Genomic DNA, 248,236 nt, shown 5'->3' on the forward strand with positions numbered 1-248,236 from the left:
ATGCTTGGTGTTTCATCACTTACCCTTCATTCAAAAGTATGTATTAAATACTGGGTACTACATATTGTGGTGCACCAACAAGATACGGTTCTTTCTCCTGAAGTTTCTTGTCAAGGAATCAAGGCAAAGCAGAAACAACAGTGGCGCAGTCAGTGCTATAGTTACATTTACCGTCAGAAGGGGTCAAGGAAAGCTTTCCAGAGGAGCAAAGGTACAGAGCTGAGCCTGCAAAGATGGTTTGGAACACAACAGTTATGCAGCGTTGGTGGCGGAAGTGTTATAAGAGAAACACAACAGGAATTTGCTGGGAGAAGTAGATCTAATGTTCTCTTCCAACTGCATTTTGATCTCTTTCTCCAAATTACATCATTGGATACTTGGTTTCATTCATCCCTAGGCCACTACCTAAAAAAGCTGGGCATTGAGGAATTATTATTAACCCATATGAATGCCACTGTATGTGAGGCACGGTAGCAATGCAGAAGACATATATACCATGCCTACCAAGTTCAGAATGCAGGCAGTGCACATCATGTCATCAAGAACATCTGCAACCTGTGAGCAAATAAAATAACTGATAGTTCTAGACTTTAGGAACACCCCGTAGAGAAGTAGAGGACAAAGTCCCTACTACCAAAAATGTGCATCCGATTGAGGAGGCAAATTTGTAATAAATCATATTTTAACAGCTGGACAAGTAACAGGCCCAGCAAGCCCTGGCGAGGTCCAAAGGACAGGCATGCTGGGAGCCAGGGCAGCAGGAACGGGCTTCATAGAGGAAGTAGACCTTAATCTGGGCCTCGGAGGGAAAGTATCATTAAATATGTTGGGATTAGGGAATTCACTTTGGGCAGAGCAGCTTCAAGAACAAAGGCTAGAAAGCAGGGATTTGAAAGGCGTTCTGGAGAATTAACAACTCCATTGGCTAGAAATATGAGTTACCGAGGTGAAAAGTGGAAATGGGTTAGTAGAGAGCTCAAGGCCCAGTTAGCGGGTGGTCGTTGTGATGGTGGAGAGGTGGAGTTAATATTTAATCATGTAGGAATGGGGAATCTCTTAAAGGTTTTTCAGTAAGGAAGAGGTGTGTGTAAAGTGGCTGTATATTGCAAGATTAATCTGGTTTGGAACATACTGAATTAACGGCAGGATATCTTGAAAGAATTGTGCAGAAACCATTCGGAATGTATTAGTGGAAGTCAGGAGTGAGGTTAAGGGTGTATGTTCTGGATTTGAGAGTCACTGGGATCCAGGATGGAATAGTAAATGAGGGCTGTGAGAGACAGTAAAGATAGAAGGGCTGTGCTGACAAGTTGAGGATGGTGAAAATATCAGAGGGGGGTTAGAAGGGAGGAAGAATCTGAGTCAACAAAGACAAAAGGTCTGCTACAGAGGAATGAGAAAAACCAAGCCAATGGTAGACCAGAAGCAAGGTGATTAGAGGATCAAGTGCTGAAGAAACTCTAGGGGCAGAAAGTCTAGGGGAACGATGGATTTTAAAATACATGATTTGATTTGTAAATATAGGCAAGAAAAAATACATAGCTTTTTTTGAAAAATAACGGCACCGAAATCCACATTTCTTTTCATTATCTTTGATGAACAAAACATACAACAACAGGTTCGGGAGGGTGGGAAGTTAAATAAAGGAAGACATTTTCAGAATCAAAGAGTCTTGAAGGTGTTTATTGGGGTAGAGCCCCTGGGTACAGAAACATTTAGGGATTAGGGAGAAAAAGGGGATGATGTTTTGAAGGAGGCAGTAAGGGAGTAAATGGTGTCAGCTCCTCCCCTGGAATGGGGAACCCTTAAGATTTGGAACGATTCTGAGATAGACGTGGGCGCTCCAGACAGATGGCTTCCATGTTCCAAGTAAAGTACAACTTGAAGTACAACGTGATGGTGTCTGACATTTAACAGATGTCATCCATTCTCTGCAGAGTCACTCAGCAGCCTGCCCTGTTGTAGACACCTGCTCAGGTTTGGAACACACGGTCTGTCTATACAGGGCTTACGTGCAGAATTTTGGTGTGTTTCTTATTTCATTTATTTTTGTTTAACTTGTGGCAGACAAATATAGGTTATCAAAAGAATGGGACAATGAGTAAGCACACACCAAACTAAACAAAACAAAACAAACATCACAAGTCTTGATTTTTTTTTTTTTTTTTTTTTTTTTTGGTCAAAGAAAGAACTCATTGGTTGATTTAAGTCAGTGGTAAATCAGAAGGTTGAAAATAAATCGCCTTCCTTCTCCAGGGTTCTTCCAGATAGTTCAACTCCCTAAATTCCGCTATCAGCTAAGAGAGTATTTCTGATGCTCAAAGAAAAGTGTCTTAAACTCTGATGTTTTAACATAGGGGGAAAAAAAAAAAATCTTTGCTGAGGCCCAAGCTGAGGTCAAAAATTACCTCTGGTGACCTGGTGCTTTATTTTTATTTATTAGAAGTCTCTGATAAGATTGAAATGAATGTGATTTAGGAATATCACATTCTAAATGACCAGTTTGTCTATTCCGTTATCGAAATGGCACTACGGGAAAATTCATCATCACAGACCATAGCAGAAATGTTCTTTAGTTAAATCTCTACCTAGTCATCCAGAAAGCCAGTGAGTAAACCAAATAAAAATAGTTCACTGATCTCCGAGTGGCAAGTTTTGCATGCAAAGATCGTGAAACTTGTAACCCCAGCAAGAAATCCAATACTGTTCTCAGACTCTCCTGGGTCCAGCACTGGTCCAGTGCTGCTGCAGTCCTTGGGAGAGTTTGAAACTGTTTAGAGCTGGCCGGTTATCTTCCGCCAAGCCAGAGTGTGGGAGTGCATTTTAGTATCACCAAGCGGAACTGGTCGCTGCTTGATTTTGTTCAGTATGTTTCCATTTGTGTAGGCTTTTTCCCCCTTCAGCATTTTGTTGCTTATCCTTGAGAGCGAAATTAGTTTTTCCTCGGCTAATAATCTGCTTCTTTAAACAAAGAAAAATTTGTTACCTATTGCTTTTTTTTTTTTTTTTTTTTTTCTGGTCTTCCTGAGCAAGTCAGAAGTCACAAGGTCGTCTACTAATCGAAAACTAAGAAAAAGAAAAGCCACATCAGCCGGCACAAGTCTAACTTGTGTGCCTTCAGGCTCATCAGATACGAACCTGGTGACAAGACAGGGTCGCCCACAGTGGCTTCCTAAAGCGCAGATCCAGGCCGGCTCCCGGCGTGGAATCCGACCCGTGTACTTCGTCTCTCCACGTGGCATCAGATGCTCCGCTGGCGGTCACCGTGAACTCCAGCCCTCGCGGAGCCGACACTGACCTGGCTGCTTCAGAGCTCGGAGGGGAATAGCGTCCGCGTGCCCTCGCCCCACCTGGGCTGCTCCTCGCGGACCGCCCCTCGTCCCAAGCCCTAGGAGGCGCCAACAAGCCTCGCCGACCCCGCTCCAGATCCCCGGGAGCCGGCAGGGGGTCGGCCGCGGCGACCGGAAGCTCCGGACCGAGGTGCAGGTTCCGTCTGCTGCTCTACCAGCCGAGACCCAGCCGCGGCGGTCTGAGCGGCTGCCACGCCGCACCTGCCCGCGAGGGGGCGCGCCCGGCCCAGGCCTCCGCCGGCCGCCGCGCTCTCTGACCCCGCCCTCCGCTGTCCCCTGACGGCGCTTACCTGTCTGGGCCGCGGGCCCAGGAGGCGGGGGCCCGTGGGAGCCGAGCCGAGGAAAGGGCGGAGCGGCTCTCCGGGCGCGTCATCGGAGCACCATGGCGGAGCTAGGAGCTGGCGGCGACGGTCACACGGGCGGCGACGGCGCTGTGCGGACCGAAACAGGTGACCGTGCAGTGGGGATAGTGGGGGTCCCATGTGCGAGGGCGGGGGACGGCTAGCCCGGTGGGCGGGCTGGCACCGAAATCACCCGGCGCCGGCGCCCCGCTCCCCGCCCGCGCGGCCGCGGCCCCGGCCCGGAACCGCCGGCCCTGTGCGCCGCGGACCCGGGCTCCGAGAGCGCCTTTCCCCGCCCTTCGCCCCCGCGCCACGTCCGCCCCGCTCGGCCCCGGCCAGCCCTCGGGCGCCCCACCGCGACTCTCCCGCAACAGGTGGAGGGGACCCGGGGGGCGCGGGCTGGGGAGGAAACGGAGAGACCCGTCCGCTGCCCTCCCCGCCGCGGGCTCGAGTCTAATTCAGTTGAATGGGAAATCGTAACCCCCAGACCAAGCCAGCGGCCGCAGAGGTGTCGGCCAGGTGCGACTGGCAGGAAGGACAGTTTCTGGGCACCTCCTCCCGCCTTCCCAGGTCGCCCCGGGTGCCGGGGGCTCCTCGGCGGGGTCGGTGTGGGGCAGAACCGCGGGGTGAGCGGCGCTCGCCCCCCAACGCGGTGTCCGCAGTGGCGACGACTCTCGTCCGAGGGGACCGAGCTCGGAAGGGCAGGGGCCCGGTGCAGCACGTTGGGGCTTTGCGGGAGCGGGCTTGACGGGATCAGAGATTCGTTGACTTGTTAGAGTTCTCAGACTTTTTTGTTTTTAGTCTGTGCAGGAGCCCGTAGTAGGAACGTTGGCTCTGCAGCCCGGGATTTGGTGGTCAGGCCTCTGGTGTTGAGGTTGCCCCTCCCCCACAACCTCCAGGGGTACCCTTAGGGACGGGGGATCACGTCCCCAAGACCAGCAGCAAGGCTTCCCACCCCAACCCATCTCTCCATAGTATGAAGCCGATTTTTCTTCCTCGTGATTTTTTTTCTCTAAAGTCTGTCTTGCAAATCCGTCCCTCCCCACCGGTCCGCTCTTCTATTCCTGGCCTGTAAGCTGTTTCTGTAGCTTCCTACACTTGGGATGGGGGCGGTGAGGCAGTTTCTTACTTTAAAAAGAAATTCAAATCTTAGACTCCCCAATTGCAAGCTGTTTTCCACTTCCATACACTCACAATCGGAAGCAATTGTTTCCTCAATGTTAAGAATCACTGTTTCCCCACCATCGATTTAAATAGTATGTTTATTTTAACGTGAAAGGTCCAGAGAGTTCTGAAACAGTATTTGCAAATTATGTATCTGCTATTGCTAGGAAGAGGTTGGGTACCTAAAATCTAATGACTTAATGCCTTCAGCCAAGATACCTGAGGTTGAGACTGACAAAGTGTCTTGAACTTGTTTATTTTTAAGTCATGCTCCTTCCTGTAGGGTGTTTTGTCTTAATGTATTTGCAAGATTGGTAGATCATTATTTTGGTTTGGGGTGGAGAAGAGATGCCTTTGTAATTGCTTTGGGGAATTTGATGAGCTGGGATCCCTGAGATGGGGCTCCCCCAAGGGAGGGCCCCGGGAGAGCCGCATCCTCATTTGTAAATATGCGGCATGATTTTGGTGCCTAACCCTGCCCTGCTTGTGAAACAAAATTTTTCTAGCGCCCTGTCAGTCTGTGCTCAAAAACAAACTTTCTAGAATCTGCACGTGAACAACTTGTTCAGACATAAGTGAACTATAAACTGTAGCATATTCAGTGCCTGAGCATGTTAATAATAGGCCATGCTTCCAACAATTAATATACAAATCAACCATGTGCCTGTCAGTGTAAAATTTCTTTTATTAAAAAAGGGAGTTAAATTGGCTGCTGTATCCTTCATAGAAAACATTTCTTCCACACTTTTGCCTAAAAACTTTAATTTCCAAAGGACACATTTTATATATGGTCTTGAATAATTCTACTTTATAATTATTTTCACTGAAAACTTAATTCTGGCCTCAGATCTCTGTCCTATTTTTCTACCCTGAGGTTACTATTAATGTTTTTAGTCTTCAGCAGCATTTGTATCAGCAGGTGCTGAAGAAAGAAGGAAGGTGTAAATGTACTTTTTAAAAATCTGGGTGACAGTATTTTCAGAGAACAAGTGAGATTGTTTGAATTTCAGCAACTTAAGTTATTACATATATTTAAGATACATGACCTATATTTGAATATGAGACTTTAGTACTTTATTCTGGTGAGCTTATTTCACGTTATACACATCCAAATACTGAAAGTGTCTCTCTTTTTTTTTTTTTTTAACATCAGAGGTTTGTATGGAAATGGCGGGGTGGAGGGGGCGGCAGGGGAGTGGACAGAGAGACCTGTATTAGCATCAAGAGGTGAAAATTGCCACTTGAAATGAGAACATTTCTTGAGGGATTCTTTTTCTTTTTCTTTTTAGATCTCCTTATTATGAGGTAGAGCCCACTCTTAAGTAGCTCTTAGTTTTTGTGTCTCTGTGCAAGACTGGTCTAATTTTAGGCCACTTCAGATTAGAATCTCAGGTTATTATAAAAATAATACCTGTAATGTGTTCAGAATTACATGCGCGCGCGTGTGTGTGTGTGTGTGTGTGTATCAAAGATGGATTGACAATGAGATGAGACTGTTCTTAAGCATATTGAAAGGTATTATATAAATCCAACATTTAAAAACCATATTTCAGTGGGTATATATTTATCTTCTACTCAAAGGTGGTCAAATCACATTCCTTGTGGTGAAAACGTTTATTTTTCTTGAGGATGAAAAATTCTTCCAATGTAATATTTTTCTTATCAATAGCCAAAGTTAAGCAAGAGCTGGGCAAAAAATTGCCTTGGAAACACGTTTAAGACGTCACCACTAGAGGATGTCAAGTACTTTTTCAGGCTTTTTTGAGTAGTCGACTTAAGATGGGTGATTTTCACAAAACTGCCTCGACCCAAGCTTTGTTTATTTAATTTTATGCTCACGTTCAAAAGCTGTGGAAAGCAAGTGTGTCGCACTGGTTTAACAGTTTGATAGCCTTTTTTAAAAACCTCCTGAACTAAAAGCAAATTTAAAGCTGCTTTTGATTATTTCCTGAAGCTTTGATGCACAAGAGAATCAGTTAATACCAATGACCTGTCAATTCTGTTGCTATTTTGGGAAGTGAGTCATGACTTAGAATCTGGAATTGGGCATTTTCTCCTCTTTAGCAAACTGTGTGGTGAACGTGGCTTCCTTTGTGACCATCCTTTCATGAACTTTTCCAAATCAAACAGTGATCTTGTAGGCGTCACTTAACTCTAAGGGTCGACATTAAATGTCCGCAATTAAAAACTGTAAGATAGGGGCCCAGGCTGCCATTTGGTATTGATCTTGTCCAATTTGAAAGAGATGCTCCATTCACTTAGCTAGACAGCTTTTCTCCCATCCTATATGGCTGTTACCTTTACATCTTGCTAAGTAGGAGGAAATGTTATTATTAGATTAGGCATTTGTGCTCATGAGCATGCATTTATATGATATTGATAGGTGTGTGTGAAATATTTTTACACAGTTTAATCATGTGGAGGAGTTTTTAAAAACTCAGGCCTCATATTAATGTAAGAATTGAAATACTAAGGCTTAGAATAAAAAATGTGTACCTTCTGTATATTCAGCATTATGATGGTTAGAAGGATCATTAGAACAAATGATCCTTGAATTTAGCAAGGAAGACAAAATCCACCAACAAACAGTTGCAGGTTATGAGTTCAGTGAAGGAGGAATTACTTCCAGCTATGATCAGCAGAGACTACAACCAGATACGACACTGAAGTTAAATTTTAAAAAGTAATGGAACTGGAGATCATTATGTTATGTAAAATAAGCCAGGCAGAGAGAGACAAACATGGTATTCTCTCACTTATTTGTGGAATCTTAAAATCAAAACAGTTGAACTCATGGACAGAGAGAGTGGAAGGATGGTTACCAGAGGCTGAGAAAGGGAGTGGGGAGTGGGGGTGGAAGGTGGCAGGGAGGTAGGGATGGTTAATGGGTTAAAAAAAAAAAAAAAAAAAAAAGGCCAAGAGCAGTGGCTCATGCCTGTAATCCCAGCACTTAGGGAGGCTGAGGTAGGCAGGTCACATGAGGCCAGGAGTTCGAGACCAGCCTGGACAATGTCATGAAACCCCATCTACTAAAAATTAAAAAACTAGCCTGGTGTGGTGGCATATGCCTATAGTCCCAGCTCTTTGGGAGGCTGAGGCAGAAGAATCACTTGAACCCTGGAGGTGGAGGTTGTGGTGAGCCAAGATTGCACCACTGCACTCCAGCCTGGGCAACAGAGCAAGACCATGTCTCAAAAAACAAAAAAAAATTAAGATCTATTTGATTGCACAGCAGGGCGATTATAGTCAATAACTTAATTGTATATTTTAAAATCACTAAGAGTGTAATTGGATTGTTTGTAACACAAAGGATAAATGCTTAGGGGATAGATACCCCATTCTCCATGATATAATTATTTCACATTGCATGCCTGTATCAACATTTTATACACCGAAATATATATACCTACTAGGTACCCACAAAAATAAAAAAATGTAAACATAATTTTAAAAATAAAAAAATAAACTTTTAAAAGTGGGTAAGTAGGTTATAAAATTGGATGAAGGAAAGGGAGAAAAACAAAGGCGCAGATAAGGAAAAGAGCGAAGTTTTGGTCATAGTGACAGGTATAAAGCTCAGAGAAAGTCTTGGATCAGTTAGGAGTGATTGTTCATTGAAGTCAAATTGTGGAAGGCCTGAAGGCCAAACTGAAAGGTTAGTACATTTTTCTGGGGTGGGGTGGGGGAAGTGTTGAGGAGTCTTGATAATAAAGGATATTGATTAAAGCATGAATAATCAGGTAGTCTGTGCCCATGAATCTTGAAATCTTGATTGCAAGTTCTAACAAGAGCTCACCTGTGCCTTTAGCTAATGAAAGCAAAGTTCCTGCCTCTGGGAAAGTCATTCTCTTTCGTTGATTTTTTTTTTTTTTTTTTAATGCTGCTTTGGGAAGGGTGCACCTATAATGATGAGCATGCATAAGGAACATCTTCCTAGCCAAATTAGCTAAATCTCTGGAGTGATAGGTCTATTTAGCTGGACCTCATTTCAAAGTAGGAATGCAGACTAGGGGATGGAGTGAAGAAGAGTTCAATGACATACAGACCAACTTTGAGATTCCTGCAGAAATCCAGGCAGTCATTAGCATGGCAATAGGAAGAGACGATTAATTTAAGGTTCTGCAGGAGCATGTATCAAAGGATTGCAGGTAAAAAGGTGACTTGTGAGACTTTTTTCCAAGTTTGAGTTTGGCTCATTGACTTATTGGAAAATATTCATGAGGAGGACTTGTTTTGTTTTTTACCCCAAAGCGGGGCGGTGGGGGGGATCTTGCTTTGTTGCTCGGGCTGGACTTGAACTCCTGGGCTCAAATGATCCTCCCAGCTCAGCTGCCCAAGTAGCTGAGACTACAGGGATGCACTACTGTGTCCAGCAGAACCAGGTTTTGGTGGGAGAAACAGAGGAAAAGAAACCCTCTGCTTTAGATATGAAAATGTGTGGTACAGCAGAGATCTGTAATTGGAAATGTTCAATAGGCTGCTGGAAGTATGGGACTAACAGAGAAAAATAGAGGTCAGAACTTTGGGATTCAGTCTATAGAGGAAAAATGATTGAAGGTTTGGGAGTGAGGAGAGCTCAGAAAGAAAAACCACAGAGGGGCGAGTCAACATGTAAAGCGTGGGAGGAAGAAGAGCCAGCAAAGCAGACAGATGGAAAAGCACAGCTGACCAATGTCATACCTGCTGAGAGGGATGGAGAGGCCAGGGATTCAAAGACTGATGAAGACATTTTACAAAAAGCCGTTGGTTTGGTTACAGGTAGTCACTGACCAACCCCAGAAGAGGAATTTCAGTTGTTGGTGTAAGAGATGGGGCTACATCAGATTATAAGTGATTATGAGATAAGCAGTTTGGGAAGGAAAGGTAGCCAATTTAATAGACTCTCCCATAAAGCTTGCTGGTGAAAGGAAAAGGTTACAAATTCTTGAATAGGCAGAGGGATTTTTAAAATTTTATCTTTTGCATACAGGCCAGAGCATGGCGGCTCACACCTGTAATCCCAGCACTCTGGGAGGCTGAGGCAGGCAGATGACTTGAGCTCGAGCTCAGGAGTTCGAGACCAGCCTGGGCAACATGGCAAAGCCCCGTCTCTACTGAAAACACAAAAATTAGCCAGGCATGGTGGCATATGCCTATAATCCAAACTACTCAGGAGGCTGAGGCAGGAGAATCACTTGAACCTGGGAGGCAGAGGTTGCAGTGAGCCAAGGTCACACCACCACACTCCAGCCTTGGTGACAGAGTGAGATTCCATCTCCAAAAATAAAAAATAAAAAATTTGTGTACAAAAAAATTACTGATTTTTGTTTTGAGTTTTGTTGAATGTGTAGAGTAATGTAACCACCACTGCTATCATGATCTCAAAGAGTTCTCTGCCTCCAACCCAAATTCCCTAATGCTGCACCTTTATAGTGAGACTCTCTTCCTACACCTAACCCCTGGCAACCTCTGATCTGTTTACCATCTTCCTAATTTTGCCTGTTTCAGAATGTCATAAAAGTGGAATCATACGTTATATAGCATTTTGAGTCTGGATGTCTTTTCACCCAGCATAATATTTTTGAGATTCAGGCATGCTGAAGTGGTTTGCCATTGTATGGAAGTATCACAGATGGTTTATCCACCCATTGAAGAACATTTGAGTTGTTCCCAGGTTCTGGCAATCATGAATAATGCTGCTATAAACACTTTGTTACAGTGAGCCTAGTTTTCATTTATCCTGGGTAAATACCTAGGAGTGGGATTGCTGATTCATGCAGCTGTACACTTAACTTTCTAAGAAATGGCCAAGCTTTCCCAGAGCGTCTGTACGACTTTATATCCTTACAAGCAATGTATGTGAGTTCTGGTTGCCCTGCATCCTCACTAATACTTGGTATTGTGAGTTACGTTTGTTTTTAAAATTTTAGCCATTACACCAAGTTCTTTGAGTAGGAACATAATCACATCAAAGTAAAGTTGTGCCTTTTTAATGCTAACCCATGCTCACATGAATTAGGAGAACCTGGAGGTAGTGTTGATCCCAGAGCTCAGGTAGAGAGTTTGTATTTGGCTCTAACAGCTTTATTCTGTCTCATTCTTTTTTCCCCAAAGAATTTCTTTTCTTGTTTTTAAATTTTTTTTTTTTTTTTGAGACGGAGTTTCACTCTGGTTATGCAGGCTGGAGTGCAATGGCACAATCTCGGCTCACCGCAACCTCTGCCTCCTGGGTTCAAGCAATTCTCCTGCCTCAGCCTCCCGAGTAGCTGGGACTACAGGCGTGTGCCACCCTGCCCAGCTAATTTTTGTATTTTTAGTAGAGACGGGGTTTCACCATGTTGACCAGGATGTTGGTCTCGATCTCTTGACCTTGTGATCCACCCCCCTTGGCCTCTCAAAGTGCCGGGATTACAGGTGTGAGCCACCGCGCCCGGCTCTTGTTTTTAAATATTAACACACCATTGCTGGCTTGAAGATCCATAGTATCTCTTAATTCCTGTGGAGTATGCATTCTGAAGTTAATTCTGGACAGACATGCTGTTATATAGCACATTCCCTGCTCATTCAAGTTCTGTCTTCCTCCTTAATTGTCTGTCTTCTAATCCTTTGAGATATGGCTTTCTAGAACTTGGAAATAACTTGTTTTGTTGTTAGAAAGCTAGACATATGGGTCATATACTTTGTTTATTATCATGATTAATTCCTGTTGGCACATTCTATATTGTCAAACTGGATACTTATCAGCTCTCAGATACAGTGCTTTGTAAAGTCTTGATAGTCTATCATTGGAAGTTTAATGAGTTGTTCTAAGGCTCTGTAGGCTAAATATGAATGGGATTTAAGTTTATTCTTTTTTATAAAATCCAGTTTTAGGGTTTGTCTAGTTCTCTGGCGGTGATACTTTCTACCTTTTTACTTTCTTAGCTCTTGTAAAATTCTGAGTCCTGCTTGTTGACACATTTAAATGGCATTTGGATTTTCTCTTCAGTATTAGTCTCCTTAGTATCTTTTTAATTTGAGAAATAGCCTGTTGAAAAAGATCTATGAGATTTTTTTTATTTGGTACCACTTTGAATTTCTTTTTTATACATTTTTTGAGATGGAGGCTCTCTCTGTTGCCCAGGCTGGAGTGCAGTGGCACGATCTTGGCTCAGTGCAACCTCTGCCTCCTAGGTTCAAGCAATTCTCATGCCTTAGCCTTCTGAGTGGCTGGGACTGTAGTCACCCACCACCATGCCTGCCTAATTTTTGGATTTTTAGTAGAGACAGGTTTTGCCATGTTGGCCAGGCTGATCTTGAACTCTTGAGCTCAAGCGATCTGCCCAACTCAGCCTCCTAAAGTGCTAGAATTACAGGTGTGAGCCATCACTCCCGGCCCCACTTTGAATTTTGATTTGAAGAGTAATATATAGTATTTGAAAGTGAGAACTGCATTCAACAGTTCTTCATCCTTGATGCTCTTGTAGAAATAGTTGTGAAAAAAAGAATCATGAGAAAATGCCAAGGAGGAAATGCCCACCTGACCAGAGGGCACAGACGAGTACCGGGATGCAAAACAAAGCAGGGAGAAAGCTGGGAGCAATGCACTTGGCTTATGTGAGCTGCACTTCAAGGCACTGTTAGTAAATGTATATATTTAAGTTTAGAGTATTGAGATTTGGGGTATCTTAAAATGTCTTCTGTGACTTTTAAAATTAAATGCTATGAAAGCCTCCTTTTTGGAGTTGGCTTTCTGGTAAAGAGAACCATCCTTCACTATGGCATAACCTCAGAGTATAAAACTTATTTCCCCAACACTGTTGAATGTAGAAAATAAGTTCTCTAGGATCAGTTTAAATGTCAAGGTAGGCCGGGCATGGTGGCTCTTGCCTGTAATCCCAGCACTTTGGGAGGCCAAGGTGGGTGGATCATGTGGTCAGGAATTTGAGACCATCCTGGCCAACACGGTGAAACCTGGTCTCTACTAAAAATACAAAAAATGAGCCAAGCATGGTGGCATATGCCTGTAATTCCAGCTACTTGGGAGGCTGAGGCAGGAGAATCACTTGAACACAGGAGGCGGAGGTTGCAGTGAGCCAAGATCGCCACTGCTCTCCAGCCCGGGCAACAAGAGGGAAACTCCTGTCTCAAAAAAATAAATAAATAAATAAATAAAGCTCAAGGTGAAATTCTAGAAAGGAGCCCTTCCTTTAGCACCTCCACCCCTCATCACAAAGCCTCCTTGCACAAAGCAATAATGTGCACAATAATTGGCTGTAAGATGTTTTCCTGGAGCAAAACTTTTGGCTGCTTCTCAAGATTTGAATTTGGGCTTCTGGTTCTCAGAAGCTCTTGACCCAAGTCTTTTGGGTGGCAGGCACACCAGACAGGACCTGATTGCCTACTTCTTGCGTTCCAGCTGGATTGATTTCTCTTCATGGTAGATGCCCCAGATTAGTTCAGTGACACCCTTCACCACAGCCCCGGTGGGTTCATTTAAATATGGGTCACTCCTTGACCCTAAGGTTATGCTGTGAAGTGTGCTGGAGCATCATTGATTCACATCATTGGCTCGAAATTATGGCGGTGATTTAAAATCACCTGGAACCATTTGAATATCAGGATGCCCAGGTGGCATCCCAGGTAATTATCTGAGAATCTTGCAGGATGGGAGTCAGGTGGCAGTGTTTTTAAAACTCCCCAGATGGGCCAGTGGCTCATGCCTATAATCCTAGCACTTTGGGAGGCCGAGGCGGGCGGATCACAAGGTCAAGAGATTGAGACCATCCTGGCCAACATGATGAAATCCTGTCTCTACTAAAAATACAAAAATTAGCTGGGCGTGGTGGCACGTGCCTGGCATCCCAGCTACTTGGTATAGTGAGGCAGGAGAATTGCTTGAATCCAGGAAGTGGAGATTGTGCCACTGCACCCTAGCCTGGCGACAGAGTAAGACTCTGTCTCAAAACAAAAACAAAAACAAAAACAAAATTCCCCAGATGATCCAGTGTGCAATCAGTGCTGAGGACTACTGGTTCAGAACCATTTCCTATTGCGCTCCCTTCCATTTGACCATTGTGGTGGGCGGTGTCAGGTGTGTGCACCCTGCTTATGGAAACCACATGGAAAATCATAATAGCAATTATCCTAAATCTAGTGAGTTTACTCAAGTTATCTCTTATTTTGCCCCAGGACTTGTTTGAAGGAAATACAGATGTGAATACAGCTATGAGTACAATTGAATAGCTAAATATGCACACATACACTCATGTACCCATGTATGCACTTTTCTGTATGAATATGCACAGTTAGACAAAATACCATTCCACTTTCTTTTTTTTTTGACTTTGCTTAGCTCCCGCATTGCCTTCCTCTCCCTCCTGCACCTCAAAACCAGGAAAGGTTAATTTGGGATAGAGATTAAAGTATTTTGTAGAAAATTATATACTTCTCCTAGAGATCTTTCTGGTGACCCCTGACCTCTAATCACCAGGTCCCTGGCTCTGGAGACTGGGCCTTGTTTCTTCTGTCTATAAGTAGTTGACCCAAGTGTGACCTTTTCCCTTCCGTGTGACCGGATGCTAAGACCCTTCAGGCTAATCTTTCTTGCCTTCACCTCCCGTTTTTCTCCTCCACGCATGCGGCTGTGCCCGAGGTCCAGCTGGTAACCTTTGCGGTTTTTACTGTGCATTTTTTCTCAGCAGGACTATTCACCTTGTGCTTTGATTATCATCTCGGGCTCTACACACCGAAATGTCTGCAGCCACTTCTGGTTTTTGTTCTTGAGACAAGTTCTCACTCTGTCTCTCTCAGCCCAAGCTGGAGTGCAGTGCCACAGTCATGACTCACTACAGCTTTGACCTCCTGCTCTCAAGCTGTTCTCCTACCTCAGCTTCCCGAGTAGCTGAGACTACGGGCACATGCCACCACGCCTGGCTAATTCTGTTTATTTTTTGTAGTTATGAGTTTTCTCTATGTTGCCCAGGCTGGTTTCAAACTCCTGGACACAAGCAATCCTCCCACCTCAGCCTCCCAAAGCGCGGGAATTACAGGCATAAGCCACCACACCCAGCTTACAGGCACTTCTGAGTTGTGTTTTTACCTGCCCCTGAAGTTTTATGGTGCCATCTTTTGTGATTTGAAGCTTTTTCAGGAAGGGCTTACCTTTGGCAACATGATTTTCTGTTCTTTTCTCCTCTTTGCAGCTAGTGTGTTTCTAACTGTGAAGATCAAGGCCAAAATGAAAAGGTCATTAGGGGATGTTGGATGGGACTGATCCCTAAAAAGGAGTATCTTTGATTTCTTTTTAAGATTATATGAAAACTGAGCATGTGTGAGGCTGTGAGGTCTGAAGCTCAAAACTAAGACCAATTATATAGGGGTAATTCTAACCTACTGTTTTGTACAAAGTAGCCGGAGTTTGGCTGCCTGGGTTCCAATCTCAGCTTCACCACTGGGTACCTGTGGGATCTTGGGCATGTCACATCAGCATTCTTTTCCTCAGTGTCTTTCTTTTTAAAATGGATATTGGCCGTATCCTCACAGGGATTAAATGAGTTAACTAAAGTTCTTAGAACAGTGCTTGACAGAACGTAAGCACCAAGTGTTTGTTATCATTCCTGTCCTGATTACTGAAGATTAGTACTGCATTACTGTGAAACGATGGGGATACCCTGGCATGCTGAGTTTCTTCCTTAAGCCATTTTTTATTTATAATACTAAGCTCTCCATAATGAAGGCATCAGAATGTAATGATGATTCAGGCCTCATTGTAACTGTGTGATTACGCTGTCATAGGCTTGGCTCTGGGATCAAAGGCATCATTAAAGCACTTTGGATGATGGTTTTTACCTGTCAAATGTTCCAGAAGGTTGCTGTACACTGCTTCATGAGACCCTTATGTGTTATGTGATCGCACTAAACACCCATAAAAGCCCTTTTTGTTTGTTTGTTTTATTTTGTTTTGAGATGAAGTTTCACTCTTTTCGCCCAGGCTAGAGTGCAGTGGTGCCATCTCAGCTCATGGCAGCCTCCGCCTCCCGGGTTCAAGTGATTCTGCTGCCTCGGCCTCCTGTGTAGATGGGATTACGGTCATCCGGCACCATGCCGAGCTAATTTTTGTATTTTTAGTAGAATCAGGGTTTCACTGTGTTGCTCAGGCTGGTCCTGAATTCCTGACCTCAGGTGGTCCACCCACCTTGGCCTCCCAAAGTGCTGGAATTACAGGTGTGAGCCACCATGCCTGGCCTTGGCTTGTTTTTGTTTCATTTTTATGTTATCCAAAAGTTTTTTTAATGGCTATATTATAGTTCTAATTTTTTTTTTTTTTTTTGACAGAGTCTTGCTCTGTTGCTATGTCACCTAGGCTAGAGTGCAGTGGCACCATCATGGCTCACTGCTGCTTTGACGTCTAGGCTCCCAGGATCCTCCCATCTCAGCCCCCTGAGGTAGCTGGGACTACAGGTACACGCCCCTGTGCCCAGCACGAGCTAATTTTTTTTTTTTTTTCTTTTCGTAGAGATGGGATCTCGCTATGTTGCTCAGACAGGCTTCAAGCTTCTGGGCTCAAGCGATCCTCGTGCCTCGGTCTCCCAAGGTGCTGTGATTACAGGTGTGAGCTATCGCATCCAGCCCATGGTTCTAAATTTTAAATCCTTTGCTAAAATAGTGCCACAGAGGTTATGTTGCTTTGAACCATAGAGAGACAGACCTCCTAACACCCATTTTGATTTTAACCAAGGTACTGTCACCACATTGAATATGCTTCTCTACCAGGAAAGTAAGGGAAACACAAAACTTGCTTTCCATGAGATGTTCATGAGAAGCAGGATAAGTTTGGATTTCTTCAAGCATAGTACATACATGAAATAGAAAATATCAGTAAGTTATCTTACTAAAGTCACAAATTTTGGAAGAAACTTTAAGTGGCAGAGGACCATTTACAAGGTTTATCCTGGGTGTGGTGTGTGGGCATGTATGTGAGGCACATTTCTCGCTAAGAAAATAATATCTTGTTCAACTTTTAAAAAATTTCATAGCTTAGTAAACCTGAAAATACGTCACTTCCTGAGTGGGGTCCTGGGTTTCGATTCTCCCAGCAATGCTCCCAGATTGTCTTTTTGTGTACAGTAGCCACTGTGGAAACATTAAACAAGTGTTCCTTATGCCACCTTTGACATATTAAAATTTGTTATTCAGTAAAAATAGAACTAAATTATGATGGAAAATAAGTCATGTACAGATTTACTTAACACTAGGAATAAACATCCCAATATCCTGGTGAAGATGCCCTCCCTGTGTATGTAAAAAGATATATCCATATGCTTTGTGCAGTGACTATAAGGCCCAGTTAGAATATAAAGAGAGATGTCTCAACAGTGGAAATAAAATGTTGGAATAAATTGATAAGAGGAAAGCTATTTTTAGTCTAGGAGACCTATGAGACTCAAACAACGTTGGATAGAAAAACCCCGTAATCTTATAATCCAGTGAAGCCTCACAAGGAAGAGCCCTAGATTGGCATTTCAGATTGAATCCTTGGTGGCCTAGTTGTGTCTAAAACTGACAGATTTGAGAGTGTCATTTCTTCAACTTATTTACAAAGTAATAAGGTCCAAATATCTGCTGCTCACTGAGAACAACATCAGGGTTAAGAAATAAAATAAAATAAAAAGGGTCCTAACCATCAAGCAACTGTGCAACACAAATCTAAACCGTATATGTGATGAGACCTGTATGTTACTGTAAGTGTTGCAGGACTCATTAATGGCACCCACAGTAGCAAGTAAATCTTTGAGAAGGCTTTGAAAGGGAGAAGGCATATATATGAAATGCCAGAAGGAAGGGGCAGAAGGTTCAGAATTAGAACTCTGGGTATGGAGTTGAGACACCTGTGAATTGGGCATTCTGAACCATTTGTGCAATGTGCAAAGCTTATTTTTTTTCTTACCATAGCACAGTGTTGCTTTCTATTACAGATGTGCCTATCTGGAAACATGTTCACTCAGCAGTTTGCAGAGTTGCAATTATTTTCAAAACAAACAGCTTTTGGTTATTCAAACCTCCCTCTTTTTATTGTAAACACAGTCTTTTTCCAGTATGCTGGATAAAGTCTGGCTCTGGGCAGTAAAGGGACATAGCTGTTGCTTATTTCAGGAACTTGGGGGCAAGTGTCTTCATGCTTGTAGAAACAGGAGCCAGCTAGTACTATTTCCAGCAGAAAATTTCAGAGAAAGGAGAGATTATTATGATTTTGATTCCTTCACTGCAACATTGCCTGTGTCTGGAGAATAGCCATTATACTTTATGAAAAAGGCGAAATGGTCATTTGGGGTGTTTTAGGAAGTTTGCCAGAAGGCTTCTTTGTCGTTATAATCCTTCCGAAGCTGCCATCCGTGGGTTTGGGTCATGGATATGAAAAGTGAAGGGGTTTTAGAGATGAAGTAGGTATCCCCTAAGTGCTTGCCAACCTGTTAATTTTTAAGATGTTAATTTTTTTCATGTAGAGCCCCCTAAAATTTTGATGGCTCTAGGTCAGTCAAGCCTAAGAGAAGATACATTTATCAAAAACAAAAGAAAACAAAAAACCTTACTGGATTGCTAGTAATATCTACTTCGGGGAAATTAATACTTCATATTTTTTTACAAAGTTATTGATGCATTAGGAATATTTTTTGCTTAGCAGTTACGAATTTTAAAAGCTTCCAAACTTGCTACTCAATCCTAAATGTACCTGTATCTATATAATTTAGCTTAAAGGCTTTTGGTGTTCTGGTTGGTTACTGACAATTCTCAATGTGGCTTTCACTGAATGAAAATGGACCAGGCCTCAGACTGACCCACCACAATTGTATAATTTGACATTTCTGTTAGGCGCTTCCTTCCTCTAGGTTAGTTTCACAACTATGCTGGAGAATTGTATGTAATTTATTTTCTTTTGTCAGAATTGGTGTCTTAGGCATTTTTGTGTCACTTAAACATCTGACGCTAGGTCATAAAGAGAAAAGGTTCAATTGGTTCAGGGATCTGCAGGCTGTGCAAGCATGGCACCGACATCTGCTCGGCTTCTGCTGAGGGTCTCAGGAAGCCTGCAGTCGTTGTAGGTGAATCGGAAGCAGGCACATTCACATAGCAAGGGGGTGGGGTGAGGGGAGGTTCCAGACTTTTAAACAACCAGATCTGATGTAAACTAACTGAGGGATAATTTACTTATCACCACAAGGATGGCGCTAAACCATTCATGAGGGATGAACCTCCATGATTAGTCACCTCCCACCAGGTCCCACCTCCAACATTGGGGGTTACATTTCAACATGAGATTTAGAGGAGACGAACATCCAAACTGTAGCAACTGGTTTCAGTTAAGAAATAAACCAAAAACTATTTAAAGTTTAGTGCCTCAAACCTTCATACACTCTTCTCCTGAAAAATGTTTTACCTAACCCTCTCGCCACCTTCATGCATGTATCTGTGTACTTTAGTTTCTTCTAATTGAGAAAGTGGGGTTACTCTATTATAACAGAGAATAATGATTTTTAAAATTTACGTGTCTACTTTCTGAATCATTTAATGTTCAGATGAACAGGCTGCTTAGTTCTCATTAAAAGGGTATATTTGATAATGCTTTTAAGCTCACCGGGGTTTGATTCTCAAAGGGTGATGATTAGTGAAAATAAAGAGGGATTTAATAAGTCTAAGATGCCCTGACCCCAACTGTAGAAACTATATTAATAGAGCATTACAGTATTGGAAAATATCTGAGGAAATAGTATCCACCTTATTCAGTGAAGGTTATGATCATCGATAAATAAACTTTTGACTTTTGAATGGCACACTTTTGTTCGCAGCATGTTGACTTGAATGTGGGAATGGAGTATCTTAATCTCTCTGAGGTTACTGACTGATAGATAATTTTAAGTGTCAGCTGGGCTCGGCTGTGGTGCCCAAACATTAGATGTTGCTGTGAAGGTGTTTTGTGGCTATGATTAACATTTACCATCAGTTGACTTTAAGTAAAGGGGATTATCCTGGCCAATGTGGGTGGGCCAAGTCCAATCAGGTGAAGGCCTGGGAAAGAAGAAGGAGGAGGAATTCTGCCTTAAGGCCAAGACATGGAAATCCTGCTTGAGTTTCCAGACTGCCAGCCTGCTGCACATATTTCACACTTGCTAGTCCTCACAGTGGCAGTAGCCATTATTCTTTAAAATAAGTCTTTATATACAATATATTTCTCTCCAGAGAAACAGAAGCGAAAATACTATTGGTTCTATTTCCCTGAAAGAATCTTGACTGATACTCTGACCCTCAGGAAGAAAAGTAGCAGTTTTCACCCAAAATCATGCAAATCATTTTAATTGTTTTTTAAGAGATAAAATTTTAAAAATCTTCCCTGATTTTTAAAGGTAAAAACAGAATATTAAACTTTTAGTAAAAAAAAATGAATGTCTTTTAATTTCAGGGGGTTTTAGGAGAAAGAAGTGGAAAGAGTGGCAAAGTAGCAAAGGACAGTGGTTCGGTTTAGATATGGTTACATGTTGAAATATGACATCCAGCGTTGGAGGTGGAGCTAGTGGGATGCAAATGGAAAGTCGAGTTATATGATCAAGAGAGACCCCTCAGGCAGAGAAAAAAAGCAAGGCTGAGATAAAGCCCTTTCCTTTGCCATTGCTATCACCTCTGCATTTACTGACGTGGCTTCATTTTGTAAGCAACTCTGAGTTGCTGATCCCTCATGAATGGCTTGGTATTCTTCTCACGGTGTTGAGGGGATTCTCATTCTGTTCGTTCACTTGAGAGCTGGTGGTTTAAAAGAGTCTTGCATCTCTCTCGCTCCCTCTCTTGCCATGTGACACACCTGTTCTTTCTCCTTCCATAAGCTTCCTGAGCCCTCAACAGAAGCAGATAGGCAACACTGTGCTCCTTGTACAGTCTGCAGAACTGTGAATCAAAATAAACCTCTTTTCTTTATAAATTATCCAGTCTTAGGTATTTATCGAAACATAAAACAAACTAACATAGATTGGATTGAGGAAAAGTCTCAAAACATTCTGAAATGAATGTTCTTCACCTGTCCAATGCTTCGCTGGGCTAAAGACTTTGTGCTAAAGTCTTTTTTAGCACAAAAAGACTTTGTATCATTGTACTTAAAGCGCCTATAAAGTCATACACTGAATTGGTTTTCTGTTCTTTAGTATTGCTCTTCATTCACAGCCTTTTAGATTTCATCTCTCAAGTTACACAGCTACAGGGATACACCTATAACAAACTGGCTCTTTGAAGGAAAAGCTATCTTATTCATCTTTATGGGTAGGTTTTCATTACATTGTGGGTGAGAGAATGTGGGAAGTCTGGAAGCTGCAGGTGCAGAGATCAGGGTAGTGTGGCCCTCTTCTAACCCAAACACCTGGTGGAGGTTCAGTTGTTTCTGTTATTTAGCATCAAGGCTAATAATCTCAGGGCCATCAGTTGAATAAGTAAAATAATGAAACTCAGAGTTGCTTACAATATGAAGCCATGTCAGTAAGTGAAGAGGTAACAGCAACAACAAAGGAAAGGGCTTTATCTCAGCCTTGCCTTTTCTCTCTGCCTGAGGGTTCTCTCTTGGTTTTATAACTTGACTTTCCATTTGCATCAAGTCATGGAATCTCCGGATCCAAGAAGCCTAGAGATAAAAAAATTCCAACCTGTAAACAGTGCATTAATCCAGCAACATCATCCCAGATCAGTGTTTGTGCACAGCTATCTTCAATGGTAAGAAAGAGAACTTTTTACATTCTGGTAACTTCCAGTCACTGGTCCCAGTTTTCTCTTCCAGAACTAAATTTACACTTCCACTAAAAGTGTAAATTCTTTCATATGTTAACCTTTAATTCTGTTATTTTATTCCTCTGGAGTCTTGTCTTATTTTCTCCTATGTTATGGCCTAGAATATTTATGCTAAGTCCTAGGTCACTCTGTTCTGAGTGTGTTCTCATTTATCATCCTATTTCAAATATCTTGCTGAACCATGTGGCATAAGGACCAGAAAACAGAGGACGCTTGTCCTCGTATTCAGCACACTGGTGTCTGCTGACTCCACTGTGACACTGTTAGGGTTTTTACTTCCTCGCTGCGCTGCTGATGTTGAGTGAGCTTGTTGTCCAAGTGCTCTCCTTGTTTCTGGTGCAGCTTGGGCAGGTCTGCATGTTGTATCTGTCCAATTGAACTTTTTTAAACAAAAAAAGAGATGTTTATTCCTACTGAATTAATAAGCATATAGCCTATTCAGGAGGAATAAACTGAATTAGTAGGCTGTATCCTGTTTAAGTATAGCATTCGTTGAAATTATTGCATTCTTTGAAATCATTTTGGACCTGAGTCTATCCATGTCCAAGCTTTCTTTTATCTATGGATATAAAGTGCTTGTTCTCATATAAATCTTTAACTACCTTTCTTTCCATTGCTCACTTCTCTTTCTTTCATCTGGACTATTGCAGGAGCTTGGTATTCATGTTCAAGGCTGTGGATAAGTTGTTCACACTGCCAGAGGGGTGTCTGTTAAAAACACAAACATAGCCAGAAGCGGTGGCTCACGCCTGCAATCCCAGCACTTTGGGAGGCCGAGGTGGGTGGATCACCTGAGGTCAGGAGTTCAAGACCAGCCTGACCAACATGAAGAAACCCTATCTCTACTAAAAATACAATATTAGCCCGGCATGGTGGTATATACCTGTAATCCCAGCTACTGGGGAGGCTGAGGCAGGAGAATCACTTGAATCCGGAAGGCAGAGCTTGCAGTGAGCCTAGATCTAGCCATTGCACTCTAGCCTGGGCAAAAAGAGTGAAACTCCATCTCAAAACGAAAACCACAAACATGATTGATTCTCATATTCCTGTTTTTACCAGCTATCCCTATGGCTACCACTTGATCCCTTTTTTCCACTTGGACAAAGTAGTTACGTAACTAGTCTCTGTCCTATCTCTCTCTTTCTCACTGCAAGTTCATCCTGGCCTGTCTGGATCACACATTTAGCTGTCAGTAACCTTCAGTGGCTCCCCATTGCCTCTGTTTTGTGGAAGAACATGATGCCTTTGGCTATGTATCCTCTCTCAGGGCATGCCCCAAAGCACCCCATCTGTCATCCTGGACATGATTTTACCACTCCTGAAGTAAAGCAAGTCAAGGAACCACAGTTTCATTTTTTTATCTTTCAATTGGTGTGACTCAACAACAAAACTAAATTAAACACTAAATTAAACTGCACATAGACCCTCAGTTAATTAAGTAACTTACAGAAACACAGTCCGGGCATCTGTGTGAATCTTCTGTTGAACCCAGGGACTGATTTCTTTGCCTCATTTGGAATCTATAAATTGGATTTCTAACCTAATTATCTGAGAGGAGAGGGCAGTCTTTGCACATTTTAACTTTGGTCAGGTAATTCAGAAGTTCATGTAGTGCACATTAATGAAGTATTGTCAATGAGAGTAATGAACAAGAGAGCTCAGAGGCATTCTAATATGTGCTACTGGGTTAAGGTTAACGTGGCATTTCATAATATTTGCAACTTACCTAGTGATACCTAACATTTAGGAAAGGGTTTTCAAGAAAGCTTAGTATCCACACCTTACATTTGTATAAATGAACCCCCCCGAGTCTGAAATTTGTTTATGATAGTGCAGACATGGGAAAATGGACTCTTAGGCACCATGAAGTGTTTTGCAGTGAAGATTTATAGAAATGTTATAAAAGGCACCACAGGGACCTGGTACTTCCTGGCTGATGGCATCACCAACTGCTAGGGCAGTATTTACTGTTTTTCTTACATGCCTGTTAACAAAAAGTAGTCAAATAAAGAAGATCAAAGCAAACCTGCCTTTTCCTTTCAAAGGGTTGACATTTCCTTGTGCAGTATTTCTCTTTCTAGCCTGTTGAACGCTATGCATGATGCTGCGAGATGGAAGAATGTTGTGCCTTTATCACCATAAGAACCATCAGTAAGTGGCATAATTCTAGGAAACTCTGAGGCCACCCTTTAACTTCAAGAATAGCATGGCAAAGAGCCAGCTGGGACCCTTTTTCCTTAGTGGTTGTTTGATTCCATGTCAACCTGGCTGACTTTGTCATTTTCAAAATCATGCAAGGTTTTTAAGTTGCATAAAAATATTGTTAAAATGCCTGCTGTAAGTAAACTGCAGTTAATCTTGGGGAGATGGATTAAATACTTAAAAGATTACCGAAGTCTGGTAGTTTTGAAGAATTAACCATCACCTTGAATGCAGAAACATGGAAAATAATTTTGGCACTTCTAGACCTGATTAGAAGTAAAAACTTATACATACATGGAATTTGTTATTTACTGGTGACAGGCCATTCAATCCAGCAGTAATAATTTCTGTTTTCAGCTACAGCCCCTGAATAGTATAAATTAGGGTCTTTTTTCTTTCATTAATGTTTTTTAAAGCTAACTGGGATTTTAGAAAGGGAAATTTTAGGTATGATTCTTACTGGTTAAGAAGATTTCTTGGATTCATTAATGGAGTGTGCTGTTTTCCAACTTCATGGTCACACAAACCTAGGAAGCATAAGTGTGAACAGAAAGCTGACTCTGTGTGTGCATATGTGTATGCATGTGACTACATGTTAGTCTTTTATATAACATTGTGACAGCCAAGCCCAAGTCATGAGCTTACTTCCCCAAAGATCAGCAAGTTTGACTCTGCTTTATATTCATCCAACTCACAGGTTGGACCTAGGCCAGAGATGCCAACCAGCCAGGGTAGGAGGACAAAGACGTAAATTTATTGTGGACTAAGTGGGTGAGGACAGCAGTTGCTCAGGGGCCTGTTACACTGTTTTAGTCATAGTAGCTGAGTGGTAATATTTTTATCCATAAAAGTGAATACATTTTAAAATTACACCACAGAATATTTTTGTACAATATGAAGCCAATCTAGTGGTAAAAACTACTCTTTTGCACTAGGCAGTGCCTCATTTCTCTCAAATGTGTACAAAGTCTTTATTAATACAACATTTATCATTTCAACAATTTAAACAAAGTAATTGCAAAATCTTACTGTCTGTTGGAGGGCTGCATGCCCATTTCCCATTGGGACTGATTTAAGCCTCTATATCTACATGTTACATGCAAGGATAGTTGTGTCACATCTAATTGACAGTGCTCCTGATGGCTGGAGAAGAGTTCAGGAGGCCAAAATAGGTGGATCACCTGAGGTCAGGAGTCTGAGACCAGCCTGGCCAACATGGTGAAACCCTGTCTCTACTAAAAATACAAAAAAAATTAGCCGGGCATGGTTGCCAGATGCCTATAATTCCAGGAGGCTGAGGTGGAAAATTGCTTGAACCCTGGAGGTGGAGGTTACAGTGAGCTAAGATCACACCGCTGCTCTCCAGTCTGGGCAACAGAGAGTGAAACTCCTTTGGGGGATATTTAAATTTAAGGTCTTACCATCCCCCTTTCCATAGTTGCCTTTGTTTTGGATCAGAATGTAAAAGGGAATTGGGAGAAGATGGTACCTACATCCCTATAGGGATCGAGCCACAGTATTCCTGGAATTACCCAAGCACTAACCCCTATGTCCATTAAAGATTGGGTGTGAACATTTAAGAAACTAATCCCAAATGAATTTATGTCTTAAGTGAACAATGTGTCCTTTATAAGGGGAGGAAAACATCCTCTATTATTAGTATTTGATCTTGTTGCTGTTTGCTTTTCTGCAACAGTGACACAGCTAGTTGATGTTGGAGTCAGGATTTACAAGACAGCAGGATGATATCATCTTGACTCGGTGGAGATGATCTGTTACTTATCAGAGCTGCAGCTAGCTTTATTTGGAAGCTGTAAGCTTTGTTTGGGTGACAAATATTTCTAAATGAAATTAGTCATTTGCTTAAGACATAGATTTTCATTTTGTTTACCAAAAGGCAGTTTCAACTATGCTTATTTTATATGTGGGGTTTTTTGTTATTATTTTGCTTTTTGTTTTATCATGCTTTTGCTATTGCAAATACTGACCTGATTGTCTTGAAGTAGAGGAAACAAGCTAATGTGGATTCGAAAATATTTTCATTTCCCAAATAGTGTGATATTGACATATATTACATCTATGTTTATTGATCATCTGATCAAAGAAAAATAATAGGAAATAACAAAATTATGTAAATAAAAGTTTACGAATATAGAAAATTATGGAAGTATGTTACATTTATAATTTGCGTCCATTTTTTAAAAATTTCTTAAACAATAAGATCTTGAATATTGGAGGTACGCCCCCTCCCTTTCCTTTCATCTCCACAGAGGTTGGAGAGAGGTCTAGGATTCTGAAACATCTGGGGCAAACATCTGTCATCAGGAGAAGCACTGGACTAGGAAGAAGATGGTCTAAATTTTAACCGTAGACTTGGTGCTAACTAACATTTGACCTAGGCAAGGAATTTCACTTCATAAGCTTTGGCTTCCTGGCGTGTAAAATGATGCTGACTCACTTGCTTTCTCAGGCCCATTCAGCTCTAAGGCTCCATTCTATTTTATTCCAAAGACCCATTGCACAGATTGACACAATTTAAAATAAACTCCAAAACTGAAGTTTCCTGCGTTTCTTCAAGCCAGAGATCTAAATACATGTGACCTTAATTAAATCCACCAGCCTGTGGAGGAAAAGAGTTCTGAAGACTCATTTATCTTTTTCAGCATGTGTTTGCTCACCGTTTAGTACATCCCCCAGCACCAGGCTGGACAATAAGAGTAAATACAGAGAAGTACTTCCTGATGGAGTTAATAGTTGAACCGGAAACACCTTGAAGCTAATTACAAAGGCTGGGCGTGGTGGCTCACACCTGTAATCCAAGCACTTTGGAGGCCAAGACGGGCGGATCACCTGAGGTCGGGAGTTCAAGAACAGCCTGACCATCATGGTGAAAACCCGTCTTTTTAAAAAAAAAAAAAAAAAGGAAAAGAAAGAAAATAATTACAAAGCAAAAAAATAGACTAGTTACATCGAACTATTGTAAAGTATAATAATAGTTGGTATTAAGTACTTCAGGTTGCTAGCGCTATACTCATTTAATCCACACTCTAATCCCGTAAGGTAAATGATAGTCATCACCCCAATTTTACAGAGAAGACTGAGGCACCAAGAGAGTTAAGTGAATTGTCCAAAGTTTCTGTTCTATGCAAGAGATTTAGAGAGGATTTTACTTGCCTTAAACTTCCTTGGGTCCTCTCTTGGATAAGGAGGGTTAAGTGTTGAGAAAAAGTAAGGGAGTCGGTCGGGAGTGGGAGTTGCTTTTGACTTGCTGAGAAGACTTGATTTTTATCAAAATGCAAAAGCAAAATTTTTCTTAATTTGGCAGTTGATAATGTTCTACTGTCATTTACTGTATTTTTTTTCATACAGCATACATTTTAAGCAGTCTAGAAGTGGAAACTCTTAGCTTATTTCAGGAGAAAATAATAGTCACATGATTCTGTGCTTTGGAGAAAAGATCCAAAAAAGAACTAAAATTGGGTCAAGTGCTGAGCATTGCTCAGCACTCCTGGTCGTGACTGCCCAGAGCGGTGGGGATTGGGGGTGGGGGGTGTGCTAGGTGTAATAGAGGCAGGTTTTTCTCCTTTGGAGAGTTCCCGAGCATAGGTTCTGCCCTTTAAACTTGACTTGCAGAGGAGACACTCCACATTGTGGTGTCCGTGGTGGGAGCTGGCAGAGTTCTCCCCTTGCCTGTCTTCACCGGAGGGTTTCAGGGACATGTCACTGGTGGCCCTCGTGACTGGTGCTGCCAACCCTGTTTTTATACATGCTTTGGGTTAGAAGAATGTCAAGAAAGTAAAGTGAGCTGCTCTGCGGGTACCAGCCATGCCTTCATTCATCCAGGGACTTGCAAACATTGTTATGATAGACAGCCTGGCCCAGAAAAGAAGAAAAAGCCTTCCTTCCTCAGGCCCCTCTCTCCATACTGAGGAGTCTGCTGCTGCTTTTGCAAGCAAAACTCTTTTCTCCTCCCATCCTGCTGCTCTGCCGCTGAGAGGAAGAGGGAGCTGCCCAGCGTCCTCGTGCTGTAACCCTCTGCTGGTGAGTTCCCAGAACCCAGCATCCTGCAAGCTGCCGCTTCTCAGCTGGGGAGATGGAGCCGCTCCCGGCCCTCCTTGATTAGGATATGTCAGGGTTGTCAGGGCAACTGTTAACGGCAGCGGCAGCGTATCATATTTTCCCTTCTCTGCTGTGGGCTGAATATTTTACTGTGCGGTAGCAGGAAGAAGATTGAGAAAAGGTGCTGCAACAGAAAGAAGCTGGGATCTGACTGAACAGGTTAGGCAGTGGTGGGAGGCATCTGACCCTGCGTGTCTTTAGTAGGGCTTGGGCTTTTCTGGAAGCAGTTGTGTGTGTTTGTGTGTGTGTGTGTGTGTGTGTGTGTGTGTGTGTGTGTGTACGCGCGCGCACGCGCGCGTGCGTGCATGCATGCGCCCAAGCAATCACCCGCGCATGTGCCTGTCGGGGAGTCAGTGGGAGGGGGCTGGTAGGGGAGGTGGGAGAGCTGCTGGTAGGTGAGGGGAACTGCAGGGCCTCAGTTGCCAAGAAGCTGGTGATATCTGTCAGCTGTTTGCAAACTGTTTACCCATAGGGGATCTATTACAAGTGCTCAAATGAACAGGCAGCTTAGAAACTAGCAGCTTCCTGGGAGCTGCAATTACATAAGCATATATTTTTAATATAATAATAATTAAAAAAAAAAAAAAGTAGCAGCGGTATGCCTGGATCAGCTACAGCTCTCCGACAAGAGAGACTGAAGAAGACCAATGCAAGGCCAATTCCCCTTGGTTTATTCACCATTAATGAGGAAGATGAACAGCAAAAGAATGGAAATTCCAGAAGACCAAAAGGTATGCATTAGCTCCACTCTTTGGTTGGAGCCAGATTCAGCCCTTGTTCCCCACACTGCCTATTGCACGTTTTATAAACTGTGCTCGTCGTGCATGCTCCAGGGAGTGCTTGTGACCTCCTAGCACAGTTTGCTGGTAGTGTTTACACCCTCTGTATGCATGAAATGGGAAACAGTTTTTGTAAATTTGGTATATTTCAGATCAGTTGCCTTTTTTGACTTAAGCTACTTTCTTGGCCTAGAGATCTTTAATTTTCTTGTGCTCACTTAAACAGTGACCAGTCACTCTATCCTCATCAAGAGGAGCAAATACTGCATTACCAAGGTTTAAATGAACATTTAACCACCTACCTTAGGTGCCTCAGATAATTTTTGCTTACTTTAATTGAGTTTCTGCTTTAAAGGGATGAGTTAAAGTGACCCAAGAATGCAACCTTTCCTAGGCAGAGGATCAAAATGTCACTTCCCTTTCTATACTAAAATGCCAAGAGTGAAGAGGAGCACAGTGAACATTGAGGGCAAATGTAGAGGGTGAAGCTAGGGAGCAGGGAGGAGATCATGAGGTAGTATAACTTCTGATGATGACTTTGTCACTGAATGTGTGTATGGCAGTTGAAACGCACAGGGTACAGAAAAGGGAAGTCCGACCCTTGTGTTGTTCTTTCATGGCGATGAAAGGTGCAGCAGCTTGCCGGCTTCTTGAGGGCCTGTGTACAGCATCACTGTCAGCATTGTCTCATAGCTGCCCTCCCAGGGCTGTAATTATCAGCCAGAGACGGCAACATCAGGCACTTTTGAAAAAGGGGCTTTACAGCTTGCATTTTACATTTTCCAGCATCCTAAGTCTTGCCACCCCTTCCCGCAAATAGAGAAGCTGTTCTTAAACAGATGCATTATGAGTTTTCTTGCTTTTATGTGCTGATTAAATTTTAGCTTGCACTCAAATTATTCTGTCACTGAGATACCAAATTTTCGTCTGTGGTGCAGAGAGGTAGCATGACAAAGTAGAAAGAAAATATTTAAGCAATGATAGAGTGAAGCGTTTGAATAAAACCCAGTGTCTGAGGACTCCTGGTTTTCTTTTTCCGGGTTCTTGAATGAATCTTACTTTACTTTTCTTAAATAAAATTGAAACTGTCTACGTTAAATCCAAAAGCATATTTTTACGAAATTGTACACAGGGAAGTCTTAATAAGTAGAATCTTACTACTGTAGTTGATTTTTATTTACCATCAGACCTGGCTTCTGTCTGAGAACCAAATGACCTCAGAAATCAAATGATGCTGTGACTGGAAGGTGACTTAGTGTGATTCTTTTATTTGCCTGTGAATTCGATCGTTGAACCAGAGTATGTTGCTCTCAGTGAAAACTCAGTACTTTAAATTTTTAGCAGCAAATCATTTTGCCCTTGAACAGTTGGTAACTTTTAAAATTAATGTGGATTTGTTGAATTGCTCCCATGGGGTATTTTTGGAAACATTCTTGATTTGTGGTACTTTTCCTTGGGTGTCTGGAGCAGTAACTTAGGATAACCATCTATTTTGTTCTTAATAATTTTCTGGAATTCCTCTTCCTGTCTCCTGTTGTGTTTGTTCAGTTGCCTTTTACTATTTTTTAAAAAGAAAGAGAAAGGGGAGGAAAGAAAATGCTTCTAAAAATCAACTTATTTTTGGCAATTAATTTAGCTTCTTGGGTAAGAGAGACTTAATGAGGGAGTTTCTGACTCCCAACCATTTTTCTTTCTATCCCTGCCCACAGTGGTGGGGAGAGGGTAAGGGTTGGTATTGGAGAAGGACTGGAAGAAAAAAAATCCTGTGCTGATAAGGATGTTCAAACTTTCTGTGGATCACCAATTGTCTCTAATTTATGACACATTCAGTAAAATAAGCAGATAACCCTGGGTATCTCTAATTATGCTCGATGAATAAAACTATTGCCTTTGACTGAAATTTTCATTGGGTCTATCTTAACAATAGGAATATTCCCTTTGTAGTCCAGCATTGTCCCATGGAAAAATGATGGAAATATTCCATATCTGCATTGTCCAATAAAATAGCCATTAGCCACAGCTGCAGAGCTTCAAATATAGCTAGTGCAACTGAAAAACAAAATTTTAGTTAATAGCCACATGTGACTACTTTTTTGGACAACACAGTTCTAGTCTGTAGAGCTGTTACGTTCTGAATTTGTGTCTTCTCTGGTTTGTTCGTCCTTACTGCTTCCTGGTGTCGGATATGGTTGAGTCCTGAAATGAATGTGGTTATTAAGAACATCATGGAGCAAACAGCCTCTTTACTGCATGAGAACACAGAAACCTGGATGTTTCACAATTTTTCTTTTCCATTTAAATGTTATTGCACTGTTCTGAATATTATTATTACCAGTCACTAGTTGCCTGCATCATCTGTTACACCTTTTAATGGATTCTTTATTTTATTTTATTTTTTCTCTTTTTTTTTTAGGGACAGGGTCTTACCCTGTTGCCCAAGCTGGAGTGCAATGGCATGATCATAGCTCACTGCAGCCTCCAACTCCTGGGCTCCAGTGATCCTTCTGCCTCAACCTCCTTAATAGCTGGAATTACAGGCACATGCCACCACACCCAACTAATTTTTTAAAAAATTTTTTGTAGAGGTGGGATCTTGCTATGTTACCCAGGTGGTCTTGAACTCCTGGCTTCAACTGATCCTCCCACCTTGGCATCCCAAAGGGCTGGGATTACAGGCATGAGGGATTACAGGTATGCCTGACCATCTCTTATTTTCTAAATTATTATTTCCAAAGCGTCATAACAAGATGACATACAAGTTATCTTTTGTGTGTGACTATGAAAACACACAGTCAGAAACTTAACTTTTCCCACCCCATGGCCTAATCTGCCAACCATACTCAAACCTGGTGTCCAAACCTAGTTTTCATGCTTAGTATCTTTTTTCTACCAGTAATAAAGACGTTTACCATCTAAATTTTATGAGTTGAATGTTTCTGTGCAGGATTATCCTGGCTAATGATGAGTACCATCTTTTCAGGTACCATACTGTAGGGTAAACATCAATGAACTCAGTAAGAGTTAACGTGGAGATTACCATCTGGGCTTCTTTGGTGGCTTCATAGTTATCTGGTGGGGTGACAGTAGTTTGTTTAGCTGGTAGACTAGATAATTCCTAAAGGAGTGATTACTCTTCCATGTAATCAATAGGAGTGCAATGTTTTACATACCTTACTATTATTACCATAGTAATTAAATAGTCACTTGGAGCGAGCTGGGCCTATGCTGATGCTCTTATACCTCAGAACCTCAAGCCTCCTTATAATGCTGACTTCAGGACTGACTTCAGAGAGACTGTTTAGGTGCTGCAGTAATGAAATGCCCTTGGACAGGTTTCAAGGCAAACCTGCCTCATGGTGAATTTTGCTGAGCACAGTGATTATTAAGTAATAAGGCATTTTCTTCCTAAACAAGCATTTGTTAAATGCTCACTCTGTGGCAGATTATTCTGCTGGGGTTTTGTGTAAGCAATGCAAAGATAATTGACATGGTTTCTGCTCACAGTGGAGGAAGAAAAATATGTACAAATAACGCGAAAGTATAAATTGAAATCAGGAAAGGGAGAGGATGAGAGTGGTCGAAATGGTAAATATATGCCAACTGTGAAGCCATTAGCCTGAAGATTTTAATCCGAAACAGAGAGTTTAAGGGATATAAATTCCTATCCCATCCCAAATGTCTGGCTGAGGTTGGAAGCTCACACAGACTTTAAAGGCAGGAGCATAGAATAATGGGCAAAGCTTCTTTTGAATGCCGTTACAGAAGCTGGACATCCACACAATGTTTTCCCGCAGATGGACACTTCTAGAGGCTTCATGACTATTACACAATACATTTTACAACTTCTATTTTATTATGGCCTCCTGATCCATTCTGCGCACTGCCTAAAGCAGTCATCTCATTGACTTTATACTCCTGTCTTGTTTTATATAAAATGTGATTGATGTCCAGCTCGAACGTTAAATTTACTCATGACACTTGACTCTAAATGACTTTTACTTGCTTTTATCAAAAGTATCATCTTCCTCAAAAGATGAAAGACTCATCACTCTCTAGGTGGATCATGGTCTTCCTGCTTGCAGCCTTTCCTCTTTCCAACCCATCCTCCATAGCATGCCACTGTGACATCTTTCCAATGGGCATATCTGCCCATTGGAAATAAACTTCCCAGGGGTATTGCTTCCACTGAAACAGAGGTCTTGACTAGGAGGCTTAGAGCCATGTTTAGTCTATAGCTATGTTTATTTGTCCCCTGCAGGTATTTACAAGCCAACATTTAGAAACTGATTTTTTCATAATCTGGATTTCAGCTTCCCTTCAAAAACTGGAAGACACAGCCACCCTTGTCCTCTTTCTTTACAGTAATCATCAGCTGGAGCTAAGTAGCAGTTGTCATATGCTGTATATGGGTCATGCATGCTCCAGTGCCCCTCTTCTAGCATATGCATTACATGGCCTGCCTCAAGTTATCTACATTACTGTAGTCGTTGCTTTTGTGACCCCTGACTTAAGGAATAGGCCAAGCCCCTTGGCATGGCCCCTAGACTATGTACCAGCTGGTCCCTTTTTCCCTCTCCATCCTCTTTCCTGCCACTCTTCACACTTTGTGCCCCAGCAGCACCAAAGTACTTGCATTTGTCTGCTCCGTCATGCTCTTGCATGCCTCTGTGACCTACTCATGCTCATCCATTTGCCTCGCCTTTCTTCCTCATTTGAGTGACTCTGACTTAGGCTCTGTAGAATCAGGTCACATGCCATCTTCTCCAGACTCAACTTGGGTACCATCTCCAGAAAACCTCCTCTCTTGCTCCCAGCCTCCTCATTCCTGGTACAAAGGGCAGCCCTCACTGTGCTCCTTTGGCACTGTAAGTCCTGTACTTACTTCAGTCCTGACGCTTACTTCAGCGTAATGAAATCATCTATGAACACTTCCATGCCCTTCTCGACACTGTAAGCTTTGTAAGGGCCAGGACTCACTCCTCTTTATATCCTGTACCTTCCAGAGTATGTGGAACATTATGAAACAAAGGTAAACTTAACACCTAAAATAACATTCACAGCCTCTGAAGGTCTTCATAATATAGAAATTCTAAGAAATGTTGTTAGCATTAGAATTGCCCTTTCAAGGTAACTACTTGGAAAGAGACAATTCTGTGTTTGATATGTCAATCATATTGCTCTCTACCAAACTGCATTTGTCTAATGGTATACCAGAGATTCTCTTTTTCTTCTTCTTCTTCTTTCTTTCTTTCTTTCTTTCTTTCTTTATTTATTTATTTATTTTGAGGCAAGGTCTTACTCTGTCTTCCAGGCTGAAGTGCAGTGCTATGATTGTGGCTCATTACAGCTTTGAACTCCTGGGCTCAAGTGATTGTACCTCCTCAGCCTTCTAAGTAGCTTGCAACTAAAGGTGCACGCCACCGTATTTGGCTGTTTTTCTTTTCTTTTGATTTGTAGGGGTGGTGTCTTGCTTTCTTGCCTAGGCTGGTCTCCAACTCCTGGGCTTAAGTGATCCCCACATTTGACCTCCCAAAGTGCTGGGATTACATGAGTGAGCCGCTGCACCCAGCCCTGTTTTGTTGTTTTCTGTCTTGCTATTCAATTTTCTTTGGTGGAAAAACGAAGGTATATAGTTAGAAGGTGCTATTAATTGACCACTTTGTTAATATCAAGGTTAATAATGCTTTCTGTCCCTTTTGTTAGTTAATCATAAAGAAATACAACTTCTCCTTTAAATCAAGACACAGCGGTTCTGAGAAACTGTACCCCCACCCCCATTTTGTTAAAATGTATATTTATGGAACCTGCAGTGACTTCTCTTCTTTTGGCCTTTCCACTGTAAAGGTAGAATTTCTGCCAGTTAAGGTTTCCAAATGAAATATAACCTAATGTTTACCATTTATATTTCTATTGGATAGGTGATGATCTAGTGACTGTAATGTCCTTTTCTAAGTCATTGGTTTGTTTTCCAAGAGGAGTCTTAGAACAAGAAATGTGAATGCCTCTATAGAGTCATTCTCATACATGTCCTTGTTTCTTCTTTTGTTCTGTAAGGCTTGCACCATTCCGTTTCCTAGTATCTTTAGGTGTGCCATTTTAAGGCTAGGTAAATGGTTTCAGCTGTTAAATTTAACAGCTAGGGAGGCAAAAATATGTTTTAGAACAACAATGTCAAAGATCCTTATTATGAGGAGGAAATCTTGAGGTCAAATTGATTGGCATAACTTTTATTTGCTAAAGAGACCTTAAATATAATCTTTTATTCAAAGTATATAAAAATAATGGGGGATGAGGCAAGGATTACATTCTCTAATGTATGTCTTGTACTCATTGGATTCTCTATAACTGTTTGAGTAAATGAATACAACTGTTCCCCAGGCATTCTGTGTTACATAAGTAGAAATTACCATACATGTCACTGTGTACAAGAGGAACATGATTTAACCTGTGTATAACCAAGGTTTTTGTGTAGTGAGGTACAATATAAAATGTAATTTACTTGCTAAATAAAACTAAAAGACTTAAAAATTGTGTGCCTGTTTCCAGAGCTAAAACTGATGGAGCTAAAAGAGCTGACTCCTCTAGTCACAGGAATCAAACACAATTAAGTATTTGCTTAGAGTTTCCCAGCTGATAACTCTTAGATATTATTTATTAGAAGATTGTAGTCTGAATTTGAATTGAGTATCCATTTCCATTAACGTCTGTGTGTCTCCAAGAGCAACTTTAATTTGTTGTTACAGAAATTCTCCAAGTGGCTCCAGGCACCTTGACCGTGTTTTTCACTTAGTAGAAGCTTAACAGCAATTGGCCAGGCGTGGTGGCTCACACCTGTAATCTCAGCACTTTGGGAGGCCAAGTCAGGCAGCTTACCTGAGGTGGGAGTTCAAGACCAGCCTGGCCAACATAGAGAAACCCTGTCTCTACTAAAAACACAAAATTAGCAGGGCGTGGTGGCACATGCCTGTAATTCCAGCTACTCGGGAGGCTGAGGCAGGAGAACTGTTTGAACGTGGGAGGCAGAGGTTGCAGGGAGCCGAGATTGTACCATTGCACTCCAGCCTGGACAGTAAGAGTGAAACTCCATCTCAAAAAAAAAAAAAAAAAAGAAAAAAAGAAAAGAATAAAAAAGAAACTTAACAGCAATGAAGGTGATTTTATCAAGAGACTCCATCTTAATTCTCGGGTCATCTAGACATTTAGGAAAAGCCCACTTTATGTTGCACCTTCCATATGTTAAGTTTATGTTCTAGTTTCCCAATTTCAGAAGGCGAGTCTGAATATAATACCCCGTTATACCCCAGACCCAGATTCAGAGGCCCAAAGTGTGTCCCAGATGGACCTAAGACAGTGAAATATTTACCAGAGCACCATTTGACGTTTATGCCAACTGTAAAATGCAAGTCCTGTTTTTCCGGCTATCTGCCCAGCAATGGTTTGTTAGTAAGAAAATTCTCATAGAATCTTTCTAGATTCCAAAGAATTTACAATCCCAGGTTGGAAATGAAGTTCAGGAGTATAGACCAAGAAAAATTATGCTAACAGTTTTTCTCTTGAATATATATGGTTTGGGGGACCAGATTTATTCTACGTTAAAGTTGTAGGCCTAATAAAGTAGTCAAAAGATATTAAAATACCAAGATTCAGCAGAACCTGTTATTCTAATACCATTGTTGAGAACAACAGTCCGGAGGGTGGTGGCACCTCTGTACTCCTAAGAGAATTGCTTTCAATGTCAGTAGTTGAATGCATTACCAAGAGTTGTCTTGGAGTTGGGCAGGAGGAAAGAGAGTTGGAATCTCTATTAGCCCCTTTTAAAAACTTCCCAAATAATGTAGCTTAAGATCTAAGTAAAAATGCAGCTTTAAGTTACCCCCTTTAAACCAGTTGTCACCTCTGAGCCCTGATGTAGAACTATAGAAATTCTGAACCAGCCACTATCAGGGGATATCAGTTTACATAGTAGGAAAACAGGATACTAGAAAGGTTTCACCACGTTCACTAGTTATGAGTGGTCACAGGTCCACGTTTGCCACAGTTATTCGAAATCCAGGCTATATTTGGTGTGAGAAACTGTGGGAAAAAAGTGATAGAAAAAGTGCTACTTGTGGAAACATGCACATTACTGTTAATAATGTTTAACCTTTCTAAGCCTCAGATTCTCATCTATGAAATGAAATTAATTAAATCATGCTCACAGGTAATGGTGAGTATTAGAGAGAATACATAAGCACTTAGCTTATTCTCTGGAAAATAATTGGAGCTCATTATGTGACAACTGTAATACTGGTAATATATAACCAAATGTCTCACATTTTCTGGTACCTTCTACTGACATGTTCTGTTGGTAGAATAACCTGGTGGAAAGACCATCATGCTTGTCTGTGCTGCACCTTGTGCAGTCTATTTTTATGGAGATATTTTCCCTAATCTAATTTCCTTCCTTCACTTGCTTGTGAGTAAAAATTTCTAGGAAGGCTGCCTCCTTTCTTGTGCCATTTAGTCACTTTCCTGTCATAGGCACATGTGACTGGATCCTCCTTCTGTGTTCATGTGGATCAAAACTCCTAGCTGCCAGGTAGATTGTTCATGCAGTACCCTGTAATTTTGTTGTGTTAAATGAAGGATATAAATTGCCATTATGTCAGATCACCTTACTTGTTATTTTAAATACAATTAATGGAGTGTACCTGTTATTCCTTGGGATTAATGGAAAACTCTGATCTACCTTAATCAGGAAACAATAGCAGTGATCTTCTGCCATTTTAAAAGCCAATTCAAAGGGTTTTTTTTTTTTATTTGCAAGGCTTTTTTTTCCCCTTCTGATTTGGGGGGTGTGTGTGTGCTCTTGTGCATGTGTGTGTGAATCGCTTGATGGCAGTGTCCTAGGCTATCGGACAGGTTTCTGCCAGTGGTTGAGATTATGGATGCTTACATTTAGGGATGCCAAATGTATCCAGGCTTATTTTATGTAGGTTTATTTTCAGCACCAAGACTTCTTATTCTGCATATGATTAGCCATCTTTTATTTCAATACATCTTGTTTCTCTGTGGTAGTCACGTTTTGTTCTCTAGTCACTCAGAATTAAGTGCTATGAACACTTATGGTAGAGAAAGCACCAAATTCAATATTATTTGCTGCTAGAATTGAGCATATATATGCCAGGGGATCTGTGTCCTGGTGGAGTAGATACTGTCTTGCTTGGAGCTCTTTCCTCTACCCGGTGTGTACTTCGGCTGCTTCTCCTCTCTCCCTTTCACTCTACCTTACTTGTCCCTTAGTTTAAATGTCATTTCCTTGGCTAGGTCTGGTGACTTATGCCTGTAATCCCAGTGCTTTGGAGGCTGAGGTGGGAGGATGATTTAAGCCCAGGAGTTCAAGAATAACCCTGGCAACAGAGATCCTATCTTTACAAAAAAATACAAAAATTAGCCAGGTGTGCTGGTGTGTGCCTGTGATCTCAGCTACTTCAGAGGCTGAGGTGAGAGAATCACCTGAGCCCAAGGAGGTTGAGGCTGCAGTGAACCATGGTCATAGCACTATACTCAAGCCTGGGCAACAGAGTGAGACCCTGTCTCACCAAAAAAAAAAAAAAAAAAAAAAAAAAAAAATTGCCATGTCCCTAAGGATGTCCCCAGACCAAGCTAGTCTCAGATTCTGGGCCCTTTCTTACTCCAGGCAAATTGTGTATTAAGTGTTTGCTGAATCGTTTATTGTTTGTCTCCTCAACTAGACAAAGCTTCCAGAAAGCAATGAGTATGTCGACTATCAGATTCACACTGTGCCCCAGCACCTATACAAAGTGTAGTATGCACATACTTTCTTTTATTGTGCTTCACAGATACTGCTTTTTTATTTTTTTATTTATTTATTTATTTTTTATTTAACAAATTGAAGGTTTGTGGCAACCCTCTATCAAGCAAGTCTGTTGGCACAATTTTTCCAGCAGCATCTCTGTGTTGTATATCGGGAATTCTTGCAATATTTCAAACTTTTTCATTGTTATTATATCTCTTACGGTGATCTGTGATGGGTGATCTTTGATGTTACTACTGTAATTACTTTGGGATGCTACAAACCATGCCCACATAAGATAGCAAACTTAGCAAATACTGTGTGTGTGCTGACTGCTTCACCAACCCAGCAGTTTCTGTCTCTCTCCCTCTCCTCAGGCCTTCCTATTTTTTGAGACATGACAATTTCAAAATGAAGTTAACTCATAACCTTATGGCCCCAATCTAAGTGCTAAAGTGAAGAATTGCACGTCCCTCACTTTAAATCAAAAGCTAGAAATGAGTAAGCCTAGTGAGGGAAGGCATGTTGAAAGCCTGGATAGGCCGAGAGCTAAGCCTCTTGCACCAAACAGCCAAGATGTGAATGCAGAGGAAACATTCTCTTTTTTTTGAGACCGAGTTTCGCTCTTGTTACCCAGGCTGGACGCGATCTCGGCTCACTGCAACCTCCGTCTCCTGGGTTCAGGCAATTCTCCTGCCTCAGCCTCCTGAGTAGGTGGGATTATAGGCATGTGCCACCACGCCCAGCTAATGTTTTGTATTTTTAGTAGAGACAGAGTTTCACCATGTTGACCAGGATGGTCTCGATCTCTTGACCTCGTGATCCACCCGCCTCGGCCTCCCAAAGTGCTGGGATTACAGGTGTCTACCACCACACTTGGCTAACTTTTTGTATTTTTAGTGGAGATGGAGTTTCGCCATGTTGGCCAGGCTGGTCTTGAATTCCTGACCTGAAGTGATTCACTTGCCTTGGCCTCCCAAGGTGCTGGGATTATAGGTGTGAACCACCACACCCAGCCACAAGGAGGTTAATGTTGTTTTCATGCCTGCCATCACAACATCCATTTTTGCAGCCCTTGGATCAAAGAATAATTTTGACTTTCAAGTCTTATCACTTAAGAAATATATTTTGTAAAGTTATGGCTGCCATAGATAGTGATTCCTCTGATGGAGATGCACAAAGAAAATTGAAAACCTTCTGGAATAGATTCACCATTGTAGATGCCATTAATAATGTTTGTGATCCACGGAAGGAGATTGGTATGCCAAACCCCTGTTTATTCCAGTGGGGATGGCACCGGGTTCAAGAGGCTGAAAAAGAGACCCAGAGCCAGCGAATAAGACCTAGGTTTTACTGGGAACTTACACACGGATGAGAGAGTCCAGTGGTGGCAGACTGGGCAAAACCACCACCACCATTTGCAGAACGAATGCAATTTAAATAACATTTTTATTTAACACCCTCTGCCTAGCAACCTCCACCTGGCAAACCTCATTTAATCCAAAACAATGAGCCTTGATCCCCTGTATGGCCCATGTTCCACAGGATTCATCTGGGGCTCAGGTGTTCCTCATAGACAAGGAATGGATCTCTGAGTTGACCACTTCTGGATTCCTTAGCTCAGACTTCTGAATACACATTCAGGTGCCTCTGCCATATAAGGTCATTCTCAGGTAAACTCAAGTCACATTGTCACTGTCAGGTGCATCTACCATACAAAACTCAAAATATCAACATTAACAGGAGTTTGGAAGCATTGATTCCAACCTTCACCAATGACTTTGAGGGGTTTAAGACTTCAGAAGAGGAAGTAACTGCAGATGTGGTGGAAATGGCAGAGAACTAGAATTAGAAATAGAGCCTGAAGGTGTGACTGAATTGCTGCAATTCCATGATAAAACTTGAACAGATGAGTTTCTTCTTATGGATGAACAAAGTAAGTGGTTTCTTAAGATGGAATCTATTCATGGTGAAGATGCCGTGAACATTGTTGAAATGACAGCAAAGGATTTAGAATATTACATAAACTTAGTTGATAAAGCAGCACCAGGGTTTGAGAAGATAAGAGTCCATTTTTGAAAGAAGTTCTGTAGATGAAATACTATCAAACAATACCTCATACAACAGAGAAATAAATCTTTCATGAAAGAAATTGCCACAGCACCCCAACCTTCAGTGACCACCATCTTTATCAGTCAGCAACCATCAACATGGAAGCAAGACCCTCCACCAGCAAAAAGATTTCAACTCACTAAAGGCTCCAATGATTGTTTGCATTTTTTAGCAATCAAGTATTTTTTAATGAAGTTATGTACATTGTTTTAGGACATAATGTTGTTGTACTCTTAATAGACTACAGTGTAACGAAAACATAACTTTGTATGCACTGTGAAACCAAAAACTGTGCGATTTGCTTTATTGCATTATTTGCTTTATTGGGGTGGTCTGGAACTAAACCAGCAGTATTCTGAGGTATGCCTTGTTGAGACTTCCTAAATCTTCATTACATGAACAGATATCACAAACTACATAAAAACTTGAATACATCTAACAATTTTTTACATTCATAATAGTCTTAGACATTTTGGTATTTCGTTTTTCCGCTGAAACAGTTCTCTTTTTCCATTGAGCTGTTCTGTAGAACTTGAAGGAAATTATTTCTAGGTGCTGATTCAAGACCTCTTAGTCCATGGGTGCTAAGCCAGATGGCAGAAGCCCAAATCTGGTTCCTCATGAGATAACTGACTGAAGGCAACACACTCTGGCTCTGCGGCTGGAGAATGATGCAGCACAGCTGGAGAGGCAATCTGTCTAGGCTTTTGAACATTCCAGGATCCGGGACTTTGCTCTGAATCTAGCAAAGGCCTGGAGATACCAGATCAATCATCACCCTGCCTGGTGATAATGACAGTGACTTTTGTGTTAATGACCTTTGTCCACTAGCCTTCATGTAGTGATGACTTGTTTGTTTTCGGCTAGGACATTGGCTTGGAGAGTCTGCAATGGCTTACTTGCATAAAATTCCAGTGCTAGACCATTCCAGAAGCACCTTCTACCATCGTCTTTCCTTGAACTCCCAAAGCTTATTATAAAATGTTTATTTTGAGTTTGTAGTATATCCTCATTACAGCCATGTTTGAAGTATTTTAAGTATTTTCTTTCCTTTTGCACAGTGGAAATTCAGTTATCATGACCATATTAAGTATAAGCCAGGGAGAAGTTACATACACAAATCCTTAGTGATTTAAACTCCCACTGAGCTCTTGACTAGTAGTGTCTCCACCTCTGCTCCACCTGTGCCTCTGTGGATTAGGAAAGATCTTGGAAAGTGAACCAGAGCTGCTGCTAATCTAACAAAGTCCACTGTGTACCTAGCCACATTCCCCCTGGTTCTCCACCTATTCAGTGCATCTTATTAAGCCACTCTCACAAATTTCCTTTTATGCTTTTGTTTTATAATACCATCTCCGTATCTGCCTTTTTTTTTTGAAGGCCCAGTAAAACAGGTTAAGACAGGTTCTTTGTGGGTAGACAGTTCCTGGTACACACCTTGTATTCAGCGCTGTGAAGATGCAAAGTGGCAACTGAGATGTTAGGATTCAAAACCTCAGCACTCTGGGTTTTCACCCTGGGCTTGCTTGGGGAATCACAATTTCTTTTCATGAATTTGCTACCTCTGATTCTTCTGTGACATACAGTAGAAAATCCTATCCTAATTCTTAATGGTATTGTTCAGAATCCTATAATTTCCCCTTACCCATCTAGTAGTGTAGAATACTGTGACATTAAAATTAGTATGAATTTTGAATGGAACTCCAAACTGACCTCTTACATCAACCAAATTTTCTCACAATCCAAGCAATTTCAAAATTATTCTCACTCTACTGCCGTAAGTTTCAGTGACACACACGTCTACTTTGATGCTGCATGACCTTCACTTGAACTTCATTCAGCCAGCAGTGTAGGTTTATGCTGGGACTTGTTTCCACACCAACTGTGGGATCAGCAACTCAGAAATTCCCCTAGGTATCCACAGACTTCAGATTCCGCAAACAGTGATTTGGTGCCTACCCTGTGCTAGATGTCTCCACGTGCAGTAGTCTCCCGCTTATCCTTCTAAGAGCCCCAGTGGATGCCAGAAACCTCAGATGGTACTGACCCCTATATGTATATACTATGTTTTTTCTATACATACCTGTGATACAGTTTAATTTATAAATTAGACACAGTAAGAGGTTAACAATAATAAAATATAATCTAGCATACTGTAATAAAAGTTATATGAATATGGTCTCTCCCAGAATATGTTGTTATATTATACACACCTATTTTCAGACCGTAGTTGACTGTAGGTCACTCAGAATGCAGAAAGCGAAACCAGCGATGGGGTGAACTGCTGCGTGTGAGCTTATCCTCCTACGTGCAGTAACGCTTTGTACCTTCTGAGCCTTCATCCTCTCCACCACCCCCAGGCTTCTGAATCCCCTGTGTTCTCACAGTTATGAGTCCCCCCTACTCACTGGTGTTTTGTCAAGCTTGGAACGCATGGGTAACCATTTCAATGGTGCACTTGCAGTGATGCCTGGGCCTTCCTTGCAGGCTCAGGTATTCCCTGATAGCCTCCTGTTTCTTTTTTAGGTCTGTTGAATACGACTGGGAGACTCCTAAAAACCAGCTGCTTGGGTCAGTTCCACTTTCTTATTCTCTCACCATCAGCTGAGCCCAATTTGCTGCTGGCCAGTTGTCAAATCACATCCCAGGGGTGATCACCTCTCTTGTCTACTGTACATCACTCTTTTGCCCAGGCTGGAGTACAGTGGCACGATCTTGGCTCACTTCAACCTCTGCCTCCTGGGTTCAAGCAATTCTCCTGTCTCAGCCTCCTGAGTAGCTGGGACTACAGGCGCATGCCACCACACCCAGCTAATTTTTGTATTCTTAGTAGAGACAGGGTTTCACCATATTGGTCAGGCTGGTCTCAAACTCCTGACCTCAGGTAATCCACCTGCCTCGGCCTCCCAAATTGCTGGGATTAGAGGTGTGGGCCACCGTGTCCCTCAGCCTGTACCTCACTCTTAACATCTAATATTTGCTGTGAATCATGAGGATGTTTTAAATTAGCTTTCAGGCGGGGGACCACAGCTCATGCCTATAATCCAGTGCTTTGGGAGGCAGAGGCAGAAGGATCTCTTGAGTCCAGGAGTTCAGCACCAGGCTGGACAGCATTGTGATAGCCCATCTCTGTAAAATTGAAAAATAGTCTTACATGGTGGTGCCTGTATATATTCCCAGCTAAGTCAGGGGGCTGAGGTGAAATAATTTCTTGAGGATGGGAGATTGAGGCTGCAGTGAGCTGTAATCCTGCCACTGCACTCCAGCTTGTGCAACAGATTGAGACCCTGTCTCAAAACAAAACAAAACAAAACAACAAAAACAGACTGGGTGCAGTGATACATGTAATCCTAGCACTTTGGGAGGCCCAGGTGGATTACTTGAGGCGAAGAGTTTGAAGCCACTGTGGGCAACATACCAAGATCACATATTTACAAAAAACTTAAAATAAGGAGCTTCTACATTGTAATTTACTCTCTTGACTAGAGAGAGAAAATAGATGGAAGGACATATAGCCTGTATTATTCTAATTACAATTCAACAGAAAGGAGAGGAATGAAGAACTTCTGTTTTCTTTTGATACGATTTTGAAGAAGGAAGAGGTTAATGTTTAAAAAGGACTGTTGGCCACTGACATTGGATTTCAGTAAATCCTAAGTGTCAACCGTATTGCAGTTATGTGGCTAGTGACATGATTTTTTGGTGAAGTGTTATGGGGAGGAGTAAATTGAATGCTCCAGCCCCATCTGAGGATTTCTTGGTTATTTATTGTGGGTATTACAACTACAGATGCTTCAAGAGAGAGTTAATAAAATTACTGATCTGTATCTTTTTACTTTAAGAGAACAAAGTTAAAGAATGAGTCCATTACTATTTCAGGTGATATGTTTAGAAAGCAGAGCTTTATTTCAGGACTTAAATGATATTAAATGGTGTTTTTTGAATTCCATTCTTCTGACAGTTACTGTCATAATCATTTGTAGTGAAACCTACTTAGTCATTCTCAGTATCCTGGACTTGGTTTCTTCCAAGATTAGATACACTTTAATGAGTAGGTTAATTTTCTATTTCAGTTTCTCTCTAGTGTATTTGATCTTCAAACTTGACTGTGATATTTTAATGTGAACATTAAAACAAAAAATAAATAAGAAAACCATACTGGGTTGCGACTGATGGTTCATCCTGGACCAGTCTACAGTATTTAGCATTATCATTTCTTTCTTGGGGCCCTGAGACTTAGCATTCATGAGACTTAGAAGTTGACTGAGGAGAAGCAGGTATCCCTGTATGAAGCCCTAGTAGGTATATCACATCAACAGAAAGCTTGGAACAGTTAGGTTCGCAAAAAGTTTGGTGCCCAAATTCAGGATGCTTGATCTCTGGTAAGTTAATATTTGATAAAAAAATTAATTTCCTTATCCTGAGGCTGATGAAGATCTCTTCTGAGAATCACAGTGATGCTTCAGGACTGATAATGATGTGACAAGTCTTTGTTACTGTGGTCTCTGATGACAACCGAATTTTCTTTTCTTTCTCTTTTTTTTGAGATAGTGTTGCCCTGGTTGGAGAGCAGTGGTGCGATCTTGGCTTACTGCAGACTCTACCTCCCCAGGCTCAAGTGATCCTCCTACCGCAGCCTCCCACGTAGCTGAGAGTACTTGCACGCGCTACCATGTCCAGCTAATTTTTGTATCTTTGCAGAGACAGGGTTTCACCATGTTGCCCATGCTGGTCTCAAACTCCTGAAGCAATTCACCTGCCTCAGCGTCCCAAAGTGCTGGCATTACAGGCTTTCACCACTGCACCCAGCCTGAAAACCAAATTTTCTAACAGGCAAAATGGGCAAGTCAGATTTTAATGTACTAGGATTAGCTCTGAAATTTTAAATTGGGGATGTGTGTCAAATAATATGTAGAATTGAGAGAGCTCGCAGTGTGTCATGGTGTCTTGGAGGCCATACGGGGTAGGTGTTAAAATTTGGACTCTGGAGCCAGTCCAGAGCCCATTTTGTGCCTCCTCCTAAATGTATGCTTTAGGAGGTACTTACAACTTCTGTGCCTCACTTGCTTTATCCATAAATCAGGGCAGGTAGTGAAACCTATCTCACAGGGTTAGTAAGGATTAGGTGAAATCATCTAAAATGTGCCTGTAACTGTGCCTAATCAGGTACTATTCAGGCAGCCTGTAAATGGTATCGAATGTTATTTATATTTGGAAAGTTTTCTTAGTTCAATGGCTTTATCTTAGTAGTTTTAAGAAACCAACATTTTGTTAAGATGTCTAAATTTTGGGTTTTTTTAAATGTTTTTTCTTAAATTTAAAAAGAAAAGAATTATTTAAAAAATAAAATTTGTTTTTTTCTTTTTTGGGGAATCTTCTGGAAGGATGTCTAAATTTTGGAAGACTTGAAACAAGTTAAAAGAAATGTGTATCTGGTCTGTGAGAAAATTGAAAGCAGTAATTCTGGCTTTAGGCAGATTACTACCCTGCTTCCTGTCCTTCTCTCCTGTTTTCTGGATCTTCTTGGCCTCCAGGAGTCCAGAGAGAGAACTGTGGGATTTGAAGACTCACGTAAGGTATCCTTTAAGCCGTCCATTGAGATTGACCCCCACTTAAGTACATTTCAGCTCAAAACGCTGCCTTCCCCCACTTTTCTTGGGGGCAGGGATTACTTTTCTTGTAACCCCTCTTAAAAGAAAACTTCAGACAAGTTAAATTTGATGGAGTTTAATTGAGCAAAAAAAGAGAATTCATGAATCAGGCAGCCTCCAGAATCACAGCAGATTCGGAGACTCCAGGGGTGCCTTGTGGTCAGAACAAATTTATAGACAAAAAGGGTAAAATGACGTACAGGAATCAGAAGTGAGGTACAGAAACAGTGAGATTGGTTACAGCTTGATGTTTGCCTTATTTAAATACAGTTTGAACACTCAGCAGTTTATGAGTGGTTGAAGTATGGCCGCTGGGATTGGCCAACACTTCGCTGTTGTGACAGGTGCATGCTACTAAGTTAGGTTTTCAGTTTTGTCTGCCTATTAAGCTAGGTTACAGTTTGTCTACGAGGACTCAAATATAGAAGTACGAAGTGTTTAGGCCGTAGGTTTGCTTTAACACCCACCTCAAGCTTCATTCCTTTTTGGAAGTGAAAGGAATTTATCCAATATTCTATTGGATAAATAGTGAAGGAAATCTTTCCAATAAAAAGGAGTCTGTTGACCTGTGTAGGCGGGACCAGTTCCAGTATCAGCCAGGGCCAACTCCCAGTACTGAGGCTGGAAGGGCAGATGCCCCCTGCTAAATAATCTTTTATCGAGTCGAGAAATTTCCCAAAACCTATAAACCTTAAAATATTCTGAATTCTCTACAATTGTGAATTCTTTCCTCTTAAAAACTCCTGAACCAATGCCCTTCCCTTTCCCTCCCCACATTTCCCTTCCCTACAGGTGACCCTCAAGTGTGGTTTGTGTAAAGTATTATTAATTCCAGTTATTTAGTGACCTCTTCTTTCTCAATGAAACCTAATACCATCCACAGAAATAATTATGCAGGTCTTTAGGTAAGGATTAACTTGCTACAAGTTTTCTTTGATCACCACAGTCATCTTGTGTATATTCAATTCTCCTTATTTGATGTTCCATTATATTTACTTATATACAGTATATCAGTGGCAAGATGTGTTGAATTGAGGTGATACTGTTAAAAAAAAGTTTTTCTGGGAGAACATAAATTGGCATTTACTCTTAGGACTTTTCTTTTAACATTATATTCAATTAAAAACAGATTTTTTTTTTGTTGCTGATTTGATGAACAACAAAGTAATTTCTCAAGGCTCAAGTTATTAAACCTTTTTACCAATCACTTTGCTTTTGTTACATCAGCATATTTATAAAGGTTTTCTGAAGGAAAAGATTAGGTCAACATACACGTCATAATCAATGTCTAATGGTAGTTTTTCCCACAGTGGAAAAGATACTGTGGTTACATGGACTACATTTAAAGTTCCTTAATTTTTCCTACTTGCCAGTTACAAGTCCTATATGAGAATTATTAAATTTTTCTTTTTGTCAAACTTTTAAGTGTCATGGAGGTTTGTGCAGACGATTTCATCACCCGGGAATTAAGCCTGGTGTTCATTAGTTATGTCTCCTGATCCTCTCCCTCCTCTAGTAGGCCCCGGTATCTTGCTGTTCCTTTCAATGTGTCAGTGTGTTCTCATTATTTGTCTTCTACTTCTTACTTTTTAAAACTTGAAAATAACCTCAGATGCCTAGTAATTGTCTAACTGTAGCAAATATTTTTATTAGAACTTATTATCCTTGACAGTTACTTTTATAATAGCAATGTGAGGCAAATAGTACTTTTACATCAGACACACGAAACTGGAGACACTGAAATGAGGACATTATGGCTAATGTTCATCTCTCTCCTCCTTCCTTTTCCTGTTTCCCTTCCCAGGGAGATAATATGTACCTTTGCATTTCTGTAGTTTTACTACATATATATATATCTATCAATAATATATACATTACATAGAAATGTAATGTGTAATTGAGTTCTTAACAGTTCAGAAAGATACTATTTTATGACTTGCCAACCCAGCTTATTTCACTTTATACCTTGTTGTAAGATTATATACCTTTCTCAGTCCTTTATTTTATCATCTGTTTGTCCCTAAAAAGTAGAACTCCTGAGGTCAGGAGTTTGAGACCAGACTGACCAACATGGTGAAACCTCATCTGTTCTAAAAATAGAAAAAATTAGCTGGGCGTGGTGGCATGCGCCTGTAATCCTAGCTACTTGGGAGGCTGGGCATTAGAATCGCTTGAATCTGGGAGGCAGAGGCTGCAGTGAGCTGAGACTGTGCCACTGCACTCCAGCCTGGATGACAGAGTGAAACTGTGTCTAAAAATAAAGATAAAAATAAATATTATATATTAAAAGCTGTATTTATGGGAAATGGTCTGGGAGCAGTGGCTCATGCCTGTAATTCCAGCACTTCGAGAGGCCAAGGCAGGTGAATTGCTTGAGGCCAGTAGTTTGAGACGAGCCTGGCCGAGATGGCAAAACCCCATGTCTACTAAAAATACAAAAATTTGCCGTGGTGGCACACACATGTAGTGTCAACTGCTCAGGTGGCTGAGGCAAGAGAATTGCCAGAACTCAGGACATGAGGTTGCAGTGAGCCAGGATTGCGCCATTATACTCCAACCTGGGTGACAGAGTAAGGCTGTCTCAAAAAATAAATACATACATACATATATACATACATACATACATATATACATATATATCCACACACATATATATGTTTATGGAAAATACAAATGATCATGGCTAATGTCATTGTTTCCTGTGTGTCCTTTCATGGTCTCGTCTCCTTCCATCTCTCTCCCCATTTCCCTACTTCCCTTCCCAGGGAGATAATATGTACCCTCGCAACCCATTTCTGTAATTTTTACTGCATGCATATACCTATAGATAATACATCATTTGTTGTTTAAATTGACATAAATTATGTTATATTAACATATCAATTTGCATTTGTACTACCCCTAAAGTTTTAAAATACCCATCCTAAGTGATAAATACAGTTTAAGTGCTATCTGGAATTCTGTAGTGTGACTGTACTGCACTTTATTTACTATTCCCAATTGATGAACGGAGAAGTTGATTGTAGTTTTGTTTTTTCATTTTGTTGCTACTACAAATCGGTGCTGTGGTAACTTCTTATAGTCTTCTTTTTTAGCATATGTGCAAATATGTATTCCTAGAGGTGGTATGTGCTGTGCGTTTTCACATGTCAAACTGCCTTCTGAAATAGTTTTATCAGCTTACTGCCGCCTGCAGCTCATGGCAGTCCCCATTTCCCCAAACTCACTTCCACTTGATTTAGTAAGACACTTTGATTTTTGAGAATCGGATGGCTATAAAATAGTATTTAGTTTTAATTGCAAAACTAAACATTGGTTAATGTAGATTTTTTTAAATAAGAGAAAGGACAGCACCGTTTAGCCATTTAGGTGGGTTTTTTTTCCGCCTTAGAGGAAGGCAAGAGAAACTGCTGCATCAATCATCTGGTATAAAGCTAATTGTTTTTGTAAGGTATGCCGAGTCGCTTGGGGAAGAAACAGATGGTACCAGCACTGTGTGGATCTGTGGGAAGGGCAATTATCATTTCCATTAACGCGGCAGGTCAGGGTTACAGCCAGGTTTCAGTTTCTTCTTCTTTCTCCCACCCCCCTTCTTTTTCTTCCCCCCTCAGAAATCCTTGTTCACACAGATTCTTCTTTTGGAACTGCCTTGAGTTTACAAACCTGGGTTTTTGGTTTTCTCTTCTTGCTTTACTTCCTTTTGGTCATTCAGCATCAGTACTATTAGGTGGGCAGAGAAAAAGCAAAGTACATAAAAAGTTTGCCGCCTTCTTTTAGAATAAAAGAGGGGAAGGGAAAAGGCAGCATTTGGGGAAGATTTCTGCAGAGAGTGCATGTTGAAAATGTTGCTTAAGATCAGATTTGGTAATTTTTTGCGGACTTCCATTATTCATGCAGTCCTTAGGCCTGATTAGCATTTGTAAAGTATAAACTACACATGCAAGGCATTAGCATGAATAATTAAAAGGTAGGGAGTTAGCTATCCATGACTGTGGGTTTTCTTTTATTATCATAGAGGCTATTTCAGTTAACAAGAGGAAGCTTAGACTTGCAGACTGCTGGTCTGACAACCTCAATTTTGCTTTCAGCTCAGCCACATATCATGATGTATTGTATAGCTGCCTTACTTTCCTGGAAAAAGAAAGTTACTTTGCTGGGGAAAAAAAAAAAATCAGTATTCTGTGTACTCTTAGAAGGGTACAATCTGAATTCCTGGGAGGAGAGCTCTACTTAGAGTAATCATATTAAACTAAATGTAATTATTATTGTAATTATAATTTAAAAATACCTTGGTCATTGTTACAACCCATCGATTCAGGACCCACCAGCCCCTACAAAATATCACTCCTCAAATTTTGGGCATTTCCCGGGGGTATCTGAAGTGCTCACAAACCTTCCACTGGTGCTGTGTGCCACTCTGCTACTTATGCCATGCAGTTGTTTCCCATACTGGGATTCCACAAGTCACTCCTTGTACAGGCCCTTAATGGCTGTGCCAACAAAAGAGAGTTTCTAATTCAGGTAAGTCTGGAAAACATATTTCACTAGTTTTGAACTTATAAGAGCATTTAATATTGTATTATGAATCACCAGGAAAGAAATGTAGTATGCTTATCTGGCCAGGAAATAAGTCTGTGTGGGATGTCTATGTGTGTATACCACTTTAGGAAATTATGTAGCATGTGTATGTGTTTGCGTGTGCACACACAGAACACTTCTTAAGAGATTCTTCATTTGCCCTTCCATGATACCCAAGCTGTGAGCTGGGTCTGTTGTTGCAAATGGATGAATTACACTTTTAAAATGGCTTCTGGTAGATTCCTTTATAAGCCCTGGTGTATCTGATTTTCTCTTAAAGTCAGAATTGGACCCCTGCTACATGACAGAAATCTACAAATCTAACTTGGCTGTTAGTGAAAAATACAAAAAAAAGTCATCTCAGCATTTTCTCGGTCTTGGTTTGGAATCTAGTGGCAAATGCTACTACCTCTGTGAATGCCAGGCTCTGGTCCATGAAGCTATAGCTGCCTACGGCCCTCTGAATTCACAGGAGGAATCTTCCCTTATTCTACTGCCTCACACCCAGATTATGATCCTCCCCTCCTACTCCTGATGTGCCAGTGAGTAGAGGAGAAGGGAATACTTGTGATGGGAACTTAATTGCTTCAACTGGAGCTTTATCTGAGAGCTGCATGTGAGCAAACCGAAGGTGGATCTGTTTATTTTCTCCGTTCTGGAAGGATAGATGCGAGGAAAGTTGTCATGCTGTGATCTAATCATTGTGTGACTTATGTTTGACATATGCAATATATCATAAAAGACATCTGGGCATAAAAATTGGGTAAATAACTGGGGTATAATAAATGATAAATAAGATAAATGAAACAGGAGAGGAAAGAAAGATCTGCCATTTCCAGCTTTATAATTTTTAGTAAGAGAAATGAGAACTGCTGTCATGAATGGAGCACTTACTGTGAGAGCCCTGAGGGGTACTTTTCCATGTGTTCTCTTAAGGGGGTATTTACCCTATTTTACACAGTGTAATACATAAACCCCAGTGTGAAGTAACTAGCCAGAAATACACACAGCTAGCAAATGGTGGAGCAGCGTTCAGGCCCCTCTTTCTGACTCCAAGCCACCTGCTGGCCCTGTGATAAGAATATAAGAACTGGAAGGGAAGCAAATGCTTTTCATTCCCAACCGTCAGCTCACAGTGAGGGAACAGACTGACGGTCTGTTGCCTGAAGCTTCAGAGTGACTGGTCACTGGCACTGAATTAGTGTGAATTAAGATAAATTGTCAGATGTGGCAAACTATTTCAACATGGAAGAGAATAAGGGAAACATTTCAGGTTTTCAGTTCCACTTTGGAAATAATATTCTTTATTTTTCTTTTCTCAAAAGGCATATGTGATTATGTGTTTAGAGAGTTTGTAAAACATGAAATACACATTGAAATGAGGATAACGCAACAAGATTTTTGGAAAACTCCTGTTGACATGTGGATGTATTTTTTTTTCAGTTTTTTTTTCTGTGCTTCTTCCCAGTGATTTGGAAATTAGAGGTTCTGCTTTAAAATCTGCTAATGGTTATACCATCGAAGACTTTTCTCCAAATAATCTTACATTACCTGGCAGTGACAAAAAAATATTTTTATTTTGCTTTGTAATAGATGAGCTTTTTCCTCTTCTTAAAAGAAAAAAATTAGAGAAATAAGACCTGAAGTATGGGATTACTCATAAATCAAAGCAGATGTTGAAATACCTGATTTTTAAGAAGCCGTTAGAAATTGCTTTTTCCCATTCACATCCCTTTGGGAGCCAGGTAGAAGCACTTAGTGTAACCGCAGTACAACGCTTTGCTACTTCAGCATGCCTACATTTAGAGGAAGATGGTATGTCTATGTGACTACAAAAACTGAAAAGAATTTGATTTAGAGTGACTTCTAAAGTGATTCAAGATCGGTGAAAAGATTTTTACTAAACTTAAGGCAGTTCTAGGCAACAGCTATACAGATCCTCCATAAGTATACAAGTGTACCTAAATGTTGAGATTGAAAAACAGGTTAAATATTAACAGTATGTTCCAAAAAGAAGGAATTGAGAAGAGGAAATTCCATTTGAAGAATCAATGTAGAGATTGTGAGCAACAATTTTCCTGGACTGGGATGCCAATGAAAACTGTAGACTTGGAATTTGTATTGGGATAATGGTTTATAATAATTGCCAGTATTTATTGAATACTTGCTATGTGCCAGTTGCTTTGCATAGATAATTGTAATCCTCACAATAATCAGATGATAGATAAAGGCAGCTACTATAATTTCTTTTATATATGGCTAAATTGAGACTCAGATTAAGTAACTTGCTCAGGATCACACAGCTAGGAAGTGCTGGAATGAAACAGAATACAGATCTGTCTGACTCAAAAGTCCACTCTACCCTTTTTGTTTGTTTTGAGAAAGGGTCTCCCTTTGTCACCCAGGCTGGAGTGCAATAGTGTGATCATGGCTCACTGCCACCTTGACCTCCCAGGCTCAAGCAATTCTCCCACTTCAGCCTCCTGAGTAGCTAGGACTCCAGGCACATGCCACCGTAGCCAGCTCATTTTAATTTTTGTAGGGCTGAGATCTCTCTATGTCAGCAAGGCTGATCTCGAACTCCTGGACTCGAGCAATCCTCCTGACCTCAAGTGATCCACCACCTCAGCCTCTCAAAGTTCTGGGATTACAGGCGTGAGCCACTGCACCTGGACTCAAATGGGCTTTAATGGGTCAGCCTAGGAGCCAGGTTAACATATGTAATATTGTCTCTGTTGGGGAAATATTTTTAAATGCCAGTTAAATGCCATGTTCACATGTCAGGGACTACCAATACTGGTATGTATGCATGTATACTGGTATATGAAAATTAATAGGATCTTAAGGAATAGGATCTTAAGTAAAAAGATAGAGACCCAGAGAAACGTGACATCAACAAATGTTTACACTGTTTCCCATTGTTTATCGAATGTTAACTGCAGGTTGTTTTCACGTGAAGCTCATCCTACCCATTTACTAGTTGTATGACATAAAGGAATGAGGAACGTGAAAGGATGTTTAATTGTCTGTCCTTTTGTGACAATTAAGGCTTTTCTTCTTTTCCAACCACAGGAGCTGCTACTAAGAGGAAGCTTAAACAGTATCCCCCAGTGTGTGTGTGTGTATATATATATATAATATATATATTTATATATTTTATATATATATATATATATATATTTTTTTTTTTTGACTGAGTCTCACTCTATCTCCAGGCTGGAGTGCCATGGAGTGATCTTGGTTCATTCACTGCAACCTCCGCCTCTCAGGTTCAAGTGATTCTCCTGCCTCAGCCTCCCGAGTAGCTGGGACTACAGGAATGTGCCACCATGCCCAGCTAATTTTTGTATTTTTAGTAGAGATGGGGTTTCACCATGTTGGCCAGGCTTGTCTCGATCTCTTGACCTTGTGATCTGCCTTCCTCAGCCCCCAAAAGTGCTGGGATTACAGGCATCAGCCACCACGCCTGGCCAATATACTTTCTTCCCCTGGGGGAAGATACCTAACTTTTTTTTGCAAATCATTAATTTCCCTTTGCCCCTACCCTGGGATACAAAGAGATGGGTCCAGTATATTCATATGGTAAAAATATATCTGTCAATAACATAACATATGGTTTAGGGGTATAAGTTATGCCCTTATATAATTTGTAGCATAAGAAACATCTTGTTATAACTTATTTTAATTGTTCCACAGACTGAAACATTCCTTACCAGTTAAGCCCTCCTTGAGCCTTTATTTTGAGGAGACTTTCAGCTTTCTCATCAATATCTTCTTTTTCCAGTACTTAATTTTTCTTAGTTTTGATATGTATAAATAAAATTCAAGAGAAAAATTCAAAACCTGTGATCCTTAATGATAACCATAATGTAAACTTGAAAATGTTGTTTTCCTAGAAAAATCTATAATTTTGTTGGTATCTATAGATTCTGTCCAAAGGCGTATCGTTTTTCACATTGAAGACACGTGGACCTATAGAAATCCCAGTAAAGAAAACTTTCCAAGAAAGATTAATATCGCTATCAGGAATACCTTTACAAAAAGAAAAAAGTTATACAGGGTGAGTATCCTTAATCTGAAAATCTGAAATCCACAATGCTCCAAAATCTGAAACTTTTGGAGTACCAATGTGACTCTCAAAGGGAATACTTATTGGATGGAGCAATTTGGTTTTTTGGATTAGGGATGCTCTACCAGTGTGTGTGTGTGTGTGTGTGTGTGTGTGTGTGTGTGTGTGTGTGTGTGTATGTGCGTGTGTATATATATATACATATGTATATTCATATGTGTATGTATTTTCACACTTCTCATGAAAATAAACCTGTGTATTTAAACCCAGAATCTGGAAGACAAGAGGTCAAGGATGAGCTTAAATAAGCTATGACCAAATTAGAATGGCACACACACAATCACCTGCATGTGTATTTTTCGAAGAGGACTCAGAGCTCCCGGTCTTCTCTTAGAGAAAGTTTTAACACCATTTAGAAAACATTTTTGTGGAGTAAATTAGATAATGGACTTAAATAAGGTCTTTCTCCTCTCCTTGGAAGAACTGTGAATTTTCTACATGTTCAAGCTTTCAGGGTCTTAGAGATTCAATAGGGAAAGAAGGTGCCAGATATAGGTAGAAGACAGTAATGGTAAAGATAAAAGAGGGTCAGTGCAATTCCAAAGGCCAAGTAGAGCATCTGCTAGGCCTCATTTTGTGTTTTGAACAGGTTGGTTCTGCTGTATAAGAAGTTTTAGTGATGACCTTAGCTTTGTAAAATGAGGTGTCATGCTGTCTCTTACTTATCTCTATTTATGTGTATTTGTGATGACCTTTCATCTGTGGTCTCTATGGACACTCATGCTCTGTATTGTTGGATCCAAAGGCTCTCAAGGAAATATTCTGTCCACTGATTTGATGCATAGGGTTTGATACAATGTGAAATTTTCATCTCAAGTTTCGTTTTTAGGCTCCTTCTTAAGGAGAGAGACATCTTATCTTTTGAGGCCTACTTTTTCTTTAGTTTGTCTGTATCTTGTCAATATAAACTTTCATCTCGTGTAGACATGACTTAATAATGAGGGATCGCTATGGATTAATTGTAGCCTCAGTGTCCATGAAATGAGAGAAGATAATGGTTAGGGATTTTTTTTTAATCGTGATAACGTAAACTTTACCATTTTAAGCATTTTAAATGTATAGTTCAGTTGCATTAAGTACATTTACGTAGTTACGCAACCAGAGGATTTTTTTAACAATGAATTTTTCTGTGCAAATATTTCTACCTTGCTTAGTCAGAAATTTCTCCCCAGAAAACCATATATCTTACCCCAAGGACAACATAAAAGTAAAATGTGTTTGCTAAAATAACTGAGCACATCAATTTAAGTTTTTACAATAAATAAGACTCAATGTTACAGCTGCCACCAAATCTGTTACTAAACCCGTCAGGATTCTAATTTAGCTCCTGCAGATCACACCCTATGAATGCAGCCTTTACTGCGGCAGATCTTCGCAGTTCTCATTTCTGTTTCCTAAGTAACAGTCTGTTTCTAGGTAGGCTGCAAGACTGGTGGCACTTACCTCAGCACACTTGGTTCTGCCAATTCACCGCAATGATACTGATTGCCTGTTACACTAAGGTAGGCTACTTCCAGCTCTCTTCCATGTCATGCATTTCAGCCTCTAAAACAGAAAAGTGGTTTTATATGGTACAAATAAAAATGGTAAGGTATTAAGAACTCTAAAGGTTTTAATTATTTATAAGCCGAGAGGTAGATATGTTGTGCCTTCCCCTTTTTACAGACATGAAATCTGAAGCTCAAAGCTTAAATAATAGTCTCACATTAGAGCTGGATTTCAACTTATGTTGTCTTGCTAAAGAGTACTATAGGATGTTAGAGTCTAATGCCATTCTTAGATTTATGAGGAAATAAAACTGCAGATGAGAAGCCTTTATCATATATGTTTGAGAGTTTTGAAAAATAATTGAATCCCAAAGAGACCGATGTAATGTTCTCAGTGTGGATTTTTCAACATGTTTCATAGGAATTACTTTGCAAAACTCTGAGATAATCATTGTAAAATTGTGACTTGTAAGGGGCGTGTTAAACTGACAAATGGTCTCTTAGTTTCTCTTCTTCAAATGTTTACTTTAGAAAAGTTGAAGATAAAAGCCAGATGTGGCAAGTGCGCACCTGTAGCCCCACCTAATCTGACGTCTGAGGCAGGATCCCTTGAGCCCAGGACGTCCAGGCTGCAGTGAACCATGATCAAGCCACTGCACTCCAGCCTAGGGGACAGAGTGAGAACTCTTTTAAAAAGGAAAGAAAAGAGCACTAAACAAAAACAAAAAAAAAAAAAAAGGGAAAAGACATTGCTTTCACATTGTTTCCTGGCACTATTAAGTATAACAGTTTTATGGTTTATATTATTTTCTTCAAAAGAATTTTTCCAATCTGGCTCCCCCCCCAAACAATTTTTAGCTCTAGAACATAGGACTTATTAATTTTACGTAATAAAAAATTGTACAAATATATGTATACTACTTCTGTCCAGTGGTGTTTTCTTCCATCTAAGTAGACAGACATTGAATACTTTTATTTAATAATACTGTAACAGACCTTGGTGTAAGCCACCGCCTTTGCTCCTGAGAACATGAATGAATATCATTCATCGTTTCTTTATCTCTTGGTTTTCAGAAAAATTTCTTGAGTTCATTTAGCTAAGTTAAGATACATGATTTTATTTTCATTACTTTTCTGTATTTTCTTCTTTTATGGAAATATTGCCCTTTGAACTGTAATTTCAAAATCATTTAAACCCTACTGATGTAGCTCAGTAATGAGAATGAACTTTCCAATTTTCAAATGAAAAAAAAACCAGACAGCAGAGAAATATAATTGCCTTTTTCCAAATTCCCAAAGGAAAACATTAGAGCTAAGATTATATTTACATGTATTTTTAAATCATGTACTTTTGCAACAGATGACACTTATTTGAAAGAAAGTTTTCCTTTTCTCTTCATCAGAAAAGTATGTGGGAGACTGCATGGTTCCAGGAGTTTAAGATGAATATATGCTTTGAGTTCAAAAGTACTTAGTAGTCACTGTAGAGATACTAGGTGCACTTCCTGGCTTAGAGATAACCGTGTTAATATTACTGAATCCAAAGACTGTAAAGAAATTATTGCAAGTGTGTTGTATTTACTGCCTAAAATACGTATATATTCTGTAATGCCTGTGCATGCAAGGGATCTAGGTTGTGCACTCCTTATGAGAATCTAATGCCTGATGTTCTGAGGTGTAACAGTTTCATCCTAAAATCACCTCTCCCTCCAACCCCCACCCCTGGCCCAGAGAGGGGACCTCTGTCTTGCACTATAGCTCTTTGTTTACATGTCCTAACAACCTTCTTTTGGAATATAAACTCAAGGGTTGGGGAGCAAGACAGAGAAGATGTCTTTTCCCCCCACTCTTCCCAGTTTCCCTATAACTTAGCTGAATGTTGAGATACAGATGATTAATTATGTAAAAGCTCTGAGTGACTATTTATTATGTAGACTTAATGCATGTATAACATGTTTATTCTGCTGTCTTCCTGTAAATGCCATTCTTTCAGATCAGAATCGGAAACCAAATAGAGCCAACCAATCATGTGGGCAAGATTATAGGGGCATCATTTTAATGTATGGGCTTTTTGGTCTATTTCTGTATTTAAATCTAGGATTTCCATTCAATCTATATAACCCACTAATTGAATGTTAGACTCACATTATAAAAATTATTTTGAAAAGAAAATAAGAGGGGAGAGATTATAGTAAAGCCCTACTTTCATTATGTTTTATTCTTCAGTTTTATTCTTTGCACAGGAGTACAGGTTTGCCCACAGGGTGGTGGTTCTTCATCTGTGCTACTGTGTGAGTAATGGCTGCCTACCATCTGAAGTAGTTGTCATGATAAACTGGGTGTTGCCATTGAATAGACTGGCTTTGGGCACCACAGGGTGAGAAATCTAGGTCACTAGTCATAAACAGCTTTGTCCTAGCAACAAGAGGCTTGCTGATTGTCATCTGTCTTTGCACAGACAGCTCATCCTGGCACTTAAAATCATTGGCATAAATTGAGTCAGATATTAGATTGAATTACATGAAATTGCCCTACTTGACTATTTTTGACCTAATATGATGATTTGTTCAGCTTAGCGCAAAGTACAATGAAGAAAGTCTGTTCAAATTTTAGTCTCTTATGGTATAATTTTTACATTTTTTTGTGGTACAGATAATATTATTACCTGTTTTTCTTTTTTAATTATTATTATAGTTTAAGTTCTAGGATACATGTGCAGAACATGCAGGTTTGTTACATAGGTATACACGTGCCATGGTGGTTTGCTGCACCCATCAACTCATCATCTCCATTAGGTATTTCTCCTAATACTATCCCTCCCTTAGCCTCCCACCCCTGACAAGCTGGAAACCATCATTCTCAGCAAACAAACACAGAAACAGAAAACCAAACTGTATGTTCACACTCATAAGTTGAACAGTGAGAACACATGGTCACAGGAAGGGGAATTTGTACATTTTTTAATTTAAAAAATACTAACAGTTAAAAACAAGTTCAGTAGTCTGTGATAATTTATACAGTTGACATCTTTCACTTTCAGAAGCATCATTATTCTAGGTGACAATGACACAGAAGGGTAGAGATGGATTCTAGGACTTCATAAAAAAAGTTAAAGACATCGTGAAGTCCTAACAACAGTAATGTTGAAGTCTTTGCAGCATGAAGTCTGCATCTAAAAGGGGAGTGATTATGGGGAGAAGGGAAGGGGATGTTTGGGGGATAAGATGAGCTCTGGAGGGAATGTAGGATGAGAGTCTGTAGGCGAGGGACTGTCAGGCAGATCTGTAGGTATGAGAGAGCCGGGACTCCAGGCCCACAGAAGCAGTGATGATGGGAATATACCTTCGTGCCAAACTTGGCTTATCTTCCAAGCAGCACAGGCAGGTATCTGGGGAGACAGGCACGTATGTGTTTTCACTTCCACTTTTCACAAAAGGATGAATTCAGACGCATACGCTGAAAGATCATGCTATGTGCAGACATCTGAAATCAGGTACCTGAGGGGTCCCATTTTTGCTTTGCTACTAGAGAATTAAATTCAAATGTCCGAAAAAAACAAGTCATCCCTTGGTTGATAATATTGAATTGTAATCCATTTAATAATTAGGGTGAGAAAACACTCATCAGATCCTTTGGTGGCTTGGATTATTGAGAAAAGGGCGTAAGAGCATACTGAATCAAAAAGGCCTAAGAATAATGTGGGGTGCGAGAATAATGTGAGAGCATGTTAACCAGCTAAGTTTCATTAACTGAGGTCATATTATATCTTAATGACATCATTTGGCATATTTGTGTCATTAAAACAATATAATAAGTATAACGGAACTAGCTTTTCCTTGGATCCTATATTTCCCATAACTAAATTATATTAGAATTTTATCCAGCTACTGAAGAAAATCTTACTGATAGTTTCTAAGTGTGATGTTCCTAAATCTTATAATAATGATTTTCTATTCTTGGCTCTTTGGGTTGCTTCTGCCACTTCTATTTTGAAAGAACTTAATAGTAAGCACGGGGTTAATAATTACAGCATGTGATTGTTGAAGTCTCAATGACTAGAGTATTTTCTTGTGACTTTTCGTGTAGACATAAAAGGATTTTTACTTTTTACAAACTCACAGGCTGTCTTGTGCCAGCTTATATATCTCTGGAAGCGGAATAGTATGTATTTGGCTGACTCCAGTTCACAAGTGTCTTACGAATCTTTGTGGCAAATAGATACATCCATCCATGGTAGAAGGCTGGAGACTGCCATTGGGACTTGTCTCCAGGATCATCAAGGTCTGCAGTATAAGAAACCTGATGTTACGGGCCAGGCGTGGTGGCTCTCACCTATATTCCCAGCACTTTATGAGGCTGAGGCAGGCAGATCACCTGAGGTCAGAAGTTCAAGACCAGCCTGGCCAATATGGTGAAACCCTGTCTCTACTGAAAATTACAAAAATTAGCTGAGTGGGTATCATGCGCCTATAGTCCCAGCTACTCAGGAGGCTGAGGCACAAGACTCACTTGAAGCCACGAAGCAAAGGTCGCAGTGAGCTGAGATTGCGCCACTACACTCCAGCCCAAGTCACAGAGCCAAACTCCGTCTCAAAAAAGAAAGAGAAAGGAAACCTGATGTTACAGAGCATTGTAATGAGGTAAAGATTTCCTAGACTATATTGTTGCCAAATAAATAGTATGAAGCGGTAAGGCAAAGTTATAGGCCTAGGCAGGAATGGAAAAGAAAAAAAGGAATCATTAATGTTGGAGATAAAAGGATAGATATTAATCAAGTATTTGCTGGTTAATAGCAAAAGAAACATACTTTTTTTTCTAGTTGAGGATTCATGAGTTGTTTTTCAGGCTATAAGTGAATTTCTACAATTCCTTACTTGTCAGTACAACATGCGTTGGTCCTCCTTCCCCCCACAGATGGCATGGTGGATCGTGAAATTTCATTGAAAAAAAATACAACTGGTCTACTCCTAGAAGTAGAGATATGTCCTTATTTGAAATGGTTTGCAGTGTTTTTCAAGGAGATTAGCACCTACTGGACTCTTTCTGTGCCTATTAAAAGTGGAAATCATAGCTGGATGTGATGGGGCACCTCTATAGTCTCAGCTACTTGGGAAGATGGCTTGAGCTCAGCAGTTTGAGGCCAGCCTAGGCAACATAGTGAAACCACCATTCCTAAAAAACACATTTTTAAAATAATAGAAATCAGAAATTGGTAAAAACAAAACAAAACAAAAAACATTGCAAAAAAGAGGGATGGTGACGGTGAGCATAGTCTGTTTGGGGATTGACAGATTATGCCTAAAATTTTAAGATTCCTAACTATGACTTGCATGGGTTTCCTGTAATGTGCAATTAGTTATTTCCCATTGCATCTAAGAACTTTATTAAGAAGTACCATTAGCATGGCAGATAGCGAGAATCAATATTTTGTTGCTTTACTGGGAGAGACACTATTATTTTATATTTTATAAACAAAAGTAGAATTTTGTGTGATAAGTTTTTTTCTTGGAGCATATTCTCTTCATAAAATAAATGTGGAAAGCATATTGTCATCTTCTGCTGCAATTGGTACCCAAAAAAAGCTTTGTGAAAAGAATGCCAAGATAGTGTCACTACTATCAGAAAACTTTAAAAAGTGAATAAAAATGTGAGAGAAGCGAATACTTAGCATAAAGTTTTTCCCAAAACTGGAAAAGCTTGTATAAGAATATTATCTAGAAACTATTTAAAACTTTAAAAAGTGATTTTGAAAATGAAATCATTATCGAAATGTTATGATTAGCTAAATATGAACATAATGTGAAAGTAAATAAAATGTAAGCTGTCCTTTTGCAGTAATGCTGTCTTTCTCAAAATTTTTTGAGAGACCTTTTTCCCAGAATAAGCATGACTCTTAACAGAGGACTTTCAGCTCTGTTATATATTAGCATATGAAGTGCATACCCATGTTAATGATCCAACCTCAAGCATCTTTTGTGCCATCACTAACAACTGGAACGCAGAAAATTGTGAACAGAAATCACCTCTAGACATCTCTCACTTGTCACTGCCTAAATATTGTAAATGTAACATGCATTTTTCTGATTAGAAAAATACTAAGTACATTTTTTGTTTGTTTGTTTTCTGGAGATCGAGTCATGCTCTGTTGCCCATGCGGGAGTACAGCGGCACTATCGTAGCTCACTGCAGCCTCGAACTCCTGGGCTCGAGCAATTCTACCTGCTCAGCCTCTTGAGTGTCTGAGACTACAAGCACATGCCACCATGACTGGCTAATTTTTTTTTTTTATTTTTTGTAGAAACAAGGTCTCACTATGTTACCCAGGTTGCTCTAAAATTACTGGCCTCAGGCAATCCTTCCACCTTGGCCTCCCAAAGTGCAGGGATTACAGGTGTGAGCCACTGCACCTGGCCATATTTATTTAGAAAATAAAAAATTTAAATTGTTTCTAAATCATCTATAAACCCTACCATCTCTGTATACCTATGTTAACATTTTGGTATTTATTATTCTGGCCTTTATAAACGAACTTATATGTGTGTTTATAAATGTGACATGTCATTACATTGTGATTTTACAACCCATCTTTACAGTTTACATCAGAAGCATTTTCAAAACATTCTTCTGCAATGGTTAAGGTGGGTCTCCTCTTACTTAGGATTTCTTCATTAAGGATTCAGACATAATTTTCCACCTCCCACCACCACTCGTCAATGTCATGGATAAAGAAATGGTGGTTTATTTTATGTTTTAGATTTTTCAATCCTGCCCCTTCCATGGGTGGTTTATGTTTTAATCTGCATTTCTCTGATTACCGCTGATGTTAAACATTTTTATATAATTGTTAGCATTTTCCTTTCTTTTGTCAATTACATATTTCTTTGCACATTTTTAATTGGGATGCTTAAACTTTTTATAAATAAAATTTACTTACCCTTTTCTTGTCAAATGTGTTATAGATAATTTTCCATTTTAACATTTGTCATTTGATATCATTATGGGTTTTGTTTATTTAATTTTTTATTGTTTTGAGAATGATGATTTCAGAAATCTTCCTATTACAGAGAGTTGATTTTGGGATAGCTTTAGATGGTTTGGTCAGATCTGCACCAAAACGATTTCAAATACCCATGTGACCTATAAACTGTGAATTCACAAGACCCAGTGAACCCTAAGGTCTGAGCTCTGGGACATAACCACAGCCTCAAAGCTAGGGCAGGATTAAGCCAGCTCAGATGCACTCAGCCTGCAGAATCTAACTAGGTCAGTCTGCTGTGGCTCTCTCAGATTGCCGGGCTATTTTTGTCAGTGTCTCTTCTGCCTATGAAAATTAGAATTGAGGAAAGCTACAGATGCTTTCCATATGGTTGCTATTAGTGAAATTATACACAGAGAATTTAATTTGAAAACAGAGTTGATAACACTCACATCATTTAGAGACTCAAAGGTTTATGAAAGATACTTCTAGCTGTCACACCTGCAACTCTCCATTTGCAAAGAGCCTTAATCTTATATGTGGTAGCCTTCTCTCCTGTCCTTGCTTCTGCCAAGGAAGGAGACTTCACTCTGGTGTTCACGATTTTGCCGGGCATAATGTAGTTCTTCATTAAGGATTTAAACATAATTTTTTTCGCCTTTCTTTCCCCTCCTCACACCACTTTTATTCAAATATATAGCTCCTAGGTTTTTGCATTGACTTTAGTAGACTGAGCAGATAGCTGCTGTAGTTCTTCCTGTATCTAGGATTTAGAGAATTTTCATTTGCAATCAGTTGCACTTGTTCTTACAACAATTTGTGTGGATGCAGCAGTGATGGTTTATCACTCTAATTGGTCCATGAGATGTACTTGATGTTTCACAAGGTTCTAGGAAGAGGAAAAAAATGTTTATCTGCATCAGACTTGTGGAGCCTACTAATGGAGTTTAATATCTATTTTTGCCATCTGTGAAAATGCATTATGGGTTATATTTAAAGTATTTTAAAAAACTGAAGTGGAATTGATCATTCAACTTAGTTACTGTCTACTAAGGCACTCAGGTGACCCTCTCAATTTGATTTCCCCTAAATTTCCAATTAATGTGCTTATCCTGGTACTTTTGATTTACAAAGAGAATTTACCGCCACATGATATTCATTTTATGGGAAATGTCATGTTGAAACAATATCAAGTAACTATATCTTTTAAAGAAAAATCTTGCATTAATAAAACTAAGAAACACAATGTAATGACATTTGTAAAATGTATCTCACAACTACCCCCAGATTAATAAATATTGAGGAAAAGGAAAGTCCTCAGTCAAGTAAGTTTAGAGACCTTATTGAATTGCTTGCTTTACTGTAAGATTCCTCAAGACATTTAGTATATGTGTTATAATTCTCTAAAAGAGACATAATTCATACCATTTTTCAAATACATTTAATATCAGAGCCTTCTATTTTGGAAGAAAGTACCACTCAGAGCATACTCTTGGTAAATCCTGAGCTATAGTAGAAGCCTTGGAATAAGTGATTAAGAATAGTGTCCTTTTTGGGGACTTGGATGAATCTGGAAACTATCATTCTCAGCAAAATGACACAAGAACAGAAAGCCAAACACCACATGTTCTCACTCATAGGTGAGTGTTGAACATTGAGAACACGTGGACTTAGGGAGCGGAGCATCACACACTGGGGGCAGTTGGGTGGGTAGGGGAGAAACAGTGAGGAGTGGGGAGGGAGGGGAAGATGGGGAAGGATAACATGGGGAGAAATGCCAGATATAGTATGCACCTAAAGTTAAATAAATTAATTAAAAAATAAATAAAAATAAAAGTTCTGCACATTTAGCAAAAAAAAAAAAAAATTAATATTATGATTCACAGTTTAAGAATTGTTGAACCTGGGTCTGGGCATAGTGGCTCATGCCCGTAATCCCAGCACTTTAGGAGGCTGAGGCTGGAGATCACTTGAGGGCAAGAGTTTCAGACCAGGTTGGGAAACATAATGAGACCCTCGCTCTACAAAAAAATTAAAACCTGGCCAGGTGATACTCTCTTGTAATCCTAACTGGGACGCTGAGGCAGGAGGATCACTTGAACTCAGGAGTTTGAGGCTGCAGTGAGCTATGATACCACCACTGCACTCCAGCCTGGGTGGCAAAGTGAGGACCTTGTCTAAAAGGAAAAAAAAATATCAATATTATGATTAATAGTTTAAGAATGACTTAACAAATATCTATATTCAAGTACACATATACAGAAAACAACCCCCAATTGATTAAGAAAATGACTTCCCAACCCCAAATTCTGTTGTGCAAGACACTGTTGAAGCAAGCTGAGGAATTCTACTTAATGTCTAAGAGTTTAATAATTTAGGTGGCAAAGAAAGAATTAAATAAATACATCTACATCATACCGGAATGACCATGGACAGAGAGAAATGAGACTCCTTTCTTCAATTGCAAATGGCTCTCACATCAATAATGATGGTAAGTTGTGCCAGGGTCCAATTAAAGTAGCCTTTATCCATAATTCAAAGTTATTATACTTTACTCTTTATTATGAGACTGTTTAGTTAGCTTTTATTTCACTTTAGGGGGAAAAGTATGAGAAATATTTCTTTTTGCTTTTGTGTTTAAGAATAGTGCCAGATTTTAATTTGGCTCAGGCTGCCCAATGTGAGGTCTGCCCTGGCCCTGGGAGGGAAATGCTGGACTCACTTGAGATGGATATTTCAGGGCTTCTCTTGAGCCAAGAATAAGAATCTCAAGTCAAGTGACGCGTGGTCTCATGAAATTGCTCCCAGAAGTTCCCCCAGCTTAGTGCCTGCTGCTCCAGATAAGAGAGATTCCATCACCCTTTGCCACACAGAGCCAGCAAGTTTCACCTTCAAATTGCTCTTTGCTCAATTTTCATATTTATTTCTGGCCCGTTTTAAATTAGGCATCTGACAGTTTCTTCCAACTGATCACATCAAATAGATTTTTTTTTTTCTGTTGAAAGAAAGTTAAAAATATCTGAAGGTAGGCCACTATGTAAAAGAATCCATTTTCATATTTTCACGGAAGTTTACAGCAAGACAGTTGTAATAGAAATGGAGAAGGGAGTAGGTAAGAAGTTTACTTTCTTTTGTATCTTTTGCATGGGAGAAAATGTTAGTGTATTTTTAGAAAAACTTTTTTGTTGTTGTTTTGGTGTGTTTTATGTTCAGTTTTTTTTCCATTTTAATTAATGTTCCTGTGAGTATAAAGGAGCCAAATGTTGCATTCATTTTTTTACTATCAATAATAAATAGGGATTTGGTGGCCTTGGGTTAAATATTTTTAAATTTAATTTTTTAAAAACTTTTATTTCAGGGGTACATGTGCAGGTTTGTCATATAGGTAAATAATGTGTCACCAGGGTTTGATATTTAAATTATTTTGTCTCACCAGGTAATAAGCATGGTACCCAATAGGCAGGTTTTTAGTCTCACCCTCCTCCCGCCCTTTACCCTCAAGAAGGCCCTGGTATCTATTGTTTTTTTCTTGGTGTCCACTGTACTCAGTGTGAGTGAGAACATGCATTATTTGGTTTTCTGTTTCTGCATTAGTTCACTTAGGATGACTGCCTCCATCTCCATCCATGTTACTGCAGAGGACATGATGTTCTTTTTCATGGTTGTGTGGTATTCCATGGTATATATGTACCACATTTTCTTTATGTCATCTACTATTGATGGAAATCTAGTTTGATTCCATGTCTTTGCTATTATGAATAGTGCTGTGATGAACATGTGCATGCGTCTTTATGGTAGAACAATTTATATTTCTTTGAGTATATACCCAATAATGGGATTGCTGGGTCAAATGGTGCTCCTGTTTCAAGTTCTTTGAGAAATCGCCAAACTGCTTTCCACTGACCAATTTACATCCCCACCAGCGGTGTATAAGCATTGCCTTTTTTCCACAGCCTCACCAGCATTATGTTATTTTTAAATTTTTTAATAAGAGCCATTCTGATGGGTGTGAGGTAGTATCTCATTGTGGTTTTAATTTACATTTCTCTAATATTAATCTTTTTAAATTTTTTTCACATACGTAATGTCAGACCTACAGAAAAGCTGAAGAGTTGCAAGAATAGTACAAAGAATTCTCATGTACCCTTCACTTGGATTTTTCAAATGCTCATAATTTAAAAATATTTTTGGCCAGGTGCAGTGGCTCTCAACTGTAATCCCAGCACTTCGGGAGGCCAAGGCGGGCAGATCACAAGGGCAATCACAAGGAGATTGAGACCATCCTGGCTAACACGGTGAAACCGGTCTCTACTAAAAATTCAAAAAATTAGCCAGGCGTGGTGGCACACACCTGTATTCCCAGCTACTCAGGAGGCTGAGGCAGGAGAATCACTTGAATCCAGGAGATGGAGGTTGCAGTGAGCCAAGATTGCGCCACTGCACTCCAGCCTGGTGACAAAGCAAGATTCACACACACTCTCTCTCTACATATTTATTTATTTATTTATTATTTTTTTAATGTGGGTGCCTAGTAGCTATATATATTTATGGGGTATGTGAAATATTTTGATATAGACATATAATGCATAACAATCACATCAGGGTAAATGGGGTATTCACCTCAAGCGTTTATTCTTTCTTTGTGTTACGAACAATCCAGTTATACTCTTTTAGTTTTTTTTCTTTGTTTGTTTTGAAATGGAGTCTTACTCTGTCGCCAGGCTGGAGTGCAGTGCTGCAATCTTGGCTCATTGCAACCTCCTCCTCCTAGGTTCAAGCGATTTTTCTGCCTCAGCCTTCCGAGTAGCTGGGACCACAGGCGTGTGCCACCATGCCCGGCTAATTTTGTATTTTTAGTAGAGACGGGATTTTACCATGTTGGTCAGGATGTTCTCAATCTCTTTACCTCATGATCCATCTGCCTTGGCCTCCCAAAGTGCTGGGATTACAGGCTCTTTTAGTTATTTTTAAATGTACAACAAATTGTTGACTGTAGCCAACCTGTTGTGCTATCAAATGCTAGATCTTATTCTTTTTCTGTACCCATTAACCATCCCCACTCATTCTACCCCTATCACCACTCACACTGCTCTTCCCAGCCACTAGTAACCATCATTCTACCATTTATCTCTATGAGTTCAGTTGTTTAAATGTTTAGCTCCTACAAATGGGTGAGAACACACAAAATCAGCCTTTTGTCCCTGGTTTATTTCACTTAATGTTTTCCATTTCTATCCATGTTGTTGCAAAGAGCAAGATCTCATTCTTTTTTATGGCTGAATTGTTCTCCATTGTGCATATACACCACATTTTCTTTATTCATTTGTCTGTTGATGGATACTTAGGTTGCTTCCAAATCTTGGCTGTTATAACTAGTGCTGTAATAAATATAGGAGTGCAGCTATCTCTTTGATACATTTGATTTCCTTATTTTGGGTATAAACCTAGCAGTGGTAGTCTCGGATCGTATGGTAGTTATATTTTCAGGTTTTTATGGAATCTTCATACTGTTCTCCATAGTGGTTGTACTAATTTACATTCCCACCAGCATTGTATAAGGGTTTTCTTTTCTCCACGTCCTCACCGGCATTTGTTATAGCCTGACTTTTGAATAAAAGCCATTTTAGCAGGGGTGAGATGATATCTCATTGTAGTTTTGATGTGCATTTTTCTGATAATCAATGACGGTGAACACCTTTTCATGTACTTGTTTGATATTTATATGCCTTCTTTTGAGAACTGTTTATTTAGACCTTTTGCCCATTTCAAAATCAGATCATTAGATATTTCCCTATAGAGTTGTTTATGCTCCTTATATATTCATTATTAATCCCGTGTTAAATGGATAGTTTGCAAATATTTTCTTTCACTCTGTGGGTGATCTCTTCACTTTGTTGATTGTTTCCTTTGCTGTGAAAAGTGTTTTAACACGAAGTGATCCCATTTGTCCATTTTTGCTTTGGTTGCCTGTGCCTGTGGGGTCATATGACTCAAGAAATCTTTGCCCAGACTAATGTTCTGGAGAGTTTCCCCCAATGTTTTCTTTTAGTAATTTCATGAAGTATTAGATGTAAGTATTTAACTCATTTTGATTGATTTTTGTGTATGGCAAGAGTTGGAGGTCTACCTTCATTTTCTGCATATGGATATTCCATTTTCCCAGCATGATTTATTGAAGAAACTATCCTTTTGCCAATGTATAGTCTTGGCATAGTCTTGTTAAAAATGTATTTAATATAGATGTATGGATTTATTATTGGGTTCTCTTCTGTTCCTTTGGTCTGTGCTTCTGTTTTTATGTCATTACCATGTTATTTTGGTTACTATGGCTCTGCAGTATAATTTGAAGTCAGGTAATGCTATTCTTCCAATATTGTTCTTTTTGATTATTGGGGTCTTTTGTAGTTCCAAATAAATTTTAGAATTGTTTTTCTATTTCTGTGAACAATGTCATTGGTATTTTGATAGGGATTTCATTGAATCTGGGTACTATGGACATTTTAACATTTTAACAATATTTATTTTTCCTATCTATGAACATCTTTCCAATCTTTCCTTTTTGGTGTGTTTTACAATTTCTTGCATCAGTGTTTTACAGTTTTCATTGAAGATATCTTTCACTCCTTTGGTTAAGTTTATTTCCGGACATTTTATTTATAGCTATTGTAAATGGGATTACTTTCTTGATTTTGACTGTTTGCTGTTGGCATATAGAAATGCTACTGATTTCTGTATGTTGATTTTTATCCAGCAACTTTACTGAATTTGTTTATCAGTTATAATAGTATTTTGGTGAAGTCTTTAGGCTTCTCCAAATATAAGGTCATATCATCTGCAAACAAAAATAATTTGATTTCTTTCTTTCCAATTTTCCTTCTCTTGTCTGATTATTCTAGCTAGGATTTCTAGTACTATGTTGAATGGCAGTGGTGAAAGTGGACATTCTTGTCTTGTTCCAGATCTTAGCGGAAAGGCTTTCAGTTTTTCCTCATTCAATGTGATACTAGCTGTGGACCTATCCTATATGGCTTTTATTATGTTGAGGTATGTTTTTTCTATTCCCAGTTTTTGAGGGTTTTTATCATGAAGGGATGTTGACCTTTACCAAATGCTTTTACAGCATCAGTTGAAATAATTATGTGTTTTTTTGTTCTGTTGATATGATGTATCACATTGATTTTGCATATGTTGAACCATTCTTGCATTCCTGGGATAAATCCCACTGGGTCATAATGAATATTTTTTAATGCGTTGTTGAATTTGGTTTGCTAGTATTTTGTTGTGGATTTTTGTATCAGTGCTCATCAGGGATCTCGGCCTGTTGTTTGTTTTCTTTCTTTCTTTTTCCTTTTTCTTTTCCTTTCCTTTCTTCCTTTCCTTCTTTCTTTTTTTACATTTTTTGATGTATCTTTGTCTGATTTTGGTGTCATGCCTCTTCGAATGACTTTAGAGGTACTCCCTCCTCCTCTATTTTTTTTGGAATAATTTGAGTAGGATTAGCGTTAGTTCTTCTTTAAATGTTTAGTTAAATTCAGCAGTGAAGCCATGGGATCCTTGGCTTTTCTTTGCTGGGAAACTTTTTATTATTGCTTCGATCTCATTACTTGTTATTAGTCCGTTTGGTAGGTTTGTGTGTCTAGGAATGTATCCATTTCTTCTAGGTGTATTATTGGTATATGGTTGCACATAGTAGCCTCTAATAATTCTCTGAATTTCTGCAATATTGGTTGTGATGCCTCCTTTTTCATTTCTGATGTTATTTGGATCATGTCTTTTTTTTCTTATTCTGGCTAACGTTTTTTTAATTTTGTTTATCTTTTCTAAAAACCAAGGCTTCATTTTGTTAGTCTTTTGTATTTTTTTTTAAAAAGTTATGTCTCTATTTTTGTTTGGTTTGGTTATTTGTCTGCTTGTTTTTGTTTTTTGGTATAGACAGGGTCTTGCTGTTTTACCCAGGCTGGTCTTGCACTCCTGACCTCAAGCCATCCTCCCACCGTGGCCTCCCAAAATGGTGAGATTACAGGCCTGAGCCACCATGCCTGGCCAATTTTATTAATTTATGCCCTAATTTCTTTTCTTCTACTAATCTTGTGTTTGGTTTGCTCTTGCTATTCTCATTCTATACAATGTCATTAGGTTACTTATTTGAAATTTTTCTGCTTTTTTTATGTAAGCACTTAGTGCTATAAACTTTCCTTTTAGTACTGTTTTCACTGTGTCCCATAAGTTTTGGCATAATGTGTTTGCATTTTCATTTGTTACAAGAAATTTGTTAATTTCCTTTTTAATTTCTTCATTGATCCACTGGTCATTCAAGAGCATATTGTTTAATTTCCATGCATTTGTGTAATTTCCAAAAGTCTTCTTGTTATTGATTCCTAGTTTTATTCTAGTTAGATCAGAGAAAGTCCTTGATATTGTTTAATATTTTGAATTTTAAAATACTTGTTTTGTTGCCTAACATATGTTCCAGACTTGAGAATGATCAATGTGCTGAAGAGAAGAATGTGTATTCCACAGCTGTGGGAAGAAATGTCCTATGAATACTTATTAGATCAATCTGAACTATAGTGCAGATTGTGATGTTTGTTGGTTTTCTTTCTGAATGATCTGTCCATTGCTGAAAGTGTGGTGTTGAAGTTTCCAGCTATTATTGTAATGATGTCAGTCTTTCTCTTTAGCTGTAACATTTGCTTTATGTTTCTGAGTGCTCCAGTGCTGGGTGCCTATATATTTGCAGTTTTTATGTCCTCTTAATGAATTGACTCCTTGGTCATTAAATAATGGCCTTGTTTGACTCTTCTTAAAGATTTTTGCCTTGAAATCCTTTTTATCTGATTTAAGTTTAGCTACTCCTCTTTTGGGGGTTTCCATTGTCTAATCTATAGACCTTATAAATATTTCATCATTTGTCCCAATAATGTCTTTTTTAACAAATGAAAATCAAGATTACATATTGTGTTATCGTGTCTCTTTAATCTTTATCACTTCCTTTGAGTCTTTGTAGTTCATAATATTACATTTTTGAAGCATTCAAGGGCAGTTATTTTGTAGGATGTCTCTCAGTTTCGATTTGCCTGGTATTTCCTTATAATTAGACTGAGATAATGTATTTTTGGCTTGAATGCCACAGAAGTGATTTTTTGTTCTCCATGTATCATATCAAGAGTCACATGTTGCTTTGTTCCAGCTTTAACCTCCATCACCTGTTTGAGGTGGTGTCTGCTAGGTTTCTCCACTATCAAGTTACTAATTTTTTGTTTTCAATTAGTAAGTATCTTGTGAGGAGTTATTTTGAGACCATGTGAATATTCTGTTCTTTCTTACATATTCATCCATTAATTTTAGCTTCAATGATTCTTGCCTGGATCAATTAGTATTATATTGGTTGCCAAATAGTAATTTTTAAAAATTCATTGTTCCTTCTACATTTATTAGTTGCCTTTCTACCATAAGGAAGAGGTCTCACTTCTCTCTTGTTTGTGTCAGTGTAGACTCATGAATATTTATTCTGTGGGCTATAATTCTTTTGGCTAATTACATATTTTGATGGTCAAATTATCTCAGATTTGTGTATATATACACACACATATACATACATATACACACCTAAAATGTATGCAGATACTCACTGGTCTTTGCTTTTAATGTAACCAATTCCTTTTCTCTTTTATACAGTGGCAATCCTGGAACAGGTGTCATAGATTATGAATTGTATGTTCTGCTTCTGCACATCCATTCACTAATCATACGAACTTGAACAAATCTCTTATATCCTCTACTTCAGCTTTTTCTGTGTTAAAAATTAGGAAATAAATGAAGGTGATCTAAAAGAAGCTTTCATTTCTGAAATTCTGTTATTTAATGAGTTAAAATATTTGTAGATATAATATTTTTGCAAAGTTTTCAGAGTCAAAGTACCTTAAAAAGAACTTCAAAGCCACAAAAATCATTAGAATTTAGTTTTAGAAGGTACTTTAGAAATTATCTAAACTGTGGCTACTGCAACTAAGAAACTGAATTTTTAATTTAATTAATATAAATTTAAATAGGCACATGTGGCTGGTGGTTACCCTACTGGACCGCACAGCTCTTGAGAATAAATGACATGCCCCATGTTACATGGGTTCTAGTGTCAGAAGCAAAGCAGGATCCCTTTGGATAGTGCACACTCAAGTAAATTGACTAAACCAGCCTAGGGAGGAGACAAGGCCACTCTGCAGGATGCCTTACATTCCTTTGATGTACAGAAAAGATTGGACCACAAAGATCACTGGATGACAATCCATGCTGAATTGTTCCACAAGCTTTCTACTTAACACCATGCTTTCAAAAAAGAATGTACATGTGGAGTTGGTAGTATTTAGGCAGAAAGAGAGTGCAAGACACAATTTGATGCTTTTATAGAAGGTACGTTTCAGCAGAAAATGATGAAACATACGTACCATCAAGAAGCAGCAGGCTGCGCTCATAAAGGAAGGGAAGTACACCCCTTCACTGCCACTTGGGCAAAGAGGATCCTAGACCCCGAGCAGAGCTGCTCCTGATGGCTAGAGGCTAATTTTCATGTTCTCTCTTCTCCACTGGGAAGATTGTGTATAGAAAACTTCTTTGTCAAAGTATGTAAAAATCAAGGATTGCTGCATCCTAAAAAATACAAAAATTAAACCAACTTTCTCATATACCTTTCATAACTAATTATAATTTTGATACAAAAACTCGGTCATATTTGTCTGTCAGCTTTATAGTAGATTATTTAAATCACAGGAAGTGGAACATGATGTTGTATAGTAGTATGTTTATCATATTTAAAAGAAAGTTTAAAGATCAACACATCAAGAAGACTGATCTGCTCTCAGTAGTTAATAGTAAGAGCTGTAATCTGAGAGCGTATTCCGTGTAATTATTTTCAGTAGAAATGCCTTTGTTAGAGAATCTACCATACTACTGGCAAAATTTATATTAAAATGGTAATATATTCTCTAAAAATGCCAATTCTCCTGTATGTTCAATTATATCATTTATGTTTACAACCTTTTATAAATGCTATGCCAAGATTTGTGTTTGATTTTAATGAGACTATGCAGTACATTTAGATAGGAACTCACCTATAATGTTGGGAAGAGAGTAAATTGGTAAGACCTGTCAGGAAATTATTTTGGGTGCTAGGTATTAAAGCCCTAAAGCTATTCCTACTTTTGACCTACTAATTCCCCTTGCAATCTAATCTGCAGTTAAAACTTTATGTATAAAGTCATAGTAAAAATTGAAATAACTTAAATGTGTAGAAGGTGAATATAGCTAGCATATTTGATACATCTATGAAGAGCTTTTATTGACATGGAAAGTAATTATAAAAATTTTAGATTGGCCAGGTATGGTGGCTTATGCATATAATCCCAGCACTTTGGGAAACTGAGGCGGGCAGATTGTTTGAGGTCAGGAGTTCAAGATCAGCCTGGGGAACATAACGAAACTTCATCTCTACCAAAAACACAAAAATTAGCCAAGCATAATGGTGTGCATCTGTGGTCCCAGCTACTTGGGAGGCTGAGGTGGGAGGGTCACTTGAGCCCAGGAGGAGGTTACAGTGAGCTGAGATCATGCCACTGCACTCCAGGCTGGGTGACAGAACACGGTGCTGTCTCAGAAAAAAAAAAAAAAAAAAGTTTTAGATTGACATGAAGCATAGAAGACAATATTTATAGAGAAAACAATGTAAACTATAGAGAAACAGTGTGATCACATCTTTGTCTATCATATTGTCGCAGACTTTTACCTTTTGATGCGTCTTCTTTTCGTCTTTGATTCTTTTCCTCATGCTTGTTTGGTGCTCAGGCCGCTCTGTTGGAATAGTACTCAGCCAGCTGCCAGGTGTCATCCAACCCAATAACAAGCCCTGTCGGCACTACCTCCAAAGTATATCGCAGCTGGTATCTATACTCATTTCTGGTCTAAGCCATATCTGCTCTCTCCCAGTTATGACATCAGTGACTGAAGTGGACTCACTGCTCTACCCTTGCCCCTGCCACATACACAAGGACCTCCAGTGAGCCTCTACATGGCTGCCAGAGTCACCTTTTAGACTAGTAGGACAGATTTTGTCACTCCTCTTCTTAAAGCTTTATACCCGCCAAAGGTTTCCCATTGGTGTTAATATAAAACCTTTAACTACAGTTCCCTGCATTTGTTCTTTCTCACCACACTTTAACCCAGAGTGGCTTTCTTTCCACCCTCTTAATACTCATTTTCACTCAGGCCTCAGGGTCTTTGCCCTTACTTATCCCTTTGTCTGAAGCACTCATTCTTTGGCTTTTAGAATTGATGGATCCTCCTTAACCTACTTCGTCAGAGAGGCCCCCCCAACCACCCCTATGCACATCTCTTTCTCTCACCTGCAATATTGTTCTCTTCATAATATTGATCTGGTTTATTAACCTGTTCTCATATATTATCTGTCTCCGTCCAGTGGATGTAAGAGTCTTAAAGAACAGCTCCTGGAACACAGCAGGCATATGGTAAATGAGAAGCTATTACATGAATCACCACCATTAATTAGGATGAAGCAATAAGGGTTCTCTTTGGTAAAATATATCACAATTCTTCTTAAATGTTCCTAACCAAAGATCTAGCAATTCCTCTTGAGGAATTTACACTTCGATATTGATGAGGTTTGTACAACAATATAGGCAGCCTTGCTTTATAACATTAAAAAATTGGAAAGAGTCTAATTTTGGGAATCTGCTGCATAAGTTAGTGTTTTCTATACTTCAGTATTATACAGCCATTAATAAAGGCATTTTAGAAACATACTTTTCACATAGAAGATATCAGCGATCTAACAGATTCTAAAATAGTATTACATGGAAGATCCCATTTTTATATTGTACACATGTACATATTTATACTCAAAAAATCTACAAGAGCAGATAGTAAAATAATTATAGCAGCTGTGTCTGAACTTTGAGATTGCAGCTTGTTACTGTATCCCAGTGCCACTGGAACTGACTCATGCTGGAAGGTAGGCCATCGCAGTTCGGGGCGTACAGTTTAGGCTTCTGTACACGGAAGACTCTCAGGGACCAAGCAGATGAGTCTGATAACCCTCCTCTTCTGCTGTAATGCTGTTAGAGACGGTTAATCAATGTGTTTGTAGCTTCTGCAGAGAGAAGACAAGCACTTCTATTTGGGCGAATTGAGATGTCCTTTAGGGAGGGTGAGGGTATGTGCTTTGGCTCTTGATGTGTTTGGAAGATTTAACAGAGATGATTGAAGAGACATTTCAGGTGGAAAAAAGAGCCAGCATGAAAGAAGGAAATAGAAAATGAAATCATGAGTCATGTTAAAGGAATAGCAAGTGCATCCATTCTGTCAAAACCATTGGATATCTGGAGTGGGGAATCATTCTTGCAAAGTAGATGGAAAGACATTGCAGTGACCTTGATTTAGTGGGCACTTGCAAGATATGATCTGAGGAGGGGAATGATGAGCTACTTGAGCTGTTTTTTGTAGGGAGACGAATCTGACAAGTTACAGGAATGAGTTGGTAGGCTAAAGCCAGAAGCAAAGTGGTAACACTAGTTTGAGCCTAGGCTGTTTGCCCAATATGTCAAGTAGGCTGCATGCAAATTAGGTTATGAGAGAATAATTTTTTCTTTGGGGTATGTTATACTTGCCTTTTTCCTTCCCTCTATTCCCCAACTTCATTGTGACATTGCTGGCTGCTACTCACTGAGGAGAGTGTAATGTCTAGGGCCAGTGGTTGGGAACAATGAATGAATGTCATAGCCTGGGATATACCAAAAAGGAAACATCAAATTATATGTGTTTTTTAAAGTCAAAGATATTTTGTACAAGAGTTTCTTATACATATGGATAATATGTTTTTGTTCCCCATCATAACATAGGTATTTTAGCCCCATATTCTGAAGGCAAATAACTGAAAGATTACATTGATTTGGTTTAAGGAAATTAACAAATGTCCCTATTGAAACTAGGTCAAGTTCCTTATTTTAATTTCTAATCTAACATCAGACTCCAGCTGTCAAGCTCTCCCATTAATCCTCTGTATCAGTGAAATCCTCTCTGAAATGCATTGTAATTAATTTGTAGGAATTGGCAGCAAAAGGTAGAGAGTTCAGATAATATTTGACTATAAGTTTCCTTTGTGAAAGGGGACAATTAAATCTTCTAGAAGTTGTAAAAAAAAGTGCTTGAGAAATAGTATTTTGGCAGAAATTCTTTCCATTGAAAGAAGCAATTGAGTCTTGGTAGCAACTGACTCTTGCTAGAAAGAATCCAGCATTTGACCCAAGCTGGGTTTCAGCCCCAGTAATCCAGACTGGACAACCTAATTTTGCTGAAATATTCCATAAGAACTTTTGCTTCAGTCATAAACATTTAAAAGTGACTTCATTGTAATTATTCTTAAACCAGTATGAGTCTCACAAGTGCCACAGGAAAGCCAGTCGTAGCTGGTGATATGCCTGTAGTAAGTATAGGAAGAAGAGTGGGAAGGCTTGATTACAGGTGAGTAGAAAAGTATTAATATAGAAAACAAAAGTACCACTTGTTATAGTTTTGTCTGCTTTTGTGAAGTTTAGATGTTTCTGCAATTGAGGACTGCGTGCAAGATTCCAGGGTAATGTAAATTCAGATTTTGAGAAAGAATCACATGCAGGGTATGTCTGTAACTGAATCGAGTGAGTATCTCCTAAATAAACAGCATGGGTGGCTTTTGTCACTGTCCAAGGTACTATAAAACTGGGGCTAAGAAATATACCCCAGCAACTTCCTTTTCCAGCATCTTGAAGAATATATCCTCTAGAGACTCTCTAAAGGAGAAAGAAGAGAGAATAAGATAACTGTTGAGATAGAAAGTAAAGTCCAAGTGCCAGATTACATCGTAAATGTTAAAAACAAAGAGTCCCCCCCAAAGCTCCACCTATTTTTACCAATTTCTGACTTTTATTATTTTAAAAATGTGTTTTTTAGGGATGGTGGTTTCAGTATGTTGCTTAGGCTTCACCTATTACTTTTTAAACACAAAAACAATGGAAAATCAAGAATCAAGGGAGTCCAGAGCAAGTGGTGTGCTGCAGTACCCCTGAGTTGCTATTGGGATTTGAAACAATTCAGATGTGTTTAAGTAAGACTCACTATGAACAAAACCAACTTGCAGCAAATAACAGTGGGTGACCTGGGTCCTTTAATAATGTATACTATATGTGTGCTTTTAGCTTTCAGCAAAAAAAGCACAAACTTCTTTACAAAATGAATCTCTGCTTTTAGTTTTCTGTAACCATAAATAAAACATAAGTGAAATCTGTTTCTCAGCATTTCTCTCTTAAAATAGCAATAGCCAAGCTCCTCAGCATTTATGTTAGATAAACATAATTCTACCAACACCAAGAGTTTAAACTGTGTCATTTTGATAATTATGATAATGAAATTTAATGTATGTGATTCTAGTGTAAAATTATGGAAGTCTGCAAGAATTTTTTTTTAAATTCTTATAAATAATGAGAATGCACTGTAAGTGCAATTTTTTTTTTTTTTTCAGACGAAGTGCTTAGCCTATCTATATGCTTTCAGTTATCTGGTGGAACAACTAGATCTTCATCTTTTTCTTTTTTTTTTGAGACAGAGTCTCCCTCTTGTTGCCCAGGCTGGAGTGCAGTGGTGCAACCTTGGCTCACTGCAACCTCCTCCTCCCGGGTTCAAGTGATTCTCCTCCCTTAGCCTCCCAAATAGCTGAGATTACAGGTACCTGCCACCATGCCCAGCTAATTTTTTGTATTTTTAGTAGAGATGGGGTTTCACCGTGTTGGCCAGGCCTGTCTCGAATTCCTGACGTCAAGTGATCCAACCACCTCAGCCTCCCAAAGTGCTGGGATTACAGGCATGAGCCACCACGCCTGGCCTCATCTTTTCATTTATATATTCACTGTCACACATACACGAAAACACACACACACACCCTCTACTACTCCTACCTCTGATGTGGTCTAAGGAATACAAAAGAATGCAGGAGGACACAATTCTCTGTGGAATAAAATTTTGTTAAAAGCAAGCAGAGGAGGGTGGGGAAAATGAGATGTTGGCCAAAGGGTACAAAATCTCAGGTTGACTAAATTCTGGAGGCCTACTGTGTAGCATGGTGACTATCATTAGTAATATTATGTTTTATGCTTTGAATTTGCTAAGAGAGTAGATCTTGTGATCTTACCACAAACACAAAGTGATAACTATGAGAAGTGATGGAAGTGTTAATTAACTTGATGATGGTAACCATTTCATAGTGTATAGGTAGAGCACTTCCTTGTGTTGTACGCCTTAAATATATACAATTTTTATTTGCCAATTATACCTCAGGAAGGCTGGAGTGGAGACAGTAAGCAGGAATGCTACTAGATATCTCAACTTCATGGAATTCTTGCTGCCACTTCAAATTCCTATTTTACAAAAACCGGTTTCTCTTTTGGTAGCCAAAAGTTAAGAGGGAGAAACAGGAAAGAGGAAAGAACAAAGCGGAGCAAGGTGTCAGATTGCAGATTTGATGAGAGAGAATCAGAAAGGATGTGAGCAGCCTCCACGTGTTACCAGCACAAGACCAGGCTTTCTTCAGTTTCGAGGGTAGCAGCATAGACTTAAGATTGAAAGAAAGAGCTGGTGAAGTCATGAACTTGACCAGAGAGCAGGGTTAGAACGACTCTAAAGAAAGCAGGTAGGCGGTGAACAGGAAATGAATCGGTGCACAAAAGGGGAGGACGTGGCTACTCAGAATTTTCCCCAGACTCCTCTGTAGTCAAGTTTATAATTCACCAACTCCCATTAAAAAAAAATGTTTATTGTATTTTATATCTGTTAGGGATTATTGTATGATCTTGACTTGAACAATTTTTTATTTCCCCTTGATTTCCATTTCTTTACATTAAATTGTAAGTTAGCAATTTGGGCTTCATCTATCTGCTAGTATCCAGCACTGATGTAGCTTTGCTATACAATATATTGAAAATGAAACCAGGCCAGGCTCACACCTGTAATCCCAGCACTTTGGGAGGCTAATATGGGAGGATCACTTGAGCCAGGAGTTTGAGAACAGCCTGGGCAACATGGCGAAACCCCTTCGCTACAAAACAAAACAAAACAAACCCAAAAAACTGGGCATGGTGGCATGCACCTGTGGTCCCAGCTACTCAGGAGGCTGAGGTGGGAGGATCACTTGATCCCAGGAGGCAGAGGTTGCAGTGAGCTGAGATCACACCACTGCACTCCAGCCTGGGTGGCAGAATGAGACCTTCAAAGAAAGAAAGAAAAGAGAAAGAGAAAACAAGCAAGCAAGAAAGAAAGCAGGAAGGAAGGAAAGAAAGGCAGGGAGGGAGGGAAAGAAAAAAAGGAGAATGAAACCAAAAGTAGAGTGATAAGCTGATGCCTTAGTCTTGAGAAAGATGCGTGGGTTTAGGATCATGCCTCTTTCTATGACAGTGGCCATGCAGTGTACAGTTTAAGATGATGCATAATTGATAGTACCCACTGCTCCATGCACTGGGACAGAGAAATTGGCTTGAGCCACTTGTCATATACAAAACCCTTAATTCTCTTTTCTCTCTTGTTGGCATTCAGCTGTTTTTCTGGATGAATTCATCACCATTAGTTAAAAAAACAACTCTTTTTCCTAAGGGAAGAGTAGTACATTGTCTCCACACAATGTCCTCTGTCTTTCCCTGCCTTTCTTCTCTGCTTGTGGTACCAGTCATTTCCCATCAGCAGGCAGCACTGGCCTGAATGCCTTTGTTGCTTGGAAGTGAGAAGTCACCTCCTTACTTAGAGGGAAGGTAGATGCTGCAGTGGAACGTAGTGCAGCCGTTCCTAGCTCAGGAGACTTCAGCTTTAAGACGGTGTGAAAGTGATATGCGTTCGGTAGAAAACACACTTTGAGTACCCATACAACGATTGTGTTTTTCACTTTGGGTACAGTATTCAATAAATTACACGAGATATTCAACACTGTATTATAAAATAAGTTGTGTGTTAAATGGTTCTGCCAATTATAGCTTAATGTCAATGTTAGCACATTTAAGGTAGGCTAGGCTAAGCTATAATATTCAGTAGGTTAAGTGTATTAAGTGCTTTTTCAACTTAGGATATTTTTAACTTAGAATGGGCTTATCAGGACATAACCCCATTGTAGGTCGAGCAGCATCTGTATAGGAATTAAGAGTCTGTCACTTATCATCTTCAACAGTTCTGCATCTCAGTTTCTTCATCCGTAAAACTGGCATCATAGAGGGTTGTTGTGAGATTAGTCCAGTTCATATGTGTGAAAGCCCTTAGAATAATATCTGACACATAATAGATGATCAATAAGTTTCAGCTGCCATCCACAACAAGGAATTATCCAGTCTAAAATGTCAGTATCAGTACCTTAAGAGAGGAAAAAAAAAGTATAACCAAGATGGACAAGCCCCGCCCACAATGTATTGCCCATGTCTGTATAGGCTACTTTTGAAAATGGAGTAGGTGGGGAGTGGTGATCATACATTCTGATGCTGGGTCCCTGGGGCTGTAGGAGTGATGCTGAGTTGGAACTGGCACTTCACTGGCTCCTCCTAAGGAGTCTGTAGTTCCAAGGGTGTCAACAAGGTTAGTTGCCAAGTCCAGTGCACGCGCTTGACTCTCACACATCTTAGAAACCATGAGTGGCCAGTCTCTGTTGGGTCAGGTCCAACTTCTTGAACGGGCTAGTTCAGAGGGGTTGGAAGGTTTTATTTTCATCTAAAAATTTTTCACAGTGGGCCCACTGCTCACCCAAACTCATCAAGTTAATTGGTTTTAATCAAAGTTTTCTGGTCCCCAAGTCACACGTTTTTCAGTGCTGTGAGGGCCAGGCAAGGGTTTAACCTGATCCTTTCTCCTAGGTTCCCACTCTATGATCCTAAACAAAAAGCCCTTTTAAAGATAATTACAAGTCAAAAGTGTGGTAGGCATGTTGAGTGCACAGTTTACAATGCAATATATCACTGACTAAAAAAAGATAAACTCTGAAGACCTATGTTTAATGCATATAGAAATAACTTCTAAAACTTTAGCATTTAAATTCACTGTTTCTTCCTCTCCCCTGTGAAAGCCTTCGTAATTATTCAAAACTTGCTAAAGCAAGTCAAGTCTTTGGACCTTCTGAACAGGGCAACTAAATGGCATTCCATACACTTTCTCAGTGACTCCATGTCTGTTCTCAGCAGTGAAGGGAGAACAGAGGTCACTCTGCCTGACTGATTTTAAACGATCGCCTTTTTCAGATGCTTTTGGTATGGGAACGAAATCAGCCATAACCTTCAGAGTTTTAAATGTCATTGTTAATGCATCAGAAAACCCAAAGACAGAGAGTCTGGAGAAATTGTATGTAACATTTAGATGATTTTGGTGAACAATTAAGTTTTTAGTGTATGTTTAATGTGCATTCTGTTTGGGGCCTCTGAGTTTGAATCCCTGAGACCGAGGTGATATTTAGCAACCATTTCTTAACCAGGAAAAGCCTCCCCTACTCCCAGCCCATAGCCATTTGAGCTTCACTGGCTTTTTTGAACAGAAGCCTTTCTCAGTTTGTGCTTGGTTCAGTGAACACGGTTACTGTTTAAAAACAGTGGCTGTCGAGTTGTATGTCTCACCACCCTTTGCTCGTCTTCTGAGCTACCTCAAGCTGTGTGAGAGATAATACTTGGCATGATTAAACTGCCCCTTCACTGATATTTGGTCTTTGCCTGGCTGAGGACGCAAAGCAAGAAGAGGAAGACATGCAGATATGTTGCAGGATATTCAAGAAAGAAGGATTTTAGCATGGAAGACACTAAACTGGACCGTAAGTTCTTGGGCTCAAAATGTGTTTTGAAAACCTTAATAAGGACATTTAAGAATCAGGCAATCTTTAAATCCATTTTAACAAATTAATACTTGTAACAAGTAGAAATACAAAGTAGGAAATCTTCTAATAGATTTTTTAAAAAATCTTTGTTTTAATGTTCTTAGGAAAAGGAGTGGGAATTTAAATAAAATGATCTTTGTTATATAAACTATATATTTATACTTCTGTCTTCATGTCCTAGAGCCATATGTTAGTTTCTATGAAAATTAAAGGCAAACCATCATCATTCTCTATTTTCTATATTTCTTTCTTTACAAAAAAAAAAAAACAGTGAGAAGCTGAACGGTAGCAAACTATACAAACATATGCAATTATGCTGCTGTCCAAAAAAAATTTCAGTATATAATTTATTCGTAATGTTTTAGCCCTCTTAATATTTGTATCCAGATCAGATCAGGATTTTTGAAAAATGATTGCTTTTCTATTTAGAGAGGTGTATTTGGGGAGTGTTGTTGTTTGCTTATTAAGAAGAAAGATCACATTTCTCTTGCCTGCTTATTGGTTTTTTATTTTGTTTTGTTTTTGATCAGAAACATTATTTGTGCCACCCAGTTACGTCTTTCTTTCCCAGAATGCTTTCATTTTCATGATATGTTAACAGTGAGTCACATGTGGGCTTTACAGAGAAAACTACAGGCATTGGAACCTTACAGACTACTTTTCGGAGATTAATTTTTATTACCTTATTTCCTTTTCTTTAAGTTTCTTTATGTGGGTGTTCTACTAAGTTTAATTTTTAGAATAATAAACTTCCTTTATTCACTAAGTTATTTGCCTTTTAAAAATAGAAATCTTTATTTTCACAGATAATATTTGCAAATTTGTATTATAAAAGCACATCTCCTTCATCTGATATAGGAGAGATACATGAGTTAGGAGATATATGATATAGGAGAGATACATGCTGCCAGTATCCAGCAATTGTTAGAAGATGGGCTAGTGTGAATAAGTGGTTTGCTTTTGTTATTTTATGATTATAAAATATAGAGTGAGGGCAGCATATTAGAAATATTGAGGGGGTTGAATCTGAATTTTCCTTTTAGCTCTGCATTTATTGGTTATGTGATTTCAGACAGGTTATTTATATTCTGCAAGTGTGTCAGTATCATTGAACAATGGAATAATCTCAAATGTTCAGAATTGTATATACGTTAAAGGAGAGTAAAAATGCCTTGCCTAATATTTGTTCACCACCTGACTTTCCATTTTTTTTTTAAACTTTTAATGATTCGATTTTATGGAGATGTATCTTTCTTTGCAGAAAGCATGTTTACATATGTTTTTAAGTATTAGAATAAGACGTAGTTGATGCATAAGCACTGGGTTTCATTATCATTTGGATGTGTTAAAATAAGTTTGCTTCTATAAGATGAAATAGAGATTACTCAGTAAGGAAATTGGATAAATGTCCAATAGAGAAATTTAAAATTGAGAGAATGGTTTTAAAATCCAGATAACTGGTCAGAAACTCTTAGATAAGTGGCTTAAAAATACTCAATTTCCATATGCTTGATTTTGGTTCTAGTTTTCCAATTTCCTGCAAAAGTAGAAAACATAGTAGCTTCATGTTTCCATAAATTCAAATTTCAGTGTAAAAACCATACGTTCTTTGGAGTGGAGATGCAGGGGGAGCTGTCCTCTGCACACTTAGCACCTGTGTGTATACTCGACATTTGGCAGCTCTGCCACTCATTAATGAAAGTCCACACAGTTGTGGGAGCAGAACCTGTTTTCACCATCAAGCTACTGTGGAATAATGAACAGTAAGTTACACATGACCCCCCCACACACACACCCCGAGACAAAACTTGCTCTCTGTTATTGTTTGGCCTGACCTCAGCACTTTTCACTACCTGATGCTTTAATGTTTATTGTCTTTCCTCATGCTAGAATATATGCTCACTGAGGGCAGTGAGTGTTTTCTGTTTTGTTCATTGCTGTATCCCAAGCACCTAGAACAGTCCCTGGCAACCAGTAGGCAGTTAATTATCAAATTAATGAATCCATCCCTAGTTTTCAATAGGACAGCAAAGTAGGAGAGACCACACCTACTCTCTTTGTAAAAAGACAAAACAAAACGACAAAAAATGATACAGTTTTATATAAAATCAGGAGTCTCACTGCCGTAGAACATGCTAATTGTTTTCGTACAGTTGTCCTTCCACCCACGGTTCCAAAATCCTCAGTGCATGCCTGAAATGGTGAATAGCACTGAACCCTGTATATACTATGTCTTCTATGCATATACACCTGTGACACAGTTTAATTGATAAATTTGGCACAGTAAGCAATTAACAACAATAGCTAATGATAAAATAGAACAGTTATAACAGTATAATAGGAGTTATGTGAATGTGGTCTTTCTTTCTCTTAAAAATATCTTATTGTACTGTACTCACCAATTTTCAGACTGGCCGAACACAGGTAATGGAAACTTCAAAAAGTGAAACCATGGATAAGTATAACTACTGTGGTTGACAGACCATGGCTGATTTGTTCTAACTTTTGGAAAAGAAAGTCAACATGCAATGTTAATATCTTCTGTTATCGTAGATGATTCAAACAATGTTTTCAGCAGAAAAGAAAAAATCAGGAAGTTTTCTTCCTACTAGTTAAATCGAGTACTCCAGAAAGATAATTTCACGGTGAAATGCCAGGTCACAGGCTGAATAACATCTCTCCTTGTCTGAAGCCTGGGTGAGGCCAGAGTTCTGCTCAGCCACCTCTGGAGGGGCAGCACCTTCCACATACACTATGAAGGTCATGCTGTGTGGCCACCTCAAGCTCCTTTACCAGGAATTTTATGGTTGGCATATTTTTTAGAAGCTGCAAATCTTGTTAAGCAAAGCACTCAAACACTAGCTGTTCTCAAACTTACATTGCCTCTGTACCTTTACCAAGAAGATGGAATATTGTACTTGAAAGTCAAAAAACCAAATTTCAAAACTCAGCTCCAACACTTAATATTTGCCTGACCACAGCCAAATCCCATTTCACCTCCCTGAGCCTCAGTCTCCCCCTCTTTAAAATGGCCTTAATTTAAGATGATCAAGTGAGTTATACACAAGAAAAGGATCTATATCCCATAAAGCAAATTATACAGTGTTACTCACATATAAACTAAAAAACAATGCAAGTTCTTTCCTTAATAAGATTGTAAGTTTTGACTTTCTAGTCCGTATTTGCCAAAATATCACTAAAGGGGAAAAACACCCAAGCAAAACAGTGAAAGGACTAAAGTAAATTTTGAAAAAAAAAAAAAAATTTGGAAAACACTGTACCATAGTAGTTAGGATAATAGATTTTAAAGTCAAATTGATGTGGATTTTATTCATAATTTAGCCATTTATGTTGACAAATTGCTTCTTTGAGCCTCAGTTTTCATTTCTGTACAGTATGAAGACTATTTCCTAACATGCGGTCTTTGTGCAGTCTTACTGTCAGCAATAAATTTAATGAGACAAGGTATTTAAAGCACTTAATACATTCTGAAACATAGTAGATATTCAATAAATGAAAATTGTATTTCTGGTTAGTATTTTAATTCTTCATAAATATCATTGTGTATGTGGTATGCCTTTTAAATGATATGGGACCAAATTCTTAAGGTGTATTAATTGACCACAATTATGCTGCATAAAAATCTGGTGGAAATTTCCTCAAAGAAAATGATTCTTTGATTTCCAGTAACTTTTACTTTTCTGAGCCTTATGATTTTAGCATAAGTCATCTTTGAAACATGCATCAATAAAATTAAAGAATTTTTGTTTTTGTTTTTGTTTCTTTGAGATAGTATCTCACTCTGTCACCCAGGCTGCAGTGCAACGACACGATCTTGACTCACTGCAACCTCCGCCTCCTGGGCTCAAGCGATCCTCCTAACTCAGCCTCCCTAGTAGCTGGGACTACAGGCATGCACCACCATGCCCAGCTAATTTTTGTATTTTTATTAGAGATAGGGTTTCTCTGTGTTGCCCAGGCTGGTCTCAAACTCCTGAGCTCAGGTGATCCACCTGCCTCAGCCTCCTAAAATGCTGGGATTACAGATTTGAGCCATCACGTCCAGCCTGTAAAATTAAAGTTTTAAATACCATCATCCACTCATCAAAACCTCCTGAGACCTCAAAGTACCTTCAGTTAAATGGAGTTTAACTTTCCCTCCACATAGGTATTCACAGGCAAAAGTACACTAGCAGGGGCATATTAAGGATAGAAGTTAGAGATTCTTTTTCAGGGAAATGTGTTGCTCGTGAATCTGCTATGCTGTCCAGGCAGAGTTGTTCAAGTTTAAACATAAAAGTCTGCTGTGTATGTTCTAGAAATGAGATAAAATGAAAGAACTGGGAGAAACTTAAATCAGGAAGGATATTGTGATGGTAATACATACTGTCACACAACCTAAAAATGCTCCAGTTCTGAGATTTACCATTTATAGTCTAAGATATAAGTAATACATTAAAAGCCCTAGTCCTTTCTCGTAGCATTTCACTGAGTCATTCTCTAGTGACTAGTCTCTGAACTGAGATTGTTGTACTGAATTGCAAGCCCTGGTATACCATCTTTTTTTTTTCTTTTTTAAGAGAAAGATCTTACTATGCTGCACAGGCTAGACTGGAACCCCTGGGCTCAAGTAAGCAGTCCTCACCTCAGCCTCCTGAGTAGCAGGGACTACAAGTACGTGACACTCTGCCTGGCTTGATATATCATCCTAACAATGTAATTTATTTGTTTTTAATCAGATCTTGCAGGTGACATAAATAAATATATTTTAAGTGAACTGCAACCAATTGGTCTTTTAAAACCTAATGTTTTTAAATATGTGAGAATATGGGCTTGAATCATTAGCATATGACTACATATCATAAATAGGAATTTTCCTACTTTTTAATACCTAAGGCAGTTTGTTCACAAAATCTAAAACTCCTAATAGTGTTTAGAGAGGAAACCCTAAAGCATATGAGTAAGTGTCACTATATTTCAGTTACATGTGTTGATCTGTAGCTTTCTTAAGAATACCCCAAACAGTCCTTAAAAGCATCAGTATTCTCAGAGGATATTTTTTTGAAGGCGTATTTTGAAAGATAATGCCTTAATCCATTTTCTGGGTTATAACCCATTAGGTTATATAAATGTGTTTCTAATATCTTATCACAGACAATAAACTCACATGGCCTGAATAGCAAGTAACATGTGATGAAGGACCAAGGAGAGTAAATGTTAATATTTAAGCTTTCCACTTACTTGATCCAATATTAGCAATGCAAAGGTTTCATGATTCTCTTTAACACAACAGCTATAAAATAGTCAAAGATCAACATTTTTATATGTTTTATTAAGCCTTCTTGCTTTGAAAATTTGAAATTTGCATTTTTACTTTTCTCATAAATGAAATACACAATTTTTGTAAGTATTCAATAATAATGTTTCAGTTATGGTCAAGGTGAAACATAAATGTGTTATTAAGGATTTTTTATTAGATTCAAATCAATAAGCAAAAGCTGTTTCCATACATGAATTGTAGCTATTCATAAGTGAGAATTCTCTTAGTTATAAAACATGGTGTTTGGAGTTTTCTTAAATACTTCTTAATTATATTCTTGATTGTGTATTTTCTTAAATATTTTTAAAGGTATACAATGGGTGTTAGGAATAAGATGGAATATTCTCTATTATGTCAACTGTATAGAGGGTTTTAAACTTTTTCTATTAAGTTATACTCTATAACCAATAGCAACTGAGTTGATTGAAATCCTGTTATTGGAACTTAAGAGTTCCATATACCTTAGGACATATATAATGGAAATGTTGTGTTCTCAGTGGGTCTAGTGGAGGGCTGTATTTCTCAGGAACTATTAAGCATGCTATGGGTTTAAAGCAGTTAATTTAAAAAAAGTCTTCAGATGCACTCTGGGTGTTGCTTCACTGTGGTGTTTATTTTGACGGCAACTCCACAGCTACCTCAACCCAAAGGAAGAGTCTAGTCCCAGGATGGCAGATGAGGCTGCATTCTACAAGTCACAGCCCAGGAAATTTGTACATTTGCTTGTATTGAAGGATGGGGCCATGACAGAGGACCTTTCTAGCCTAGAAGAAATCAGTCTTTCCAAATGAAAAACTGCAGGGCAGACTTGTTTCATTTTGTTTTCTATGATATGTAAACTGTTTTTAGGTGATGAATTTGGAAGATAAACCAATTTCAACTAACAAAAATGTCTGTTTTCCAACCGTCTTTTTATAAACAGTGTTTCATGTATATAATTAGTAAATGTATTTATTTTAATGATTCAAGTTTAGCATTACAGAAATTTTGGCAAAAACAAAAAAGAAACATCATCCATAATGTCTTCACCCTAATGCAGCTTTAGCAATTTTCATGTATTCCCTCTCAGCATCAATGTGCATATTAATAATCTAATAACTTGGGCCGGCCTCAGTGGCTCACGCCTGTAATGCCAGCACTTTGGGAGGCTGAGGCGGGTGGATCACGAGGTCAAGAGATCGAGACCATCCTGGTCAACATGGTGAAACCCCATCTCTACTAAAAATACAGAAAGTTAGCTGGGCATGGTGGCACGTGCCTGCAATCCCAGCTACTCAGGAGGCTGAGGCAGGAGAATTGCCTGAACCCAGGAGGCGGAGGGTGAGCCAAGATCGCCCCATTGCACTCCAGCCTGGGTAACAAGAGCAAAACTCCATCTCAAAAAAAAATCTAATAACTTTTATTAAATATTGTAGTATGAACAATTATCCATTGGTACTGCCCTACTTTAAATACTTTTATTTTCATTAGTTAGTTAACAATCCATGGAAGGAATAGTCCCCCATTGACTATTACTGCTTTTGATTTTTTACAGTTACATGTGTTACTTTAATGGATGTCTTTAGGTATAAGACTTTTTCCATACATTTCATTAAGTCAGTGCCTCAAAAGTGGGATTATGGAGTCAACAATTTTGAACTTTTTCATGACAACAGATAAATATTGCTAAATTACTTTCCTAAAGTTATGCCAATATACTAATATACTATAACCGTTTCGTTCATTGTGGTAAGAATGCTTAACATGAGATCTGCTCTCTTAAATATTGAAGTATATGATACAGGATCATTAACCATAAGCACGGTGTTGTACATCCTATCTCTAGAACTTATTCACCTTGCATAACTGAAACTTTATACCCATTGAATAGCAACTCCGCATTTCCTCCTCCCCGTGGCCCATGGCAACCACCACTTTATTCTCTGCTTCAGTGAGTTTGACTGTTTTGGATACATCGTAAGTGAAATAATGTGGTGTTTGTCCTTCTGTGACTGGCTTATTTCACATAGCATAATGTCCTACAGAGATATCCATATGGCAGGATTTCCTTCTTTTTTAGAAAAAGGCTGAATAATATTCCCTTGTACGTACATACCACCTTTATCTATTCACTTGTAGATGAACAATTCATTTGTTTCCATATCTTGGCTGTTGTAAATAATATTGCAGTAAGTATGTGAGTGTACATATCTCTTTGAGATTCTGATTACAGTTCTTTCAGATAAATACTCAGAGGTGGGATTGCTGAATCACATGATATTTCTATTTTTAATTTTTTGAGGAACCTTTATACTGTTTTCCACAGTGGCTGCACCATTTTACATTCTCAGTAACAGTGTACAAGGGTACCAGTTCCTCCACATCCTCACCAACACCGGCTATCTTTTGTGGATTTTTTTTTTTTTTTTAAATAATAGCTATCCTAACAGCTCATGAGGGTTTTAATCTGCATTTTCCTGATGATTCTTAGTATTGAGCATCTTTTCACATACCTGTTGGCCATTTGTATGTTGTCATTGGAGAAATGTCTATTCAGTTCCTTTGCCCACTTCTAAATTGGATTATTTGGTTTTATTGTTGTTGAGTTGTAAGAATTCCTTGTATTTTAGATACTAACCCCTCATCAGATAATATGGTTGCAAGTATTTTATCCCCATTTTGTAGGTTGCCTTTTCACTCTATTGATTTCTTTGCTATGCAGAAGCCTTATAGTTTATGTCCTACTGCTCTAGTTTTGCTTTTATTGCATGTGTTTTTGATGCCATGGTCAAGAAATCATTGCCAAGACCACTGTCATGAACCTTTGCCCTGTGTTTTGTTTTGTTTTTAAGAAGTTTTACACTTCCAGGCTTCAAATTCAGGTGTTTAATCCATTTGGAGCTGATTTTTGTGTATAGGTCTAATTTCTTTCTTAATCATGTGGATATCTTATTTTCCCAGCATTATTTATTAGACAGACTGTCCTTTCCCCATTGTGTATTTTCGGCACTCTTGTTAAAAATTAGTTGACCATATATTTGTGGGCTTATTTTTGGGCTCTCTGTTCTGTTCTCTTTGTCTGTATGTCTTTATTCCATTACCGTACTGTTGGGATTACTATAGCATTGTAATCTATTTTGAAATAGAAAAATGTGATGCCTACAATTTTGTTCCTTCTCCTGATCATTTGACTATTCAAAGTCTTCCAGGTTTCATATGAATTATAGGACTGTTTTTCTATTTCTATAAAAAAATGCCATTCAGATTTTGATATGGATTGCATTGAATGTGTAGATTCCTTTGGGTAGTGTAGACATGTTGACTATATTAAGTTTTCCAATCCATAACCATAGGATATCTTTTCATTTGTTTGTGTCTTTTAAAATTTCTTTAATCAATGTTTTATGATCTTTTAGTATACAAGTCTTTCATTACCTTACTAAGTTTATTCCTAAATAAATTTTGATGCCATTATAGATGAGATTGTTTTCTTAATTTCCCTTTGGGATGGTTTGTTTTTAGTATGTAGAAATGCAGCTGGTTTTTGTATGTTGATTTGGTATCTTTTAACTTTACTGAATTCCTTTATTAGTCCTAACAGTTTTTCTGTGGATTCTTAAAGTCTTTTATGTATAAGATCATGTCATCTACAAAGACAGTTTTACTTCTTCCTTTTCAGTGCTTCTTATTTTTTTTTCTTGCCTAATTGGTCTGGTAAGGACTTCTAGCTCTGTGTTGAATAGAAGTGGTGAGAGTGGACATCCTTGCCTTGTTCCTTATCTTAACACTGTTAGTTTTTCACTACAGAGTTGATGTCAGCTATGAGGTTTCATATATGCCTTTATTGTCTTGAGGAAATTTTCTTCTATTCCAAGTTCATGGAGAGCTTTTGTCATGAAAGGATATCAAATTCTGTCAAATTTTTTTTCTGTAGCTGTTGAAATGGTCATGTGATTTTTTAAAAAAAATCTGTCATTCTGCTACTGTGGTATGTCATATCTATAAACTTGTGTATGTTGAACCATTCTTGCATCCCTGGAATAAATCTCATTTGTTCCCTTAATATACTGTTGAATTCAGATAGTTAGTATTTTGTTGAGTATTTTTGCATCTGTCTTCATCGGGTTATTGGCTTATAGTTTGCTTGTCTTGGCTGGCCATGTCTTAGGCTATGGGGTAATGATAACACTGCTTCAGAATTTGAGTGCGGAAGTGTTCAGTTTCATGGAAGAGTTTGAGAAGGACTGGAATTAATTCTTCTTTAAATGTTTGGTGGAATTCACTAGTGAAGCCATCTGGTCCTGGGCTTTTCTCTTGGGGGATTTTTTTAAATGCCTGATTCAGTCTCGTTACTATTTAAAAGTGTATTTAGATTTTTTAATCTCTTCATGATTCAGTATCAGTAGGTTCAGTATTTCTAGAAACTTATCTCCTCTTTTTAGGTTATCCAGCTTGTTCGCATATAATTGTTTAATTGTTCATAGTAGCTTCTTATGATCCTTTTTATTTCTGTGGCATCAGTTATAATATTTCCTGCTTCATCACCAATTTTGTTTTTGTTTTTGTTTTTTTCTTTTTTTTTTGGTTAGTCTTGCAAAAAGTTTGTCAGTTTTGTATTTTAAAAAAAGAACTTTATTTAGTTTTTCCCGCAGTGTTTTTATATTCTCCTTTTTTTCCCTGCTCTGATCATATTACTTCCTTGTACTAACTTTATGCCCTGTTCTTCTTTTTCTTGCTCTTTGGAGGTATAATGTTTTGCTTTCCTGCCTGCCTGCCTTGCTTCCTTCCTTCCTTCCTTCCTTCCTTCCTTCCATCTGTCCATCCCTCTGTCCCTCTTTCCTTCTTTCTTCCTTCCTCCTTCCTCCTCCTCTTCTTCTTTTCTTCTTTCTTCTACTTTTTGAGACAGGGCGTCACTCTTTTCCCAGGCTAGAGTGCCATTGCATAATCATGGCCCACTGCAGCCTTGATTCCCCTGGACCCAGGTGGTCCTTCCACCTCAACCTCCTGAGTAGCTGGGACCACAGGCACATGCCACCATGCCCACCTAATTTTGTTATTATTATATGTAGAGACGGGATCCTTCTGTGTTTCCCAGGCTGGTCTTGAACTTCTGGGCTCAAGCAATTCTCCCACCTTGGCCTCCTTAAGTACTGGGATTACAGGCATGAGCCACCATGCTTGGCCTTTTTTTTTATTTTTAATGTAGGCATATATAGCTATAAATTTTCCTCTTAGTACTGCTTTTGCTGCATCTCGTAAATTTTGGTATGTTGTGTTTTTGTTTTTATATGTCTCAAGATATTTTATAATTTCTCTGTAAGGAAGGCAAAAAGTCTTTTTCTTTACTCATTTTAGGTTTTTCAGCTAGGACCTTACAAATTAGACTGGCCAAAGACAGATTAACAACAGAAAAGCAAACAGAAGTTTATTAGCATATGCACAATGCATGTACACTTGGGAGCACACAGCTATGAGTAACCTAAGTGGGTGGTTAGAATTTGAGCTTCAGTACTGTCTTAGACTAAGATGAAGGAAGCTTGGGGCTTTGGGGTTGGGTAAACAAGTTATGGGAAAGTGACCAGGAAAGGTATAATAAACAAGGGTTGTTTAGTAAGGTTTTGTATGCACATTTAAGTTGATGTCTTCTCCATTGATATGAGTTAGGAGTCATCATATCCCTACTGGGATAGAGGGAGATATCTCTACAAATGAAATTTCCTATATAAATATAAATTTCCTTTACGAAAAGAAAATTTGTGCCCCGATTTTAGAGCTTCATGTTGAGTCTGCTGATTCTCAGTGGCATTTGGCTCAAAATCCATAAAATAAAGATTATTTGGGGTAACATATTCAGACCCATTTGTTGGTTGTCAAAGACCCATTCATTGGTTGTTTAAGAGTATATTGTTTATATTTGTGAATTATCTTGTATTCTCTCTGCTGTTGATTTCTATTTTAATCCTGTGGTTGTCAGAATAAATACTTTGTGTCATTTCAGTCTTCTTAAATTCATTAAGACTTGTTTTGGGACATATCCTGGAGCATGTTTCATGTGCACTTCTGCTGCTATGAGGTGAAATGTGCTCTATGTGTCTGTTAGGTCCATTTGGTCTATCATGTTTTTAATGTCCCCTGTTTCTTACTGATTTTCTGTCTGGTTGTTCTAGCCATTATTGAAAGTGGGGAATCCAGATTTCCTCCTATTTTATTGTGTTTATTGCTTTCTCCAGTTCTGTCATTGTGTGCTTTATGTATTTAGATGACCAGATATTGGGTGCATATGTATTTATAATTATTATATCTTCCTGGTGAAATGACCCTTTTATCATTATATAATGTTGTTCTTTGTAACTCTATTTTAATATTCACATATTGCTATTTATACCTGTCTACTCTTCATATTTCTAGAGTTTTCATTGCTACATTTGGAAGCACATGTCTAATATTCCTCTTCAGAGTATGCAGTAGATGAAAGATGAGGGATTGTCCGACCATGGATCCAGAAAGGAATAGTTCAGCTATAGGTGAAGGTAGTTCTAAACTCATGACTATGTACAATGTAGTCTTTAAGTAGTAGCATAAGTTCAAGGCAATTTTTGTCTCCAGGTGTCTCTTCTATTGGCCAAATTTAACATCTCAAGTAGTCCTTTAGATGAAAGGTAATTGCAGACCTCACCAGGCTTTTTTTTTTTCTTAGAGATGGGGGCCTTGCTATGTTGTCCAGGCTGATCTCGAACTCCTGGGCTCAAGCGTTCCTCCCACCTCAGCCTCCCAAAGTGCTGGGATTTCCGGCATGAGCTACCACACCTGGCTGATGGCTATTTAAAAGACATTTCCAAGCCAAGTTCAGTGGCTTATGCCTGAAATTCCAGCACTTTGGGAGGCTAAGGCATGAGGATCATTTGAGCCCAGGAGTTTGAGACCAGCCTGGGTAACATAGTGAGAGCCATCTTTACCAAAAATTAGCTGGATATAGTGTCATGTGCCTGTAGTCCCAGCTACTCGGAAGGCTGGGGTGAGACGATCTTTTGAGCCCAGGCAGTCAAGGCTACAGGGAGCTGTGATTACACCACTGGACTGCAGCCTGGGAGACAGAGCAAGACCCTGAGACACACAGACACACAGACAGACAGATAGACAGATAGACAGGCAGACAGGTCATTTAGGTAGGGTTAAGTCTTCATGAGCATTTAAATACAAATTAGCATTTTATTCAAATGGGCTTAATAGGTCAGATAATGAATGAATTCTGATGGGTGGGGGCTGGCTCATGATTTGTGGTTTAGAGTTGGAACTGGGTAAACCCTACTAAAAACCTGTTTTTGGAGCGTTTGGCAGTTTGGGAAGAGTCTCTGAGCTCTGTGTTTCTGGGTAGACAGAGTACGAAGAGGTTGAAATACAAATTTGGAGATGAAACATTGAAAGAAACAACTTTATTAATATCTTGCATAATTTCAAAATTAACAAAAAAGCACCATTAGAAAGACTAATTTCTCTTAGTGAACGCTTACAGTTAAAATTAAGTGATCTGCATTTGTTGATAAAAGTCAATAATAAATAGCTTTGGCTGAATACTTTGAAGCTATTTCTTCAGTATCCAGGCAAGCACTCAGTTCCTTTTTTTTAATAAAAGTTCATGTTATTTTACCAAATTAAATCAATATTTTATCCATTACCTCCATATCAACATGAGGAAGAAAACCTAATTAAATTATCAAAATTTGTTGGGAATCCTAATGGTAAAAATAATCATAATTACAAAATTTTCTACCCATTCGTGTCTAACGGAGGAAGTCTCTTTATTCTAACATGTATTCTAATGATGAGAAAAGTTCCTCACTGTTAGGGAAAGTAGTCAGAGAGCCTGACCACTGCCACAACCCTTAAAGTCACTCACTGAACATTGACAAGACTGTTCTGTCCAGAAGGCGTATTATGACAAGTGCAAATAAAGGAGTTTAAAGACTGTCACCATTAGCTAATTACCACTGGGACAGAATCTTAAGTAGTGCATTTGAAAACTCTGAAACAGAGTGGATTTATTATAAATTAATGACATAGGATGTTCATCAATTATTAAGCTTTGTTGAAATACACTGAATGTTATACACAGGTTTTACAACCAATAGGCCAAGAGCTGCCATCAGAATATTTTGAAATTATACCCATGAGGAAAATAGAAAAGTTTTCTCTCCATTCATTTCGAGTGGCTTAGCATGGGGGAAAATATAACTTTTCCCAAGTTCTCAGTTGGGACAAACACTTGTGACAAACGTCAGATTAACAAGAGAAAACTAACAGAAGTTTATTAACATATGTACTTCATGTATACATGAGAGATGCCTAGATAATACCTACTGAATCTCCAGAGTACAGGCATACCTTGTAGATACTTTGGGTTCAGTTCCAGACCACCGCAATGAAGTGAACTTCACAAGGCAGTCACACTAATTTTTTGGTTTCCCAGTTCATATAAAAGTTATATTGACACTATGCTATAGTATATTAAGTGAGCATTATATCTAAAAAAACAACCTACGTATTTTCATTAAAAATACTGGCTGCTGGCTGGGCGCGGTGGCTCAAGCCTGTAATCCCAGCACTTTGGGAGGCCGAGGCGGGTGGATCTCGAGGTCGAGAGGTCGAGACCATCCTGGTCAACATGGTGAAACCCCGTCTCTACTAAAAATACAAAAAAAAATTAGCTGGCATGGTGGCGCTTGCCTGTAATCCCAGCTACTCAGGAGGCTGAGGCAGGAGAATTGCTTGAACCCAGGAGGCGGAGGTTGCGGTGAGCCGAGATCGCGCCATTGCACTCCAGCCTGGGTAACAAGAGCGAAACTCCGTCTCAAAAAAAAAAAAAAAAATACTGGCTGGGCATGGTGGCTCATACCTGTAATGCCAGCCCTTTGGAAAGCCGAGGAGGGCAGATCACTTGAGGTCAGGAGTTTGAGACCAGCCTGGCCAACATGGTGAAACCCTGTCTCTACTAAAAATAGAAAAATTAGCTGAGCATGGTGGTTCACACCTGTAGTCATAGCTACTTGGGAGGCTGAGGAATGACAGTCTTGAACCTGGGAGGCGGAGGATGCAGTGAGCCGAGATCATGCCACTGTATTCCATCCAGCCTGGGTGGCAGAGGGAGACTCTGTCTCAAAAAAAAAAAAAAAAAAAAAAAAAACACACACACACACTTTACTGCCAAAAAGTGCTGATGATCATTTGCGCCTTTAGAGAGTCATAAACATTAAGATGGCAGTGAAGTTGGTTGCATCAATGGACTCTTCCTTTCATTTCTCTGCTGTATGCAATGCTGTTTGATAGCTTTTTTAAATTGATAGCTTCTTTCAAAATTGGGGTCTGTTCCTCTCTAAGTTTGTGTAATATTCTAAATCCTTTGTCATTTCAACAGCCTTCATAGTATCTTCACCTGGAGTAGCTTTCATCCTAAGAAACCACTTAACTTTGTTCATCCATAAGAAGCAGCTCCTCATCCATTTAAGTTTTATCATAAGCTTGCAGCAATTGAGTATTTAGATTCCCCTTCTAATTCTAGTTCTCTTGCTCTTTCCTACTACAGCTGCAGTTACTAACCTCCACTGAAATCTAGATCCCCTCAATTATCCATGAGGTTTGGAATCATCTTCTTCTCAACTCCTGTAAATGTTGGCATGTTGACCTCCTCCTCCCATGCATCAAAGTATTCCTAATGGTATTTAGAATGCAGAATCTTTCCAGAAGGTTTTTAATTTACTTTGTTCAGCTCTATCAGGGCAATCACTATTTATGGTAGCTATAGCCTTAAGAAATTTACTTCTTAAATGAGATTGAGTCAGAGTTACTTCTTGATCCATGGTCTGCAGTATGGGATGTTGTGATAGCAGGCATGGAAACAACATTCATCTCCTGATACATCTCCATCAGAGCTCTTGGGTGACCTGATGCATCATCAATGAATAGTAATATTTTGAAAAAAATCTTTTCTTCTGAATAGCAGGTCTCAACAGTGGACTTTAACTGGTTTATTGAGTAAACCATGCTGTCAACAGATGTGCCGTTATCCAGGCTTTCTTGTTCCTTTTATAGAGGACAGGCAGAGTAGATTCAGCAAAATGCCATAAAGGGGCCGGGCACGGTGGCTCAAGCCTGTAATCCCAGCACTTTGGGAGGCCGAGGCGGGTGGATCACGAGGTCAAGAGATCGAGACCATCCTGGTCAACATGGTGAAACCCCGTCTCTACTAAAAACACAAAAAGTTAGCTGGGCATGGTGGCGCGTGCTTGTAATCTCAGCTACTCAGGAGGCTGAGGCAGGAGAATTGCCTGAACCCAGGAGGCGGAGGTTGCGGTGAGCCGAGATCACGCCATTGCACTCCAGCCTGGGTAACAAGAGCGAAACTCCGTCTCAAAAAAAAAAAAAATGCCATGAAATGTCTAGGAGGTGGCTTTAATACATGTCTGCAGAAACAAAGGAGCTGTAGAGAAAACCTGTTATGGGGAGATGATCAGGTGTTTAGGTGTCTAAACAAGAGTAAGGTTTGTTGCACAGATTTAAGTAGGTGCCTTCTCCATTGATAAGAGTTTCTAGTTTAGATTTAGAGCCATGCCTTCCTTTCTGGTACAGAGATGGAGACACCTTTATGGATGTAAATTTCTCTTACAAAAGGGTAACTTATTTTCTATTTTCAGAGCTTTTCCAGTTTCTGCTGTTTCTCAAAATCATCCTTATGCCAGAAAGGTATATTTGGGGTACCAAATTTTTGTCTTCTACAGTCATATTTTGAGGTAAAATTCCTTCAGCCCTGTCAGCAGTGACCTTCAAAAAACAGAACATTGATTTTTATGGTATTCGCTGTCTCCTCTTCCCAGAAATGTTATCTACTTTCTATAAAAAGTGTGGTATATCTTCTTAAAGAATAAAGAGAGTTATTCTTTTTAATGAATAACCTTTAAAGAAATGATAATTTAGTGTTTGAGAAACTTATTTTATTCTGAAGCACTATATTATTTGCATTTTAGTATTTTAATATTAAAATGTAAATATTTAATCTGGTAGAAATATTCTATGCTGGGAATTCTGTTTAAAAATTCAGTTTAAAAATCTACATTTATGATTATTGTTAGTGGGAAATTGCTATTTTAAAACGTGGAGAAATCTTGGAAATGTTTGGATTCTAATTTGTTTTAGTTAGTTATACCTTTTCTACTTAGAATTGTGTTGATGAAAGGATAAAAGACTTAAATTGAAGCCAAATATATATATATATGTATTTTTTTTTTGAGATGGAATTTTGCTCTTGTCACCTAGGCCGGAGTGCAGTAACACAATCTTGGCTCACTGCAGCCTCTGCCTCCAGGTTCCAACTATTCTCCTGCGTCAGCCTTCTGAGTAGCTGGGATTACAAGCATGCACCTCCACACCTAGCTAATTGTGTATTTTTAGTAGAGATAGGGTTTCACCGTATTGGCCACCATTGGTCTCGAACTCCTGACCTCAGGTGATCCCACTCATAATCCCAAAGTGCTGGGATTACAGATGTGAGCCACCATGCCTGGCCTGCAAATGGAATTTTAAATGCTTGCATTTATTGAGGTTCCTTTGTTGTGTTCTTTCAAGAACTGTGTTTTTCCCTCTCAGAGCCCTTATCCCAGTTAAGTTCATTAGTGCCATCCTTAGCTAATGCCTTCATCCCTGTGGGCAGAGCCCCTGCATACTTCTGTCCCCCTTTAAATTAAGTTTAGCCTAAAGCTGGCTTCTTACATATTTTAAGTTTGGCCTAAAGGTCTCCTGGTACATAGTGAACTGTGACTTAATTGGATGTCTAGACAGACGTTAGGCAGACCTAATCTCTCAGCAATCACCAAGTATCAGCCAATCACAGCAGACAGCTGTTCAAACAATGTTCAGATAAGGCAGATGCGGGGCTATGACCAATCCGGCTGTTTCTATACCTCACTCCCATTTTCTATGTATCAATTTCCTTTTTCTTTACATAAATCTTCAACCATATGGTAGCATGTAGTGACTCTGAATTTCTTCTGGTTTGGGGAACTGGACGATTCTCAAATTGTTCTTTGCTCATGTTAAACTTTGTTAAATTTAAATTGCCTTAAGTTTTCTTTTCTTTTCTTTTCTTTTCTTTTTTTTTTCCCGCCTGAGCACAACTTTTGTGTCCCTGGTACCGAGAACACTGTATGCAGGCATGCTTTAAGTGGGGAACAGATGCATTGATGGATGGGGGAAGCATTCTTCTAGTCATTCTAACAGTACATGAGGCTTTTTCAAATATAATAAAGTATTAATAGTTTCTTTCGCCTCCTTTTCCCGGCAACTGATAGAAAGGATTGCTTTATTACTTTCTCTTCTTTTTCATTCTGGATCTTGTATCTCTCAGGCATTGCTATAATGCCGTTTTGTAGAATGGGAGTCCTTTGTAAGAATTCATAGTCATTAACCATAGCCTTTTAAAAAGCAAGACTCATGATAGAAGGGTTGTTGGGTTTTTTTGTTTGTTTGTTTTGTTTTTTAATAATCATGTTGCTAAAAGGACCTTATTGCAAGGTATTTTCATATGTAATGTTTTTCCTGCACAGACACCAGAGCGTTGTTACCTGATTCCCAGGACGGACCTGCTCCTTCAGAGTCTTTAAACAGCTTCTTATTTCTAACTGCTTGAGCATGCTTGCTTTTTGGGAAGAGTTGGCATTTTAATGTTATGGTGTTTTAGCAGCACAGTGTCATATGAAAGTCATTGCTTAAGAAAAGTTTTAGGTGATGACTTTCAGAATAAACTGATGTTGATAGAAGAGGTTTTTTCCTTAACTTTACCAAGTACTTGACATTATTTTGGAAAAAACACCCACTTATTCAGACAGTCATTAAGACTTTAAGTTCTTCCTTATTACAGTTTAATATGTGTTATCATAAAGTGTAAATCTTAATTCAAATAATATGAAAACTTTTTTCTTGTTTTTTTTTTTCTTAAAATTTGTGATACTCTTCATTGTTCTAAAATTGTTTACAAGAACAGCTAAAGGATAATGCAGTACCATAAATTAGAAATGTTTGAGAAAGAAGAAAAGATGAACCAAAAGTTCGAAGATAAAATGGAACAGGAAATAATGCGCTTCCAAAGGCAAGTCCTTTGAGTGGATCACAGCCTGCCCCTAAGCTTTCAAACTGCAGTTACAAATGGGAAGCCTTGCCAGATGTTCAACTCACTTAAGAGAAAAGGAATCGGTTACTTAGAAGAAATACAATTATTCTCAATACTATCATTGTAAAGTAATTTCTATGTAATGTTCAGATGTAACCTCAGCAATATCTCGGCAAGAGACACAAGTTTTGGAGGGATGAGTTTCATGTTTCTCAGATTCAACCTCAGTAGAGGTTGATATTGTTAATACCATGATACAGATTGAAAAGGATAATCTCATTGCATATAGAAATAGAATACATTCCAGTGGCTGCTCATGAAGTCATATAACTTACCCATGGACTTAAGATGTCAGGGGAGACAAATTTTATACCCAGAAATGTTTGTGGGGGAGATGTTTTTGTTTAAAATAATTTGGTCCTTCCCATATAAATGCTTAAATTAAAAAAAAAAATTATCCTTGACTGTTACTCTGTGTAGAAATTATTAATAGAACATTGAAAGCAGACTGAGCATTCAGTGTTAGAACACTAACTTTTTCAAATATGGGTGTCTGATATGGTTGTTGATTAGCCTTAAAAGCAGATTGTGATATTGTGAAGTATGTATTTGTTCTTTGTTCTCATTTTTTTTCTGGCATGCAAACTCCTGAAATCCTTGGAATCTCTAAAGCAGGCATCCCCAAACTACAGCCCACGGGCCCCATGAGGCCCCCTGAGGCCATTTATCCAGCCCCCCGCCACACTTCAGGAAGGGGCACCTCTTTCATTGGTGGTCAGTGAGAGGAGCACAGTATGTGGCGGCCCTCCAAGGGTCTGAGGGACAGTGAACTGGCCCCCTGTGTAAAAAGTTTGGGGACACCTGCTCTAAAGTGATGTGTGTTTCTGTATGTGAATGAGATTCCTGGTGGCCATCAGCCCCTAAGTAGCCTCAGGTTGGAGCTGGTCACAGGAAAGACTAAGGCAGGATTTTTCAGCCCCGCCCCCACCTCCCCAACTTCTGGGGAGGAGACAAGGGATGAAGGTTATCACCATGAAGCTTCCATAGAAAGCTCAAAAGGACTGGGTTGGGGAGCTTACAGAAGGTTGAACATGTGGAAATTCCTGGATGGTGGTATGCCCCTTCTCCCATGCTGTGCCCTCTCCACCTCTGATGATCTGGTGTTCATCAGTATCCTTTGCAATACACTTTATAATGAATCAGTAAGTGTGTTTCCCTGAGTTCTGTGAGCTGCACTAGCAAATTAACTGAACCATGAGGAGGGGTTGTGAGAACCCCAATTTACAACAGGTGGTATCAGAATTGAATTGAATTCGAGGATATCCAGCTGGTGTCTGCTGCAGAATTCGTTGCTGGTAGAAAAAAATCCCCACACATTTTGGCGACTGGAGGTCACAGTAAGTGCTGTGTGTTGATTGGGTTGTGAGAGTATAGAAGAAACTCAGTCTTTGTTATATCTTTATAGACATATAACAAAATCTTGTTATATCTTTTTACAGAGACAATCTTATTCATTATACACCTCTTAGTTTGGGATAGATTTTAGAAAATATCGAATGTGCTTCCTGTATGTCCTCCATGAATATGGCTTCTTGGACTGAGCTTTTGCTGGCTACTGAGTGACAAATTCAAGATCTCACTTCTTGGCAAGTCCATGGAAAATTGATAGGTGGTTGTGAGAGGCTAAAAGTCACCTCTGCCCATCTTAGTTCTTAAGTGGGATTTTTGGCTGGTTCTAGGAATCAAATTAACATAAGACAGATGAAAAGGAGAAAAGGATAGAGATTCTATAAATTTTTACACATACATAGGGAGTACAAGAGAGTAAGGATTCAAAGAAATGGCTAAAGCAGATAGCTTTTGTACTTTTTGGATAAGGAATAATAAATTTGTGAAGAAATGACAGGACAAAGGGATCTGGGCTGGGGCAGTAAATTCTAGAGGTCACTAGGAGATTGTTGGGGGTGTAAAGCTAGTGTAAGATAAGGTTTCTTCAGTAAGTTTATTTGTACAGGTTCATTGCAGCAGCAGTTTCCAATCTCTGGGGATAAAGTTATTTTCTGTCTCTAGTGGCGGGAAGGAATCCTCAAAGGCATTTTTATGGCTTGCCACCTTAAGGACAGATCAGAAAGGCCTTTCTGCAATTAGTTTCTCAAGTAGTTTCAGCTTGAAATAATAAATATGCCAAATTGGCATAGCGTGGGATGGATGGTCCTTAACTCCTTCATTGTCAGTTACTAGTGGAATCACATGCTTTAACCAACAGTTGAACTCGTTTAATTATATGAAAATGGAGAGATGTAACAAAGGTGTAGGCTTGAGCAGTTAGTCTGCCCATCTTACCTCTACAAAGTAGAGAGTAGCAGGGTCAAACCTCTTTAAGAATAATTTTAAACTGAGACATTTGTTGAAGTTTTATGCATGGAAGACTGAAAACTGAAGCTTCAAGTAGCATGATTAATGTAATTTTAGCCTAGAAAATTTTTTAAAAGCTTAAAGCATCCATGGAATACCAAATGCTTGGAGCTCTAACACTTCTTTCTGATGATAATTAGATAGCAGAACCATTGTTTAATTATTAGTTCACATGATAGGGCCATGTTTTTTTAAAAGGGAATATTTGCCTCCCTGTTCTATTGTGGGCTTGTTTACAGCTTATCCAAAAGTGATATCAAATTATAAGGAACAGGTTAAGGAAGACATCACTATTCTATACCACTGAAAATTGCTAAGTGATGCACCAAGAGATGGTTTCTATTGGCATTGTCTCTGGTCAATTCCCATCAAATTCTGAATAAGCATCAATGTCTTGTGTTGAGTTTGTATCATTTAACTTATAACAAATGCCTATCTATAGATTGAAAGGATAAATATATGGATCTGGAAAATGGTTGAAACAATAGTGTCTGGAAGATTTAATAGCAAAGCAGTACAGGAACATAGTTCAGTGGTTCTCAGCTTTGGTATACATCAGATTCAAGTATGATGCTTGTTTCAAAGTGCCAATTCCCAGACCCAATCCTAGAGATTCAGATTTCGTACATCTGAGTTGGGGCATAGGAATCTGCGTTTTAAATAAATATCCACGGTGTTTCTGATGAAGGAGGCTCATGAACCTCCATGGCTCTGAAGCTGATTTCTCATAGGCTTTGAGAAATGTTGGTTAGGCTTCAAACATTTTTGTTTTCACATACCTTAGATAATAAATTTGTAAAACATGCAACGGACTTAAAAAGTGAGGAAAATTTTGACATGATATAACATGGAATAAAGTCAAATAATACTGTAAATCAAACCGTCATAAGTCGCAGACTATCTGTATTAACTTGTGCCTTTTGACAATGATGCATTAATGCAAAGGAGACAGAAACCTTTTCACCTGCTTGAAGCAAGGCCCTGCTCCCACAGTGTTTCTTGTTTTGCCCTTAAGGGCACTTCTACAGGAGCAGGGCATTTTCTCGTTTCTTCAGTGACACTTCAGAGATTTTAGCACCCCGAACAATAAACCACACAATATTCAGGATGCGTAAGAGGTGTGCCTTATGAAAGTAGTGCCTTATTACAGGCTGGGCACGATGGCTCATGCCTGTAATCTAAGCACTTTGGGAGGCCAAGGCAGGCACATCACTTGAGGTCAGGAGTTCAAAATCAGCCTTGCCAACATGGTGAAATCCCCCTCTACTAAAAATACAAAAATTAGCTGGGTCTGGTGGCATGCGCTTGTAGTCCCAGCTACTCGGGAGGCTGAGGCAGAAAATCACTTGAACCCAGGAGGTGGAGGTTGCAGTGAGCCAACATTGCACCACTGCACTCCAGCCAGGGTAACAGAACAAGACTCTATCTCAAAAAAAAAAAAAGAAAGAAAGAAAAAGAAAAGAAAAAAAGGAGAAGGGGAACGTATGTGAGAAACAAGGTATGAAAGGTTTTAGGAAAGAATCTGGAAACTGATTGCTTTATAACCCCCCATGTACACATACTCCCTTAAAGTAAGGTTTTTAACTCCAAGTGTTTGTGAATTTGGATGAGGAAAATAATTTCATCTTTTTTTTCCACTAACCTCACCTAGAAATGGAGCATTTCCTTTAATTACCAATGTAAGCAACAAACCTAAAGTAGTGTGAGCATCGACGGAAGTCAGATCTTTTCTTATCACATTACAGTTGTTTCAGATATCTCAAGAGGTGGTTTGAACTGATCACTACTTTGAAATCATAACAGTTATTAAACATGCCCCTAGATTTTACTTTATACTGGGTTAATAGAACACATATATTTCTAGAGTATACATATTTTAATGTATTAAAATATGGATTAAATTTTAACCATATTTAAGTATAACCATATTTAAACTATACTTATCCTGACTATGGTTGTATTTTCTTGCTAATGCTGTTTTGATTTATGCATTTAAAAATATTATCCTGTGAAGGGATTCAGCCCGACTTTACCAGGTGCCAGAGGAGTCCAAAGCACAAAAACTGTTAAAATCCTTTTTATGGAAAGCCTTCTGGTACCCTTAGGAGCACACATATCCCAGTTTGAAGGCAGCTGGTCTAGGGGAAGCCTGAAGCCCATCAGCATCTCTTAAACCATTAGTTCAGGAAACCCAGAACCTTGGTGTTTTGCCAAGCAGTGAAGAATGTGAAAAATCACTTTAGCACGTGGGAGATAATTCTAGTTGAAATTCTGTGAATCAGTGCTTCTAAACCAGGGATGTACATCAAAATCCTTTAGGGAGCCATTTAGAAATACACAGCTGAGAGTAGTGCCTCAAGATTGCAGCTCAGCTGGTCTGGGTGGGACTGCAGAGTGTTAAAAGCCCACAGGTGATTTTCATACAAACCCTCAAATAAGGACCACTATTTTAAACAGAAGGGCTTTGAAACTTTGTTTTATAAGAACTATTTTAAGTATCACTTTTTTTTTTTTTTTTTGAGACAGTCTTACTCTGTTGCCCAGGCCGGAGTGCAGTGGGGCGATCTCAGCTCACTGCAACCTTTGCCTCCCAGGTTCAAGTGAATCTCCTGTCTCAGCCTCTCCAGTAGCTGGGATTACAGGCACACACCACCACATCGGGCTAATTTTTTGTATTTTTAGTAGTGATGGGCTTTCACCATGTCGGCCAGGCTGGTCTCAAACTGCTGACCTCAAGTCATCCACCTGCTTCCTCCTCCCAAAGGGCTGGGATTACAGGCATGAGCCACCATGCCAGCTGTCAGTATCACTTTTTAAAAGTTTTATGTTTGATCCAAAAATTCGTGGCAGGAAATTGGGAAGATTTACTTTGTAGTTTGAAATTAGTTTGTTGTTGTTCTTGTTTTGAGACAGGGTCTTGCTCTGTCACTCAGGCTGGCGTGCAGTGGCATGATCACAGCTCACTTGCAGCCTCTACCTCTACCAGGCTCAAGCGATCTTCCCACCCCAGCCTCCCAAGTAACTGAGACAGCAGGCTTGCACCACCATGCCTAGCTAATTTTATTTTATTTTTTGTAGAGAAAGGGTCTCACTATGTTATCCAGGCTGATGTAAAACTCCTGGGTTCAAGAAATCCTCCCTCCTTAGCATTCCAAAGTGCTGAGATTACAGGTTGGAGCCACCATACCCCAACCTGTAGTTTGGAATTTGTAACTACTCAAAGCATCATCTGTCATCGGGTGCCGGGGGAGAGGGGTTCTTGACCATCTCTGGGGACCGCGAAACTCTGAAGTCTCATGCCCTGATCTTCAGCTTAAGGGGCTAATAGCAGAGTTCCTAGATTTGCAAAGGCATGCATGATCAAAACAGGGGAAGGAAGAATAGCAAAATTTAATGGCAAAGTGAATAAAAAGGTAAAATCATTAGGCATACTAAGGAAACAGTTACTAAAACACCATTAATTTTATGAGAGAAGTAGTGAACTGTAGCTCTAATTATTTGATTTCATGAACATTTTCTGCTCTATGTTACTATTTCCTGAACTTCTTTTTTGCAATGTAAACACAGCACCATAGGTAAATGGGGTTGCATATAAGTGGTTTTGATGGTCTATATTAGGAGAAAATGATAAAATATTAAAATATACTGCCTCTTAATTCAAAAGCAAAATTATCTTTAAAATAAGACTTTAAGCTTATGTTATGCTGGTGGGTATAGGTCTGCCAGAAATGAAATTAGCATGCGTTGAAGAGATCTCTGTAAATTCACATGTTTATTACAGCACTATTCACAACAGCCAAGATATAGAATCAACCTGTGTTCATCAACAGATGAATGGATAAAGAAAATGTCATATGTGTATATACACACACACATACACACACACCCAATGGATTAGTTTTCAGCTTTAAAAAATAAGAAAATTCTGCTGGGCATGGTGGCTCATGCTTGTAATCCCAACACTTTGGGAGGCCAAGGCAGGTGGATCACAAGGTCAAGAGATCAAGACCATCCTGGCCAGCATGGTGAAACTCCGTCTCAACTAAAAATACAAAAATTATCTGGGTGTGGTGGCATGTGCTTGTAGTCCCAGCTCTTGGGAGGCTAAGGCAGGAGAATCGCTTGAACCTAGGATGCGGAGATTGCAGTGAGCTGAAGTCGTGCCACTGCACTCCAGCCTGATGACAGAGCAAGACTCTGTCTCCAAAAAAAAAAAAACAAGAAGAGAAAAGAAAAGAAAAGAAAAAATACTGTCATTTGGGACAACATGGATGAACCTGGAGGACATTATATTAAGTGAAATATGCCAGGCACAGAGAGGTGCCGCATGATCTCACTGTTATGTGGAGTAAAAAAGCTGAACTCCTAAGTAGGGAGTAGGATAGAGATTACCAAGAGAGGAAGTTAGGGGAGGATTGTTTTTGTGAAGACTTTAAAAAGTTTATTTTAAAATAATTTTATACTAATACTGGGCTCTCTGGCATTTGAGAGTGTTGTGTCCTTGGACTTCTCTCCTCTGTTCATTGTCATCATTCTTAGATCTTAATTTTTATTAAAGTTTTATTTTCATCTTCTAAAACTACAAAGCAGTAAACATGTAATATACAAAACGTATAGTTTCCCCCTTGCAACAAATGAGAAAAAAATTCTTATTTTAACAAAAAGCATTTTTAAGTGAGTAAAGATGCAATTTTTCATTTACAAAGAAGTTAATAGGTTTTCTAGTTGAGTTGATAAAAAGCTGATATGTATCCTCTTCTTTTTCCCTATGACTGATGACATTAAGTTCTGCTTTTGTTTATGATGCCCTCTCCTTGGCAAGGGGTGCCCCCCACCCACATGCCTATTCACTGTTTAGGGTCAGCCCAGATGTCTCCTATTCCAGGAAGCCTCCCTTACCTGTCTGTGTGCTCCTATGGAGATCTCTATCATGGTACTTACTAGATTACATTTTAATTATGTATTTCTATGTCCATCTGCTTTTGAAGACTTTAACCTCAGTATGATTATCTTTGTAGTATTAATGCCTGGAACAGTGACTGCTCATTAAATATTGTGCTGAGTCATTTTCATAGTCACCCGGCTCACACCTCCCACCCATTTGTCATTGTACTTGTCTGTGATCATGCTACAGAATTCTGTTGTGGGTGAACTCAGACAGGGCTGGTGTTTTGACCTTCAAGCTCCTGCTCTAGCGAACTGAGCTAACCTGCCCAGCTTGGCCAACAGCTCATTGTAGTAAATTGAGTTCAAATGGAACCCAGCACAATTAAACTAGCCATCAGCCCAAGTCTACCCTTCAAAGAAGGAGCGAGACCAGGCATGAAGCGTGCCACTGAGCCAGCCACTCCCTGTATTAAGTCTGTACTTCAGCTTACTGCTCTCTTTTCACTGCATTTTTATTACTGTCTCACCAAGGTTTCCTTTCTTCTAGGCCTTTACTCTTAAAGGGGAAAAAAAGTTGCTTAGGTTTGCTTAATTGTTAGCATAATACTGGCTTAATTCTGAACTAGAAGAGCTCAAACTCTTTATGACAGCCCAGTGAATAAAATGATTAAGTGGGAAGCAAAATGTAAAGGGTCAGAAAGTGACTGCATTTTGGTTTGTAGGATTAAAAAAGGGGTAAGGGTGGCTGACTCATGTGACTGTAATTCCTAGAATATAGGAGCAATGTGGCCTTGTTCACCTAAGTGCATCCTAAAGATTTTATACATTATGCACACATTTTTCAGGTATTGTCTTAGAACGTTTATGCTGCTAATAACAAAAACTTGAGACTAGATAATATAAAATAACTTTATTTTCGCCGGGCGCGGTGGCTCAAGCCTGTAATCCCAGCACTTTGGGAGGCCGAGGCGGGTGGATCACGAGGTCAAGAGATCGAGACCATCCTGGTCAACATGGTGAAACCCCATCTCTACTAAAAATACAAAAATTAGCTGGGCATGGTGGTGCACGCCTGTAGTCCCAGCTACTCGGGAGGCTGAGGCAGGAGAATTGCTTGAACCCAGGAGACGGAAGTTGCGGTGAGCCGAAATCGTGCCATTGCACTCCAGCCTGGATAACAAGAGTGAAACTCCATCTCAAAAAAAATAAATAAATAAAAATAACTTTATTTTCTTGACTCCGATCAAGATGCTGGCCTGTAGTGTCTGGTGAGAGCCTTCTTACTGCGTCCTCACATAGTAAAAGGGGCAAAAAGGACAAGATGGCCCCATGATGTGTCCTCATGTGCAGAAAAGATGGGCTAAAAAGGAGCCTAGCTAGCATCCTCGTGCCCTTTTAGAAGGGTACTAATTCTAGCCTCAGTCACCTGAGGGCCCCACCTCTTAGCACTATGGAATTGGGTCATAGGTTCCATCATGCTAATTTTGGCAGATACATACGTTCAAACCATAGCAAGTAGTAACCTATCAGTAGTGCAGTTGAACGTGAAATTAAGATCTCACTTCGACGAAACACAAATTAGTAAGATTTCAAACAGTTGTACATTGTACTTTCTGAACACCTGTATTCTGTAGCCTGAATTTTGGCAGAGAAAGCCGTTGAAACATTTATCTTTTATCTACTATTAAATTGCCATGATAATTGTTTATTGTTCTCTCTTCACTTTATACCTTTTAATCAAGCTGGGGGTTGGGGAGAAGGGAGGTGAGAAAGAAAAAAGAAGAAAAATACAGTTTTCGTCGCAAGTGGATTTTGTATCATTTTCCCAAAGGTCTTACTTCTAGAAATTCTGTAGTCTTGGAAACCTGTCAGTTTTTCTTTATGACTAACTGTGACTTTATTGTGTCTTCATCAATATTATGAAATAGTAAAACTCATCGTGACTGTGTGCATGCTTGCCCATGCATGGCTGAACTTTTACAAAGCAGTGAGGAAAGTTCTCCTAGGGTCAGAACAGGTCATCATGGGCACAACTCCTCTTGTTGCTTTCTCTCATCAGAAAAAAACAAGTGAAAGGAAAAAATAAATGCACCTGCACTCAGGCTCCTGAACCCCGTCTCAGTCTTCTCCAGATAGCCCAGCAAGTGAGTTTGTCTAATCCCTTTCTCAGGAATGAGCATGATGAATGAAAACCAAGCAAATTTTGGAGTCAAACCAGGTTAGATTCAGACCCTTTCTGACCACTTCTAATTTCTGCCTCTGTGTTTTCCGTGTTAAATGTGGATGCTAATTGCCTGTCTTGCTAGGTGTCTATAGGAATTAGATGTAATTATATAAAGCTTCTAGCACAATGCCTGTTATGATAAATGGTTTTCACAGTTGCTGCTGCTGCTGTTACTGTTACTTATTTTTTCTCTACAGTAGTTTTGCCTTATTTTCCTTGGAAAGCTGGAGCTGTCTGTGTTTCTTGTATTTTATTGTTTCCGTTGAAGATTTTTAGCAGTGTTTTGGTGTTGTAGAGTTATTTCTTTTATTAGCTTTGACTCAGGCAACTTTTCTTAGAGAGTTAATCTGTAGACCTTCCTAGGCAAGTTGAAAAAGTATTTGGAATTAGCACATACATACATGGACACTTCTAAGTAGAATACGAAGCTTGTATTTGGGTAATCATATGGGGTTTACAATAATCTAAAACCAGTTATAAAGATGTATAACTAACATTTTTGAACATTGAGTAGTATTAGAATAGTTTTTCTAGCTTTTAAAATCAGCCTAAACTTTTTGGTAAAGTTGAGTTTTGTAAAATGGGTGAAGATTTTTTTTTTTCCTAATGAAATGAGAATTGGCAAACTTTTAAATCTGGTTTACAATAATTTACAGATGAATAGAAACTAAAATGTATTATCAGCTGATATTTCATTGTAGGATCCTATGAAATGACTGTGAATTCCGTCTGTATCCCTAAAAATTTAGATGAAATTGTCATTCTTATAGATAATCTTAGCTAAGTGACCTCAGGTTGATGTAAATCAGATCAATATTGGTATTTTTATAACCCCAGCATAGATGGTTCTTGTATTGATCATTGTAAGTAGCAGGGAGCTTTGGGGAGCTGCTGGCGAGATGGTGTTAGCTCTACCCTAGGGAAAGAATTATGCAACACAGGGATAAGTCAGCTAACTGAATTCATAGCAACAAATCTATTTGGCTTCTAGGCATCTCTTTGAAGTGGGCCAAGGGCTTGGGGATGGAGGTAGGAAACCTACGTTGGTTCCTGCCGTGGCTTCTGCCAACTCTGATGGGAGAGGCTCTTGGGCTAGCTGAGATAGAATTGCTTCTCCAGCACCTTCGCTGGATAAGAAATAAAGAAGTGAAGCTAAAGGGTGGAAGAATACTTCCTGGCCACCTTCATGCCTGCTTCAAAGCCAGGGTCAGGGGGCTGTTCCACCAGGGAGTGCTGAGAAAGGCAGAAAGCTGAAGCTGCTCCTTCCTCTGTTAGAAGAGGCAATGAAAAACTGGTGAAGGTGGCCGATGACGCCCGCAGGGGCGGACAGCACTGACTTCTGCTTTGCGGACTCTGCACAGATGCTATATTAGAACTCAGACTGCTAGCGACTTTCACATTTGTATCATTTTTAATGTGGTAACATTAATTTGACCATTCTGCAGGACAGTGTTCATGTATTACTTTAATGTGATTTTTCTTATGATCAAAATCTTCTAGAATCAATTTGGTGAGCTATAGATAGAGAAGGTAAATTTTCCTTGCGTGAAATACAGTTCTCAGTAATAAGACTGGGATTAGCTATTCTTTGAATATTTCCTGTTCATCAGAAATGGCTTTGAGGTTTAATAAATGCTTGTCTACAGTGATTTCATATGATTTTTAAAAACTCATCTTTTAGGGTGGGTATGGCGGCTCACGCAGTGCTTTGGTGGGTGGGTGGCTTGAAGCCAGGAGTTCAAGACCAATGCTGGTTTTCTGCCTCCATCCCCAAGCCCTTGGCAACAAAGTGAGACTCTGTCTCTATAAAAAATAAAAATATCAGCTGGACGTTATGGCATGCACTTATAGTCCCAGCTACTAGGGAGGCTGAGGTAGGAGGATCACTTGAGCTCAGGAGTTTGAGGCTGCAGTGAGCTGGGATCACATCACTGCACTCCAGCCTGGATAACAGAGTGAAACCCTGTCTTTTTTTTAAAAAAAGAAAAAAATCATTTTTTAGAAATATTTTAAAAATGAAATTTTTTTCAGGTATGAGTAGTTAACCTTATTTTTGCTAACAAATATTTGTTACAAAGTCAAGTTTAGCCTGCCAGAAAATCTTACCTAAAGAAAATTGAATAATTTATCCAAAAGTACTAATTGAGGAACACAGGTGTGATTATTTCTAAGACATTTTAAAAAATCTAAATGGTTAGCTGGACATGGTAGCACGTGCCTGTAATCCCAGCTCCTCAGTAGGCTGAGGCAGGAGAATTGCCTGAACCTGGGAGGTGTAGGTTGCAGTGAGTCGAGATCGCACCATTGCACTCCAGCCTAGGTAACAAGAGCAAAACTCCATCTCAAAAAAAAAAAAAAAAAAATCTAAATGGTTAACTACACATATTAAATGAACTTCCTTTTCCAACTAGCTCTAAAATATGATTACCTATGACCCTTTCCTTATACCTATTTGCCATACTCTTATAATGTTTGTTTTTTTAAATAATAATTCCTAATAGTAAATGGGTTATGTTCCAGAATTTCATATATGAATTAGCTGTTTGAAAGCTGGGACATATTTGCACATTATAGAAATATTGCATGTGTAACTGATAACTCACAAAAGCCTATTTAACCTATTGGATAGTAATGTTATTATAGAATCCCTATGAAAACATATGTATAGTTATTCACTCAATTTGTAGTAAACATCTATTCTACTTTAATGGTGTGACGATCTACTTTCAAACTGCTCAGATTCTGCTGTTTCTAAAGGAGGTTTTCTCGCTTCCTCAAATTCCTCTCCCTACCGTGTCCTCACCCAACTATAATTTTCCCCTTCCTTAGTTTACCTGGAAATCAAACTCAGTATCAAAACCTCTCCCTACCTTACTATTTACAGAAAGCATATATCCTTTTGAAATTTTTCTAAGGTTTTCCACTTCTATAAAATAAAGGACATCGGATAACAGAAAAACGTATCATGAAGTTTGGGGCATGGCCATCAAACTGAAAAGAAAACATACTGCCATGTTACTTCCTTAGAATACTCCTAATGCATCTAGGAAAAGTGGCAGTTTGAGGGGGCTCTCAAAGACTGAAATGAGATCTATTCACATTTGGTTAGAGAGCTCAGAAAGTTCTTTAGACATTTTCCTTTCTGATAATGATTCCCCTACAATTCTGAAAACAGGACTGGTTATCTAGGAGCAGGTGTTTGGATAGAGAAAAGAGTGGGGAGATAGGCCAGGTCTGTGACAACCTTTTGCCCCCGGGATTGCCGGAAGAGTAGCTCAGTTCCGCCCAACTTCGCTTAGTAATTGTTGGCTTCTTTCTTTCCTTCTTCTAGGAGAAGGTATCTATATGGTTTACCCATTCAGTCTCTCTCACCCTCCTTCTGGCTTCTCCTACCACTGTAGGCACCAACCACCAAGTGGATGTTGTAAAGTACAAAATGGTCACATAAAATGCATTCTAAAAGTATTTAGAAAAAAAGAACCCATTTGTCAGCTTAGTGTTTCATGACCCCCAAAGGGCCTGTAGCTTAGGCAGACTTAGAATTTGTAATTGGATTCCCTTGTTTGAAATGGATGTGGCATACTTTACTTCCTGGAGAGCAAGTATGTAAGTTGCAGTCTGTGAACTCTTCAGCTATTTGTGCTCCTTTATGGGCTGCTCAGTCAGCCTTTCCTCCTGACCTGCTACTGTTTGCCAGGTTGTGGTGCCTGCCACACAGCACACTTTGTGCCTTTGAGAGTTGGCAGAACTTGTAAAGCCACTCTTTTGTTTTGGTGCTTTTCAGATTGGGATCCTTTCCATTTGTTTGTTTTGTTTTTGTTTTCTTACTACATTTAGATATTCAGTAGGTTCCAAAATTTGAGATCCCTTATTTGGAAACATATTGATGTGGCAAAATTAGAGATTGAACAGCTCAAAAAAAAAAAAAAAAAAAAAAGTCCATGTCTAGTAGAAAGATGATTGAAAAAAAAAAAGGGAACATGTTTTTAATCTCTATTTTTCTTTCCTACATGAGGCTGGAGGAATGCTTCATGATTTCAGTCCCATTTTCCTGGCCTGATATTGATTCTCTGCTTGTTACTCTAAGCATACCAAAGACCTTGCTTGGTCCTGTTTCTTTGTTCTCCAGGATGGTAGTCTTAATTATTTAATAGATTCAATTATATTTTCAGACCATAGATTACCTGTGAAAGTCACTAGCAGTTTGAGGTTTTTTTTGTTTTTTTTTTTTTTGTTTTCTTTTGTTTTTTGAGACAGAGTCTCACTCTGTTGCCCAGGCTGGAGTGCAGTGGCGCGATCTCAGCTCACTGCAACCTCCGCCTCCTGGGTTCAAGTGGTTGTCCTGCCTCAGCCTCCCTAGTAGCAAGGACTACAGGTGCCCACCACCCCCCTTGGCTAGTTTTTGTATTTCTTAATAGAGACAGGCTTTCACCATGTTGGCCAAACTGGTCTTGAACTCCCGAGCTCAAGTGATCCACCCACCTTGGCGTCCCAAAGTGCTGGGGTTACAGGCATGAGCCACATCCAGCGAGTTTGAGTTCTGATATAGCATCTATGCAGAGTTCACAAGGTGGGAGTCAGTGTTGTCTGTCCCTGCAGACATCATCAGCTGCCTTCAGTTTTTCATTGCCTCTTGCATCAGAGAAGGAGCAGCTTCAGCTTTCAGCTCTTCTCAGATACTCCCTGGCATAACAGCTTCCTGATTCTGGCTCTGAAGTGGGCATGAAGTTGGCCAGGAAGTGTTCTTCCACCCTTTTGCTCCACTACTTTATTGCCTATCCAGAGAAGGTGCTAGAGAAGGAATTCAATTTCAGCAGCTCTTGATGCTTTCCCATCAGAGCTGGCAGAAGCCAGGGCCTGGAACCCACAAAGCTTAGGCTTGCAAAACTAAGAGGGGTAGAAATGGTAAATGTATCCATCTGGAACAAACCTTGCTTTTAAGCCTCTGATTCAATCCTAATATTGTGACTCCTGAAGGTTCCATTCCTGCTTTTGTTAACTGCTATGCTGTGTACCAGGAAGCAGAGCCTCCTTGGAGTTTTGTAGTTATTTCCTTGGAAGTGGCTGCCTTTTCCAGTTGAATTCAGACTGGAAGAAGCAGAGAGGCCTCAAGTGCAAAACAGTAAGATACCACCTCTGGGAGCAAGGGGTCAGGAGTAGATGCTGACAGAAGAAGGGAAATAATACTCAATCAGGACTGTGGTCTCACACATCAATGAAGATTTAATAGAGCACTTACCAGAAGACAAATCTAGAATATCTAATTCCTGTAGCCACATATTGAAAATGGTGAAATTAGTTCAATTAAGGAAGAGCTTGAAAAGTAGACTAAAACAGATTACTAAATGAGAAAAGAAAGGGGCAGAAGAGTAAATTGTTCTGAATAAATGGAAAGCAAATTTATGTATTTATACATAGAATTTTTTTTCATAAAGGAAGAAGGGAAATCCTTTTACCTTTCATTTTATAGCTTTTTGTACTTTTTTGAATTTCCTAACCACGTAATAGACATTTCTTTCTTAAAGCCGGGCATAGTGACTCACACTTTTAATCCTAGCCACTGAGGAGGCTGAGGTGGGAGGGTTGCTTGAAGCCAGAAGTTTGAGACCAGCCTGAGCAACATAGTGAGACCCTATCTCTTAAATAAAAAAACAGCAATTCCTTTCTAAGATAAAAAGAATAAACGGGCTATCTGGGTCATAGAATTATGGACCTTTTAGATGTTATCTTCCTTCATATTCTTTTTGTAGTATAGAAAAGCTAATAAATAAAAGTAAAATTCGGCTAAATCAATTGATAAATTTGCTTTTTTTTAATAAGCAAGTGTGCACTTAATACCGATCTAGTATTAAAGGTTTATTTGTAGAATAGTTGATAGAGAAGATAATTTAAACCTTCTATAGCCAACCTGTGAGTTGCACTTCATATAGCACCTTAGAATACTAAGTATTTGAGAAAAATTATGGCTCAGGAATTATTAGTAGCTATTTGAGATTACTGGATTCAATTGGGGAACCCTTCACGTTCTTTTTAGAATTCCACTGGCTTCTAAAGTGTTTTCATTCCTGTGGAACTGATTTCTATTACAAATGTTATTAAAACTTGGTATAGCATCTTTCACTCATTTTTTTCTCCTAACATTTCTCCTGCTATTTTCAAATCTAAAGCTACTCTACTTTAATATAATGAACCAGGACCTCTTTCGCTTTCTGACTTTTGGAACAGGTTAGATTACGTAGGATTCATGATGGACCAAATAAAAGAGATGCTGAATAAGAAGTAAGACATTTGCAGGTTGGGTGCAGTGGCTCACGCCTGTAATCCCAGCACTTTGGGAGGCTGAGGCGGATGGATCATGAGGTCAGCAGTTCAAGGCCAGCCTGGCCAACATGCTGAAACCCCGTCTCTACTAAAAATACAAAAATTAGCTAGGCATGGTGGTGGGTGCCTGTACTCCCAGTTACTCAGGAGACTAAGGCAGAGAATTCCTTGAACCCAGGAGGCGGAGGTTGCAGTGAGCCGAGATCGCACCACCACATTCCAGCCTGGGCTCCAAAGCGAGACCCATCTCAAAAAAAAAAAAAAAAGAAAGAAAGAAAGAAAAGAAAAAAAGAAATAGGACATGTGGAAGGCTAAGATGCATGGACTTCATTCTGTAGCCAGCAAGATCTCTGTGTCAGTTTAGGGTTTTTTGTTTTTTTGTTTTTTTTTTTTTGTTTTTTTAATTTATGAGGACAGAATTTCTTTCTTTCTTTTTTTTTTTTTTTTTTTTTGAGACGGAGTTTTGCTCTTGTTACCCAGGCTGGAGTGCAATGGCGCGATCTCGACTCACCGCAACCTCCGCCTCCTGGGTTCAGGCAATTCTCCTGCCTCAGCCTCCTGAGTAGCTGGGATTACAGGCACGCGCCACCATGCCCAGCTAGTTTTTTGTATTTTTAGTAGAGACGGGATTTCACCATGTTGACCAGGATGGTCTCGATCTCTTGACCTCGTGATCCACCCGCCTCGGCCTCCCAAAGTGCTGGGATTACAGGCTTGAACCACCGCGCCTGCTGAGGATAGGATTTCTTAAAGCAATGATATTAACAAATTGGGAATTTTCTTTTCTCTAACCTACAGGGAACATAGAAGTGAAGAGCTGCTGGTACTAGACCAGCAACTTAAAGATGTCAGGGCCTGAGTCTCTATTGTTCCCTTGGCCTTTCCTTCCTGATAGCCTCCTGGTCTCCAGATGGATGCTCTGCCTTAAGCATCACATCGGTATTCAAGGCAGGAAGAAAGGAGGGGTGAAGAGCAAGCAGGTCACACACCAAAGTCTGCTGCGCCTTAAGTATCATTCCCATAAACCTCACCAAACAACTTCAGTGTTCAGTTTTTTGGCCAGATCTGGGTCCAATGGCCAGTCAGGATTCTCTTAGAAAAGAAGCATTGAGGCTGGGCACAGTGGCTCATGCCCATAATACCAGCAGTTTGGGAGGCCAAGATGCACAGATCACCTGGGGTCAGGAGTTCAAGATCAGCCTGACCAACATGGTGAAACCCCATCTCTACTAAAAATACAAAAATTAGCCAAGCATGGTGGCACATACCTGTAGTCCCAGCTACTCAGGAGGCTGAGGTGAGAGAATCGCTTGAACCCGGGAGGCGGAGGTTGAAGTGAGGTAAGATCGTACCACTGCACTCAAGTGTGGGCAACAGAGTAAGACTCCATCTCAAATAAATAAATAAATAAATGAAGTGAGGTAAGATCGTACCACTGCACTCAAGTCTGGGCAACAGAGTAAGACTCCATCTCAGATAAATAAATAAATAAATAAACAAACAAACAAATAAAGCATCAAAGAGTTGATATTTATTGGGTAACCAGCATGGAATGAAATGATATAGCCCCTTCACTATATGCAGACTTGCAGTATGCATTTTCGAGAGAGAAATGCTACATCAGGTATTCACCATTGTGTTTTTTGTTTTGTTTCGTTTTACTGTGGAGCACATTTTTTGTTTTGGCTCTCATGATGGGACTCAATATTTAGAAATTTTGGAAGCATACATTCTGAAAATGATACAGGATAGAATGAAATCAAGTGCTAAATAGTATGGGACATTCCATGGGAGTGCAGTAGAAGTCAGAGAAAGAAATGTGTTGGTAGTAGGAATAGTTTAAAAAGACTTCATGAGAAAGCAAATTGAGCTGGACTATAATGGATTGAGTTGGACTATAAACGGATCGAATTCTACGTGTTACTAGAATTGTATGTATGCATCATTATAGATTTATGAAGCCCTCATGTAAACTATGGACCTTGGATGATGATGGTGTGTCAGTGTCGGCTCATCAGTGGTGACCAATGGACCACTCTGGTATGGGATGTCGATGGTCGGACAGGCGCAGGGTGGGGCTACAACAGCGTATGAAACTTCCGCTCAATTGTGCAGTGGGCCTAAAACTGCTCTACGAAAGAAAAAGAGATGAGATGTAAATAGTTGCAAAGATGGAGAGGGTGATGTTCCAGTGAGGGAAAAAAAGAACACAGTCACAGATACAGAAATGACTGCAGCATAGGATAGCATGGGGAGAATGAGTTGGCCCATAATTTTAGACAACCTTTAAGTTAAGTGTTCAGTGGTTACATGAAATGAATTGGAATAAACTTTCAGTCCCTACCATATCATTCCTATTAAATTTTACAAAATGTATGCAAGAAATTTAAAATATTTTAATATTATTTTCTACAGAGGATAAATGATTCATTTTTGATATATGACAGCAGTGTATATGTGTATTTATTTCACTGATTAAACTCAGTTAACTAATAGGATTAAAATTACATGCAAATTTTTTTACAAAACTGATATTTAAAACTGAGTCCACTGTTTAGGACTATTTTTAAGTATTGTACATTTTCTGCTTAGATAACTGTACTTTGTATGTAACTTTGAAAGCTTTTTTGTGGCAAATAGTAATCATTGTGTAAAATACTGGCATTAGCCATTTTAGTTTTCCTTAAAGTAAATCATTATCCTATTAAAGTAAAAATACCCTCTTTTCAGTTCATTGTTTTAAGTGAAGTATAATAAAGTTGAGTTCTAATTATTTTTCTTTTCTACATTATTTAAATCGTTTCTTCTAATTACACATGGAGTTTCACTGAATTGGGTCTAGTTTGATAAACTCCATTTCCAGCTGTGGAAGTTCAGATGGATAACTGTAATCTCTGATTTGCCGTTTCTCTGCATAACTGGAAAACTCTAATATGGTTAGACTTTGCCCTCCTTTTTTGTACTTTGCCTAGTTGTAAGCATTATTCACGTTGTGGGGCAGGGATAATGCTTATAGAATAGCTAGCATTGTGACTGGTGGTAAGTCAGCAGCGGAGATGAACAGGCTTGCCTTTTGATCTGATTTATATTAACGCAAGGGGAAAATACATCGGTTTCTATTCTCTTTTTAGTATTGCCATCTGACTGAAGTAAAATTTTTGTCTTATTTACTTATTTTTTAGATAAAAGCCTTTTTGGTTGAATTTAAAGTGTGTAATGTTTATTCCTGATAGCTCAATGTGTCAGAAAGCATTTGTAACACTAATCAAGAAGCTGCTTTTAGTGAGAAACGAAAGAGCTTAGCGGGTGATTCCCCCCAGTTCCCACAAGATGTATGGAACATGTGCTTTTCTGAAATATCCCTTTCCTCATGTTTAGCTAGGGTGGATAATCTTTGGCTACTTAACAAACATATTACCAAAATAAATTTATTAACTGCTTTGGGAAAGGGTTGGGGTTTACAAATTTCCCAAAGTTGAGATGCTTGTCTGATGTTATCAGCGGAGGCTGTAATGTTCACATGCTTTCCTCCGTGCAGTATAAGCAATAACAGCTTGAGTATCCCTTATCTGAAATGTTTGGAAATGGGAGGGCTTCAGATTTCAGGTTTTTGAATTAGTGATGCTTGACCTGTATTCTTTTGTGTTTGCAGAGTGTCACTCTAATTCCCAAGATTCTCACCGTAGGTGAGACTGGGCTCTCCTCTCTATGAAGTGGGGCAGAAACATCAGTTTGATTTTGAGTCTTGCCTAATATAATGTTGAAACCATCCCAGAATAACATGAGATATTTTTTCTCTTCTGATGTGGAGTAGTTATGACCTTGATCTGATGACTCTTTTTGTCACCCTTTCTCTACAATCTTAGCAGTCATCAAAAAATAAGAAAATGTATTTTTTTTCTTTTTACTAATCATCTTATCATCAATACTTTTTGTTTCCGGACTTTGGCCACAGTGTTCCACAAGACACACATCCACCTTCTAATCCTTTCTTGCCCTTCATCAAGCATTTGTTCAGTGTCACATAGGTGCTAAACACTAGAGATACAGAGATTATAAGGCTGAAAGGCATGGCCCTTGCCCTCAGGTTGCTCTGGTCAAGTGGAAAATTATTATAGATCTGCACCTGACCAGATGTCAACAACTGAATGCCACTGTGCCATTTATTTGGAGACTGTTCGTTTAAGCTCAGATCATGATGGCTGTGATTAGACATCAGCTTCTTGGAGGTAAATGGCCCAGTGCTATCCCTGAGGAATATTTTGGTAACCTATTTTGATAGAATTATCTTTTGCTGTTATATAGATGATATTAATATCTTTCGTATTACATGTTAGGTTTTTTATTTCAGAAAAAGTTGATTACGTCAGAATTTTTATTTTTATTTATTTATTTTGAGGAGGTGGAGTCTCACTCTGTCACCCAGGAGTGCAGTGGCAAAATCTCAGATCACTGCAATCTCCACCTCCTGAATTCAAGCAATTCTCCTGCCTCAGCCTCCTGAGTAGCTGGGATTAATTACAGGTGTGCAGCACCATGCCTGGCTAATTTTTGTATTTTTAGTAGAGACGGGGTTTCGCCATGTTGGCCAGGCTGGTCTCGAACTCCTGACGTCAGCCTCCCGAAGTGCTGGGATTACAGGCATGAGTCACTGTGCCCTGCCTATGTCAGCATTTTTTATCATCTCATATATAGACCTTGACAATTCAATCCAACTGCCTCAACTTCTCTTTGGAAGTTGAATTAATATAAATTATTAACAAAGACTTATGTGTCTCTGTTCCATTCTTCATGTCTTACTATCAGTTATAGAAATAAGGAGTGATACCTGTGGTAGATTCTGTCCCCATGTGTCATATAACTATATACCGTTTTGGACTGTATTTATAAAGTCAATGTCTTTTGTTGGGTTTGTACTGCGTCTTTATTGAACAAATTTATTTCCTTTTGGCTTAATATCATTTTTTAACATGGACATTCATTTTAAGGTTTTTTTCCATTATGAAGAGATGGAGAAATCAGAAAGTGACTTTCAGTCACCGTCATTGCTGAATGAGCTACCCAAAGTTGTAAAGCCTCCACACTCTTACCGTGCTCTAATGAAGTCTACCATAGCCACCAAATCATAACTTTGTGTTCTGTATAGTTGTGTGAAATGCAAAGAAAAAATAGATCTTAATTGAATTGTTTCTGTCAGCGGAGTAGGGAAGGTGCTGTGTATAACTGTAGTGATATAAATATATATCATCATATGGTTCTACTTAGTTGCATATGTTTTGGAGACAAGAATTGAGCAATAGAGTGACTAAATGGTTCTTGTTATTTCTGTTTCAAAATGTCACATTAAATGTGGCTAGATGTTGCACCATACCATGAAATGTGTTTATTCTGATGTGTATAAAAGAGCAAATGAGACTCTGCACTATTTTTGACATTTACAGTTACTTAAATTGCGATAACACAATACCCATAGGCTTGCCCCGTGAAGCAGCTGCTTCCCCGTTAAGTGATGGTCTACAAAAGATTAATAACACCAGTCAGTTTCCCGTATTTTATCTTCTTCACCTCTCTGCAAAAATGGCCTTCAGAAATATGCCCTACCTATTTCCCAATCTTCCCAGGAATTTGTGGCTGGAATACCATTTCCAGTGGAGGGTCCCTGTGTGGTGCTATGCGACCTGCCTTGGCTTCTTGTAGGGTAACCACACCGACTCTACTCTTCCCCTATTTCTTTCAGCAACAGACATAAGTTTCACCACATTCATTCATGACACTTTTTACCACTTAATGGTCAAATAGTTATCTCTTAGTACATGATATGGGTAAGTGGAAGAACCTGACTAGTTACTAAATTATATAGAAGGCAGAGTTCTTAGGATGTCTGTTTTTAATCTGATTTCCTTTTATTTTCTTTAAAATGAAATCCTTTTTAAATTCATTTCCAGCAGGCTTGTTAGCTTTCACTTTTCATTTATACAGAATCCATTGAAGGTAAAGTAGTTCACAGTTGGAAGTTCCGTGTGATATATACTTCAGTGACTTTCCATTGCCTTCATGAAAAAGTTCACACTCTCGGAATTCAAAGAGGCACTGACCTTGGCCTGTTTCTCTTCTCATATTTTCAGCTGCCTCTCTTCCTAAACCTGCTGTTCTGACCAGACAGTCCCAATTGTCTCTCCTGTTTCTTTGCTTTGGTAGTTTTGCTCATGCTCCACCCCAGTAAGGGAACTTCTCCACATTACTCTTTGCTTATCCAGATGCTTTCTGGTCTGCAATCTCTTTGCCCAGGGATTCCTGTTCCTTGTGGCTCCTTCTCACACCACCAAATTCTTGTAACATTATCTAGATTATTTATTTGGTTATTAAACCTTTGTGGTTTATGGGTTTTTTAGAATATTGAATTAGTCTATTGTTGCAATTTCACATATGTGCACGCTGTCTCCTCCAAAGGGTGATAAGCATCTTGAAAGCAGATGCTGTGTCATATGACCTTTGGATTCTTGCTGCATAGCACAGTGTCTGGCCCATGGAGATATTTGTAATCATTTTGTTAAAAAAAAAATTTCTTAACGTTTCTGAGCTTGGGAATACAGTGGTTCTCTTGATAGTGACAAAGAGACTGACATGAGGGGGTTGGCTTTTTTGTGTGAGGATGTTCAAGTGATAGCAGAAATACACAGGTAGATATTGCCTAGAGGCTGAAGATGGGCACTTTATTGAGAGTGCGTATTTATAAATGCATACTCGGCAGTGACTGACGTACAGATAGTATTTCAGGACATAGTGGGAGATGCCTTTTTAAAGAAAGGAGATATTATTGGAAGGATCAGAAGCTCCAGAATATAGTGTAACCTAGAAACATAGGACAAGAAAAGGAAAAAGAAGTGGAAAAAGGAGATACATTATATACCTAATAATTTTACTTCCAGCATCGAGCTCAAAGTGTCTCATGGAGTAGGGTACTGTGTGAATAAATGGAAGTAGGAAGAAAACCGAGGTAGTGTGGGAAATGAAATCTAGGTTTGATGCTAACTCTCATGAGCTTTGATCATTACTACCCAACTTCACTTATAATTATGAGGAATTTAAACTGAAGAGAAATTCTCTATTCTGTGGAATAATCAGAAAAGTCATTAGGAGCGATGCTGTTGCTTTGTTTCTTTCTTGTTCTAATGCTAATTTTATAAACTACATTGGATGAAAGACTTCATACGTATGATTCGAATGTTGCAGTACTCCTAGCAGGTATATTTGAATAAATAAATATGAGGAATAAATATATACAAAATAAAGGACAGCAGTCTCAGGCCTGATATGATAACTCTTTTCTGCACAGATTTACTTAAACTATTAGATTGAAACATACAAAATTGTTAATTTTTAGCCATTTTTTACTACATAGAAGACTGTTTCATGTGGTTCAACCTCTGGTTCTGTGTTCTAGGTCACTCCCCCAAAGCTGTCCTCACAGTGTATTATGTCCGCAAAGGGGCTGTATGCCCACTAAGTCCAGTTGAAGACTGTAGCAGAGAAGCATGTATGCAGTAGTTCCTCCTTGTCCATGATTTCACTTTTTGAGATTTCAGTTACAGTCAGTTGTGGTCCAAAAATATTACATGGAAAATTCCAGAAATAAACAATTCATAAATTTTATGCTGTTCTGAGTAGCGTGATGAAATCCCATGCCCTCCCGCTCTGTCGAGCCTAAGATGAGATGTGAACCATCCCTTTGTCCAGTGAATCCACAGTGTAGTCACTACCCACCTGTCAGTCGCCGAGGAGCTGTTTCAGTTAGTAGATCCAAAATAAAATAGCCTAGATAGGATTTGGTACTACCCATAACTTCAGGCATCCACTGGGGATCTTGAGAACCTGGTAGTTCCCCATGGATAAGGGACTATGCAGAGCTGGGAATTGAGTTTGAGCTTTTGCTGTTTCCCAGCCCACATTCCAGATTTTATTTTATCCTTGTGGATGTCAAGTCCACATATTATTCAGTGAGATTTAAACTCAGGATGGTGCAAAGGTTGTAGTCCTAAGTGTCTCCGAGCAAGTGTTTTGACTGAATTGACAGGTCGTTTATTGGACCAGTTATTTTGAGCAGTTGAGAGAAGACTCTGTATTGGGCCACACAGCCAAAAGTACAAACAAAGCAGTGAGAATACCAAGTCCTTTGTGGGGACAAGTTGCAAGGAATCAGTGAGTGGCAGAGGATGTGAGTTGTACAGGCACATTTGGAGCACTTACTAGAGCTACAGAATTTTCACTAGATGAAGGCTCCAAATGTCTGATGCTTCTATATTTTGTTTCAGAGTATGTTGGAAAGAGTCCCAGGCCACAAGGGTGCTTGTCTGTATTCTTCCTCTTGTTTTTACTTCAACACTCACATGTGACACTAATGGAATAACACTTTCAAGCTAGCAGGACGATCAATGTAGATTTCATAAGGCTAGCAAAGACTTACCGAGCATCGTAGTATATGGCTTAATTTTCTTTTTTCTTTTTAAATGAAAGATGAGAGATTCAAATAAATAATCCTGGAAAGTCATCTGAGTCATTTTAATTTTTTTTCCATGAGAACTTTTATAAGGGTATATGCAATCCTATCTGCTAGTTAATGAGGATTTTCAGGTTTTTAAATTTTGGAAATCAGAAAATGAATAAATTCCTGCTGTCATCATGTTCTTAAGCAATGAAATTCCCTGTACTTTGTTTAAAAAAAAAAAAAACACTTTTATTTTCTCATTGTTATTAATTTTTTTTTTCAAGGCTCACATTTACTTAATAAAATGAAAGGCATAAAATCTTAGAAAACTGTCATCTCCCTAAACCCTGAATCAGAAAGACTAATTACCTCTTCCCAAGCCAGGCCATACCCTAACAATTATACCAATAAGTTCACCCTACCTGAGAGCCCCCAAGAGGTATGATTGTGGCTGAGCTGAAAACCTCTGGAACCAGTGGCTGTCCAGACCTTGCTGCCACATTAATCACTTGCCCCCAGAGTCCCTGTTACCAAGTTAACAGGTTTGCTTTCTCACAAATCCCTGAGGAACTAGAAGCCTAGTTTCCTGTAGAGGGCTAAAAATACTTTCTACTACTTATCATGCCTTGCTGTGGGCCAGGCAGTAAACTACCTTTCTGTACATTATCTCATTTAATTTTTACAGCTCTGAAAGTAGATGGTTTCCCTCTTTACAGATGGGGAAATTACGACTTAGAGAGGTTAAGTGACATGCTGAGGATTCAGCTCGTAAATGGCAGAGCCAGGTTTACTGACTCTAAAACACAGTAACCTGAGTGGGTGCTGTGAGTATGGGATGCTCAGGGCTCCACGGAAGAGCACAGAAGCTGGGAGTAAGGGCTTTGAATACTTGATAAACACCTCCTGTGTGCCAAGGCTTATGGTAGATTTTTAACACATATCTTCTCAGCTAATCCTTCCAACAACTCTGTGAGTTACGCAGTATTACCCCATGTGACCTACTTAGAGAAGCCAAATAACTTCCTGGACTTTCAGCTGGTTTTGTGCCAAGTCTCAAGTTTGAACCCAGGTCTGTCTGTGTCTTTTGCTGTTACAATGTTCACCAAAGAAGTTTTTGAAGAAATGTAGACCCTTAAACAGTAGCGGAAGGGAAAGACTGATAGAAAGGCAGAGAGATGGCCTGAAAACGTTAGACATACATCCAACCTAACAGTTAGGAATTAGCAATGTGTAGTCTTAAACAGCCTGAGAATTTTTAAAAATTATTTTTATTTTACTAAATTTAACCTATTGTTACTAATGCAGAAGGCTTATTGGAAAATAAAATAACATAAAATTAACCTTTCAATTTTACATGAGCACAGAAAAATTTTAAGATGGATTTTACTTTTGTCTGATGGTGAATATGACTCAGAAGGTCTTCTGGGATGGAAATGAATTCCCAACATGCAAACAGATAAAGTGGGCAGATAGGCCTCTGATGTTCACCTAGAATGGATCCAGTAAAAGTTAGATGTAGATAAACTGGAGTGCAAGTAACCAGAACTCCTGTTTAATTGAATGTTTTTTAAGTTGAATTTCAGCATAATAAAGCAAACTACAGCCTCCCTCCAGCACCTCACCCCCAAAAGCATTTATCAGGGCTTATTCAGAAAAGTGGCTTGTACTAACCATGTTGAAGTCTTTTTAATCCCCCTGGTCTGCTGTTACATAATATTTAGTTAGAGTTGATGTTTGTTGTCAGGACCTGGGGCTACTGAGGATACTCAGTAACCCCAAAGAAAGATTAAACTGTATTGAATATACCGAAGCAAGAAAGAAATTAATACATTTGAAATGTATTCTAAGCCAATGGTGCTTTCTAAGAACTCAGATCAAAGACTCGAGGCTGCAGTCGTGCTTCCACGTGGCTGCTTTAGGTGTAAACTGAGGCAGCCACAGGAAAGGCCCTTCATGGCCCCTTGAACGTGCCACTTGTATAACATTGGTCACTCAAGCCGAATTGTTGATTTCTTGTTTATGTGTCCTTCCTACTCCTTGAGGGCACTGGTTGTAACTACTTCACCTTTTCATTTCCTGAATCTAGCCTGAGTACCTGATACAAAGGTTAACAATAAATGTGGAATAGGTAAATGTTTCTGAAGAAATTAAATGTGTCTTTTCTCTTTTGTCTCATTTCTGTAGCGCCTGACAGCTATAAAGTACAAGATAAGAAAAATGCCTCGAACCGCCCTGCCTCTGCAATTTCAGGACAAAATAACAACCACTCAGGAAATAAACCAGGTATGATGCATTTGCATTTACTGTGGGAAAATAAAGGTTATCTTTTATGCCCAAGGCACGCTGACAATTATTAAGATTTAATTTGTTTAAATTCAGTTTCCACAAAACTAGAATTTAGGAGAGCTTGGTTTCAGTCCTGTCATCAAACACACACTCCTGCTGGCTTGTATGATATTAAGTCTGAGAACCTCTCAAAGCCAAGCCTTGGTTTTCTCTCTTTAAAATGTAGGTTCAAACACATGGCCTGCTTACCTCTCAGAGTCATTTTGACAATCAATGATATGGTGTATGTGGATGCCCTCATTTCATGTCAAGCAGTTTAAAGTGGTAATAATTTTACTATTCTGTTTCAAACGATAGGACACAATTTTTTATACCTGTATGTCTAACAGGAATTACTGCATATCTCTTTTGTGACTTTTTCAAAAACTATTTCAAGGAATCTTTACACATAGCAAAGCTTGTATAGAATTATGGTTTTATTTCCCATTCCTTGCAATGATTATATGCCTACACAGTAATTTCATTTAATAGCCTCTGATTCAGATTCCCTTTCATTCAGTGGTACAAAGAAGCAAACAGTCTGTAAATATAATACAAACAATTGAACTGACAATGCAGTTGCTTCCAGATATCCAGTAACCATTGTGTGGCCTGTGGGAGGAATGAATGTACAGTACGATAATAAGAGACAATCAAAGGAAAGGAAAGCAAGCCAAATACCCCACGAGGTTCTTGGAAACCTACTTCATGCTGCATCCAGGACTGAAGTCGCTCAAGCACAGTGAATCAGTGAGAAGAAAGATGGAAATAACTAAGTCTGACCTTATAGAAAACATTGTACTGTGTTTAGTTTTGCGATTTTTTTTTTTCATGTGAAAAAGGTCTTGAACACAACAGATAAATGTGGCTTGTCACGTAGAGGAAAGACAATAAGAAATGTTGTTGAAATACTGCTTAAGCCGCCATTAGTGGAAAATGATGAGCAGTGTCAGAAGAGTTTTAATTAGCAAGCAGAGATTTCCTTAGTCAGCTTGCCTTGTCATTGAGTAATGTATCCATCTGTCTAGCCACCTACCTTCCAGCTACCATCTAATGTTTACTGAGTTCTTCTATGCCTGGAAGCATGAGAGACATACTGTATGAGCAAACAACATGGACCCTGTCCCCATGTAGCTTATTCTAGTGGACCTTTACTTTTGTATTCGAGTATGTCTCCGTGGAGGTAGAAGTTCTTCAGCATGAAAATCACATTTGTTCGGCCGATGGTGGAAATGGACCTGGTAACTGAGTCCCCCTGGCCACCCAGTGCTGCGTGCTGGGCTGAGGTTATGGCACGCTTCGCAGCTGGGCTGGGCACACAGGGCCAGCAGTTGGTGTTGGTCACGTCAGGCAGCACCAAGGTCCCACTGGAAGTGTGGCTGGCCCTTCTTTGATGTTTTACCTGGCTGCGGCCATGTCAGATTTCTATGTTCCTGTCTCTGAAACTCCTGAATACAAGATCCAGTCATCAGGGGGCCCATTTCAGATAACGATGAAGATGGTGTCAAAAATGCTTCTCGTCTGGTTAAAGATTGTGCTCCCAAAGCATTTATAATTTCCTCTAAGTTGGAGACTGACCCCTCCATTGTAATTACTCGAGCTCGGAAGGCTTTGGAAGTTTATCAGCATCAAGCGGTGGTGGCTAATATCCTTGAGTCACGACAGTCCTTTGTGGTTATTATAACCAAAGACTCAGAAACCAAGTTATTGCCGTCAGGGGAAGAAATAGAAAAACACATAGAGATAGAAGAGAAGATAGTGGATAATCTTCAGTCTCAACACACAGCTTCAATATATGACAAAAACTGAAGTAAAAAGCCCTTACAGGATCAAACAGATCCTGTCCAGGGCTCTTACAGATGGTGAAAACTGTAATAAAACCTGCTTTCATATGGACAGAGAAATAAAGGAAATGGAAACGGCAGTGGTATGCAGGCAGACATGGTTTGGTATTTGTCTGTTAATGACACGTGATACGTTCACCTGAATGTCATCTTGATTTTGAAATTGAACAGGAAAACTTTTTCTCACTTTGAAAAAGAAGAGCTTATTGGGAATTATATATTTCTTAAAATACACATGGAGGCCTGGATATCAGCCTTCTTACTATAAAAAGAGGACTATGGATGCATGAAAAGTCAGGCTTTGGAAATCAAATAATTGTTGAGTGCCTATTGTGTGTCAGGCACTGTGCTGAGCCATGAGGATTAAAAAGATGAGTAAACATGTTTTTTAAAAGAAGCCACATATGTTATACAATGAGAATTTAACATAGCTTCATTGTTGGTGCTATATTTCTCTGGTTCTCCCCATCCACCACTGCTTCTAATTTCTACCATTGTTTTTACTGTGTAGTTTATACTTTTATACCATGATAATTCATTTATTCATCTAGTCTTAGCATCATGAAGGTACCTTTATTTTGAGACAGAGTTTCGCTCTTGTTGCCCAGGCTGGAGTGCAATAGCACCATCTCGGCTCCCAGATTCAAGTAATTCTCCTGCCTCAGCCTCCCGAGTAGCTGGGATTACAGGCATGCACCACCACGCCTGGCTAATTTTGTATTTTTCATAGAGACGGGGTTTCTCCATGTTGGTCAGGCTGGTCTCGAACTCCCGACCTCCAGTGATCTGCCCACCTTGGCCTCCCAAAGAGGAATATATTATTAAAAAACATAATCTCTACCCTCCAGTTGACAGTATGATGGATAAACCAATATATGAAGAGGTTGTTCTGACACAGAACTACCAGTGTGATGAGAGATTGCACAGTGTATAGAGATCAGAGGCCGGAAAAATCTCTTCCACCGTAACTGGCCCTCTCCTTATATACAGTCATTTCATTTACATTGCATAAATCAAGTTAAATAGGGAGACATTTCACTTCTGATTTTGTCTTTTGGAGCATCCCTGTGTCTGTTTTCTTGTATATAAAGATAAGCCAACCTCTATAAATGCTCTTGATGCTAAATTTCCTTTCCTCTTTTACCTTCTAGTACTTAAACTCAGTTGAAGACTCTAGAACATCTCTTTGATTTAGAACACATTTATTCATATTCAAGTTGTGCCTTTTATATTTAAAACACATTATGGCTGGCCAGACTCCAGTAGCTCACACCTGTAATCCCAGCACTTTGGGAGGCCAAGGCAAGTGGATAACCTAAGGCCAGGAGTTTGAGACCAGCCTGGCCAACATGGTGAAACCCCATCTCTACTAAAAATACAAAAAATAGCCAGACATGGTAGCATGCCTATAACCGCAGCTACTCGGGTGGCTGAGGCAGGCGAATCACTTGAAGCCAGGGGGCAGAGGTTACAGTGAGCTGACATCCACCACAGCACTTCAGTGTAGGCAACAAAGTGGGACTCCATCTCAAAAAAACAAAAACAAAAAAACAAATTTTAGAAATCCCTTCTGGTGTTTTAGAACTATGAGCGTGTTCCATGTTATGCAGGAAGGACTATTGCTCTCAAATGTGAATACTTGCACCCAGAGCAAAACAGATAGTTTGTACAGTCTGAAGAAGTAGGAGACGGTTCTTCCAAACTCCAAATGATGAGTAGTTTGACTTCCTTAGAAAATGGCATGTTTTCGTGGACCTAAGGAAAGCAGATCCCCAAATTTAATAAAGATCCCCCTGAATTTCTATCTCTTTGCTGTCCCCCAACACAAGTCTTTAAAAGAGCCACTGAAACTTTATTCTGCCTTATTGTTCATAAGTAAATTGCCCTCATAGAGGAGTATGTGACTGATGCTACATTGTGCAGTTCTAGTGACTGTAGCTGCCGTGGGGCGTGGATGGGCACAGGACTGAGTTAGAGATCTGATGTTATGCCCTCAGTCTGACACATATCTGTGCTCTCTTCATTAGTCGTATCTATTTCTCTGAGTTTTTTCATTTGAAAAAAAGGCATAGTAACTCTTCATTGAATGAATAAATGCTTGGCTAACTCATAGGGTTATTGGGAAGTATAAAGTGATAAAATGTGAAAGTGCTTCATAAAATACAAATTGCTAACACAAATACAGAAGTGTATTTACTGTAAAAACACTAGTTGTTACATGTACGGCCTAGTGAATTGTTGAAAAAACCTTATCAACTTTGAGAGCTCTTTAGTAGCATGACCATACTCTCAGATGTGTGCAGAGTAGTCCAGGTTTATGCATGCTGTCACATGAATAGACACAGAATTTTAATGGCACTCCCTTTCACCCTTAACAGTGCCTCAGGTTAGATGTCACCCCACACTGGAAACATTGTAGGTAGGAGGTTGAATTGGAGTGCAACTGCAATCTTACTTAAACCTAAATTCTATTCCTCTTAAGCCCGTTTTCCTTGTGAGAATCAGTAACTTCATTTTATTCTAACCATGTTAGATCCATTAGGAAACAATGTGGAATATACATTATTTTGTTTATTTCAAGACAGGACCCCACTCTGTCGCCCAGGCCGGAGTGCAGTGGTGCTATCATGGCTCCCTGAAGCCTGGATCTCCTAGCTCAAGTAATCCTCTCACCACAGCCTCCTGAGTAGCTGGTACCATAAGTATGTACCATCACTCCTGGCTGATTTTTTAAATTTTTGGTGGAGATGAGGTCTCCCTTTTTCAAATGAGCCTGGGCTAGTCTCAAACTCCTGGACTCAAGCAATCCTCCTGCCTTGGCCTCCCAAAATGTTGGGATTACAGGTGTGAGCCTCTGTGCCTGACCTATACATAATTTTTTTTTCTTGAGACAGTCTTGCTCTGCCGACCATGCTGGAGTGCAGTGGTGTGATCTCAGCTCACTACAACCTCCACCTCCCAGGTTCAAGCGATTCTCCTGCCTCAGCCTCCCAAGTAGCTTGGATTACAGGGCTGTACCATCGCTCCTGGCTAATTTTTGTATTTTTAGTAGAGACAGGGTTTCACCATGTTTCCCAGGCTGGTCTCAAAACTTGACCTCCCAAAGTGCTGGGATTCCAGGTGTGAGCCACTGCGCCTGGCTGACCTATACATAATTTTAAAGTATTTTCTATACCTTAATTTGTTTAAGGGAAAAATAATGTAGGGGTGGAAACGAGAAGGGAGGCAATGAATTATAGAAAATTCACTCCTGGAATTATTTCATTGTACTTTTTTGGAAACCCATCTTTAAAGATAAATTTTTATCAGTTTTTAGTTATATTTAAATTGCTAGCATTTAAATATTTTACTCTGTTATCGGGTACAAGATCATTCTTAGTTTTTCCCATTGGTGCATCTTAATAAAAGTTTAAAGACTCTGGGAGTTAGCTAAAATTGTTCATTGTTTGCTCATTCATTCATTGACTCAACAAATACTTATTGAATATCCTTTTCCGCCAAGTACAACCCTAGGCATTGAGAATGCAGCAGGGAACAAAACAGACAAGTCTCTCCTCCTCCCCAGCCCCATGCCCCGCCATCTTTAATCTGCCACGGGTGTTAATGACATTCTAGCACCCAAGAGACTTTCGTATTAATAGGAACAGAAGGATAGAAACAACCTACACTGAATAACTTTTTCACTCTACAATTCAATATTTTCTAATGCCAGGTCTCCAAACAAACCAAAATCATCTAGTATATCACAACCACTATATATCTTGAACTTTACATTTCTTTACTTCCTCAATTCTATTTCCAGATAGGTAGTAATTATTTTAGCACTCGTGTTGACAGAAAACCAGGAACTATTGCAGTCCTCCTAAGCCTTGGCCTTATTTACAGCATTTAAATGTATAAAAGTTTGCTTTTTTACGTATGAACTTACTAAACAAGATGCAGTTTGTTACATGTGAAGAGTATAATTTTCATATGAAATGATAGCATAGAAATCAGGGAAAAACTAGCACTTCTTGCACTATTTTCAGAATATACATTCAAATATAATGTTCACAGGGAAGCATTATGTTGCATAATTGGGCATTGCCTCATACTGCAGGAGCACCAGTTATTACTATAACTTGGGGCTGTCGGGGTTGGTGTAGGATGCCCGGGGGTGGCAATGTGTCCCATATGTTATTAAAGCCTTCTTTTCAAAATTTGGTATGAAATTTAACATGTACTTGAAAGTAAGCTAGACATGTCACATACGTAATGTTGAAATATTGTCTAACAGAATTTGTCAGTGGAATTTTGAAAGTAATTAAACTGTCTGTTTTACAGACTTTCCATAATGTGCTCATACGGCTTTTACAAAGTTGATTTTCAACTTTTATAATTAAATAAAAGTTTTTATGAAGCTGGGTGTGGCAGCTTATGCCTATAATCCCAGCATTGTGGGAAGCTGAGGCAAGATGATTACTTGAGGTCAGGAGTTCAAGACCAGGCTTAGCAACATAGTGAGACCCCCGCCACCATCTCTACAAATATTTTTTTCTTTTTTCTTTTTTTCCTAGCAAAATGCTTAAATGATGCTGCTGAATATAAAATTAAAAAAAAAAAAAATTGCCGAGACCAGACATGGTGGCTCATGCCTGTAATCCCAGCACTTTGGGAAGCTGAGGCTGGTGGATCATCTGAGGTCAAGAGTTCGAGACCAGCCTGACCAACGTGGTGAAACCCCGTCTCTACTAAAAATACAAAATTAGCCGGGCCTGTTGGCACATACCTGTAATCTCGCTACTTTGGAGACTGAAGCAGGAGAATCACTTAAACGTAGGAGGCAGAGGTTGCAGGGAGCCGAGATCACACCATTGCATTTCAGCCTGGGCAGCAAGAGCAAAGAAACTCTGTCTCATTAAAAAAAAAAAAAAAAAAAAAAAAATTAGCCGAGTGTGGTTGTGCACATCTGTAGTCCCAGATGTAGCAATATTTTATTCTTCAGATTTACTAGATATTTATCAATGTGTATTTTTTCTTTATTTTAATGCACTCTTCATCTCATTTTTTTTAAATCTCATTGTCAGACCCTCCGCCTGTGTTACGTGTTGATGACCGGCAGCGACTGGCCCGGGAGCGACGTGAGGAACGGGAGAAACAGCTAGGTATCCGGGCCCTGTGTTCACAGCCCTGATTTGGATGAACATCACCATAATACCGAGATCTCTTGCATACCTTTATGAATTTTGCAGGTGGATTAGGAAGGAGAACTTAATATGTGAGGATACAATGTAAACATAGGGCTAAATTTTAAGTAACAATAAACTCTAGCCTCAGGATTAGGGTCCTTTTTTTTTTGCAATTGCAGTTTCATGTGGCACTGGAGAGAAAGATATATGAGTGGGGTGATGGAACAGCTTACATTTTACTACCGAGAAATGCAAGGACAGTAAACATGGGGTTCTTTTTTATGTGAAAAGTTATGAGATTATACACTGCTAGGGCACTTAACTGCCTTCTCTGCTAAAATAATGCTGCCATTGAACTTATAGACAGGTGCTACCAGGCTGCTGCCAGGAAAAGCATGTGCTGAGGTGTCTGATTTTTCTCTTATTACCTAAGGCTCTTGTGAAAGATCAGCAACTGTAACATTTGCCGTATAATCACTGGAACCTGGGTCACAGGACTAGCTTAGCAGGAAGCTGAGACTAGAGCACTTAGAGGATTGTCTAGAACATTGGGCAAGGAAGCAGGTGCCAACCCCTCCTTTACTTTGATGTCCATTTATGTAAAGTTGCTAAAACAGGATACTTTCTTGAAATATACCTGAATGATGTACCTTGAAAAGATAAAATGCCTGGCCAGTATGTGTGTGTACAGAGTGCCTGGTATTTTAAAATTAGACTGACTTAGGGTATCAAAATTTTCCTGGCAGATGACTTGTAACTTCTTAAAGTTGAACTGTATTTTGTAAGAGTTAATGTTTCAATTGGGGACTTATATCTCATCCCTTTATTATTCTTACTCCAAAGCCCAAATGTGTGAAATGTAGTAGAAGTTGGTTTTTACGTCTTTTGCTATTGTTTACATCCTTTAAACTCAGACTTCTTTCTGTCCTTTGCCATAATGGCCATATGAGATCATTTCTTTTGCTTCTGAGGTTTTTAGGCACAGATTTCAATGGCTTACTGGAAGTGAACATGCTCTGCTGTTTTTCTGTGCCTAGAGTTTCCTCCCCAGCCTGACAGGCAGGTAGGTTCTTGGGGAGCAGTCTGTCTGTGGTCATGATGGCTCTCCCTTCCTCCTGTGAATATGCCCATTGCTCCCTAGTAAGGTTGCTTTGACAAGTGAACCAGAACTCTGAAAGAGAGGGTGAAGGCAGAGCTGCTGAAGCTGGAAGACGAGTAATAAGAAACTGACTACCGTTTTAGGGTGGCTGTTATTTACACTCTGTTTTCAAGTCCATGACTGTGTCCTTTCCCTCCCCACTCCATCAGGTCTCTCACTTGGAGATCTCTTTAGTTACAGCGTGGATTCATACCTGCTTGAATAGAAGCAGTTACTAGGTCAGGAGATTATCCCTTTATGGTTTAAATCACATTGTGAATTAGCTTTTCCATACTTAACTCACACCTTTCCATTTGGATTTCTTTATCTTACAAAACCAAGCATTAGATTTTTGTGGAAAGCATGAATATGCTGCTGCTGAAACAAAAATGTCTTTACTTATACTAAAAAGATGTAAGACTTAAGAGTTTTGAGCTTGCAGTTCTCCCTAAAAGTTGCCTAGCTTTGTATATTGTGTGACTAGATTTTTTTCTTAATATGCAATGCCACGTTTCCATTCATATTGATAATAGAGCATGACTCATTTGTTTACATATTCAAAAACTGTATATACCATATATTGTATTTAGAAGATAACAAAGAGATGAATAAAGGTTGACACCCAGCCCTCTAGAGCTAGGTGTAGTCTAGTGGAAGGCAGATAAGCAAATAGCAACTATTAATATAATACAGAGCAATGCATCCGCTGTGAATGGGTATGCGCCAGGGGAATTGAGAGCCTGTAGAAGTGCCTAACCTAGCCTGGCTCTGCCAGGTGTCACCCAAGTTCCCAACTAAAGAATGAAAGGAGCCATTTGAAGGGATAGAAGAGGTACTATAGGGCAATATGCAAGAACAGGTGGAAAAAAGGCATGTGCTGAGAGACCCAGCATGCTTTTCAGATTACTATATGATTGTATAATATTTAGATGATTATATTTTATTATTACAGCTTAACTTTTTTGGTGAGCCAATAAATGATATACATAGTTTTGCTCCTCTCTCTCTCTCTCTCTCTCTCTCTCTCTCTCTCTCTCTCTTCCCCCTTCCCCCCTCCCCCAGTGTGTGTGTGTGTCTTTGAAATGGGATCTTGTTATGTTGCCCAGGCTGGAGTGCAATAGCTGTTCACAGGTGTGATCACAACGCACTGCAGCTTTGACCTTGGCTCCGTTGATCCTCCTCAGCCTCTTTAGTAGCTGGTACTACAGGATCACATCACCACACCTGGCATTTTTCTCTTTATTCTTACCCCTGCTGTGAAATGTAATTTTTAAATATTCGGTCTCATTTCTTTTTTCAATTGTCAGAGTCATAATTTTAAAGAAAATATATCAATTCTAATGTTTTTCTTTGCATTAATTTTATTTTCTTTACATTTTAGAGCTGTGCCTTTTTGCCTGTTTTTTTTTTTTTTTCCCATTTAAACCATCATAGTCGGAACTAAATCTTGAGAGGCTCCTTTCAATCTTCATAAATACAGGAATGATATATGCAAATATACATGCATATATGATATGCATCTGTAAAAGAGCCATTTAAAATCCAACGTCTAATTTCAGCTGTGCTTTAGAGTACATGAGGGTGATTTCTAAAAAATCTTCACTACCAAAAGAATATCAAAGGGCACACCTTATCAACTGTCTATTAACTGTGCTTTATAGAAGCAATGACGGCAGTGGAAATTTTTTTAAAAAGAAAAAAAAATGTAAAAGCTGCCACTTAATAGGAAATCTTTGGACGGTGCTTCTTTTGAAAACAAAAACCAGTTGCTAATGTCAGCTCTTACCAACTTTCACACTTGAAAGTTTTCAACTTAAAAAAATTGGACACCATTCCACAAAAGCTGGCAAAGCAAAGTTTAAAATGAATAGCCACTGAGATTGGTTATTGACTGTGGGACGTGGGTTGAAATTAACATTGAAATCATTAAAGATGGTTTTAATCCACATATTTTAAAAAACAAGGTAGAGAGAGGGAGAATAAAGGTCTGATTATTCTGTTCTTGGTGGTATGGCATTTTGCAAACAGAGAGGACCTATTAATAACTTCCTGTGGGTTAAATCTCTGAGTCATGCTTTGATGCTTTTATAGTAGGATTATGTCATGTAGGCCACTCGTTCTGCATTATCCTTCGATTTTTCACAAAATCAGGCATAATTCTTCAAGTATGAGATTATTCTGTCAGTTTGATTGGGTACTTGTACTCTAAAAGCTTTATTTTTCTTTTTTAAAAGCTTTGTACCGGGTAAAGTCTCTAGCCACCCTGTTCCATCTGATTCTATCCCCTCAAACTATCTCTCTTGCCTTCTGCATCTTTTTCACTCTCTCTATTCTAAGCTTTAATTTTGTGTTTCCAGAAGTGGGGTGGGGAATCTCATTTGTTCTCACAGGTTTTCTCTCCTGTTTAAATGTGGATTCCACATTTCCAGCTACTTGTAAGGCAGTGGATGCCTCCCTGTTTCCCGAAACTCTCCTTCTATACAACTAAATTATTCATTATCTTTCACTCCAAAACAGACTCATCCTGGTAATTTCTGTGTCCCAATTAATTGTACCAATGCTTTTTGACCCTAAGACATTATTTCTTTCAGCCATTTTTTATGCTGCTGCTAGAGACCCTAGGTTCTTTCTGACCAACAGCTTAGCTATTAGATCTTTTGCAGAGTAAAACATTGTCTTCCTTGGCTGACCCAGTGCTGTCCACTGACTAGTTAGTCCCTATCTGGACATATTGGGACACTTGTAGCTACCCAGTGGTCAGTCTGGACTCAGCTTATTTCTCTAACTGGAGCTTCAGTTATCTACTATCAGCTAGCCCAGTAGGTAAGTAGAAGTTGACATACTCCATCCCTGAATCCATTTAGTCAGAAATCTAGCAGACTCTTATTTCAGATAAGAGTCTGTGCCATTATATTGGCTGCCTCTGCCATTATCCTAATTTGGGCTAATACATTTGCTGCCCTGTTGTTCTTATACTCCTAGCACTATGTCAAAATTAGTGCCAGTCCTTCTCTTCTAAATTCAGTGAAATAATAGCAATAATGATAAACAGTAGTTATTGAGCACTAACTGTGGACCAGGCAGCGTCCTAAAGACTTCGCTATGTATTATTCCATTTAGCAACAAATTAGCATGGTGGTTGTCCTTTTTATTGTGTGGGCCTGCCGTAATTGGTAATGTAAGTTATTTAGTAGAATGTCACTTACTTTATTCATAAAATACTGTGATGATTTAGCCAAAGAAAATAACTGAATCTCTGAAAGATGAAATAGTTAACAGACCTTTTTTTCCCCTGCCCTATAAGCTTTTTTTCTTTTTTGGATACAGTCTTGCTCTGTCACCTAGGTGGGAGTGCAGTGGTATAATCTCGGCTCACTGGGACCTCTGCCTTCCAGGTTCGAGCAACTCTCATGCCTCTCAAGTAGCTGGGATTATAGGCATGTGCTACCATGCCCACCTAATTTTTGTGTTTTTATTAGAAATGGGATCTTGCCACGTTGGTCAGGCCAGTCTCAAATTCCTGGCCTCAAGTGATTCGCCTGCCTTTACCTCGCAAAGTGCTGGGATTACAGATGTGAGCCACCACACCCAGCCCCCATTAGCTTTTTAAGCATGTTTTTAATATGTACAGGATCACCACAGTTCCTGTTAAAATTCATCCAGTAGTGGTGATACTGCTAAGTAGAGAGAGGTCCCTGTGCTTTATTTATGGGTGATGGAGTTTTCTGAAGTTTCAGGAGTTGGACAAGTGTCCATCCAGTTGTCTTGGAATAAAGGCTCATTCTCTTTCCTCGTGGAAGTATTAGTAAGATATATAGGTGCTATGTTGACTCCCATTTGACAGAGATTAAAATGTAAGTGTTGGAGCAGATTCTGAGCTCGGCTTTGAGAAAACATTATGGCATTGATCAGTTACTATCCTTTGAGTCCATTAAAAGTAATTCTGTCTTTATGAACTTTGAATCGATCCTGGTTACCAATTTCTCTTCAGAAACCATTACTAGAACTAGAGTATATACAAGTTATGCAACAATATAAATTTTTTACTCAGAGAGCTTAAAATAAAACCAACCCTCTCCCTTTTAAAAGCTTTTTTGTGTTATTTTACTTCCTATATTCATTCAACCAATATTTAATGTGTAGATAGTATTGAGCCATCAATACTGGATGCTGGAGTATTGAAGTAAAAAGAATAAATTTCCCTAACCTTCTGGAATTTATATTCCAAGCATGGAGTAAGATAAAAAAAAATCAAACAAGATTGCCTAGCGTCTTAGCTGTACTTTCCCACACATCCCATAACCAATCCACAAGCAGATACCCTTTGCTGTACCCTCAAAACATACCCAGAACGTAACTACTTCTTGTAACCACCACTGCTGCCACCGTGGCCCGAGACAGTAGATCTTTCACCCGGATTCTGAAATAGGCTCCCAACAAGTGTCCTCATTTCCTCCCCCTCCTCCCGCAGAATCGATTAACACAGCAGCCAGAGTGACCCAGTTGCAATACGGACTGCCAGGCCTGCCTCTGCTCCAGACCTTCCAAGTCTTTCCATCTCACTCAGAGTAGAAGTCAGAACCCTTACCATGCCTCAGCCCTGCTACCTGCTAACATCCTCTCCTTTGCCCTCTCTCCTCCAGCCACGCCGGCTCCTTGCTGTTTCTTATTTTTATTTATATATTTATTTTTATTGTTTTAGAAGGAGTCTCGCTCTGTCGCTGAGGCTGGAGTGCAGCGGCGCGATCATGGCTCACTGCAACCTCTGCCTCCTGGGTTCAAACAATTCTCCCGCCTCAGCCTCCCACGCAACTGGGACTACATGTGCATGCCACCATGCCTGGCTAATTTTTTGTATTTTTAGTAGAGACAGGGTTTCACTGTGTTAGCCAGGATGGTCTTGATCTCCCAACCTCGTGATCTGCCCGTCTTGGCCTCCCAAAGTGCTGGGATTATAGGTGTGAGCCACTGTGCCCGGTGCTTGCTGTTTCTTAAACACAACAGGCTCAAGCACTTCACCTAGAGTGTTTTTCCCAAGAAGTCCACATAGTTCATTCCCTCTCCTCCTTCAGGTTTCGTTTAAATGCCACCTTCTCAGTGAGGCCTTCTCTTACCATCTTACTCAAATTTTCAGCTCCCTCAAACCAGACATTCTTTATTTTTCTCCCTAGCTCTGTCAACATCTAAGCATGTGGATATTTTGCTTATTTGTTAATTATCTGTTGGCCCCCACTGGAACATAAGCTCTGGAAGGGAAAAGCTTTGTGTCTTTTTTTGATTTCTGTAGCTTAGTATCTAGAACAGCTTGACACATACTCAGTGTCCAACAACTGTTAGTTTAATGTTAAGTGGAGATGAGTGCGGGAGGTATTGCCAACTAGTTAGAACATGACCAAGTTGTCGTGTAATACCTGCCTTTATAATAGTTCAGTCAAGCAAGTATTCAATTCTTATTAGCAATCATTTTCTCAGGTCAACAAGAATGCAGAGATAATCTATTAGGATAGTCCTTAAATTCTCCTATGGATCTATTCTATTATCTATGGATCATCTATTAGGATATGCCTTAAATTTTCTTCTTCGTATGTTAAATAATAGTTCTACAATATGTTGACAAGAAAGTTCAAGAGAATATTTAACGACTGTGTAGCAGGCAAACAGTACTCAGAGACATAGAGCTTTTCTTTTTCAAGATGATAACGAGTAAGTTTAGACGTATTGATTGTGTTTAAGTTTTGTTTAAGTGCCTTGGCCCATACTAGGAACTCAGTAAACATGTAATTATCTAGTCTTTTTCTGAAACCAAAATTTTTATGTGAATAGAGTCAAATTCCTAATTGGTACTTTCAGGGATTCTATAAAATCATGAAAGATTATCAGAGAATGTATGATGGACTGACATAGCTCTTGAAGAAAAATGTCAGCTTACAAATCTGTAATTTCATTCATTCATATCGGGTTCTGTAGCTAAGTTCAAAGCTAAGATGTATCCCAATGCAACGTTTTAGACGGAATAAGACAATATAAAAAGGGTTTTAATCTTTGAACAAACTTTGGTTCAATTATGCATGAGGGACTTTTTTTTCCTAGATAATTTCACTGGGCTTCCTTTGTCTTCTTGCTGTGCTTCCTTTTCTCTCTCTCATCTCAATGTGTTGTCAACTCAGTGAGTGACAGCAGTACTAATAAGAGTAAGGTCAAGAGATAAATGGTCATTTTAAGCCAGTTTAGAATGTTCATCCTAAAAATACTGATAGCAAATTAGTAATAATTAGTAAATAATAATGCTGTACTCCTGATTAGAGTTGGGAGTGAAACTCCCCCTGATTTCATATTTCGCATTATTTGATTTGAATGGTGGTTGTTTTTGACAAGAGACTTTCTACTTCAGAGACTATCCAGGAAAAAAAGGGGTTGAGGGAGGCTTTAGGGAAGTAATCTTTCTAAATCTGTTGGATAAACTTAGGCACGTCTGTCACCAGTCTCAGCATCTGCATCTCCTAAAATTGTCACTTAGTAAATATAGTGTACAAAAGCTCATGAGGCTGTCGGGCAGGTTATTAACAGCTGAGGGACTAAATGTAACTTAGTGAGAGGAGTATGGATGTTAGCACATACCAGAGCAGCTGTATCATGAGTCATGCTCAGGACTGTAAAGAATAAATGCTTATTGCTGAGTGGATTAGGTGAGCAGAAACTGAAGCCTGAACAGAAAATGAGTCATTATGACAAAGCAACCATTTTTTTTCTCCCCAAATTACTTTGCCTGTAAGAGTGAAGATAAAAAAAAGTCTTAAAATCTGAAAGTAAGGGGTCTTGTAAACAGATGACAGTAGAGGCTAAGAGTGACACTGGAAGATCAGCACCTTCACGTTTGGATGCCAAGCTCTTTCTTGCTAGTGTAGAGAGAAGCTGTGGTTTTGGGAAAGTGTTCCAATTCATGCCTTTTAGCATAATGGCTTATTGTTTGCTTCTAGAGTCAGACAATCCAGAGTTTGAATGCCAACTCCATCACTTATTTGTTGTGAGACATCGGGCAGGTGACTTCACTCCTTTGTATCTCAGACTTCTCATAGTAAAATCAGTTTAATAGCAGTGTCTGTCTCATGGAGTGGCTACGAAGACAGTGCCTATAAATCACTTGCGTCAGTATGAAGCAAGAGCTGACGACATCTCATCATGATGATGGTGGTGATAAAGATGGGGATGGCAGGTCATATGATTCCACGAATACTGACTTAGATTCCTGGAATTAGAGAAGCTTAAGGCGTAGCAGAGAGAGGTGGGGTATGCCTGTACCTCCTCTTCCATTAGGGTGGGGCTAAGTAGGACAGCCTCAAGTGAAGAGAATGGCAACATTCTTTGAGGAGTGAAAGTACTTAGGATTAAGGCAGTAACAGAAAGATTCCTAAGACAACCATTGCCCTATTTAGCAAAACTCCTTTTTTTTTTTTTTTTTTTTTTTAGTGAAGGCTAACATTCCTTTAAGCCTCGCCCTGAGATAGTAAGTCCTTTCTTACCTCAAAAATCATTCCGCCTTCATATAAGGAAAGTTCGTAATCTCCACCTGTGTAACTACGATTCTAGCACCTCAGTCCCATTAGCCCACCACTGTGTGCAGGGACAGGGCAGAGTGGGAAGGACCCTCCGTGCAGGGGCACTGTGTTATGGGGATCCTCCAAGGTCACACTTCTTATCAGGCAGCTCTCCACTGAATGATTTCAACGGCAAGTTGAGAAGGCTTTGAGTTATCACCAAAGCCCAGTGTGAATCACTGTGCTTGGACATCACTCTGTCCTTTAACTCTTTAATTCATTTATTCTACTATATTTTAACCATTTGCTAGACTAGACATTGTGGGTATAGGGAAGAATTCACAAACACAGAAAAACAGAGTAGCTACTGTCTGGAATGTAAGTGCTATGAGGGAGTCTGAATGCAGCTAGCAGCTGGGACCCCTATGCTGCGGTCATCAGGAAAGGCTGCTCAGAGCAAGGAGCCTCTGAGCTAGGACTTGAAAGACAGAAGTTTGCCAGGTGGAAGAAGGCATGGGTGAAGGTGCATGATCCTATGGCCAATCCAAGGGTTGAACAGGGAACAGCAGAACGAACGAACAGGTTTGAAGTGAGAAAGGAATGAGAGTTTGAAGTAGCAGCAAAAAGATTGGAGAGGCTACAGCAGATTCAAGTAATCGTTTTGCTTTTCTAGTTTTTAAAAATTAGAGACAGGGTTTCATTCTGTCACCCAAAATGGAATGCAGTGGTACAATCATAACTCACTGCATCTTCAAACTCTTGGGCTTCAGGGACCCTTCTGCCTCAGCCTCCCACATACCTGGGACTACAGGCATGCACCAACAAATCCAGATAATTTTTTAAATCTTTTTATGGAAATGGGGATCTTGCTGAGTTGCCCATGCTACTCTCAAACTCCTGGGCTCAAGCAGTCATTCCACCTTGGCCTCCCAAAATGCTAGGATTACAGGTGTGAGCCACTGTACCTAGCTGAGAGATCATTCTGATATAACAATTGATGGGGCCAGTTATATGGATGTGTTGAGTTAGGGTGCACCATCCCTGAGGGGGACATTGTGGAAGACTTGAAGTGACTAACTTTGTAGAACATTTGATCTCAGGAATCTGCTGTCAGAATATGGAAGACAGCAAGTTCCAGTTTAGAGCAGGGAAGAATGTACAGATAATTAAGATTATATGATGGATCGGACTGTGAGAAATTCAGGTGGAAATTTGAAGCATGCAGAAGTGAATATAGAGGCAATATTATATAGTAGCTGAGTACAAGCTTTAGAGTAAGAGTTGAATTAAAATTGCAGCTGTTTCTTTTAAGACCATGTGATGATCTTAGAAGCATCATTTCACTTCTTTGGGTCTTTTTCCTCATTTTACCTTCAATTCCAATTTTTCTGGTAGTAATATTCCCATGGTTGTTACATTTTTGTTTTCATTTGCCTGATAGCCATTTGCCCATGATTTTTGAGTGTTGACACTTTGTTTTAGTTTTGTTTCTTTTAAACAACATAGCTGGGTGTTTTTGTTTTTAACCCATCCTAAAAGTATTAATAGGCTTGGTTTTACTCCTTCTAGCTTATTTTTTAAACTTTGTTTTTTCTCTCTCTTTTAAAAAAAAAAAAAAACACCTTTTTGTAGGAGGGGCAGGGCTGGTGGTATGGAACTAGGGGGCGGTTTGATGTAAGTACCATTCATTCCATGATTATTTTTAATAGTTTGAAAGGTGTGCTAAACTTTTCCATTCTATTAGTGGTTACATTTTCATTCCTATTTCTTGACTCTTAAATGAAACTAATTAGTATTTCCTACACAAATGCTCTAAGACCTATACAATATTTTTGCTTCTCCATCTTTTTTTTTTGCTTTTCTTTATTTATATATATATATATATATATATATATATATATATATATATATATTTGCACCTTAGGTTCTGGGGTACATGTGCAGAACATGCAAGATTATTGCATAGGTACATACTCCATCTTTAGATGTTATTTTTTTATTCTACAACTCCCTTCTAAAATTGATGAGCCTAGGTTAAGCCATTAGATTCCTTTTTAAAAAGAATTATTATTCAGCACATATATTTAATCAGTATATTTATAATAATATGAAAATGACATTTATTTGAATATAGTCACAACAAGTATGAAGAAAGCATAAAGGTTAAAATTTTAACACTCAAAATCAAAACAAAAAGAGACTGGACCAGGCAAACTGGCTCATGCCTATAATCCCAGCACTTTGGGAGGCCAAGCCAGGAGGATCACTTGAGCCCAGGAGTTTGAGACCAGCCTGGACAACACAGTGAGACCCTGTCTCTACAAGAAAAAAAAAAATGAGCCAGACATGGTGGCATGTGCCCAAAGTCCCAGCTACTCAGGAGCTGAGGCAGGAGGATCACTTGAGACTGGGAGGTCAAGGCTGCAGTGAGCCTTTACTATGCCATTGTACCTCAGCCTGAATAACAGAGCAAGACCCTGTCTCCCAAAAAAAGGGAAAAAAAAGGAAAGGAATCTAATTGTAATCCCACACATATCCTTAAAGGTAAAAACAAAAAAAAATCAAGTCATGGGAGTTAATTAGAAGAGAACTTGGAGATCATTTTGTATACTCTTTCTAAAAATAGAGTAGGAGCGTTTGACTAATTTTCCCAAGATCACACAGAATTAGTAGCAGACTCAAGACCCAAACTCAGATATCCTCATCACTTTTCATTTCTGACTCTTCATGATATCACTGGTTATTCCGGTAGCCAGTGTTACCCATAATCCTTCCATATCTTAATATGAAACTGAGACAACAGTTCTATATGTTTTAGAGGTGAAGTGATGGTATTGCTCTAATCTCTGAATGTCACCTTTTCTTTTCTCTCATACAGCAGTGAAATCTGTGCTCCCCTGTTACAGAAGTCAGCCTGTTCAGAAAGACCAGGCTGGGCTCTAGATTGTTGAATGTGATGACAGGGGCATGTGGAGTGGTACACACAACCCATGAGTGTTCTGAGTTCACTGTTCTACCTGAGTTTCTGTTAGCTGCATGTTCTATGTATTCGTCTGTTTTCATGCTGTTGGTAAACACATACCCGAGACTGGGAAGAAAAAGAGGTTTAATTGGGCTTACACTTCCGCATGACTGGGGAAGCCTCAGAATAATGGCAGGAGGCAAAAGGCACATCTTACATGGCAGTGGCAAGAGAAAATGAGGAAGATGCAAAAGCGAAAATTCCTGATAAAACCTTCAGATCTTTTAAGACTTACTCACTACCACAAGGACAATATAGGGGAACCGCCTCCAGGATTCAGATTATGTCCCACAGGGTCCCTCCCACAACATGTGGGAATTATGCAAGTACAATTCAAGATGAGATTTGGGTGGGAACACAGAGCCAAGCCGTATCACTCTATGTGGCAATAGGACAGGAATTATCAATGATCATAAAGGCTATTAGCTGCATTTATTGAATCCCTGCTATGTACATGGCACTATGCTAAGTGCTTTATATGTTACTGTGAGCCACAAAACAACCCTGTCAGGAAGTTAGTACCATAGTAACTTGAGGGAACAAAGCCACAGAAGTCAATACTTGTTCAGTGGCACATAGTTTGCAAGTGGCAAGACAGGGTGGGCCCAAGTTCCTATGAAGCCAAAAACTATCCTCTATCCACCACAGTCCCCTGATTTTCATTTTTAATTCCTTTTTGTACAGAGTCACTGTGTATTTCTACATGGAGGCTCGATTGATAGTGGATTTCTCCTGTGTATAGTACTGATATATTGTTACAGTGTCATTAAAAATATTGGTGTTAGCAGCTCAGGGATGGGACTGACTCGTTGGTATCCAGTATTTCAGGGGCTACAGTGGGTTTTCATTTCATTTCTTAATGTGATCCCATAGGCCAGGGATAAATTACAACTTGAGAAGAGTAAAGCTTAACATTAATCACAGTTAATTTTGGGGGCCTACTATTCTTTTACAGAGCTGCTTCTTTATGAAATTAAGTGATTGTTAATTATTTAAATACTGAATGAGTTGTATGCAACTACTAGGGATGCCATAATAAAATACGATAGACTGGGTAGCTTAAACAACAGAAATTCATTTTCTCACAGCTCTGGAGCCTGGGAAGCTCAAGATCAAGTTCAGCTTCTGGGGAGGGCTCTCTTCCTGGCTTACAAAGGGCCACATTGTCCTTACATGGTATTTCCTCTGAATCTGTTAGGTTGGGATGCCACCCTTATGACCTCATTTAATCTAATTACCTTCTAAAGGTTCTATTTTCAAATGCATTCACCTTGGGGATTAGGGCTTCAGCATATGAACTTGGTTGGTGGGGGGCACAATTCAGTCAATAACATTTGCTAAATTTTTTCACGTGTTCAAAATTCTAATTTCTTAATGAGAAAATGTATAACCTCAACATGATCTATCATTCATAGGATATTTTAACCCATTCTAAAAGTCTTAGTCAAGCCTTAAATAGACTTGATTTTACACCTTATAGCTTATTTTTTAAAACTTTTTTTCCCTTTAAAAAAGAAGCTTTTTTTGGAAGGGCATGTATTAACATATTAAATCTCTTAGAATAAATTAACTTTCTATTTTTATTAAAATATTACATGACCTATGTTTAGCAATAATCCTGCACTCACCAGCATGCTCTGCAATAGGAAAGTATTGTTTAATTTGCCTATTAGCTGTGTGACTGCTTAAAAGGCACCACATTCGGATCTGCACTTTCTGGTAGAAAATAGAAGTGAAATTCAATAAAAGTTGGATAGACAAAGAAATATTGTTCCTTTAAAAGATTATTTGGGGATAAAATTAATTATTATTGTAATAATGTTTAGCCCTGTTGGGATTTATAACACAACCTTAGAACTACCTTTAATTTTCTAAACTGAAATTACAGTGATGATGACAGAAACAACAATAATAGCTAATATTTATTGAATGTTCACTGCATGCAGAAAGTATGCTAACCATATTAAGTGTAGTTATTCTTTTAATCCTTACAGTGAATTTATGAGAAAGATCCTCTTTTTACCCACATCTTGTCCTGACAAGTTTCTCATATTTAGCACCCCTAAATATGAGAGGTGGAACCCTGGAATCTGCATTTGAAATCGACATTCTCACTTTCCCCCATACAGTTCTAACAGTAATTCTGACAGGTATTACAGTTATGAGTATGTCTTCCTAGAGGATGAATCTGTTTGGATAAAAAAAATGATGGCAGTTTTTCCAACAGGGCAATAACAGAGACAAAGATCTGGGAGAAGCGTGGTTTGATGGGAGGTGCATTGAGGAAACGGGATCTAATTAGAGTGCAGACGCTATTTTGGAGAGCAGTGGAGAGAAAGGATATTAAAGCCAAACAAGGCTATTAAAGCCAAAATAGGACTGTAGAAATCAGAGGAGTTTAAATTTAGTGAAGAAATAGAGCCACATGTTAATGAGTAAGAAAGCCTGATGAAAACGTTAAGAAAAATCGATTTGTGAATTAACTCTTATTTTACAAATTTATCTTACCAGCTTTTAAATATTTTCTTAATATTTTACAAACATTTTTATTTCTTATTTTCTCTTGTTGGCGTCTGGATCTGTTACAAAAGAGGAATATATTATGTTCATAAATGTCCTCAAAGAATTTGAAATTTTCCTCAAAATGAGGTATAAAACTCAAAGACTATGTAGTTTGAAGGCTAAAAGTTAAGAAATCGATGTACCGTATTGCATATCTCAAGGTACATATCTGATTCTTCTGCCTGTGACCATCATGCATTGTTGGTAGGTGTATAAATTGGTATGACCTCTGCAGAGGACGGTATGACAGTATCTGTGAAAATTTTAAATCTGTATTCCCGTTGATTCAACTGTTCTCCATGGACATGCTCACACATCTACATGGAGATTTACGACAGCACATTGGTATTGCTCAGGGTCTGAATTCTTTATCACTCAATAGGTAACTGGTTATGGAAAATTAGGTATAGTATATAGACAATAAAATACATGGCCATTAAAAAGACTGTTAGATTCATACTTCATGTGTTGATACGGGAAAGTCTCTAAGATATATTTTAAGTTAAAAAAGCAAGATTCAGGCTGGGTGTGGTAGATCATGCTTGTAATCCCAGAACTTTGGGAGGCTGAGGCAGGTAGATCCCTTGAGTTCAGGAGTTCAAGACCAACCTGGGCAATATGGCAAAACCCCATCTCTACTAAATACAAAACATTAGCTGGGCATAGTGGTGCACGCCTGTAGTTCCAGCTACCCAGGAAGCTGAGATGGGAGGATCACCTGAGCCTGGGAGGTCAAGGCTGCAGTGAGCCATGATTGTGTCACTACGCTCCAGCCTGGGCAACAGAGACCCTGTCTCAAAAAAAAAAAAAAAAAAAGTAAGATGCAGAGAAGTAAGTGTACTATGGTACAAGGTGAATAGTGTACATTTGTCAAAAAGTTGGAAGTGGAATATAACAGGATCTTAGATTAGAGGAAGACAGCTGTTTTACCGTTTATTATTTTGTGTTTACGCTTTGGCAAAAGTTATCACTGTCAAAACTTATCCACCTTTTTAAGTGAATTAAGATGTTTAATGTCATTAAAAGCCTTCCAGTTAGGTATTCCCCCGTAGAAAATCCAAAAGGTATTATCTGCATGAGTGTGCTTGAGCAAAGTCAGTGCATCTTAAAGTATTAGACTTATGTTCTCCTTCTGTTAACTTTTAAGGTGTGTTCTCACAGTGGCCTTATTTTTTCCAGCACTCAGTAAATACTTATTGTGTATACTATATGCTTTTTATTGAAGTAAATTTTTAACTTGAGCCTGAGAATTTCTTTAGAGCAATGAGCTTTGAAAATTGGTAGGAACCTTGAAGACCAGTGTCCTCATTTTAAGCCAAAGAAAGCTAAAATCCAAATGGATGTGTCTGAGATCTCAGCGCCAGTTAGTGGCCTAACTGCTAGGAGAACCCATCTCAGTTCATTCCACACAGCATCCTAAATGATGCCAGGAGGAGAAAAATCACCTTGAATTTGTCCTTGTCCTTTTATTTCACTAAAATAAAGTCAGTTTTGATCACTTTGAGTAAGTAGATTTAGTCCTCTAATGACTAACTTTGGAAAGATTTAATGGTATCAGAAATCAATTCTTTAATATTAAACATTTAGAGGAAAGTAAAATATTCTAAATTTATGGGGGTTTTTTTTTTTTTTTTTTTTTTTTTTTTTACTTATTTTTTTGAGATGGAGAATCACTCTTACCAAGGCTGGAGTGCAGTGGCATAATCTCGGCTTGCTGCAACCTCTGCCCTCCCAGGTTCAAGAGATTCTCACACCTCAGCCTCCCGAGTAGCTGGAACTACAGGCACACGACACCACACCCTTTGGATTCTTTTCTCTAAAAAATAATTCTTATATTTTTAGCAGAGACGGGGTTTCACTATGTTGGTCAAACTAGTCTCACACTCCTGATCTCAAATGATCTGCCCACCTCAGCCTCCCAAAGTGCTGGGATTACAGGCATGAGCCACTGTACCTGGCCTGTGTTTTCTTTTAAAAAGTAACATTTTAATTTACATATCGTGTAGTTTTTACACTCTAAATATTGTTTGAACACTTTCCTACAGTATTAATAACTCATTGATATTTTTAGTTATTACCACTGAAGGAAGAAGTGTTTTGAAATAGCTTTGGGGGAGCATATCTTTTCCTAAAATGAGGAAGGAACCTGTATTATATAAGGAAGAAAAAAATGCATCCTATTGTTGAATGATATTTTTGGATTGTATTTTTCATCCAGCTTTTGATACGGTGAAGTCTCACCTAACTAGGTTCTGAGCTCCTCAGACACGAGGCCTGCTCGTTTGGTCTTTCCCATCCCTGAGCTGACTCAGTGTGATAAACCTGTAAGGCACTTCAGACATCTTTTTCAACTAATTATCTTCTCTCAAATCCTTTTAATACTCACAGAGAACCAATGCCATGTTGGAAAAAGTGTAGTCATAGACTGGAGGATATCACATTATTTTATAATAAAAAAGAGAGACAGACGGTACTATTGATTTTTCAGGATTGAGACTAGAACGTGTGGTTTATGCCTTATTCTGCATACAAACTAGAGGGCTGCTTGCATTCTCAGAGAGACGCGAATTCAGTACATCTTCAACATCACTGTTAACATATTAAATTAGGCTAAAAATTAACAGTAATGCATTTTTCTTGGAAATTTGAGGGAAGCAAAGGCCATGCTTGGTTAATACAAAACCAAAGAACCCATATTTGTTCATTGTAGACCACTTAATACAGCCCTAACTATTCAAGTTTGCAACCTGCCTGTATTTGATTTCCCTTTTTTTTCCCCCTCCCTCCAAAGCTGCAAGAGAAATCGTGTGGTTAGAAAGAGAAGAGCGAGCCAGGCAGCACTATGAGAAGCACCTGGAAGAGCGGAAGAAGAGGTTGGAGGAGCAGAGGCAGAAGGAGGAGCGGAGGAGGGCTGCTGTGGAGGAGAAGCGGAGGCAGAGACTTGAGGAGGACAAAGTGAGCCGCCCCCGGGAAGAATCTGAGAGGCTTCTCTAGTTCAGACATGCAGCAAACTTTCTGTGAAACTTTGCAATCAGGTGCAGGGTGCAAAGCAAAATGGCTTCAGAGTGATCAGCTTTACAGATGGCCACGGTTTCTAGGGAAGTCAGGGTATGAGAGTCAGGTAACGGCTGGGCTGATGATGATTATTGCCGTGGAAACTTTAAAAGCCCATTTTCTCTGGTCCAAACCTATAACTTATGATGTGCAACTCATTTGTACTGAGTATTAAGACCACTCCAAGTAATCAAGTTTCTGTAGTCTTGACCCTCTGCAAACATTTGCACATAGATTATCTCATTTAACTCTTAATCCTTTAGCATGCATTACATGTCAGCTTGTACAAAAATAGAAATTTAGACTCAGAGTGGGTAAGTTACACAAGGTCGTACAACTCAGTAAGTCATGGGGTCAGGGTTACCCACGTTCTCAGATTCTGAACTGTTTTTTTAAATATGGTGCCATATGTGTTAAACATCAGTTGAAGCTACGACCTGCACTACCATGCTTATGTGTGTTCATGAAAGCATCACACCCTAGTAGTAAGGGTCATTATTTGAATGCCTGTTATTCACCAAGGGCTTTATGAACTGGGACCTAGTGCCTTTAGTGACCCCCCCAGATTGACGCTAGTTTTACCTCAAGGTATAGAAGTTCAGCTATAGATCAAAAATAGTAGGGTGGAAATTGAAGTAGTATTCCTTACTCCATTCTGCCTTAAACTGAAGAAGCTTCAGACAACCAGCTGGAATCTAATCCTCAGCTCTTCTTTTCCATTTAAGGAACGCCATGAAGCTGTCGTGCGGCGTACAATGGAAAGGAGCCAGAGGCCAAAACAGAAGCATAACCGGTGGTCGTGGGGAGGCTCCCTCCATGGGAGCCCTAGCATCCACAGTGCAGGTAAACAGTGACCACTTTCCAAATTAGTCTTTCTATTTTCCTGAAAGTGCATTTCCTTCTTTTTTCTGAATCTATGTTTGCAAAACAAAAATCCTGCTGAAATAATTAAACAACAATTAAATGATGCTTTCACTATTTGAGGATAAGAGGGTGATAGAGATAAGTAAGGGGCTCTCCCTTAACATAAGCTGATGTTCTCATGTTACAAAATTCCTTAAAGGGAGAAATCTATGCAGTGTTTATAAATAAACATGCTAGTTTCAACACAGCCATTAGTCCTCCATTTGCATTAGGGTTTCAGGATTATGGAATAAGTTAACTAGTTTTATCTTTTTCTCTGGAAGGATTATGGTTATATGGACTGACCAGAATCAATACTATGAGCTTATGTATTCTGACCCTAAAGTATATGCAGCACTAATGCTCTGTAAGAAAATGCATAGGTTTATTACGCTAGAAATAGTAAATGGCTAAGCTGTTTTCCTTTTTTTTTTTTTTTTGAACGGACATAAAATCATATTGAAATTTGGATTTACTGAAAGGCTTTATTTTTGTACTGTAAATTCAATACACCTTGAATTTTACATAGTTTGTCAGTTTTGTTTTGTTTTTTCATTTGTGTGAATCTGATAACCTTTTGTTTGTTTTTTTTTATTTACTTTGAAAAATCATTGTTTTACATTCTGTCCCCAGGTGGTTTTGTTGAATCATCATTCTCCTCTCTCGATTTAGCAGGCCTGGACCACCACTTCATAACTTTCGGTGGTACTAGAAAAGCTGGTACAGACATCCCGGCAATTGCTGATTGCCTGACCTGTAGCTAGCACCTCAGACCTAGGGCCAATGCATCAGTAGCTGAACCATCACCACCTTAGTCATGACGCATGCTTAATACCCTAGCACATAGACTTAGATCTGGGATTGGCACAGTGTTTCTTAAGTGTGATAATATGACTCAGGTGACTTAAAGGTGTTGAAATAAAGTAATTACAAGTAGAACATTTGCTTTCTCTTTCAATGACCATTTTGGTTTTCTATTTAAATTTTTTATTTTTATTTTTTCAATATCAGAATTAAAACTTTTTTTTTCCTTCCTATGCAACAAGAATTTCAGTCAACAGGATTAAACCTTTAAAAAAATTTTTTTAGCTTAAAAACTACCTGGGATCAAAGTACATGCAGTTTAGCTTTTCTCCCCCTCAATCATTACTGCTGTTGCCACTTTTAGTTTTAAGTTAAATAACTGTGGACCTCCCTTTGTTTGCTTATTCTATCCTCTTTCATTATTAAAACATTCTGTAGATCTTTTATAACTCCTTTATTTAAAAAAAAAAAAAAAATCTAGGACCAGGTGCAGTATATCACATCTGTAATCCTAGTGCCTTGGGAGGCTGAGGCAGGAGGATTCCTTGAAGCCAGAAGTTCAAGAACAGCCTGGCCAATATAGTGAGACCCCATCTCTACAAAAAATTATTTTAAAAAGTTAGCCCGGCATGGTGGCATATGCCTGTAATCCCATCTACTTAGGAGGCTGAGGCAGGAGGATCACTTGAGTTCAGGAATTTGAGGATACAGTGAGCTAAGAGTGTGCCATTGCACACCAGCATAGGCGACAGAGTGAGACCCTGACTCAAAAAAGTAATTTAAAAAATAAGAAAAATTTTGAAGTCTAAAAAATATCACCACAACTTATTTTCTTATGACAGTGAACCAAATATGAAAGAAGTACTGTTTTATTCGTTCTTCATGACTCATCAGTAGTTAGTGGGACACATATAAAATCTGTTAGACAGATCATTTACGTATGAGATTTTGTTGATGGGATAGTTTTGTATATTCCTTTCATACGGGAAAGCTGGCAGGGTACATGTTTTTAGAATCATATTTTTGTTTTATCTGGCTTCCTGTTTGACATGTATGTGGCAGCTATATACTGTTAGATCATCAGACATTTTTGAGGAGGTATGAAGCTACTTAGCTTAATTTTTTGCATCCACTTGGGTAAAATTCATTTTAATACATATTAAAATTCATTTAATACATTGTGAATTCGAATAGATTGTTCCTATACTAGAACAGAGAAGTTAGCCTGAAAATAACTGGGATTTGCCAAAGTTTTCAAAAACCAGAAAATGATCCACTATGCTCTTGAAAGCAGCAACCCGGTCTTACTCATTTGGAATACCCTTTACTTCACAACAACATCCAATGTATGTGGGTACTCAATCACAGCTTGCTGACCAGCACACACATCCCAGAAACTGTCTACATTAAAATTCCTGTCTTGGTCAGCTGCTGGCTATCAGCTAGCACTGGTTTGTAAAACTTGAAACATTCAACACTTATTATTATGTGAATTTGTTTTGTTCAGTGAGAAAAAGAAATGAATAAAAACTGTCTTATATATTAAGTACTATAATAAATTCATGGAGTGCCTTCATAATTTTAACAATTTATGACAGATTTAGATGCTTTTCTACTCAATGGTACTTTTTAGGACGAGAGGATCCACTGTAGCTCATTTGTCCTATTTACTCTGAAGCAGAACTAAATGTTTTTGATAGCCTGTTGAGAATCTGCGCAAGGATAGGCCTGCATGTGGACACAATTTTCCCCCAACTAAAGCTTAACATATAAAGCAATATCAGAAAATTTACCGCTATAAAATCACCTGGAAGTGACTTTCGTATTCCTCTTCCTACCCTATACCTCGCATGTCATCATTAGATGTTCCTTTAGATGTTTGACTCTAAATCTTTTATTTATGTTTGGATTGCCCTCAGAGTCCATCAGCTAGGTGTAAATGTGAGGCACAGAAATGGTGTGCTTTTTTTTAAATAATAAAATTGTTTCAACCATTAAAATGAATCCCAGGTGAAGATAGAAATGTCTAATGTTAATCAAAGACTTGCTTATTGCCAATGCTTTATAAATCATAGTCAAAAATGCATGGGGAAAAGTTTGCAGCAATTTTTTTTTACTGCCAAGGTTAGATTAACGAGTACTGAGTTTTGGAAACATCTACTGCAAGAAATATTTTTGTTTTCATTTTAGAAGCAGCTAACGAAAATAAAATACAGTAAAACTCCTTTCACTGTGGCTTCTATAGCTCAGAACATCTACCTGCCTCCTGGATAAATATAGTAATAAGATTTTTTAGACTTTCACTATATGCAGTGTTATTTGAGGAACACAATTTATCCTAATGAGCATGATTATAAACTGGGTCCACCATTTCAACAGCACTATTTCAACTGCTAATTTTTGCCTTTTCTATGGTCATTTCCCTTCTGATTTGAATTTAAGAATTCTAAAATTATGCCAGGCACAGTGGCTCATGTCTGTAATCCCAACACTTTGAGAGGTCAAGGTGGGAGGATCACTTGAGGCCAGGAATTTCAGACCAGCCTGGGCAACGTAACGAGACCCCCATCTCTACCAAAACAAACAAACAAACAAATTTTTTAAATTAGCTGAGCATAGTGATGCCTGCCTAAAGTCTTAACTACTTGGGAGGCTGAGGTAGGAGGATTTTGAGCCCAGGAAATCCAGGTTGCAGTGAGCTATTATCATGCCACTGCACTCCAGCCTGGCCAACAGAGCAAGATCCTTTCTCAAAAAAAAAAAAAGGAATTTTAAAATTACTCGACTACAGGATGAACAATACTATTGTTTATGAGTGTGTTTTTGCTAATTCTACGTTTGTAGGCCACAGTAACTCATAGGCACAGAGGTGTGGTTCTTAGTAGAATTTAATAAAGAAAAGTTTTTAAAAAAATCCTTTCTACACTTAGAATGTTTTTTTCTTTTTTTAAAAAAACAACAACAACCACCCTTCTTCTATGATGAACTTTAATGCCCTGGGTAAAATGAGTCTGTAAGCAAAGTTATCAGCAGTTACATAGAACCTGGTGTTCTTTTTATCCCAGTGGTAGCTTTCCGTGCTACCAGCATATTGCCACTCCCTTGTTCCTCCTTTTGGAGATTTCAGAGGCATTCGCTTTTATGGTCCTCTTTTGCTTCATAGGGTGCCTCCACTATCTTGGAAACCCTTCGCTGGCCTACCTTTGGTCTTCATCGACTTACATCCTTGAATTTCCATGGTTCACAAGCTGGTGAAATGAGTATTTATTTTCTCCTTTAAGAGAAATGAATTTTATTTCTAAGCCTTTAAGTTACCTTTAAAATGTCCTCTTAGAAAACTGTGTTACTATGACAGATCTAGAAATAGAGCAGAAAGCATCCCATCCTAGTTTTTCCTTCCATCGATGAACTAGGAAATTGCAATCCTGCATGTTGGCTGTCAATTAGCGTTATCTCCATTTGTTTTAGATCCAGACAGGCGGTCAGTTTCCACCATGAATCTTTCGAAACATGTTGATCCCGTCATTAGCAAGCGGCTCTCCTCCTCATCTGCAACTTTACTTAATTCTCCAGATAGAGGTACAGTCCAAAGGAAAACAAAAAAGTATCTGTTATTTACGTAATGCTTTTTTTTCTGGATGTTTACAGATAAAAAATAAGCATCTGAAGTTGCTTTCCCTACGTTTCTTAAATAGGAAGAAAAAAACTTCAGAGTAAAAAAGCAATAAACGGCTGAGCAGCATTTTCCTTGCGAGAAGAACATTTCTCATTTTAGAACTTGGCTGAGTGATTGCATTTAGCAGTGACGAAAGCGGTGCTTCTCTCAACTTTTTAGTAAATGAGTTTACAGCTCCAGAAATCACCCACTTATCCACCAAAATGCAAATAATCTTTGTTATGAACATTTCTTTTACCTCAATCATACTGTCTTTGACTTTTCATCTGTACTTCGGGACTTCCAGGCTCTGACTTTCTTAAAAACTTTTTAAATGATTCATGTTGGTAGATTTTATTTTGCCAATTTATTTCTCACTTAACCAAATTATTTCTTACTGCATTTCTTATGTGTGCTGTTGGTTTTTTGGTGTCCATTCATTAACTCTTGAGGAATCTGGCCTAACTTCAAGAATATCATCATCATTCCAGCCTCCTGAAACATTTGATATTCATAGTCCTCCAATTAACATCCTATTTGAATTTTGAGTTTTATTCATCCCATGGATTTACAGTACATTAATGTTGAGTTATTTATAAAGCGAAAGTTTTGTTTTACATATATCATAGAATGAACAAATCAAGCTTTTAAGATAAGCTGCTTGTTTTTTACATAACTAAGGTGATTTTTAAAAAAACAAAAGAATTGTTGTGCAGTATGAAGCCCATACTCCTTAAAAGTAAAAAATTGTGGTTGCTTTGAGTACTTTATTAAGAAACTGATTGGGAAAGTTTCAGTGTTTATAATCTTTAAAAAATGTAATGTGTGCATGTTCTGTATGTGTGTCTGTATATTTATCTATTTTGTATTGTATAAAAGTTATGGTGTCATTGTAATGTACAATATTTTATGAGTGTTGTGTTATTTTATAACTAATCTCTTGAAAGAGTAAATGTTTGAACAACTTTACATTCTTGCCTTTTAACCAAAACCATTTCTTTTTGGTTTTTTAACCTGATTTGCCTAAACCATCAATATTAGACTTGTAGTCAAATTAGGGACCTTTCGTAAATATTATGAATTAAAATTTCTTTCATAAATATCCTTTATTTTCAAATCTATTCCCTTAATATAAGACAAAATACAACATGTGAATGTTATTCTTACACTTGCCTATTCATCTTTTCTTTGCAATTGGTCATCTAGCACTTTAGTTTCATCCAGCACTTTAGTTTCAAACTTTTGTGAACCTGGATCTGAGATAAATTACAATTAATATTTTATAGTACTTTAAAATTTTATTATCTTCTACAATCCCACGGCTGAAATTAGGGTAGGGTGGGAGTGGGGAGCTGGACAACAAACTGGGCATATTCTGTCCATGCTGTGGAATGGCATATTGAATTGTCTGTATCAGTTAGAAAGATGTGTGCTACACTCTGCGCAATAGTTTTCAATTAGACGTCTTGAGGCAGTAGAATCTTGGAACCGAGAAAGATCCACTGGACAGATCACCGACTCTAGTTGGGGTGGTAGAATCCCTAAGAGGTGGTGAGCCTGTCTTAATATCCTACAGGCTAATCGTTGCAGAAGGGTGACTCCTTACCCATGTGACTGCCACACTCCATCCTCAATTCTCACCTTCATGGGCGTCCTTTCTTAGATTGACTCTGACTCTGTGCATTTTGTTTGTGTGTGTGTGTGTGTGTGTGTGTGTGTGTGTGTGTGTGTGACCTTCATGGGTGTCCTTTCTTAGATTGACTCTGACTCCGTGCACTGTGTGTGTGTGTGTGTGTGTGTGTGTGTGTGTGTGCGCGCGTATACAGTTAGAAGTGGTAAGGAATAGAGAATTAGGACATAGGACATCAGGGTTAAGGGAAGTTCAATACCCAGTGATTAGATAGGGCCAGAAAACTGCCCCTTGAATCGTGGTAGAGACCCAAATAAGCAGAAATAATAGGATAAGAAGGAGAACACTAGATTTGAGAGTTCTGCTTCTCTGCCTCCTTATGGAAGAACTGTCAACCAGTTCCTGGTCTAACAGGCCAGGTCAGCTTGGAAGAGGTTGCCATATATTGCCTAGGAAGGAATTGTTTTCTTTTTAACTTAGGCAAAACCCTCAGTAGAACAGTGAGAGGCTTAGGCCTTTTATTATAGTAAGAATTTTAAAACTCCTTCTGAATTTGAATTTCTCTAATTTAAAAATCTAAGGCCAGGCACAGTGGCTCACACTTGTAATCTCAGCACTTCAGGAGGCTGAGGCGTGTGAATCACTTGAGCCCAGAAGTTTGAGACCAGCCTGGGCACCCTGGCGAAACCCCATCTCTACAGAAATTACAAAAATTAGCCAAGCGTTATTGTGCTCCTGTAGTTCCATTTACTCAGGGGGCTGAGGCAGGAGGATCACCTAACCCTTGGGAAGTCAAGACTGTGGTGAGCTATGATTGCACCACTGCACTCCAGCCTGGGCAACAGAGTGAGACCCTGTCTCAAAAAGAAAATAATTAAAAATAAATAAAAGAAACTTAAGTAATTTCATTAGTTCTTTCCTGCTGTTTTTTAGAGTTCGTTATGCTTCATTATCTCATTAGAAAGCATTCTTATCCGATTGTTAAATTAGAGTAACTTATAAACAAATAAGTCAAGCCAGTATATACATCGTTATTAGATTGTTTGAGCTTTTTGAGTCCTAAGGCATAGGCCTTAAAACTGAGATTAAATTGAGGCTCTGATACCATCAGGGGTCATGTTCTGCTGGAATGTATCCAAACAGCTCTACTAGTTATTAGAAATAATGAAATTTTTTCGTATCACTTCTCCAAGATATGCTTCCCCAAGCCCTCCAAAGCCAATGGAAGCCAGCCATTAGCTTGGCGTCTGTGCCTTGTCAGTTTTTAAATATTTAAATTATTACATCTGAATATAGTGTTATATGGACTGATAAAATTACTTTGGTTAAAGGAAACCTCTGATTATGAAAGGTGTCTGTAACTGCTGCAACAGAACGTTGCCACTGGAAATTTTTACCTTAAAAGTATATATTGTTATCTTTAAGCTGTCTCTTTAACCAACTTTTTCTCAAGAAAGAACATGAGGAAGTTGGAAAAGAGTAAGAATGAAATTGCCTAGTCTTTGCTTAAAATCCATCAATAAACTTTTCTCCTGAGAATCTCCATCATAGGACTCAGAGGTGGACCTCAAGCTGAATTCTGCTCACAGGCTTATTCTGTTTTACCTGAGCAGTGTGTCTGTTCTTGTTTTAATTAGAATTAATTGCCAACCCTTAAAATGTAGACTACTTCATATAACATTTCGATTTTCTACTTCTAATGAAAAAATCAGGACCTGGCAACATGTGTCTAATTTCTTCATGGCACCTATTACCTGAAATGGAATAGTGATGTCACACTTATGGGAGGAAGTGGTAAGGCAGGTACCCATAAAGTTTGTTTAGCCCCAATATTTATTTATGTTAACCTGCATGGCCCCCGGAAGCCTTTGAGTTTGCCTCTCTTCATCTGAGTGGTCTATGACGGAAATTGTCAATATCTCAATTTTAAGTGCTTAAATAGGATCAATGCCATAGAGTTGTTCCATAAGAGTTAATATCTCTCCCTTCAGTTTCGTAATCTTAAAATCAGACCCCTCTAGGTGGAAAAAAAAAAAAAATACACCAACTCTCATTTATTAACCTTTACTAAAAAGTTATTTTACAAAGCTCTATTTCCATCTTGGTCAAGGGATAGTTATGAATGTGGTGGAAGTGGAGATGGATTTCTCCTAGCAGTATGTTTAGTTCACAGTATCAGGAGATATAAACAAATCTCTCTGGATTTGTTTTACATGCAGGTTAAAATGGGTTTTTAATCATTGGAAATAAAATTTTTTTGTCGATACCTTCAGACTCATGGAAATAAAGTAACTGAACTTGAGGGAGAAAGCAGACTTACTTTTTCAATGACGACCCATCTCTGCAGTTGTAAGCCACAGTCCTCGTACAGTTTCTCTAAGAAAAGGGTTTAACTTCCCTTCTCATCTCTTGAAAATAGTTCTGCTGAAGATTTTCAATTAATCCGAATCACCTTTTCCCCATTGACTTTACCCTGTAAATGTATTATAATTTTAGATTGCATTCTGTTCTGCTGTTACACACACTCACACAGCGGTACATAGCTTATGATAGTACTTACTTACCCTATGGTGCTTTCTACATTGTAACTAATGCAGTAGTTTTAATAACATGTCTATTTAATTAATGTCTTAATGTCAGACAATATTTAATTTAACTGTGAAGACTCTTCTTATACACTCTGACAAATGATTCATTAATTCTTAAATTCACCAGAGCCTGATCAAAATAGCTACCCTTTTAAAATAGTCACATGATTAAGATACTTACTGGAAGTTGATACTTCATTCCAAATAGAAGCAACTGTCTTTAAGACAGTGTTTAGCAGTATATGGCTTTTATTAACTAAAACTAATTTCCTAGAATTTAAATGCCATTCAGTTAAAATATATATGATAGTTATCTAGAACACTGCTCCAGAGGCAGGGGAGACTTGCACCTACTGTTTGTGGAGCAGAACAGAAGCAGCCTTGTCAGGTGTAGACAGTTTAAAAGACTTTTAATTCAGACACAGTGGCATGTACCTGTAAACCCAGCTATTTGAGAGGCTTGAGAAGAAGGCTTGCTTGAGCCCAGGAGTTCAAAATCAGCATGAGCAACATGGCAAGACCCCTGTCTTTAAAAAAGAGAGAGAGAGAGAGAGAGAATGTAATCACTTTACTTCAGTGATATTTGTAGAATTTTGCAAGCTTTACTGATATTTTTGGAAAATAGCTTCTATCTTTTCATAAGCCGTCACTGGAAGCTAACCGTATAAGCAAAGTACTTGATTTATAATTGGCATGCAGTTCCTAACTAGGGCCTTGCTAAGCTCCACTCTAATTTGGGACCATACATCATTGCATTATGTTAAATTTGTTTTCCAGATTTCTTAGGCACCCACTAGTAATCGCTAGGATTATATCTATGTTGGATTTTAGCTTTTCTGTTTAATTTTACCTTGCTTCAGCCATAGCCTTGTCCTCAGCCAAATTTTTTGTGTTGTTGCCAAAGAGAGACCTGAAAGAACCTGGCTTGCCAAATGAAAAGGTTAAAAGGATTCCCATACAGAACTTTGCATGAGTCTTCTTTCATTTTATTATATCTAATTCCCACACACATACTCCCATTGCCCAAGTAGCAATTCATGGAGATTTAGCATAATTTACTGGGGCCCCTTTCTGTCTTTTATTTGACTCCAGTCTTCCGTTAACCTGCCAATGCCTCTATTGGGGTTTATTATTCAAGGTACTTAGGAAGCCTTTTGACTAAGGAGTGTGCCATCAGTCTACTGACCATCCCAATGCCCATCAGTACCAGTCTGGAGTTACAGATACACACCAAAACAATACATGAAATGTTATTTTTGTTTTACTGCCGTTTGACTAGTAGAAGAGGGTGGTTAGCAAAATTTGCATCTGTAAAATTAATTTAGAACCTGCTACCAACATAACATCTTGAAGAAAAGAAACCTTATGGAATAACCGCTCCCTCTGCACAGGGGTCCTGTTGCCCTGACTCTTGGCCAGCCATCCTCCCTGCAGAGCCTGGTCCTGTGAAGGCCCGGCGTATGGAAGCGATAGGTATGATGTATTATGCCCTCTTGTCTCTGAAAAGAATGCTTCTAACATCTCGCTTATGTGGTGACATTTAGCTCGCCGCCTGCAGCTCAGCCCATGGGAGAGCAGCGTTGTTAACAGACTCCTGACGCCCACACATTCGTTCCTGGCCAGAAGTAAAAGCACAGCTGCCTTGTCTGGAGAAGCAGGTAAAACCGTCCAGGTAGAACTTTCCCTGTGAGGTCAAGTGCTGCCTTTGAAGCATATTCATCTAATCACATCTCACTTTTTCCTGAAGTGTGCTTCTCTCTTCCCCTGGTGGAAATGTCTGTCGGTGTTGGTTTCATACCCCTGGCATTGTTTCCTCTGGGCACCCGCCTCAGCATCTTATCTGGACACCAGATGCCAGGCAGGCTGAAAAAGCCCTCCCTGGGCTCCGATGGCTTCAGAGGCTTCTATCTGTTCATAACATTACCCGAAGAAAGTATTCCATCCCTGCCTTTCCTTCTGCCTCTGTCTCTAAGCAGATAATCCAAGGTAGAAATAATTTAACGTTTAATACTAATAGATGAACTTGGAAATAAAATCAAAGCACAAGTCTGTTATTTAAGCATAGAGTTTTATAATGTGGCTGTGGCATAGCTACTTATTCTCCCTGTGCCAGGCTTTTATATGTAATCTAGGAATCGTACCCTTCCAGAACTCTCAGAGTTGTGGAGTAGGCTAATTGTAATACCCTTATTTGTTACATACTTTGAAATTATATGAAACATACTAAGTACCAGTTATGATAATTAGTTATAACTCCTACTTTTTTGAAATGCAAAACATACCTGAATTAGCCAGTTAATTTCATGAGAAGTTAGTATAGAGCCTCCATCTAGTTGGTAAGAAAGGTACCTATTAGACTTTGGGTAACATCTCTCCTGGTGAGTTGATTTGGGTTTTCTCAAATATCTTTGGAGACAATTGGAAGATTTATGTAAACAGTCTACCAGCCCACATTTTTGGCACTTTAAAAGTGCTTTGCCCTTGCAAGCCTCTCCACGTTCATTAGCCTCCTTTTAAGTAATAATCGTTAGTGGATTTATAGTGTCTTTAATCTACAGTGCCCAATGAGCGAATGAATCTGTCCTAAATCTCATAGTACCCCTGGGAGACAATCGCGAAGGCAAGCGTTGGCATTCCCGCCACCTTCTTATGGAAACCAAGTGCAGTGACAATAAGTGACTTACAACAAAACCACTTAGAAAATTGGTATGCAGGATCAGAGATGTGTTTACCCCTCCATCCTCAATGTCCTGAGTGATGCTTTATGAGCAGTTATACAGTCAACTAGCTGGACCACAACGTTCTGTGTTCTCTGTAAAGTCACTCTCCTGTCAGAGCTGTCATATTTGCATCTGAGGTTTTTCTAGAGGAAAAGGTACAGCTTATTTCGATAGTTTTTTCTATGCCTATGAATTTCACACTTTCCACAAGTCATGAGTTTTTCTTTATATCTAGCTAATTGAAGAAGCTTTAAAACTGCTTTTCAGTCCTATTTTCTAGCATCTAGCTGGTTTATGGCTGTCATCCTGAACCTCCCCTTGCGTGCTATGTTGTGCTAAAGGACTGCCTCTCAGCTGGGAAATTGTCTTTGCTATTTTTGTCATCACTGACTGTTGTCACTTATTTCACTCTCCCTCTAGTCTTTTCCAACACAGTTTCCTCATTTTCCACCCATTCGACTTTCCCTCTTCTTTGTTGTTATGCTCAACAAAGCTGCCTTTTTTATCTGCAAACTGGCTCCTTACTCTGACACTTTTCCATTCTCCTTTTCACAAGTTGACATGTTTCTGTAATTTATTTTAGTGTCAAAGAGTGCATAGCCTTTACTTGAGCTGCCTGTTTTGTCAATACATTGCCTACTTCATTGTCACCTATTTCATTGATACAGCTCATGTTTAATGAACCAGAACTCCTGGGGTTTTTTAATTTTCACTTGGAATTATATATGCAAACATCTCTTCCAGTTACCTTGTCAAAACCACATTTTCCATCATTTTTATTTGTCATCTACTGTCCTTGATTATTCTTTCATGTTTTTCCATTTTAGTGTTGTCCCTTGACCTCATCATATTCCTAATTGTCATGGGCGAGAAGGTAACCTATAGTATGTCCTGTGCTGGGTTACATTAGCAGATTAAACAGCCACTTTGAGCCCTAGGATGTACAGTGATTGCACACTCTCCGCACAAACAGCAGAGCCATTGAGAACTGGCACTCTTGGTCTCACACCTTTCATTTGTAGCCATTGCTTCCGGTTGACTTTTCTATACTTTTTCCCCCCAGGAGATTCAAAATACATGTGATTATTAGAGCTCAGGATTAAATAATGTATATTCAATGCTTGGACTAGTGCCTGCACATAGTAGGCTCTCAGTAAATGCTAGTATCTTATTATGCAGTTTTTCTTTTTGCTGTGCTACACTTCAACCATTTGAACTGCATTATCTTTTCTTTGCACCCATTATTTCATATAGAAAATCTTGAATGAGTTAAATTAATGTATACTTATGACTAAGAGTAGGATGAAATACATATATTGTGGAAGACTTTCTCAAAGACATTTTCCTGAGACAGTGTTCATGTTTAATTAACTACTTGGGATATGAAGTGCACTCTGAGAACAAATAACTATATATTGTCTTACTATTTCTTCAAAGGGCAAGATTATTCAAATAATTGACTTGAAGATTTCAGGTTTTTCAGTACTTGCTGTTGAGTACAGCGATGAATTCCATGAAATCTAATACCCTTACAAGTAGTTTATGTTTATTTTAGCCAAAAGATGTTCTTTGGACTAAATTTGAGGATGTTTTTCTATGGACTATACTAGATAGGTTTAAGGATATTTTCAACCCATTTTTAGTATCACCTCAACATTAAGATAAAGAATAAACCGGAAGGCCTGGTGATATTGGCTTATATCCATGATCGCCTCAGGCAATGCTCCATAGATACTTAATGAAATTGTTATTTTTCCCTCGAAGTAAAAGAAATCATATTTCTGTGCTTCATTCATTTTTCAGCATCAGACCCATGGCCTCCAAGCAGAGCTGTTTTCTAGGGTTTCTTGATCCTTGAGCAAGGTGAATGGCCTCTGGCTGTGTCCTGGGCAGTGCGTGACTCCCCCACCTTTCCCCATTATTAATCTCCATAAGTGCCTTGTGCCAGGATGTGATTCCTTAAATGCATTTGATTGGCTTGGAAGAATTTTGCATTAGTGAACTCTTTCTTGTCTGGAAAATGCAAATGCCTTGTTGTGGCACTTGAGAAAAGGTTTCAAAGAGTTCTTCCTGTGATCACAGGCAAAATGACAAGAGGTTCCCTTCCTTCGCAATACAAACCCTTCCTTCTCCATTAAGGCTGGAAGTAAAGCTTTATGTCTGTTTCCAAGTAAGACACACATATATTCTTTTAAGGAAAACTGAAGAAATTGAAAAAGTGTTTTAATTTGTCCTGAAGAAACAAAATTCTGTTTTCAAATGTTGGGGAAAAAGAGTGCAGTTTCCAATCTATTCACTGTCGAGGTTGCAGTGAGCCGAGATCATGCCACTGCACCCCAGTCTGGGCAACAAATGAGATCCTATCTCAAAACAAGACAAAACCATCCAGTGATAGCCAGAAGATACTGTCAGGCATTTAATGAAAGAGAGTGCATTAATAAAGATGCAATCTGATTGAATTTCTGCTATAAATTAAACCAAAATGCAAATATTTTTTTCAACCTTATAATCCTGAAATTAAAATCACCCCAAATTTGTCTTGTCAACTTTTGAGTTTTTAATTTATTAATCCTCTTACATTCAGCTGGCATAATGGTTTATTTAAAGGATTACTACAAAGGCTACTGTTGAAAAGTCCTTTTATAACTATGTCCAAATGCATAGTATTCTCTACAGTTGTGTTTGTCTTAGTTTTGCTGGGAATTAAAATTTCTGAATGAGATCTGAAAATAGACCTTAGAACCTGAACATTCACACTTCTGATACCTATGCAGTGTTATATGAATTTCTTTAAACCCACTGTTGTTCACAATAACTTGATGAATGACAGTGTTTCTTTGAAGGTAAATGGTCAGAACCTATGTGGTTTTTCAGAAAATATTTCCATCTTGAGTAAAACTCTAAAGGTTCTTCATGGTTCAACCTTACATTTAGCAGATCTAACATATTTATGTTCTTTTCAACATTTTAAATAGTTACAGCTAATCTCCCCATATGTTCTACTGCTGCTTCTTATGAACTGTGAAATGCCTTGGGCTTTTGGGAAAACCCAGAAGCATGCATTTGGTTTGCCTGTAAATAAATAAGATGTATACAGAATATTTTCCTGGAAAAGTATTACTTATCCTTATGACAAGTCTTAACACCTGGTAAGACTTGTTCATTTAACATTTTTTGTTTGGTTGCTTTTTTCCCCTGCTGGCTGTTGAACTTGAATCCTGAAACAGTTGTAGTGTATCTTGCTTGCCTGCTTGCACACTTCCTCTCTTTCCACCTTTTGTTCCATCTTAAAGCTAATTTAGGAAAAGTCTGGTAAACTAGTCTTTATATAAAAATTATCTTTTATCACTAATGTAGTGTTTTTTCCAGAACCATCAGTTAATAGGAATATAAAACCATTGCTTTCCATAATTACTGGATAACATCTACATCTTTCATTAGTATTTAAAAAGCCAAAGCTAACAGTATATTCCAGATTTTTTACGTGGACATGCCTTCCTTTTGGACTCATCATAAATTCATAGGACTGTAAGGACAGTTGAGTATGATGGTTCTGGGCACCTTTAGGTAATAACATCTTCTTCCTACTTTTCTCTCTATCTCTGCTTTGCTCCTTTTCCTGAACCTGCTTTTGGCTTTCTTCAACTGCTCCTCTGGCACTCTTGTGTGTAAAACCAATCACCTGCACCCTAGTTATCCCCATTTGTCCTCGTTCAGCATCTTGCAGCCCCATCATCATGCCCTACAAAGCTGCACACTCTAGAAATTCGATGGATCGACCAAAACTCTTTGTAACACCACCTGAGGGCTCTTCTCGCAGGAGGACCATTCATGGCACAGCGGTGAGTAGCTGTTGGGAGCAGCTGGGCAAATCTGGGAGCCAGTGCTGTTCCTGTGCAGACTGGACATGACCCCGAGTTGCGGTGTGGGCGTATGACGGGGAGACCGCGACATCCACCATCCCATCTCTGCCATTGATCATGAATCTGGCTGGCTGGGCAGTAGTGTCCCCTCACTTCCTCTTCACTTGGCGATTTTGCTCTCCCTAAACATTTGAATTTGAAGATGAAAGCTGTTCTTTGTTCAAACGTATATGAGTGGACGCCCTACCCTGCTGAAGCGTCCATATACATAAGTGCAGCGCCGGAATGCTTTCATTTTTGAAAGCAGGAAAACCAGATGGCCTTTGGAGGGGAAGTGGGCTTGGACCACTGCCTTGGCATTTTATTCCAACCATATCCAGAAGCTGGCTGAACTCTAAATGTGGTTCACTCAAAAGCAAGATAAAGAATTTTTATCCTGCTTGGCTAATCCCTGTCAAGGCCCAGCTCTTAAAATATAGTCAAAAAGGTATTTTGAAAACATTAGTCATTTGCTAAACCACCAGTTCCTGAAAGGCTGTTAGGCTATGCTATAAACTCAGAATTTGTAAGTGAAAAATATAATATGTACTTGTTATTGCTGGCTGATGTAATGTTAATTTTCACCATGCCATAAATGCAATGAGGTAATTTTTGTGTCTCTAGGAATCCTTCTTCTTTGTTTTAAATCCTGTGTTTATCAGTTGAAAGATAGAACCCCTGTTCTGTGGTCTTCAGACATTGTACTTTGGTCTTAAAGGACTCACCAGTCAACTAGAAGATCTCATTGCCTCTCTCCAGGATAACAGTATGACCCTTTTAATGAAAGGCTGGAACAATTTCTTGAAATCGTTAACTTCCCAGAGCAATTCAGATTTATATACCTGATGGACACTTAAAAGGATTTGGCTTAAAGGATAATTCAGGGTTGTGAGAGCTTCATGGCTTTGCCTACAGGCTGTTTTTCTTTCAAGCTCCTTCAGCCTTTCTGGAATCAGTGTTTGATTTGTGATTGAGTCAGGCTTCCAACCCTCTAAGCCACAGGTGAAACAATCTTTGATGTCTGGGAAGTTTTAATTTATTAGAGTGTTGGTGTTTCAGAGATCCTCCTTAGCGGTGGACAAAAAGCCATAGTTAAACAGAACAGTTTGGCTCCAAAGTTGGGTACTCACTGGACAGGGGAAAAGAGCATTTACCATGGAAAAAATATCTTGTTCTGGGTAAAACAAAAAGTAACACTCCTTGAGAGAAGGTTGAGGGTCACCTGTGGCTGACAGGTTAAATGAGAGGGATTTGTCATTACGTGATCCTGAGCCTTGTTTTGTTTTGTTTTTAATGCCTTCTTCTTTCTCTGTTTAATCACTTAACTGTCTTTTTACCTCTTTACAACCAAGTATTTAGGCAAAGACTGCCAGAAAATGACTCCAGGAGTCATTTATACCCTGGCGCTGCACTGTGGAATTCAATAGCGACTGGCCACAGTGAGCACCTGGAAAGTGGCTAGTGAGACTGACAAGCTGAATTTTAAGTTTTTAAAAAAACGTTTAATTGTGGTGGGGAAAAAAACCGCATAACATAATATTTAATATTTTAACCATTTTAAAGTTCAGCAGTGTTAAGTATATTCGTATTGAAATGCAACCAATGTCCAGAACTTTTGAAGTCCTTCAGAACTCAAACTGTATATCCATTAAACAACTTCCCATTTCTCCCTCCCCGCAGCCCCTGGCAGCCACTGTTATACTTTGTTTCTGTGCATTTAGCTACTTTAGAGACCACATAAAAGTGAAATCATGCAGTGTTTGAATTTTTGTCCCTAGCTTATTTCACTTAGCATAATGTCCTCAAGGTTCATCCTTGTTATAGCTTATGTCAGAATTTCCTTCCCTTTTAGGGCTGAATAATATTCCATTATATTTGTATACCACATTTTGTTTATCAGTTCATCCGTTAGTGAACATTTGGGTTGCTTACACCTCGTGGCTTTTGTGAATAATGCTGCTATGAACATGGGAATATAGATGTCTCTAGAGATACTTCTTTTCGTTTCACTTGATATACAGGGACTGCTGGATCATATAGTAATCCTATTTTCAATTTTTTGAGGAGTCTCCGTGCCATTTTCCATAGCAGCCGTACCATTTTACATTCCCACTAAGAGTGCACAAAGATTTCTGTATCTTCACATTCTCGTGTGATCTAGTTTTTTGATAAGAGCCATCTTAAGGAATGTGAGGTGATGTCTTGTAGTTTTGGTTTGCATTTCTTTAATGATCACTGATGGTGAACATATTTCGTATGCTTGTTGGCTTTTCATGTATCATCGTTAGAAAAATTTCTATTCAAGTTCTTTGCCTACTTTTTAATTGGGTTGTTTCATTATTGTTGAATTATGGAGTTATTTATATATTCTGGTAGTCATCCCCTATTAAATATATGACTTGCAAATACTTTCTTCTATTCCATAGGTTGCCTTTTTACTGTAGTGTTTTCTTTGATGCATAGAAGTGCTTCAGTTTGATATTGTCTCATTTGCCTATTTTTACTTTGTTGCCTATGCTTTTGGTGTCATGTCCAAGAAAGCAGTACCAAATGCAGCGTCATGAAGTTTTTTACTTATATTTTCTTCTAGAGGTTTTATAGTTTCAAGTCTTACATATAAGTCTTTAATCCATTTTGAGTTACCTTTTGTCTATGTTGTAAGGCAAGAATCCAACTTTTTCTTTTGCATTTGGATATCCAGTTTTCCCCCGCATCATTTGTTGAAGAGAATGTCCTTGTTTCACTGAATGGTGTTAGCATTTGACCATATACACAAAGGATTTGTTTCTGGTTTCTGTATTCTATTCCATGGGTCTTATTTTTATTTATTTATTTTTTTTTTTTGAGACAGAGTCTCTCTCTGTCACCCGGGCGGGAGTACAAGAGTGCAATCTTGGCTCACTACAACCTCTGCCTCCCAGACTCAAGCAATTCTTATGCCTCAGCCTTCTGAGTAGCTGAGACTACAGGCATGTGCCACCACACCCAACTGATTTTTGTATGTTTAGTAGAGAGAGGGTTTCGCCATGTTGGCCAGGCTGGTCTTGAACTCCTGACCTCAAGTGATCCACTGCCTCAGCCTCCCCGTGTGCTGGGATTACAGACATGAGTCATAATGCCCAGCCCTATATATCTGTCTTGATACATTACCACACAGTACTAATCACGGTAGCTTTGTACCGATTGAGTATCTCTAATTCAAAAACACAAAATACAAAATGCTCCAAAATGTGGAACTTTTGAGTACCAACGTGACACTTAAAGGAAATGCTCACTGGAGCATTTTCAGATTTCCAGTTTTACGGATTAGGGCTGCTAAAGCAGTAAATGTTAATGCAAGTATTCCAAAATCGGAAATCTGACACACTGCCATCCCGATCATTTTAGGTGAGGGATACTCAACCTGTAATATGTTGTGAAATCAGGAAATGTAAAACCTCCAACTTTGTTCTTTTTCAAGATTATTTTGGTTCTTCAGGGTCCTTTGAAATTTTTTGTCAATTCTGGGTTGAATTTTTATATTTCTGCAAAAAATAAAAATTATATTGGGATTTCAATAGGGAATGCATGGCATCCTAACGGTATTAAATCTTCTGATCCCTGCACGCAGGATTTTCTTCCGTTTGTGTTGTCTTTAATTTCTTTCAGCACTATCTTCTAGTTTCCACTATGCAGGTCTTCAGCCTCCTTTGTTAACTTCATTCCTAAGTACTTTATTCCTTTGGATGCTATAGGAAATGGAGACGTTTTTCAAATGTTCTTTTTTACTTAATTTGAATTAATTAAGTAATTATTGCTTTTCTATTTTACTTAATTTGAATTAATTTAAATTTAAATTCAAATAGGCAAATGTGGTTAGTGGCTAGATTTAGAACATCATCATCACAGAAAGTTCTATTAGACAACACTGCCTTAAAGTATCTGTGAATCGTCTCTCTTGGGAGGATATTTATACTGTTTTCTAAACTTACCTTAATTATAAAATTAAAGTCTTTTTCCTGGCGATACGTTGCCCAGACCTTTGACTTGCTGACCATGTGTTCCCCCTCAGCATTGTGGAAAGGGTTAATAGGAAAGATGACTGTATAGACGATGGGCTGTTAACTCAGATCAGGATGAGAATCAGGAGTGCCTTTACATGTGTGGTACCCCAACGGGTGGTTGGATATAAGAGCAACGACAGGACTAAAAGGGTTAGAAAAGTATAGAACAGAAAAGGAAAAAAACAAAACTCTCCCTGCTTGGGAGGGTGTTAAGTATTGAATGTTTTTCCTAAACATTCCTCCTCTGCTCACCTACCCCTAGGTGATTAAAGGAGATCACTTTTTAAAGAGAAAGAAAGAATTGGTTCAAAGGCACTGTAATCCTAAGAGTGTATACCTTTATATAGGTTCATTCCTGATCCCTGCATTATCAAAGCACAGATAATAATAATCCCCAGCCCCTCCCCCGTAAAAAATTGTCCCTCTTGAGTCTTTTTCCCATTTAGGTTACTCACTGATCTGATGTCAGCCAAATCAAAATGTTTTAAGAAAAAGAAAAAGAAAAGAAGGGTTACTCAAGGTACTTAACCCCATCTCCCCTGGTAAGAGCCCTGGGCCTGCCCTGTACACCCGCCAGGAGCACCCCATATGGTGGCTGCAGCTTTTGATACCCAAAGCCCACAGCAGCTCTGTGAGGCCCCACCTCCTATTTTGGGGGACCTAAGATGGGAGATATGGCGGTTGAGCAGCTGGAAATGATGGAGAGCTGCCACATACCTTGTGAAGCTCTTCTCTGCCTCTTTCTTCATTTTTTCTGTTTAGAAATTCCAGGGAGACAATGAGCATTATTTGACCCTTAGATGTTTTTGCTCCTCTGATAGCCCAGTCCGTCAGCTAGGATGCTACTTAAGGAAAATAGAGAGAAGTAATTAAAAGGAACACTGAAGGGAATAAAAGGGAAAGGAAGGAAGAGAGGAGTGGTTGCTTGAGCCAGGTAGAAAAGGAGAGAGGAAAAGGTATACTACTGGTTTATGTGACCTAGGACAAGATAGTTTTCCACCCCTTCCCATGCACGCTTGCAGTCTGCCCTCCTGACAACTGTTCATATGGGTGCCTCCAGCACACAGCCTCTTCCACCCCAGGGCATCGTCAGGTTTCAGATACTTGGAATGGGTCTGTTTTGCTCTGTACATTTTTTGTTTGTTCATTTTGGTCTTGATTGACTTTAGGGTATTAGAACACTTCTCTGGGCTTCCCTTTGCCCATTTTGACTTAGGAAAGTGTCATCTCTCTGTCTGAATTCCTAGCTGGCAGTCAGGGAGGGGTGATGTTTTGGCCCACCCTCAGATTTCAGCTTTATTCCCGGTAAGGGAGAGCAAAAAAAGAAATAGCTGAAATTCCTCACTTTAAACCTGACTTTCCTTCAAAATCACCTGTTTTATCAGTTATCCATTGCTGCAAGAGGACACTAGGTGAGGAAGGACTTGATTCTATTATACAAAGTCAATATAAAAGAAAAAATGAGTTTGTGTCTATTATAGCAGTCATATAATTTTTTTGAAGACTGAGCTATAGTATGTTTGGGGGGGGTGATGCTAAAGAATTAGAAAGAAAAGATGTGTTTTAATTAAAAGTTTTTTTAAAATGAAAATAACATTAGACATTTGTGTGGGATAAACCAGATTGAGAGGTTTTGTTTCAGATAATTAATTTTTAAACACAAAGTATAGGTGCTTTCTGAAAGTATGTATATACAAATGCTTTTTTGATAAATATGACTCCAAATCACACATCCAGAATGACCTTGTTCGTGTCACATTGTGTTAATTCAGTTATACTGTTCAGTTTTAAGCTACCAAGGGCCTTTTGTTGTGATGGAATGGGTATATGTGACATCGCTGAGAAAATTTCTGAAAAGTCATTCAGTGGTTTCCAGCTCTACTGTTAAGTATTGTGAATGTGGTTGCCTCACTCATAGAAAAAATCTAACTATTGAGTTTCTCTGAACTTAGGGCCATAAAAAAGAAAGAGAGAGAGAAAATACACCCTTCCTCCTTACATCTGGCACCCGAAGGGCTCTATCTCCATCTAATCCCAAAGCAAGACCGCCAGCTTCCTCGCGACTTTGGTAAGTGAAATGTAAGTGGCTGGCTGGGTTGTTCCATGCTAGTGAATTAGTAGCCTCTCTCCACTGAAAGTGAACTGTTGTCCTCATGCTGTTGGGCTTTGACTTTGGGAATAACATTCTTCCCAAAAGGAAAGAAAAAAGAGAAATTGGAATGGTTCCCTAGCTTTCAGGAACTCTTATTTCTGCATCTACCACATAAAAAACATATAGCTAAATATCTGCATTCTTTTTTTTTTTTTGAGACAGAGTCTCGCTCTGTTGACCAGGCTGGAGTGCAGTGGCACAATCTTGCCTCAGCCTCCCAAGTAGCTGGAGCTACAGGCATGCGCCACCACGCCCAGCTAATTTTTTTGTATTTTTAGTAGAGATGGGGTTTCACCATGTTGTCCAGGATGGTCTTGATCTCTTGACCTCGTGATCCATCCGCCTCAGCCTCCCAAAGTTCTGGGATTACAGGCATGAGCCGCTACGCCTGGCCAATATCTGCATTCTTTTCCTTCAAGTCGTGTTCTCAGTTCTGGCAAATCTGTTCTCATGTGTCCCCTTCTGTCTGCCTTGTTGGTTTGTGACCCAGGCTTCCGTCCAAGTCTCTTCCTCACTTGCCTGGGACACCCAGACCGACATCCTCTTTGCCACCCGGCACAGTCAAAGCTGCTCCTGCTCAGGTCCGGCCCCCATCCCCCGGCAACATCCGCCCTGTCAAGAGGGAAGGCAGAGTGGAGCCTGAGAAAAAAGACCCTGAGAAAAAGGACCCTGAGAAGGAACCTCAGAAAGTTGCCAACGAGCCCTCACTAAAGGGCAGAGCACCTTTAGTGAAGGTGGAAGCCACCACAGTTGAAGAGGGGACACCTGCCAAACCAGAAGCTGGCCCTGGTAAGAGCGAACTCACCTGTGGTTCGGGTGCTCTGTCTTTTTCTCCTGCACTGCTTTGATTAAGCTTTTTTTGTTTTCCTTTTCTTCTCTGATTGGAAACTTGGAAATATTACTCTAAGGTTAAGTTTAACACCTTTCCTTAAATATACTTTTTTAGGCCGGGCGCGGTGGCTCAAGCCTGTAATCCCAGCACTTTGGAAGGCTGAGGCGGGTGAATCATGAGGTCAAGAGATCAAGACCATCCTGGTCAACATAGTGAAATCCTGTCTCTACTAAAAATACAAAAAATTAGCTGGGCATGGTGGCGCATGCCTGTAATCCCAGCTACTCAGGAGGCTGAGGCAGGAGAATTGCCTGAACCCAGGAGGCGGAGGTTGCGGTGAGCCGAGATCGCGCCATTGCACTCCAGCCTGGGTAACAAGAGCGAAACTTCATCTCAAAAAAAAAAAAAAATATATATATATATATATACACACACACTCATACATATATATATACTTTTTTTAACTTAGGGTTGCTTAAAAATAGTTTTTTACTTAGTAAAAAATTAAGTAAAATAATTACGTGGCAATGCTATTCCTATGCATACCAGAGTTTAATGACCCCCTGGCTTAGCCTGTGCAGTTGATAGAGGTCAGAATTTTTTCCAGAAGGACCTACTGGTTTTCACCTCTGCCAGGCTAACCAGATGCTACTTAGAAATATAAAATCACCTGGAGCTAGAAATTCAAAATTTCTAGTTGAAAAATGTCTTCATTGAAAAGTTTCCTACTTAAGACTTAATTTGAAGATAGAGGGCGGGGCAAGAAAGAAGAGATAGTCAAGACAGGTGAAATGTTAGAGAAAGGAAGAGCCCAGTGTTCGCTTCCATGGAAAAGGAAAGAAGGAAAGGAGGGCCATAGTGCATCATGATAGCCGTGAAAAAAAAAATCTCTGGGAGCGGAAATAGAAATGTAAATCTCGACTCATACCTCCAAAAGCCTATCGTTAGAGCCACAAACACATGAATTCAGGCATAGCTCCTCAGTGCTTTTATTGGCTAAATCCAGTGTTTCACAAAATGTGTTCAGAGCACCTGCATCACAATCACCTGTTGTATTTGTTATCTATTGCTGCACAATGAACTTGCAGCTTAAAACAACAACAAACATGTATCGTATCACACGGATTCTTGGGTCAGGAACTTGGGAGCAGCTCAGCTGGGAGATTGCAGTCGAGCTCATGAGATTGCAGTCGAGCTGTCCGCTAGAGCTGCAGTCATCTCACGACTCACCCAGAGCTGGACAGTGGCTTACACACAAGGCGGGAGGCGGGCGGGCCTCAGTTTCTCTACACGCGGACCACTCCATATATCGCTGAATGTCCTCATCTGTCTGCTTGCTCTGCTGGCTTCCGCCAGAGTGACTGACCTAGAAGAGAGAATGAAGAGGAATCTACAGTGTCTTTATGACCCAGTCTCAGAAGTCACACGCCAATGTTTTGTCACATTCTGTTAAGTGGAAAAGTCACGAGGTGGAACTCACACTCCAGGAGAAGACATAGTCTCTACCTTTTGAAGGGGGAGTTTTCAAAGAATGCGTTTCACGAGTTCAGCTCTGTATTGAACTTGTGACAAAAGAGGTTTAGTCAAAAAGACTAAAGCCCATATCCTCCTGAGACTCCGCAGACTCTCTTTACTTTGCCTCTATTTCTTCCCCTCAGCTGGAACAGCATTGGTAGAGAGGGCAGGAACTCCTGCTGGTGCAGCTCCACAAACTCCTGCATTGCACACGAGGCTGCCCATGTCATCATTGGCCGTCTTTGCCAACAAGCCAGTCCAAAAAGGTTCAGCAGTTACACCAGACACCTTATTTATTTATTTATTTATTTATTTATTTTTATGCACATTCACTTTAATGAAGGCATTGATCTTATCCTCCTTGATGGTCCCACCTGACCCTCATGCAGAATGAGGGCTGAGCCTCATGCAGAACGCAGGTGAGCTCAGAAACAGAGGCTGTGGTGCGAGCAAGTGTGGGGCTGGCTGGAACTGCCAGACAACATGCTAATTGCCTGATGAAGTGAGGGTCCCACTCCAGCGTGGCCCTAGATTCCTCAGAGGGACTGGGGAAAACTGGAAATATGTTTAAACCACCACATCCATAATGTTTTGAAATACAGACCCTTGGCTTTACCTCAGACTTACTGAGTCAGAATATGCAGTGGTAGATGTGAGGACTCTGAAAGATACTAAGCTTGTCAGTTGATGCCTAAACATGGTTGCCAGATAGAACACAGGGTGGCCAGTTAAATCTGGCAGTGCTATTCCTGGACATAGCGTATTGCCGTTTAAGGACCCCTGGCATAGCCTGTGTGCTTGATAGAAGTCAGATTTGTTTTCCAGAAGACTCACTGGTTCTCACCTCTCCCAGGCTAACTCAGATGCTTTTAGAAATTTAAAACCACCTAGATCTGGGAATTCAATATTTCTAGTTGAGAACTGCCTTTATTCAAAAGTTTTCTACTTAAGACTTAATTTGGAGACAGAAGATAGAGGCAAAAAAAGAAGAGATGATTCGAAACAGGTGAGAATGTTAGAGAAAGGAGATGTCCAGTGTTTCCATCCATGGAAAAGGGAATTAAGGGCTATAGAGCATCAAGATGGCCAAGAAAAATCTATGGGAGCAGAAGTAGAAATGTGACCCTCGAAAGGAGGGGCTGGAGCAGCCAGGCACCAGAGCTGGCACTCGCTGTGGTGCCGAATTGTGAGTGTCTGTGTGGGGCTTCTGCTGCAGCAGCACTCGAGTCATATTCCTAAATCCAGGTAAGGCCAGGGCACTTCTGCTCCCGTCTTGCATCTTGGCAGCCTGGGATGAATAAGCAGAATGAGCACCAGCTCCCAAAGAGGCCTAAGCTCCTCTCATCTCAGACCTAGAGGCAGCTCTGGGGAAACAGAAGAGTCCCCTTCATAGGGTGCCATCTTCCCAGTCTGAATCTGGACTCGTGGCATGGATGCTGAGGATGCTGCTCTAGTAATGAATGGTTACCAAAGAGTAGGAATTTTCAAATGCAATGAAAGACAAACGGATGATCTCATCTTCTTTTTGCTCAGTGTATAACTTCCTACAGACTCTAACATGAAGCTCTATACACATTCAATGTATGTTGTTAACTGATTTCACTGGTATAAAAATAAGCCTTGGTGACAGAGTGTCATCTTTTTGGATGTCTCACTTACACATACTGATTTTTTTTATCTGTTGCTTGGTTACAGATAGAACACAGTGAAACCGTGAGAACACACAGTAATAAACACTCCCTTTTCTTTTATAAGGGTGAATTCTAGGCCTGGGATGTGGGGAATGCCAGTTTTGGTTTTGTTCTTTGGATTTTGTTTCCAGTTGCTTTTCTCCTTGTTCCTATTTGTGCAGCTGCTCCAGCCACGGCCCCAGCTCCAGCCTCGGCCCCAACTCCAGCCTCAGTCCCCACCCCAACCATGGTCCCGCCACCGGCATCCACTGTGGCTGTCAGTGCTTCTCCTAAGCCTTCTGCAGGAACCACCGACCCAGAAGAGGCCACAAGGCTGCTAGCTGAGAAGAGGCGGCTGGCCCGAGAGCAGAGAGAAAAGGAAGAAAGGGAGAGGAGGGAGCAGGAAGAGCTTGAAAGGTAAAGGGGAGACATTGCTCAGCACCATGGTGTCAGTGATGTCAGTGATACCTTGGATTAACTCGTCTCCCCTCCGAGAGGGAGGAGGTGATTATACTGATGAAAGTGAATGGATTAGTTCTTTCAGGATTATTTCCTTTGACTACCAAGCAATTTGCTTTTTAAATCGCGTTTTCTTCTTCTTTTTTTTTTTTTAATAGAAATGGGGTCTCACTATATTGCCCAGGCTAGTCTCAAACTCTTGGGCTCAAGGGATCCTGCCACCCAAACCCCCCAACATGTTGGGATTACAGGCATGAGCTACCATGCCCAGCCATGTTTTCTTATTTTAATTATAGTACAACAACATTGATGGAGAAAATTTTAAAGAAAAAAAATCCGTAATCATATCACTTTTCAGTAATTGCGTACATTTGGGTGGTCCTTTCTAGTCTTCAACAGTATGGGAGTGTGTGTGCACAGATACATACATACACATTTACATAATTATAACCACAGCAGAGATACAATTGTACAGTCTGCTTTTTTACTTAACACAGCTCCAATCTCCAGGTTTCCTCTTTATCTCTGTAATTATCACATTAAGGCTGCATAATACGGGTTCATGTTTTCTCCTTTCCAGATAAAACTCCTCTCGGAGGGTAGCCAGGTGGGATCTTGACATGCCCCATGATTACCTGCCTGGCAGTATGCCAGAGACAGTTTGCTTAATTGGTCACCTTCTGGAGCTAATAAGACTAATGTCAATATAATTGTTCTTCAAACAAACACAACTGTACCCTGGGGAAGGATCTCATGCCCTGCACTGGGCCGCCATCTTGGCCATGCCCTGCCCTTGGCTCTGATAAGGAAGCTTTCATCCTTGCAGACCAGCTGCAAGGTCACAGGGCAACATGACTGTCCCACATGTCCTGTGACAGAACACTATGACCTTTATTTATTTACAAAGATTTCCTTTGGTGGGGGTGCTTCAAATTCATTACTAAGAGTCACATTATTTGAATTAAACAAGTCTGAGCCTCTAAAAAGAGTTAAATTCCTTGCAAAAAGCCAGCTCTCCCCAAGATATTGGTGGTTACATGTTCCTTCTGCTTACCATGGATGGCAGTGCAGCTGGCAAGTGGTGGGGGAAGACTAAGCGTGTCCTTGCGTTTTGTCCCTTAGCAGTGCTGAACGCATCCGGTGGGGATTTTTCTGCTGGATGCCTGAAGGAACTGCCCCTACAGAACCACCGAGGCAGGCCCCTCTCCAAGGATTTCCCCTCAGGTGTCTTTGGTTTTGGTTTTGTCTTTTTTTTTTTTTTTAATTGTACTTTGGGCCCTGGGGTACATGTGCACATCCTGCAGGATCGTTGCATAGGTATATACATGCCACGTCTTCCGCCCCGCCCCTGTTGCCTACATCAGGCATTTCTCCCGGTGTCATCCCTCCCCATCCACCCCACGCCCCGCTGTCCCTCCCTTCCTCTCCCCTCCATCTCCTCACCTAGCCCAGTGAGTGTTGTTCCCTTCCCTGTGCTCAAGTGTTTTTATTGTTCTTCAGCCGCCTATGAGTGAGAACATGCAGTGTTTGGTTTTCTGTTCTTGTGTCAGTTTGCTGAGAATGATGGTTTCTAGATTCATCCATGTCTCTACAAAGGACAGGAACTTGTCGTTTTTTGTGGCTGCATAGCATTCCATGGTGTATATGTGCCACCTTTTCTTTGTCCAGTCTATCATTGATGGGCATTTGGGTTGATTCCAGGTCTTTGCTAATGTAAATAGTGCCACAGCAAGCATACACGTGCATGTGTCTTTATAATAGAACGATTTATAATCCTTTGGGTATATACCCAGTAATGGGATTGCTGGGTCAAATGGAATTTCTATTTCTAGATTCTTGAGGAATGGCCACACTGTCTTCCATAATGGTTACACTAATTTACACTCCCACCAACAGTGTAAAAGTGTTCCTTTTTCTCCACATTCTCTCCAGCATCTGTTGTCTCCAGATTTTTTAATGATCGCCGTTCTGGCGTGAGATGGTATCTCAATGTGGTTTTGATTTGCATTTCTCTAATGACCAGTGATGATGAGCATTTTTTCATATGTTTATTGGCCTCATAAATGCCTTCTTTTGTAAAGTGTCTGTTCATATCCTTCGCCTACTTTTGAATGGGTTTGTTTTTTTCTTGTAAATCTGCTTTAGTTCTTTGTAGAGTCTGGATATTAGCCCTTTGTCAGATGGGTAGATTGCAAAAATGTTTTCCCATTCTGTTGGTTGCCGGTTCACTCTAATGATTGTTTCTTTTGCTGTGTTGAAGCGCTGGAGTTTAATTAGATCCCATTTGTCTATTTTGGCTTTTGATGTGTTGCTCTTGGTGTTTTAGTCATGAAGCCCTTGCCTGTTCCTATGTCCTGAATGGTGTTGCCTAGGTTTTCTTCTACGGTTTTTATGGTGTTAATCCTTATGTTTAAATCTTTAATCCATCTGGAGTTAATTTTTGTATAAGGTGTAAGGAAGGGGTCCAGTTTCAGCTCCGCGTATATGGCTAGCCAGTTTTCCCAACACCATTTATTAAACAGGGAATCCTTTCCTCATTGCTTGTTGTTATCTTTTTCCAGACAAAAGAGAGAGGAATTGGCTCAACGGGTGGCTGAGGAGCGGACTCGCCGAGAGGAGTCGCGCCGGCTGGAGGCAGAGCAGGCCCGGGAGAAGGAGGAGCAGCTGCGGCGGCAGGCGGAGGAGCGGGCGCAGCGCGAGCGGGAGGAGGCGGAGCGGGAGGAGGCGGAGCGCGCCCAGAGGCAGGTGCGGCCGGGTCCGGAGGTGCCGCAGCCCTGCAGAGGAGGGTGGCGGTGCTCCCGCTGTCCACACCTCCTCCATCTGCCACCTCACCCCCACCTCCAGGAGCCCCCTGGGAGACCCGGGCAGCCTGCCTTGTCAGAGGCAGACACCGACTTTCTGTTTTCAGAAAGAAGAAGAAGCTCGTGTTCGTGAAGAAGCAGAGAGGGTCCGGCAGGAACGAGAGAAGCATTTCCAGAAGGAGGAGCAGGAGCGCCTGGAGAGAAAGAAGGTAGCTGCGTCTCAGCACAGACGCCCAGGACGCGAACTTGCAACCCTCGAAAGACCCAGACACTAGCCCTTGCCGTCGGAAAACGTGTGTTCTTCCCTCTCTGCATAAACTCGTGGCCCCCTCAGTGATGACAATCTCCTGCAGAGAAATCTCTCTCAGTGTCTTAGCCCTCACTAAAAAACCGTTACCTCCACTTCCCTTAGCTTAAGGCACTTCCAACTTTCTTGGGTAACTCCAATTAAGACACAGTAGCAAGGCCAGATGCCGTGGCTCATGCCTGTAATCCCAGCACTTTGGGAGGCCAAGGCAGGCAGATCACCTGAGGTCGGGAGTTCAAGACCAGCTTGACCAACATGGCGAAACCCCATCTCTACTAAAAATACAAAAATTATCTGGGCGTGGTGGCCATCGCCTGTAATCCCAGCCACTCGGGAGGCTGAGGCAGGGGAATTGCTCGCCCTCAGGGGACAGAGGCTGCAGTGAACTGAGAGCTTGCTACTGCACTCCAGCCTGGGCGACAGGGCAAGACTCTGTCTCAAAAAAAAAGAAATGTGCATTTTATTTTTCCAAAACAGCAGACCATTTTTAATAATCTATTTCATCAGTTAAATGTGCTAGGCTGGCCTTTTTTCTGTGTCTCATCTTCTTGCTCAATTCTTCCTTTCTTATAGCGACTTGAGGAGATTATGAAAAGAACCAGGAGAACAGAAGCAACAGATAAGGTATCCGACATGGCCGTTTTCTAACTCTTCTTGTCTGCTTTTATCTTTTTCATTTTCACTTGTAACTCTGATTTTTTTAAGTCGTCTTCTTTTCTTCTTGATAGAAAACCATTGATCAGAGAAATGGCGATATAGCCAAGGGAGCTCTTGCTGGAGGAACAGGTATTTCTATCAATGAACTCAAACCAATTCACATATAAAATGTCTGAATTGACTCACCAGGGGTGAAGATACTCAGGAGTTGATGGAGAGAAAAAAGATCCAGTACTCAGACTCATGGAAGCTTAGGGCCCTGTCATCTACTCCTTCCTCTTATGAAAAACACTGTCTAGTGTTTCTGCCAGATACTTTTCACATTTGTTTATACTCAAATGGGTTGCTTGATATTTTAAATCACCTTATCTAATACATATTTATGCATATATGTATACATACTTATGCATGTGTGTATGCATACGCATACTTTTAGATGACTTTCCTTTGAGTTTATAAAACTAAATTTTATTTGCTACATACTGTCTGCTAAAGTAGTATATATTTATGTTTCTTCTTAAGGAAGGGCTTTAAATTTATACATTTGACAACTTGGATTATAGGCAGTTCTCAGAAACAAGATTTAAATGTTATTTCTCTTAGATCTGGCTTCAAAATAGAGTTAAAATTTTGTTGAAATTCTTGTTTTTTAATTAACAAATAATTAGGCATGTTCTTGGGCTCCATAGTGATACCACACATATAATGTACAGTGTTCTTAAAATTGCCTTAGAGAGTTACTTACATGCCATAGGCTTTGGAAAGAGATTACTGATTTTTTGGGGGGGTGGGGGGGTGATTATAAGTCAAATATATTTTAAATAAAGGTGAAATTAACCTTAATACTGAGATTAAATTAATATTGATTAAGTGCCCTTTTTGTATCAGGTACATCTTTCATACATAATTTCTACTGCTGCCTTGTGAGGTGGTTACTTTGCTTTGCCCTGGAGTCAACAAGCATTTTTGAAGCTCTTCTATGTACCAGGCTGTGTTATAGGGCTGGGTTCAGTGTGAACAAATAGGCAAGGTCCCTATCCACCGGGGCTCTCAGATTCAGTGACAGGCCAGGCTCACGCAGCTGGGGCCCAGGTTCCGCAGCTCCTGATTCGACTCCTTCAGTGATCGCGCATGGTCTTCTGCAGGATGGTACCTGCAGGTGCTTAGGAGGTAGCACATCCTTGTCTTCCTCTTTCCTCAAGTGCGATACCAAAATGAAAAGAAAATACCACAGGTCCTGCAGTTTCTATTTACCAACAAAAGCAAAGGCTGGACTACCTTTGCTTTTGTTGGTAAAAAGATCAAGGACAGAACATTGCCTTTAAACATTAAGGGTTTTCAAATGTAAAGTATTATTGATAGTTTGAGACTTAGTTTTATTTCAGTAGAAGCTATTTCGGTCTCTGTATGTTGTAATTCCTTTATAGTAGGGTTTTCATGCTCTTTTAAAGATGCCCTAACGTATGTATGTGTGTGTTTGGAGAATAGTCCTAATGGTTGTATTTTATAACCCTGTTGCATTTTTAGCATGCCGTCTTCAAGAATATTATAACAGACATAAGCTGTAAGCAGGCATAGTACCCAGTAGTTGTCATGAGTGATCAAGTTAGGCTGTAACTTGCACCAGCTCAGGATTATTTGAGGGACTAATGCTGTTTTTTGTCTTCATTTTCCCTCTTCCTGTTAATCCCTTACCTGTTCTTTCAATATTCTTTATAATTCAATCCAAGAATGAAGAAAGGCAAGAGGGAAAGCGAAACTTGCTGATTGGCATAGCTGTGTTTGTCAACACTCACATCAATTTGATTTGAATTAAAACTGCTAAAAAGAGGCTTGAGGATTAGCTGTGCCTAACAAATATTCCCCTTCTCCCAGTCACACATCTGATTGAGGGCTGACAGGTGTTACCAGTACTCCAAAGAGAATTCTAAGGCAGGTAAGCAGGCAGCAAGTTTACAGACCTTTCAGATGTTTTCTCAGGAGCTGCCTGTTACCAGCTTTGCAAATTTGGGCAGATTTGAAATTGTCACTTACTTTCTGCCTTAGTTATCCGATCTATTGTACCTCTGGCAGCTTTATTGAATTTGTGCCAGGTCGTAAAATAACACTGTCTTGGAATTATTTCAGGCCAGGTGTGGTGGCTCATGCCTATAATCCCAACACTTTGGGAGGCTGAGGCAGGAGGATCACTTGAACCCAGGAGTTCAAGACTGGGCAAGACCCTGTCTCTACAGATAATTTTGTTTTTTAATTAGCTGGGCGTAGTGGCATGCACCTGTGGTCCCAGCTACTTGGGAGGCTGAAGCAGAAGGATTGCCTAAGCCCAGGAGGTAGAGGCTGTAGTGAGCCATGATCACGCCACTGCACTGCAGCCTGAGTGACAAAATGAGACCCTGTCTCAAAAAAAGCAGGGGGCAAGGGGTGAGGGGTAGAAATTATTTCAGTTATTCTTTCACATCAAGCTGAAACCATAAACTACCATAGATTTATCTGAAACTCCAGCCTGTGTGAAAGTTTACAAGTAACTCTGTCCTGTATTTTAGAGGCAGTAATTAATACTGTTAGCTTAAAGTAGGCTGCAACATTGAGCTTTGAATAATGAGGTGGAATGTTTAGGTACCGTACCCTGCCTTTCCATTTGTGAAATTCTCATCATTCTAAGTATGCATAGGACTAAACTGAGTTTTCAAAAATATTTTTAATACTCACAGTGTTCCATGGTGATTTGCTCTGAATCCTTCGTAAAGATATTTAGTGTCAGCTTGATCAAGTCAGCATATTGCTATCTTTATCAGTGGCTTTGGTTTCAACATTATATACTTTCTGTAACTTTAGTGCAAGAAAAACTAATAATATTTATTTTAGCGCTTACAACATGCCAGGCACAGTTCTAAGTCCTTTATTGTGTTAATGTTAATACATTTAATTCTAACAGCCTATGAAATAGATACTGTTACTAATGAGGAAACTAAGGCACAGAGAGTTTAAGTGATGTGCCCAAGGTCTCACAGCGGTTAAGTAGCAGAGCCAAGACATAAATCAAGACATTCTGGCTCTTGGAGTTTAGGTCTGGTAAAAGAATGTTAGTAACCCTTCGTTCCGTCTCCTTTGCTATGCCTAGAGGTATCTGCACTTCCATGTACGACAAACGCTCCGGGAAATGGAGAGCCAGTTGCCAGCCCACATGTGGTTACCTCACACCAATCAAAAGTGACAGTGGAGAGGTGAGTTTTCACTGACATCCATTGAAGTAAAGCATTACTGTTTTTACCCATCAGCTCCACCAGAATTTCAAAGACTTCACTCACATTATTTGGCGGGCTGCATTGATTTTTGGTTGAGCTAGTAATTCTGTACTCCAAGAAAGTGGAAGTATCTTTTTTTTGAGTCTTTAAATGTGATGGTGATGATGGCTGTTCCAAGAATATTACTACAATTGGCCATGTGCAGGACTCATTCCTGTAATCACAATACTTTGGGAGGCTGAGGAGGGAGGTTTACTTAAGGCTAAGAGTTCTAGAGCAGCCTGGGTAACATAGCAAAACACCATCTCTACAAAAAAAAAAAAAAGTAGAAAAAAAATAGAAAAACTAACCAGACGTGTTAGTGTGTGCTTGTAGTCCCACCTTAGGAGGCTGAGGTAGGAAGATTGCATGAGCCCAGCAGGTCAAGGACACAGTGAGCCAAACTCATGCCACTGCACTCCAGCCTGGGTAACAGAGTGAGTCTCAAAAAAACAATGCAAAAAAAAATTGCAAGTAATAATCTGTTAGTTTTCTTTGTATATATTTAGCCTGATCTGGACCATATCCACGTTGTTTAATGGTATATAACAACTGCATTTTAGCCATACATAATTAATACTGTTAGCGAGGTGCAGTGGCATGCACCTAGAGACCCAGCTACTCAGGAGGCTGAGGTGGGAGGATTGCTTGAGCCTGGGGAATCAAGGCTGCAGTAAGGTGTGATTATGCCACTGCCCTCCAGCCTGGGCGACAGAGTGGGACCCTGTCTCAAAATATATTTTGCAAATATATATTTTGAAAATATATTCAAATATACATTCATATATGTGTGTGTGTATATATATATATATATATATATATATATATATATATATATGAATAGCAGATACAAGGAGCAGTCACATTGCTTAGTGTTCCACCCAAGAAAGAGCCCCAGGGCTGTAATCCAGACCTTGTTAAAGAGGATATAACTGTTACTCATTGGATGCCAGAGAAGTTGCTATGGTTTCTTGCCATCAGAGCTTGCCAGAGATCCACCCTCTAGAGTGCTGTTCCCTGGGAAGTGTCTCCCCAGAAGCACTCTACCATGAATCTGCCCAGTGGAGTGCTGAGGGGAGGCTGCTGGCCACCGTGCACTGCAGGAGCCAGGCACTGGGAAAGGCAGGTGTATGCTAAAGAAGCCTGCGGAGCAAGCAGACGCCAGCCAGGAAGCAAAACTCTCCTGCAGTGTTGCTTCAGCAGTGGCAAAGGATCATCATTTAATGGGCCCAGATCCAGCTTCACAGAACAGGGACGATGGGTAAATTTGGAGCTAAGAGGCAATAAATCAATAACTAACACATTTACCTTATCTCTAAAGACGCCTTCTTCCGCTGTGTGATTATTTTCTTCGTATTTCTTTAAGAGATTCTTCAGCATGGGGTTGAGGAAAAAGAGCTTCAGAGCCAAAAGTTCCAGGCTGGATCCCTAGTTTACCTTGGAGAAGTTCAGAAATTCTGGGATTAACCTACTTAATTAAGTCTTAGTTTTCTCATCTGGACATGGAGATGTTTTCCACACAAAGTATTGGGAGGTTCAGTGAAATGGTGTCTGTGAAGGAGTTCTGAAAACTGTGTTGTACTATACAAATGTTACATATCATTATCCTCCTAAAATGAATGCAGTGTCCAGAAAACACACAGTACACTAGGTGTAGCTGCAGTGTGAATGTAGAATAATGCTTTTGGTTTGTTCCTGGTATCCCATCTTCTCCTGCCTAGCATTTTATTGGCTTTTTTTTTAGCCATCAAAACACAAGGAATCAGTATCACCAAGGAACAGTTTGCAGTGATTCCAAAATGTCTTAACCTCCATTGTGACTGATCGTTCTCCGTCTTTTAAGGATCGCTCAGCTGACAGTTTTCTAAACCCGCTGTTTTTACAGACTGCCTACCTTGTCACTCATTTAATGATTTTTCTCTTTGTTCTTGAGGGACAATTTTTAGGACATGAATTTCTAAGGATAAACATTATCTGCATACTTAAATTTTATCCTGCTTGTCTTCCGATTATTATGAAACTAATCCTAGCACTGATCCCTGGGGCTCTCTGCCACTTACACTCTTCCATTTAGAGAAGGGCTTGCTTATTCCTAACTTTATTTTATTTTCATTTTATTTCATAAGACAGGGTCTTGCTCTGTCACCAAGCCTGGAGTGCAGTGGTGCGAGCATGGCTCACTGCAGCCTCTACCTCCCGGCTCAAGTGATCCTCCTACCCCAGCCTCCTGAGTAGCTGGACTACAAGGCAAGCCACCACACCCAGCTAATTTAAAAAATATATATTTTTATAGAGATGAGGTCTCCCTGTGTTGCCCAGGCTAGCCTCAAACTCTTGGCTTCTGGCCTCAAGCAGTCCTCCAGCCTCAAGCAGTCCTCCCACCTTGGCCTCCTGAAGTGTTTGGATTACAGGCATGAGCCACCACACCCAGCCTATTCTTATCTTTACTCTCCATCCCCAGAGTTTCCCATTCATGAATAAACATTCCCTTTGATGCAATGGAAACTCAAGTTTTTAAACAGTTTTACATCTGAAATCCTGTTAAAAACATTAAACGACCAATCACATCCATGAATATTTCCTTTCACTCCTAGTTTCAAATCAACCTTAAAATGCTTATAAAATCTTTGGTTTTCATCCCAGTGCATTCTTTTTAGTGAAGCATTTCCTGATCCTTGTGATCAGTCAGCATCTTTATTAAATACCCTACTCTGTACCTCAAGTAGAGTTATAGATCCCTCTAGCTTGCCCACTGTGAATTAAAGCACTGATCAATGGAAATGCTCAAAGACCCTCTCAAAGATCATGCTGTGGGTGATACTCTGTGAAAATCCATCATGACAGATCATGCAAGTATAGTGGTAGAATTTGTTTTTACTAGAAAACTCCACTGCTCAGAATGACTAGCTTTTAGTTGAGATTGAGAAAGAAGTAGCACTTCTCCTAATGTCTTTAGTACCTAATGCATTGTAAATAAATGAATGCTGTGAACTAAATTATATTTTCCCCTCTCCACCTTGATATACATCAGCAAACTGTCTAGCAGTACCCCAGGAGGATGGTGACCCCCTAACATTACTTTTCCCAGCAGCTAGGACTGAGATCCTTCGTTAGAGAACAGCTCTGTACCAGAAGCATCCTGAACCCTACTCCTCACCCTACTCCTGAGTGAGACACCTGGCTCCTTTGCCCCAGAGCCATTTTTCTTGCCCATCTCCTTTCCTCCTAACAGGTCCCCACTGACATTAGTTAGAATGGAAAAGAGTTTGACTTATCACAATTCTGGCCAGCATTTAAAGGTGTCAAGAGATATGTGAATATGCCAAGTGTGGTGGCTCATGCCTGTAATCCCAGCACTTTAGCCGATCTAGGCAAGCAGCTGGCTTGAGCCCAGGAGTTCAGGACCAGCTGACAACATGGCGAGATCCCGTCTCTACAAAAAATACAAATATTAGCCGAGGGCAGTGGCATGCATCTGTAGTCCTGGATACTCGGGAGGATCGCCTGAGCCTAGGGAATTGAAGCTGCAGTAAGCTGTGATCGCACCACTGCTCTCCGGCTTGGGCAACAGAGTGAGACCCTGTCGCAAACTAACAAAGAAATATATGAATATATGTTCATAACATGGATTTTATAAAATTTTATTAATAGATACATTTTCCTATATGAGATATACGAAGTTTATAAAATACTTGAAATGTATCTTTATGAAATATGTGAATATTATATATGCCCTTGAGCATATCATTCTCTCAAAAGCCATGTTTGGTTCTTGAGAGAGAGTACTTATGGAGGGACGCTCCCACAGAATTGAGGAAAGTATTTGTTCATGATTAGGAAACTTGCTTTGGAACAGGAAAGAAAGGATACAGATCCATGTGAGTACGGGTCAGGAGAGGACAGGGCGAATATCAGAATGGGAACGGAGGAAGTTATCTGCCGTTTCTCAGGTCATTCTGAGGTGTTCTTCCACGCCCAGCTGAGAATCTCTAGTCCAGAGGCTAAGAAGCTCTGTTGCCTCTACAGCTACTGCCTTACTCTCCTCATACTCCAGAAGATATTTTATGATTGTTCATAGCCCTAGGGCAGCTGTCTCCTTAGCTTGTTCCCCCTTTTTTAAAATAAGCAGTTTTTGGTAATTTTGGTGTTTGACCCAGTCTTTTTCTTCCAAATCTTGAGTTCATCATTACTCTTAGTTTGGCCTAAAGGAAAAGTAACGTTCCCAAGCCCCCGTTGGTCACACAGGAAGAGATGTATCCCTTTTAATTTAAAAGTTACTTAAGTTAATGAATAAATATTAAGAAAAAAATATGGTTCTGGCTTTTATAAGCTGTGTGGACTACAGATTCCTGCCAACGTGCCAACTTCTCCCTGTACACATTTTGGACTGGAGCAAAGTGTGGAGTCTTCAGAAGTCTTACATCAGCCTTCAACCTTCAGAAGGTAGCTGAAGACAGGGAATTCAAAAGCTGGTGCTCTTATCCTGAGAGGACACATAGATCCACGGATCCATAATCCCTAACCCCAGTACTTCAGTTTAAGTTTCATAGTGTCTACCAGTCCCAATGTCCCCTGAACATTTCGTGATTTGTCATCCAGTGCATATGGCACAAATTATTCGTCTAACTGCCAACCATGAGAATGGGCAGTGGTGGGAGGGGAAAATGAAATCTGGTTCTGGCTCAGGCCCGAGGTTAGCCATTGCCTTTATGACTTATTAGCACACACAGGCCTGGAAGGTGACAGGTTAAGGTTGCCAAGGAAAGGGGGCTTCCTGTTTTTCATCCTTTGCCAGAACTTCTATGTAAATTCTCTCTGGATTAAGAACCAAAATTGTTTCCCTGGTTACAGAAAGGTTATTGGTGATAGGCAAGTACAGGAAGAGGGATGTGGCAGCCCAGACACTTAGAACAGCAGGTGTTAGGCATGCGTGTGCTCGTGGGACTGGGAGGGGTGGCATGCATGTGCACGTGTGTCTGACTCTACTCTTACGCAGACTTATGCCTAGTGGCCTCACCTTCCCTTTTGTTAAAATAGCAGAAAGTCATCGTCATACTGTATAATCTTTCTCTATAAAATTTTAGGTTATTTTACAAATAATATTTTCAGTGTATTCTGCAGTGCCTTGTGAGACACTTAGGACAGGCATCTTTATTTTTTCCATAAAAAAAGGTTTAATAATTTTTAAAATGTATGAATATTCAAATCAGAAATGCTTTAAAATGTGTTCAACAAAATCAATACTTCTCACTCAGTAGAGAAAGTAAACTGTTTTGGCCGAATGTGGTGCTGGATCACATGCCTGTGATCCCAGCACTTTGGGAGGCCGAGGTGGGCAGATCACTGAGGCCAGGAGTTTGAGACCATCCTGGCCAACACGAAGAAACCCTGTCCTTGCTAAAAATACAAAAATTAGCCAGGCGTGGTTGTGTGCACTTGTAGGCCCAGCTATTCGGGAGGCTGAGGCACAAGAACCACTTTAACCCAGGAAGCGGAGGTTGCAGTGAGTTGAGATTGCATCACTGCACTCCAGCCTGGGCAACAGAGTGAGACCCTCTCTCAAAAAAGAAAAAAGAAAGCAAACTATTTCTTCAATAGGGTGAAAAAAGCAAAGTATTTTTTAAAAGCAGTGGAAAGGTTGTTAGCATTGTTTTACAATTTGAGAAGATAAACTGACCTGCTAATAATATCCAACAGGTGGCATTACTAAGACTACAGGTAATTTGTTGAGCATTGAACAAGTTATGAAGCTTGCACATATATGTGTACTGCTGCAATCAAATAAAATGGTAAAATTAATCTAGCCCTCATTTGACACATAGGCATTATTTGGCTACATTGTAAAGCATAATAAGAAGCATGTAACATAAGGGGCTGCCAGTCTGGTTGGAGAGAGTGACAATCTAAGACAGACTGTAGAAGATTAAGTATTTGGGGCCAAGTAAGTATATCTCAAAAATAAATCCAAGATATAAAGCATGAATTCGTAAGGATCAAGATGAGGTGAGAGATTTATGGGGCAAAGATAAGAAGATTGATCTTCAAAAATTTATGAAATTATGCAAGTGCTTTAGGAGGCTGGAGATATCTAGGAAGTGTGCAAAATGACTTAATGAGAAAAACGCAAGACCAGAGTTTAAGAGGTCGTGTATTTAGCCTTAACTGTCTCTCGGTGGTTGTGTGACTTTGTGCAAATTCCTCCAAATTATAATCCCTTCATCTTTATCAAATGTATGTAAAAATGCCTGCAGCAGAAATCATTAAATGTGTAGAAATGCTGCTGCTGCTGATTTGTTTCTATTAATGATCTGCTATAATTGGTAAATTGTTTTATTTGATAACTTTTGTAACAAAAGAACAGATTTAAAAATGTTTTGTGGTTGTTTTAGAGACAGGATCTTACTCCATAGCCCAGGCTGTAATGCCATGGCGTCATCATAGCTCACTGATGCCTCAAACTTTTAAGCTCAAGTGATCCTCCCACCTCAGCCATCAGAGTAGCTGGGACTACTGGTGTGTGCCACCACACACAGCTAATTTTTTTATCTTTTGTAGAGATGGGGTCTTGCTATGTTTCCCAGACTGATACTGAGCTCCTGGCCTTGAGCAGTCCTCCCGTCTCAGCCTCCCAAAGCTCTAGGATTATAGGCATGAGCCGCTGTGCCTGACCTAGATTTTTTAAAGTAAGAATTTAAAATACACTACATTTTATTTTATTAGTAATGATGTGACTCATCAGTCTGATTTTTTTTTATTATAGATTTATAGAATTATTCATTATAGAACACTTTGGTTTTCCTAATAATGTGCTTTCCAGTATTAAGACTAATTTATTTCTATTTTTATTTTTCAAATTGCCTAGCACTCCCGACTTGGAAAAACAACCAAATGAAAATGGAGTATCTGTTCAGAATGAAAATTTTGAAGAAATTATAAACTTACCCATTGGATCTAAACCATCCAGATTAGATGTCACCAATAGTGAGAGCCCAGAAATTCCTTTGAATCCGATTTTGGCCTTTGATGATGAAGGGACACTTGGGCCCCTGCCTCAGGTAGATGGTGTCCAAACACAACAGACTGCAGGTAAGCTTGCCTCCAACTCCCTTCTGTAGTCATCAGAAATATCTGACACCAGGAGGACACGAACTGCTGCCTTCTACAGTGTGATTGTGGTAACACTTTGTTCTTCAAAGGACCAAGTAAGACACAGTGGAAAAGATTGTGCCTGGCTCACAGAGATTGAATTTTGAGTTGGATTGGACAACTTCTAAGGCCTCTCCTATTCTCTCAGTCACTGCAGAAATCCAGTTGGCAGCACCCACTGGGTGTCCATCAGCCTCCCTGCACAGAGCAGCACCCACTGCCCAACATCACACATGGTCAGAATGTGCTTTGTAGAAAGACAAGGCTGCATCCCCATAACCTATGGACCATCTGGCCTAGTGCTGCCCACTGGAGAAAGATACGAGTTTTTTCCGTCTTTCTCAGGTCTTCATATATTTGAAGACTGCCGTCATGTTCTCCCACCATTTTGCTCTCATATGGGTTTGGCAACCTGGGTAATAAATTATTGTCCTTTTAAAATGTGACATGATGGATTCTTACGATTTAGGTGATGAAACTAGTTCTCTGAATGGGATCACACTGGGTCTAAGGATCTTTCCTTGTTAAATGATTTTGTTGCTGTTGAAACTGCCTGTGACTTTATATCGTATACAGTGTCTCTTAGACCCACACTTGACCTGAAGTCTTTGTGCAAAAAGAACAATCAGGACCCAAAGAAATAAGGAGTAATATCAAATATTACTAACTCAATGTTCATAGCAGCTCAGCAACTCAATCCCGTCAGTCTCAGGAATTTGCAGGATAATGTCAACTCCCTATCCCTTCAAACCTGTTTCAGTTTAGTTGACATCTCTTCCTTGCAGATGACTTTCATGTATTGACCAGCATCTCTTTATACTTACTATGAAAAGAACTGGCCAAATTCAGGATATGCAGATGAAGACAGTATAGAATTATTTGTGGGCAAGTTGTTTTGCCTTTTAGATTTCATCAGTCAATCTGTAATAAATCAACTTTTAATGGGGTGAAATAGCCAATGTGAACCACCCATCCAAAGGAAGCCACTCTTCTCTTCTCCTCTAGTGTACTGACCTTGGAAGTGGAATTTCACTTTAGTGAATGAACTCCACTTTTCTAGGATTTGAAAGGAGGTTGCAAGGGCCCTCCCCTGTCTGACTTTCTGATTCTTAAGTTTTTGGAAACAGTCCAACTAATGGTATGTTGGTGGAAACATGCCCAGTGCAGCTTCCTGCTTATGTTACAGATTTACAGGAAGGGAAAGAACTTCCAGATGATTTATCAACATTTATTAAACCTTCCAACATGTTTAGAACCCTAAGCATTGGGTACTGAGGATACAAGAGAAAATGAATGTTTAAACCCCTAACCAAGAAAAGTACAATCTGTGTATGCCACTTGGGAAAATGAAGGCTATGGCCTAAGCTGATGTAAAGAGAAGAACATGTGTTTCCTATGAGTAACAGAATTCACCTAAATATAAGACTGTGAATCCTAACAAAATTGCCTATTCTTATGTAAGTGTATTTAACAGTATAGTAAATTTTTAAAATTTCAGATATTACTATAGTATTCTTGAAGTAAGATTTTAGATTTCATATTAACCTGTTCTTTTTCTGTCTCTTCATCTAGAAGTTATATGAGTATTTCTTCTGAAGAACCAAAGCTGAAATTTAATGAGAATTTCTACAATTAATGGAATTCCTTTCATGCTATAAAGGAGCATCCCCTCCTCCAGTTTTCTAAAGAGTTCTTGACCGTCATTTTGAAAAGATTTATTAAAACTAACTAAAGACAACAGATGATAGCTTTTCTAATAATTTTCATCAATAGAAAAAAGGAAATACTTCTCATTCTTCAATACTTTCAAATGGCTTTTTCCAGTGTGCTCCTTCTTAGCAAATCAATATTTTTCTGCATTCTTTAAAAGACAAGAGCATTTGGCTGTAAAAGAAATGGGCTGACTAAGCATGATTTTTTTGGTCTTAAAAGCTTAACATGTAAAATTGGCAAAAAAAAAAAAAAAAAAAAATTTACCTTTTATAATATAATACTTGAAAAATAAGTACCTCTTTGCTCTACAAGTAGAATGAATAGGGGAAGAGTTTAAAACTGTTTGTTTAAATATTATTGCAAAGAGCTCTATTTGTAGAGGCAAATTATAGGCAGATTACCAGGTTCTTATAAATACAACTTGTACATGGACGTTCTGCAAACTAAGCTGTCACATTTTTCTTGCAACTCCTTTTGCAAAAGCATACTAAAATGTTTTAAAATGTGAAAAAACATTATTTTTTCAGAGCAAGAAAATAATTTACTGTTCTCTTAATGTATTTATAAAGTTTTTCCATATGAACTAATCAAATAAGTTAGAACAATGTGACAACATTACAAATTTAATTTGTTAGATACATTCCTTCTAATGTTACATGAGAGAATGTTACTGATGATTCAGGGCTATTTCTGAAGTCTGTATGTTGCTGCTGTCCCCGGTGATGGTGGACTTATCTTTGCCTTACCTGATTACGAATTATGTTGGGGAAAATAAAGATGTAATATTTCTTTAAATAAAAAAAGAATTTGGTTTTGCTCGTTTAAGAGCAATGAAAAACATGATGGAATGTTGACTCTGTTTGGCACACAGGACACGGCCCTTCATGGAAGTCCTTGTTCTGCGTGGCATCTGTCAGCTTTCACCTTTCATTCTTATTCTTCAGTTTTGCTGCTGAGCCTGGCTGTATAAACTTGCACTTTCGTTTGCTAATATAAATTCAAATTTATTTTACCGTATTAGAGACGACTAATGATTAAATGTAGAAGAAGAGGGTGCACATGTTTTTACATGGAGTGTTAAAAGTAAATTTATACCACTGTAATGTGCAGGTTTTATTAAAAGAGAAATTGGTTAAACTGCTAGGTTGAATGAGACTTTATCTATTGGACTTTTTTTTTTTAATCCAAGCATATGGTCTTTAGTAACAGCTTGTAATTTGTTAAAACACTCATTTGGGGGTTTTGCCTATTTTCAGTTGTCCATGTACACAGTCATTATATTAAAAAAGAAATCTGTTCAACAAAGTTGTTTTATTTGTTTAAATCAACCTAGCATGAAACACCAAATAAAATGTTGACATAGTTTTTCTTTTAGGTTTCTCATATGTTATAACTTAACTCAGATTGATTCTTTAGTCTTCAAATTGTCCTTCATTTAAATCAGTGACATTTTCCCAGCCTCCTGTTGATTTAGCATATAGGATAGCTTTATTTAAAATTTAGAGCAGTAGGTCTGTTTTGGCTGTTTTTCTTTTTCATTTATGTTTTCAGACTTTTGCAATCATTAGCAAACTGAAAGCCTTCTAAGTAATCAAGTTTTCATTCGAAGTGGTATAAAATTCTTAATTATATTGTGTTCAGAGCAGCGCTGCCAGGGAATGATCCTGACCTTTACAATGGCTGGATTGCTTTTCGGCAAGCACTTGGAAAATCTGTATTGACTGACAGACCTTAAAGAAGTCGTCAGTATTCACACTACATTAAGTGGAGGCGCTCAGGAATCAAATATGCCCCTCAGCATGAAATGAGAGTGAATGGGCTTTTAGTTTCCTTTCTACACCATTGCAAACTACCTAGGCCAATTTAGTCACCAATCACAGGGCCATTTGGTGGTACCTCTAGCTATTACAGGAAGATAGGGCTTGTATGTGTCCTCCCTCCTATATAACCTCACCACCTCGTCGTGTTTACAATAAAAGCAAATCTAAAACAGTTATCTTACGTGACCAGTTTATTAGCAAGCAGGGCTTCTGGAAAGCTTGGGAAAGTTCCTTCTCTGCTCTTAAGTAACCCCACAAACACCTTGACTAAAGGTTTACAGTGAAGCAGAAGCAATGATATTCTGAAAGCAGAATTAAGAAACCTAATCGCCCGGTTGGATCAGGCAACAATCATAAATGTGTGTGGAGTCCTGGAGGGGGAAGGTACAGAAGCAAAGAGATCTCTAGTCCTGAGGAAATATCAGAAGTCATTATTTTGCAGGATCTGTCAGATTCTTACACTTCATTGCATGCATTTTGCCTCTGAAAGTGTAGACAACCACCTACTTTTCAGGCTGTGTTCACTGATGAAAAATTACTATAATATCCCTTATGCCGATGAACACTCTGGCATATATTTAGGTAAGTGTTTAAAGCATCTGCCTAGCCACCTGGTTGGGGTGCTTCAAATAGTATGTAACTTACCCTCAGAACAAGATTGAAGTTAAATTACACAGCACATGTATATTACACAGTTTATTTAAAGCATTTTAAAGTAAATTATTGCATAAGAAGTTAACAGTCAACAATAAATTCTTCCATCCTTTGTTTTACTTTTTTTAAACCTGATTGAAATGGACTATTGGTCTACATCCAATGTTAAATGTTCTGTGCATTGAACATTTAAAGGCATGGTGGGGCTGGCTTCAGTGACTTACACTGTAATCCAAGCACTTTGGGAGGCCAAGGCAGGAGGATCGCTTAAGGCCAGCCATTCAAGACTAGCTTGAGCAACATAGCAAGACCCCCTGTCTCTACTGCCAAAAGAGAAAAAAAAAAAAAAAAAAACATGATGGAATAGCTATTGGATCAGGTTACAAAAAGCAATTTTTAAAAATAAGCTAACATCTAAGAAACATCATTTTGCCTTTACTCCCTCCCCCAAAATCCTGTTTTTACTCAGTAAACACCTAAGCCCACTCGAAAATGTTCTGGATTGTCATTTTCTCACATCCTTTAGCACCTCCTTAGTTTGGGGGAGGCGATCTGAAGGCCTTGCAAGAAGTGGGAGAGAAGAAGACCAGCATGTGAATAGAAGGGACAGGGTTTTTTTGGTTTTTTTTGTTTGTTTGTTTTTAAAGACAGAGTCTTGCTCTGTCACCCAGACTGGAGTGCAGTGGCACAATCTTGGCTCACTGCAACCGCTGTCTCCCAGGTTCAAGCGATTCCCCTGCCTTAGCCTCCCGAGGAGCTGGGACTACAGGCGTGCACCACCACACCCAGCTAGTTCTTTGTATTTTTTAGTAGAGACAGGGTTTCACCATGTTGGCCAGTATGGTCTCCATCTCCTGACCTCATGATCTGCCTGCCTCAGCCTCCCAGAATGCTAGGATTACATGTGTGAGCCACTGTGCCCGGCCTAGAAGGGTCAATTTTATTATAAATATTTTGTTAGTAATTAGTTCCTTGGTGACTCTCAATTGGATTATATTCGTTTGATTAAAATTTGAGAGATAAAAAGTAATTTTAGAAACTAAAAAAATACAAAAATTGGGCATGGTGGTGCGTGCCTGTAATCCCATAGGTGCTCTGGAGACAGGCACGAGAATCTCTTGAACCCAGGAGGTGGAGGCTGCAGTGAGCCGAGATCATGCCACTGCACTCCACCCTGGGCAACAGAGTGAGACTTTCTCAAGAAAAAAAAAAAAAAAAAAAAAAACTAATGCAAAGATTTATAAAGTTCTAAAGAAGTTCTAAAATTCTGTTTGAAAATATACAGGTCAGGTGTCATGGCTCATGCCTCTAATCCCAAAACTTTGGGAGTCCAAGGTGGGAGGATCGCTTGAGCCCAGTAGTTTGAGACCAGCCTGAGTAACATGGAGACCCTGTCTCTACAAAAATTAAAAAATGAGCCAGGCATGATCACACATGTCTGTGGGTCTCAGTCACTTGAGAAGCTGAGATGGGAGGATCACTTGAGCCCAGAAGGTTGAGGTTGCAGTGAGCTGTGATTGTGCCACTGCACTCCAGCCTGGGTGACAGAGCCAGGTCCTGTCTAAGCAAACAAAAAACTAAAAATTAAAGAATACACTAAAAAAAGGACTGACAATCACTTTTGAATTACTGGATCTCTAATTACCTTGTGGAAGAGTAAAAAGAGAGGGTCAGAAGGCAAGATGCTAATGCTGGAAGCAATAGAAAAATGAAGAGCCAGTATTACACTTAGGTGGTTAAATACCAGGTTTGCCAGTATTAACCATGGGAAGCTTGGTAAATGACTTGTATTCTCCATATCTGAATATTTTCATTGCTAAGTGGGAGAATAATACTCATCTCATGGGGTTTTCTTAATTATCAAGATTGAATAAAATGAGTATAAAGTTTCTCAGTAATTTTTCAATAAATATTAAAACTTCTGTATTTAAGCCTGGGCATGGTCGCTCACACCTGTAATCCCAGCACTTCGGGAAGCCAAGGCAGGCGGATCACCTGAGGTCAGGAGTTCAAGACCAACCTGGTCAACATGGCAAAACCTCATCTCTACTAAAAATATAAAACTTAGCTGGGCATGGTGGTACACATCTCTAGTCCCAGCTACTTGGGAGGCTGAGGCGTGAGAATCACTTGAACCTGGGAGGCAGAGGTTGCAGTGAGCCATGATCGCATTACTTCATGCCAGCCTGGGTGACGAGCAAAACTCCATCTCAAAGAAGAATATTTTGTGTTTAGTTTGAGATACTTGTGGAAGACAAGGCCTCTGAGAGGCCAAAGAGTGCCTGGAATCTGCCCCTGTAAGTGGGATTTTCACTCTAATAGTGGCATTGAATGTCGTTAGTCTTTTATTTTTAAGTAAGATGCCCATTCTAGGTAGTAGTATACCAAGCAAGTTAAATGTATGAACTGTTTTCTTCAGGACAGTATTGCAAGTTTAGAATTTGTAATTATTAAGTTGCTACCATATCACTATTTAATTTCACAATCACTTTCCTTTCCATCTCTCCCTAAATGTTTTCTTTCCCAAAAGAATTTTCATTATTTATATTTTCACTTATTTGGAGGCTTTTTTGACATCCTTTGACACAATTAATTACCTTGTTGGCTGCAAATACAGGGATAGTAAACTGCTTTTCCAGAAATTAGTTGACACTGGCCAGCCTCCAGGAGGCGCTACCGAAAGCTGAAGCAGTGAGAAGTTTCTAAAGCCGTTTCCAAGAGGACCAGGAGGTGCATCTTGTTCCAGCTGTGTGTAATGACTCCTCCTCTGCAAGTGAAGCTGCCTTACCAAAAGGTGGTATCAGAAGAGATGGGGCCAGGCACGGTAGCTCACACCTGTAATCGCAACGCTTTAGGAGGCCAAGGCGGGTGGATCACTTAAGGTCAATACCAGCCTGGCCAACATGGTGAAACCGCATCTCTACTAAAAATACAAAACTTAGCAGGGCATAGTGGCGCACATTTGTAATCCCAGCTACTCTGGATGCCTAGACAGGAGAATCGCTCGAACCTGAGAGGTAGAGGTTGCAGTGAACTGAGATTGTGCCACTGCACTCCAGCCTTGGCGACAGAGCGAGGCCCTGTCTTTGAGACAGGGCATTGCTGTCTCAAATAATAATTATGTATGTGTATATATATATATATATATATATATATATATATATATATCGGGAAGGCAGGGATTTGGAGGCCCTTGTTTGATGGGAGGGTCAGGGCATCCTTTGGTGTTTCTCCTAGTTTCAGTCATCTTTCCACCTCAGCATGATTGGCAAGAATTTGCCTCACTCTGAGCTGTACCTGCCCTACACTGTCATTCATGCCGTCAACTGACATGACCTCTGGCTGGTGCAATATCAGTGTCCCAGGCTTTTGGGTTTGGGGAGGGCTGGAAAGGCAAGTGGGGTCCCAACATCAATGACTGGTATCATTTTGCCATGGTAGGAACAGTAGAAATAAAATGACACTCAAGGGCATTCTTAGTAACCTGTTCCCCCAGGCTGTACATCCCACATTGACGTATCTGAGGGCTCTTGTCAAAAGCCAGCCCAGAACCAGTAAGTGGTGGCCGGAAATGCCAGAGAATTAAAATCCCTGTGAAGCAGCTTTCAACCAGTGACAGAGTCTGTAAATATGGCCCCCGCTCCTGCCTGGGGTGTGCTAACTCTTACATGTATATTTACACTCTTGCCCAGAGCTGCTTCACCAGATCAAGTTTCTGTCCATCACAGTGCTAGCTGGCTTCGTAACACTTAATTATTTGGCTACATTTCCTTACTGAGGTTCCCTTTGCCTCCCAGATAAACTGCTTATACTCACATCCTCATCATAAGGTCAGCCTCCTGGGAAACCTGAACTGAGGACTATCAGGATAATTTCACAAAACAATTAGTATTTTACCTTTTAAAAATAACATCGCTCAGAATTTTTTTAAAAAATGAATAAATTTAACTTGAAAAACTCTTAGTGTTCTGTCATTTTGTCACAGATATGCAGCAGCCAGTGAATAATGTTTTCAGCATAATTTCAGTTCTTCTTGGATATAAATTATCACTGGTGAGTGTGTGTTCACTACCATGTGGCCATAAACCTGTGACCATCTGTTTCCTTCCCTACCCTTTATGTTCTGGCTGATAGTTCTCGGCTGCTGAATTCTGTTCCCTTCCTTCATACCTCTGTCCCTCTTCACAGCCCTGAAGTCTCTGATGGTGTAATCACTGCTAACCACTCAGCATTGCCTCTGTGCTGTGGCTGCCATGTCTGGAAGGACTGGAGTGTTGAGTTTGCAGCATTTTCTGAAAATCTCAAAAAAATCCAATAGGCAGTTCTAACAACATGATGAATTCAGAATGCCATGCAAGTTCTTTTTAGAATAATACATTGCTTTTATTACTCATAGAAATTGCTAGTCGTGGGTGGGGAATATGTTTTTTCATATATTCTCATAGGATTCAAATGGACGTGGTTAGGAAATCTGAATAGTTAATAAAATAAGACCTGTATTTTGTAAAGAAATGTAAAAGCTATTAAGATGTTACATTAAAATGCACTTAAGATGCCTAAAATGTACTCAGCAGCTTGTTACGGCTTGCATGTTGTAATTTTTATATCAAAATGCTTTCTTCACATTGGAAGAGAAATTTCCGTTACAAAATAGAAACATGATAGGTCATTTCAAAATAGTATTTTGTAGCTAATTTTTCAAATGTAAATTTGGAGCACTATTATAAACACAAAGATGACTCACCAGTTATAATATTTTAAGTATTCCAAATGTAAATATTTATAATATTGATATGAAGGTAATGTTTTTAGGAGTGGACATATAGGAAATACAAGGCCAAAAAATCTTAGAGGCCCATTTTCTCATGGAAAAATAATCTGTTGCTCATGTTTCCTCAACAGGAAGGAATGAAATGGAAATGTAGCAGAGTTTAAAAATCTCTCTGGAGAAATGCACTAGAGATGGAAATGGCATTTTATACTAAAGACATCAGCATTACTGTTAACTTCTAGGCTTCCTGCAAAGAATGGATGTTACCACTCTCTGCTTAACTCCTTGACTCTGTCCAGAGAAGGTTCATGTTTCCTTCAGGTCTCTCATCCAGGCCAGGAGCACACCTGCGTACATCTGTGCTTCACAGTCTAGAAAACCTGCTTCCCATAGCCCAGCCACTGCTGTCGGCCCCTGGCCTCCAGTTTAGGAGGAAACCATCTGTCCAAACGAAGACGCTGTCCTGAAGGCTTCCAGCTCACTGCTGCAGGTCCATGCTTATTCACTTGCAAACGCCATTCCCCCTGTTTCTTCCCTGCTGTGACACCCTCCAAGGCTGCAACTTTCATTCATAATGGATTCTTTTACACTTGGTCCACGTTCTCAACAACAATGGGACTAAAACCCAGAGGTTCACAGAAACTACAAAAGTCACCCTGAGACAGGCCAGTCTGCCCAGAGGTTGGCCTGCAGGACTGCTCACAGCATTTGGATGTCAGGCCTCAGCTACATCTCTGAAGCACAGGCGAAGGCGCCCTGGGGAAGGTGGAACACCAGCATCTCTACTGACGCTCTGGGGTCCTGCTGTCTGTCACACCCTGACTGTGCCACAGACCTTCTGTACTGTGTCCGTTTCCAGACAACCTAATACATCCTTCTTAAAAAGGAATCCTGAGTTACTCTCTTTTGGCATCAGGGAGAGAGAAAGGGGAAAAGTCTAAAATTTGGTTTAGGATTCAATCCATGCCTGTATGTTGCCCTGCCCCAACTCGGGACTCAAATCACCAAATCCTGGTGCTCACTGCAGCCTTGAACTCCTGGCCTCTAACAATCCTCCCACCTCAACTTCCCAAAGTGCGGGGATTACAGGAATGAGCCACCACACCCAATCTGATCAATCTCTTACCACCTAATGCATGGACCCTTGCTCAAGACCTTCTGTTGTTTCCCCATAGCTTTCAGCTCATGGAGGCCTTTAAAAGGAGATCCATCAACCGATTTTGACTCAAGATAGATGGATACTCATGATCTAAAAAAGGAAAACAAAAAAGATTACATAACATATAACACTTTCTTCCTTTTATATTCAACAGAGACTCAAAAAATGCATGTATAATTTTTGAATAGTCAGTTTTTTAATGTAAGTTAGTTTCTTTCTCTTATGTGGAGACATGAGTAATAAGAATGTTGTTAGGATTTGTTTTATCTCTAAGCTTTGATGCATTTTGAAGCTTAGTGGTAACTGCGTTTGCACATTTGTATCCTGGCCTACGGAGTTCTAGAAAATCTCCTATATTCTATAGAGAATACAATTATAATAGCTGTCATTCATTATATGTTTACTATGTGCTGGCCACTGTAGCTGAATATGCATAGCTCCTTTAATCCTATTGTGGTTATCCTCTGAGACTTAAAGAAGTCAAGGATTTTGTGAATGTTGCACAGCCCCTAAGTATGTGGCCAGGACTAGAGCCCATGTCTGTCTGCGTCCAGACCCCAAGTTTACAACCACTGCTCCATCTGTGATGTGACCTCCAAAATAAGTTCATTGAAATCCATGTGCTCTGCTACATATGAAGAGAATTATTGCTTTAATTAAACAGTCAATTCTTGGGGGGCGGGGGAAAGGAGCTGGCAGTTTTAATTAAACACAGAGAGACTGAACAAATAAGCAAATATGTTGGAGATAGTTGGAGTCAGGTTTCTCATTCTCAGACAGTGTAGTTAGAAATATGGAAAGAGGAAAGGCTAACATAAACCCCATAGTGTTGAACTGGCTTTGCAGGGATTGATGTGAATGCACAGTTTCTAACAGATTAATTTGTACACATGTGTGTATGCATGTATTTCTCTCTAAGCGCTGTGTACTGAGAGGGCCTAGAAGCAATGACGATCCCTAGGAATGAACATACGTAGGGCCGAGTTATTGGTTACTGAATAGCATCCTCCACTAAAGGAACCAGGGCTCTTTGGAGAAATGGCTGATGATAGACTGGGAGCAGGGAAAGTATAAGATGGATTTGGTCCATTTTATGTCCCAGAAAGTCAGAGAGTGTCCCCAAAATTATGAAAACTTGTCAAAATGACACAGGAACCAGTGCAATAGGTCTTCTAATAGCCAAATCTAGGACAAATTGAGCACCAAAATAATATTGGTAGTCATAGATTGTGACTCATTAATAAAAGACAATCTTTGAGGCCATACCGATATAATTAATACATGAATTAAAGAAGAGAAGAAGGAAAGGATCTAATTCACAATTAAATTCCAGGTAATAAATATAGAAAGAATAATGGAATTTTAAAATTACTTTTTGCAATTACACTAAAATTGATTCAGGCAATAATTGCCAATGAATTCCACAAATGAGTGAGTGAAAATTTGATGAGAAGCAACATGTGGATGTTGTCTTAAAGTACCTTTCCACAAAATACCTAACCTTTATTTCAGGCGTCCCCAAACTTTTCACACAGGGGGCCAGTTCACTGTCCCTCAGACCGTTGGAGGGCCGCCACATACTGTGCTCCTCTCACTGACCACCAGTGAAAGAGGTGCCCCTTCCTGAAGTGCGGCAGGGGGCCACATGTGGCCCGCGGGCCGTAGTTTGGGGACGCCTGCTTTATTTATTCAAAAAGCACAAAATACGTATGAGTTAACTTTAAAGTAAAGGAACTTGGTAAATATCATCTTAACCAATGGATAAATGTTAACCCTAGTCCTAGTCATGGAACAAAGACCCACGTGTGCCCTCTCATACAATACACTGAGAAAACATGGCATTGTGGTATTCTGCCAAAAATGCATAACCTGAATTTAATGATGAGGAGACGTCAGACAATCCCAAACTAAAGAGCATTTTATAAAGTAACAGGCTTGTACTCTTCAAAATGTTAAAACTGTGAAAGATAAGGAAAGACAGACATTTCCAGATCAAAAGTGACTTAATAAACAACAACAACAACAACATAAGATCTAATATGATACATACTTCTGGGATGGCTCCTTTGCCTATAAAAGACCATATTGGAACAAAAGGCAAAACCAATGAGGGTCTGTGAATTCACTGGTAATGTATCATTGTTAATTTTCTCATACTCAGTTGTACTCTCATTAGTTGGGAGACTGCTCTTATTAGGAACTACAGACTGAAGATTTTCTGTTTTAATTTTACTTTAAGTTCTGGTATACATGTGCAGAACATGTAGGTTTGTTACATACGTATACATCAGACTGAAGGGTTAAGGGGTATCAGGGTATGTCTGTAATCCTCAAATAACTTAGTGGGGAGTATATATAATATACATATATTATACAACATATATGTATGTGTATATATGCACATGAGGCCAATGTAAAAAGTTAACAACTGGCAAATTTGTGTAAAGGATATATGCAAATTCTTTGTGTTGTTCCTATAATTTTTCTATGAATTTGAAGTTACTTCAAAATACAAAGGTTTTAAGAAACCATATGCACACAAGTTTCAGATGATCTCTATTCCTTCTACCTGCCATTAACACAAAAAATTAAATGACAATTATGGCAGTTTAAGGAATCTAGTCACAGCTGTGCCATATACCAGAGCTATGACATTCAGCAGGTGAAATAGTAACAATGGTGTGTGTCTACTGAAGTCTTAGTCTGTGCGGAAACAGTGCCCAAATCACTTTATAAACATTACATCATCCTTCCAACAAAGCCAGGAGGCTCAGGGCGCTACGCACCTTACCCAGGGCCACACACAGCTATTAAGGGGTGGGGCAGGCTGTGAATTCAGGCCCATCTCACGCACTGCTCAGGCTAACTACCTCTCTGTTACACTAGTTTGTAAAAAGACCAAATTGCCCTAGATGACTGCTAATGCTGGCACAAAGATTCTATAAGATACATTTTCAGGTTTCTTTTCTGGAGACTGTGATTCATTTGGTATGGTGGCAAGGGAGGGCTTGACAGTCTATGTATTTTTGTTGTTTGGTTTTTTGTTTGTTTGTTTTTAGAGAGAGAGTCTCACTCTGTCACCCAGGCAGGAGTACAGTGGCACAATCATAGCTCACTGCAGCCTCCCAAGTAGCCATGACCACAGGTGTGCGCCACCACACTGGAATTTTTTTTTATTTTTTGTAGAGACAGGAGTCTCCCTAGGTTGCCCAGATGGTCTCAAACTCCTTGGCTCAGGAGATCCTCCCACCTCGGCCTCCTACAGTTTTGGGATTACAACCGTGAGCCACAACGTCCATCCTGAGATTCTATATTTTAACACTTGTCCCAGCTGATTCTTGGAATCAGGCCTCTCATTTGCTGTGGTCATGTGTGTGTGTGTGAAGCCTCGCTAGGATTAATTTGTTGAGGTGACATATGAACCCCTCACCTGATATTTTCTATTAATCTATGTGTAGGTGGCCAGTGTCGTCTTTTTTTTTTTTTTTTTTTTTTTTTTTTTTTTTTTGAGACGGAGTTTCGCTCTTGTTACCCAGGCTGGAGTGCAATGGCGCGATCTCGGCTCACCGCAACCTCCGCCTCCTGGGTTCAGGCAATTCTCCTGCCTCAGCCTCCTGAGTAGCTGGGATTAGAGGCACGCGCCACCATGCCCAGCTAATTTTTTGTATTTTTAGTAGAGACGGTGTTTCACCGTGTTGACCGGGATGGTCTCGATCTCTTGACCTCGTGATCCACCCGCCTCAGCCTCCCAAAGTGCTGGGATTACAGGCTTGAGCCACCGCGCCCGGCCTGCCAGTGTCGTCTTCTTAGCTGTGTTGTGTCGCATGGCAGCACTTCTAGTTCTAAAACATCAGCACTGCTATCTTAAGAGGGAACCAGGAAATGGTTTTCTTCATCACTTACATGCAGTGACTTCGCATCCCTGTCACCTGGAACAGCTCCCAGTTAGGCCAGCTCTCCTGCAACAAGTATTGATAGCATCCCCTTTTATTCTTCAAAGGGTCTCTGTTTGGATTATACCAGGCTGCTGGAACGCCCCCTCCTGATGCTAGCTGTCCCGGCCTCCCAGAGGCAGTCTGTCTCCTATGCGCCCTCCGATTTGTCCCCAGCTCTAATCAGCAGATCACTGACCAGACCATAGCAAACTTTGTGCCCAAGACTTAAAAGAGCCATCAGACCGTGAGAGCCATTTATAGTCTCACTAAACACCAGTGCAGAACTGCCTGGACACTGAAGTAGCTTCATGCATTCTCTCCCTCTGAAAATCATATACACACCGATACTGCTCTTCATGTGAAATTTTCAAGCCCAATTGTTTCCTTGTCAAAGACAGTGCATTTTGTTTATGTAAAGCCTAAGCATCTTATACTGATGGCCTCTCTCTGTGTCACGATCATTTGACTGTGAAATATAATTCTCTGTAATCTTGTAGTTCAGACAGGTTCTCAGCCTGTGCCCTCATCCTCTCTTGATAATGACATCATCACTCACCCTCCAGCTGGAAGTGACAATGCTTATCATGACAAAACAAACAGTCTTTGCTGGCAGAGGCTTTTGTATGTGAGTGTGTGTATCTTCTGAGTCTTTGGCTCTCATGGCCGATGAAATCGGTCCATCTGACATCCTGGAAAGAACAAAAAAGTTAAAAAGTCATAGGCAACAAGTCAAGATGTTTTAAAAATATATATGAGGGCAAGAAGGCCAGGAAAACGAGGTCCTTATTCATGCTTCTTAAGCCTGAGGAATCCAGATGTTTAATTATGTAACATTTTCTTCCAATTCAAGATACAAGCTCTACTGATGACATTGAGCTCTGCCAAAGAATATGATTTTTCCTTCTGTTCCTTACCTCCATTTAATTTTTCTGTGAATCAAAATGTGACAAGAATCATTTAAGTGAGCAGAGAGTCAATAATAATATGAATAATAACCATTAGTTAAGGACCAACCCTGCACCAGACTCGGGACATTGTATGAATCATTTTGAATCCTTCCAACCGATGGTGATGTTGAGTATCATTGTTCCTATGTTAGAGGTGAACAAATTGAGAACTGGAAGTAATTAAGGTAGGTTAGTGGCAGAGCCGGGATTTAAATCCATGTTTCCAAAGCCGGGGCTTTGGGCTTGTTCTTACAGAGACAGGAGTCTCTACAAAAGAGACTCTGTTCCACAGCTAATCCTCACCACTTGGGCTTAACATTTTAGGGACGGGTTGGAAAGAGAATGTTAAAAAAAAAAAATGGTTTCGATGCCAAGGGAGACGTACACTCCTGCATTTACCTCAGCCCTGAGATAACTTGATGAAAAAAGCCAGCACATAAAATCAGCAGGCATGGGCTATAAATATTAACTTTGCTCCTCATTTTGTTCTCCCATGCTGTTCCCATGGAGACACAGCTCCTCCATGTATCTGGAATTCAGGCCGCCCAGGGGACATGACCAAGAGCGGCGAGAGAGGCCCAGTAGACAGACCAGCACTGTGCAAAGCCTCCACGCCCTGTCTGAGTGGACTCCTTCCTCTTCCTTCTCATTCTTTTTTTTCCCTTGCCATTTTCATTAGAAACTGACAATCAGATGATTTTGTAATGAGATATGGACTCAAAAAACCAATTCTTCATTTGCAAACATTTTCAAGGCAAAAAAGAAACCTCTGCAGGGACCATCCATTTGTAGACGGGGGCAGCAGCCACGGCTCTCAGCAAGGGGGATACTCTCAGGGCTCGGATGCAGCCCTAATCTGGCAGACATCACTGATACTCACGGGGTCTAACGAGGCCTTCCACACCCATGCTTGGCACTTGCTTAATTAAAATATTTATGCTGCAATTTTAACATTGAGGTATATTTGATTTCCCATAAGCAATGGGGATTTCTTTTATTCTTTTTTTTTTTTTTCAGACAAGTCTCACTCTGTTACCCAGGCTGGAGTGCAATGGCGCAATCTCAGCTCACCGCAACCTCTGCCTCCTGTGTTCAAGCGATTCTCCTGCCTCAGCCTCCCAAGTAGCTAGCATTACAGGTGCACGCCACCATGCCCAGCTAATTTTTGTATTTTTAGTAGAGACTGGTTTCACCATGTTGGCCAGGATAGTCTCGATCTCCTGACCTCGTGATCCACCCACCTTGGCCTCCCAAAGTGCTGGGATTATAGGCATGAGACACCGTGCCCAGCTGGGGATTTCTGAAAAACAGAAATCACCTTCAGATAAAACACTGTGATCCAGTGTGCCCCCAAATGCTGCCTAGCATTCTACCCCAAATGGGGATTACCAATTTGGCCAGTCTGGCAGTATTTTCTTCCTTGTTTCTAAAGATAGATATGGGTGAAAAAATGTTTTGAACATAGGTTAAAATCTCTGCTCGCTCTCGCTCTCTCTCTCTCTCTCTCTCTCAAAAAACCAATACGCAACGTACACAAAACTTCTGATAGAAAATGTAATGACTGTGCTACTTGGGAGGCTGAGGTGGGAGAATCACCAGAGCTCCGGAGTTCCAGGCCAGCCTGGGAAACACAGTAAGACTCCATCTCTACATTTTTTTTTTTTAATTAGCCAAGCATGATGGCGCACACCTGTTGTCCCAGCTACTTGGGAGGTCAAGGCGGGAGGATCACTTGAGTCCAGAGGTTGAGGCTACGGTGAGCTGTGATGGCTTCAGCCTGGGTGACAGAGTGAGACCCTATCTCAAAAAAGTAATTAATTAATTAAAGGGAATATATCTAGGATGTTCTCTCAATACAATAAAGTGTCTGGCACAAAATAACAAAACAAAACTTGGCTCTCCTTCCCTCAGGGACAGTAACTTGTATGAGAAAGTTTCACCAATTTCATCATATTTTATTTTGTTTATCTATTTATTTATTTGTTTTGAGACAGAGTCTCACTCTGTCGCCCAGTTTGGAGGGCAGTGGCGTGATCTTGGCTCACTGCAACTTCCGTCTCCCGGGTTCAAGTGATTTTCCTGCCTCAGCCTCCCAAATAGCTTGGACTACAGGTGCAAACCACCACACAAGGCTAATTTTTGTATTTTTAGTAGAGATGAGGTTTCACCATGTTGGTCAGGCTGGTCTTGAACTCCTGACCTCAAGTCATCCACCTGCCTTGGCCTCCCAGAGTGTTGGGATTATAGGCGTGATCCACCATGCCCAGCCCATATTTTAATATTGCAGCTCCATGGGCTTGAAAGTCTCCTCACCACAGGCTAAGCAATGCTGTGGGAAACTGGCACACACTGTTCACTGTGAAGCTCTCTCCCTCTGCCAGACATCTCCTTCCAGGGCTCCCTCTGAGCCCTAATCCTATTCAAGGCCACAGAAAATGGGATTAAACAAACAGTCAGCAGAGACATCCTAACCTTCATTTTAACACTGGGCATTTTCTAAACACAACCTATAATCTTTGTTAAGTACTGTACGCCCAGGTCACGGCTCTTCTGACACTGAGATTTATCCTCCCTGAATGTATAACAAAGGGTAGAATGAGAAAGAGAATATAAATGGACTAAGTCCATTATTCAAGCTTTCAACCTAAATTAAAATCAATCAAGCCTCCGCAATTACATCAGGTAACACTGGCTATGTTGAATCACGTGCTATGTAAACATGGATTTTTTCAAAGACCAGAACTGTACTATCCAGAGGTCATGGAAGAACTTGTTGTTGTTGTTGTTTTGTTTAGACAGGGTCTTGCTCTGTCCGCCGACCTGGAGTGCAGCCGTTTAATCTCAGCTCACTGTAGCCTCAACCTCTAGGGCCCAATATGGGTTTCGCCTCGTTGCCTAGGCTGGTTTTGAACTCCTGGGTCCAAGCAAACCGCCCACTTCAGCCTCCCAAAGAGCTGGGATTACAGGTGTAAGCCACCAGGGCCAGCCCTGCAATACTTTTAAACAAACGCAGTATAGTTCTAGTCATTAAGAGGATCTCAAAGTACAGAAAGCCAGTTCAGTATGGGCACTGGTATCTCTCAGTAGTTCTGTGACGTGGCTTGTCAGCTGGAGTATATTTCGCTTTCTGAGGGTTATTTTAAATGAAGAATCTGTGTCCTTTATTCCTGAAACCATGTCATCATCATCATATTCTCTTCCTTGTTTTCTCTCCTCTCTTTTATACTTCTTGTCTTTCTCTTCCTCCTCCTCCTCTTCCTCATCTACCCCTCAAATTTTATTTACTTATTTTTTTAGAGACTTCGTCTTACTCTGTTATCCAGGCTGGAGTGTAGCAGTGTGATCATGGCTCTTTGCAGACTGGAACTCCTGTGCTCAAACGATCTCCCCACCCCAGCCTCCCAAGTAGCTAAAGCTATAGGCATATGCCACCATGCCTGGCTATTTTTTTAATTTTTATTTTTGTAGAGACAGCGAGTGGTGGGGTGGCAGTGGGGATTGGGAGGGATGTCTCTCCATCTTGCCCAGCCTGGTCTCCAACACCTGGGCTCAAGCTATCCTCCTGCCTTGGCCTCCCAAAGCACTGGGATTATAAGCATGCCTGGCTAATTTTTAAAAATTATTCTGCCGGGCGCGGTGGCTCAAGCCTGTAATCCCAGCACTTTGGGAGGCCGAGGCGGGTGGATCACGAGGTCGAGAGATCGAGACCATCCTGGTCAACATGGTGAAACCCCGTCTCTACTAAAAAGTGCAAAAAATTAGCTGGGCATGGTGGCACGTGCCTGTAATCCCAGCTACTCAGGACGCTGAGGCAGGAGAATTGCCTGACCCCAGGAGGCGGAGGTTGCGGTGAGCCGAGATCGCGCCATTGCACTCCAGCCTGGGTAACAAGGGCGAAACTCTGTCTAAAAAAAAAAAAAAAAAAAAAAAATTATTCTGTAGACATAGGGTCTTGTTATATCTTCCAGGCTGGCCTTGAACTCCCAGCCTCAAGTGATCCTCCTGCCTCAGCCTCCCAAAGTGCTGTGATTACAGATATGAGCCACTGTACCTGGCCCTAACTTAGATTTCATATAAACAAAATTACTCTGCTTTCTGTCCTAACCAATAGTGTTGCAACCAACAAATCCCTTCCACAGCTTTTCACTAGGTACTTGAAACGGGATTCCTCTTTAGACATAAGTGGAAAAAAACCTCAATTTATGCTGGGTGCGGTGGTTCATGCCTGCAATCCCAACACTTGGGAGGCCGAGGTGGGTGGATCAACAGAGGTTGGGAGTTTGAGATCAGCCTGGCCAACATGGTGAAATCCTCTCTCTACTAAAAATACAAAAAAATTATCCAGGCGTACCCTGTAATCCCAGCTATTCAGGAGGCTGAGGCAGGAGAATCACTTGAACCTGGGAAGCAAAGGTTGCAGTGAGCTATCATGCCTTTGCACTCCACCCTGGGTGACAAGACTCCATCACAAAACAAAACAAAACAAAACAAACCTCCTCAATCCATGCCCATGGGGAAAAAATATCAACCCCAAAAGTTCAAATTCTCATTAAGTTTCAGCGGATTTTAAACACTAGAAACACGTCTATAGAAGTTTCAGCGTTGACCACGACACAGGATTCTCATTAAACTTTATTTTAATGCTTCTCAAAATTCTGTGGCAGATTTTTTGCCAAGTTGTTTCCACTTATTTATGTATTTATTATTTTGAGACAGGGTCTGGCTCTGTCACCCAAGAAGGAGTGCAGTGGCACAATCATGGCTCACTGCAGCCTTGACTTCCCTGGGCTCAAGTGATTCTCCTGCCTCAGCCTCCCGAGTAGCTGGGACTACAAGTGTGTGCTACCACACCTGACTAATGTTTGTGTGTGTTTTATGTAAAGATGAGGTCTAGCTATGTTGCCCAGGATGGTTTCAAATTCCTGGGCTCAAATGATCCGGCTGCCTCGGCTTCCCCAAATGCTGGGATTACAGGTGTTAGCCACCATGCCCAACCTACATTGTTTTTATTTAAAAAGACTGATTTTAAAAACTAATAACTTAAAACTGACATACAGACAACACACATACATACATTGTGTGATGTGCGGTCTACAGAATATTCTCCTTTCCTTCTAAAGGTTTTACGGTGCATTTTTATCATCAACCAGTCTTTTATTATCAAGCTTCAATGGCCTATTGAGACAAATAGTTCTGAGACCATTCTTCCACCACTGGGCGCAGGTGTGAGGGATACTATATTCATTTAGCCTGTTTAGCTTTCCAGGCAGACTTTGTGACTTTGGCAGCTCTGGCAGGCTTCTTGTGCACTGCTTTGATGACACCCACAGCAGTTGTATGTCTCACATCATCAACAGCAAAACAGCTCGGAGGAGAATAGTCAGAGAAGCTCTCAGCACACGTGAGCTTGCTAGGAACCACATCAATGATGGCAGCATCAGCTGAGTCCAATAATTTGGGGCCATCTTCCAGCTTCTTCCCAGAACAGCAACCAGACTCCTTTTCCAGCTCAGCAAACCTGAGATCGTGCTACTGAGATCAGCCTGGGCGACAGAGCGAGATTCCATCTCCAAGAAAAAGGTGTTTGCTGTACATTCTTTTGTGAGTAGCCTTTATCAGATAAAGGAAATTATTTTTTAATACCAGTCTCCTAAGAGTTTCTGTGATGAATTGATGGTGCGTTATTGTAGGAGCCTGAAAGACAGCCTTGTACTCATAAAGATGTAGAAAGTAAAACAGAGACCTGTGTAAGTATGTGAAAGAAGACACCTTTTTACTTTGTCCTTAGCTGAAAATGGTATAGACTACAGATCACAAAGTACCTGTTCTATTTTTAGTGACAGGGTCTCACTCTATTGCCTAGGCTGGAGTGTAGTGGTACAATCATAGCTCACTGAACCCTTGACCCCCTGGGCTGTAGCTAGGACCACCAGTGCTCACCACCACACCCAGCTTACTTGTAAACCCTTTGTAGAGGGGAGGTCTTGCTTTGCTGCCCAGGTTCAAAACATCTATTTATACTGAACAAGCTAAGCAAGAGACTCTAGGTACCAGTTATCTGTTTTCCAAGTATAAAAGTGACATTAAAAAGAACATAGTGTTTTTTAAATCCTTCAAGCCGCAATATCTTGATAAGATTTTGGTTGTTTTTATCCTGATATTAATTTCCAACAATAAGAACGGTGAAAGGAAATTATAAAGCAAACTGTATGTAACGGCAGCACGACCATGTCTCCAAATCTCCAGAAGGTGGAGGCAGTGAGCCACGGAGATTTCGGCCCAACAGGTTTTTCTGCCTTCAAAGGCCAGTAACGAACTTGAATTGAGCAGAGAAGTTGGGCTATCTAGCCATTTTATCCTCCTTCAATGATTTAATGTGTAGCACTTTCAGGCAGAAATAGTCCTCACTAAAGCACTGTTTTGTAAGGGGTGCGTCTTCCCTGGTTTTGATCTCACTGGTCTACAATGCTTAGATAGGATCCACTCAATCCACGTAAATATAAAACTATCCGGAAGGGCTCTTCGCTTTGGACTCACGGCAACAGGATTCATTTGAAACAACTAACCTGACACCATTGAATGAATGAGTAAACATGTAAGTATAATGCTATACAATCACCTCAGTCTGCTCAGGCTGCCATTACAGAAAACTGTGAACTGGGTGGTTTAAATAATAGAAATTTATTTTTTCACAGTTCTGGAGGCTGGGAAGGCCAAGATCAAGGTGCCAACTGATTCAGTTCCTGTTGAGGGCTCTTTTCTGGGCTTGCAGATGACCCCCTAACATGTGTCCTCACCTGTTAGAGAGTGAAAGAAAGCAAGCTCTCTGGTGTTGCTTCTTATAATGGTACCAATCCCATCATTAGAGCCACACCCTCATGACCCCACCTAACCCTAATTACCTCTCAGAGGGCCCATCTAGAAATACCTTCACATCAGGGGTTGCAGCTTCGACTTATGAACTGAGAGAGGGGAGAGTAAGTGTTCAGTCTATAACAACAACTAACTGCAAAGATGTACAGAGGGTTGCTTAGGAAGGAGCTGACAAAGCTTTTAGCTCTAATGCAGAGAATTGATGTATTTCTGGTCCAGTGGGGATTCTTTTCTTCCTTCATTCTCTGCTGTGTGTCTGAGGCTTTTTCTGTCCTCTGCCATCTGTCCTGAACCTAGAGAATTCCTTTATCAAGTTTCTTATCCCTTATAACAAAAATTTTTAAATCTTCCTTCTACCTACTCTCAGGTATCACTTTAAACTCAAATTTTAATCACACTGTGGCTGAGTGGGTTTACTTATTCCAGAAACTTTGCAAAATCCGAACCACCTGCTTTTCTTGTTTTTCACTGAAAAACAAAGTTCACTTAATTATAATCCTTGGTCACAACTCACTCTTTTTCTTTTTCTTTTCTTTTCTTTTTTTTTTTTTAAGATCAAGTCTCACTCTGTGGCCCAAGCTGGAGTGCAGTGGTGTGATCTTGGCTCACTGCAACCTCTGCCTCCTGGGTTCAAGCAATTCTCGTGCCTCGGCCTCCTGAGTAGCTAGGATTATGGGTGTGTGCCACCACACCCAACTAATTTTTGTATTTTTAGTAGAGACGGAGGTTTCACCATGTTGTCCAGGCTGGTCTCAAACTCCTGGGCTCAAGTGATCTGCTCACCTAAGCCTCCCAAAGTGCTGGAATTACAGGTGTGAGCCACCGCACCTGGCCGACTCACTCTTGTTATTGACTCATGAATGTCCATTTCTTCCGCTCTCTCTCTTCTCATCCTTGTAGTATCATTACACAGTAAGCATCCATGAATCCATCTTGCATTATAAACACTAAGACTTTGGCAATATCTTACCTTTGCTTATGTTCTCTTTCCTCTTCTCTTTTCTTGCCTTCCTGGGGTACCACAATCCAAAGACCAGCATTCATCAGTCTGTTGTTTTCTTTCTATGCAGTTACTTCACTCAACTATATGAATTTCTAAACACTATACTTTTCCATTTTATGAAAAGGATAGTATGCTGTATGTAAATATGCTAAGACTTTTAAAACTTCATATTGATATGATTCATCCATATTGTTGAAAATTCAGTCATCATATTCATCCATATTCATTATTATATTGTCCAAATTTATCCATATTGTTTCATGTTGCTATATTTCATCCATTTTGGTTGCTTTATTCAAGGCTGCAGTGAGCTGTGATAGTGTCACTCCACTCCAGCCTGGGTGACAGAGTAAAACCCTGTCTCTAATAAATAAATTTTAAAAAATTCCCTGTATATGTTTTATGCATGTTTTGCTAGAAATTTTTTCTAGGCTCTTGATATGCTCTGAAGTATTACAAATGATGTCTTCTTTCTAATTTCAATCTCTAGCTGTTCGTTGCTGGTGTTTGGAAATGCAACTGTCTTGCTAATTTGCTAACCTTTCCTATTTCTAATATACCATCTGTAAATTCATCTTTTTGTGGGGGTGGGGGTGGGATAGGATGCGTTCTTGCTCTGTTGCTTGGGCTGGAGTGCAGTGGCACTATCAAAGCTCATTGTAGCCTCAACTCCCAGGCTCAAGAGATCCTTCTGCCTCAGCCTCCCCAGTACTTGGGACTACAGGCATGAGCCATCGCATTTGGTTAATTTTTAAATTTTTTTGTAGTGATGAGGTTTTGCTATGCTGCCCAGGCTTGCCTCAAACTCCAGGCCTCAAGTGATCTTCCTTGATCCACCTGGATGCACCTCCAAGTCTCAAGTGATATTCCCGAAGTATTAGGATTACAGGAGTGAGCCACCATGCCTGGCCTATAAATTCTTTTGTTTGTTCTGTGGAACATAATAATGCCATCTATAAATAAAAATGGTTTATCTTTATGATTCTAATTTTTGTATTGCTATTAAAGAGTGGTAAGAGTGAACATCTTGTTTCATTCTTGTTTTTAAGAAAATATTTCTGGTGTTTTCCCATATAGAATGATGTTTGCTTAAAGGCTTTTTATAGACTTTTTGGGGTTTGTTTGTTTGTTTGTTTGTTTTGACACAGATCTGTTGCCCAGGCTGGAGTGCAGTGGCACAATCTTGGCTCACTGCAACTTCCTGGGTTCAAGCAATTCTCCTGCCTCAGCTTCCTGGGTAACTGGGACTACAGGCCTGCACCACCATGCCCAGCTAATTTTTGTATTTTTAGTAGAGATGGGGTTTCACCATTTTGGCTAGGCTGGTTTCAAACTCCTGACCTCGTAATCCACCTGCCTCAGCCTTTCCAAAGTGCTGGGATTACAGGCGTGAGCCACCACGCTCAGCCTTATAGACCTTTTTTTTTTTTTTTTCTTGTTTAAGTGGGTAGCTTTTATTTAGATTTACACTTTTGTTGCCTTGTGTAGCCTTTGTTGTAGGTTCCAAAATTATATGTTGATGAATAACATTATACATAAACTGTTTTCACTGTTTTATTTTTGTGTACATATTTGTTTATAAAGTCAGTGAATTTCTTGGCCAGGTTCAGGTAAGTGAAGGGCCTTTATAAATAGTTTATATTGTTTAGACCCAAGGTATGCTGAAAACACAGTCTGCAGTAGAATAGGAAAAAACATCTTTCTAAAGACAGGCTTAGAAACTCTAAGCCAGTAACTTAAGATGTTCTCTTTGTTTGGCAACAGAGCTGTTTCATACCTGGCTGCTAGGCTACCATTTATAGGTAAAGCTAAGAAAACAGGGTATAGACCACCAACAAGAAGACCAACCAGTCCACTACGTGTTGCGGTACAGGTTTCGCAATTCAAATCACCTGTTGTCAAAGGAATAGTTACAAAACCTCTGTAAGTTACTTGTGTTGTAAAGAAAGGGATCACTGCCATTGGTAAGGCAGAAACTATACGAGCCTTTGTCACATTCAAGACACGTCGAAAAAGACTGTTTCCTATGAGGCCACAGAGAGCAGCATTTAATCCAACATAAACCGATCCATTTTCAAGTAGATTCCTTTCTGCTTCTGGAAGCTGGTTAATTTTTCTGTTTAAGATTTCAAAAATGTCTTCCTGGTTATTAATGGATTCATAATTTTCCATTTTGAGCCTGTAATCCCAGCAACGCAGGAGGCTGAGGCAGGATAATCACTTGAACCTAGAACGCAGCTGTTGCAGTGAGCTGAGATCACTTCTCTGTACTCCAGCCTGAGCGACAGAGCAAGACTCCTTATGCTCTCCTCCCACTAGCCTGTGGGTGCTTCCTCAGGTGTTTCTCATCCACGCCGGAGGTCACCACAGCTGTACCCGCCTGAGCGCATCCATCTTTGGCGGACATGTGACTCAGCCTGCCTTATAGACATTTTTATGAAGTTAAGGAAATTGCCTATATTTCTGATTTGCTAAAAGTTTGTATTATGAATTTATGTTGGATTTTATCAACATAAACCTTGAGATCACTACAAATCTTCTCTTTTCTTAATCTGATATTATGGTCAATTATAGTTATGGTTTTTCTAATATTAAACTAACGACCCTGCGCGTGGCGGGCATGAAAACAAACTCCGGAGGGTCGCACACGGGTTCGAGTTGTCATTGCTGGGGTTGTTCTGTCGTGCCAGGAGGCTCTCCGAGATTGGGGCCCGGTCACTACGTCGTCGGCTGGTGCGATGGCGTTTCTCTAAAGCATGTCGGGGGGTGCTGAGTGCCCTGGGAAGGTCTGGAGCGGAGCTGTGCGCCGGCTGTGGAAGTCGACTGCGATCCCCTTCGGTTTTGTGTATTTACCGAAATGGTTTTCATCTGCCTTGGCAAGTTATCCAAAGTAACCTGTAAATTCTTATCTTCGATTTTCTGAAGAACAACTACCCATATTTAAAGCTCAGAACCCAGATGCAAAAAATACACAACTAATTAGAAGAATCGCAGAGCGTTGGAGGGAACTTCCCGATTCAAAGAAAATATACGAAGATGCTTACAGGGCAAACTGGGAGGCACGCAAAGAAGAGACAAGCAGAAGTCAAGAACAACTAACTCCAAGTCAGATTGTATCTTTGGAAAAAGGAATCAGGTACAAACATTTAAAAAGGAAAGCTATAATAAAAAAGAGCGTTAATACTGCTTGGAAAACCAAAATGACCTTGTTCAGTTTATAACGTTTATGTAGCTGAAACCTTCCAAGAAGCTAAGGATGTTTCACCACAGGCAAAGCTGAAGACTGTAAATGAAAACTGGAAAAAAATCTGTCTGGTTCTCTAAAGAAAGTATATATTCAGCTTGCTAAAGATGATAAAATTCGTTATTATAATGAAATGAAGTCTTGGGAAGAACGGATGATTGAAGTACGATGAAAGGATTTTATACATTGCAAAACAAAGCGATCACCAAAAGATGACACTGAGCAGTGTTAAAAGTAGAAGATTGAAATGTGTTCACAATGAATATGCACAGGAAACCAGATAGGTCTCCATACCTGAAGCTATAATAAACTTAGAAAGGATAAAGTTGGTAAACCTTTTATATTCAACTTCTTTTTCTTCAGCTCATGGATTCTGCCAGTGTAATATTTGCTTTGGAAAACCTAGATAAAGATTTATGCAAAATTATTTTGTGTTGAGGAACTACTGAGGATCAGAGTAATCCATGCAAATGTGAATCATTTACCTTTGATAAAGGTAAATCAGACTATGAATTTTGTTTTTTTTGTTTTTGTTTTGTTTTGTTTTGTTTTTTTAACAAAGGATGATGACTATGGAAAGAGCATTCTTGTTTCCTTATATTATGGAGGCAGGAGTTTCCTTTTCAAAATTGCTACAAGTTATAGATTAGAAGCCTCAGTGTTCTGTGATATAATTGTGCATTTTTCAAAAAGCAGCCAGAACTGATCTAGGTAAATTCCAGTTCCTGGGTATAATTCATATTATATTTAGAATTGATGGTTTTACACACAAGTGATTGCTGGTTTCAGTTGCAACTTTTTATAAAAGGGACTGAGAAATTTATAAGCCTTTTTCTCACTGTCCTTTTTCCAAAGTCAAAACTAAGAAATTACGTACCAGATCTATGCATATTACTTCATGTTGCATAGAATAAATGCTTTAATCTTTAATTTTACATGTCCTAATTATATAAGATGAAACATTTGTTTTACAGCTTTTCCCTTCTTATAAGGAATTATATATTTTTTGAATTATTTTCTCTCACATGAGTATATTGATCCAGAAAGAAAACTTGCATTGTACATATTTTAAAATGAGAAATCTAAAAAATGAGACATCTCCACAGTCTCTGGAATTTGAAACACTTTACATAGGTGTAAGAGCCTATGTGCTTTTTATGGCCTGGGATCTAGAAATTGTGTTTATAATTTTAAATATTTTTTAAAGACTTTTATGATACACAAAAATTAACATGAATATTTTGTGTTTATAAATAAAGTTTACTGGAACACAACCAAGATCATTCCTTTACTTGTTGTCTATGGCTGCTTTTCTGTTACAGTGGCAGAGTAGCTCCCATAGAAATTACAGCCCACATAGCCTGATATTTACTGTTTGTCAGTTCACAGAAAAAAATTTGCCAACCCATGGTCTATAGCATAGTGTGATATGACTACTGTTCCAATGTACTGAGGTATTGGGATAGTTTTTTCAACTGTTTTCAGATGTTCTTGTTTTAGAATCATTGTCACCTTTAAGAGGAAATAGGTCATCACTACATAAGCTAAACAAATTGTTGCTTCTCAGTGTCAGCAAGAAAAATAATCTAGTTTCAAATTACATTGTAGTGTAATGACAAAGATCCATAGCGTGTGGAATGAGATTCTTTTAAAATTATTTGTTATGGCTTAGTAAAATGTACCTTTTCCAGTTAGCACATGTCACAGAAACCTCACTGTAGTTGAAAGCTATCTTTCTTTAGCATTTGTTTATCCTTTTAGGAGAGTCAAACAAAGGTTTTCAAAATCCATACCATCTGTTTGAGCAGAATAATTCATCTTTCATCATCAGTTCACAGGTATAGAATAACTCAATTTATATGTACTTCATATGTTATACAAAAGATTTAGAAATTATAGATTCTAGATCTCCAGAAAGACTTTGAAGACATTGATGTCACAAAAAGATGACTTGTTATATGCTGAGCTTGACAAAGGTACGAATGGAAGAGAAAAATTGTAGCTTATGAGGAAAGATGAAGCTTAAACATATAAAGTTGGATGTTTTAGAATAACTTTTCCCTGCACTGCTTCTCAATCTGGGTGCAGACAGGACAATACCAGTCACTGGTGAAATAGATAGGATGGGTTTGAGGCTAGAGCAGTTTAGGAGCAGGGGTGAAGAGAAGGAGGTAGGTTAGTGTCTATCACAGGCTTTCTCAATTAGGTTGTCAGGAGAAAATTCAGAAGTTCCTGTGTTGTCTAGAATGGTACTAATTACATACAATCCTTAGGACAATGGAGAAAATCGTAACTCAAATCATTGACTCAGTTCTGTTCTGTTCAGATGAGCTCAGAGAGCACATATGAGCACAATATGTTTGTAATGAGTATTATGTAATGAGTGAGATAGAGGAATGAGTTACTTGAACATCTCAGGACAAATGCAGCGTAAAAAAACATCTCTGTAGTTACCCTGGAGGGAAATTTCCTCTGAGCTCTGTTAACATTAACTACCTGTACTATTTTACACTTAGCATTCACATCGTACCCTCTCAAATATATTGGGAAGTTCAGTGTTAAGTATGTTTCTCAAGGACTTACAACTTAATATAGGGAGGAAAAGTGTAGTGAAAAGAGTTAGAGCAAAACTATTTCATTGGAATATCAAATTATATTTGGTTCTCTGTTCCTAAAATAATGTAATTTTTGATATTTTAAATAATAGGATAATCTGGTTTCCAAGCCTTTTTTTTCCTCCTGACATCCAGAATACATACTGGATCCAAGTCTTTCTTAAACTTCAGTACATGCAGAAGACTGGCATGTCATATACCAAATGCCATTTAGCTGTAACTGTATATACAGATGTTCTGTTATAACGAATAAGAACATCAATAACCAGTGACCACTCATATAAAGCCTTATTATTGTGTGTGTGTGTGTGTGTGTGTGTGTGTGTGTGTGTGTGTGTGATTATGTTGCTCAGGCTGGAGGACATGGCGTGATCTTGGCTCACTGCAGCCTTGAACCCCTGGGCTTAAGTGATCTTTACAAGTAGCTGGGAATGCAGTAGGCATACACCACCATGCCTGGCTAATTTTTGTATTTTTTTTTTTTTAGAGATGGAGTCTTGCTATGTTGCCCAGGGTGGTCTCAAACTCCTGGCATCAAGCAGTCCTCCTTTCTCAGAATCCCAAAGTGCTGGGATTATAGGTGTGAGACACCATGCTTGGCCATAAAGCCCTACTATTTTTTCTTTGGAGACATAGTCTTGCTCTGTCAAAGCTGGAATGCAGTGGCGAGATCATGGCTCACTGCAGCCTTGAACTCTAGGGCTTGGGAGGCATCTCAGCCTCCCAAGTAGATGGGATGATAGTTGTAAACCATCACGCCTGGCTATTATTTTTTCAGACTTTTCTTCCAATGAAGTAGTTGTTGTGGAAGCTGAGTGTTAGAAGGAAAGATCCTGAAGAAATGAAATAAAGCAGGGTGGATATTGCCATGAGTAGTCATACAGTAGTTTTTATACTTTTGTTCTTTGGAGTACTAATATTAGGTTTTATAAAAGTAATTTGATGAGAGGAGAAAGGGTAGTGTTTATTTTACTTTCTGATGTTTACTTAAATAATATTGTGTACAAATTCAGCTTACTATAATTATGTAATTATTATAGTGCTTTAGCTAACTCATTTTTTGGAAAAATATTTTCTTTGTGCAAGGCATGTTATTTTTTTCTAAGTGCTCTGAATGTGTATATTTAGATTTCTGAATTGAAAAAAATTATAGTAGCATACTATAAGTAGATTTCAAGTAATTAGAAAACTTTATTGATTTTTCTGATGTTTTCTGTACCTAAAATTTATCGCCACCAGGTTGTGCTAAAACGGCAGGAAGTTTTTATACAGCGAGTGGCAGTACCCATTATTTCTCTTAATTTTGCTAACATTTACTATAAGAATATTCTCTCCATCTTTTCTCCACTCACAGCTACTCTTCCTTCTCTTTATAACATCAAGCTATCACAGACAAATCTGAAAATGTTAGAAGCACAGACTATGTTGTATGTTTTGAAATTTTAAAGCAGTAATGTTCTTTTTTTTTTTTTTTTTTGAGACGGAGTTTCGCTCTTGTTACCCAGGCTGGAGTGCAATGGCGCGATCTCGGCTCACCGCAACCTCCGCCTCCTGGGTTCAGGCAATTCTCTTGCCTCAGCCTCCTGAGTAGCTGGGATTACAGGCACACGCCACCATGCCCAGCTAATTTTTTGCATGTTTAGTAGAGACGGGGTTTCACCATGTTGACCAGGATGGTCTCGATCTCTTGACCTCGTGATCCACCCGCCTCGGCCTCCCAATGTTCTTTTAAAAATTGAACTTCTGGAAAGAATAAGAAAATGAATACATTTATTACTTTAAATTTGTAAAGCTTTCCAAACAGAAAGTAAAATTATACAAAGCTAAAACAAACCAGCAAACAAAAAACATATGCATGCCTGAGATAAACCCAACTGGGCAAGGTTATTATCTTCTTTATGCGTTGTTGAATTTGATATGCTAATTTTTAAAGGATTCTTTAATCTATATTTATGTGTAAAATAAGCCTATAGCTTTCTACTCTGATAATGTCTTTTCCTGGTTTGATAACAAAATTATGCTAATCCTAAAAAAGGATTGGGATGTATTCCCCTTTATAGGACAACAATAAATATGTATTTGTATATTACATATATGTGACTTCCAATGTTCATGCTGACAATAGTTATCAATTTGATTCTTGTCCATTGTGATACGCTCTTCTAGCGAGTAAATGAGGAGGAGCCCCTTTTCTAAGTGCCAGCTGTCAACCTTGGGGATTTGGCCCGTAGTGTGGGGAGGTGACTATTCCAGGTAGTCATTCTTCACCTGTTGTCCTCAGTTACCACCCCTTCAGGGTTTGTGCAGTCGACTGATTTTTCCCCTGAGGTCACCTGCGGCAGCAGTCAGAGTCACCACAGGTGTGAGACAGACACTGACCGAAAGAAAAAGGAGGAAGAAAAGCGGCTTTTCTCTTGATCTTCTCTCTTTCCCATCCCTATTTTTTCCTCATGTATTTATTTATCGTTTCCTCTCTTTCCCTGAAAAGTAAATGCCTTTTGGATGGTAATAATCTTTTCCTGACTGTGGTCTATCAGAAAGCATGCCACATCTTCGAATCCCTTCAGGTTCTCTAAATTTAGCAATGCATGGAGAATCCCCACCCAAGAGCCAGAGCAGGAGGCAAGTTTCCCCACAGGAAGTCAGCTTTGTTTCACCATCTCCGCCTGGGTATCTCTGTTGAGTCCCCAATGCCACTTCCCTGTGGACTCTAGGGAGGCTTGACGCACCTACAGACACTGCACAAGTCCTTAAACCTCTACTGTTGTTATTCATTTCTCTTAGATTGTGTTTAGTCACTTTATCGACTACTCCTACAATTTACAATAATAGTAATGATAATAGTAGTTATGGAGGTAGCAGCACTATTAATAGTGGTAGTATTACCCCTATATTATTATTATTGTTATTTTGAGACAGGGTCTCTCTCTGTTGCCCAGGCTGGAGTGCCGTGGCACGATCTCTACTCACTGCAACCTCCGCCTCCCAGGTTCAAGTGACTTTTATGCCTCAGCCTCTGGAGTAGCTGGGATTACAGGTGCCCGCCACCATGTCCAGCTAATTTTTGTATTTTTAGTAGAGAAAGAGTTTCACCAGGTTGACCAGGCTGCTCTCGAACACCCACCTCAGCCTCCCAAAGTGCTGGGATTACAGGCATGAGCCACCACACCTGGCCACCAGTATTACCCCTATATTACATTAAGGGGCTAGTCTGTGCCAGACACTATACTAAGTGTTATACATGGAGTATTTAATTCATATATATGTATGAATTTAGAAATTTTTGGATTTTACTAAGGTAATATATTGCATATAGTATGCAACACAATCAGCAGGGTCTACAAGTAACAACTTATAATCAAGTAAATGTATATTTGTAGTGAAATGTGTGACTATAATAAATTCCATAGTGACTACAAGTAGCCTCAAATCATTTCAGATCAGATCTGTAACCAAATGAATCCAGGTACGATTGGGTTTTGGCACCAAAAGTCTTAGAGAGAAACTTGCAGTTTTTAGAGAATTTTGGATTTTGGAACCACAGGTAAGAAACTGTGGACCTATAGCAAAATCATTTCACAGATGATACAATGAAGACCACAAAAGAGCAGTGACGATCAGGAAGTATCAGTAATCAATCGAGGTTTATTTCTTTTCCATGTGTGTAACCAGTCGTTCAGCACCATTTATTCAAAAAGACATTCTCTCCCCCATTTAACTGTCTTGGTGACTCTCGGTTCTAGGCTGTTTATTCTGTTTATGGATCTGTCTGTCCTCACCCCAGTAGCACACTGTCATAACTACTGTGGTTTATAGTGAAATCTGAAATCAGGTGGTGTCAGTTTGTTTTTGTTTTTGTTTTGGCTCTTCTAGATTCACTGCATTTTCATATAAGTGTTAAAATCAACTTGACAATTTCCACAAAAAATATATTAGCTGTTTTTGGATGATACAATGGTGTGCCTGGAAAACCCTAGAGAATTAATGATAAAATTAATTCAAACGATTGAATAGAATAGCAGAATATAACAATACTATGTGAAAACCAATAACTTTCATATGCACAGGCAGGAACCATCTAGAGATACAATGATGGAAAAAATTCTCATTATAATAGCAACAAACAAGATAAAATATTAGGGATATACTTAGTAAGAAACGTGCAAAGCTATATGAGGAAAACTTTAAAACTCTGCTAAAAGAGACAAAATTAACTCTGATAAAAGAAAGAACATCTCATATTCTGATAGGATGACTTACTATCATAAAGATGTCAGTTTTCCCTAAATTAATTTGTAAGTTTAACTTAGCCTCCACCTCCACTTCAAATTCTAACTTTTTTTTCATGAAGCTAGACAAGTTGATATTTAACTTCTTATGAAAAAAATAAACATGCAATAATAGAGAACACTAAAAAAGAAAATCTTTGAGAAAGGATGAGCCCAGTAGCCCTCCCAGACTGAAAAAACACTATAAAGCCTTTAGAATTAAAACAGTATGGTACCGGAACATGAAATACAGGGACACCAGTGGAGTAGAATAGATAGTCTAGAAAAAGACCCAAACTCATATGAAACTTTAGTACTGTAAATGATAAAGGTACCATTTCAAGTTACTGAAACCAAGAAAGAATTTTAATAAATGGTGTTAAAACAACTGGTTAATCATTTGGGAAAAAAATAAAATTAGATTTATATTTCACATATATAAGAATAAACTTATTTCTCATATAAGAATAAGCTCCAAATGGATCAGAGATCTAAATGTGAAAAATGAAAAAAAATTTAGGATGGGCATGGTGGCTCATGCCTGTAATCCCAGCACTTTGGGAGGCCAAGGTAGGTGGATCACGTGGTCAAGAGTTTGATACCAGCCTAGCCAAGATAGTGAAACCCCATTTCTACCAAAAAAATACAAAAATCAGCCAGGTGCGGTGGCGGGTGCCTGTAATCCCAGCTACTAGGGAGGCTGAGGCAGAAGAATCACGAACCCGGAAGGCGGAGGTTGCAGTGAGCAGAGATTGCTCCACCTCACTTTATCTAGCCTGGGTGATGAAGCAAAACTCTGTCTCAAGAAAAAAAAAACAAAAAACAAAAAACAGAAAAAAGTTTTCATTTCATGGGTGTCATCTTTACCTTGGATATCAGTAAAGACTTTCTCACTATGACTGAAAGTCCAGATGCAATGAAAGAAAAACAGACAAATGTGATTACATAAAACTAAGAGCTAGCCAGGTGCCATGACTCAGGCCTGTGATCCCAGCACTTTGGGAAGCTGAGGCAGGAGGATCACTTTACCCTGCACTACCGCATGGGTGACAGAGTGAGAACCTGAAGAAAGAAGATGAAAGAAAGAAAGAGAGAAAGAAAGAAAAAAGGAAAGAAGCAAAGAAGGAAGGGAGGGAGGGAGGAGAAATGAAAGAAGAATGAGAGAGAAAGAGAAAGAATGTTTTTTAAAATTTTTTAAAATTACTATTATTTTTAATATATATTTTATTGCATTTTAGGTTTTGGGGTACACATGAAGAACATGCAAGATTGTTGCATAGGTGCATACATGGCAATGTGGTTTGCTGTCTTCCTCCTCATCACCTATATCTGGCATTTTTCCCCATGCTATCTCTCCCCAACTCCCCACCCCCTGCTGTCCTTCTCCTAGTTCTCCCCAACAGACCCCAGTGTGTGACGCTCCCCTCCCTGTGTCCATGTGTTCTCATTGTTTAACCCTGCCTGAGTGAGAACATGTGGTGTTTGATTTTCTGTTCTTGTGTCAGTTTGCTGAAATGATGGTTTCCAAGTTCATCCATGTCCCTACAAAGGACACGAACTCATTGTTTTTGATGGCTGCATAGTATTCCATGGTGTATATGTGCCACATTTTCCCTGTCCAGTCTATCATTGATGGGCATTTGGGTTGGTTCCACATCTTTGCTATTGTAAACAGTGTTGCAGTGAACATTCATGTGCATGTGTCCTTATAATAGAATGATTTATAATCCTTTGGATATATACCCAACAATGGGATTGCTGGGTCAAATGGAATTTCTATTTCTAGGTCCTTGAGGAATCGCCACACTGTCTTCCACAATGGTTGAACTAATTTACACTCCCACCAACAGTGTAAAAGTGTTCCTATTTCTCCACATCCTCTCCAGCATCTGTTCTCTCCAGATTTTTTTAATGATCGCCATTCTAACTGGTGTGAGATGGTATCTCAATGTAGTTTTGATTTGCATTTCTCTAATGACCAGTGATGATGAGCACTTTTTCATGTTTGTTGGCCTCATATATGTCTTCTTTTGTAAAGTGTCTGTTCATATCCTTTGCCCACTTTTGAATGAGCTTGTTTTTTTCATGTAAATCTTTTGTAGTTCTTTGTAGATTCTGGATATTAGCCCTTTGTCAGCTGGGTAGATTGCAAAAATTTTTACCCATTCTGTTGGTTGCCGATTCACTCGAATGATTATTTCTTTTGCTATGCAGAAGCTCTGGAGTTTAATTAGGTCTCATTTGTTATTTTGGCTTTTGTTGCTAATGCTTTTGATATTTTTTGTCATGAAGTCCTTGCCTATGCCTATGTCCTGAATGGTTTTGCCTAGGTTTTCTTCTAGGGTTTTTATGGTGTTAGGTCTTATGTTGGAGAAAGAAAGTTTTAAAGAAAGAGAGGAAAAGAAAGAAAAGAGAAAGACAGGAAAGAAAGAAAGGGAGGAAAGAAAGGGAGAAAACAGAGAAAGAAAGGAAGGAAGGAAGGAGACAAGAAAGGGAGAAAGGGAGAGAGAGAAAGAGAGAAAGAAAAGAAAAAAAAAAGGAAAGGAAAGGAAAGAAAGAAAGGGGTCAGGTGCAGTGGCTCACACCCGTAATCTGGACACTTTGGGAATCCAAGGTGGGCAGATTGCTTGAGCCCAGGAGTTCAAGACCAGCCTGGGCAATATGGTGAAACCTCGCCTCAGCAACAACAACAACAACAACAACAACAACAACAACAACAAAAATCCATTTACATGGCAAAAATGCCATAAGCAAAGTCAGGTTGATAAACCGGGAGAAAATATTTGCAATATCGTAAAGGTCCAATATGTCTAATATATTAAAATCTTATCTAAAAGTGAGAGGAAAAAGCATTAAATAATATGAAGAGACAATTCATTAAAGGAAAGATACAACAAGAGGCTGGGCATTGTGGCTCACACCTATAATCCCAACACTTTGGGTGGCCAAGGCAGGCAGAACTCCTGAGCCCGGGAGTTCAAGACCAGCTTGAACAATATGGTGAAACTCCATCTCTACAAAAAATACAAAAATTAGTCATGCATAGTGGTGAATGCCTGTATGCCCAGCTGCTTGGTGGAGGTGTTGAGGTAGGAGGATTGCTTGAGACCAGGAGATCAAAAAAAAAGAAAGAAAGATATAACAACAGCCCTTAAACATCTCACTTCTGTTTCTTTTCCTCCTTCTCCCACCTCCTTTACATCTTTCTTTTTTTCATGGTCAGGAATGTCTAACTCACCAGGTCCTCTGCCATTGGTCCTGTGCCTTGCCTAGAGTGGTGAGAAGCTATTTCCCTCTGCACTATAGATTTTGATGTAGAAAAGGTAAATGAATCTGCCATTTCATAATGACTCTTTTTTAGCAAGAATTTCACTAGACTCAAAAGTGGCCTCTACAGAACCTCTATTACATTAAATTTTAGCAAAATTTAAAGTATTTTACATATTCAGTGGAGAGCTGTGGGCTTACTGCAAAAACAAAAGTATAGAAACAGTTCTCCTAGGTTTGAAATTCTCTAGGAAGGCAATGATCTGGAATCTTCTACTTCAACATTTTTCCATGGTGCCTATAAAAATGGTCAATCTTCAAAGGGGTCCTCTCTTCCTCTCTCTCTCTCTCTCTCTCTCTCTCTCTCTCTCTCTCTCTCCTTTTAAGGGACAGTGTCTTGCTCTGTTGCCAGGCTAGAGTGCAGTGGCACAATCATAGCTCACAGTAATCTCCAACTCTTGGGCTTAAGCAATTCTCCCACCTCAGCCTCCCTCTAATTTTTAAAATTTTTTGTAGAGCTGGGGTCTTGCTATGTTGCTCAGGCTTGTCTTGAACTCCTGGCCTCAAGTGATCCTCCCACCTCGGCCTCCCAAAGCACTGGAATTACAGGCATGAGACACTGTGCCCAGCTAGTGTGCACTCTTAAAAATTATTTATCAAGTATTTTGAATATCTAATACATAGTTTGAACATCAAAAACGAACGTGAGGCCTACCTACTTATGCTGCCATCCACGTGTCCACAATCATAGAAAACAAATGACTGCAATAAACTCTTTTCAGAATATGCCAGGTTTTTAGAGCTCCCAGCATTTTTTGCCTAGGAAGAATTCAAGCCCTAAAAAATAAGGAGTGATAAACCAGATTTCATACTGAGGGAAAAGTTTAGTCTAAAAGAAGTAAAATTTAAAAATGCAGGCTATATGTCAATGTGTGTTTGTAAGGGCCCCTGTGCATGAAGTCCTGCATCTGTCTATGTGAAATGTGAGAAGTGGGCTGACCCAGCAGACTTGATTTCAAAGCGGGAAGTGGGGGGCAGAGGGAACTTGCAGATCTTTACTGTGGCTTGTTAGTACCATAGGCCTGCTTTTTAAAAATAAGTTGATTGTCAGTTGCTAAGGATGAGTAAATGGGAAAGTCATGTGGAGATGGATAACAAATGAGCACCTAGTATGTAGTAAGAAGCCATCAACTGAAGATGCCAAGCCGAAGGCAGAGCCATTGTTGAAAAAAGGCAAAGAGGCATCTTAAAAATCAAGTATTTCCTTAAATAGACCTGGTATAATCAAAATTTCTCATTATTTTGGGAAAGTGAATGTTAAATGTAGTTTTGAAGTAAAGAAAAAGGAAAATAGGCAAGGAGAGGTAGATATTCTACTTTATTCTGGTAAAAATTGGGGCATTTCCTAGTGAGTAACAGTAGTACACATAACTAAAGTCCTTGCATTGATAAAACAGCCCTAAAATGGAGGGCCTGTGGTGACTTCCAAGAGTTGAGTCTAAGGCAGGGCCAGTATATTCTTTCTGCAAAAGACCAGATAGCAAATATTTAAGGCTTGTGCAAGCCATCTATGCTCTACTACAATTACTCGATTCTGCTTTGTATGACAAAAGTAGACTTGTATTATTATACCTAGATGAATGAGCCTGGCTATGTTCCAATAAAACTTTATTTACAAAAACAGGCTGCAGGTAAAATTAGGCTCGTGGGCTATATATAATTTTCCCACCCCTAGTTTAAGGCAACATTTAGCCTAGACCATTTAACCTTATGTGTGACTATTACTTTTTTTGTAATTTTCTTTTCTTTTCTGTTTTTTTTTTCTTTCTTTCTTTTTTTTTTTTTTTTTTTGAGACGGAGTTTCGCTCTTGTTACCCAGGCTGGAGTGCAATGGCGCGATCTCGGCTCACCGCAACCTCCGCCTCCTGGGTTCAGGCAATTCTCCTGTCTCAGCCTCCTGAGTGCTGGGATTATAGGCACGCGCCACCATGCCCAGCTAATTTTTTGTATTTTTAGTAGAGACGGGGTTTCACCATGTTGACCAGGTTGGTCTCGATTTCTCGACCTCGTGATCCACCCGCCTCGGCCTCCCAAAGTGCTGGGATTACAGGCTTGAGCCACCGCGCCCGGCCCTCTTTTCTTTTTTTTGACACAGAGTCTTGCTCTGATGCCCAGGCTAGAATGCAGTGGCGTGAGCTAGGCTCTCTACAACCTCTGCCTCCCAGGTTCAAGCAATTCTCCTGCCTTAGCCTCCCGAGTAGCTGGGATTACAGGCATGTACCACCGTGCCCAGCTAATTTTTGTATTTTTAGTAGAGATGGGGTTTCACCATGTTGGCCATGCTGGTCTCGAATTCCCGACCACAGGTGATCCACCCTCCTCGGCTTCCCAAAGTGCTGGGATTACAGGCGTGAGCTACTGTGCCTGGTCTAATTTTTGTATTTTTAGTACAGACCAGTTTTCACCATGTTGGCCAGGCTGGTCTCCAACTCCCGATCTCAGGTGATCTACCTGGCTCAGCCTCTCAAAATGCTAGGATTATAGGTGTGAGCCACCATGCCCGGCCTTTATTGGAATTTTCAATATGCTTCATTTCATTCTAGTCCCAAGAAAGTCTGATGTGAAAAGAATTATAACAACTAGGCCATGCCTCCTTTTTAGAGTGCCCTGTCTACCTTGAGTTGTCACTATATTTCAGAGCACATTACTCTTCATGTAGTGGGAGGGGCTGAGCCCTGAAACAACAGAACTATTGAGTACTCAGTTGGCAAGGGCATTAAGGCAGTGCTCCATTTATTCCACTTACTTCATAGAGAACAAAGACATTGCTACGGACAATGGTTGGTCAGAGGCAACTGTCTGCTGGCCGTTTGGGTTAGTTGGCTGTTGAATTTTCAACTTGAAGTGTGAGATGGAGTGAAAATGTCCTGCCTGATCAGAAAGCAGAGCTGTCTTTCCAGGACGGAGTGCCACTACACCTGTCTTCTCAGAATGAATGATAATGACATTCTGAGCAGTAGGTTTTTACTGTAAAATCATCCCTAAATCTTCTTCAATTAGAATAAAATGGGATTTGCAACTTTTAACTGCATGGGCAGGCAAAAATGTCTCGCCTGCCCTTTAAGCCACATGCCTCAGATCTTGGAGCATTTCTGCTTTGCTTCAGGAGTCTCTCTTTATTCCAAGTGTCCTCCCACTGGCCACCTAATCTCTTGCCCATAAACCCTTAACTCCTTTTGAAGCTCTGCTATTTTTCAAGCTCAGTGTGTGGCCCCCACGCTACCTCTGCCTCTCCTTACTGGAGAACTTGCCGGTATAGATAGATGTTTGCTTATGACACTACCTCTAAACCTTGGTGGATGCTGGTAGTGACTTTTCCCTTTTCATGTTTCATTGGCTCTAAAGGAAAGAAGGGGAAGGGAGGGCTGTGGTTCCATGCAGATGTCAGGAGGGGAGAGGAGGAAGAGGATGGCAGATTTCAGCTCAATTCTCTCCATGAGTGGAATCCTCAAGGCCTCCCCGTCTCATGTTGCAAAGGGACACACAACTGCCACTGAAAATTTTGTTTCCATTTTCAGATTCATCATATTCCTCCTGTTAAAATGACTATTGTCAAATAACAGCCCTAGCCCATTGTGTAAAGGGACATTTGACTCTTCTGCTTATTTACAATATAAGAACTATTTAATCAACCAGAACGGGTCTATTACAATGGTTCTTAAACTTAAGTGTACATTACAATCACCTGGAGGGTTTGCTGGATCATGGAATGTTTGGCCTCATCCCAGAATTTCTGATTCAGTAGTTCTATGGTGGAGCCTGAGAACTTGCATTGCTAACAAGTCCCCACGTGACACTGTTGCTGCAGGTCCAAGGACAATTTCCTCTATTAGAATTACCTGGGATGAATGGAAATACCCTTCCTCTCCTGGAAGAAGGAGGAAGGACTATCTCAGTTCAGCCCACTTGGTAGTAAGTCACATTGAATATGCTGTACAACTCATCAGTATGTTAAAACAACCCGCTTAAGTACTACTGTAATAAACAATTTAATGAAGAGAGGATATAGATTAACTATCACAGAGGCAAAATACTACCCACTGGGCAGAATGCCATCATTAGTATCTTTCCTAAGAGGCAATCAGATCACTTTGAAGACCAGCTCTTGAAAAATCAAATATTTCCTTAAATAGAACTGGGATAATCATTTACTTATTCCCTTATTTTTCCTGAAATATGCAATGACAAAGAGTGATGTTTCAATGAAATACAGACTATACCAGTTACTTGATGTGACCCTGGGTTTCAATGAGATAATTTTCTGTTATTTATCTGTCATAAGTGTATAATACTTCATTTCTTCAAAGGCATGATTTATCAATAAATATTTGTTGAATGAAGAATGACTATTCAACATTATGACAATGAATATAATCTTGTATAACACTGTCAACTAAGCAGGAAGCATGGCATAGTCCTAGGAACCCCAAGTTGCTGAGGAATGAATAATAAAGTAATAGGTGCTGAGAAGGAAGGGTGCAGTGGGAGAGAATGCAGTGAGGAGCTTCTGGCAGGGTCTCTGCTGTGCCAGAATGCATAGCCAAAGGCTCAAATAGGGGAGAGCCCCAGCCTGCACTCTGCTCACCTGCTCTTCAAGCCGTATGCCTAAGCGTGGGGATGCCACAGCCTGAGGAAAGGGTAGGTTTGTCTCATCTTCTCAAAGACATCTGATGAGCTATTGGCAGCTCCACTTACCTGTGTCTTGATTTTTCCCCAGGAGTCATCAGTCATGAGTCAGCCTGTAAACACTGGAAGGAGCAGAGGGTAACTAGTTTTTTCACATGCCACTGCATTTATGGAACCACATCATGGATTTTCAAGTCTTTCTTGTCATTCCCCATTAGCAGAAGTCTAAGATCTTTTCTGAAAACTTTCTATGAACATTGTGGGACAGCTTTACTTTGTGGATTCAGGGTCCTGAGAAAGCATAAAAAATTACGCCCATAGGAACCCTACCCTATTTAACAACTGAAGCCTGACATTCCAATTTAATGTAATCGCTTTAGTTTGATGAAGTTGAAATTAAAATACTGTGAATGATTTTTGCCATTAGCACATTGCTTTTAGCACTTTGTGTAAGTAAGTCAAAGAACTTAGCGGCAATCACTGCATGGATTTACTTAGCAGAGTCATTTCCCTCAATATCAGATCTCTGGAAACAGGCTGACTGTCAGTTCAGGTTGAAAGAATGAATTGCCATAGGTTGGGTGGCTTACAAACAAAAGAAAAACATTTCTCACTGTTCTGGAGGTTGGAAAGTTGGTATCGGGTGCCACCATGGTCCAGTTCTGGTGAGGGTCCTCTTGTGGGTTCCAGACCGCCGACTTCTCCTTGTATCCTCAAGTAGCAGAAAGTCAAGGAAAGGGTAGGTTTGCCTCATCTTCTCTGATGAGCTATTGGCAGCCCAACTTACCTGTGTCTTGATAACTAATTTTTTTCACATGACACTGCATTTATGGAACCACCATTTATGTGGTCCCATAAATGCAGTGTTCTCTAGAGGGACAGAACGAATAGGATAGATGTACACATGAATGGGAGTTTAGTAAGGAGAATTGATTCACAGGATCACAAGAGGAAGTCCCACAATGGGCCATCTGCAAGTTGAGGAACAAGGAAGCCAGTCAGAGCCCCCAAATCTCAAAAGCAGGGAAGCCGACAGTGTAGCCTTCAGTCTGTGGCTGAAAGCCTGAGAGCCCCTGGCAAACCCCTGGTGTAAGTCCAAGTGTTCAAAAGCTGAAGAACTTGTAGTCCAATGTTCGAGGGCAGGAAGCATCTAGCACAGGAGAAAGATGAAGGCCTGAAGACTCAGCAAGTCATCTCCTTCCATCTTTTTCTGTCTGCTTTTTCTAGCTGGGTTGGCAGCTCTGCTTAGATGGTGCCCACCGAGACCGAGGGTGTGTCTGCCTCTCCCAGTCCACTGACTCAAATGTTAATCTCCCTTGGCAACACCCTCATAGACACACCCAGGAACAATACTTTTCATCCTTTAATTGAATCAAGTTGACATTCATTAACCATCACAGTGCATTGTCAATTCTACCAAAAGCTAGCTAGTTCTCTGGGCTTTTCTTATAGGGGCACCAATACACTTATGAGTGCCCCACCCTCATGTCCTAATTACTACCCAGAGGCCCTACCTCCAAATTCCATCACATTGAAAGGGTCTCAACATAGGAATTTTGGGGGCAACACAAACATTCGGTCCTTGAAGGGGTCTTGTCATATTTTTGGCAGTCTCATTTTCCCCAGTACTTAGTACGGTCCCTGTTACACAGTAGACCCTCAGCAAATGTTCACTGGACAAATGAATAAATAAATATCAAGAATCCTATCCCATTCTTTGTTCTATGAGTTCAGGAAAATTAAGACTTTATGTTCATAATCTTACAACATTTTATTCATTCTTAAGGAAGACTGAAGAATAATTTGATTTCTGTTATTTCTGATCTAGATGCTAAATCCCAATCAGTTCTTCACATCTTCAGATCTACAAATATCTTATCATTTGGAATAAAAATTCACAATTTTTTTTTGTTACCACCATCTGTTTCTTAGATTCCTTGTGTTTATTTTCCAAAAGAACCCTAAGATTCTATTCTGGCAGATATTATTTTCATTGCTTTTCTTAATATTTTGGGCATTCGCTCTGGTACTATCTATTAAAATAGGCCCTCCCGTCATATAGAGCAAATGACAGTTTACATAGGAACCCTATTTACCATTCTCTATTGCATCAAGATGTGTCCATGTTTATAGCAGTAAACGTGATCAGAAATGTCTGCTACTCCTAGGTCAAGGATATTTAAAGGAGGTGTGCCTCCTGCCTATTCTGTCCTCCGTTTGCCAGATAGTATGAGGCAATAGGAAGGGTTAATGAGGCCATAGGAAGGGTTAATCTTATTTGTACCATGCATGGATTGTTTGACACACTGAACAATGCTCTGCATCCCTTCTCAGAATAATGCTTTATTTTTTAATTTTAATTGTTTTAGAGACAGAGTCTCACTATGTTTCTCAGGCTGCTCTCAAACTCCCGGCGTCAGGTGATCCTCCTGCGTCAGCCTCCCACATAGTTGGGATTAGAGGCACAAGCCACCATCCTTGGCAGAATAATATTTTAAAATGCATAAAATAAAATAATAGAATTATAAAGGAAACAACTTATACTGAATATGATTATAAAACATTTAGAAAGTGCTACGATGATATATGTATAATTAGCTCTCTATTGATATATAATAAATTTATCTCATACCTTAGTAGCTTAAAATATTTACTCTCTCAAGTTCCTGGGGGTCAGGAATCTGGGAACAGCTTAGCTGGGTGGTTCGGGCTCAGGGTATCTCACAAAGCTACAATCAAGATGCCAACTAAGTAGGTAGTTATCTGCAGGCATTACCTGGGGAAAGGTTCACTTCCAAGCTCACTCATGGCTGTTGGCAAGCTTCAGTTCTTTGCTGTATGTCTCAGGACATAGCAGTTCTCCAAGAGAGGGCACAGAATCTAGATTCAGTACCTTTAATCTCAGAAATGACATCCCATCATTTCTGCCATATTCTGTTCACTGGAAGGAAATTACACAAGGGTATGAATGCCAGGAAACCAGGATCACAGGGAGCTACCACAAAGGTTGCTTACCATAATATGCTTTTTTTTTTTTAAAAAAAAAAACATTAAAGTAGAGCTCTAGAGGCGAGTATACAGCTACTATAATTTTGAAAGCATTCCAAGTAGAAACGATTCTATGAAAGACTTGCAAAATAATAATGATTTTTTTAAATGGATGAGTTTTATTTGTTACAAAGGCAGAAGTACTGGTAGTACTTCTGTGGTTTTGCCTACAATCATAATTAAGAGAAATGATAAATTTCAATTTGAAACAGGGATGTAATTTTTTTTTTTTTTTGAGACATTGAGTCTTGCTCTGTTGTCCAGGCTGGAGTCCAGTGGCGCAATCTTGGCTCACCGCAACCTCTGCCTCCTGGGGTCAAGTAAATCTCCTGCCTCAGCCTCCCGAGTAGCTGGGTTTACAGGCGCCTGCCATTATGCCCAGCTAATTTTTTTGTATTTTTAGTAGAGATGGGTTTTCACAATGTTGGCCAGGCTGGTCTTGAATTCCTGACCTCAGGTGATCAGCCCATCTCATCCTCCCAAAGTGTTTGTATTACAGGTGTGAGCCACCATGCCCAGCCCCAAACAGGGATGTAATTTTTCCCATACAAATATAGTGATATCATGGGAGGTTGGGAGGGGTGTGAAGGATAAAGAATACCGTATTGGGTGCAGTGTACACTGCTGGGGTGATGGGTACACTAAAATCTCAGAATTTACCACTAAAGAATTATCCATGTAGCCAAAAACCACCGGTACCAAAAAAACTACTGAATTAAAAAAAAAAAAAAAAACTTATAATGACAGCTCTGGATTCTCTCCGTGGATTCTTTGAGAATTGCTAGACCCCTGAGATCTATCCATGGAGTCACAAGATGGCTTAGGGCCCTGAATCACTGCATAGAGAAAATACTTAGCAACCTAATTCAACTGTCTTGGACTGTTTGAGAAAAAGCTTCTATTGCATGTAAGCCATTACGTATTTTGTAGTCTATTTGTTACCACAGCCTAGTTTATACCATCTTTGCCAATATACATTTGCTAATTAATTACTGTATTATTACTACTGTCTTCACTTGGTCCTTCAGTGTACATTTTTGAGTAAAATTTCAATTTCCCTTCGTGTTAAATTTCATATATGTATCTATTACTATAAAGTATCTCATACCACTAGCAAGTAATGAATTGAATATGTATCAAAGACATATGGAGACTAAATTATATTTTTCCAGTGACTTTTACTCGTTCTTTCTTGCAAGTTTCAGTTTTATGCACCAGATGGTTGCCAGCTGGATCCCTATGAATAAATTATAAATGACCAATAACAATAAGTATTTGTATAGCTCTTGCTCCTGAACAATTATTAAGCATGTGAATGAATCTGTTTTCAAACAGTAAGTATCTCATCATGGGGTCAACAGATCATCTCTCATGCCATTGACAGAAATATCTCCCTGGAATATATAATGGAGAAAGAATGTATTTAGGTAAAGCTACTGGATGGGCTTGTGTGGGCAGAAATTAACTTCATTACAATACAAAGTTAAGCTTCATAATATAGATTAAAACAAATAATGGCACAAATGCTAGGAAAACAAAGTCAGGTCTGTGCTTTTACTATACTCTCTAAAATGCAACTTTAAAAATCAGCCAGTGGTGCTTTTAACCTAATTAGCCAGACACTAATATGACAAATTGAATTTTGAAAAATAACTGTCTTGTAAAGAATTAAGCCATTTTTAGGCATATCTGTCACAGTAGGTTGGAATTCAGTATACAGGTTCCTTTTAAATGGAAGCAAACCATTTTATGTATATTTTTCTCTTGTTGAATGAAGTACTCCCCTTCATTGCTTGAGAGAAAATTCATGCAACTAAAAGAGGACTATAGGGCATGCTAAGAAAAAAAAAAAAACCCAAAATCCCACAAAAACAAATCTAAAAAGATTATCTCTGAAAGCAAATATTCTTCTAGAAGGAGTTTACAATTAGGCTTATCAAGATTGTGATTTAGTAATAGGTATTTTATTATATATATATATGTATGTATGTATTTTTTAGAGACAGGATCTCTCTCTGTCACCCTGGTTGGAGTACAATGGGTCACATAGTTTGAACTCTGGATATAAATAATCCTCCCACTTCAGCTGCCTAAAGTGATGGTATTACAGGCATGATTACACCCATCCTTATTATTCTTCTTTATTAAATGAGAGCTTTAACACTTGATTTGGAAGAACCATACACAAAAAATATTTTAAAAGCCTCTCAGTTTTTAGGTTTCTATTACCTTACACAATTCAAACAAAATTCAATGGTCAACATTTTAAAAAGTTTTTTGGGGGCCAGGCACGGTGGCTCACATCTGTAATCCCAGCACTTTGGGAGGCCAAGGCAGGTGGATCACCTGGGGTCAGGAGTTCGAGACCAGCCTGGACAACATGCTGAAACCCTGCCTCTACTAAAAACACAAAAATTAGCTGGGTGTGGTGGCATGCACCTGCTTGCCACCAGCTACTCAGGAGACTAAGGAAGGAGAATCGCTTGAACCTGGGAGGCAGAGGTTGCAGTGAGCCAAGATTGTGCCATTGCACTCCAGCCTGGGCAACAGAGCAAGGCTTCATCTTAAACTAAAAACCAAACTTTTTTTGGTATTAACATTATAAAAGGAATTTTTATCACAGAAATTTTAGAAAATACAAATAAGCAAAGGAAGAAAATAGTTTAAAAATTGCCAATAATGTGGCCATTCAATATAAACACTGATCATTATCGTTTTGAGGTTGATTATTTTGTCTGTTCCTACATAGATAGACAGATAGATAGATGGATAAATAGATGAATTTTTAAATGAGACTTTTAAAATGACTTATTTATTTATTTTTAGAGATGATCTCCCTATGTTGCCCAGGCTGGAGTGCAACTTTAAGGGACACTAAGCCAGAACCACCCAAATAATCACCCTCAGATTTCTGACCCACAGAAGCTGTGAGATAGTAAACATTAAGCCTGTAAATTTGGGGTCATTCTTTATGCAGCAGTAGATAACCGATACATTTGGTTTCACTTATTTCTTACTTCATAGGCTGTTCTCAGTCTCCTTTACTGGCTCTGCCTCCTCTTTTAACACATCTCTAAATGTTAAGATTCTTTAGGATTCAGTCCTGGGCCATCTTCTCTCTTCTCCCTGTATTTCTTATCCTAAAATCTTATTTTATCTTCTTTTATTTTTTGAGAAAGGCTCTTGCTCTGTCACCCAGGCTAGAGTGCAGTGGTGCAATCATAGCTCACTGCAGCCTCAACATCCTGGGCTCCAGTAATCCTCCTGCCTCAGCCTTCCAAATAGATGGGACTACAGGTGTGCATCACTGTGCCCAGCTAATTTTTTTACTTTTAATAGAAAGGTTTCACACACATATCAAACCTAATATATTCAAAATGGATTTCCTCCCCTTTTCCCAATCTACTCCATTCTTCCCTTCCCTATCATTCTCTCCAATCTTCTCAATTATTATAATGGTATCAAAATCCACCCAGTTCATCAAGGCCAAAATCTAGGTGGCAACATTATTTTGCCTTAAACTCTGAATCTAATCCATCAGCAAGACCTTACAATCCTATTTCCAAAATACATTTGCAATTATCTACATTTTCCCTTTCTCACCAGGATCATTGTTATGTCACTTAAACTACTAAAACAACTTCTAACTGGTCTCCAATCCATTTCTCACACAGCAGCTTCAATGATCTTTTACAATTAGATCATGTCATAGCTTTTATTAAAACCTCTCAATAACTTTCTATCACAGTTGGAATGAAATGCAAACCCCTTCGATGCTTTAGAGGCTTTGCATAACCTGCCCCTTTCTAGCTCTACCCTTATCTTTTTTTCTTTTTGAGATGCAGTTTTGCTCTTGTCGTTGAGGCTGGAGTACTATGGTGCGATCTCAGCTCACTGCAACATCCGCCTCCCAGGTTCAAGCGATTCTTCCTGCCTCAGCCTCCCAAGTAGCTGGGATTACAGGCATGCACCACCACACCCGGCTACTTTGTATTTTTAGTACAGATAGGGTTTCACCATGTTGGCCAGGCTGGTCTCAAACTCCTGACTTCAGGTAATCCATCCATCTCGGCCCCCAAAGTGCTGGGATTACAGGTGTGAGCCACTGCGCCTGGCCTCTGCCCTTATCTTTAACCACTTTCCTCCTGATTCATTATACCCACTACTGCTCTTTCCATTCCAGAAATGAGATATTTAATTCACTCAGGGTGAATTAAAGACTTAAGTAAAACTCAAAACTACAAAAACCCTGAAAGACAACCTAGGCAAAACCATTCAGGACGCAGGCACAGGCAAAGATTTCATGACGAAGATGACAAAAGCAACTGTAACAAAAGCAAAAACTGACAAATAGGATCTAATCAAAGAGCTTCTGCACAGCAAAAGAATCTATCAACAGAGTACACAGACAACCTAGGGAGAAAATTTTTGCTAACTATGCATCTGACAAAGGTCTATAACCCAGCATTTTTGAGGAATTTAAACAAATTTACAATTAAAACCATAAAAAATGGGCAAAGGACATGAATAGACGCTTTTCAAAAAAAGATATACATGTAGCCAACAATCTTATGAAAAAAAGCTCAGCATCACTGATTATTAGAGAAATGCAAATCAAAACCACAGTGAGATACCATCTCATAGCAGTCAGAATGGCTACTCTTTTTTTTTTTTTTTTTTTTTTTTTTTTTTTTTTTGAGACGGAGTTTCGCTCTTGTTACCCAGGCTGGAGTGCAATGGCACGATCTCGGCTCACCGCAACCTCCGCCTCCTGGGCTCAGGCAATTCTCCTGCCTCAGCCTCCTAAGTAGCTGGGATTACAGGCACGCGCCACCACGCCCAGCTAGTTTTTTGTATTTTTAGTAGAGACGGGGTTTCACCATGTTGACCAGGTTGGTCTCGATCTCTCGACCTCGTGATCCACCCGCCTCGGCCTCCCAAAGTGCTGGGATTACAGGCTTGAGCCACCGCGCCCGGCCTAGAATGGCTACTCTTAAAAAGTCAAACAAGGCCGGGCGCGGTGGCTCAAGCCTGTAATCCCAGCACTTTGGGAGGCCGAGGCGGGTGGATCACGAGGTCGAGAGATTGAGACCATCCTGGTCAACATGGTGAAACTCCGTCTCTACTAAAAATACAAAACATTATCTGGGCATGGTGGCGCATGCCTGTAGTCCCAGCTACTCAGGAGGCTGAGGCAGGAGAATTGCCTGAACCCAGGAGGCGGAGGTTGCGGTGAGCCGAGATCGCATCATTGCACTCCAGCCTGGGTAACAAGAGCGAAACTCCATCTCAAAAAAAAAAAAAAAAAAAAAAAAAAAAAAAAATTCAAACAAATAAATGCTGGTGAAGTTGTGAAGAAAAGGAAATTCTTATATACTGTTGGTGGGAGTGTAAATTAGTTCAGGCATAGTGGAAGGCAGTTTAGTGATTCCTCAAAGATCTAAAGACAGAAATATTTTATCCAGCAATCCCATTATTGGGTATATACCCAATCATTCTATTATAAAGATACATGCACACATACATTCACTACAGCACTATTCACAATAGCAAAGATATGAAATCAATGTAAATGGCCATAATAATGAACTGGATAAAGAAAATGTGTTATATATACACCATAGAATACTATGCAGCCATAAAAAATGAGATCATGTCCTTTACAGGGACATGGATGGAGCTGGAGGCCATTATTCTTAGCGAACTAACACAGAACTAGAAAACCAAATACCACATGTTCTTACTGATAAGTGGGAGCTAAATGATGAGAAAGCATGGACACACTGAGGGAAACAACACACACTAGGGTTTTTAGGAAGGTGGAGGATGGGAGGAGAAAGAGGACGGGCATAAACAACTAATGGGTACTAGGCTTAATACCTTGGTGATGAAATAACCTTTACAACAAACCCCAGGATGTACGTTAACCTATGTAACAAACCTGCACTTGTACCCCGGAACTTAAAAGTTAAATAAATAAATAAATAAGATCTTCTTTGATTTTCCATCACTTCCTGATCGATAGCAGACTTTGTGTCTGCTTATGTGTGTTGCCTCCCTCACAAACAGGCAGTTTACCTGGGAGCAGTGTCAGCGTTAGATTTCATCACTGCTCCATCCTGAGCACCTGGCTCAGTACATGTAAATGGCATATGTTTCAGGCATATTTGCTGACTAAATAAACAAATCAATAAATGACAGGTGAACTCCAACTCTTTTAAAATACTAGTTCTTTCCCTTTTTTTTTTTTTTTACCATTGGCACTGTCTCCCATGTAGATCTGATGTGGGAGTTATACTCTATCTCTGCCGGATTTTGAGTTACGACAGAGAAGCAGCAATGATGTCTCATACCGCTTTGAAGTCTGTAACAGTAGTTCCCAACCTTTTTGGCACCAGGGACCAGTTTCATGGAAGACAATTTTCCCACAGACCGAGGGTGGTAGAATGGTTTCGGGATGATTTAAGTGCATTACACTTATTGTGCTCTTTATTTCTATTATTATTACACTGTAATATATAATGAAATAATTATACAGCTCACCATAATGTAGAATCAATGGAAACCCTGAGCTAGTTTTCCTGCAACTAGATGATCACGTCTTGGCATGATAGGAGACAGTTGCACATCATCAGGCCTTAGATTCTCACGAGCAGCCTGCAACCTAGATCCCTTGCATGTACAGTTCGCAATGAGGTTTGCGCTCCTGTGAGCCTAAGGCCACCTCTGATGCGACAGGAGGCGGAGCTCAGATGGTGATGCAAGTGATGGGGAGTGGCTGTAATTACAGATGAAGCTTCGCTGGATTGATGTTCACCTCCTTCTGTGCAGACTAGTCCAGGAGTTCGGAACCCTCAGTCTAATATCTAGAATATGATAGGTGTTCAACAAATCAGTGGTTCTAAAACTTTAGTGTGTATGCTTACCCCCACAGATTCTGCCTCAATAAATGTGTAATGAGACTCAGTTCTCCTCTTAAAATAAACCACCTAGGTTATTCTTATGAGTTGGCTTTTGTATTACACTTTAAGAAAACCAGCATCAGGGCTTGTCAGTATCAATGGTGACTCCCTCTCCAGGCCAGGCTTAATTCTTAGTCCTTTTAAAATAAGCAAAGAGGCTGAAATTTCAGCACTCCAAGACACCTGGAGAGGCTCCCCTACCTCACTCCTACCTCCAATTACTCTGTGTTCTGCATTTCACTACTTTTAAATATCATCATTGGTTACAGTCCTTTGCTTAGGTGATTTTAGCCTTCTGTGAGATAAATTGTTTTTCTGGATAGAACTGAGCTTTCAGACTTTTTAAGGGGCAAACAGACATATTTGTTGGCAACTGGATAACCGCTTTAAAAGGAGGAGGTGTTCTGTTGCTCTCATAACCTCTCTTAAGGAAGAAACGATTTCTGGGGATGAATCTCATCATAATTCTGTTGCCCCATTTTAGGGGAGTTCCCTCTTTGTTCTTCAGTAGTTACATTAAGCAGCAAGCTGGCATAATTTTGGGGCAAAGATTTCTTAGGAAAACTTGGAAAAAGTTTAATGTTCCATTTGCTTCCATCTTCATGAGAAAGATGCACATTAATCTTGGAGGAACTGAGAAACAATGGTTAACAGTCACATTTTGGTATTTTTCTGTTAGTTTGTTTGAGAGTCTTGCTCTCTTGCCCAGGCTGAAGTGCAGTGGCACAATGTTGGCTTACTGCGGCCTCCGCCTCCCAGGCTCAAGCAATCCTCTTACCTCAGCCTCCTGAGTAGCTGGGATTAAAAGAGGGAAACACCACACTCTGTTAATATTTAAATTTTTCGAACAGATAAGGTCTCACACATTGCCTAGGCTGGTCTCAAACTCTTGGCTCACGTGATCCTCCTACCTCCTCCCAAAGTGCTGGGATTACAGGTGTAAGCCACCAAACCTGGCTCATTTTGATATTTCAATTACTTTTTTCAAAATGGAGAGATAAATATTAAGGAACATCACTGTAAATACATAATTCTTAAATAAGTTGGGTAATTTAAAACCAAAATCACTAAAATTGAAAAAATAAAATTAAAATATTTTAAATAAAATAACCACATTCTTAGTATGTAAAAGGGGATAGAAAAAGAAGGAAAATATCCTAGTCAATTTATTCACCAGTAGGAATGAAATTTCATTAGTACAGATCTAAAAAAATGCCAGACTATTTGGAAAACTGGCCTCATAAATAGGACCTGCTTCTACTCAAAACTGTGACATGAAGTTCAGGGTTCATAGCAAACAATAGAAACCAACTCTGATTAACTCATCAGGAAAAGAAATTTACTGGAAGGATGTCAGCTAGCTCAAAGAATCAATGCATATTTTACCACAACTGAAATTTAAAAAAGAAATGAGCATAAAGCCTGGAGAGGGATATACACACATGGAGGCCATGCAGCAGGAACTACAAAGTCCGGCCCCATCAGCGCTCTAGTTAGGGAATCTCTGTTGGTCACATTTCCTCTGCTGTCTTCTTCTCACTATTGCTGTTGTTCCCAATGCCAATATTTTCAGGGAGTGGGAGGAGTGGGACTCCAAATACCACCTCAACTTCAATTTCCCCAAGTAGGAAAACAGTTCAGATGTTCCACCTAAAAAGATAAACAAAACCAAACCAGTGAGGTCTTGGAGCTTTCCTTCATGCTAGACCTCCAACTCCATTCTCATTCCTATCTTCTTGTCTTTGCCCTTTTCAGATATTCATCCTTTTCCATTTCTCTTTTTCCTTTTTTTTTTTTTTTTTTTTCCTGAGACAGAGTTTTGCTCTTGTTGTCCAGACTGGAGTGCAATGGTACGATCTCAGCTCATGGCAGCCTACACTTCCCAGGTTCAAGCAATTCTCCTGCCTCAGCCTCCTGAGTAGCTGGGATTACAGACATGCACCACCATGCCCAGCTAATTTTTTTTTTTTTTTTTTTGAGACGGAGTTTCGCTCTTGTTGCCCAGGCTGGAGTGCAATGGCGCGATCTCGGCTCACCGCGACCTCCGCCTCCTGGGTTCAGGCAATTCTCCTGCCTCAGCCTCCTGAGTAGCTGGGATTACAGGCACACGCCACCATGCCCAGCTAATTTTTAGTATTTTTAGTAGAGACGGGGTTTCACCATGTTGACCAGGATGGTCTCGTGATCCACCCGCCTCGGCCTCCCAAAGTGCTGGGATTACAGGCTTGAGCCACCGCGCCTGGCCTAATTTTTTGTATTTATGGTAGAGAAGGGGTTTCTCCATGTTGATCAGGCTGGTCTCAAACTCCTGACCCCCAGGTGATCTGCCCACCTCGTCTCAAAGGGCTGGGATTACAGGCGTAAGCCACCACACCAACCTCTTTTTCCTTTCTTTTCTGTTTTTTTTTTTTTTTCTTTCTTTTAGCTATAGTCTTGCTCTGTCACCTAGGCTGGAGTGCAGTGGCGTGATCTTGGCTCAAGGTGCAACTTCCACCTTCCTGGTTCAAGTGATTCTCCTGCCTCAGCCTCCGGAGTAGCTGGGACTACAAGAGTGCACCACCATGCCTAGCTAATTTTTGTATTTTTAGGAGAGATGGAGTTTCACCATGTTGGCCAGGCTGGTCTCAAACTCTGCCCTCAAGTGATCCTCCCGCTTCAGCCTCCCAAAGTACTGGGATCACAGGCGTGAGCCACTGCACCTGCCCCATTTCTGTTTTTTAATGATCTTAAATTAAAATCAAACCAAAACAAAAGCAACAACTCTCAAGAAAGAGTTTTATAATCATATTCACAGTAACATCTCCATGACCTATAAATTAAAATTAGCTTGTCAGGCACGGTGGCTCACGCCTGTAATCCCAGCACTTCGGGAGGCTGAGGTGGGTAGATCATTTGAGGCCTGGACATTGAGACCCGGCTGGCCAACATGGTGAAACACTGTCTCTACTAAAAATATAAACATTACAGCCATGCTGGTGGGATCCTATAATCCCAGCTATTCAGAAGGCTGAGGCAGGAGAATGGCTTGAATCTGGGAGGTGGAGGTTGCAGTGAGCCAACATCATGCCACTGCACTGCAGCTTGGGGGACAGAACAAGACTCTGTCTTAAAAGGGAAATTAAAATCAGCTTACTAATTTATCTCAGCATTCTTTTTGCATCTTCTTAGCAAGTTTGGTCATTTGTTTACAACTTGTATTTCTTCTTGAGATAATGTCGTATTTTTCTGCAATGCCCATTTGTTAAATGGGCTCTTTTTCTTCTGCTCTTTTCAGCGTTTGTATTTTAATACACATTTTTATTACAAAGAATGAATCTGTAATGGTGGCATTTCAGGTTTTGAAAATAAGAATGTGCATAAAACATCTAAATTCAAGAA

General features: G+C 39.7%; 1 protein-coding gene and 3 pseudogenes across 16 annotated transcripts; 3 read left to right on the top strand and 1 right to left on the bottom strand.

Annotated features, from left to right (window-relative positions):
* The first annotated feature begins 3,651 nt into the window (after positions 1 to 3,651).
* Positions 3,652 to 196,971, top strand: MAP7 (microtubule associated protein 7). 16 transcript variants are annotated; one of them, XM_074397400.1, is made up of 19 exons: positions 7,743 to 28,117; positions 28,550 to 28,689; positions 128,362 to 128,460; positions 135,413 to 135,490; positions 152,563 to 152,726; positions 153,551 to 153,668; positions 158,001 to 158,111; positions 163,950 to 164,063; positions 168,819 to 168,967; positions 175,023 to 175,138; positions 175,713 to 176,011; positions 179,422 to 179,656; positions 182,260 to 182,443; positions 182,607 to 182,708; positions 183,380 to 183,430; positions 183,535 to 183,592; positions 186,585 to 186,687; positions 193,610 to 193,833; positions 195,466 to 196,971. In XM_074397400.1, exons 2-19 carry the CDS (start codon positions 28,557 to 28,559, stop codon positions 195,474 to 195,476), a joined length of 2,349 nt encoding a protein of 782 aa, XP_074253501.1. In that variant the 5' UTR covers positions 7,743 to 28,117; positions 28,550 to 28,556; the 3' UTR covers positions 195,477 to 196,971. The 16 variants fall into 16 exon arrangements, with proteins under 16 accessions (XP_039323361.1, XP_039323362.1, XP_039323363.1 ...); XM_074397402.1 differs by having other exon boundaries at positions 7,744 to 28,117; positions 168,843 to 168,967; XM_039467427.2 differs by lacking the exons at positions 7,743 to 28,117; positions 28,550 to 28,689 and adding an exon at positions 3,652 to 3,799.
* LOC141584259 (phosphopantothenate--cysteine ligase pseudogene) lies at positions 128,468 to 135,406 on the top strand (annotated as a pseudogene).
* A 21,337-nt stretch (positions 196,972 to 218,308) lies between the features above and the next one.
* On the bottom strand, positions 218,309 to 219,172 carry LOC101050451 (transmembrane protein 126A pseudogene; annotated as a pseudogene).
* Positions 219,173 to 219,328: 156 nt separating this feature from the next.
* Positions 219,329 to 220,184, top strand: LOC101050125 (transcription factor A, mitochondrial-like; annotated as a pseudogene).
* The last annotated feature ends 28,052 nt before the right edge of the window (positions 220,185 to 248,236 follow it).

The sequence above is a fragment of the Saimiri boliviensis genome, chromosome 4 (genome assembly GCF_048565385.1).
Source record: "Saimiri boliviensis isolate mSaiBol1 chromosome 4, mSaiBol1.pri, whole genome shotgun sequence".
NCBI classification, from domain to species: domain Eukaryota; kingdom Metazoa; phylum Chordata; class Mammalia; order Primates; family Cebidae; genus Saimiri; species Saimiri boliviensis.

Coding starts and splice junctions, on each gene's coding strand:
- MAP7 (XM_074397400.1), top strand. CDS start 28,557: ATGCCTGGATCAGCTACAGCTCTCCGACAAGAGAGACTGAAGAAGACC. Junction 135,491..152,562: donor GGAACGGGAGAAACAGCTAG/GTATCCGGGCCC, acceptor CTCCCTCCAAAG/CTGCAAGAGAAATCGTGTGG. Junction 158,112..163,949: donor ACTTAATTCTCCAGATAGAG/GTACAGTCCAAA, acceptor GGTGACATTTAG/CTCGCCGCCTGCAGCTCAGC.